The sequence below is a fragment of the Ambystoma mexicanum genome, chromosome 5q (assembly GCF_040938575.1).
Source record: "Ambystoma mexicanum isolate Mex_15411 chromosome 5q, UKY_AmexF1_1, whole genome shotgun sequence".
Taxonomy (NCBI): domain Eukaryota; kingdom Metazoa; phylum Chordata; class Amphibia; order Caudata; family Ambystomatidae; genus Ambystoma; species Ambystoma mexicanum.
The window spans coordinates 552,268,284-552,556,641 of NC_090933.1; positions in this window are offsets into that span (position 1 = coordinate 552,268,284).

The window sequence follows — 288,358 nt, forward strand, 5'->3', positions numbered from 1 at the left end:
AGACCAGAGTGAAGTGACTCTGGGAAAACAGCTCCATCTGAGGAATAAAGAGGAGTCTGTTGGCCTGGGATCAAGGATGCTACTTCAAGAAATAATTTCAACACACAAGGGGAGTCAAAACGATAAGCCATGTAAGATTTTATTTCTCTTACATTAAGCGAAGGAGAAAACATCGGCAACAGACAAGTATTAGTCAACTAAAGATGCGGAAAACCCATGTAAGTTGGAGTGAGCAAGTCTGTAGAGGCCAAGAAGTGTAATGACATACAATTCAATTGACTCAAATAGCAGTAAATAGAAGGTTGTGATGGACACATTTGTTGTCTCCTAGTACTTGATTCAGAAGTTGAAAACAAGGGTTATTCATTAAGCCCAAACAAAGATAATAGTGTGCCTACACTCCCTTGAATGTCCCAGAGCCAAAAGCAGGCTTTGAGGTCAACTACATAAGAGAAGGCTTGCCTTGGGGCCAGACAGATGAGAGACAATGGACTAATTGGGAAAGTAGGCAGTAGTCTGACGTTGCTTGCAGCACCTGAGTTTCATTTTGCTTACGTGCTGCTAACAAGCCAAAACTTCAACATTGGTAAAGCATGCCAACCAATCAGAGGGTCTATGTAGTCTCATTTCCCATCAGAGGATCGCATTTCCCATCAGCTGGCAGTAAGCATATGGTGAGGATTGTTTGAGCGCTGTGCTCGTGAGTGCTTTGGAATCATTTTTACATGTTTGGGCTTCATCTGCATTTAATTTGAAACTGTGAATTGTGACATTTGCTGTGTTATTCCTAGCCACCTTGCAGCCTTGTTTCCATCCACCCATTTACCTCCCATGGTTTCTCTTCCACCTCCTAGCTCTCCCAGTCCTGATTGGGCACTAGGCCCTTTTTGTTTCCTGTCCTTAGGGCAGTCCACTGCCTCTTGCAGCCATATGCAAAGGACCTCAAGGCGAAGGACAGCTTCAGTAAAGCAGCTTCAGATGGTGTCTGCCAGGAAAGCTAGGAGCCTGCAATCGTCAACCTGCTGCAACCAATCAGATAGGTGATAATGTGGTGCAGTACTCTCTGCACCCTTCAAACTGACCTACCAACCCCATTTTCACTTTTCATCATCTTTCTAACAACAGCATTTTAGTAATCTATTTGCTCAGCCACCACTGACTTCTCCCCTGGATATCCACTGCCCTTGCACTGCAGCTATGTCAAAAACATGGAGTTTTTCCCCTTTTTAGGAAAGTTGAATCTGGGTGTTTTGCATTGCTGCTGTGTAAAAACCTTGGCGTTTTTCCCTCCTTTTTTGGAATGTTGAATCTGGGTGTTTTGCATTGCTGCTCTGTGAAAAACTTTTTTCTCCTTTCTCTCTTTGGGAGAGCTGAATCGGGATGTTTTGCTTTGTTGCTGTGTTAAAAGCTTGGTATTTTTTCTCCTTTTCAGGAAAGTTGAATCTGGGTGTTTTGCATTGCTGCAGTGTTGTCTCACTAGGCTCTCTCCCACTTTCTAGGTTCCCACTGAGCTTGGGGTTCCATTTATTGTTGTACGTCACCTCTATAGTCCTCTTGTGTGTTCCCCAGTGTCTGACCCTCCCCCTCCCCCTCCACCTGTGCATCCTGCGCTGTGCGGCACTGGGCTGTGCATCTCCCCTTTTTACTGCCATCCTCCTCCTCCTACTATCCTCCTCGCACCCCCTAGGGTGCTTTCCGTTTCCCCATCTTCTCTAACTGCTATTCTATCTCCTAACCTATTGCACTCACTAAGTCTGGAAGAAAAAAGTTAAAGAGGGACATCCTGGTCTCCAACCCAGGCCTCCCTATCACTGATACCAACACCAGTGCTTCCCCCAGTCAGACTCTTACTGACATCCTCTTTGTTGTTCCCTCACCAAACCTTTGGACCCCTCACATGGTCTCGGCTCTCTCTCCTATCGCCTCCTCTCCCATTAATGGTGCACACGGTGGGAGGTCCTTTTGGCCTTCTTCCACTCCTCCAAGCCCATCATTAATGTCTATCCTAATGGCACTGTCTTGGTCCAGGGACCTCAGCCCAATCTCCTCCATTTTTATAGGAGTCTCCCACGTCTTATCAACTTCCTTCCTTCTCCAGCTGCTCCTACCGGCACCTCTCTGGCTCCTCTTCCACCACCTTCTTCCGTCGCCTCTCTGGCACCTTCCTCCTCCTCTCTGGCCCCTCTGCCTCCTCCTTCTTTCCCCTCCTCTCTGGCAACATCCTCCTCTTCTCTGGCTACCTTACCACCACCTGCTATCACTCTGCGCATTCTCGGGCCCCTCTACCACTTCCGCCGGGTGTACCTCAAGCCTGTACCCCTCCCCGGAAGTCTTTCAGATGCATCAACCTGCTCCACGTTGCCACTCTCAACACTTGCTCTGCTGTCAAACATGCCTCTGACATCTCCCACTCCTCGAAAAGCTTGACCTGGATGTCCTTGCTCTCACTGAGACATGGGTTTTGACACTCTCCTACATGATGGCTACAATATGCTTTCTGTGCACAGAATCAGCTGAACCAGAGTGGGGTAGCTCTCATTTTTCCGGAGTGGGTCCCTGCCTCTGTCATTCCAGTGCAGGCCTACTCCTCCTTCAAATGCCTGTTCTGCAGGCTCTTTATCTCTCCTGACCTTTCCCTGACTGTGGCCACCATCTACAGGTCACCTGGCCAGTCTGCCCTCTTCCTCTCACAGTGTGCTGGACTCTTCACATCTCTCCTTGCCTCTACCTCTCAACTTCTCCTCCTCAGTGACCTCAACATCCACCTGGATGCTTCTGATCCCTACTCTGCACACTCCAGCAACCTCTGTGACTCTCTCTCTATCTCTATTCTACCCTCTGGTCCGACACACACTGACGGACACCCCTTGGATGTTTTCATTTCCTCAGACATCCCTCTCTCTAACCCTCTCACTACTCCTCTCTCATGGACTGACCAATTTCTTCTTTCCTCTCACCTGACACTCTCTGTCTCCCAGACAAAGCCCACCCCAGCACTGTCACCTACCTTCTCGGTCATTCAGCCCTAAAGCGTGTGTCAGGGCATGCTTTTGCCTCAACCATCTCTGCTCCTCCTACTCCTGTGGTTGACTCACACACTGACACAGTGCTCTCTAATCTGCATCTTTTCATTTCCAACACTCTGGACATCCTTGCCCCTGCCATGAGAATCTGTCTGAAGCCAACCTCAAAGTGCAACTGTTGGTATGAATCCGACCTCGCCACCCTATAATGCAAGTGCAGGGTGGTTGAGAGGAAGTGTTAAGTTTCAGGTGCATCCTCTGACAAACTGGCCTAATGCCTGCTACAAAAGCAATTCCAACTGACCAAGAATAGAGACCTCATCCAAGCCCATGTCTCTGCAGCCTCTCACAACTTGGCCAAACTCTTTAAAATCTGCAAGGAGCTGGCCAATCCATCTGCAGTCTCCACCTCTCCTGTTCCCTCCCAGACCCTGGGATCTCACTTCACTACTAAAACTCAGAAGTTCCTGTCCTCACTCTCCTCTTACTCTCCCTCTACTGCTCTCGGCACCCCTCTGCCTGCCTCTCCCTCTCCTCCTCCTTTCTCCTCTTTCTCTCTGATAACACCTGAAGATGCTTCTAGACAAGTCTAACTATGAAAGTGTCATCCAAACAGGTGCTCTCCTGCTCCTCCAGAACCATCAAGGACCACATTGATACACTTGCTCCAGGCTTGGCCAATTTCTGCAATCACTCATTTGCCACTGGTGCTTTCCCCTCTCTCCTCGAGCACTCCCTTGTGTATGCCCTACTTAAAATAACTTCTGACGATCCTACCTGCCTGGGTAACTGTCGCCCAATCTCTATCACTTCTTTCCTGGCAAACTGCTGGAAAAGCTAGCCATTTCCCAGCTTACGCTTCACACTGAAACTGTGGGTTTTCTCCATGACAACCAGTCTGGCTTCAGAGCAGTCAGAGGCATGGAAACCGCTTTCATGAACACCCATGAAGATCTACTTTCCACTCTTGACACCAGCACCCCTTCTGTCCTCATCCTCCTTAACCTTTCTTCTGCTTTTGACATGGTCAATCATACCATCCTGATCAATCGTCTCTGTGAGAACCAGGGCATCACATATCAGGCCCTGGAGTGGCTTACCCCTTTCCTCCTGGACCGACCCTCCCAGGTCCAACTTGGATCCTTTGTCTTCACCATATCTCTCTCCACATGTGGTGTTCCCCATGTGGAAACAGAGAAATAATATGAGGCCGGGAAGCCCAAAAAGAAACACACCAACACAGGTTACAAAGAACATACAAGTGCTTTATTTAAAAGCTACAACAGTTACCAAGTCAATTGACAAACGGATAGCTATTCGGCTCTCAGAGTAACATAACGAACTTCAACGAGGGTTCGATGCGTTAGTGAGACAGACCGTACATTGAAATACCTGGGTCTTTTATACAGTTTGTCCAGCCTTTGGCCAACCCTCTCGCGGGTTATCCATTCTATGAGCCGGGCCTAGGGGTTCCTTGCCAGGTCAATCCTTTAATATATGCATTTTGATTAGTTTCACTGATATAGTTGTACATTTACATATAGGTCAACAGTAGGACAAGGTCTCAGTTCGCGACCCCGACAAGTGGCCTGCAGGCATATTAATTATTCATGTGTACGGAGGTCACAACGGCCAGAATCTTACTCAGAATGTTATTCGGCCTCCATTTTGATGTTCAGGATGACTTCCATATAACAAGAGAACCTAAAATGGCGGCTTAATCCGAGATGGCGACTTACATTACTTTCTCTAAGGTCAAGACCTTGCCGTGGAGTTTGTTCGCATATGATGTTTAGACAACTTGGCGTAGGCCAATATACATACAATTGGTGCGATAGGGCTCTAACCTCTCACCCTTGCTCTTCAATCTCTATGAGGCCCCTTTTGCCCACCTAATCTTCACCTTCTGCTGTAACCTTCAGTGTTATGCGGATTACATGCAGACTCTGCTCCTCTCTTGCACATTCAAGACTGTCTATCCATGATTCAGGGTTTGGGGTGCCTCCAATGATCTCTGCTTATTGCCCATAAGAAGAAGATCCTTCTCATCGGGACCACTGTTCCTGCTTTCCCTCTCTCACGCTATGGGGCCTCTTCCTTCGCCTTCCTGCGAGGCAAAAAACCTTGGTGACATCTTCGACTACACTCTCTCCTTCTACCCACCCATCATTGACCTTTCCGAGAAGGCCCATTACCACTTAAAAGACCTGCTAGCAGCCATTATGAGGGCATTATGACAATTGGAAGGGAGCAGGATATGCGGATGTGATGGCACAAAAAATGAAACTCAATGGAGCGCCATTTAATAATTGCTGAACAGATGTATGGTGAGCGCTCAGTGTACAATATCCCAATACATCAGATATGGGTGCAATCATGACTAGGAAGATGGGCAAGGATGAAGATCCTGTTGCCTTTATTCAAGAAATACAAGAGAGATAGCATCTCGAGACGAGGGAACCATGGGACAAACAGTCACATTATTTTAGCACATCTTATGTCAAGGACTGACTGAGCCAGTGCAAAGGCAGATGAAGAAACAGGTAGAGATGGAAGCAAAGCCATGACCAGAAATACAATTGACTATCGTGCACCATTTCCTATTGTTACAAGAGAAGAATAAGAAGAAAGTGACGAATAGAAAGCAGGAGAAAGCTAAGTTAGTTCAGAAAAACTGTCAAAACTAGCCACAGTGGGAGCGGTATTGACGAGTAATGAGGGTGTGGTGACACAAGAGATGCATCCAGTGCAGCAAAGTAATCTAGTATACCCTATGGATCAGAGTGGGTACATTTTTTGTTCATGGGCAGGAGGGAATGGACCCAGGGGAGGAGGACGAGGTGGATTTCAGGACTCTCGGAGAGGAGGAGGATTTAATGGCAGACAGCTGCAAGAATGTTGGAATTGCAGGAGGATGGGACATATATCCAGAACATGTAGAAGTAGAGGGGAATGCAGCACAATTGGCAAGCTCCAAGAAGGGGGATGTGCTATGCTCCACAATATAATACAGAACTACAGGAATATTATGTACAAAATTACACGCAGAATCAGGCAAGTGTGCCACAACCACAGCAAACAAAGCAAGCTCCATTACAAATGCAATCATCACAAGGGCAACCACAGCAAGTGCCTATGCAAGCCGAACAGATACAGTCCCAGCAAGCACAGACACAACAGGCCATGGTACCACAATGGAACACAAATGTAGGAATAATGCAAACACCCCCATCTAAACTAACGAGTGTGACTGTGGTAGGAGAACATCCTTTAAAAGGTACAGGGATGAATTTATATCCACAATAGAAGAGCCCATGGAGCGACCTGATTTTTACAGTAGTATCAGTAACACTGGATTCCCAAGAGGAACCAAGGGTCAAGATAACAATAGGAGGCAAGACATTTTCATTCCTTGTAGACACTGGAGCAAATTGTTCCTGTGTCCGGGGGGAGGGAAATACCCAATGTCAGGCATTGCCATGAAAAGACACAGGGATTCGCTGGGGCGATGAGCTTATTTCCTTTTACAGACAAATTACCAATCTCTATAGGAAAACATTATATTTTGATGCCCTTATTATATTTGCGGCAGACACCAGTTAACATACTAGGACGTGACTTGATGACAAAACTTAACATGACAATGGGGCTCATTACAGGATTGCTGGTAAAACCTGCTGATAGGCGGTGGGTTACAGGCAACCCGTAACACCCTAACCGATGCCTGATATCCCAGTGCCACTGGGATATCACAAGCGGTGGTGGTAACAGTAAAGTTATAAGTCTCACATATTGAATTAAAGTGGAGAATAAGGAAATACTGCAGAGAATGGTTATGATAAAAAAGAAATCGGAATGTCTTCAGCAAGATTTGGAGAAAATATGATATGGACCACTAGGCCATATGACGTAGGACTATTGAAAGGAGTAGAAGCAGTTAAAATCAAGCTTAAACCACAATCAGAATAATATCCCATATCCTGAGAAGCAGACAAATGTATATTTGAGACCATTTCGACTTTAATGAAGCAAGGAATATTGCTGCCATCAGAGTCCCCATGTAACACAGCTGTGTACTCAGTGAAGAAATCAGCTGGGTGGAGTGGCAATTTATTCAGGATCTTTGCCCTTAATCAATATTGTTGAATCAGGGTTCCAAATCCTGCTATGATATTATGTAATGTTCCATCTAAGGCTAAATATTTTACATATATAGATCTAAAAAACATGTTCTTCTCATTTCCCCTCCATAAGGACTCACAAGATTTGACTTCCTTTTTGTATAGACATATCTGCCTGAAATGCACTTGTTTGCCCCAAGGGTACTGTGAATCCCCATCAATCTTTAAAAGTGTCCTTCAGATGGACCAGGGTAATGTACAGCTTGAGGGTGCATTAATACAGTATATAGGTGACATATTGGTGTGCAGTGAATCAGAGTAAAGGTACAGGGAAGACACAGTGTGACTCATGACCATAGTAGCAGAGAAAGAATACAAAGTAGACAAAGAAAAGTTACAATATTGTCAGGAAGAGTTCCTGTACATTGGACAGCTAGGATGATGTCATAGATTATGCATATTGGGGTATAAGACATTGTATAATCACATTTGTGTGTGAGTGCATGAATTACTCCCATTTATTCGGCAGATTGCCCTACTTTATTTCTATGCTGATAAATAAAGTAATACTTTGCCATATTCTATGAGTCTGTCCGGGTATTTGGGTCTGAGATCATTATTGGTAAATCCATCTAGCACATGAGACGATTTATGGTGCTAGAGCACAAGTCATCTTAATACCGAAAGAGCAGAGGAAACACATGAAAATATGTGGTATTATCTACAACGTCTATTGGCAGAGAGGCTGCCACTATGCATCTAACAGCTTACCCATTTCCAAACACCAAGAGCCCTAAGATTAATTTCTGCAGAATTCTTTAAGCTATCAAAATGATGAGGTAAACGAGTGCACCAAGACTTCCTAAGGTCCACCACTCAGGACGCACTTCCAAGGTTTTTTACTCAAACAGTACAACTACTGATGTGTCACAGTGGAATTGAAGTATTCCACCTATCTTTTTTCACATGCAAACAGAAACCTAAAACACGCCCAAAACTATTGAAACCATCTCTAATTTTGACTGATTTCGAAAGCTAATTGACTGTGAGTGTGCACTATTATAATTGTGGAGACTGGTTAATTGGTCTTTTTTGTTGGAGGCTCTGAGAACTTCTAACATATGGTGTATGTAGAATTCACAGTAAATAAATACACAAATACATACATACGTATTGCAATTCTTGTCTTAGATTGGGTTGTTCAATAGTCTTGTGTTAAAGGTTCAACACAATGTAATTTCCCCTTCAAAAACATGTGTATAGTAATACACCTTGAAAACAAATGTAAACTGTTCAGTTTCGCTTTAGATCCTCCAAAGCTCTAACTTTAAATCATAAGACAATGTGAAATCGTATGCAAGGATCTGGGCTTCTGATATCGACAAATGCTGCAGTATCCAGTCCCTCCCCCTTCAAACAAGTGTTGTAGTGAAACAGTGAATGTCAATTTGTGATTAATCTTCTTGGAGCTGAACGTTAGTGATGTGCCTTATGAGTCTGATTTCCATCATATTTATTAGGTGACCCAGCTCATGAGATGGGATATGGTTAAAAATACTGGGAGAACTGCCTTTGAGAAGTCTTTGACCTATGCTGTGCATTCTTAACAGTGTTGTCCTGAAAGGGAGACACAAGCGGGATATGTCACGGTAGAAAGCAGATTATTCAAACCTGCTGCTTCTTAGACAAGTGTCAATAGAGTCTCACAGGAGAGCCATCACTCCAGGGCATGTCTGATATAGGACCTCTTTTAAACAAGGGGTGGGGGGCTGTTGCCTCCACAGTCAGGACATTGGTGACAGAATACATCCATCAACATGCTAATGTAGGAGTTCCAGTGGCAAGAGCAGAAGACTAAGAATGCATCAATTGAAGTAGTGGGCACCTGATCATGAAGAAAGGTGGACATAAAGAAGCAGAACAAGAGGAAATGCAAAGTAGAGATTTCTGTAACCCTGAAATGCTCCCGAGTAAAACAACAGAAACCTAAGGAGGAAAATTGATCAGGGCAACCACAGAACACAGCTGAAGAACCTTGGTATGCACCATGGCAACAAATCTGAACATGTAAATGCTGAACTGGAATTGAATTATAATACCCAGAGAAATGCAGAAAGAATCTAAACACTGAAGCACTGAATTCTTGGAAACTGTAAGAATTAACAAAGCAAAAGAAGAAAGCCTACATTACATACTTGATTGTGAGGAAACTAGGTGCTAATGTCCATAGTGGGAAATAAAGTATTTGAACATTGAAACTTGCATTGTCAAAGCAGTTGAACATTAAACCTCAGAATTGTCAGAAACTGGACACTAATAACAATATTGACGCAAACAATCATTTTAACATCAAATGCTGAAATGTGGAAAGTTGAAAAGAAAAAACAAAACTGAAATACATGTAACAGAATATGCAATTTGAAATTATGAATTCAGGAACAGTATCTTTTGTGAAGTAAACTCTCAAATTCCAAAAGTGAGAGGAAGAAATCCTTTGAGAAGAAGATAGATAACTTGAGTTATAAAATAAACGGAGAAATGTGATTGCCTGTTGAATGTGACGAAAAAGCCGACCAGGCAAAATAACATCCTGTCCTGACTTTATCTATTCTATATTATTTAAGATAGATTCAACTTTTATCATTGAGTCCTGCATCTGTGTTTGTGTCATCAAGTTCCTTACAATGGTCAAGATGCAGAAGCAGAGTGTGATTGCCACTCTGCCCCTCACATTCCATTCACGCATTTTCTTTTTGACCTGTGACTCCAGTTCCCGAAACCTAGATTGGCCCCATATATCTGTCACTGACAGCAAATGATGGTTGTTTATATTCAGTTGGATGGATCTCCCAACATATTCGAACAATTATTTTCTCATGATAACATTGCTATATGAAAGGTTAGGCAATTAATAAGACTTCATGCTGGTCATCAGTGACCTTATCACATGTGGCTGAAATAAAATAAGGAATTGATCCTGTCTGTAGAAATATCCCTTGTTTCCCTCGTGTATTTTCGACTCTTAGGGCTTCATTACGACCCTGGCGCTGACGGAATTAAGGGGGCCGGTACGGGACCGGCCCCCTTCATTCCGTCAGGGGCGATTACGACGTTCCCTTTGTGGGATCCGGATCAGATGTCTGGTAAAACGAGATGTCTTTTCCGGGTCACGCGAGGGGAAGAGGGAGGTAACAACAGGACACTTGTAATGTGCCCGTTGTTACCTCCCTCCCCATTCCCATTGAGCCCTATGGGGGCTCAAATGGGAATGGGGAATGGTTCCTGCAAGGAGGACTTACCGGGTCCTCCTATGTCGGAATGACCCGGTAAGTCCCCATTGCAGGAACCCGGTAATGGAGCCCGGTTTGGAGGCAGCCATGCAGCCAATAGCTCCATGGCTACCTCTAAGCTCGTAATGAGGCCCTTAGAGGCAATTAAGTTCAACTTTAAAGTTTATTTAACGAAATCATAGAGTGATTGTAAATCATTCCTTTCTTGTTGAAAGTATAATAGGGTGGCATGTCTGCAGGAGGGGGCTTTAATTTTATCTCGTGAACTGATGTGGTGAGCCATTTTAACAACTGAACTTGTTTTTAGAGGAGCGTTGCAGATGTAGAGGCATTGTAACAAAACGGTTTACAGATTTCTGGCTAACCAAAAAACAGCAACTCGTACATTTCCTCATGAGGTCAAACCCTAAGAGAAGCAATTCTGCATTTGCTCGATTCAGGTAAATCTCACACTTTTATTGTGAAAAACAAGTGCAAAAACAAATTGACCACCATTAGCGCCTCTCAGGGGAGATGTCACTCTCAATGACCCACTAACTGCTGTTTCTGCAGCCATTTACCATTAATCAATTTCCTTTTGATATTTGCTGTTGATCTCAAAATTCAACTTTTCCACAGAGAATATTCACCATTATCTCACTTATCGTGTCAAGAATATACTATGCCAACAGCCTCTACCTTGACATTCCTGACTTCTTCACCAAAAACTGACAATGAATATAGAACAGAGCAGCAAGGCACCTTTTAATACAGCAAGAGTTAACACAGAACGCCAACACTAAGATCACTACACTGGTTACCAAGCAAGAAAAGGATCTATTTCAAATCAGTCTACAACGTTCATAGAGTAAGTCACAGCCAAAAAGCAGAATTCCAGAGAGAAGAAATCTCTACCTGCAGACAAAAGAGAACCCTGAGGTCTAGCGATGACATATGCCTGGCATCCAAACCTGATGGAAAATAAAATACAGTGGATCAACATTTTCAAACAGATCACCTGTTTAATATGCTGAGATAACACTTCAGCCATTGGCCATTGTCAAAGATAGGCCAAACATAGACGACCAGGGGACACTGCATTTTAGTTACCCACCAAGCTAGCTGCATGACTGCGAATTAACCCGATGCCATGAGGATTGCACTCTTTTTACCCCACTAACCCATACAAAATCCCCCATACTCATGCAAAAATACCACATGCAAACCAACTATGCCACGCACAATGGACACCAAACAGCAAACCACCACACCTCCTCCAATAACTCACATTATCGCAACACAGACAATGGGCCTCATTACAAGTTCGGCGGTAACCTGTCGGTGCTACCGGCGGGTTGCCGCCAAACTCGTAACACTGTTTCCACCACCTGATAGCCCAGTGCCACCAGGACATTACAAGTCCTGGTGGCCCGGGATGTCAGGCGGCGGAAAGTGTAAGTCCCCATTCCCTGTGGAGTCCGGTAGGGCTCCACAGGAATGGGGACACAGAAGCACTGGTACTGTTACTAACGCTACCAGTGCTTCTGTCAAAAACATGCCGGCAGGGGCTCGTGCTCGTAGCAGGTCAGACCTGCCGGAGCAATGGCCCCTGCAGGCATACTCGTAGTCTTGCTGTCTGGAAAGGGTGCCAGTACATTGTTACTGGCACCCTTATTTCCAGAACGCCAGGCTTATAATGTGGCCCAATGTATCTTTTGTCCACGGTGCGCAAGGCCACCCATATTGACTCAAACACCTTGCACACCCACCAATCCAGACGAGCCAGAAGCAAACCAACACAAAGTGGGCCTCACTATAAGTTGGCTGGTAGGTAAAAACGTGCCAGCAATAACATTTACCGGCAGGTTACGTCAACGGCCAACTACAAGTTTGCCGGTGGGGCAACTGATTTAACTCTAGCCAAGAGTTGAAGGTAAGTCTGGTGCCTTACTGGCAAAAATTGCAAATTGCATTTATTAACGGCACTGGTACTACCAGTGCCAGTAAAACCAGCAAATCCCCCCCCCATGGGGTCCAATGGGCCGCCATGGAATGGGGATTTACAACCATTGACGCCACTCGGAATCCAGCAGCGCTGGACCGAGTACCGGTAATGGTAATAACGTATACCGGTATCCTGGTGGATTTGTTTGCTGGTGTCCTGGCAGATTTACCGTACTGAGTACTGGTAAACTTGTAATGAGGGCCAGTGACCGTTTGTTCTGAACTGAAACTAACAACACCATAACAAAAGCATGTGTGCATTCTCTTTCTCTTTCCACTAACAAACAGATCACTCTTATTTTCAGATCTGCCAGAGCTCATGGAGACCATGCAAATGGCAGAGACGTGCAGTATATTTCCCACTAAATTAACATATAAAATAACATAACATAACATAACATAACATGCCAGTGGGGCATTTACTGCAGTTTCTATAAATGTGCTTGATTTGCAAAGCAAAAAGAAGAGAAACAAGAACAGTTCTCCTTTGTCCAAGCTTATAAATTAGTCTCCGAGCAATGGGAAGGGGAGGGAACAGTTGATCCAGTGCTCTAAAAGCATATGTGTCCTAGGCAGGCATCTGCCAGCTTTACCCATTGCGGGAAACGTTCCTGCCCCTATGTAATTCCAAAACTGGCAGTGGCTTTTTCACCTATAGGGCAATGCATATTCAGGTGTGAGGATGTGGCTAGGCTGATGGAACTGGACTCAGAGCAACCTGCGCTATCAACTCACGCCCCCTTCAGCATGAAGGTTTCTTTGTGAGTCAGGAGGCTTGCACGTAGTACCTACAGATCACCACATGCAACACGCACTTTGCCTTTTGCATCGAGTCACCAGCAGGTTTCCAAAAGCCATGTACTCCTATGACATTAACGGTGGGTTAAAGGTAAAATCCATAGAACAATACTTCAGAAATTACAGATGGTGGCATGGGACTGGGTTTGATTACAGAGGCTGCCACTCAAGAGGTGGCAGCATTACAGATGTTTGCCAACCTAATGGGCTGCCATTTCCGTAAACAGACACCAACTATTGAGGTTTCTTGTCGAACTACTTAATTTTTGAACTTAAACAGAGGAATATTTTTCTTTTGGACCAAGGACAAGGGAGAGTCATTGTATCTCTTAAAATGCAAACAGTGCAGAAGTTGTGTTAAGAAATCAAAGGCAAAGCAACACACTATAAATTACCTAAGCAGCGAGACAGCGACTCATCAGTGAGCGAAAGCAGAAGATATCCATCCACGGCATGTTCTGCAAAAGCCTGTTGATAGAATTCCCGGATTCCAAGGTGTGCCAGCCATTCCTGAACGTCTTCCACCTTCCAGGTAACCAGGTGTTTCCTCCGAAATTCGCCGTTAGCCTCAGTTGTGCCTAGCGGGTTAGACTGGAAGGACATTTTACCCAAAGAATACTTGTCTATTTCGGAACTCAAATTGCCTATCACTAGAGAGCATTTTTCAGCTAGGCTAGTTTTCATGAGCTTGACACCAGTTAAATCTATGGCTCCATGGAATAAAGTAGAGAGGCTTTTCGGGATCTCCACTGGAGTGAACAGTATTGGGAACAGCTTTGGAGGCTTCTCAGAACCGTTAGATCGTTCAAACAAAATCTTGCTTTCCAAAAGTGAAACCGAGCATGTAAAATATGCTTCTGAGAGGAAAATGATGGCCGCCCTGCATTTCTCAACAGCTTCAAGTCTCTGGGATAACCACAGAGGCGAAAACAGGACGGTTTCATCCTTGTCAAACCAAACGTCTTCTGCTAAATTGTTTTCTTTCAGCTGATGGACTGTTTCACACACAAATTTCCTTTCAAGGAAACCAGCATCTGATGAGTATGAGATAAAAATAAATGTCCTTGTCCTCTTCTTCTTCTTTATTTTTATCTCTGGTGTCACCTGGACAGTGTTCGTTTGGCAATTTTGAGTTTCTGTTTTCAAAGGTTTTTGGACTTGACTGACGTCTTGAAGTTCTAATGCGACTTCCATCGTTTGCTCCACAGTCTGCGGCTGCTCAACACCTTCTGTTGATTTGTTGCCGTTGGTGGTGAGTTCTTCCTTTTTCTGTTCGCTCCCCTGACCTTTATTCTGTGCAGCACAGGAGGCTCCCAACAGGGAGTCTTCTTCACCTTCATGAGGTTCCATGCGGATCATTTCTTCTTCCTAATAAAAAAAAAGAAATTATCGATGGAAATATTGTGTTTTTTAGGCAATGCTTATATGCAAAATACAGCAGCATGTTATTTGCTTTCTCTCTAAATCATTACATGCATGCAGCATGAGGACTTGATATGCAGCGATCCTTATGATTTCAGTTGCATGTAGGGCCCAACATTGCCTGTTTGGCACTTGAAAAGAAGCAGTGGAGAGTGGAGGATTTGTATAAGGAACTGCATGCAGGTGTGCACCTCTGCTTGTGACTCCTTGTGCAGAGTTATGCCCCCACGCAGCATGAGAGGATGACATTCAACCATGTGTGTGTCAACACAGACACAGGATCGCAGGATCCTTAATCGCAATGTCTAAAAAACGTGAGTACTGGACTTGGCTCCTACTCATACTCAGAGGATCATTTTATCATATCTGCCCAATAGGGAGAGCATGTGCGAGTGAAGGATTTGGGGGTGCATGCTTATGGGAAATCTGCACAAGTGGGGCAGACCGCATGGAGCAGTTAGTGGAATAAACCATTTCATTGCAGATGTCGTGGTGGTTGCATAATACTCATATCACGAGAAATCCATCACACCAAATATCACACCAAATGAATGGCTAGCAGCATCTATTTCTTAAACCGTATCTGAGTAGTATTATGCCACTACTGTTACAACATTCAAAGCTTTCATGCTTTAGCAAATGTATGGTTCCTATTTCGGTAGATTCATGTTGTGTTTCGTCATGGTACATTTTCAGTGCACAGGACCAAATGTCACTAATATGATTGGAACGAGTGGAAGATCTCAATGGAAAAGTAAGGTACTGGATCAGCAAAACGACTACCCATTGGAAAACATGAGAAGAAAGGACTGAAAGAATACATATCCTTAAAATATTGGCAACTGTATAAGTCAAAGGTCAACAATTAATAAGGTATGCAGGGGTAGTACATGAGCTTAGAAACGGTGTCTATATTAACATATATTCAGTGAAACAACTTTGTTAAAGTGACCTTATGGTTCAGTTGCACTAATAAAAACCTATCCATATCATGCTTACAAGTAAAATTGAAAACCCCTAGAAATTTGCCAGTTATGTTAAACTAAGCAACCATAACTCACGCCACCACTGTGCACTGCTAAGATTAATACCCATGACATGAAACATGATATCACAATGTCATTGATGACATCACTGGTGACATCACATGTCTGACCCCCTCTTTTTTGTTCACTAACACGTGTAGGCCAGGTGGTTTTCTTCACTGACAGTTAGAAACCGAAAATTCAAAAGGTACTGTATTTTCAGACGTTACCTTTTTCATATGTTCTTACAGTACTTTCCTTAGGGTTCAGTTGCATCTTGTGATGCATATACATAGGGGAAGAAGCAGGTCAGAAACACAGCTATCATTTCTGTACATCAAGATAACCATTTAGGTTATGAACAGTTTCTGATGATACTGCTTCTCTTTGGGTTACTTCATATTCCCTCTCTATGCCACAGATTTGTATGTATTGTGGTCTCTTTATATTTTCTTTGTAGCAGTACAAGTGTGTAGCAAGTGAAACTTTATTAGCTAGTTATTACATGTTGCACAGTATGCAAAAGTCTGATACGGACGCATTCACCATTTTACTATCCACAATACAACATTATAAATATTGCACCTCTTTGGTGCATGCTGCAGCCAATGCCTATGTTTCTGAATGAGTAGGTTGCTGTACTAGAAAGAACACATGAATGGAATGTTGTTTATATCAGTACATTCCTTATTGAAGTACATATTTCATAATAGATCTCCCAACCACCCTCACACTTTTTTGCCAACATGATACTCACAATCCCTTGTAGGGACATTTCATGAAAAGTAACTGCACATGTGATGTCATCAGTGATGTCATCAATGAGATTTGTGATGTCATCTTTCATTTAATGGGTGTTAGTCTTAGCAGTGCATGGTGGTGGTGCCAGTTATGGTTGCTTAGCTTACCATAACTGGCGAATTTCTGGGGCTTTTCAATTTTACTTGTAACCATAATATGGATAGGTTTTTATTCATGCAAAGTCCCTTTCACAACGTCTTTTCACTGAATTTGATAGGTTTTTATTAGCACAACTTAACCATTAGTGCCTTTAACAAAGTTTTTTCACTGATATATATATATATATACATTCAATGAAAAAACTTTGTTAAAGGGACGTTATGGTTAAGTTGCACTAATAAAAACGTTTCAAATTCAATGAAAAAACTTTGTTAAAGGGACCTTATAGTTACAAGTAAAACCGAAAAAACCTCTGAATTCGGCATTCATGGTAAGCTAAGCAACCATAACTCATGCCACCGCCATGTACTGCTAAGACTTACACCCACGACATAAAAGATAAAATCACAAATGTCATTGATGACATCACTGATGACATCACATGTGAAATACATTTTGATGAAAAGTCCCTACAAAAAATTCTGCAGACTTCATGCCGTCCGATAGGCCAATCAGATGCCTTTCCGTGGCGCGAATAAGGAAATTGGTCAGCGGAGCGGAGCCAGATATCACTAATCTTTTTGGACCAACTTTTTGGTGTTTTTTTAAAAAAGCACGGGATGGATTTTCACCAAATTTACAAAAGCACGCTTTTTGGGATCAAGCCGCCGCTCCTGCCGCAAATTTTGTGAAAATCTGTTTGTTTGGGTTGTAGGCATGAGCAAATTTTCTTTTCATTATGTCTATTGAAAAAATAAATGTGCGACCCCCTATAACTTTGCTCCCCCTTGACAAAACCTCACCAAACTTGCCAGAAAAATTCAGAGCAGGCCATATACTTTTTTTTGGTGAGGATTCATCCAGGAGGAGCGAAGTTATAAGCCACCCAAAAATTGCTCTTCCTATTGGTTTAGAAACTTAACCACAATACACGGCCGCTACCGCAGGCCGTGTAATAAGATCCATATTTGAACAAATTAATTTCCCGTATTTTATGACCATCATATTTCCAATGCAGTCAAGTTCATAGCCCATACAATATATCAGTATTTGTGTAAACATTCCATGGTAGAGTCTTATTGAGGGCCATTGAATGGCCACCCAAGCGATCTTTGAATATGTGCATGTCACCTCTTTGAAAATCGGGTGTCCCAAAGATATTTGAAAGCAAGTAATTTGGGGGTTAATAAACCATGTAGACGACCCATCCATCCCTAATGCAAAAATGCAAAGATTTCCTTCCTACTCTCAGTCCCCATAACCTTAATGCCAAACTTTCCTTCCTTCCCTCCATCCTCACCTTACTTTCTCCCCTTAGGGTGGTTCTGTGGGCTGCCTTTCTTCTACCGCTAAGAGTGGTGCCACAGTGTGTCCATGCCAAAGCAGGCATGTGCTCATGTCACAACTAGAAATGATCAATTACTAACTTGGCAGGCAGGAGACAATAGAAATAGACCAACAACATATCTCTACCCACAGTATTGTTCTAATTATGCAAGAGATTAAAAATGCATTTTTGTATCACATTGGTGTTGGAAATTACTTACTGCAGACCTTCCAGTGCATTGTTGATCTAACTCAGGAACTGATGTTTTAGCTATCAGTGGCTGAGTGATTAAAGAGTATATGGTCCTGATGATGAGTGGTTAGAATGGACATCAATTATGAGGTATGTACTAGTAAATTCCTGCTGTTGTGCACCATTCTGATGAGGTTTTAGACGTGTGGTCCTGTTTCTCTTGATCCCACGTGAGAATTAGATGGCAATAAGAAATGTCTGGGCAGAAGAAGACATGTTTGTGCCATGTGAATGGTGTATTTTTCATAGTGATATCTCATGGTCATGCTTTGGTGCATAGTTCACCAATTGGAAATTAGAGGATACTAGTGGTACCAACCCATACTCGAGAACCTAGTACTTTGAGAAGAAACATTAGGATGTGTGTCCTTGTCAAGATCTGTGGACAGGGTTTGACAGGGAGCATCTGTAACCCAGGCATCTTAAGACTTGCAACCTCCAAGCATAACACACATTCATGTAATATGTTGGCAGGTTTGCCTCTCATACAACAATACACATCTACTTCTATCCTTCTGTCACTTCCATTTGATGAAGAACTCTATGGCAACTCGAAAGTTAATGTGGTGGACCTTCTCAACATAATATGTTCAGTTATTTTAAAAAAGAGTTCAACAAACGTTTATGATAAATCAATGAAGAACATTTCTCAGTTGTGTGTAGTTAAAGTCAGACCAAAAGAGGTATTGTGTTTGGGCCGTATTTTTGCTGGATCCCTATGGAAACATTTAACAACATTGGAGGATTGTTAAGTAACAATGTTATTCCCGAACACCAGGCATGCTTCAAATCTGGTGGTAGCACCATCCACAAATGTTTATGTTCTGCCATTTCTCCAAGAGGTTAAAGAAGGGTTCACAACTTGGGGAAATGCATTTGTTGTTGATGCAGACTTGCTGCACCTCTCTTGGCAGACCTTCATTTCGACATGTGGTGTCAGGGAGGGATGGAAATCAGATGCCAGTGAACTACAGAACCCTCCCAACCCATAAACATATCATAACTCAAACATTTGTGTTGACCTCTCTTTTATTTAATAATATACAGATGTGTCTTTTCAGGGGAGCCACCAAAATAGCATGTTCCTCCGGTTCATGGCTGAGGCCAGCCTGTTAAGTTCAAATCAGAGCAATGCCAACACAGCTCTTCATCATTCTGAAGTTGAACAACTGAACACTTTTAAATTGCTTAAAAACAACAACCATTATAACAGAGGTTAGAAGGGTTAAGAATCGGGGGCATGGGCAAGCGGCACCCAAGATTGCACCGTAGTTTGGATGCTCCTCAGAACAGGAATAATTCTTTAAAAATATGGGCATTTCTTCTTAAATATAGACGATCCTAAACCTCTAATAAGCTTTAGCTGACAAAAGAGTTTTGTTTTGCTGGGCTCCCAAAAAAAAAACCACCTGCAAAATACTCTTACCAAGTTACTGGAGTTCTCGCGTGTGAAGAGACGCGACATCCGTACCACATCTCTACAACCTGCTTTAATCTCACCAATACATCCTGATGGAGACCACGTCCTCAGAACCAACTTCCAACTCGGCTAAAACTGCCCCCCATTCTCGAATAGCTCCTTACAGAACATCTAAAAATCAACATACCAAGTTTTGAAGCTTAGCAGATCTTCTTCTTCACTTCCCCAAGATTCATCTTCAAATCCTTTGTGCCCGATACATAAATCAAGATAACCCATTAAACTCTTGGACTCTGCTCTTTCTACTTTACAAAATTGATCATACTTTGACTCCAGCTATTTTTGCCTATGTCTGTTCTTATTAACAAATTGTCTAATTGCATACTAATATTATAGCATCATTTTGAAGACTTTGTTATTCTAAATATTGCCATATTTGCCACTCTTCCCATCACACTGGTTATCATCTTTATCTCCTGTTTGTTAGCTCTTCTTCACTCTCACCTCACTCTTTGTTGTGCCCTTATATCACCCAGGATACCCCTTATCTCTTCTATAGCTCTAAATGAACTTTCTTCAGCCTCACTGCTTTTACTCTCTCACTTTTGTATTCCACCCTTAACATATTCCTCACTATCATTTACCTTTATTCTTCCCTCATGTTAGGGAACTTCCCTTATGTCCTTCCCCTTATACCTTATTGATGCTTCACTGCAAATATTTCACAATGTCACTTGCTCTTCACTCACTTTAACACCATATAGCCTGTGAATTTTCTGCACTGCTTCCTATTTATATTATGTACTTTGGTCATTTAATCAACAATTCTATGCTTACTAATCTCTATTACATTGGTAACCTGGAATGTTAAGGGGCTTAATCACCCCATCAAATGTAAAAAGACCCAAATCTCAAAATTCAAAGCAGATATTGTTTGTCTGCAAGAAACACATCTAGACTCTAACAGTGAAAATCTCAAAATCAAAGCAGCATGGATTAGTCATACTTTTTTCTCAAATACTTTAGACAAGAAAGGAGGAGTCTCCATCCTGATCAACAAACACGTACTATTTTCCTTTACCAGTGAAGAAAAAGACCCCAATGGCTGCTGGATCATTATTGAAGGTACTATTAATAACCTACCAGTGACTATAATCAATGTATATGGCCTGACCGCTCCTGACCCCCTGGTCTGGTCTAATCTCCAGAACATACTTGCACAGATGAGTCCAGATAGACTTCTTTTATGTGGCGATGTTAACCAAGTACTTGTTTCTCCCTTGAGCGTAAATCTATGTCCAATTTTATTAATTCCAAATCCCGTAAAAATGTTCTCAATCTAATACATAACTTCAATTTGATTGAATCTTGGTGCTTCTGCCATCCTAATGCTATAGACTTCATGTTTCATTCTCCTCCACATCACTCTTTCTCCAGATTAGACTACATCTTTACCAACCCTTTGCTTGCTCCAGCAATTTTAGAATCTAATATCGGACCCATAACTATCTCTAATTATGCTCTGTTTCTACTGTCCTTGAATGAGCACCTATTGCTATAATTTCTCCAAGATGGAAATTGAACTCAATCCTCCTTAAGGCTAAAACTTTCGTTGAAAAAATGAACACTTTTATTAATGATTTCCTCATCCTTAACCAACCTAAACATACTTCTATCCACAATAATTGGGATGCCTTCAAAGCCACCCTTCAGGGATTTATTATTCAATTCTCTGCAACCAAAAACATGACAATCCATATCTATTCACAAAACATTATTAACCTCTGTCAAAGACCTTGAAAGATCACATTATGCCAATCCGGATCCCATTATTGTGAAAAACATTATGAAGAAGCGTATTGAATTCAATAAATTGTGCACGGCCAAGGCTTCCAACTCCATTCTGTGCTCTAAATCCAAATTTTATAGTGAATCCAACAAAACCAGAAAGATCTTGGCATCATATTTAAAAATGAAAAAAGAAAAATCACTCATCACATACATTCCTTCCTCTGTTGGCAGTAGACTAACACACCCAAAAGATATAGAGGGTGCCTTTCTGGACTTCTACTGTCCTCTATATTTCTCTGATATCCTTATTAATGATTCTGATATTCACTATTTTCTCGAGAAAAATAAGAAAAACCTTACTGATCTCTCTCCTCTTGATTAACCCATGTCCTTAACAGAAATCAAACACGCTATCTTAGACCTCAAACCTAATAAAGCCCCTCGTCCTGATGGTTTTTCCATTGACTTTTATCAAAAGCTTTTATTGATTCCATCTCTCCAAAACTTTTACAACTATATAATCATTTTGTGAAAATTATTGGAGAAGCCCTCCTTGTATTTTTTCCTAAACAAAACAAAGACCCCTCTCTAGTTAAAAATTATAGACCTATTTCTCTTATTAACTCTGATTCTAAAATACTGCCAAACTTATAGCCAAACAACTAGAAAAATATCTCCCTAAACACATACACATCGATCAATTACGCATCCTCCAACACCAGACTAATTTTTAATATTCTATCCTATTCTCAGAAATCTAATGACCTCTTGCCCCTTCTCGCTCTTGATGCTGAAAAAGCTTTTGATCGGGTATCCTGGCCATTTATGTTTCATTCCTTAAAATGGTATGGCTTTTCCTCTTACTTTATCAATCTTGTCTGAATTCTTTACTCTTCCCCCTCCACCCGGATTCTTATCCATAATTCTCTTCCTCTCGCCTTTCAAGTTAAAAGAGGTAACTGCTAAGGATGCCACCTCTCGCCCTTATTTAACCTTGCATTAGAGCCCTTTTGCAAAGTAAAAGAACTAATACCAATATCAAAGGTATTACCATGGGAAACACAGAAGTTAAATTAATTGCATATGCTGACAATATTTTACTTTATCTTTCCAACCCTGCCTCCTCCATGCAAGACGTGATATCCTGAATAAATCATTTCTCTATAATTTCTGCATACAAATAAAATCTCGATAAATCAGAATTTACGCCACTTACTAACACATGCATTTTAAATAATACCCTATTATTTGGTATGACATGGCAATCTTCTCATATAAAATATCTAGAAATTCATATTTCTAAAGACATTAACACTACAAATACTCTTAACACTAGCCATCTAATAGACAAAAGTTACAAAAATGATATTGGGATAGTCACCTCTCTTCTTATACTGGTGGGGACACTTGGATTCTATAAAAATGATTATTAGCCCCATAATGTTTTACACTTTATGCAAGCAATCCCAACCAAATTTTATAAAAAATGTATTCTCTACTCCTTAAATTCGTATGGAATCAGAACACTCCAAGAATTGCAATTAATAAATTCAGATTACCAAAATTCCAAAGAGGTGTAAAACTTCCAAATATATAAGCCTTTATTCTCAAGCAACTAATTGTTTTTAAACACTATTAATGTCATCTTAATCAAGCCTTATTTGGATCAACATAAAAGCAAATATCATCGCCCCATTCTCTCTCTCGCATTTCTTAATCACATCTTCATGGCGTAATATTACTATGTTCCCATCTCTACAGCTCCTCAAAACCATTTGGAATAAACTTCCTATCAACTCCTTTATCGAAACTGAACTGGTAGACATATTTCTTTGGTTGAATAAATACTGCCCTAACAGATTCAAACCTGATATCATACATAGATGGTACTCTTTGGGTATCCAACTAGTTAAACACATATTTCATAACTTTGCAGCAATCCCTTTTGCACAACTTCAACTACAATTTAATATTCCTACGTCTGATCTTCCCCTTCATACTTCTGTTCTCAAATCATTAACCAAATCAGCAGCTACACTTAATCAATAATCGCCCTCCCCTCTAACAAGATCTCTAATCAATAGTGCCTCTATGAAAGCAGCCAAATTATATACATTCTTAAATTATCCCCATCTCCTAATTTGCTAATTCTAGTATTACTACACAATGGGACCTTGATTGGAACTTCCAAACCAACCTTGCAATGTGGAGTAAAATATGGAAACTTTATTACTCAACATCTATCGCCTCCAATCTAACTCAAACTCATTTCTTCTTCATACACTGTGCATTCCTCACGCCCATAAGAATTGAAAAGATTCCTCCTAACGTATCTGATAACTTTCTCCACGCAATTTTCTTTTGTAAATTTGTACATGCATTTTGGGGAAAAAGTTGGATTTCACTACCATTGTTTTTTTTCTTTTTAAAGAACCTATGTCTTTATGTAATATTATGATTGCCACTATTGTTAATCCCGATATGCAGCTGATTGAATCGCCTACCTTATTTAAGTTATTCATTAGCTTACCACAATATTACTTTTAATTGGAAAAATGCCTCTAATTTGTCCTTCAATACTAGTGGAACTCCATTTGCTTCATCCACCGTATTGATATGATATGATATGGCATTTGCAACACACCTATACAAAAGTGTTTCAAGGTGCATTGAGGCAAGGAAGGGGAACAGAGGGAGGACAGAGACAATGATCTTACTAAGCCAAGTGACATTGAGATTGCGTAGGGGAGGGGGCAGTGCTGTACATGGGATCAAAACAATAACAAGACATGCAGCCAGCAGGTGGTAGGTGCAAGGGTAAGTGCAACCAGCAGATATCCAAATGTGCAGGTAGGGGGACTCTAGGGTTACAGATACAGACCCAAACGCAAGGGTTTCTGGAAGGCAGTGCGGGTGTGCAACTGGGCGGGCAGGGACCTGGGCCCGAAATCAGAGGGTAGCCACGTGACCAGTGCAGAATCAGACAGGAAATCAGCAGTTGAGTAGAAGAAAGAAGGCAGAAGCAAAGAGGAAGGTCTTGAGGTGCTTCCAGAACCAGAGATGGTTCTCCCCAAGTTTCATAGAGGCAGGGAGGCTGTTCCAGAGGGAGGCCCCAGCCAAAGAAAGAGATCTGCCACCAACTCGTTCCTTGGAGAAGCGACTGACCTTGAGGGAATTGTAGGTGGAGGAGCGAAGAGCTCGAATAGGAAGGTATTTGAGAAGAGAGAGTTGGAGGTATTGAGGACCCCGGCACCAGAAGGCATTGTGGACAATGCAGAGGGTCTTGAACGTAACCCCTGCAGCCACTGGAAGCCTATTCAGAGATTTCAGTGCTGGAGAGATACTATAGAGATATTGAAAAAATGTCATGCCTTTACTGTAGATGGTTTACATAAATTCAACAAAAAATGGAATGTTTTTATTCAATACCTCTATAATACTGTATAATGATGTTGAACCATGTAACATAAAAATTGCTATGCTTCAACATTATCAACTCCCTAAATGTATCTCCTCTATCGTATCTTGTTCAGTCTGTATGTTTTATTATCAACTTGCAATTTAACAGTTTTAGCTTATTATTGTATTAAACGCTGTTATACCACTGTTAACTGATTTAACTGACTTTCAAACCTACAAAATACAAAATGTTCTTTGACGTATGCCTGTTTCAAATATAAATGAACATGCCTAATAAAAATTATTTGAAAAAAAAAAGAAGGGTTAAGAATCTGACATGTGGAATATTATACAAATGTGATGCTATAATTATTATCCATTTAACAACTACAACAGTTTACACTCTGGGCTGTGTGTGAACGACACCTTAATATATGCAGATATGGTTGCTATTGACTAGATGAAAACTAGACTATACTGTCACCAGACTGATCAAATGGATACATAGTGCTAAAAAAGACACCATTTTCCATTTTGGAAAATCAAATAAATGTACATATGCATTTCTGCAATGTGACACTACACTGAACGTCTCTCTGATAGTCTTGTTTAAAACAGACGTGACCCTGTCTTTAATGTGCACTATACAGGTGACAATAGTAGCATAAAAAGCCTGCTATACCTGGCACATTCTGCTGTAATTTAAATAAAAGTGGGCAGGTTCTGGAACAATTATTTGCAGAGATGTAACCCAATGCTAACCTACAAGTCTGATATTTATGAATGGAAGGATTACCCAGCAGTACACGCAATGTTAGGTGATTATTAGAAGTGAGTGAGTTGTGGGCCATGTGAGAGCAACCTCATATGGTATTGGGTCTTAAATAGTAAAGGCAATTTTGGACTGTTTGTAAAATATAGCATCTCATTGTATCGATTCCAGCATCTTTAGCTGAGGCAAGCCCTTTAAGTGCATATATTTTCTTCCTGAATTACATAAGAAATCATTGTAAGCCCCACCCACTCCAGTACTTAAGAGGATCTTTGCACTAAGCCATGTGGGGAAAGTTATGTCTTTGTATATATAGGTGTTCAGCTTTACCCCCTGTCCCCCTTGAGCACTCTCGTGTGCACCCCCTTCTAAAGAAGCCCTCGGCATATCCTTCCTCTCCAGCTAACAATCGCCCGATCTCCATCACTCCTTTCCCTGGCAAGATCTTGGAACAGCTGGCCATCTCCCAGCTTAATCTACATACTGAATCTGTTGGTTGCCTCCATGACGATCAGTCTGGCTTCAGAGCTGCCAGAAGCACGGAAAATGCTCTCCTGAATGTTTCTCCAATCTTGACTCCAATCTCCCTTCTGTCCTCATTCTCCTTGATCTATCCTCTGCTTTTGACATGTCAACCATGCCATCCTGCTCAGTCGTCTCCAGGACAACCTTGATATTACTGATCAGGCCCTGGCCTGTTTGACCTCCTTTCGCACTGACCGACCCTCTCAGGTCCAACATGCGTCTTTCCTCTCGTCTAACTCTTTCTCTACTTGTGGTGTTCCCCAGGGGTCTAACCTCTCTCCCTGGCTCTTCAACCACTACCTGGCCCATCTTGCCCACTGCATCACTACTTCCTGCTCCAATGTTCAATGTTATGTGAATGACACACAGCTCTCTTTCAGGCTGCCGTCAACCACCTCTGCTTCTTCTCTCATACCAGACTGTCTGGCTGCAATTCAGGAATTATATGGTGTGCTGTCAATGATCTCTACCTTAATTTAGTGCCAGTAAGACTGAGATCCTCCTCATTTGGACACCTGCTCCCTCATTTCCTCTCTCTCTCTCTGGCTGCCCACTCAGAGCCCTCTTCCTGCTCCTTCCTGTGAGGCTAAGAACCCCTGTGAGGCTAAGAACCTTGGTATCATCTTCGACTTCACCCTCTCCTTCTCTCCTCACATCTCTGATGTCTCTAAGAAGTCAAACTATCAGCTGCACCTCCTCAGAGGTATTCTTCCTTTTCTCACTTTCCAAAGGCTCACTGTCTCCAGAATTCTGGTCCTCTCTAGGCTGGACTACTGCAACAGCCTCCTTCTATATCTTACTGCCTCTACTCTTCAACCTTTACAACTTATACAGTACAGGATTGCAGGACTTGTCCTTGGCCTCAAGCCCAGCAATCATATCTCTCCAGCTCTGAAATCTCTTCCCTGTGGCTGTAAGGATCAAGTTCAAGACCCTCTGCATCTCCACAATGCTTTCTCGGGTCTAGGTCCACTCTACCTCCAGCTTTCTCTTCCAAAACATCTTCCTTCATTGAGCTCTATGCTCAACCACCTCCAACTCTCTGAGGGTCAGACGCTTCTCCAAGCAGAGAGTTGGGGGCAGATCTATCTACTCAGCTGGGGCCGCCCTCTGGAACAGCCTCCCTGTCTCTCTCAAACTTGAGCAGAACCCCCTCTGGTTCCAGAAGCAACTCAAGACCTTCCTTTTTGCTTCTGCTTTCTCTCTTCCTCTCCCTTGCAGATGCACCTGACTGGTCCACGCACTAGTTAACTGGTCATCCTCTGAAGTCGGCCCAGGCTCCTGCATGTCCAGTTGCCCTTGCACTGCCTCCCGGCTCCCCAGCACTTAAGGGTCTGTATCTGCAACCCTACAGTCCCTTCTCTCTGCACTTATGACCAACCAGCTGGCTGCACTTGTGAGTTAACTGCACTTCCCCCTTCCCCCTGGCACTTCTCCCCTTCCCTCTTCCCTGCACTTGCGTGATCTGAATGACACAAGGCCTAGTAAGATCGTTATTTTGTCCTCCGCTGTTTCTCCATCCTTGTCTTGTTGCGCCTAGACACACTTGTGTGCAGGCGCGTTATAAATGACACATCATATCCTATCATATATTGAGTGGGCTGCAGAAGAATTGATAAAGAAGGGCAACCAAATCATTAAACAACTATTATTATTATTATTATTATTATTATTATTATTATTATTATTATTATTATTATTATTAATAATAAATAATAATAACAATACTAATAATAATAATAATCACATTATTAATATAGTGCTCTATAAAGCATTATTTTAATTGTGGATCCAGTTTCAGAATGCTTGTTAACCAAAATTACGTATTGCCATAATTATAACCCATAATGTGGTGTGTCGGGGGCTGAGGAGCAAAGTCAAAAGCAATTTATGAATGCTCCAAAGACAGGGTTCTGTCCCTGAGAAAACATTGAAAATAATATGTTGAAATGGTGCATTTTAGAGCACAGTATTTGGGCAAGATGGGTAAAAGGCCGTTCAAATTGTCTCCCTAGGGCAAGACATGTACACAATACAATGATAAAACAAAAACAAAGAGGTGATGGCTGGAAGGTTTAGAATTAATCTTAACCACTGGCAATGCTCTGGGCAACCCTCCAGACCACCGTTCTTCGCCTGCCAAGCCATTACAGAAGGGAAAGACCATATGCAAATCAGGCTTGGCCCCACCCCACTCGTGCAAAAGGGATGTGACCTAGCAGTTCGGGCTGGACTACCCCTTTGGGGGTGGGACCAAGCCTGATTTGCATATGGTTTTTCCACTTTTGTAATGGCTTGGCAGGCGAAGAACGATGGTCTGGAGGGTTGCCCAGAGCAATGCCAGAGGTCAAGATTTATTCTAAACCTTCCAGCCATCAACTCTTTTGTTTTGCTATTGTCACCCCGAGTGGGAAGGGTATGCCCAGACGTGGGTCCCTTGCCTGCTGGGCCTAGAGACCCAAGCTACTCCTCACTGATGACGCCCAACAAGGCTGAAACATGTCTGGGGATGCTTGTGGTCTCGTGCAAAAGGGATGTGACCTAGCAGTTCGGGCTGGACTACCCCTTTGGGGGTGGGACCAAGCCTGATTTGCATATGGTTTTTCCACTTTTGTAATGGCTTGGCAGGCGAAGAACGATGGTCTGGAGGGTTGCCCAGAGCAATGCCAGAGGTCAAGATTTATTCTAAACCTTCCAGCCATCAACTCTTTTGTTTTGCTATTGTCACCCCGAGTGGGAAGGGTATGCCCAGACGTGGGTCCCTTGCCTGCTGGGCCTAGAGACCCAAGCTACTCCTCACTGATGACGCCCAACAAGGCTGAAACATGTCTGGGGATGCTTGTGGTCTCGTGCAAAAGGGATGTGACCTAGCAGTTCGGGCTGGACTACCCCTTCGGGGGTGGGACCAAGCCTGATTTGCATATGGTTTTTCCACTTTTGTAATGGCTTGGCAGGCGAAGAACGATGGTCTGGAGGGTTGCCCAGAGCAATGCCAGAGGTCAAGATTTATTCTAAACCTTCCAGCCATCAACTCTTTTGTTTTGCTATTGTCACCCCGAGTGGGAAGGGTATGCCCAGACGTGGGTCCCTTGCCTGCTGGGCCTAGAGACCCAAGCTACTCCTCACTGATGACGCCCAACAAGGCTGAAACATGTCTGGGGATGCTTGTGGTCTCGTGCAAAAGGGATGTGACCTAGCAGTTCGGGCTGGACTACCCCTTCGGGGGTGGGACCAAGCCTGATTTGCATATGGTTTTTCCACTTTTGTAATGGCTTGGCAGGCGAAGAACGATGGTCTGGAGGGTTGCCCAGAGCAATGCCAGAGGTCAAGATTTATTCTAAACCTTCCAGCCATCAACTCTTTTGTTTTGCTATTGTCACCCCGAGTGGGAAGGGTATGCCCAGACGTGGGTCCCTTGCCTGCTGGGCCTAGAGACCCAAGCTACTCCTCACTGATGACGCCCAACAAGGCTGAAACATGTCTGGGGATGCTTGTGGTCTCGTGCAAAAGGGATGTGACCTAGCAGTTCGGGCTGGACTACCCCTTTGGGGGTGGGACCAAGCCTGATTTGCATATGGTTTTTCCACTTTTGTAATGGCTTGGCAGGCGAAGAACGATGGTCTGGAGGGTTGCCCAGAGCAATGCCAGAGGTCAAGATTTATTCTAAACCTTCCAGCCATCAACTCTTTTGTTTTGCTATTGTCACCCCGAGTGGGAAGGGTATGCCCAGACGTGGGTCCCTTGCCTGCTGGGCCTAGAGACCCAAGCTACTCCTCACTGATGACGCCCAACAAGGCTGAAACATGTCTGGGGATGCTTGTGGTCTCGTGCAAAAGGGATGTGACCTAGCAGTTCGGGCTGGACTACCCCTTTGGGGGTGGGACCAAGCCTGATTTGCATATGGTTTTTCCACTTTTGTAATGGCTTGGCAGGCGAAGAACGATGGTCTGGAGGGTTGCCCAGAGCAATGCCAGAGGTCAAGATTTATTCTAAACCTTCCAGCCATCAACTCTTTTGTTTTGCTATTGTCACCCCGAGTGGGAAGGGTATGCCCAGACGTGGGTCCCTTGCCTGCTGGGCCTAGAGACCCAAGCTACTCCTCACTGATGACGCCCAACAAGGCTGAAACATGTCTGGGGATGCTTGTGGTCTCGTGCAAAAGGGATGTGACCTAGCAGTTCGGGCTGGACTACCCCTTTGGGGGTGGGACCAAGCCTGATTTGCATATGGTTTTTCCACTTTTGTAATGGCTTGGCAGGCGAAGAACGATGGTCTGGAGGGTTGCCCAGAGCAATGCCAGAGGTCAAGATTTATTCTAAACCTTCCAGCCATCAACTCTTTTGTTTTGCTATTGTCACCCCGAGTGGGAAGGGTATGCCCAGACGTGGGTCCCTTGCCTGCTGGGCCTAGAGACCCAAGCTACTCCTCACTGATGACGCCCAACAAGGCTGAAACATGTCTGGGGATGCTTGTGGTCTCGTGCAAAAGGGATGTGACCTAGCAGTTCGGGCTGGACTACCCCTTTGGGGGTGGGACCAAGCCTGATTTGCATATGGTTTTTCCACTTTTGTAATGGCTTGGCAGGCGAAGAACGATGGTCTGGAGGGTTGCCCAGAGCAATGCCAGAGGTCAAGATTTATTCTAAACCTTCCAGCCATCAACTCTTTTGTTTTGCTATTGTCACCCCGAGTGGGAAGGGTATGCCCAGACGTGGGTCCCTTGCCTGCTGGGCCTAGAGACCCAAGCTACTCCTCACTGATGACGCCCAACAAGGCTGAAACATGTCTGGGGATGCTTGTGGTCTCGTGCAAAAGGGATGTGACCTAGCAGTTCGGGCTGGACTACCCCTTTGGGGGTGGGACCAAGCCTGATTTGCATATGGTTTTTCCACTTTTGTAATGGCTTGGCAGGCGAAGAACGATGGTCTGGAGGGTTGCCCAGAGCAATGCCAGAGGTCAAGATTTATTCTAAACCTTCCAGCCATCAACTCTTTTGTTTTGCTATTGTCACCCCGAGTGGGAAGGGTATGCCCAGACGTGGGTCCCTTGCCTGCTGGGCCTAGAGACCCAAGCTACTCCTCACTGATGACGCCCAACAAGGCTGAAACATGTCTGGGGATGCTTGTGGTCTCGTGCAAAAGGGATGTGACCTAGCAGTTCGGGCTGGACTACCCCTTTGGGGGTGGGACCAAGCCTGATTTGCATATGGTTTTTCCACTTTTGTAATGGCTTGGCAGGCGAAGAACGATGGTCTGGAGGGTTGCCCAGAGCAATGCCAGAGGTCAAGATTTATTCTAAACCTTCCAGCCATCAACTCTTTTGTTTTGCTATTGTCACCCCGAGTGGGAAGGGTATGCCCAGACGTGGGTCCCTTGCCTGCTGGGCCTAGAGACCCAAGCTACTCCTCACTGATGACGCCCAACAAGGCTGAAACATGTCTGGGGATGCTTGTGGTCTCGTGCAAAAGGGATGTGACCTAGCAGTTCGGGCTGGACTACCCCTTTGGGGGTGGGACCAAGCCTGATTTGCATATGGTTTTTCCACTTTTGTAATGGCTTGGCAGGCGAAGAACGATGGTCTGGAGGGTTGCCCAGAGCAATGCCAGAGGTCAAGATTTATTCTAAACCTTCCAGCCATCAACTCTTTTGTTTTGCTATTGTCACCCCGAGTGGGAAGGGTATGCCCAGACGTGGGTCCCTTGCCTGCTGGGCCTAGAGACCCAAGCTACTCCTCACTGATGACGCCCAACAAGGCTGAAACATGTCTGGGGATGCTTGTGGTCTCGTGCAAAAGGGATGTGACCTAGCAGTTCGGGCTGGACTACCCCTTTGGGGGTGGGACCAAGCCTGATTTGCATATGGTTTTTCCACTTTTGTAATGGCTTGGCAGGCGAAGAACGATGGTCTGGAGGGTTGCCCAGAGCAATGCCAGAGGTCAAGATTTATTCTAAACCTTCCAGCCATCAACTCTTTTGTTTTGCCACAATACAATGATGCCAGATCACCAAGAGCATACAAAAGCATTTCACAACATTTCATAATACCTGTGTCCACAATATATGCTAGACTTGCTACATTAAATCACGTTCATGAAGCCGCGCCAACAGAATTGATGATGTTGCACATATGAAACATATCACCACTGCAAAGGTAAATCTTACAATGTCAGCATTGCCACTGAAAAGCTCTTTTATGAAATTGCAATAGTACAGTGCCATGACAGGCATTGTATTTTTCTTTCATGATGGTGCACCCACAATATATGTCAGCATTCATACTGAAAAATGCTTTAAATTCAGGCTTAAAATACATAACAATCTTGCCACTGTAAATCAATTGCATGCACTGTTCTCACAATATATGCCAGCATTGCGATTTTGTACTACATTTATTATGATGCACCAATAGTATATGCCAGCATTTTCACAACTTTCTGACGTGGCCACCCTCCTCCACCAAGCATATACATGGTGCTTTGCATTTACACACACAGACACACAATCACACTCACACATGCTCACAATACTCAATGACAAGAGCACACACACACACAGATTCAAACCCTGTGCATCTGCACAGATTCAGTTACACAAACCCATGCAAACCCACACATACACACACATTCACATGTGTATATGCATTCAAGCTCTTGTGAACACACACACATAAACACAGCTTTATATTCCATTCAAATATGCACGCACACACACACATTCTTTTCTTTGCAAGCTTATGTTTAATCGGATATATGGATTGATCCAGCGCTGAATGTGTAATAATGAGCTGGCTCTGAACACGGGCACAACTGAACTGATGGTGGGAGGCACTATGACAAAAATTTGTAAAATGTAAAATGAGTATGCCCAGTCCCGATTTTATGGCTGCGACATAGATATAAAAAACAAAGTGAAAACCTTAAGTGTCTAATTTGACTGTAATCTTAATATGAAGGCACAGGTCAGCAGCCTGGTGTCCTCAGCCTCATATTTTATTAAACTATTGACCCAAGCACGCCCTTTTATCTCCAGACCAAATCGTGAGATACTAGCTAAGACCATAATTGGTTCCAGGCTTGATTACTGCGGCAGTCTGCTTTTTGGCCTGGCTAAATCCGACATAGGTCATCTTCAAGTGATTCAGAATAATGCAGTTAGAACCACTATGGATCTCAATAGAAGGGATCATGTCTCGGAGGCTAGAAGGGGCCTGCACTGGCTTCCTATAGAGGCCAGAATCGACTTTCACCTTCTGTTAATAACACAGAAATGCTTGACAGTATTGTCACCTTTATATGTGAGTGAAGTGATGGAGACTAAACTAAATGTACGCAATCTCAGATCTAACAACACCAACCAACTTAGAGTCCCAGTACATAGGATGAACCATGTAAAAAAGGGAGCATTCTTTGTGGTGTCTCCCTTGGCATGGAACGCTATTCCACCTGATATTAGGGAAGAGAAATCAACAGCCGTGTTTAGGAAAAAACTAAAGACTTTTCTATTCAGATAATGGAGGACTCCAGCATTGTCGTTTGACATGTCTTTAACTCACACTCTGTATTTTCTGACTCGGCTTCGTGTTTGTCTTAGTTTTTTCTTGTAATGTTTGTTTGTGTTGTTACGCCCTTAAGCCTCCGGGTCAGTGGGTATGTTTCTTTTATACATTGCAGAATTGCCTTGTGATTAGTGTAATAGTGCAATAAAGTCTAGAGATAGAGACAAAGATGGGACTGGGATGTAGCCCCCTTACCTGCCAAAGGTGTACTGTGATTCATTAGCTAAGCAGATTTCAATTCAAGCGTTTTCAGCGGCACCTATGTCACTTTCTTGCCATGTCCAATTTCTCATGTTTGCCTTTCAATCCCAACACTGTTTCTCCAGTTTACTAACTTCTCTCTTCTCGGCTAGTTCAGCTCCCTAAAAGTAAAGCTTTCTGCTGTGCCGGATTCAGCAATGTCAGAGATGAGGATAAGTGCAAGGGAGCGGATGGCACCCCAGGATTTCTTTGCATCTTCTTCTGGCTCATCTATTGTCGTTGCCCAATTGTTATCATTTATAATTGCAGCAAGTAACACCACCATCGACAGGACACCGACTGTCAAGTTAGGATCAATGAGAATGTTCATGGGCAAGCGCGACCAAGTTAAAGTTAGGATTGTCCATAAATGAACTACAAAAGATTTCCAAATAATTTGAAACGTCTGAGATGACTGCTAACAAAGATATTCCCTGTTTGAGCAACTTGGATTCCACTGAAGAAATAAAGAAACCAAAGTGTATTCTTCAAGAAGGGAGTCTTTAATGTCACCATGGATGTTTCTGAGTTGGAGACAAAAATTATCCAGTGCTAGGCTGTGGTGCAGTTGCTTGGTAGCTGACAACACAAGTCTAATACCAGGAAGTGCACACGGTGGCCCACGGGTATGCATCAAATACACTTGTATACATTAAATATGCTTTTTGTTCCTCCGAGTCCCAGGGCTAATGGATGCAGATTTGTATGTCAAAGTGCAGCTTATCTTTTATAACTGTAGGGCTGTTTTTCTGTAATGGTTACTTGCATTGAACATCTGGTGCTATTGCTTCTTTATGTCTAGACATAGCAGAAGAAACATATTATAGGAGCAACGGGGTAGTCCAACCTCGATGTTACACAGAGTCAGGGGGATGTAACACTGTGTGACTAATCAAAATCTGGGGCACCAGTGGTCGAGGGATGAATATCGGTTTCTAAACTATCAATCAACCCTGCACCTCTAGTACACCAGAAGGGATACAAATAGATTGGAATACAAGTGAATTATAAGACTTCTTTGTCCAATTTTTGGTAACGTGGATTAAACAGCAGTCTTATCTCCGCAAGGTCGTGGATCGTTGGTTAGGTGCAACACAGCAAAAATACAATTATTACCCAATGATAAAAGGGACTGTCCAGTCAAGGTTATATAAAAATATCTACTTTATTATTACTACAACAGATAGTCCTAGCAAACTACAAAATACAACCCATCCTGTAAAGGAACACAGAGGACAGACAGTTTCACGAAGGACAGGGATGCACTCTGGAAACTGACAAGAGGGTACTTCTTAAAGTAATGAGTCTTACTGTTCAAGGTTATTTGGTTTCAGCACCAAGGGGGTAAAGGGTTGTAACTGTCTCTAGGGGCCTTCGGAGAAGGACAAGGGGGGCAGAACCACAATGTACCTGGTGCTGAAGAAGATCTTGGTGCTCAACAGCATCAAAGCCATTCCAGGGCACTTTGTAATCCTTGAGACAGTGTTAGTGGCAGTATAAGCTGTGGGTACCAGGCAGCAGGCAGTTTGGCAAGTGAGACTGGACAGAAATCTGCAGGCTGTCCGGCGCCATGGATCGTGGCCAAGAATCATTGTCTCTGTGCTGGTTGGCGGATCTGGAATGCTGGTCGAGGGGTCTCAGAGGGCTCTGGTCTGATGAATGTGGCATGACAACAGTCAGTGGTGCAGCCGGATCCTTTTGAGAACTAGAATATCACAAACATTTCCTTAAAAGATGGATGCTGGATGATGCTTGTGTCAGTGGTCACTCCTCCTAGCTTCTTAGCAGAGCTCCTGTCCTTTCAAGACGGATGGCCCAAAGCTCAGGAGAGTGCTTGCAGGCAACGGCCTTGTCCTTAGTTCAGCTACTCTCCGGCACTTCCCACGTGGGAAGTTTGCTGGCAGAACCTAGCAGGGCACGCTGTGTGCTGGCTGGGTACCGGTTCTGGAGCTGCTGGACGGGTTCTCTGAATCTGGTATCTCCCTCTGTTCCCTGGGAGGTGTTTAGGGGAGGGATCTTGCTTCCCTCTTGGAACTCCTGGCCTTCTTTCACTGGCAGAAGAAGTAAGGTGGACTGTACCTCCAGACCGGGTTCAAATTAGTCCTTCTTCTTACTCCTTTCAAAGTCTTCAGATGATCTGCTAAGTGAGGGGTTCAGCCCTCTTTTGAAGCCAAATAAGCTCCAGTGATTGGTGCAGGCTAAGCCTAACTTAATGAACCAATCCTGGGTCCCCACCAACAATCTTCTGTTATGCATGAGGTCAGGACCAGAGTGCTCTGCAACAGGACAGACAAGGGGGTGACAACATATACCTAAGCCCCACCCATCTAGCTGTCTGTTATAGATCAAAGTGTCTCTCTGGCTAATTGAGCCCTCTGTGACTCTTGATTAAAGCGCAGGGTTGTCTTGAAGTTTTTGCGGGGAGCAGACTTCCTGTTCCCCCAAACCACATACTTCCCCCCTCTGAAAGGGGTCGGGTCTGCAGGGGTTTTCCTACGGTAAATAGTGGACTCAGACATGCATTTCACTGCCTTTAATACAGAGGGGTGTGAACTAGCTTCAAGTTGACACATTGCATACCAAAGGACTGTTAGCCCCACCTTTCCTGTTGTCTATTCCGGCAACCAAGCCCCTTCAGGCTTGCTTCAATAATCTTTCATTAGCATGCACTGCCACCAGCCGGAGGACAAAGGAAAGCAGATACATGGGGCCTTTGATATTTAAATTAGACTGACCATGCTGGAGGAAGGTATGCCTTCCCCCTCCTTGAGATGCATTGATGTACAGGGGGGTGTCACATTCCAGCTGAATATGACAGGCGAAGAAGGTGCCTGTAAGTTGTGTCTTTCTGGAGTACATGTAACTATGTGTTGTGTGCGGGAAGCAAGTGCACTGTGTGTGGAATGGCCTCACACATTTCTCAGAGGTTGGTCTCCCATAATTCCTTTCCATTATTAAAAAAATCAAAAAAATCCCAGGCGAGCACACTCAACCCGTCCAGATGGTCGAATTCCTCACACACTGCTTACAGTTCCCTCTGGCAATTTGAGAAGTCTGGAATCTGCAGATCCCAGTAGTGCTTTGCCTTTGGGGTGATTTCATGCCAATTTCTGCCACTGTACCTTGACAGGTCGCCTTCAATTTCAGGTTGCTTCTCTGTGCCTTGACAGAGGTTTGCTGCAGTTCCAACAAAAAGCCAAACATGCATCCCTCAAAGCCTTTGGTGAGAACCCAATCATTGGAGGTTGCACATTCACACATTTCAAGGCTGTTTCGTGGGTAAATGCATTGAACGTGGATTCAGCCTTCTATCACAGACTTCCTTTTACAAATACTCACCAGATCTGGGATAGGCTGTCTTGGTCATGCAGAAGCTTCAGGATTACTAATTCAAACATTAAAACTAGGGCTCTATGCCAAGGGGTCTCTAGGAGCCTTCATTTTATATTTATTGATTGGGTTATGGATTCAAGTAAATCTTTCGCACATTGGATTTAATATATACATTTATCAATTACAATTTAAAACCCGATTTAGATGCGCATTTAACATCCGGACCCAAAATTGATCTGTTAGAATAGTTTCATGATGAACACATCTTCTAAACCAGTACAGATGCAATGGCGTTAAAGATTGACATCCCACTAATGCATGTGTTAGGGTTTCTACTTCTAGGTGACAGTGGTGACATAGTCGATCACACCCTGTTATCCTATTTCTAGCACCCATTACCTCCAATGTTAAGAACAGATGTAGGTTAAATCTGAGAAAAACAGATCTAAAATCACATGAGGGATATCTTAATAAATAGCGCAGAACAACATTAAACGTTTTTGTCCCTAGTCCAAAATGATCAAATAAATGATATTTCATACTCTTCTCCCAGTTGCAAATCCAGTCATATTCATATATCTTTCTTTTGACATTGTCCGGATGAGTTAACTACTCCTCCTTAGTGGAATCTCCTTCAACTAATTTATTGTTCCAGTATATTACCCAGGATTCCAACACGTTGCAAGTGGCGTCCCCATTTGTTCATATAGCTTCGAAAAAGGGATGTGTGAAGAGGGATACAGCTACTTGCCATACAACTGGAGTAACTTCCAGTCAATTCAGGCTTTGACTGACACCAGCCCAAGATCATCTCGAATTATACCAATTGGTACACCCTATGGCAGGACTAGCGTTTTTCTCCAAATCAATTGTATCCCAGTGAACATCAACTAATATTATTTCAGCACCAAAGATAATTTTATGCACTATTATCGGCTGGTAAAATTGCAGGAGGGGGGCAATCGAAAAGTGACAAAAACAGCTATCAAGCATACACATTTCGGTGTCCACCACTGTAGCTGAGGTGTGCATTACTATTGATGTTTTGTGCTTGTTTATTCTATCATAAAATGTCAGCCCAAGATTTTAAAAGTGTTGCGCAACCTCCATTGTATGATGGTCAAGATACCAATTTGTCGTCTTCCGCATCTTACTAGTTTGATTTTGAGCTTTCATTATCATAATTTGTCTACATTCACATTCAAATCAATTTCTTGAAAATAACTGCTTAAAGCATCCAAGGAACGCTGCAGACCCACTTGTATCAGATCGCAAATAATTACATCATCAGCGCAAGTCATATGCTGTATCTGTGTCATTCCCAGGCGAGGGGGTGTACATTAATATAATGCAAGGAAGAGCAAATATCTTGTACATAAAAATGTAACATAAATGGCGCCACGACACATCCTTGTCACAAGCCACGGTGAGTTCTAATCCATCTAGAAAAGTTACACTGCTGTTCCAACCTGATCTTAATGATGGTATTAGAATGAAGGGCTTCTAAAAGTTCAACAAGGTACACGAGCAGCCTTCTAAATGCAATGTTCTCCAGAGCTTCTCACAATTAATGCAATTAAAGGCTTGTGATAGTTCTAAAAATGCCACATAAAGTGGTCCTTTAGTGAGATTAACTCAAGCTGCTAACAGTTGCAGCAAAAAAGAATTCAAGGAAGTGCCAACACCTTTTTTAAAACTTGCCTGGCAGTGGTCTGAAGCCCCTGCCAGGTCTGCACAACTCTGAAGTTCCTTTAATATTACTACCGAGAAGTAGGACGGTAGTTATAGGGATCCAACCTGTCACTGTATCAGTGTAATTATGGCATATTTCCAAGAATCTGGGATAAACTGTGTCAATTTGATATTACAGAACAATCCTCGCACAATGACTACCCATATAGTTGGATCAGTTTTAAAAGTTGCGTTACACTGCCCGTCGGGCCAAGGGGTCCTTGAGGGTTTGCATGTCTTAATAATCTCAATATCTTCAACATTAAAATCAAGATTCCATGTACTTACTATACACATCAATCTAAGTAGCGTTATTAGTATGCAAAAGTGCTTTAAAACCATTTTCTAAAATGGTCTCCCCATGCAGCTTCTGCAATAGGTTGCGCTTGAAGCGACGTTTGCGCATCAGTGTGTTTAACTAAAGACCGGAAGGCTCCAGAAGGTCTGTTCGCCAAAGATCTAAGCATGGACTCCCAGTCCCTATAAGGCATCCAGATTTCATGGCGTTTACATCCGTTTTTAAAAGATTGTTTTAATTTACGCACCTCTCTCATAGAGGTAGGTCTCAATGTAACTGACTGTGAGTAGCCAGAAACTGCGATGCAGTTCTTTCCTCTTAATCTGCGTGGCTGCATTAAAGACATGCACATGCTTGAATCTTGTTGGGGATACCCCAAGTGACCTACACACATCTGACCGACACAGGTGTTCCTACACAACCAACATATATTTGCAAGGGTTCATTAGTTCAGATGCATTTGAGCGTAATAGATCAGAAATACGATCATTTAAATGGTTGGCCAAAGCAGGCATCCAAATCAGTGAACAATCGCTGGGCCTCATCTCTATCTGTGTAGTAGTTATAGCCCCCTCCAGTTGCAATGAGACTAAGAGATCTAAGTGCATAATACAGTGGCACTCCCTTACATATTACATATTTCCAGCTTTCAACAGTCAAAGAATATCTCCTTGATGCAAAATGTAGTCCAAAGTAGAGGAGGACATCGTATTGTTCGAAGTAAAGTTCAGGGGACTATCTCCAGACACACAGCCATTCAAAAGCAGCAGATCCCAGGAGGCCATCTCCTGATGAATACGATACCCCCTATGTCTTGATATATAAGGGACTTTCAAGCAAGGGTTTGTTAAGTAGTGTTCTGAGTCCAAGCACTCGCTTTTAAAATTCCCCAAAATCATGATATGGCCACCACTGTCAGAGGACTGTAACAAAATATAAATCAGATATTGACGCTAAAACAAGTATAAAACAGCTGTCTTAGGATTCACATAAACATTTAACAGTAAACAGGTTTGTGAGGTCCTCGATGTAGCATCCTTCCAGCTCAATATGTCATGACAATTAGTTTCACATTGCACCATAGTTATCAGACTGTGCACAGAAGCGTCCCCAAGGGTCTACCCGTAGGGCCTCGCTGGGCGTTCTCAAAACCTCAAGAATAGGCAAATATTCAAGACAAGTTTCTTGAAGACACATAATTGAATATTTTACACCATGAAACATGTCAAATGATGTAAACAATGCATAATAAAAAAAAAACTGGTGTTCCAAGAAGCTAATTTAAATACTGAATTTCAATTACCGGCTGTTGCACCATTCCCCACGCCATGTAGGAACCTGCTATAGAGCCTCAATCCATATTTGGACTCTTTGAGTGGTTCCCAGATGCCACTTTAAGTACTATATGTGGTGCAGAGTCACCTCTAGTAATGTTAATTCTTAATGGGTCAAACAAATTGTGTGGAGAATCACCAAGCCATGGAGGTCGTGTTGAAACCGGCTCACCACCACCTTTGTTACCAAGAGTCTGAAAAACATCATAGCCCAATGATAGGAGCATAGGACCTTCTTCCAGACGTTTCTCATTAGAATTAAAATACAAGCAAACAAGATCAACACAGTTATCCAAAACAAATTCCACCTGAGTAATATCTGTCGAGCTAATTAACCCCCATCTCGGGATTTTATATGGTTCTATGTGTTAAAATTGTGGCAAAAACTGCTGTTTACACAAAATATTGCAGCAAAAAGGCAGTGGTTTTGCCATACAATTCATTTTTAAATAATGATTCAAGATATAGAGAACACGCAGGATTATTAGCACTATAACAGTGTCTATGATGCAAGCTTCTTTGAGGACCACCAACACTCGACTCATGACGGTATTCTTTAAGTCAGAATTTAAATGACTCAAAGCCTGTGGTGCATCCAAATTAATGCTACTTCCATGCTCTTGAAAGCTCATAATTCCATTAGATTGTAATTCCCGGTGGCCAAAGTTGACCATTAGCCTTGGCCTCTTCTCTTCCAAAGTAAAAAAGACTGAGGACACTGGGCGGGTTGTACTAGTTACTAGTGGCTAGACCACAGGAGCATGCAGCAATGTATCATCAGTTTCTTCATTAACCCTTATGCTTCAACTACACTCAGTGTATCAGGAGAAGCAATTCCATGATCTAGATGAATTGTCATAATGCTTAGATCCAAGGAGGTGACATCTAATACCTGCAATGGTAAGGTGGATTTCAAAAATGACATTATAGCATTCCTGCCCTCAACAGGTTTGACTTTCGTTTTGTCACCCTTTTTACCACTCTTCTGGTGGACCACCTCTACCTCATCCCATGGCACAACCATGGAGGAAGGACAAGCATCACGTGATGGTAGGGAGGATAGTAGTAGATGCCATGTTTGGTTCTTGATGTGGTGAAATAAGGGAGAAACAATGAAAATCACGACTTTCAGTCATAATGTGCAAGGAACAAATACCATTGGAGATTCAAATATCACGTGGATTGAGAAAGCCTGTATTGCATGCCGATCACGCATGTGTTGGTCCTAACGATACACTAAAGCAGATGTGTTGATAAGTAAACACATTACGAGTAATACTGCAATCTGCACAGTTTCACAGAGGCCCTGCATTGAGGAATTTACCATTCATGGAAAAACATCCTCCTCGAGGAATGACAAGGAAACACGTTTTGGTGAAGGCAGTAAGTCGGTAGGTACGGGGTAGGAATTTTTGGTAAGGACACCAACAGAAATAAGTCCTTGAGCTCTACATTTGTACAGCCAAGAAAACTGACTTTGCCAGTCCTTGTGTAACCAATCTCCCAGGCAAATTCACTATTAGTGTGAAACTGCATCCATGTGCACACAGCTAAGAAGAACAAATGTTGCCTTTTCCACACCTACGAATGTGTCCTTCTTTGTGGATAAATAAACTGTAATGTGAGACTGTAATCATTGCGTTAAAGCAGTTACACTGCGATATATATATATGTATACCTCTATACAACGTACATGTTCGCTACAAGTAAGCCAATCAATGGCACAACTTGTTTATTTAGCATGTTACTACATTTTTCAAAGACGTCATGTCATAGATATGTGTAAAGGCTTTTCAAATGAATGCAGGTTGGTAAAGAACTAAAAGTACTACTTTATTTGTACAGCTTGTGTGTCCTTAATACATTATACTTCATTCAAAGTTAATTATATTATGTTTGACTGCGAAACATGCTGCCATTGTTGTGATGAACTTATTGTGCGGCCGCGGAAATGCTTTTAAAACATTGAATACATGAACTACAATATGGCTATTGTAGGCCACATTTTCAGAAAACTGTATGCTGTGACACCAATCTCGTAATCAAGGCTGACAATGCCGTATCCACAGGACTGACTGCCTGTGTGTATTTTGGATGCCCACTTTTTAGGAAGGCTGAACGTATAATGGAAACTGTCCACTGACACAACATACACCACAAGTCTTAGGAAGAAAGGCACAGGTGTCTACACACTCATGGATTGAAAACAAACAACGAGAGGGTTATGAAACACACGTTCAAAATCCTAAAGAGAATTAGCACAGGACGGCAGACAGGCAATTCCAAGTAGAAGACAGTTCTTGAAATGGAAACTAAATGGAAGAGGGGATACCTGGGAGAATATTGCAGAAGATAGGCAGCAATGTAGGGGACACAAATATTTTGGGGGTGATAAGTGAAAGGCGTCGGATGTTGCTACTGACACAGCCCACCTTAATCTAACCAAACTCTGGTATTTCTGTGTGCCGTAAACCAACAACTCGGCCCTATATTAAGTATATACATTATGCAATATCTAATGGTGATTTTAAACAAATGCTTCTTTCCAAATGTTTGCTTCATTCAAAAGAGTGCAAATGCATCACCAATCTAGGCCGCTGTTACATATTAATGAGATTGCTAGTTGTGATGAATTGACGTCTGCCCTGCAGCAGTACAAGGATGAGTGGAAGCTAAATAGACCCCCTCAGCCCTCACACTTCTACAAACCAAGAGCCAACCCAATCATAAAGGTAGAAGAGGCCCAGTCAAGCGATATACCTCCTTCACCTTTTGTGGTAATGTGTTCCTAGGGAAGGCCATACTCGAAACAGGGCTGTAAATGGGGTTCAGTAGCAACCCAAAATGTTAAGTATAGCAGTCCAAAATAAAGGATGGCCCATCAAGGTCATATATAAACATACTTTAAATACTTTAATGAGACACACCATGTACAATACTAACTAACTAGAAGAAACTGTTAAAACCCACCCCATCTTTGCAAACTCTTGCTGGTTCAACAGCAACGCACCAGGCTTCTAGGCGGTGATCACAGTGTTGGCTCGGGTCGAGGATGTAGCAGTCGCAATGGCCCACTGGCAAGCTGGTGTCAAGGGTGGCTCAAACGGAAGGTGGCTACATTCTTGAAGTGTCTACTCATGCTGTGAGGATCGGGCAGTCACCAGGTTCAGTCAGGAGTCAAAGTTCAACGACTGTGATCTGGTATCAGCATGCCATGCACAGGCAAGTGGATTCCATGTGACGGCTCAGAAGTTGCTGTTCGTCAAACACCATGGTCGGGTCGATTGACGTACAGAAGAGGCGATGAAGAATCTGGTGTTTTTGATGATGGTTTGAGCAAGTCAAGGCAGCGGTACATCTTGGTTCGAGCAGAGTCAGCAAAATGCTTTTTCTGGTGTGGTGCAGCAGTGAACAGAGTAGAACAGCAGACAGTGGTTCAGAGGACAATTGACACCACAGGGCAGGGCCCAAGGGTCCTGCTAGATTGTTCGTTGTAGAGCACACTTGAGTTATGGCTCGGAGCGGTTAATCATAGTAAACAGGAGCCTTGACTATTCAGGCTACCAGGTACTGTGAGTCCCACTCCAGCTTCTCAAGTGCCAATGTCAGTCCTTTTCTTGGGGTCCCAAACATGGGGGAGACTGGCACACACCTTCACAGAACCTGCAACATGGTGAGGTCCTAGGCAACAGGGTGGGTGGTTTAGAGGTAGCAGCAGAGTTTACCCCAATGGTCCTTGGGGATGTTTAGGGGACGTGGAATGCCTTGGAACACCTTCCTCAACTTTACAACTGAAGGACTTTAGAAAGGTCTTTTCTCTCAGCAGGGTTCAGTGATGGTCGGAAGATGATTCAAGATGATTCCAAGAAGTGGTGGGGAGACTCCTTCTTTTATAAGCAAAAGTCTCCAGGTGATTGGACTACTTTACGGGTCCAATCCCTGAATTTCAAATGAGTGAACATTGCCCTTCTGATGTCACACCAAAGTTCTTTGCTCCGGGGAAAGTGGAGGGGGCAGGAAAGAGAGAGGCAGAGAGATTAAAAACCTTCCCTTTTACAGAGCTTCTCTGACTACTCGAGCTCCACCCCCTTCACTTCTCTCTAAACACAAAGGCCTTTAGAAATGCAGCCCCTTGGTGTGAGGCCTGAATATTTGTGAATGGGTGTGCCCCTTGGTTTCTGGTCCCAGGCCAGCCTCCTGTGAAGTGATTGACCCTGTGGAAAGAGTGTTACCTGCCCATACAAAGGAACAACGACACAGCAGTTCCCCTAGGCCACAGTCATGCAGCCATGCACAGGGTGGCCTTGTCTGTGAACTGAGCCCACTAGGTGGACACATGTTCAATATCAACTTAATGTGGCCGGGATAACTCTGAGAAATGCTGGCCACAATACCCTATGACTTATATTTACAGTTTAGTGTGACACCAAGACAGGATCCCCAGGGTTATGCAGTTTTGGAAACGGGGTGAATATCTTAAATGAGTCCAAACGTTGCAGAGATGTGGCTGTCACTGCAGCTGTTAAATGGGCAGATGTGACCTCTGAGCCTGCTCTCTGTGACTGTTAGAGCAGGTGCTGCAATCAGGATATTGATGCAGCAGGACACAGATACATAAAGCCTATGAAATGGGAATGTAAACAGCAGATTTCCCTTTCAGAAATGGAATTACCTGCATCATTTTAGTATTTAATACAAATCAAAGAAGCCAGTGCTTTCACACCCTTGCCAGATGGCAATTCATGAAACCGGTTTTCTCACCTTTCCAAACATGAGCAGCACATGGTCGACAACAGAGGGATTCTTACCTACTCTGTTTGAATACTGACCTTAATGTAAATTAATGGCAGGTCTGTTTGCAAACATCATGTAGCTCAAAAAACGACACCTGCTGAGCTTTTGAGTTAGGAAGTAAATTGGTGGGAAATCTTTAGATTTTCCACAAAAGCATATTTATCTTTACCTCTACTCTGTCCCGTGGTATTACGAGTGGTGGCATGATAGTGTAAATCCTTAGTCCCTAGGAGTCAAAGGGGATTTTGGTGGATTTACCACTATGGTAATGCTGCATTGTAAATCTTTCAATTTTTGGTGGTGAAGTGGAGCTCAGAATACAGCGGTACTGCAAAAGTGGCATGAATTCTGTGATAAGCAAAAAAAAAGTATCAATAATGGAATTACTGCCACTTTGTTGCCACACCACTGAACTTTTAATGACTCCTTTACAATGATAAAGCTCAGTGGCATCGTGCTCACCCTGGAAGCAAAACGACACGGAGCAACACAGGTTCGATCCCCAGGTCCGCATTTAGAAACCTCTGGGTATTAAGCGCGTTATAAATAACCTATCATATCATATCAATCAGTAGGGTAGCAGACTAAGCGCATCCCAAAGGTGAAAGGGGGGATTGCAACTTGTCGTTTACCCATACTGTTGAAGGATCTATTTTCTTCTCTCTGGAAGTGTCATATCCAGCAAAAGGAATACACTTTTACACTTTTTTCATGTTTAACGTTAACAAACCGACAGGAGAAGTCAGTAATGGCGCGTCTTAAAGAGCTGGGATCGTGACCCCAGAACAGTCAACCCCTGAAAGATCTAGCACTTTAAAGGTGCTGCAATCAGTCCTTCTTCCTCTTCTTTACTACTTGTCAGAGCAGATAAGTACTCCCATTGAAACATTCGAATTCCTCATTGCTGGGTGTGCATTTAACTTTCTTTGGTGTATGTATCAGTATCTAAATGATGTAATTGTTACAGCGTCATGCCGAGCGTTAATCTTTAAGAATGTGAAGTTTCATTTGCTTTCATATGTCATAAGAAGGCTGCAAAAGTATGCAGCATGCTTGGTGCTTGTTAGCCTGGCATCCAAAGTTCAAGCCCCACATGAGGTATGCATTTAATTATGAGAACAGTAAATTAAAATGCTCCTCACGCAGAGTGCTGACGTGCATGCAACCCCACTTGCATGCTCAAAATGGAGTGCAACATGCATAGACATTGTCCTCCTACGAAGGTGGTGGCAATGTCCCCAGGCACTAAGCAACAAGGGCTGCACTCTCCTCAATGTCAACAAGGACTGCACTCTCCTCAATGTGTTCCCCTCGTTTCTATCATTTTCAGGTGCACAGGCATGCTTTACCCTCACGCATGAGTTGCAAACTGCTACAGTGCTCCTGCATTGGCTACTGACATTTCCCCATGAATTAAGACGACACAGGGTAGTCCCAAATTACCCAGAAGACTTGGAGTCAATCCAAACCAGACTCAGACGAAGTGGGCAAAGTGCAAGGCAAAATCCAGCTATATTATCATCCAAATAAATATACAAGCATTATAATCTTGTTTCTCTCACGGATACATAGAAAAATATTGGCTAAATACTGCAGATTAATCATCAGTGACGTCATAATATAATCTTAGTTACAAAATCCTCTGGGTAATGGCGATTGGTCAGTGGTGGTAGCTAAATATACGATCTGTATGTATTAAACATTTTATAGGGTTACACATATCTTATAGCTTCAACTGGAACCATCTCTAAATTGATAAAGGTAGCAAAACATTATCCCTACACCAAGTGATTGCTTGGCAAGCTATATCATGGGTGCCATACAATTGGGGTTTCTAATTAATTGGCTTCTTGCTGACCAACCTTGGGCAGCTGACAGGTCGTTAAGACATGAGCCAGACAGAAATGGGAGAGAGGCCCAAGGTGTATTCATTTTTCATTAAAGAGTTACCATCCCTCATTCCTAGGCCATGAGCCAGGGTGATCATTTCGTACTCATCCTTGTGTGGCATCTCGTGTTTATGTTTCCATGTAGGAAGTATGGCAGATATCATATCTGTGTTCTATTCTAATGAATAGTCAAGGTCTTCCAATTATGGTTCAAGTGTGATGAGAACATGCATGAAATCATATGACCTCCTATTTATTAAAGTGTTAGCTCTTATTTACCATGTGTGCTTTGTTTTCTGTTGCCACCGCTGATGCTCTTCAGTCAATCTTCATGGAGCTTTTTGGCTTACTGTGTCTTTGCACCTGGCTAACGAAGACTGTTTGCACTCTCAATTAATCTGTGAATATATTGCTTGCTTCTTGGGAATTGTTATCTCATGCTTTCGCTCTGCCGTTCCTATCCTCCCTTATTCATGGCAACCTTGGCTTGGGTGACAAGCTGCTGTCTGAGCTGTGGGATGTATTAAACCACTTAGGCTCTGCCCTGCGGCATCCCTGTGTCCTGGTGGTACCAGAATCATCAAAATGGCAACAAAACCCCTCTGTGCGCCAAAACCTATGGAAATTGCGCTCTACAAAGGACAAAAAGATGGCTGCCAAATCTACCATGCATGTTGTCAGTAGTGTAACGGAGACCTCACTCCTGAAACATGTCATTGGGCTGACCAACCAGTAAAAGATGGAGCCTGCATGACAAGCAGTGCTTGCTGAAAGAAATCCGAAATCTTGCATTTTAAATCTTTTCTTGGTTGCTGAAAATACAAAATGCTGGTCCAAAACACCATAAAACATCCAAAATCCTTGCTGGGTGTTACCCGTCACTTCATTTAAGAAATCATTATGAACATACAATGTCATGAAAAGCAGAATCTGTCATCAAAATATCCACAGCGAAAATGTGCATGCCTGTGAAATCTGTCAAAATATGGGTGCAGTACCAGCAGCCGCCTGTATGACAGCTGTCAGTAGTTTGCATCAGAAGTTTAAACTTGTGCAATTGAAATCAAATGTCTGGAAACGAAGTGACCTTTTATCCAGAGGAACCTAGGTTGTAACTATTTAATTTCCATGGTTTAGAATCTGGAATAAGAGTTCTAGCTGCTTGTTTGAAAACTGCAAGTTTTGTTTTAAACCAAGAAAAATGTAATAAAATGACATTGAATGTAAGCTGAACTCAAAGCCACCAAACCAGTTCCACAGCTTCCCCCAACAAAAGGCATCTCCCTTCTGCTTCCTACCAAGGCAGGAAATCACACCTTTGTGAGAATTAGATCAGGAGAGGAGATCTTGGGCTGCAGCAGAAGGGGACAATGGACTTTCTCTGGCTGAAAGGATATGCAGATTGTGAAGTGTAAAAAATGGCCTCTCCCAGAAGGAAGGGGGTGGATTGCTTCAGAGCTGCCAGGAGGAAAAGGAGGTGGGGACAGACAACCATTTGTGGATTCACAAGCACAGAAAGCATATTTTTTAAAAAGACTGATAAATGACTGTGCAAATTTGTAAACATTATAGAATTAACAGCATTGTTAATGTGATTTTTGGGTGCACATTTTAAGAGATGCCAGAACTCTGTGCGATGTTTAGGGAAGGCACAGTGAAAATTCTAGTTTTGCAGCAAATGTATTTATGTCAGAAGCATGAAACTTCACACGCTTATGCCCATAAACCATGTGCACATGTATAGACATTTTGGACGAACTAGATATTGTGTTTCGGTCAAAAAGTGTAAAATTCTGTCAAATCCAGACCCAAGATCCTACAGCGATGGGGCTTGGAAGTGTATTGCTCCCCAAAATATGTGATATAGGTATGTTATAGTTATAAAGATTGCACACATGTAAATATGTATTATACCAAAAGTAGATTTTATGTTCAAAAGGCAAAGGGCAGGATGTTCTGCCTCATAAAATCACATCATCATGGTGACACCCTGTTTTCTCCTCCAATCAAGGGAGAGAGCAAACTCTAGCCAATAGTCTACCTAGGGGATGCACTTAGGATAATTCAGGATACACACCCCTTTATGAAATACATAAATAGAGACAGCTGAGGACACACACAGATCCACCCACCATCCCGATCTTGGCGAAGCATCCTGAAGGAGATCCATCCATACTCCTTGTTCCAGACTCGAGAAACTTTACAAGCAGAAAGGCTCCTTGCATAGCTGAACCACTTTCAGCTGGGCTTTAACTTCCAGAGCCCATCCCACAAACTTAAAGGGGAAACAAAAGAAACAGCCAGGCTGTGCTGCAACTGCTTGCCTGCCAAAGAATTATCTTCATAACCAACAAGGGCAGATTAAACATAATCCTGTGCCGCGCTGTGCTGTGACCAGAGAGCCATTTCAGATCCAGTCCCGTCGTGCTGTGCAGACCAGATTGCCTTGCTGTCCAGTCCTACCGTGCGGTGTCCAGAGCGCCTTGCTGATCGCTGAACCAGTTCAGTCTAGTGTACCCAGCAGTCTGTCCCAGAACCAGTTCCCTGACGGTTCCATTCAAAACATTTGTAGTGAGTCTCCATAGTATAGTATTGCCACTAGCCTATGTACTGTCCATAGTAATTCCTATCCAAATCCATCCTATCTTATAGTCAGAACTGCATTGTTAGATATATTTTTGAATTGCCAGAACTCTCTATCTCATCCCCATTATCCTCATTCTGTAAAAGTATTGTTAAATATTCTTGCGCTGATATATTTCATCTGAAGAAGGCCAGCTCCGCGGCAGGCAAAAACTTGATCCAGAGGCGTCCTGGGCTAGTGGATGTGCTCCCGTGTAGTATTTGCTTCTTCATAGTCATTCCATAGTGTAAAGAATCCCTGTTTGTCTTTTAAAAGCGCTTCTCTGTGTTTCCCAATATTTCGCCTACCTCAGAAAACCGACCTCCACGAAAACATCCATAACTTCTTCAAATGTTATACTAGAAACATGTCTGCGTGTAGCTAAGATCCACAGCTTTCTATAGAACCAAAAACCGCATCTCAAATCCATGAAGTTCTCCCGCGATTGCGATTACCATGCACGGAAAAGTTTGCAGCAAATTTTCATTTTGGCAAAATCTATCACGTGTAAAACAGCTTTCAATTGCACCCGACCTCAAATGTACGTTTTCACATTGTTTATGACTCTCAAATTATTGCTAGTGTTTTTCTGCAACCATACAAAGCGGCTCCCATTAGAATTTAAACAATTTCGGTGAATTAAACCAGATTTAGTGTTTTACCCAAACCCTTCAAAGACAACTTTAAACCATTTTGACAGTTATCCAATCATTTCTGTTTCTCTCTTGTGTTTGCTGGGGGGAAATTGGGATTGACCTTTGTTTGAATTCTACATTCCTGAAACCTGTTCTCTCTCCTCCTATCTCTCTACATTGCATATTGGGGGGTAGAGGGATGTGCAAGGGGAAATAGTAACCACTCTGCTATTTTATTTGAATATACACCCAAAAGTATTATTTCTGTGCTGCATTGTTTTTGCTCATCATTGATCCTTGTGATTAAAGAGATTGCTTAGTGTGACATCACCCCATTGGTGATTAGTGTATTGTTAGGGAGAATTCTCTGTTTAGGCTGAATTTCCTAACCTAGTGAGTCCCCCAGCAGCTTGGATGGATTTCTGGAGTTTGTTTTTTTTCCATCCTGCCAAGAGTGAGACTCTTTTCTCCCAATCTTGGACATGAATGTGGTTGATTCCTGTGAATGTCAATGTGTTCTATGGGCTATGGGGTCTTTTACTCCATAGGGTCTCCTGTGTTTTGCTATGTGTGTTACACCACACCCTCCGTGCCGTAACACTGGGGCGTCCTAGGTGACCCCCACCATAGACTCCATACCCTGGGACTGACTACTGTCTCCCAGGGCATGTAAAGTCACCATTGGCTTTACTAGACCTAAATTTACTAACAGAACTAGTACAAACCATCCTATTGTGGACGTACTAGTAGGGGTAATTCAATTACCCCTGGTCTGTTATTCGAGGGGGCACTGTTCCGTCCCCCCTCGTCGAGTTTTGGCTGGTGGCAGTGGAAACTACTTGTTATATTCGACCCCGAATATAACTCTATGGGATTCTTCCCATTGTTGGAGGCTAATACTTTTTTCCGTTAGTCTCTAACATACCGCCGGTTTATTTGTCTTAAATAAATCTACCGGTCCGTATTTTCTGCCAGAACTCGGTTTTTAAAATGGCGTCTGTGTTCACCTCTGTAACTCCGAACCAAAGGTTGAGCCCTTTGTTCCACTTTTCGCGGGCTTCTACACAGAAGCCCTCCAGAGTGGTGCCATTCTGTCTGGGTACCTCAGGGGGTGTTGGAGGGGTTTTAGGCACCCTGGACTGAGTTGCCTTGCCAACTCAAGTCGCACTCTGGTGTGATTGTCCCAAATGGTGAACCACCCCGCTCACCACTTAGCGTGTTTTGATTGACAGCTAGGCTGAATGAATGGGTGCTTGCTGCATAAAAGCAGGGCTTTTGGGACTGGATATTCAGAAGTCGCCACAGGACCTAAGAATCCGACGAGGGTAAAGCTGAGCCGACCTGCAACGACGACACCTCCGGTGGAGCCCTGCTGAACCGCCTCACCACTTCCCAATGACAGAGGAGATCTCCCCGCTGGAGAGTCTTCTCCCCCTGACTGGTGGGAACAACCAGTCCCTTTGCTTTTTCTTCGCTTCCAGGGCGTAGTGGTCGAATTGCCCGTGCTGAGCACCCCAGCAACCGGATAGCCACTAGCCCATACCGCGACCAAAAGGTGGTGCCTTGTGACGGAGCACTCTGCGGCTGGTCTCTTCCCTGGTGGTGCAACGATCTTCAACTTTCCTTCGACAAAGAGAACATCTCATCTCTTGGCAAAGCCCCGACTTGCATCCACCACCAGGAACAACTGCCCCCGCCGGAGCTGTCTATGCACTTACAAGGTACCGTGTCCACCTGGCTTCCCTTGTGACGGTTAGCTTGAAGTGTCTTAAATCCTTACCTTTCCATTGGGTGGCCTCCAGACCTTCTTAACTTTTTATTCTAAGCTGGTCCAACCTTTCTGTGACAATTTGCTACAAAGACTCGAAGTGCATTTCCACTGTGATACTTGTTGGGACATATCGCCTTGCCTCTCTCCGAGTGGGCCTGGCCTCTGAACTTTGTAATCCACAGTAGACCCTGCCTTGCGGGCCTTGCATTTGCTTCATAAGAGTGTTGGTACTGAGTTGGTTTCATACCCTGCCTTTTCTCTCCCGTTCTAATGAATATCAGAGTGCCATCTAGGTTAAAGCATTCACCTCTGTCTGCAAATAAGTGGTGCCGTTGAACCTAGACTTGTCGAAATATTGTTAGAGGATTGATATACTTATAGTAATTGTAATTGAAGTTGTTTGCCGTATTAGTGCCAGAGCGTTTTCATAGATGTGTCCTTAAAATAAATAATTATATATCTTTTTAAACCCAAGCTCTGTTCCGTGTCTGCTTGTTCTACTGTGTAAATTGCCCTATCTTGTATACTCCACATACTGCCTAACTCTTCTTGAGGGAAGTTTGACTGCTCAGCCACAGCTACCAGGTGAACCTGTGTGGTACAGACTGCTACCAAGTGGGTTTACTGCCAAACACCTGTAGGCCTAAATCTTTTGCAGTGGTCCCAGAGGGAACTGCACAGGTTTCTGCTTAACACTGGTGTACAGCGTTGGGATTGGTATCGAGTATACAGTTTAGAGTGCTTTTCAACACTTTAGGATAACTAACCACAAAGCTTAGCACTAAAAAGCAACTTTCAAAAACATGTCTACTATGGAAGTTTACAGCCAAGAGTCCTTGTCAGGCGAAAGTACTGAGAGTTTGAGAGCTCTCTGTAGACAAAGGAATCTTTCTGTAAGAGGCAAGAAAGTAGAACTGATAGCGAGACTGCTGGAAAACCAAAGTCTGGGTACTGGTTCAGAGGAACCAACTTCTCCAGCGAATGTAGAAAACAGTGATGGTATTGATCTGAATCAAAGTCTAGATAATGAGTCAGAAGAGGAAAGTGAACCTAATGAAGTTAGCCACTCTGAGCCTCTGTCTGCCTTACCTACTGTACCTACGGGGCCCATACCAGGTCCCACCTGTAACCCTGCTTATTTTGAACTTGAAAAAATGAAGCTCGAATTAGAGTACACGCGTTTTTAGCCCAATCTGAAAGAAACCAAGAGCTAGAGTTCAGACGAATGAATGCCCAAGCTGAGCAGAAGAAAGCTGAGTTAAGACTCAGAGAAATAGAACTTAATCATGAGTTAGAGATGAAAAAGTTGTCTGTGGAAAATGCTTCTCTCTCCTCTGGTTCCTCTAGAAGTTCCAGTCCCAAAAGACCCCGGATGCCTAAGGAATTAGTGGGTATGTATGAACCAAGATTGGATTTGTTGGATTGGTTGAAAATGTTTGAATATAATCATGGGCTCCAGGACATCACAGGGAATGAGTTACTTCTCTGGTTGTTCTCTAGGCTTCCCCCTGTTGCAACTGATGTGGTAATGGAGTTGGGGGAGGTGGATAAGAAGGATTACAAAAGTGTGAAACTAGCTTTGATAGCTAGATTCGGGAAGACCCCTTCCCAGTATCTTAAGAGGTTTAGAACCCTCAAAAAGCATGATGGTACCCCTTTGGCTACCTGGGTGAGTGAAGGGTTGAAAAACTTAGAGGGATGGATTAAGGGTTACAAGGTGAACACTTATGAGGGTATGAAGAATCTTTTTATGTTGGAGTCTATTTATGATGCCTGTTCTCCTGAGCTCAGACAGCACTTGGCTGACTCGAAGGAATTGGATTCCAGGAAGCTAGCTAAGGCTGCTGACTTGTGGGTTGCCAACAGGGCTACTCATAAGGATTCTGGGGCAACTCAGAAGAAGGATGAGGGAAGACAGCCTAAAAAAGACTCAAAAGAGAATTCTAATAACTCAAATTCCAAAGAGGGCCCCAAACAAAACCATAAGGGTAAACCACAAGGAAAACCACAGCAGAATAGTGTACCTTCTGGTGCCAAACCGGAGGGAGGCCAGAACAAGCCACCATTCCAGAAAGCATTCGGTAAATGCTTTGTTTGTGGCTCGACTGACCATGTGAAAGGAGATCCCAGATGCAAGGGTAAACCTTCAGGGGTCCAGCTTGTCTCCTTAGCCTTCGCTCCAGAGGAGGAAGTCCAAATGGCAAGTGGAAACTTTCTACTACTGGCTGATGAACCCACTGGAGTCTCAGCCAGTGTTTCTTTAGTGTCTCTGGGTTTGTGGGAAGAACAGAATTTAGATGTCTATAATTCTATCCCAGATAATACTAAAGAGTATTATAAGGACAGTGTCCAGGTGAATGGTCAGGAGACTCCTGCCATTAGGGACACTGGGGCCAGCATAACTGTGGTGGATAAATCTTTTTTCAGGCTGAGGATGTTGCTAAGGCACCCAAACGCCTCACCAAGTTAGCTGGAGGGCCTGTGCAGATGCTTCCCCAATTACCAGTTCTCATCCAGTGTAACAACATGACTGCAAAGATACCTGTCAGCATACAGAATGAGGTACCAGGACGAGTTCTGTTGGGTAACGATTTAAAAACTCTCAGAGTTGTGTCTCATACCCCCAGACCTCCTAGTAAACGGTTACAGGAGCTAACCAGACCTGCAAGGGAGAGAACCATGAGAGGTACTCCCCAGGAGATGATGAAGAAAGATATCACTCCTGCTCCACTGGAATTGTCAGCTGCTGTCTCAAAGAAATCAGAAGCGAAAGGGAAACCTAAGACTTCTATACCGAAACCAGCAGCCAGCATTCCAGTGCAGCCAACAAGGACTTCCACGCGGTTGTCCAAAGTTACACCCGTAACTCCCCCTCCAGCTGAGGCTGAGAGGGTGGTACAACCCTGTGTGGTAGAATTAGACTCTGATGAAGAGCTAATAGAAGGCCAGGAACTCATTGGAGATCTGGATCCGGTTGACCATCCTGAGCTGCAGTCTTTACTGGCAGAAGGTGGACCCAACAGGGCAGACTTCAGTAAGGGACAGAGGGAATGTCCAACTCTGGAAGGTCTTTGCCACCAGGCAGAAGCCCAGGCTGAAGGGCAAGAGCCTGGGAAATATAGGTTAAACTGGGAAGATGGCCTCTTCTACAGTGAACCGTCTGAGTCTGCACCTGGAGACTACAAACAACTGGTAGTACCCCAAGAGAACAGACCACACTTCTTGCAGTTAGCCCACGGGATTCCTTTGGCTGGTCACTTGAGTTTCAAGAAGACTAAGGAAAGGCTCTCTCTCTACTTTTATTGGCCGAAGATGGGGGCCAAAGTAGAAAAACATTGCAGGAGCTGCCACACCAGCCAGACCTCTGGTAAGGATGGCTCCAAGAATGTGGCACCTTTAGTGCCTCTCCCAGTTGTGGGAGTCCCATTTGAGAGAGTAGGGATTGACATTGTTGGTCCCCTTGATCCTCCAACCTCCTCAGGCAACAGGTTTATACTTGTTGTAGTAGACCATGCTACTAGGTATCCTGAGGCAATTCCTATGAGGACTGTTACAGCCCCGGCTGTGGCTAAGGCCCTCCTTGGTATTTTTACCAGGGTCGGGTTTCCTAAGGAAGTAATCTCTGACAGGGGGTCTAACTTTATGTCCCACTACATGAAAGCCATGTGGAAAAACTGTGGAGTTACTTACAAGTTCTCAACAGCTTATCACCCACAAACCAATGGGTTGGTGGAAAGGTTCAACCGAACCATGAAGAGCATGAAAGGTGCTTTAGAAGAACCCCTTAAATGAAAGTGGGACCTTCTACTGCCATGCCTTCTCTTTGCTTATAGAGAAGTCCCTCAGGAGGGAGTAGGTTATTCTCCCTTTGAGCTTCTCTATGGTCATCCCGTCAGAGGTCCATTGGCCCTGATTAAGGAGGGGTTGGAGAGTGCTACTTCCCCCAAGCCAGTCAGAGTGACTGACTATGTGATAGGTCTCCGGAGGAGAATGTTGCACATGATGACGGAAGCAAGTAATAACTTGAAAGCTGGACAAGCGTTGGTCAAGCACTGGCATGATCAAAAGGCTAACATGGTTGAGTTCACTCAAGACCAGCTATTTCTCGTTATGATCCCAACAAGGCAGAGGGCCTTGCAAGACAAATGGTTGGTACCCTTCAGAGTTGTGGGTAAACTCAGAGAGGTCAACTATCTGGTGGACTTGGGCAATCCCAAGGAGGCTCTGACAGTCTTCCACACCAACCGACTTAAAGTGTATGTCTCGAGACCTGATGTAGGAGCGTTGCTTCTAGCATCATCAGAGGAAGAAGAAGAGAGTGAAACTCTTCCTGATCTCCTCAGAGGCTTACCCTTAGATGAAAAAATTGAAGGAGTGAATCTCTCTTCAAATCTGACACCCGAGCAACAAAAAGAGTGCAAATCTATGTTAAATCAGTTTGCCCCTCTGTTCTCGCTTTCACTAGGCTTGACCCCTTGGGGCCAGCATGACATACTCACTGGTGACTGTCTGCCAGTCAAAAGCAGAGGATACAGAATGTCAGAAAATGTATGAACCCACATCAAAGGTGAGGTCAGCAAGATGCTTGATCTCGGGGTAATAGAGCCCTCTACTAGTCCATGGTCTAGCCCAGTTGTGTTAGTACCAAAGGCAGGATCTAAAGAACTTAGATTCTGTGTGGATTATAGAGCTTTTAATGCAGTCACCAAGACTGATGCCCACCCTTTGCCAAGAACAGATGAGTTGGTGGATAAACTTGGTTCAGCCAAGTTCCTCAGCACATTTGACTTGACGTCAGGCTATTGGCAAATAGCCCTGACAGACCATGCCAAGGAGAAAACTGCATATTCTACCCGCATTGGCTTGTACCAGTTTAAGGTGATGCCTTTCGGATTGAAAAATGCACCTGCTACATTTCAACGGATGGTAAACCGGCTTCTGAATGGGATGGAGGACTTCTGCATGGCATACTTATATGACATAGCAGTGTTCAGCAATTCCTGGGAGGAACATGTAACCCACCTAAGAGATGTTTTGCAGGCTCTTGGATGAGCCAATCTGACCATAAAGGCGAGTAAATGCCAAATTGGACAGAGTAAGGTAGTCTATCTTGGACATGAGGTAGGAGGTGGAGAAATAAGGCCTTTGCTCAGTAAGATTGAAGCTGTGCAAAATTGGACAACACCTACTACTCATACTCAGGTGAGAGCCTTCTTAGGTCTCACTGGGTATTACAGGAATTTCATTGAGAACTATGGGACCATAGCTTCTCCTCTGAATGTCATCTCCTCTCCCAAATTTCCTAAAAAGGTTAGATGGAACGAGGAGTGCAATCAGGCTTTTGAAAACCTGAAGAAGGCTCTTTGCCAAGCCCCAGTACTCAGAGCTCCTGATTACCACCAAACTTTCATTGTGCAGACAGATGCTTCTAATGTAGGAATAGGTGCCATACTCAGTCAACTGGATGGGAAAGCTAGGGAGCACCCCATTTGCTTCATCAGCCGCAAGCTGAAGGATCCTGAAACAAGGTGGGCAACAATCGAAAGAGAATGCTTTGCTATCGTGTGGGCTCTGAAGAAGTTTAGGCCATACTTGTATGGTTCTACTTTTGTCATTCAGACTGACCACCTACCCTTGAGATGGTTAATGCAAATGAAAGGGGAAAACCCAAAACTACTGAGATGGTCAATCTGCCTGCAAGGGTTTGATTGCACCATTGAGCACAGGTCAGGGTGTCACCACCAAAATGCTGATGGTCTCTCTAGGATGTATGTCATCGACTAGAGGAATGAGATTCATCCAGGAGTAGATTAAATCCTCCTGTCCCTTAGTCTGGGGGGGGGGGGGGCGAGTGTTAGGGTGAATTCTCTGTTTAGGCTGAATTTCCTAACCTAGTGAGTCCCCCAGCAGCTTGGCTGGATTTCTGGAGTTTGTTTTTTTCCATCCTGCCAAGAGTGAGACTCTTTTCTCCCACTCTTGGACATGAATGTGGTTGATTCCTGTGAATGTCAATGTGTTCTATGGGCTATTGGGTCTTTTACTCCAAAGGGTCTCATGTGTTTTGCTATGAGTGTTACTCTGCACCCTCCACGCCGTAACACTGGGGCGTCCTAGGTGACCCCCACCATAGACTCCATACCCTGGGACTGACTACTGTCTCCCAGGGCATGTAAAGTCACCATTGGCTTTACTAGACCTAAATTCACTAACAGAACTAGTACAAACCATCCTATTGTGGACGTACTAGTAGGGGTAATTCGATTACCCCTGGGTCTGTTATTCGAGGGGGCACTGTTCCGTCCCCCCTCGTCGAGTTTAGGCTGGTGGCAGTGGAAACTACTTGTTATATTCGGCCCTGAATATAACTCTATGGGATTCTTCCCATCGTTGGAGGCTAATACTTTTTTCCGTTAGTCTCTAACATACCGCAGGTTTATTTGTCTTAAATAAATCTACCGGTCGGTATTTTCTGCCAGAACTCGGTTTTTAAAATGGCGTCTGTGTTCACCTCTGTAACTCCGAACCAAAGGTTGAGCCCTTTGTTCCACTTTTGGCGGGCTTCTACACAGAAGCCCTCCAGAGTGGTGCCATTCTGTCTGGGTACCACAGGAGGTGTTGGAGGGGGTTTAGGCACCCTGGACTGAGTTGCCTTGCCAACTCAAGTTGCACTCTGGTGTGATTGGCCCAAGTGGTGAACCACCCCGCTCACCACTTAGCGTGTTTTGATTGACAGCTAGGCTGAATGAATGGGGGCTTGCTGCATAAAAGCAGGGCTTTTGGGACTGGATCTTCAGAAGTCGCCACAGGATCTAAGAACCCGACGAGGGTAAAGCTGAGCTGACCTGCAACGACGACATCTCCGGTGGAGCCCTGCTGAACCGCCTCACCACTTCCCAACGACAGAGGAGATCTCCCCGCTGGAGAGTCTTCTCCCCCTGACTGGTGGGAACAACCAGTCCCTTTGCTTTTTCTTTGCTTCCAGGGCGTAGTGGTCGAATTGCCCGTGCTGAGCACCCCGGCAACCGGATAGCCACTAGCCCATACTGCGACCAAAAGGTGGTGCCTTGTGATGGAGCACTCCGCGGCTGGTCTCCTCCCTGGTGGTGCAACTATCTTCAACTTTCCTTCGACGACGAGAACATCTCATCTCTTGGTAAAGCCCCACCAGGAACAACTGCCCCCACCGGAGCTGTTTCTGCACTTACAAGGTACCGTGTCCACCTGGCTTCCCTTGTGACGGTTAGCTTGAGGTGTCTTAAATCCTTACCTTTCCATTGGGTCGCCTCCAGACCTTCTTAACTTTTTGTTCTAAACTGGTCCAACCTTTCTGTGACAATTTACTACAAAGACTCGAAGTGCGTTTCCACTGTGATACTTGATGGGACATATCGCCTTGCCTCTCTCCGAGTGGGCCCGGCCTCTGAACTTTGTAATCCACAGTAGACCCTGCCTTGCGGGCCTTGCATTTGCTTCATGAGAGTGTTGGTACTGAGTTGGTTTCATACCCTGCCTTTTCTCTCCCGTTCTAATGAATATTAGAGTGCCATCTAGGTTAAAGCATTCACCTCTGTCTGCAAATAAGTGGTGCCGTTGAACCTAGACTTGTCGAAATATTGTTAGAGGATTGATATACTTATAGTAATTGTAATTGAAGTTGTTTGCCGTATTAGTGCCAGAGTGTTTTCATAGATGTGTCCTTAAAATAAATAATTATATATCTTTTTACACCCAAGCTCTGTTCCGTGTCTGCTTGTTCTACTGTGTAAATTGCCCTATCTTGTATACTCCACATACTGCCTAACTCTTCTTGAGGGAAGTTTGACTGGTCAGCCACAGCTACCAGGTGAACCTGTGTGGTACAGACTGCTACCAAGTGGGTTTACTGCCAAATACCTGTAGGCCTAAATCTTTTGCAGTGGTCCCAGAGGGAACTGCACAGGTTTCTGCTTAACACTTATAACAATTAAAAATAGTGTGATTATATTGTGAATATATAAATAAATATTTTAACTTTGCAAACCAGCCTGATTCCTGGTTCAGTGTGACCGGGGGGTTCAAAATGAGGGGCGTGATATAAGTGGTACATCGTTCAGAATAAAAGAACTTTTGGACACAAATAAATAAATAAGGATTTCATTTGTGCATTACACGCTAGGCATTGACTTAGGTGAAGTGCCGGATTGAAATCACTTACAGATTGGGGGCTCGTCACGAGATTTCTGAATTAGACATACCGCTTGTGACAGTCTAATACAGCGTGCTAACTGACAGGGTACATAATCCCTGTTGGGCTATCACACTGTGCTACACTGTGAAGGCACCCTTCAATAGAAATGCTCTAAGGAGTTGGCGTGTTTTGCAAAAATAAAATAACTCCTAAAAGTCAGAAATGAAATGAATATTTCCTTAATGGCGACCCCAATAGAAATTAATATGGCAAAAGAACACCTACTGCACAAATTATTTGTCAGGGGTGAATGGACAGAGCAGCATCAGAAGGTTTGTTTGCAGAAAATCAAAGAACAAGCCACTGCCACAGGATTAGATACATGGCAGGATCAGGGTCCATTACATGGCACTTAGTGAATTGTACATGGCCCCTAAGGTATTAGAAGAACAAAGTAAAATTTCCAAAATAGCGGCATATCTTTACCTCCACATTTGAGCTATACAGGAAAAATGTGCTGAAAACCTAGATCTGGCAAATATGCGAGTACAATCACTAGAAAAAGCCCAAACTGATCTGGACTCTGCAGAGCAAAGGCTACAAAAGAGCCAAGAATCAGAAAATGAAACCAGACAGTACCTGATGAAAGTAAAAGGAGATATGGATATCCTACAGCAAGAGAAGGTGGAGCAGGATACCAAAGTACTGGCGCTGCAAAAAGAGAGTCAGGAAAGATTGGACTCTCTACTACAGAGCCAACAAAAGTTAACCTTTAACAGAGCATGCGCAGAGCAGGTAGTCACCCTTCAAAACCACCTAGACCAAGTAAATGAAGAAAATAATAAATTAATTCTCAAAGACCTTGACACCAGACAGAATTTGAAGTATGCCAGAAAGCTGGGGCATTCAAGAAACAAAGGGATGACCTGGCTGCACAGAGGGGTACCCTAATTCAGGAAAGGGACGCCTCAGGCAAGGAAGCAACTATTTAAAAAACAAGGTGGAGGAAAATCACCTGGCCATTCAGGGACTGGGTTAGCTCCAAAAAGACTACAAAAAACGGTTTGAGTACAACAGGAGGGTGGAAGGTGCTCTAGCAAATAATGACCAGGCCAGTGAGGATCAGACTCAGGAGGTGACCCTCATGCAGCAAAAATTGTCCCAATACTCCAAAATTAGACAGGGAACACAGAGAGACAATGAGGCTCTCTGTGAGAAAAATGACAGGCTCCATAAACAGGTGGCCATGCAGGAACAATTAATAGAGACCAGTAAGGCCTTGATAGAAGAACGAAAGGTCACATTCTTGCATGGCAGCAGGGAGTAGGGCCTGAGAGAGATGAGGTCCACTGGGAGAAGGAAACACCTGAGCATAACCTCAGGAACCCTGGCACCAGAGACTTTCATCTCTTCAACTCCATGGACTCTGCCAACCCCATGTTCACTGGCTCACATGAGCCAGGGGCCATGGGGATGGTAGACTTCAACCCAATGAGAAATATGGGGCTCATAGATCAGCGCCTCCCAGGAATGGATGGGCAGGCATCTATGTATGGGTCCCAAGTGCTAGGGCCATCTTCTCTGATCAGGGAGACTCCAATGAGGGGAGGATCAGAGAAATGGATCCTCAAAAATATAACTTACCCAGCGATCAGATGGTAAAATTTGGTGGGGAACTCCATGAGAGTAGGCCCACTAAGGGCATCCTGAGAACCTTGTGCCAGATAGGACAGGGGGGGTACTCTGCCAATCCTGGGAACAAGGAAGAATCAGAAGACTCTTCTGAGCGCCACAGGGCCCAGGAAACTAGGCCCCCACATTCTGCCAGCCATTCCCAAGCTTGCAGAATCCGGGAAAGCCTAGAAGATCAGACAGCCACCTCTGGCAGCAGTGCCTCTGAGTAGGAGGATGGGTGGACCAGGGTGACCCAAACCAAGAAAGCCAACAAGGTCAAGAGGGCCTTGCTCAAGGATCCTCTGAAGCAAATAAAAGCCATTAGGAGCGTTATCATGCGCTATCACAAGAATGCAAAATATTTGGTTTGGGAGCACCTTGAGCTATTTGAACAGATGATGGACACTTTCCATCTGAAGGACAGCCAAAGCTGTATTCATTATGTGAAGTGGACATTTTCTCCCTAGTACTCCAGCTTCTTTGCAGGGCTGGAGGATCAGAATCATTCTAGGTAGTCCACCGATAGGGCGGCCATCCTGAGACACTTTTCCATCCATAGGAACCCGCAGGAGGCTCGCAAGGTAGCCTATAACTTACAATGTGGGGAATATCAGGCCTGGTATTCAAGAGTTAAAACGTGCCTTTGTGCAGATCACTAGAAGGGTGCGCCCTGACAGTAAAGAATTTGTAAATACCTTCTTCCATGCTCTCCACAAATATATCATGGCCCAGCTAACGAGGGACTTTCACGAGAAAAGATCACTAGACTGGGTCATTGAACAAGCCACTTGCATTTATGAGGTGCAAAAGCCAGTGGAAAATAAAAATAGGGGAAAACTAACACCCCTGCTGCTGCTAAAGTGGCGGAGGTGAAGGTTGCCCCCATTTTAGATTTAGAGATGAGGGGGGCCTAAAAACCTGCCTGCACATAATCAAAACAACCCCAAAACCCAGAAGGCCCTTGGGCCAATCACAAACAGGGAGCCAGGGAGGAAATCCCACAAATGGGACCCTTAACTCCCCTGATTACATCAGCCCACGCTTCAAGGGTAATAGACCCATCCTGGGTTATGTGTGGACTCCTCCAGCCCAAGGGGGGTACACAACCAAACAGCAGGAAACCCAGGGAACTTCCCTCCTCACTTCCTCCAGGAGGGCAGTAATCCCCCGAATACCGGACTACCGTTTTTTCCTAGGTACTCGCCAAATTTCAACCCCCAAAACAATCCATCGTTCTTTCCCCACTTTCCTGAGCCCACACAGCCCAATCTGGGAGAGGGGAGGCCAAGGGTGGAGGGGTACCCAAACTTTCCTAACCCAGGGTATTTTGGGAGAAGGGATAGATACCCTTCCCGGGATCAGCCCAGGGGAGACATGAGGAACCCGTACCAGCCAGAGCGGGTGTCCCAACTAGAGCGCCAGGTCCATAAGATGGCACAGGATCTGGGTCGCATGCTGAGGGCTCAACTGAACCCTCAGATGAGCATGGCGGATCAGAATTCCTCAAATCTAGGATCTGGTGCTCCAGAGCAATGGTGGGGGAAGAACCCCGACAACCCACCGGTTCCCAGGGAGGAGGCACAACAGGAAGGGGGTGTAAAGCCTTGGAGGAAGCTTCATTCCCCACTTGTGAAAAGCCCCTGAAAACCCCGGAACTGGAACAAAAATCTCCTGCCCCCGAAAGTCTGCCACCCAAGGAGCAGAAGGGGGGGGGATGTTAGGAGAAATAAAGAGCCCAAAAAGACCCATTTTGAGGAGGAGGTACAAATCTTCCAGTTTGAAGGAGATGGATGCTCTGAGGATTCTGGGGAAAAGATATTCTCCTTCAAGGATGGGGGAATTCCTCCCAAAGAACAATGGGCACCAAAGGATCCAAATCCAGACTGGGTAGATGTGGGGACCGAGTTGAAACCACCCATCATCACTACTCAGAATCACCTGCACGAAAATCCTCTGGTTCAAACCCATCCTGGTGATTGCCTGAAAAAAGGGAGGGTGGCCCATAATCAGAACCAGGGGAACCCAAAACGTCCCCTATATCTAGCTGTCACCTTTTTCTTCCAGATTCCCAATACTTCAAACAGAATTCTGCCCAAATCACCTCTCCGTCAGTGTCCAAAACCAAAAAACTAACCCACCAGTTGTCCAAAAATGTACATTATCTTTGCCCCCATGAGGGAAAGGAGGGAAGATTCTATGACCCGGTACAAACACAGGGGCAGTGTACAATTTTGGCACTGGTGGACATTGGATCCCAAGCTACCCGTCTGTCAAAAAGGGCCTTTGATCAACTGAATGCAGGAATGGGGGAGAAATACCAAATTCCTCTCACCCCTCTTCCTGGACAACATCAGAACTTCGACGGGAAGGAAATTCCCGTTGAGGGGACTGCAGATTTGGACATTAAAATTGGGCGACACAAGGTGAAGCACCCGGTCATAGTTATGACTCCAGAGGGCATGCCTTGTTTACCAGGGAATGACATCCTGCGTAGGTTGTCACCCCTCATAGGTTGTGTAAACAAGGTCCTCTGGACCCAGACTAGCCGACCAATAAAATTGAAACAGTGTCACCCATGTTAGTTTAAACGGCACATGCCACAGGGTTGAGCAAAGATCTGACCAAATAGAAATTCACTTCCAGAATAATCAAATCCCAGACGTAACGGTAATTACAGTAGGACAACAAACTGTTGATGGGGAGTCCTCTCTATTTCTAAAAATCAACCTTCCTTCCAGTTTAAGGTGGCATTCCACACTGGAACGAAACACTCTGAAATTCTTTACAAATTCACAATCAGAAAATCCCACTCTTATGGACAAGAAAGATGAAAAATCAGCTCAAAGCCTGGCTGATATTCAGAAAATTGGAGAGCAGTTGTTCATCCCTATTCAGTTAAATGAAGGGAAGGACTCTGTTCTCTCCCAAGTGTGTGTGAACAACGGTAAGAGCTTCATCAGCGAAGCCATGTTCCGCAGACTCCCAAAAGATCCAGCCATTCCCACATTTAAATTGTTAGACAAATGGGAAATGGACCTGGAAACACCCAATTCCAAACATCTACTGCAAAGCAGGTGTATGCTCTAAATTTCCATAGGCATCAAGAGCATAGTCCATAATTGTTGGGTCGTGCGAGATGTCCCTGCCGCATTTTACTTAGGCAGTGACGTTCTCAATCGCTTTGCCATTAGTTTGGACCTAATAAACTTCAAAGCCTGGTCCCGATTAGCGGGTAATGCCATAGACTTTGATGACCCAGAGAAACGATTTCGGTCAGCTCAACTTCTGCCTTATGCAGTGGACATTGAGATTGGAGAGGAAGTCACCATCCCAGAACAGACCCGACAATTCTCACTGGAAGTGAAAGTTATAAGAGGACAGAAACTAAAAAACCCTGACGCTTATATTCAGCTTAATGCCCACTTCCAACAGCAAGGGTTGGGGGTAAACCCAACACCACAAGTCAACATAGAACATTACACCATTCCAATAGAGGTGGATAACAGTGACTTAAAGAGTATCACTCTAGCCACAGGCACCATTATTGTAATGGCGGTTGATGACCAACATTTTTCCATAGATTTAGGTAATGAACTGTTAGGACCAATCCGCAAGGACTGTTTTGACAGTGATAGTGACAATGATACAACACCAGACAGGATCTTCACCCGGCAAGGGGGGAATTTCCTGGTGTACACTTCCTGCCCTTATGGTAAGGAAGATGTGACCTGTGACTTCAGGAGGGATGAGGTGATCTTCCATGTCCATCAGGACTGCCTTCCCCACCTGAAGCCACCAGTCCAAATCAGCACTTTGACCAGGGACTTCACCCAGCTGGAGGAGGCCGCTGATATAGCAAAACCGGAAGTCTTTCCAGGCTTCAGGCAGATGGTTGAAGATAGAGTCAACCTAGCTGATGCCTGTGAGACTCTGGAGCAAAAGCAACAATTAGATTTTGAAGATCTCCTTGCGGTGGACTCATATGACTGTGGTCGCACAAACATCCACACACCAACAGTTCCCACGGACACTGCCATGACTCCAGTGTTTGTGAAGCAATATCGCTTGCCTCTCGCATCAATGGTGTCTCTTACTGATATAATTAAGAACCTTGAATCCTGTGGGATAATTCGTCCAGTACACAGCACCTTCTTCAATAATCTGGTGCCAGGGATTTTGAAACCAAACAGCCAGTGGAGACTCTGTGCTGCCCTTGGGGAGGCCAACAAATACTTCCCGATGGCCGCTTCCCTACATTGACCAAGGGCTGGCCCAGATCCAGGGGTCACAGGTAGCCACTGCAATAGACCAGACCAATGGGTACTGGACTGTACCTGTCAGTAGGGAGGACCAATACAATCTGGCCATTACCATAGGGGGGCAGCAATACACTTGGACCTGGACTCCCTTCGGATACATCAACTCCGGCAACAAATTTTCTTCTTGGAGACAGGGTTCTCAAATACATGCTTGACTGCAGTATTGTATCAAAGCATGACAAGGTCAATAAAGTAATCTCCTATGCAAGTAAAACTTTATCCTCTGTGGAGGAAAAGTTCAACGATTGTGAGAAGGCACTCCTGGCAACAGTGTGGGCATTGAAGAATTACCACCCGTTTATCCAGGGGGGACACATCATAGTGGAGACTCCACACCAGCCTCTGCAATATCGCCAAAGTGACAGAATCTGGGCCGGAAATGTGAGTAATTCCCGAATTACTTCCTGGATTCTGTCAATGCAAGGCTTTCCTGTGGAGGTCAGATATGGCCAAAACAAGAAGAGTCCCCTCGCGCAAGGTCTGGCTGACTTGCATGATTGTGCCAGAGAAAACTGTCTTGAGGATGAAAGTCTTAAAATCAAGGACAACATGGTGGCATACCTTAATTCCCCACACAAAGTCTATGAAGAAGACCAGTGTGAGGGAATGCTCCCTGTCTATGTGGATGGGTGCGCCTACCATGTTGACAACAACAGGGAAAAAGAACTTGTGGCCGGCGTAGAGAATGCATGGGTGAATGATGCCCCAGAACCCTTCTCTGGGTACAAAATAGGTCGCCGAAGTAGTCAAGTGGCAGAGTTGATGGTTGTGCATCAAGCCATCCTCACTGCTGTCCAACACCAACTCCATGAACTGGTCATAATCACTGATTCAGATTATGTACAGAACGGGTTCATGGGGTACCTGGTTAACTGGAAAACCAGAGGCATGCTATGTGCTAATAACAAACCATTGAAACATGGGAAATGAATCCAAAATGTTGATGATCTGGTCACCTCGAATGGGATGACCATCTACTGGAAAAAGAAAAGGGTCATTCTAAAGTAGAGGGACCAGATAAAACTGGAAATGACCTAGCTGATCAGCTGGCCAAAACCGGAGCCATCCAAGGGGATCTACTTGAGACCGAGTCCCTGTTGGGGGAAATCCTGGTCACTGCTATCACTAGGTCCCAGACACATGCTCTCAATGAACTCTCAACTGCACAATGGAGTAAACAGACCCCAGATGCTGATTTGATTACGGCTCAAAAAGCGGATCCAGTAATTGGTAAGTTGTATCAACACATTGAGGATCCTGAGAACTTTCCCCTGATGGATACTGATTATATTGAGAAAGAGGACCTTAGAGTGTTGATGAAATGTCCAAAAATGTTCTGAATCCAAGACAGTTTGTTGGTGAGGAGATGCCTAACTGGCCATGACCAGTGGGTGGTCCCCACCTCATTCTGAAGCCTGATGCTAAGTTGCGTTCATGATGCGGCCACAGCCGGTCATCAGGGATTTCATACGACACTGGAAATCTTAAGGGAGGTTGCATACTGGCCACACATGGGGCAGGACCTCAACCAATACTTGAAGGGGTGTCTTGTTTGTGCGCAATTTCAGTCAACATCACTCACACACCTTACTGCCCTCCAGAAGAGGGGGATGACACTGCCTTGGTCAGATTTACAAGTCGATTTTATTGGGCCTTTGATTCGCTCCTCTAGGGGGAACAAGTACATGTTGACCGTGACATGCTTGTTCACTAAATGGGTGGAATGTCTCCCGGCCCCAAATTGCAAGGCAGAAACAGCAACTGCCCTGATGATCAACCACATCTTCTCACATTTTGGACTACCCCAAAGGATTGAGTGAGACCGAGGTAGTCACTTCACTAGCGAAGTGATGACAAAGATGTGGGAGATACTTGGGGTAAACAGGAAACTACACATTACCTACCAGACTGTCTCTAGGGGTGGAGTTGAGAGATACAACAAGACAATTGTGAGCATATTAAAAAAGTTTGTGGCAGATTCTGGGCCCAGTTAGGACATTAGATTACCTCTTGTCCTGATGGCCATCAGATCTACCCCTTCTTCTGCAACTAAAATGTCACTGTTTGAGCTGATGACTGGACGAAGGATGGTGCTTCCCCAGCATCTGCTCTACAGAACCCAAGAGCAGACCTTGATAAATGCCTCCACAACTCATGATTATTTTGAGAATCTGAGAAAACACCTTCAACATGCTTTTGGCTATGCTCAGCGGAATCTAGAAAGATCTGCAGACAGTATGAAGACCCACTATGTCCTTAAGACTACTAGAAAAGAATACCAAGTAGGAGACCGGGTCTACTTGTACAATTCCAAAGGAACCAGGACAAACAGCGCAAATTTCTTCCTAGCTGGCGGGGTCCTTTTGAAATTGTAGACAGAATCGCACCAGTCGCCTACAAAATCCGTATCCCCAAAGGCAGTTTGGCAGAGGGGGAAGATAAGTGGGTCCACATCAACCAGCTAAAGTGTTGCCATCCTTGGCATACTCTGCAGCAACTAGAGGATTCATCTGGAAACCCAGAGGGGGACATTCCAGCTCCCTAGAAAATTCTGACTGGAAAAATCCATTCCATCTGTTATAATCAGTAATAAGCATAAGCGGGAAAGATTGTCATTTATATATTAAATGTATGCATCTGCCCCACTACATGAATAGTGGTGGGGAAATGTCCACAAATATGCTCTGTTTTGTCATCATAGGACTGAAACCATGGATCCTAAGCACCAAGGAAGACCACGCGGGGACCAGAAGGAAAGACCCAAGGGGTCCGGGGTATCGCTCCATACTCCTACCTGGAACCAGGAAGGAAAACGTGTCGATCCAGCACTGAAGGGAGAAGCAGACGAATTTTCCACTTTGACCAAACAGAAAAAATGACATCCCAATCTCCCGACTTCTTCCCCTTGATGGGCAGTCAAATTCAAGTCATGAGGGGGGGCTTTGTGGGATGTATTAACCCACTTATGCTCTGCCCTGCGGTATCCCTGTGTCCTGGTGGTACCAGAATCAACAAATGGCTGCAAAACCCCTAGACGCGCAAAAACCTATGAATATTGTGCTCTACAAAGCACAAAAAGATGGCTTCCAAATCTACCATGCATGTTGTCAGTGGTGGAACGGAAACTTCACTCCTGAAACATGTCATTGGGCTGCCCAACCGGTAAAGATGGAGCCTGCATGAAAAGCAGTGCTTGCTGAAAGAAATCCAAAATCTTGCATTTTAAATCTTTTCTTGGTTGCTGAAAATACAGAATGCTGGTCCAAAATACCATAAAACCTCCAATATCATTGCTGGGTGTTACCCGTCACTTCATTTCAAAAGCAGAATCTGTCATCAAAATATCCACAGAAAAAATGTGCCTGCCGGTGAAATCTGTAAAAATATGGGCGCAGTACCAGCGGACGCCTGTATGACAGCTGTCAGTAGTGTGCATCAGAAGTTTAAACTTGTGCAATTGAAATCAAATGTCTGGAAACTAAGTAACCTGTTATCAAGAGGAACCCAGGTTGTAACTATTTAATTTCCATGGTTTAGAAGCTGAAATAAGAGTTCTAGCTGCTTGTTTGAAAATTGCAAGTTTTGTTTTAAACCAAGAAAAATGTAATAAAATTACATTGAATTTAAGATGAACTCAAAGCCACCAAACCAGTTCCACAGCTTCCCCCAACAAAAGGCATCTCCCTTCTGCTTCCCACCAAGGCCAGGAAATCCCACCTTTGTGAGAATTAGATCAGGGGATGAGATCTTGGGCTGCAGCAGAAGGGGACAATGGACTTTCTCTGGCTGAAAGGATATGCAGATTGTGAAGTGTCAAAAATGGCCTCTCCCAAAAGGAAGGGGGCGGATTGCTTCAGAGCTGCCAGGAGGAAAAGGAGGTGGGGACAGATAACCATTTGTGGATTCACAAGCACAGAAAGCATATTTTTAAAAAGACTGATAAATGACTGTGCACATTTGTAAAAATTATAGAATTAACAGCATTGATAATGTGATTTCTGGGTGCACATTTTTAGAGATGCCAGAACTCTGTGCGATGTTCTGGGAAGGCACAGTGAAAATTCTGGTTTTTGCAACAAATGTATTTATGCCAGAAGCATGAAACTTCACACGCTTATGCCCATAAACCATGCGCACATGTATACACATTCTTGGACAAACTAGATATTGTGTTCTGGTCAAAAAGTGTGAAATTTTGTCAAATCCAGACCCAAGATCCTACAGCGACGGGGCTTGGATGTGTATTGCTCCCCAAAATATGTGATATATGTATGTTATTGTTATAAAGAGTGCACACATGTAAATATGTATTATATCAATAGTCGATTTTAAGTTCAAAAGGCAAAGGGGAGGATGTTCTGCCTCATAAAACCACATCATCATGGCGACACCCTGTTTTCTCCTCCAATCAAGGGAGAGAGCAAACTCTAGCCAATGGCCTACCTAGAAGGTGCGCTAAGGATAATTCAGCATACACACCCCTTTATCAAATGCATAAATAGAGACACCTGAAAAACACACAGATCCACCCACCATCCCGATCTTTGCGAAGGACACTGAAGGAGATCCATCCATACTCCTTGTTCCAGACTCGAGAAACTTTGCAAGCAGAAAGGCTCTTTGCATAGCTGAACCACTTTCAGCTGGGCCTTAACTTCCAGAACCCATCCCACAAACTTAAAGGAGAAACAAAAGAAACAGCCAGGCTGTGCTGTAACTTCTTTCCTGCCAAAGAATTATCTTCATAACCAACAAGGGCAGATTAAACCCAATCCTGTGCCGCGCTGTGCTGTGACCAGGGAGCCATTGTAGATCCAGTCCAGTCATGCTGTGCCGTGAAGACCAGTGCGCCTTGCTGTCCAGTCCTACGGTGCGGTGTCCAGAGCGCCTTGCTGATTGCTGAACCAGTCCAGTCTGGTGTGCCCAGCAGTCTGTCCCAGAACCAGATCCCTGACAGTTCCATTCAAAGCATTTGTAGTGAGTCTCCATAGTATAGGATTGTCACTAGCTTATATACTGTCCATAGTAATCCCCATCCAAATCCATCCCATCTTATAGTCAGAACTGCATTGTTAGAAATATTTTTTGAATTGCCTGAACTCTATCTCATCTCTATCATCCTCATTCTGTAAAAGTATTGTTAAATATTCTTGCGCTGATATATTTCATCTGAAGAAGGCAAGCTCCTCGGCAGGCAATAAACTGGATCCAGAGGTGTCCTGGGCTAGTGCCTGTGCTCCCGTGTAGAATTTGCTTCTTCATAGTCATTCCATAGTGTAAAGAAATCCTGTTTGTCTTTTAAAAGCGCTTCTCTGTGTTTCCCATTATTTTGCCTATCTCAGAAAACCGACCGCCACGAAAACATCCATAACTTCTTCAAATTTTATGCTAGAAACATGCCTGCTTGTAGCTAACATCTGCAGCTTTCCATAGAACCAAAAACCGCATCTCAAATCCATTAAGTTCTCCCGTGATCGCGATTACCGCACGCAGAAAAGTTTGCCGCAAATTTTCACTTTGGCAAAATCTATCATGTGTAAAACAGCTTTCAATTGTGCCCCACCTCAAATTTAAGTTTTCACATTGCTTATGACTCTCAAATCATTGCTAGTGTTTGTCTGCAACCATACGAAGCGGCTCCCATTAGAATTTAAACACTTTCAGTGAATTAAACCAGATTTAGTGTTTTACCCAATCCCTTCAAAGACAACTTTAAACCATTTTGACAGTTTGCCAATGATTTCTGTTTCTCTCTTGTGTCATCAGGGGGGAAATTGGGATTGACCTTTGTTTGAATTCTGCATTCCTGAAACCTGTTCTCTCTCCTCCTATCTCTCTACATTGCATATTGGGGGGTAGAGGGGTGTGCAGGGGGAAATAGTAACTGCACTGCTATTTGATTTGAATATACACCCAAAAGTATTATTTCTGTGCTGCATTGTTTTTGCTCATCATTGCCCCTTGTGAATAAAGAGATTGCTCAGTGTGACATCACCCCATTGGTGATTATTGTATAACCATTAAACATAGTGTGATTATATTGTGAATACATAAATAAATATTTTAACTTTGCAAACCAGCCTGATTCCTGGTTCAGTGTGACCAGGGGTTGGGGGGGTTCAAAGAGGTGGCCGTTATATGAGTGGTACATCGTTCAGAATAAAATACCTTTTAGACACAAATAAACAAATAAGGATTTCAGTCGTGCATTACACTCTAGGCATTGACTTAAGTGAAGTGCCAGATTGAAATCACTTACAGAGCTCTGCACATCTCTGTATTTCTGTGGATTCAGAATGTTGAGTTCTCTCTGAGTCTTGAGGCATTTAGTGTAATAAAAAGCTGGTTGTGGCTTCCATTTTGAAGTAGATGCCTGCCCAATGACAATGTTGTTCCTTTGTTAGTGAGCTATATTTGTGTATTGCATATAACCTGAACATTGCTTCTGTAAGTGTTTGTCATGTCTTGTGGATGCTATGTTAACTGTAATCATGTGTAAATGCATATTTTACCTAGTATCTGTATTTCTTCATGGGGGGTGCATGTGTGCTTCGTGTCTAGTGTATGCACATGTATTGTTTCAACTGTAGGTTGACTGTTTTTGCCATTTTCTGCATAAATAGTCTGTATGTTTTCACTGTACCTGTATGGGATAAGGATGGCATGGTTGCCTCAGTGAGTAATGCTTCTCACCTGTGCAGTATTGGGCAGGGGGAGGGGCAGTAGCTACAGATGATGTATTCATCTGCCTCTCAACTCATGTTTTCTGATAAAGATCTGCCAGCTACAGAGATGGTAAATGCTGCACAATATGCTTGCTTGGTGGATTTTGGCAGTACTTTACAGGGCCAGTATTTATTTATTTATGTATTTATTTAATTATTTATGTGTTTGCTTATGGAACTTGGATTTATATTAATGCTGCTCGCAAGAGTTGCAGTCTTAATATGCCGTTTGTTCAGGACAGACGAATGTTGCAATGTTATTTCAACTCAAAACCTCCTCCTTGCTCAAGTGTTTTGCTGCAAACACACCATCAGATGCACCTCTGAATGGTAAGTGGAAGTAACGTGCTCTAATAACATCCGCTTGTGAACTGTTTTGACCCCAATTGAAACAGCTAACATTTTACATCAGAAGCTAAGTGGTCGCAGCGTTGTGAGGTAATAATTGCCTGGAAAAGCTATGAGTAAAACCAAACATCATAACCTGCGAAAATCCAAACCGTACTGTAAAAGTGCTGGTTATCAATGGGAAGAACGGGATTCCCCTAACAACGGAAATAGTGGCAAAGTGAACACAAAGCTAGTTAAACCAGCGTCAAATAAAATAAAGTCACAAGCTCTAAAAACGCCCAGCCAGATTACAGACTTTTTCAAGCCAGGAAACATGGAGCTGGGTAATGCGGTGAATAATGCCATATCTAAGGCGGTCGCCGAAATCCATACAAGCAATGCTGATGCAAATATTAGCCTCCTATCAAACATCGATGGGAGCAATTGATGATAATTCGCTATTGGATCTCTGTTACCACCTATGCGGGTCTAACAGAGCAGCAGCTGAAGCGGAGGAAGCTCGAGTTGATCATTCTAATGGAAAATCTGACACTTGTAACCAGGAGTCCGTTTGCAATGAAATCAGAACTTCTTCTCGCTTATCAAATACACCTTCTTTGTTCCCTATGTCTGCTCCTATAAGTCATCAATCCTCTGCAGCATCAATGAATAAAGATGTAATTAACATAAGCGAGCCAAGTGTTTCCCCTAGGGTGCAAAAGATAACCAAAGTAAAAGTAGGAGCCACTGCAGTAAATAGCTTGCTACCATCTATCAACCTTATGCTTTTTGCATTGAAAATATTAATACAATTATGTGATCAGATATATTTTCAATCGCAAAAGAATATTGAGATGTTGGAGTCACTTTTGCAACAACACAAAGATTGGCTGACATTAAATACGAGGAACCAATAACCAAAATATCGGAAAATGCAGAAGGTGATTCTGTCTATCGTTAATCATGAAGAATTGTGTAATTCTCACAATATTACGGAATCCCCACTATCATACCCCACAGATCAACAAATAAGACAACAGGCAAAATAACATAAACAACGTATGGAAAAGTCAGCTGCACCAAATTGTATTGAGAATGATGTTGTGGACCAACGCAAACCATTAAACTCCATTGTAACTTCGTCTGGAGTACTGAAATGCAAATCCAGACGATTACAGAAGCAGGAAAATCATAGGAAAAAAAAGGCAAACTCAGAAAACAGGTACATTGACCAGTTGGTTGTTACTACAAGACAGAAAACAAGTAATAAAAGATTGCAGGAGGAGAGAGTGCCTGTGGAAGATCGGTCGGCAGTGAGCTTGATAACAAGAAAATCCCATACGCCATTGCGGCAAATGTAGCTAAGAACACAAATGTGACCTTAGGAAGTGACCTTATTGAGAAAACTCCAGCCAAGAGTGGTAACTATAAGCGGAAGAACGGACACGAGAACAAACACATCTATAAATAGATCTGCATTGATTGAATTATTCACTAAAATACCGGCACCCCATGCTTTAAAGTCCTGTGACTTTGAATTCATTCCGCCTATGAAGCATGAATTTGGAGCTATATCATTGACACACTGTGATCTTCCTATGACAGCCACCCTGATCCGTTCTCAAGAGGAATCACTGGACTTCCTCAGATATATGAATCAGATAAAGAGATTCCAGTGTCGAACTGATTTTCCCAATGTGAACATTGTGGTACCTCTAAATCTAAAGTTTTGTGCAAGCCATCTGTGCAAACTGATACTATCACCGACAACCAAGCGGGGTGGAAATGGCTAAAGAAATGGTTAGGTCAGATGGAAATGACGCAACCATGAGAGTGTATGATTGAATCTTGGAATACAAGAGGTCATGCACACTTTCTTAAACTAGGTGCATCACTTGACTATCTCATAACATTTCCTATATTTTTGCTGCAAGAGACCTGGCTACTAAAGGATTATCATATAGATGCCCACCATACATTCCAACATAATGGAAAAAAGGAGCCATAAGTAGACCATATGGCAGATAGTTAATTGGAGTTATCGATGACATTGATGCTACTGCTATTTTATGTAAACAAGTTGAAGATCATGTGCTAGCTATACAAATAAAGGCAAAAAATTGGTCAGCTGCCCCAAATATATTAATTATCAATATTTACGATTTGCCAACTAGAAAATGTATGAATGAGATACATGATGCAATTGACTCAATAATGACACATGGCTCTTTATTGAGGGAAACAATATGATAATCCTTGGCGGTGATCATAATGCTCAATTTGGGGTCTCCTCTATGGCAGCAAATTTTGACAATATAGCAGTAACAAAGGTAATGGATAAGCCCAGGAGTAATATAAGGGGGGTAGCGTGGATACATTTTTGGATGGAATGGGAGATGTGGTCGCTTAATGGGAGAGAAAAAAGTGATACACCTGAAAAATGTACATGGCATTGTGGTAATAAATCTGCACATTGGAATATTTATGTGGGAATGTGCCTATACTCGAATATATATGTGGCTAATTCAGAAGCCTTAAAGCGACCACTCCCTCATTTATGCTAAACTGAAAATACCATACTCAGGATGCAATAAGAGGGTTACCATTAACATTCAGGTAAACAGCAGTGGACCTAAAGTAAAATGGAATGTCACAAAAATTCAGAAAATGACAAGAAGAATTTGGAAATGAATTGAAAATTTGAAATTTGATATTAATGTTATGACATATGACGATATTGAAAATGTGACTAAGCAAACCACAACAGACGTGGCCTCAGTCCATGGGACCCCTATTGTTGCTACTGGGAAGAATTGTAACACCTCCTATGATGGTGTGATGTTGTTGGCAAAGTGTCACCATAGGATGGAGCATCATAAATAAAATAAAAAACAGAATCTCCCCATGAATGAATGCACCCAAAAAAAGAAACTATTGAATAATAAATATAGAGGTTGGCGTAAACACAGAAAATCAGAGAAAATAAACAAGAAGTGGCAAAAGATGATAGCCACCTTGCAAAGAGGAGATACTAGTTTGGTGTGGAAAATGCTTAATAAAGTTGGAGGTAATTCTCTCCTTCAACCCATAAATGCGATAGGGGAAGATAAATGGGTTGAATACCTTTCAAATATTATTTATGAAGAACTCCCAGTTGTTAATGTGGAAGCTACCCTGAAGAATGGCCTCTGAGGTTTTCTAGGAAAGATATTAAAGAGATAATTGGTAAATTAAAAAAATTCAAGAGCCCCTGGAACGAATGGACTAGCAGCTATGTTTATAAAACATAACCTGATAAGTTGGTTCCACATAATATATATATTATGTAAAAAGGTATGTAAAGAAAAACATATACCTACCTCTTGGACCACCTCGATCCTAATACCAGTATTCAAAACTGGTGCGAGAACTGCTCCTGAAAATTATTGGTTATTGTCTTTATTAGATTCAACTAGCAAAGTATTCACTGCAATTGTGTTGGACCACCTGCAATGTTGGTGTGATAATAACCAGCTACAACACCCCTTTCAATCACGCTTTAGATCTGGCTCTAGCACCACGTTTAATAATCACCTCATTGATGCCATCAAAACATGAGCTAAACAGAGATTAAATCCATCTGTCTATGTAACATTCATAGACTTTAGCTTAGCTTTCGACAGTGTCAAATGTAAGAAGTTATGGGAGATATTGTCTGAAATGAAGTGTCTGCATTGGCTGACAGAGATACTAATAAAGCACACAATAACCGTCACTGGCAGAGGTCTTTGGAAAGATTGACTCTCCAAATAGAGGTCCAATGAAATCTTCAATAAAGATTGGAGTCCAAACGATGATTCTGATTTAATTCAAAGAAGTGGCGGGAGACCTCTTCTTATAAAGGCAAAAGCCAGCAGGTAATTGCGATAAAGCTACCCTACCTTAGTGGTCTAATCCCTGTTCTTGAAAGAAGTGGAATTTGCCCTTCTGACAACATGCCCAAAGTGTTTTGCTCTGGAGGAAGTGGACGGGACTGGAAGGAGAGACAGAGGAAGGGAGAAACAAGAAGGCAGGAGTCTTCCTACACTATACAGAGCCCTGCTGTCTACTCTACCCCTACCACTTCCCTTCTCACTAGGGCCAAGGGCCTTTAGAAATGCATGACCCTGGTGTGAAGCTACTCCCTTTGAATGAGCATGCTCTTTTGATGCCGAGGACAGGTGTCTGTTGTGTGACTTTCTGTAGTGGAGGGTGTTACCTGCCCTCACAAGGAAATCAAAGAAGATGCAAAGGCAATCAGGTTCCTGTCCTGTCATTTGACAGGCTCAGCCCTTCTGGCCAGAATACACATCACCTTTCACAGGAGAGCTGACACGTGTGTGATAGCAGATCGGATGTGGCTGAAATTATCATAACTAGTGTCAAGCAAAATGCAAAACTTAGGCATCGTTTTATTGTTCAGTCTAATGTGCCACCAAAATGGCTACTTATGATCATCATGGTTTTGGTAGAGGAGGGCATATCTTAAATGCAGCCCCTTTTCTGCAGAGACATGGCTGTCACTGCAGCAGACATTTGGGCAACTTTGACCTCTGAGCTTGCTCTGTGTCATTGGTAGAGCAGGCACTTCTAATCAGGATACTGATGAAGCAGGACACAGTTATACACTATGCATTTGCATGGTGTTTATGAAAGGGGAATCTTATCAGAAGATTACCCTTTCAGAGATGGAATAACCCTCATCATTTTATTAATTAATACAAATTAATTCTGGAATGTGGACTGAGGTGGAAGCGGCTTGAACCTATAGCTCCTGGCCTCCTCCCTAAAGAAATTTCATTACTAATATGAATTCAAAGAAAAAGATTCAAGAACCTGAAAAGCAACTTTTGGAGATCTATAAAGAGACTTCTAGCATTCAAGACATATACAAATTACTAAGAGAAGTGGCTTTGGACTTGACTGAAGTCAAAGTTACCATGCTGATTTGAACTCAAAAGTTTCCCACTTGGATGTAAGAGTGACTGACTTGGAAAAGAAATCTACTGATATGGGGTCTGAGATGGCTGGGAGTTTCAGGTCCTACAACATCCTGAAGACAGACCTTTAGAGTGAGAAAGGTAAACGCTTAGAAATGGATTTGAAATTGCGGGAAAGAAACATCAGACTAGTTGGAGTTAAAGAAAATAATGAACCAAAGGATGAGAAATTGTTGCCACTGATTTGACGGATTTTCAAAGACTGCTATGGTATGGACTCTCTTGGAGAAGGTGACATTGACCATGCATATTGGTTTGGTAAATCTCCCGGCTATAGACAAAGACATATTCTGGTGTCTTTTGTCCTGTCAAGAAAGAGAGAATCTTTATGCATCTAGGAGTAAGGGTTCAGTTACCTTTAAAGGCAAACCAATCTATGCTTATCCAGATTACCCTAAAGAATTTATGGAAGCTAGGAACACCTTTAAAGATGTAAAAGACGTGGCAAAAAGCCCTTCAAGTAAAGGCTTTCTTGAACAGATTTAATACTTTGGCCCTCATTACGACCCTGGCGGAAAGTGACTGACCGGACCGCCACAGCGTAAATAGCGTTTCCGCCATTGCACGAAGGAGCAAAGTGCGGCCCATTCCGACCCATCGGGCACGAGCACCACGCCATGGCGGAAGTGCAAAGTCCGCGATGGCGGAAATGACCCCAAAACGGCCCACACCGCCGCCGTACGGCGCCCTAGGTGCAATACCGCCACCCCTCTTAGCGGTCACCGCAGTGTGCGCCTACCGGAAAGTACGGTGACCGGAAATATACGGAAACGGAAGCAAAAACATGGGCCCGGAACGGGAAACATCCCGCCGTACACCTATAAAACCACTAAAACCACACAACCACTAAAATCACTACCCTGAAACACACCCCAACCCGTCATCCACCCTAGCGAAACCAAGAAAAATGGGAAAAGCAGCGAAGAAAGCGTGCGACCGCAAGCGGCAGGTCCACTTCTCCCGTGAGGAACTCACCGTGCTAACAGAGACCCTCCAGGAGAATGCTGCCGTCGTCTTCTCCACGCAAATGACCAGAACGGCACTTGCAAACAAGAAGGCCATATGGGCTCTGGTGGCACAGCGGGTAAGTGCGGTGGGGACCGCACCCCGCACCCCGCACCCCACAGCAATGCCGCAAGCGATGGGACGACCTGCGGATACGCGTCCGCAGCATACTCTCTGCCAACCGCAACATTGCCACAGCCACCGGGGGAGGTCCTGAATCACCCATCAAGTTGACCCCCTGGGAAGAAATCTGTGCCTCCACCATCGGAATGGAGAGCATAGAGGGAGTCGGAGGGATGGAGAAAGGAGTGCAGACATCCGAAGATTCAGGTAGGTGGGCCAAATAAAACAATGCCAAATCCACACAGTCCATCCATGTGAAGTACCATGCGTCCACATAGTGCAACAGAAACACATGTCCAGGAGAACGTCCACACACATCGGCCTGATAGCGCACGTTAAAACCCACAATAAATACATAAATAATTAAAAACCCCTAAAACACCCACTACACGTGCAGCAGGCACACCCTAACTGCAGGCTGCCAAACAACTGCACCCTCACTCCACACACAAATGAAAGCACCTCCAAGGCCCCGACCCAAATCACCCTCAGGTACCACCCCAATGCATGTGATACAATGCCATTCCAATTCCCACAGACCCATCAATAACCCTCGCCCTCCTTTACTCCACCACAGGGTCCGATCCAAACGACGAGCTACAGGACACCCCTACCAGCACACCTGCAAAGAGGGCCAAGACCAACGGCCAGAGACCCTCCACCTCAGCTGCACGCATCAAGACACGGCAGCAGCACAAATCAGGTGGCAGCACAGAGGAGGGAACATCAACAGGCACCCCAGCAGCCAGCATGCCCACACCACCACCACCACAGGTCCCCCCAATGGATGCCACAGAAGGCACTGCCTCTGGTGGCAGCAGCACCATAGGTGACACCCCATTGATGGCAGCATGCTCGGACACAGAAAACGGGGATGTCGAAGTCAGATCCATCCATGACCTGTCCCAATCCCCCTGTCTGTCCCATCCCGTACAACATGAGGATACCACGCAGGGGCACCCACAAGACGACGACTGGCCATCCCCCACAAGCCCTGTGGCAAGGCAACATGAGGACAACAGCCCCTCTGTGACACCCCCGCAAATGGCCATGGCCCAGCAGAGGCAACAGTCCCTCGACCAGTTAATCGTGCAACAGCAGCAACTGGCCACGCTCCTCAAGGACCATGCCGATGAATGTGGGGGCACTAAGGCAGACATAGAAACATCAACTGAGACACTTAGGGCAGAAATGGAGAGAGGTACAGAGACGCTAAGGGCACAAATGGAGAGTAGCACCGAGAGCCTGAGAGTCCAAATGGAGAGTAGCACCGAGAGCCTGAGAGTCCAAATGGAGAGAAGCACCGAGAGCCTGAGGGGGGAACTGCATGCGACGTCCAAAGACGTATGTGCCGAACTTGCCGCAGTGCGCCGTGTGCTCACTGAGCTCTCGCAAACCCTTAGGGACATGCATGGACGTGAGCAGGCAGACACATCATCCGTTGCAAGTTCCGTCCAGGGCAGCCCCCAACGTAGATCTGGGAGGAACCTGCGCTCCACAGGCAGGGGTGCCCCTGATACCCGCAGAGGGGGCTTGCAATAGCGACTGCCCACTGACAATGAGCATCTTTGGACACTGGTGTTCGGAGGGGAGGTAGGAGGGTGGAGGGGGTGTGTTGGGCTCACTTGGGTGGCGGGTCGATAGGGTGTTCAACATGATATCACATATGCCATAAACAGTGCACGATCAACCAATGAGATGTGTGGACATTGATCTTTGTGTACTAGGCCATCATAGGCGTACAGTCCATATTGTGCATGTCCCAGACACACACAGTGCCACGAGTCCCGTGTCCATGTATCAGCCACCAGGCGTGAGTGCTAGAAGCATGCATCAATGAGATGCTGACGAATGTCACGGGCCTCCGGTGCCTCGCAGACTCCATGAGGTGCTGCCACATCCCCACCCTCATCATGACCATCATCAGGTGCTTGCAGTTCTGCGTCAGGGGGCATGGGCACATTTCTACGTACGCACATGTTGTGGAGCATGACACATGCCATGACCATCTTTGCAACCTTCACATGGCGGTACAGGAGTGCCCCGCCAGACCTGCTGAGGCAGCGGAAACGACCCTTCAGTAGGCCGAATGCCTGTTCAATGACTACACGGGTACGTGAGTGGGCATGGTTGTAGTCCTCCTCATGCTGGTCCCGTGGGTTCCGGACTGGTGTGAGGAGCCATCTCTTCAGTGGATATCCAGCATCACCTGTATGTGGACGAGAAACGTATGATGTGGAATGCCATTGCTACGTACGCACACCCCCCCCCTTCCTGCCAGGTCATTGCCAAATCACATACCCCACATAATCATGCATGTAATGAGACTCACCGAGTAGCCAGGATCTGTTCCCTGCGTGTCGCTCCATGTAGCGTGGTATTGTAGAGTTCCTCAAGACCATAGAATCATGGGTTGATCCAGGGAATCGGGCACAACAATGTGTAATGATCCTGTTGGAGTCACACACCATTTGTACATTCAGGGAATGAAATTGTTTTCGGTTGCGGTACTGGGCCTCCATGGCATGTGGGACGACCAATTCCACATGGGTGCAGTCGATGGCACCAATGCAACCCGGTATGCCGGCAAGTGCATGGAATCCCACTTTTGTGTTGGTAATTTCCTGCTCTGAGCGTGGTAGAGAGATGTAGTCGTCTGCGTGCTGCAGGAGGGCATCGAGCACTTGAAATAGTGTCCGTGAGAACAGTGGCTGAGAAATGCCATGCAACTGTCCGACTGTGTGCTGGTAGGTGCCTGTGGCCAGGAAGTGGAGTACAGACACCACCTTCAGTAGGGGTGGGATGGCGGTTGGGCTATCTATCATGCTGACAAGGTCAGCCTGTGTCATGTCCACAATGGCGGCTATGGTGTCCCGGTCCAGACGGTAGAGGGTGTGGATCTGCTCATCAGTGAGGTTGAACGGATGTGCTCGGAGGCGTGGGATTGCGGGCTGCCTGCGTGGTGGTAGTGGCTGTGCTGGCGGCCCTTGCTGGCCCTGCCTTGGCCTCCTCCTCCTCCTGCGTCTCCTCCGTGCGGCCGGTTGTAGTTGGTGTTCGTCTTCTTCTTGGAGTTGGAGTACTTGCAGTGCTATCAGGTCCCCCAGGGCCAACATCGTGAGTCCTGCCGGTAGCATTTCGGTGTGGTTGTGGGAGGAGACTGGCTGTGCAATTTATGTGTTTTCAGGCTGTATGGCCTCCACCTGTGGTGATTCATTCCACCTGTGCAAACTGCTCTCCCCTTTGGCCGAGCACGTCCCGCGCACAACGCTGCAATTCGGGGAATGGCATCTTGCTATTGCAATCATGTATTTGTACCCGATGGCCGTGTAAGATTGGTTGATATATTCATTCTGCTGTGGTCCCATTGTTTCACATACTATCTGTGCAGTCGCGAACAGACTTGTGAAGGGTCAGTGGAACGTAGTACTCGAGTAACGGTGGGCCCTCATGCATCACTGTACCGAGTTGCAACGACGGGCGGGGCGTCCCATTTGTGGATGAAGGCAGTTGCCATTTTCACACACAGCTGCACTCGATGGAATAATTAGTGATTTCAAACGGCCACAGATGCCTCTTCGACGTGATGTTGCAAATGAGGAATTCGAAGGGCGGCGCTTTCGGTTTTCAGCTAGCGGCGAGGAAATGCCCACAGGTCTGACTGCAAATATAACGTACTATTGTTCAATGTCCTTGAGACAGGGGCCATGGCGAGGATGCAATGATTGATATGAATAGTTTGGGATGCGCAATTGCGACGTGGGCGATGAGGCCGGACGTTCCCAAATACATGTTACTTCACTACACTGGAATTACGGGCTGGGGCACTGTGGATTTTGCAGGCTGCATAACGCACAGACTCAATGGATATTTCTAATGTTATGTGAGTAAATATTCAGGCGTTTTAATCCCGGGATGAGGGAATAATGAATGGATGCATGGGCAGGTGATTTGATACAGTTTGCCATGTACAGGGCTTCTTGGGATCTATCCGCCTCCCCTACGCTATGTGATGCAGGGCTGCCATAGTGGGACCATCGTCTATCTGGCCTTGTTGAGCCCTCCCTGTCTCGACGCGCCCTCAGACACTTGTGTCCATGCACGTTAACATTCCCATCTGATGGATTCTGTTTTGACAGACGCATGCACAGGTACACTCGTTTGTGATGGTGTTTGCACCTCGATATAGATGGTTATGAGTCGCAAGTGGTTTTGGGGTGGTGATGATCCTTTGGATTGGGCTAGCATGCATATGGCTGTGGATTTAGTGTGATCATTGGAGTGAGTTGTTCGAATGTAGTTCTGATGGCCATTCTGTTCTTTTTCTTTTCTTTTGGTTGACAGGTATCTCCTCCCCTTTTGCCACTGCCATCTGTATGCCACTCCTGCAGATGGGTTTTACTCCCGACACCTGCTGCTTCGTGTTAATCAGTGGAGCAGCATTACGATCTTATGGGACGATCGCCAATGGCCCACATGCCCTTACGCAGTACTGGTGGCTCGGAGCAACATTTCGGCCTTTCAGCTGGACTAGTGCCTCCCCATTGGGACGGCCCTGCGGTTCTGTGCGCTTCCATGTTGCCTTTTCGTACGTGAATGTGGCTCTGTGTACCATGAGGGAACAGGGCGTCACACAAGTAGTGGCTGGTCATTTCTTGCGGATGCAGCCCACAATGGTGAAAAGTGTTTTGGAGTTCATGGCCTGATGGCTGTATGGGCTTGGTGATTTTGATGTGCATTAAATTTCTATTCTGATTTGGCCCGTGTAGCGTTTTTCTTTGCAAGTGATGTGGCATATGCCTATTTGGGGGGCGATGTATTGTGAGGAGATCTGCATTGGGTTCCAGCTTCGGAGTTTAGTTGCGTGGTACTGTACTGGGCGCGTTTGCCTACGAAGCCCGTGAGGTCAGGGATGGGGGCTGCCAATATGACAGTTTGAATGTTGTCATGCTCAGGGGCGGGGGATTGGGTTTTGTGTAACAGATGCCGGTCAGCCAGGTGGACTGGTGGAATGATGTGATTCTCGGAATATTGCTGGTCACAGGTGCCTGTGTTTGCGTGCGTTTCTTGGTGGGGGACTGTGGTCATGTCCATTGGGATGGCTTCTGTATTCGTGCCATCTGTGCCCTGCAGCTCCCATTGGCCCCTGTTGTGTTTCTTTTGTTCGTTGGCATGCATGGGTGACTTGTACATTTCACTGGTTGCATTGTGACTTCATTGCACCTACGGGGAGTTGTACTTTGTGGGCAGGGAGCGGTGTACAGGCACTCAGTGGGGCCGTTTACGGTTGATTCGCGATGCCGTACTTCTCACCATGGCGGAATGGTACATTCCGCCATGCTTGATGGCGTTAGGTACATGTCCGCTAGGGTCGGAATTGGCGTACCCTTGCGCCATGGTGGTGTTTGCGGTTTGGCATGGCGCGCGCGCGTGCTTGGTGCAGTTAGCGTTGGCGTTCACTACGGTGTCGCTAATGGCTTCGTACTTTGCGGTGACGGGTCATAGTCGCACCGAGCGCTATTCGATGGCGGTATTGCATTTCCGCCATCGTTTTCCGAATTCCGCCAGGGTCGTAATGAGGGCCTTTGACTTTATTGCTGCCGGAAGGGGAAAGGGTTACTTCTGATCCTAAAGAAGCATATTCATGGCTTGAAAAACTTTGTGATGCACGTGATTCAATCACTGACTGAACTTACAACATTCGACTTAGTAAATATGGCACTTTCTAAGTTTATATTGCATTTATTTTGATTGATTTTTAACTTATAACTGAGTACAAAATGGTGCAGGCAATTTGGACAGTTAAACGTCTTTTTTACCATGTGGAATGCTTCAGCTTGCGCTGTGTTTGGAAAATGCACACTCTCAAGTAAAGGACACTGTATCAGAGCTGATCAGCTGACTGACAAGCCCAGATCTGAATTGTTCACATTTACGTGATGAAGTCAACGACGTGACTTCATTGACTACGCAAGCACCAAGGAATGCTGCCGAGCCGATTCCGGGAGAGTGGATTTCGTTCAGGTCTTTTGGATACCAGTTAAGGTAATAGGCGAGGCAATGTGTTATGCGCGGCTTCCGTATGCACGCAGGACAACACCAGTTATTTTTCCTTGATTCCGGGTGTTTGTGCTAGTGCAATGTTTTGCTGCAAATGGTTACACTGGAACAGTCATCTCGGAAATTACACACATTAACCACTAAAACTGATATGCTACAACTTGTTTGGATTTGATTTGTTTTGAAGATTACCCAGGATCTAGCTGATATACGCTTATAATATGCAATGTGTACTGTATTGGTTTAAAGTGGAAATGTTGGAACCAATAAACCTTTTGGTCATAGATCTCCTTTTTTTTTGGGAGATTGGAATATGCAAAAGGATTAGCACGCATGACTTTGAATCTGCTGTTATGCTGTCAAGATGCTATTGTTGTTCTGTTTGTATACCTTCCCACAAGAAGTTCCAATTCACCAGGCAGTATGGGTGTTGTTAACCTGTGTTTACAGGACGTGGATAGATTAGAGTGCCTATTGCATTTTAAAAATGTTCTAATTAAATTGCTACTCTTAGGCATATGCTTAGTTAGGGGGGTATTGTGGTTGAATTTTGGCATTTAAGCTGCTACTTGGGGGATGGTGCTTAATGCCTACTCTATAGGGCACATCAATTGGAACAATATTGGAGACTTTAATGGTATAGGTTGTGTTTTTCCGACACATGGGCTTTTGGGGTTGGGATTGATTAGCTTTCTATGAATGTAATATATACTTGTTAGGATGATGGGAACTGGTTTTACACTAATGAGAAAGGGTTCACGGTTGGATGCTAAACTTGAATAGTGTTTCATTTGGGTGGGAGGGGTGCCAGCGGTACTAGGGTTTTTGGAGCGCTTTTTGGCGTTGGCTTCATACTTCTGTTTCAAGGAGAGTGGGGAGGGGGTTGCTTTTGTTTATAGAGTCTTTGAACTAGTACTTATTCTTTTGAGCTGTATCCTGGTTTTTGAAATGTCTTCAAATTAGGGGTCTCAGCTATCTGTCACCTCTTGGAATGGTAATAGCATTAACAATCCTGCCAACCAGCAGAAGGTTTTTAACTATATGGAGGACATGAAAAGTGATGTTTATTTTCTACAAGAAACTCACTTATTGAAGGAGGAGATACGTTAATTACAAAAGAAATGGATAGGTCATATTTTTGCCTCCTGTTATTCATCTAAAAGTAGAGGGGTTAAGATTTTGATACGGAAAGGTTCTCCAGTAAAAGTAATGAAAATGTGTTAAGACAAGGAAGGTAGAATTGTTACGCTCAGGTGGATATACAGTGTGCCAAGACTATATTGTGCAATATTTATGCCCCTTCAATGGACGACAGCTCTTTTTAGAGACCTTGCACAATTCATGCTAGATTTAGATTCACCTAACATTATACTTGGAGGTGACTTTAATTTAGTAAATGATTCATCCATTGATCGCAGTAGACCAAGGACATTTCAGAGGAAAGATCACATTATTGCTTGTTTCAAGCACTGGCTACTGACTTTGATTTGAAAGATTGCTGAAGATTGCAACATCCCGACACAAGGGAATTCACTTTTTATTCTGGTTCACACACTACATACTCTCGAATTGACATGTTTTTTTACAGCGGGTAAAATAACAGCAAATCTTAAGAATAGTAAAATTGGTTGTATCACGGTCACTGATCATGCACCAATATTTTTGGGCCTAACTTTAGACTTTGAAAACTGTAGATCTTTTAAATGGAAAACGAATACCTCAATTTTGCACAATGAAAATTTATTAGAGAAGATTAGGTCTGAGGCTGAATATTTTGTAATAGAGAACCAATCGGATGAGCTCAGCAAGATAATTGCATGGGAGGCATTCAAATGTACTATGATGGGTCTTGTCCTGGGCTTATTTAGTAGCAAAAGAAAGAAAATGAATAAAGTGAGATCTTACACAGACACTCGTATTGCTGAGGTAACAAATGAGCTGGTGTGTGACCCAACTGGCCCCAATAAGAAAAGAGAATTTAAAAAAAACGATGAAAGAAATGGATGATATTTTAACAGCAAGAGCTGAGAGAGAATTATATAGGATCAAATGTTCATACTTTGATCGGGGAGAAAAGTGTGACAGGTGGCTCGCCTACAGGCTTAGACAATAGCTTTCAGAAGGGGCTATAACTTCAAAAATGGGTGGGAATGGAGAAGTTACTTTTAGTCCTAGTGCGATTAATACGGTTTTCAAGGAATTTTATGCAGCTCTATACAAGAATGATTCAGGTATTACGGGTCTTGGAGAACATTTTTTAGACAACCTGGATGTTCCAAAACTTACAGATGTAGAAAAGCATGTTCTTAATAAGGTAGTGACTACTGATGAGATCAGGTTGGCTATTAGCAAATTGAATACTGGGCAGACATCTGGGCCAGATGGATTGCTGGTTGAATTTGACAAGGTTCTACCAGAGACGGCATTAAAGCTTTTGAGAGATATGTACATTGAGTCTAAGGAAGTAGGTTTGTTACCGGCATCTACAAATCAAATTGTAAGGGCAACGGTACCGGTAATTCCTTACCGCCCTACTATGAGTTCCCCTTGCGGGTCCTCCCTTAACGCCTGGTTTTACCAGGCGTTAAGGGAGGACCCGCAAAGGGACCTCAGAGCTAATAATGGTACTGCAATTTGCGGTACCGTTATTAGCGCCTTCCCCATTCCCATTGAGCCCTATGGGGGCTCAAATGGTAATCGGGAAGGGCCCTGGTGAATGGGGATATCTGCCCCCGCCAACCTTGGAATGGGGAGGTAATAGCTCCATTCACCAGGGCGGAGTCGGTAAGGGTTTGGAGGCAGCCATGGTGCTAATAGCACCATGGTTATCTCCAGACTCCTAATGAGGCCCATGGTTTGGTATCGGAATCTTTTAACTTGCAGAGAGGTACTAGGCAGGGTTGCCCGCTCTCGCCATTGTTATTTGCACATGTGATTTGAGCTTAAAAGGACTACCCCTTCGAGGACTTGAGCAAAAAATATGGTTTTATGCGGATGATCTTCTGCTGGTATTGCGAGATCTGGCGGTGTCATTACCAGCACTAATGAACACACTTCATCGGTTTCATGAAGTGGCTGGGTATAAAATCAATTGGTCAAAGTCTGAAGTTATGCCAATTACTCAGTGTTGTGATAAATGTTTGGTGACTAACTGGGGCTTTCAATGCTGCGTGAATATAATAAAATATCTGGGTGTCTGGTTAACTCCGGTGGTAAGTGACATGGTGGAAGAAAACATGGGGGAGGCCTGCAGGGATATAAAATGAGTTTCCAGAGGTGCTGTTTGTTGCATTTATCGCTGTGGGGCAAGGTGAACGCCTTGAAGATGAACACCGCACCAAAAGTCAATTACATATTGAGCATTCTTCCCATGAAAATAAGTCTGCATTATTGGAGATTGATTGATGGCCTATTACAATCCTTTATTTGGGATGGGAAACCCCCAAAACTTAAGTTGTGGAAGCTTCAACTGCCAACTGAGAAGGGGGTCTTGGGGTGCCAAATTTCAAGGCATACCATTTGGCGTTTTCAAACCATTTTATCCTTCCTTTTCTGGCAGATCCTCCTGGAAAGTGGGCAGTGGCTGAGGTGAGCTTGATGGGCCCTCTTGCCCTAAGGGCAATGCTTACGACAACAAATAGACATGGTAAGAAAATTCCCATGACTGAATTCTTAAGGGAAGTGGCTCTATGGCTCTCAAGTCGACTGGTGCCTCTATCTGGTTGAACCCCACTATTACTGACAGAGGCAAGATTTTATTTTGGCCGGAGTGGTCTATTGGTGGAATTAATTGGATTAGTGACATTTACAAGGATGGGAAATGGATTAACTGTGAAGAGTTGTGGGAAAAATATAAAATTGATGACTTCTTCTTACAGATTACAGGAAATTGAAAAGATGTATTGGAGAAGTTGATTGGAGTGGGCTTGTGAGTATGGAACTATTCACTAGAGACCCAAGCTACTCCTCACTGATGACGCCCAACAAGGCTGAAACATGTCTGGGGATGCTTGTGGTCTCGTGCAAAAGGGTTGTGACTTAGCAGTTCGGGCTGGACTGCCCCTTTGGGGGTGGGACCAAGCCTGATTTGCATATGGTTTTTCCCCTTTTGTAATGGCTTGGCAGGCGAAGAACGATGGTCTGGAGGGTTGCCCAGAGCAATGCCAGAGGTCAAGATTTATTCTAAACCTTCCAGCCATCAACTCTTTTGTTTTGCTATTGTCACCCCGAGTGGGAAGGGTATGCCCAGACGTGGGTCCCTTGCCTGCTGGGCCTAGAGACCCAAGCTACTCCTCACTGATGACGCCCAACAAGGCTGAAACATGTCTGGGGATGCTTGTGGTCTCGTGCAAAAGGGTTGTGACCTAGCAGTTCGGGCTGGACTACCCCTTTGGGGGTGGGACCAAGCCTGATTTGCATATGGTTTTTCCCCTTTTGTAATGGCTTGGCAGGCGAAGAACGATGGTCTGGAGGGTTGCCCAGAGCAATGCCAGAGGTCAAGATTTATTCTAAACCTTCCAGCCATCAACTCTTTTGTTTTGCTATTGTCACCCCGAGTGGGAAGGGTATGCCCAGACGTGGGTCCCTTGCCTGCTGGGCCTAGAGACCCAAGCTACTCCTCACTGATGACGCCCAACAAGGCTGAAACATGTCTGGGGATGCTTGTGGTCTCGTGCAAAAGGGTTGTGACCTAGCAGTTCGGGCTGGACTACCCCTTTGGGGGTGGGACCAAGCCTGATTTGCATATGGTTTTTCCCCTTTTGTAATGGCTTGGCAGGCGAAGAACGATGGTCTGGAGGGTTGCCCAGAGCAATGCCAGAGGTCAAGATTTATTCTAAACCTTCCAGCCATCAACTCTTTTGTTTTGCTGGAACTATTCACTAAGCATAAAGATATGGGCAAAAGATCTCTCGCAAGCAAGGTGTATCATCAAATTATGGCAAACTATAAAGAGAACTCAGAACTAATGAATGAATGGAGTAGAAGATTGGGATGTGAAATTACATCTTATATGTGGCTTGAGACGTGTGCAAATGTGAAACTTTGATCAATCAGTTTGAGTGAACGCTCTACGCAAATAAAAATTCTTAACACGCTATACTGATGCCCAGAAAGACTTAAGAAGAGCGGTATGCTGGACGCTGATTTTCGCTGGAGTTGTGGGAATGAGGTGGGTAGTATGGAACATATGCTCTGGGACAGTGTTCGAGTCCGTGGTTTATGGCATGATGTATGTACAATGTGTTTACATGTTCTAAATCGAAAAATGTATCTGGATTTCAGAACAATGGTTTTAGGGAGAAATGGTTTACTTGAGGATCTTTCTTTATCTGAAAAAAGGTTTTTATTCAGAGGTGCTCCAATGTGCAAAAAAATTATTTTGAGGGGATGGAAATCTCAAATTCCGCTAAAATCTGTGAATTGGATTGAAGAAATTAATTGCTTGGCGAGCATAGAAAAGATTATTTACAGAAGGTCGGGGAAACAACATTTGCATGCAAAAGTTTGGGATGATTTCTTGAATGTGTACTAGTTCTTGAACTTGTGAATATTTTTTTGTGTGTTTCTTAACTCTTCATATAGCTTTTTCTCCTTCCTTAATTTTTTGTATTTATTGTATGATACAATGTTTTTTGTCATCTAATGTTCGGTTAGTATGTAAATAAAGAATTGAAAAAAAAATTATACAAATCAAAAAAGCCAGGGCTTTAAACCTTTGCTAGATATAAATTGGTCATAGATATTGCCCCAGGAATGTACATGTTCAGGTTAGCATGGCTCAGTTCATTTCAAAGATTGTGCATTTTCTTTCTCCTCATTTATTAATTTAACTTTGGCATTACCTTTCTAACATATACCAGGTACCTAGAAGTTGGTGACAGTGACATGTCTGCAAATCATCTGCACTTTAGGGTATTTCCAGGGACATTGTGGTAATGGGCAGATACTGCTTCTCACCTGGATGTGCAAAAGGAAACAAAGGGCCTGATTCACAGAGCGTTTTCCTATGGGATTGTGCCATTATAAAATGATTCTGTGAATCAGGCCCAGCATCACAGACATTACATACAACATGGTATTTCATTGGCTGATTTAAGCTGGGTTTCAAACATTTCCTTGTAGTATTTCACTATGCACATTCCTCCTATGCTGCAGGGCAGAATATTTTCCTGCAATGTGAACTTCTATAATATGATGCTTTGACCTTGACATTGGATGGCTAATTCCCCTCACTATCATGAGTGGGGGTTTAGATTCTATGAGAGACACAGAGGTGAGTATTACACATCCCTCCCAGATTTTGGTAACAACTTCGTCATCCCTTTGGGTGTGTTCTGGAGGTGAGGTGATGAGATTCTAAAGGTTTCGCATGAGTCAAGACCCATAACAAGATTTATGCATATTATTCCCTTCGGAATTTACATTTTCATGTTTGCATGACTCAGATCGTTTGAAAGGTTGTGCATTTTGATATACATTCATTAATTTAACTTTGGAATTCCATTTCTAATATTTCTCAGGATCCTAGGAGGTGGTGGTTGTCACAAGTCTGCAAAAAGAAACACATTGGACCTCATTACGACTATGGAGGTAGCCATGCCACTATTAGCTGCATGGCTAATCGCATACCAGGTACCGGGCCCAGGTTCCCAGAATGGGGAAATACCGGGCAATCCCGACTTTGGAGGGCCCGGTATTTCCCCATTCAGGGAAACCAGACCCGGTACATCCCATTCCCATTTGATCCCCCATAGGGCTCAATGGGAATGGGGACGATGCAAATAACGGGCCTGTTAATGACGGGGCCGTTGTTTGCATCCTGGTCTGCTCACAGGACCCGCTAAGGACTCCTGGTTTTACCAGGCGTCCTTAGCGGGTCCGTGAGGAGACCTCGTACGTATGAGGCGGTAGGGGGTTAACAGGGCCAGCAGCTCTAATGTATAATGAGGCCCATTATTTAAATTCCCTTTCCTCCCTCTCCCCAGTTTTCTCCTCCAAAATAGATTTGGCATTTCCAAGTGTCATTTCTCCACCAGTTATCACAATTCTCTGTTCCTGACATCACAAGGCTTGCAATTCTTCAGCATGTTTACAAAAGAGTTAGGTTGACTTCCCTGCAGTATTTCTTGTCTCTGGGTTGTCTTAATGAAAGACAGAAGGAATCAGGACCTGAGGAATTTGGTGGACATGGTCCACAGGGGAGTTGATCAAAATCTTGGGATAAACGTGAGACTTAAATGTATACTTCTTTGACCATAACTGCACACAAACAATAGGGAACTATAGGGGTCCTGAGTTATTTAAAAAGTACAGATTTCAAAAGCGTTACCTCTGTACCAGTTACTTAAGGTCAAGTAATGTTGGATAGGCACCGCTTAATCAGATTAGGTTCCTGTTTCCTTCCCACATGTATAATCTCCTAAAGAACTGTCCAATGTTATCAAAGTTTCATTAGTGTATTTCTCTTCTAATTGTTTGATATTACTATTAATTGATGCATATAGGGCTCTCCCTATTTTCGAATTGATGAAGAAGGGTTTATTAGATACTTTTCTTGCAACATATGTGGAATTGTTCTTCCTTGTCTTAATATCTATATGGGTTAATGAATTAATTTGATGTATTGTTCACTTCAATGATGCTCCCTGTCCTGGTCCTCTAAATGAGAATGATGCCTCGCGGAGGTTGCTTTCATTTGCCCATTATTTATGTTATACTCAACTTACTAGGTCTTCAACATCCCTTGCTTTCAAACTCCAAACACTGCTCATAGGTGTTTCCTCGTAAGTTACAGAACATCCTACTTCTCCAATTTTTTGACACATTTATTCTACCATTCTTCTGCGATCGATAGGTTATGGATCCTCAGATTAACAATGGTTATCAAATGGCATTCACAATTTCTGTGAACTGAGAGGCAGGAACAGTTTATTAAGGGCATTACAGTGAAAGAATGTCTCCATGCTTAGAGAGAGGACAGGTCAATCCATTGGTCTGTCATGTTTCTTGAAAAGTCTCTCACCTCCTTTTTTTGTATTTTGTACTGATGCAGGGAGGGTTTTCCATGGTGAAGTTAAATGTGACCTGAATTTTTAAGAGGGGCTGAATTGTAGCGCAAAGATGCTTTGTCCAGCTCCCTTGCATGTGTTAGTGTCGGGATGCGCGCTCCCGACATTAATGTATGACAGCCTCCGAGAAACCAAGTCATTGCTGGGAGTGAATTTCACCAACACGTGCCATTAAATGGCCCATCTCAGTGAAATGCCCCCCGCAAAAAAAAAGCATTTGCATCACCAATTGGGGGGTGAAAATGTTAGTGTGACAGCCGTTGTATAAACCGCGACTAACACTTAAAAAAATAATCATGATAGGATGAGAAATGACCTTGCCATGATGTGTGTCTTTCAAAGGGCACAGGGAGATGACCCTCGTTTAAGACATTTAAAAGTGGATTCTGTTTGTGAATTCGGGATATGCTTTTAAATGCCCTGAAATGCAGTCGCAAATTTACACAGAGGGGACAAAAGGCATCCAAGGTGCGCTTTGTAAACTGCATTGGCTCACTTGCGATAACACATGATTTGAGAATCTGGGCCAATGTCATTCTTTATCAGTCGTCCATGTTTGTTTTAAAATGGCACTTTTCTCCACAGGATGTGGACATTTTTCTTTTGTTACCTGTGCTCCTCAGATATGTTGAACTGCTTTCCTACGATTAGCACCATAAGCAACTATTAATATTCCTCCAAGTCTTTCCGCTGCAGATATGTAATTGGCATGATCATCAGAAGATATTTTTTTGTGAACAATAAGAACTTATTGTAGTCATTGATATCATTTCATGCCTCATCTCCCGCTTCTAAGTACTTTGATTAATCATGTTATTTTCCCCACCTTTCGGACGTTAATCATTTTCTTATAAGGTACTCCCTCTCTCTGTCCTACCATACCCTGACAGGTGAGAGGAAATGTTTCTTCTCTTTACGCCTACACTCACCTCGTTTATTTTTCTCTTTCCTCAGTTAACGGCAGATGAGATGGCTGCAGGTATTTGATGACTCTTCTGGAACTTCATATAGGATAGTGTCACCTTTGCCCACCTGATCCTGTTTTGATGGGATGTTCAAGTTGTTTCTGAGAGCTAATGAAAAGGAAGAGGTACTGTTTGAAAGACCCTTTATGTGCTGGGTCATCAGCGATAAGCTGGTCTTGGTCACAACCCAAGGTCTTTAAGAAGTCTCCATTACTAATTACTTATTTCTATCTGTTGATGTTAAACATGGAAATGTTTTAAATGTTTACTTCTTTTGTTTTGCTGCTGGATGAGTGAATAAAGAAGATATTGCATACTACTCGCCTCTGTGTTTTTCACAGTGCCTAAACCCCCACTCATGAAAGTTTGGGAATAAGTATCCCTGTCCTCTTCTTCCAGTGCTCCTGGGCAACACCAAGCAGATGGGGTGTGGCTAATTAATCAGTGAGCTTATTCAAGAAGGTGAGCGCAGGCAACTCAGTACAACAGTGGAAATTGAAAAGCTGGAGAACAAGTAGGCTATGCTTGACAAGGGATAAGGAAAGTCAGAATCATTTGTGATGTTTGTAAATTCTACCAATAGAACATAGACTGCTTGCTCACATGAGCATGCAGACCCATGGTACACTGGTCATTTCTATTATTGTTATTGTTTTCCCCTTTAAGAAATGATATTCCTTCCATTACTTAACAGCTATTAAGCAGCACAACATTTTACAATGGCAGTAGTTGAGCTATATAACATTGCATATTACGTACTCATGAACTGTTTGTCTATGGTTTTTGTTTCACTCTTAAAACTAGAATAAACAGGCTGTTTTTCAGTAGTTTAATAGCCATACCAAGGGTGTTGCTAGGTTTGTAAAAGATCTGTGGCTAGAGCCGATGGCAAGTCAAGACATCACATAACTATATCATATGAGCGCATGCACTGCATTGCACTTTTGAGAATTAATATTGCATACTATACTGCTCATACTCATTTGGAAGTACTGCTAACATGTTATGATATGATATGATATGATATGGCATTTGTAACGCGCCTATACCCAAGTGTTTCAAGGTAGCTAAAATACCACTCCAAAGTGTGAACATTTATCCACTAGTGCTAGGTAATACTTTATGAGGTTATATAAGACAAAGAAAAGCATTTGGACAGGACAGCCACAGACTTGCTGTGGATTGATACATTGGATTTAAGCAGCAGCTGGCGAGCTACCTGTTTGCCACATTAGCCGTACAGTCGCTTGCTGCTGGTTGTTGGGCTGACAAACTTACAGGGGGTAGTTAGTGGGCTTGAAAAGTGATGGGACATAATTAATTTAATTATACAATGTAGCGAGCGAGTGCAGCGAGCAAGCCTGAATTTTACCAGCGGAGTATGGTGCTTCTCCCCCGTGAGAAACTTTGAGAAAATACCCTGTCAAAATCATACATATTTCAGCACGATTTTTCCAAAATAACCAGAAAAGTACATATGATTCTTAGTGATCTAAAGGGCTACCGAATATCATACTGCTAATAAGCTGTGGCCAGCAGCAATCAGATGGGATACAAATGCCCAATATAACATAACATAACTAACAAATTAAAAAAATAAATTTCCAACATAGCGTTTTAAACAATGAAATGTGTGAATTTATTCCATTACCATGTGAGTTGCATTTTGTAGAAATGCAGCAAGAACAGAACATTCAGCAGTAAAAATGAAAGACGCATTTCCAATTCCAACATAGATTGGCCAATTGTTGTTCATAAATTTAAATTCAAAGATACATAATACAAAAAAAATATGATTCTTTGCAACAACTGTGAACTGTACACAGATACTGCATTGGGTTCATATAGAAACCAATTAAAACAAAAAATGTCAAACATAATTTAACAAACTGTATAATATCACAATCTCAAATAACTTCATTCAATTTTCAACTTGTAAAAGTAAGTGCTTGGCTCTGTGAATGCATGCCTTGACAACAATGAGCAATAGCATCATCAGAAACCAATTGTAGCACTCTTCTCTCAACTGAAAGTATAGCAAGGTCCTGTAATCTAGATTGCCCCATTGTACATCTGAGCCAATTGTGAAGCCTCTGTAAAGCACTGAAACATCTCTTATAGCTACAACTGTTCACTGGCACTGTTAAAGCAATTTGAATAATTTATTTTTACAGTTGGAAACTTTAGAGGATCTAAACGTGTTTACACTTGATCCATTCAGAGAGTGTGACCTTTCTGTTTCTTTTTAGCAAGATAATGTTTTGCTACAAGTACTTCCTCATACTTAAAGTCTTTTTGGAATGGTTTGCAATTTCCTGTGAATCCTCAGGAGGTTTGGGAAGTGGACTGCAAGCTAGAATTCCTCTCATCATCTCTTCTTTGATACTAGAGAACCGATGTTCTAATTCAGAGATCATCTGATCCGAGCCCGGGAAAAATAACTTTGTCCTAAAGTCATCCTTTGTACTGACATGTTCCAGAGAAGAACTTTGTTCAACCACAAAGTCTTCCACAATATTTTACTTTTTTCTTCCTTCTACTACTATTTCCTCACCTTCAGTGTTGGTATCACTGAGCAAGAATTCTACTTTTTACAGTAGCTCTGAAACTCGTTCTGTAGTTTGCATAGTTTTAATGTATTGCACAGAGCTTCTTTCAAATCAACTGCTTTAGCTAAACCTAGAGTTTCTTTTTGAAGCATTGTGTGGAACCCCTCTGTAGTGGTAAGCAAAGACTGGAACATAAAGAGAAAAATATGCAATTGGCCTTTTTTTTTTACTTTAACAATAAACCAGTTGCTGTACTGGATTCGATTTCTGAGAGGCACTGAAGTTAATTATCAGTGCATTTACAGAGTATACAAGACCAGTGTGTTTTTGTGTTTTGAACTGATTTGAATATATGGTGATGAATCAATGAAGTACTGAAAAATGTATATAGATTTTCCATTGTCTTCAAGAAATCTTTGGCATCCTTTATTGCTTTGCAGGTGTGACATAGCACAATGTTAAGTTGATGGGCAGAGTGTTTGATTCCGGATATTGGGCCATCTGTCACACAGCATTACCTTTGTTTTTGGTGCCTTAAACTTTAACCTAGTGCCATTAATTCAGTGACTAATTGAAATCATAAACAATCTTAGTTTTAGCCTCATGTTTTCAGCCTCACCATCCAGTCTCACCATCAGCTGTGTGTCATAGACATACCTGTAGAACTACATGATGACTGAGTGCAATCACATTGCTACTGATTGTAGCTGCCAACCATGTTGAATACTGATCTGAAGGTCGGGCAGGATACATTCTGCCACTCCTACTTCATTTACCCCCATATGTATTGCGCGTGTCGGAAGTCGGAAGTCGGAAGCGGCTGTGTAAGGCAGTGCGGCTTGATTTCAGCATTCTGCATAGGGTCCCTTTCTCTAGCCCCCGGAGCTAAGAGCAGAGAGCTTGCCAGGGCTTTGGTGTGTTTGCCAGCAGGGAGTGCCTGGTTGCCTTTCGGTCGGCTTCAGTGTCGGCGCGCGTTGCCTGGAGCTCGACGGTTCGTCTCGGCTCAAGGGCCTGGGAGGTGCTTGCAGCCTGAGCGCACCAGAGTGCCTGGTTGCGGCTCCTCTTTTATGGGCGGCTTTATCTTCTCCTAGCTGGCGGCGGCATGGGCGGCTCTCTGTGGACCATCTGCCCAGCGTGAATGTTGGCTTTGGCCTGCCCTGTAAAGTGGGTAAGATTCCTCTACACCCCCACTCCCCCTTAATCACTTCTGAGTGGAACCTGAGGGCGACTCCCAGGCGCATGTACTGAGTTTGTACTGAGTCTGCCTTCATGATTTAAGATTAAGATTGCCCAAGTTCTGGCCATGCCAGTTACTAGATTGCAATCTGTGCAATCTGTGTCGTCCAAAGACATGGTTATAGTCCGCACTTTAGAGGCGGAACTAGGCTCCCCTCCACAGCTGTCTAACGATCAGATGAACGTGGGGGAGGGTGCAGGTCATTCACCACATCTCTTATCCTCATCTAGGTTGGACCACCAAATAGGAGGAAAATGTCTCTCGGAAGTGTTAGCCTCAAGTGCTAGGAGAAGTCAGAGGCTACAAAAGGAAAAAAAATTCCTTTCCAAGCTGCTATGCGATAATAAACAGCTCAATAGAACCTTCAACACTAGTCTAAGTGCCACACCTCCGCCATATTGTGCCTCGCCAGATCTTCCACACCCTTCTAAAATGCCTCCTACACTGGTACCTTTGAGCGAGCAAGTAAGTAACAAGAGCCCAGTAAGTCTCAGTTATAGAGCTGCTACCTCTATTGCCCCTTCTAATTGGACATCTTACAAGAAACAGTTATTGCGTGATCTTGGGGCGATTTCTTCTCCTGGGTCAAGGTAATCGGGAAGAATCTAGTTGTGCCTGCGCGGCCCATTCCACTAATTGTCGAGGCCATCAGGAGAGGAATACCTCACGGCCACATAGGACATCACCAAGGAACTCAAACGGATCCTGTTGTTGCTACACACCTGACACTGCCCCCACAGAAGAAGGGGGCAGGTGCCACTATTAGCCCTGGCCCCAAAATTCTATCAAAGGGTTTCTCAATGACCACTAGGACGGTGGAACGATTGACTAAAGCGGCCCATAGGGAGTTGCGTACAAAAGAATTCAAAACGGCAAAAATCAGTGACCCTACCTTGAGTAGTTTTGTCCTTGATCCAAGAAACATTATAATAACCAACGTAATGGAACCAACTCACCATGAAACAAGTGAGGCCCTAAAGAATAAAATCCAAGCTTGGCTCAACATAAAAGTGGTTCCCGATGGTGTCAGACCAGATGACTTCAGGGTTCATCGAAGAAGTCAAATCAAGGACTGGTGTAGTGAGGATAACACTGACTGCATAGTGGTGGGATGTGGTTTAAGTAGTTTACCCTTGTTTTTACAGAGTCTTGATCAAATTAACCATCTATAATCGACCTAAAAGATGCATATCGTTTTGAATTAACTGCCAGAGCTAGTCATTTTTGTACTGTTTCTCCTCATGTAAATTGGACTGCTTTGTTTCTGGATAGTAACCGCACCCTATTTTATGTTTTTTCTGTTGTTCATGAGTTTATGTATTGTGTGTCTCGTGGTGCCATCACGCCTACGGGTCCATTGAGCGCGGTACAAATAAATAAATGTAAATGTAAATGTATGTCATGCCCCAGAGGGATTACTAGGAGCCCTTTCATATACCCCAACCTAAAGGAATTGTTCATTAATTACCCTAACTGGTCAATAACTAATGGGGCAATATGTTTAATTTTTCTTGCTGGGCAAGGATCCATGGAAAATATTGAATGTTAAATTTGGCTATTCTGGTCCTGAGTTCATTCTTTGCTATGCAGCAAAAGGACTCTATTTCTAGTGGTTATGAATATGGATATCAGTGGACATGTATAGCATTACCTACACGTCACTCTTCCTCTTCCCAGTAATTATCTCTGAGGCCTGACTCCACTCCAGGAACCCTTCTTCAATTTATTTTCTTCTGAGGAATATTACCACCCACTTACCCAGAAAACCCCAGTTTTTTTAATTTCCTGCCCTCCGGCCAGGATTGTTTTGAGTGTGGCGCACCTGGAAGCTACGTTGGTTTGTTGGGCCCCTGGAGCATCCCTTAGCGGGGCAACGGTTCCCTGCTGTGGGGCGTGCTCCTGGTCTACCCTGCAGGGCTGGGGGCTGGTTGAGTGGGGTTTCCCTACTGGGCTCCCTGAGGGGCATGGAGGCTTGTGGGAGGCAGTGCTCCCTGATGGATTGCTGACTGCCCCGGTCATCGGTCCCAGGGTGTATGGGTGAGTGCTGTGGGCTTTCAGTGTAAATGGCCTGTGTTCTGTGGCGTGGGGTGCGTGACACATCTCGGCACTGCCCCTCCCTATTTTTGTGCATTGAGGTTCCTGGTCTAGAGCTGTCGGCGTCTTCTGGGCCTGACGCTCTCAGATTCCTGTAGTGTGCATGTTCAATGGCCTCACGGCCAGCTGGGGCGGGGGTTTGTGGATTGTTTCTCTGCCCTTTGCTTGAGGAACAGATGTGCTGGGCTTGTTGCCGTGCTGCTGGGTAGCCAGTTGTTGATTCTGGCTGCACTATGTTTTTTTTAGTTTGGATTCACTGTGCTCTGCCTGCCTGCACTATGGTAAACATGTGGCAAAGCGTTGTCACCTAGATTCCTCGTCTTCTGACACCCTTGAACCTCGGAGGGGGCATGCAGTAATGTTCTTGGCTCCTTTCTGGTCTCATTGGGGTTGGTTCCCTTTCCTTCTGGTGTGAGGTTCGGCGGATTCATTGGGCTGTTTGGTTCTTGCACGGTCTCAGTTGATTTCACAGAGGTTTTCTGGTCCTGTGGTCGAGACCATCATCCTGGCGAGCTGCCCTGCTGCCTTGAAGCCCTATAACCATCACTAGGGCAGTTTCTGTCTTGGTGTGGGAAGTAGGGGATTCTCCCACTTCTGTGTAGGTTGCGTTCTGTTTTTTCCAGTTTCCGCCAGAAGGGGTTCGACAAGGGGCTAGCTGTGTCCATGTGTGTTTCCCAGCAGGCCTCCATTCAGATCCTCAAAGGGAACACTGAGGGCCATATGGTGGGGGATGCCATGGTGGGGAAGTTCCTTAGGGTCTTTCTGCTTCTAGTCCCTGAACCTACAGAGTATTACCCTTGTTTTGAAGTTTCTTCAGTGTCCTCCTTTTGTGCCCCTACCAGTCATCCTCATCCTGATCCTCAATCTTAAGAAGGCTTTCCTTATTGCAATCACAGATGCCTGGCATCTGGGGAAGGTGGGGATTTTGTTGTCTCATCCTCTCTTTTTGTGGGTGCTCGCAGATTCCATTATTTTGTGCTGTGTGGAAGTGGAAGGAAGCCCAACATGGGGGAGACTGTGTGGGAGACCCCAGTCAGGGCCACAGTTTTGGACCAGGGAGTCAACAGAGAGGCTACACTGAAAAGTGGGAACGCAATGAAGGCACCAAAGTCTGTGTAGACACCAGGAAAGATTTATTACAGGATAGGTAGTTGTCTCATTGTCAGCATAATAAATTAGATACACTGGAAACAGGTAAATGCCTGCACTGATCTGCGGGCACAAGGCGGGGCATTGATGGCAGGTACACTAGCTAGGCACACCCATTGGCATGGAACCTGTGGGCCCAGGAAGTGCCCTTGGATATACGGGGAGCAGGAACCCAAAAGGAAGGGTTAGAGAGGATGTGGGCGAGGGGGTTGGTAGAGACAGATGGCTGAGAGGGAGGACAAAAAGAGCAGGCTGAGGAGGAAAGGAGGGGAAGGATGCAGAGGGAAGACAAGGGTACCCGTGGAAGGGGCCTCCTGGGCTCTGCTGCCTTTGCCCTGTCAGCACACCACCGCCAGCAACCACAAAAAGAAAGCCTATACCTTTCTCTACAGGCTTATATAAAGCAGATGCTCCCACCCATTCCGGGGCCGGCCTTTCACCCAGGCATGTGTTTGTTTGGCTGTTGCCAGGACACCTATTGTTAAGAGTCTAGGGGAGATAGGATGCAGGCCTGGATACACATGTTCGGGTAGTCTGTGTGATTCCCAGGTCAGAGGAGTTGAAATTCTAGAGTGCAGGACAGTTGAGGCCCTAAAGGAAGATGAATTGCTGGACTAGGAATTAGAAGAAGTTCCCAGAAAGGGTACAAGAGGTCAGGAGCTAGCTTGGTGACTTGCTGAGGGCAGGATAAATAGATGGTGTGGGAGAAGTGGCATTCCAGAGACCCCCATCCATGATGCACACAACAAGTGGAAAACATTTTGCAGGGTCCAGAGAGGTTTCATGCCAAGACAAAGGGGAGATTAATTATAAGGTGGGCCCAGTGGGAGGAAGAGTTGAAAGGGGTTCTAGGCTGCAGCAACAGGTAGAACTGGTTCTTGGAGGGACCATGGCTTGCGGCCACAACCCCATCATACCCCCCCAGCCCCCTCCACACTCACACACAGTACAGGTGACACGTAGGAAATTAGATTTGGGAAAAATATAAGTCACCCAATACTTTGGAACATGAATTTGTGCAATACATTGAATGCAGTGGGGAAATTAAGTCATGTACTAAATTGAAAATGAAAAGGGATATAGAAACTACCATTTCCACAGTTGTGACCCCAGGTTTCTACCTAAGGTGATGTCTCATTTTCACATGATAGGGAGAATGTTAATTTTAGTGCTAAATTCCTCCCACCTCAGAGACCTCTGGCTCATTTGCTGGACTTTAGGACTTTTTAATTTCAACTCTGGAGTGAGTGGGACCTTTTTCTCACTCTCTCATGTGTTTTGACCTGATTTGGATGATATGTTTCCTTTGTTTTTGGAGTCTGACAAACTCCATAGGCATGTATGTTTTGTATGTTGACACACAGGATCTTCAGTGCAGTGTCACAAAGAAACCCTTTATATTTCTCATAAGGTTTAAATACCTTTTCTTGTTTGAACTACAGTTCAAAAAAATAGCAAAGCGAAATTGACTTTACTTACCTTTTCTTATTGTAGGTCCAGCATACACCATTTTATGTGGAGTGCTGGGGGGTTACATAGTAGCCCCTTATCCTACCTACTCATGTAACATGTTTTATATTACCCTCACTAATTTAAATGGCTGGTGGCCGTGGTTTAATTTTCCTACCATTGTGCTTTCTCTACTGCAGGCTGAATCCTCAGCTGCAGCATAGCACCCATGGGTGACCATTTTGTTCAAATGGCCCCAGTCTTCTTTTTTTTGCCATTTTCTGTTTGTGAGGTCTTTTGTGGATTTTACTCTGCGCGCCAAATCAGGTTTGAGCCCTTTGTTAATTTTGCCTTTGGTGATCTGCAGTACTGAAACCCGCCTCTGGCTCCAGTGTGTCTGGAGGGACAGGAAGTGAGGAAGGTTCCCCAAACTCCCCTGTTGTTTGTATTTAGGAATGCCTGCATGCACCCAGTCCTGATTGGCTGGCGGTCTGTCCTTTCAGGACAGCCACCCTGCTGTTTGAGTGACAGCTAGGCTGTGCATGAATGGGAGAAACTTGCTTAAAAGGCAAGGGTTTCGGGACTGAAGACAGAGTTGACCACTGGGAAGAACAACCCTGCGAAGAAACCGTAAACAAAGCTTGCTCCATCCACCTTGACCTTTGAATTGCCTGGTGAAGCCCTGCTGCTGTGCTGAAACACCTTTTTCTAATCAACAAGAGAAGCTCAGGAAGGGACGACTTCTTCCCTTGGGTTAGTGGGACCAACTAACTCTGAAACGTACTCCACTGGACCATCTTCCCTGACTGGCTGTACTTCTTTGCTGCTGCAAGAACTGAGGTCCAGGGGTCGAGAAATCCATAGACGAGTGTAACCTATGTGATCCGGCCAGACGCTCCAGAAGTCTCCCTAGGACCCTCCCGAAGCAGGACGTCCAGAGCTCAAGTCACCTCACCAGAGTGCAGGACTCAAGGAGGGAAGGAAGCCCAACCGGTATCCAAGATCTGTGGTGGTGTTGTTTACCGAGCGCTGAAACCGCAAAGTGCCGCTGATCTGAAAAGAGCCTGTAGCTGCGGTCAACCTCCAAATTGCTGCTGCAGGAGTCCTCCAGATATCCTCCCTCTTGTCCCCACGACTGAGGCCCAGGAACCCAGCATCTGCATCATTGCAACCAGACAGAAGACAGCTGGAACACTCTTCTTCTAACCAAAGTTACAGTTCCTACTTGGGGTACTTACCTCAGTGTCTTTAGCTTTGCTCTTCTCATGTTGAGACTTGTAGTAGTAACTTTGCTAGAATAGATTTAAGCTTTTCCCTTCACAAGTGTAACAGCTTCTGACCCTACAGTGATTGTTCCTTAACAAACTCTCAAACTTTGTGCAAGACTTTGCTATCTAAGAAGTTCCTCAGCTCCATAGACTGTGCTCCAATTGACTTTGGCTGTCCTGGCTCCCTGCAGACTCTTCTAGTCCATTTTACTTTAATACTTTCTGACCTTTGCAGGTGATAACTTGGTTTTCAGCTATTATTGTTGGGAAAAGTTTTTATCTAGGCCTCATTGGAAGATTTAAAGTGCTCTTATGCTCTGAGAACCTATTTAAAGGTTTTTCCTTCACTTAACCTTTCCTTTCTACAAACCTCAGAATCTACATACTAGCGATATATAAATGTCATTACTGTCCAATTTAGTGAAGTCACCTCAGGGTGTATAAAAAGTGTGTAAGAAGCAGCTCTAAAGAGTATCTACTAGTTTTGTGTTGATTCTGTAAAAGTATTTTAAAGTATATTTGATTGTTACACATATTGTCCTTTTTAAAGAATGCTTATTTAAAAACGGATGTTAAAAAATAAATAACTATTTATAAGTAAAACCTTGAGTAAAAGTGTTACTTGGCTACTTGTATTTGTGGATTTCATTGCTACAGCTCCACAGCTCACATGTACCCCTGTTGAGATAAACCTGGCTGCTCAGTCACACTACCAACTTGAGTAGTACAGGCCTATACCAAAACGTGGGTTACCTAATACCAAGAGGACAAATGTTGTGTAGTCTCCCACAGGGTTACTACATCAATTCTTGCCTAACATCACACTTTGCAGGTTCTGGTTCTCCTGGATTTTTTCCAGGACCCCCCAGACTCCTGACGAGGTGGCTCGTCACACCATTGATGTTCAGCGGGCTCTCCTGGAGTCCCTTTTTAGGATGGAACTGTTCTGTCGGACTGATAGTCTGCTTGTCATGTTTGGGTCTGCTTGAACGGGGTGGACGACCTTGGTGATGTCCATCAACCATTTGATCAGGTATGTCATCTCTATGACTTATGTGTCTACTGGTTTGCCTGTACCTGACCATGCCCAGGGTCATTCCACTAGGGGTGTGGCTGCATCGTGGACTGATGCCTGTAGGGTATCTCTGCAGGAGATCTGTAGGGCTGCTACTTGGGTGGACCAGGGCACGTTTATCAACGAATAAAGGCTGAATGTGGCTCGCCCCATGAATGGCTCCTTTGGGTTTGGGGTTTTGTCTGTTGGCATGTGATTTTCTGGGGGGTTAAAGTGTATTGTTTTGCAGCATTACTGTCTTTCTGTGTCTCATTGGCTATCTGTGTCTCATTGGGACCTCTCCTCCTTGGCTGTGCTTTGGTATACCACAGAGGTAAGTACTGGGATGAGGAAGAGGGATCTGGAGGTAATGCTTAATTACTTACCGGTGAGCTTTAATACTTCATGTCCTACTCTTACTCGTCACAGTACTGGTGACCCGCCACTCCCTCCCTGCAGCAAAGGTCCCATGTTCTGACTTGGATATTATTAAATGGGGTTTTCTGGGTAAGTAGGAGGTAATATACCTAAGAGAAAAACAAAGTGAAAAAAGGTTCCTGGAGTGGAGGCAGCGCCTCAGAGGTAAGTACTGTGACTAGGAAGTGGACTAGGAGTAATAAAGATTACCAGTAAGTAATCTGAGTATTCTCATCCCATCCGTATGTGGTGGTAGTCATAACAGGTCTTTCTATTTTTTTAGATTATTTGCCATGGAACAAGATGCCGTTTTCTCACACTTCTTTTGAGGGTTCAAAAAAGATTTTTTCTTTAATCACTTTAATGTATTTATCACTTTGACTATTTCTCAAGAGATGCTTGGAGCCTATAGAATATGTTTAGTCAGGTAGAGTTTTTGATTAACATATGTGCCTCATTATGAGTTTGATGGTAATTTGATGGTAAATCTGCTGAATTACCACCAACCTGGATTACTGTTACCACCACTTATTCCCATGAGTTTACCACAGGATTGCACGTGAGATTAGGGGTGTGTAGTTCCCATTTATGGAGTGCATGGGCTTCATTACGAGGTCAGAGAAAACCCTCCGGGCGCTACCGGTGGGTTGCCACTGACCTCGGAACACCATTTCCGCCACCTGTTATCCCAGTGCCAAAGGGAAATTACAGGTGGTGACAGGCCGGGATGTCAGGCGGTGGAAACTGTAAGTTCCCATTCCTGTGGAAGCATCGCACCATTGCTAATTGAAATTAATGACTGCAGGGGCTTGTATTCCTGGCAGGTCAGACCTGCCAGGAGATCCAGCACCTGCAGGTAATCTTGTAGTCTGGCGTTCCAGAAAGGGTGCCGGTACGTTGCTATTGGCATCTTTATTTCTGTGCTGCCAAACTTGGAACGAGGCCCTGTGGGGATTTGTGACAGAGTTACAGCCAGTGGATTTACCATGGAGCTAAAGTGGCAGATTTGTCTAGCGCTGGTTGCTGAGGGTAAATCCTCAAATGTACCTCCCAATTCATAATTCGGAGGTGCAGGAAAAAACAACAGTAATTCCAATACTGCCAAAAACAGTGGCGGCAACGGAATTGCCATCACTTATTTCCCCAACTGCCGAACTTGTAATGAGGCCCATGTAATTTCTGGCTAGTTGTTTCAATTTAGTTTAAAAGTTTAGTGTTTTTTATTTTCTTGCCATTTTACAGATAACTAGCTCCTCCCTCACTAATTAAGTGTATGCAAGAAATGTTTCTTCTACATGTCAAGTTCTTAATCTCATTTCACTCGTATCCATTCTCATTTCACAAAACAATCTGCAAATCAACATCCCTGGCCCAGTAACACACGAAACCAAATAAGAGGCCTAAAACAAATCCCCCAAAATGACCTTGATACTGGTAGCCCCCCACCATTCTTCAGTTGAGACTGCACTCTATAGCTATGCATATACACACACAAGAGGGTAAAACATCCACCATCCAACATTATGTAGAAAGATGCGTCTGAACAATACAATGGGGATAATGGCTGCCAGTCAGTGCTGACTTTTAACTACCCAAAATGGGTGGCATGACCTTATCAAATTGTATGCCCCAGCCCAGTGGCCATTATTGCCATTAGCCCCCCCACTCAAAGTGCTTGCCCGTGTTTTCTTCAAAGTAGTCTTCTGAGAGTTAATAACTTAATTAGAACTGTAAACCCAGTACTAATATAATAAAAATATCTTAAGGTCTGCTTTCATTCATTTGATTTATAAGCACTATGCGTCCAACACTGAAGTCCTGTTAAAAACAAACATTAGGAAGCCAACCGTTTTGGCTTGTCTATAACTATTAGGCATTTGGCAGGCACTACTTCAAAATGCCCAGGTCCTCGCACCATTTTGCACCTGCTATCATCATTGGCCAGTTAATACTACTATGGCAGTGCCTGGCAAGTGCCTTTACCTTGCCTACACAAACGTTTAAACTGTTGGCATTGCCAATGCTTGTTTTACTTTGCAATCGCAATGCATGCATACACATTTTATATCAAGACGTGTGTTGTTTGTGGCACCAATCGATTGACACTGTCATCGTGTTGGAGCTAACCCACGAGCATTGTATCAGCAAAGAGCCCCCTCGTTCCCGGAGCTAGAGAGGGGGGTTACACCTGCTGTGTGTCACTCAAGGAGACCCGCCCTGACACCAGTCGCGCTCCCTCTTCGCCAGCAGCAGACGTTGTTGCGGACTTACCCTGATGCCAGTGAATGCCGAAGTCTCGACAGGTGCCCAGTTTGGGTAAGGAGGCGTAAGAGCCCACGAGCCCACGATTAGGTGGAGCTTGAGAAGAGGCAGGGCGATGGTCTGGCCCTAAGCAGAAGCAGAGCGTGTGAGGCAGGACGGGTTTTAACTGCCAGGTTGTCTTGTAACCAGGACAGGACGAAACACGAGTCCAAACAAAAACACACCCACCTGGAGGCATCGGCAACTGTTATCCCAACTGCATGGTATAAGCGGACACTTTTAAAGACTCTGCTGGGGCTGCAGCGCTGGAAAATGCACACGCCCTCGGCTCACTCAACTCAAACACCGACTGCGTGCTTGTACTATAGGCATTTCTTCTATTCTGGACGCGTAGCGTCAGCACACTACTGTCTTCATTTTTCCGAACAGAATCCCGAACGTGTTTGTTTTTTTCATCAGTGTGACAGTAAGGCGCACAGGACACGATACCCTGTTGTTATATAACGTTTGGTTGAAGCTTAAATGTTGTAACATGTGGCGTATATTTCCAATCCTGTAACAACCTCCGTTTTTAGGGAAAACTGTTTTCGAAAATCAATGATGTTCCCCCAGAGACGTCATTTCACCAAAATGCCAGGGGTAGTAGAAGTGACATCACAGGACCCTAGACAGGAAGTGATGCCATGTGACCCCACACCAACGTGACATCACGGGAAGTGGGAAGAGATGGAACACGAGCTTTCACCCCTTGTCAAAACAGTAAATGGCATCACATAGCATTGTTCCTAAGTACACTACGAAAAATATGGTTACGATATCCCTGTAATGTGATAGACATTTCATACAAGAATGGATCACCATATGCATTGTTAATATCAGTGTATAGCCTATGTTAACAAATATGCATAAAATATCACCCAACCTGTGTTGGTACTCATTTATTAACCTCAGAAGGGTGAAAGGCTGAGTTGGCCGCCGGGATTTAAACTTTCAGATCACACATACATCAGAGCAGTAAGCACGCAACCCACTGAGCTATCTTCCCTGCTATAGCTATCTTACAGCTATAGTAAAAAGAGCAATTACATGTCTGAATGTTCTTGAAGTCAGAAAGCAAAATACACTCTGTAGTGGATACCAATCAACTGGTAGCTGAGATTTAACAGCAGGCCGGGTCATCTGCAGGTCTGGTGCAAAGTTGGCCACATGTAAAGCCTTCGTTTATCTACTTTACAGGATTCAGAGGTTGGCAACATACATACCATTGGGAAGTTTCATAACTGTGTATTCAAGAATGGAGAGCAGTGCAGGTAAAAAAGTGTACTTACGTGGCATCCTGTAGCCTGGGCACTCGTTACCTCATACATGCACACATCCCGAACAGCATGCCATGGAGATTGGAAAGATAGACACATAATAACAAAGCAAATAACAAAACACAGATCAGCTGTTTTTCATAGCATTTGCACGCCGCGCCTGGCTCCAAAATGGCTGGCGCAACGCAGCCTGAATCCGAGGCTCACCCCAGTTGCTAAGTTACCTCTAGTATTTACCTACACGCTTCTGCCGGCAGGCGGAAGGAAGCCCGCCGCAAGGAAAAGGCCAGGGAAAAAGGACTTGTTTGCCGTGGTGTCCCTCACTTCTTCGTAGGATCCCGAGAGGACGGGAGCCCGTCTCCCTCTTCAGCTACGATCTACACTGCATCCTGCACTGGGTGACCCTCTACGGTACGATCAGCAACTATTCCTGATTCAAGGCCCAGACCACTCGACCAACTGTGCAGCTCCTACCTCTGATTGTGAGCACCCACATCCTGCCCATTCTATGCAAATCTCTGCTTCTGATGCCGTTGCCCCGTGAAAACACACAGATCAGCTCTTTTTCATAGCATTTGCACGCTACGTCTGGCTCCAAAATGGCCTGCGCAATGCGGCCTGAAACCGAGGCTCGACCCGGTTGCAAAGCTTCCTCCAGTATTTACCTACATACTTCCGCCGGGAGACGGAAAGAAGCCGCCCACAAGGAAAAAGCCAGGGAAAAAGGCCTTGTTTGCCGTGGTGTCCCTCTTCAGCTACGATCTCCACTACATCCGGCACTGGCCTGCCCCTCTACTCTACAATCGGAAACTACTCCTGATTTGAGGCCCAGACCACGCGACCAACTGTGCAGCTCCTATCTCCGATGGTGAGCCCCCACATCCTGCCCATTCTATCCATAATCTCTGCTTCTGATGCCGTTGCCCCCAGATCAGCTGTTTTTCGTGGCATTTGCACGCCGCGCCTGGCATCAAAATGGTTGGTGCAACGCAGCCTAAAAACGAGGCTCGCCCCGGTTGCTAAGCTACCTCCAGTATTTACCTACACAATTCCGCCGTCAGGTGGAAGGAAGCCAACCACAAGGAAAAGGCCAGGGAAAAAGGCCTGGTTTGCCGTGGTGTCCCTCACTTCTTTGCAGGATCTCGAGAGGGCAGGAGCCCGTCTCCCTCTTCAGCTACGACCTCCACTACATACTGCACTGGCGTGGCCCTCTACAGTACGATCGGAAACTACTCCTGATTCGAGGCCCAGACCACGCGACCAACTTTGCAGCTCCTACCTCTGATGGCGAGCAGCCACATCTTGCCCATTCTATGCAGAATCTCTGCTTCTGACGCTGTTGCACCCTGAAAACACAAAGATCATCTGTTTTTTGTAGCATTTGCATGCCGCGCCTGGCTCCAGAATGGTCGGCGCAACGCAGCCTGAAACTGAGGCTCGCCCCAGTTGCTAAGCAACCTCCAGTATTTACCTACACACTTCTGCCGGAAGGCGGAAGGAAGCCGGCCACAAGGAAAAGACCAGGATAAAAGGCCTTGTTTGCCATGGTGTCCCTCACTTCTTGGCAGGATCCTGAGAGGGCAGGAGCCTGCCTCCCTCTTCAGCTACGATCTACACTGCATCCGGCACTGACGTGCCCCTCTACAGTACGATCGGCAACTACTCCTGATTCGAGACCCAGACCACGTGACTAACTGTGCAGCTCCTACCTCTGATGGGGAGCACCCACATCCTGCTCATTCTATGCAGAATCTCTGCTTTTGAGGCCATTGCCCCGTGAAAACACACAGATCAGCTATTTTTCGTAGAATTTGCACGCCGCGCCTGGCTCCAAAATGGCCGAGGCTCACCCTGGTTGCTAAGCTACCTCCAGTATTTACCTACTGTTACACTCACCTGATATCCCCGGGGGCGTCTGGAAGGCTCTGAGATCTGGAACCCTGAATGCGTAGTTGCCCAGTGCTGAATAATGAATCTGCAATTACAGAAGGGAGGATTTGTGATAACTGTTTCTAATGGGTGAATATCCCAGCTCCCTCTGACCGATTCCCTTCCCACTGGGTTCTTTTCTCACCTTAGTTATTTGTAGGGTGAGCTATCCGTACTGCGTTTCTTGTGCAGGGGCACTTGAAGTTTGTTGGCGAGCTGCCCGAGTTGCTTCACTGGTGCAGTACGCCTTCCTTGGGCCCAGGCCTGCTGTGACCCCAAATCTGCTGGTAGGCAGGTAGGTTTGTTAATCGTAAGTCTTTGTTCTGTTTATGGTGGGAATTAGTTAATGCCTTTATTTCCTTCTTTTCAGGTGTGAAGGTCTTGATGCTGGCGTGCCGGATGGAGAGGCACGTTTTTAGGTAAGAGAAAGCGTGAAGCGCAGCGCCTTTATTGTCTTTTGAAGCTAACCTGTGTTTTCTTCTTCTTCTCCTCACAGGCCGCTGTGGTGCTGCGAGTGGATGAGAGCGCGATGAAAAACAGGCCCCGGAATCGGTTAAGGTAAGTGCTGCGCTGTGCGGTTTTTTAATATTGAAATCAGACCTGAATATGTCTCTTTTCCTTTGCAGATGTTGCTGTGGTGCTCCGGATGGAAGCGTGGTGTAGCGCAATGAAATTCAGGTAAGACTGATGGAATTCGATGTTTTGGAAGCGCGCATTCTAATATTGTTTTTCCCTTTCTCGTTATTGCAGGTCGCAATGTTCGAACAGCAGCTGTGGTAGCGGTTTGCCGGAAGTCCTTTAGCTAGTACTCACAGGTGAGTGATGTTTCTTCTTCTCTCGGTTTCCTCAGATTGCAGCCCAGTTGAGATGCTGAGTGCTGGATGGTGTTTTCTCAGGTAACACAGAATAATCTTGTTCTTGTTCTTGCAGGATTACAGGAAGATGCTGAAGACCAGGAGCTGGACACAGTGAGTGTCACGCTGCTGGTTGCAGAATAACACAAAGCGTGTTCTGCAGTCAGGGTGTGGTTTATATAGCCCAGGTAAAGTAGTACCAGGGAAAGTAGTTCCAGGCCTGTCACACCCAAAACACCAGACCATATGACTTGGTTCGTAGAACTAGACTGTGTGGGTGCTTCCATTTTGGATTTAAAGGCCCATGTACATAAATGGGACCTAGTTTGAACAGCCCTTACTTTCTACATATGAGCCTGCTGCCAAATGCGCCAGGACTGGCTCCAGGAGCCCTTTTGCAGTGGGTTTAAGGCCCTCAGGGTTCTGGTGGGAGCCTGCATGTGACACAACTTGTGTCCCCTCACAGTGGTCATGACAGCACTCCCCCCCAAGGCCCCTCTCATGGTATCCATCCTGTCCGGTCCGGGTTTGGTGGGGTTATCAGACGTGGTGCGTGAATATGTTCACTTGGTTCCCAAGTTCTGTCTTGAGGCCCATACCTTTTCCAGTCCACTAAATATTATAGCTTAGATCTGGTACGTTTTGAATCCATGATGTTTTAAACTTCACATTCAGGCTCTCCATCAACTAGGACAGGTTTTGGTGGTGTTAAGACTCAGGGTCCTGGTTGAACAGGTTTTACAAGTGACACATGGAACACCGGAAGAACTTGCATGCTTGGTGGTAAGGCTAACTCGACGGCCACCTGATTTATCACCGATTCGATGGTGTAGGGTCCTAGATATCTTGGACGAAAGGTCCAGGTACCTTTTATGGACACATGTTTTGATGCCAAGCAGACTTTGTCTGCAACTTGGTAATCGGGAGCTTTCATTCGATGCCGGTCCGAGAATTTTTTTTGTCTGTCTTTGGCTTGCAGTAAATGTTCATTTGCCCTTTTGAAGACTTGGGTTATGTTTGTGTGTAGAGTCTTTACCGCTGGCATTTCCAAGGTTGTGGGGGAGTCTAGTTCAGAGGTACATGGATGTCTTCCGTATATTGTGTAGAACAGGCTTTGTCCCGTGCTGGTGTGTATGGAGTTATTTTATGCGTATTCCGCTATCCATAACAAGTCTTTACAATTCTCTTTCACTTGATGCAGCATGTAACGTAGATATTGTTCTAAAGTCTGGTTTGTTTTTTCTATTTGTCCATCTGTTTGGGGGGGGGGATTTCTAGTGGATAATCGAACATTGATTTGTGCCATGGTGCAACATTTCCTCCAGAAGTTGGATACAAATTTGCCTCCATGATCTGAGATTAGGACTGAGGGGAAACCATGAAATTTTATAATCTGTTCAAGAAATGCTTTTGCCAGACCGGTAGTGTTAGGAAGTCCTTTGAATGGAATGACATGTGCCATTTTAGAGAACAGGTCTACAACCACCAGAATGGTATTAAAACCTTGACAGGGAGTTAAGTCCGTAATAAAATCAAGAGAAAGAGTATGGCAAGGAGCCGGTGGAATATCCAGTGGTTGTAGGTGGCCAGCTGGTTTCTGTTTTTGTTATTTATTCTGTGCACATATCCCACAGGATAGAACGAATCAAGCAATGTCCTTATGCCAGGTTGGCCACCAATAATTCCGTTTAACCTTGGCTAGAGTCTTAGCAATTCCGGGATGGCCTTCGATCAGGGAATCGTGATAACCAGACATTACCAATTCTTGCAGATCTTTACTTGGTAGATATAGTCATTCCCTGAAGTAGGGTAATCCATCCAGAACCGTGTGATGTTCATTTTGGGAATTCCATTTCTGCAAGATCTCGGGGTTCATTAAGGTTCAAATCTTATCTTGAAGTTCACTCAGAGTCAATGTGGTGGTGAGTCCCAGTAGTTTATCACTTGGGATGATGGCAACAGGGTCCAGGGTACTGTTCATTTTCTCTTCAACACCCATACGAGACAAGGCATCGGCCTTCCCATTCCGAACTCCCGGTCGGTATGTTATTACGTAATCGTATTCTGTGAAGAATAGAGCCCACCGCAACTGTCGTGACAATTGGCCTTTTGCTAACTTTAGGTATTTTTTATTGCCAACAATTCTTTGTCTGTAATTGCATAGTTAAGTTCTGGTGGTGAGAATGTACGTGTCCAAAAGGCCACGGGGTGTAATTGGCCTGTCTCTGGATCTGTTTGAGAGAGAACTGCACCCATAGCTATGCTGGAAGCACCAGTTTCCACTACATAGGGGAGATCAGGGCGAGGATGTCGTAAAATTGGGGCAGAGGTAAATCTTTTCTTGAGTTCTTGAAAGGCCTGTTCCGCCTCTTCAGTCCATTGGAATTTTTTGTTGTATTTTTCTCAGTAACGATGTGATTGAGTGGACTTTCCGTGAGAAATCTGGAATAAATCGGCGATAAAAATTCGCAAAGCCGAGCATGCTTTGGGTTCCTTTAAGTGAAGAAGGTGACGGCCAATTAAGGATGGTGTCTACTTTGTGTAAATCCATCTTGACTCCCTTTGGTGAGAGAACAAAACCGAGGAACTCAACTTCGGTGACATGGAAGGAGCATTTCTCGAGTTTAGCGTACAGTTTGTGCTGGCAAAGTTTTGCAAGGACTAAGCGAACATGTTCCACATGATCTCTTTCAGAGGGGGAATACACCAGGATGTCGTCAATATAGATCAGGGCACAGACATTGATTAATTCCCGTAATACATCATTCATGAAGTATTGGAACGCTGCAGGAGCATTGCACAGCCCGAAAGGCATTACCTGATATTCATACAGGCCATACTTAGTGAGAAATGCGGTTTTCCATTAATCCCCTTTCTTAACACGTACAAGGTGGTATGCTCCTGTAACGCTCACCTGATTCCCGTAGAGGCGCCGGTCTTGACTGGGCGTATACCGTATCTTCAAAGGTGATGTGTAACACACGGCTGGCTCTTTGGGCTGGACCTCTGTGCACTGTATGTCTGGCTCGAAGGGTAAGATGTCTGCAGATAGAAAATGTGGGATTAATGAACTGGGTTATTGAATGTCTCTCTCTTCTTCCCTTTCTCTTCTCCTGTAGAACCCCAAAGGTTAACGCTCTCACCTTAGGTAAGTGAACGCCGTGCTCTCCATCTGCCTCGAGGCAGGGTGCTTTAACCAGTTTCTTCACTGGATAAGAGGAGCAGGCCTCTTGACTTCAGAGGACTGCTGTCCGTCGTTTACTGCACGAACGGTAAGTTTCGAGTAATTCTAATGTCTTTAAAGTCTTTAGTAATGATGTCTCTTGTTTTGCAGGGTTCCGGCGATGGCGGATGGCGGGCTGAAGTGAGTTGAAGATGGAGCCCGTGTGATGAATAGAAGCGCCTGGAAGCACGTAAGTAAGCGCTTGTTGCCTGCTTCACGATGCGCTCTAACTGTCTTTTTATTTTGCAGGTACAAGTTCGGGGCAGCTGCAGGGTGCCGGAATACCCACTGGGTTAGATGTGGAAAGGAGTAATGGCCCGTGAGTATTAAAGTTCCCCAATGTCTTTAAACGCACCTTGTTTTGTCTTTCAGATGCGGGATGCAGCGCCAAAGGCCTCCGGAGCGTGCGAAGAGTTGGTAAGCTTTTGTCTTTCAGATGCCGGAATGCAGTGTGAAGACCTACGGAGCGCACGAAGAGTAGGTAAGCCTTTGTCTTTCAGATGCCGGAATGCAGCGCGAGGCGTTGGTGACAGCCGATGGACCAGGTAAGTGAAGAGCTGTCACTGAAGACCGTAATGCTAACCTGTTCTTTCTTGTTTTTATAGGTGTTGCTGAAGACTGGATTCAGGATGGTAAGCCTTTTTCCTTAGGCCCAGGATCAGATGCAGAAGACACGATGAGCGTTCTGCTGCTGAGGATGCAGAATAACGCAAAGCAAGATTCATCCATCGGGTGTGGTTTAAATAGCCTCCTGTAGTGCTTAGGTGTCTCCTTCCACAGCCACGCCTAGGTAAGAAAAGAGTTCCTGCTTTCCAGAAGAGTTCCAGTGTTCTGAATCTAGGGAGTGGCTCCTGCCCCACCCAACAGGAAAAGTAGTTCCAAACAGAAGAGGATCAGAGACTCAACTGGCAGGCAAGTAAGCAGCATGGTCTGCTGCAGGTAAGTCCACCCAAGCATTATGAGCCCGGCGCTTCCAGCGCTGGGACTGGGCATATTTATGAGCCTGGTGCCACTGGCGCCAGGACTGGGTCCAAAAGGTCCCAATTGGGACTGGTTGGCACTCGGAACCTGGGTTATGGATCTGCTTCCAAGGGAGTTGGGAAAACCCTGACCTTTTGGAAGAAGAGATCATGACAGTACCCCCCCTCAAGGCCCCTCCCAAACCGGGCTTCTCCGGGGGTTTTGGCTTGTCAGGAAATGTTCAGTGAAATCTTTTGATTAGGTGAGGAGCGTGGACATATTCAGCAGGTTCCCAGGATCTCTCTTGGGGGCCGTAACCTTTCCAGTCAATTAGGTAGAATAGTTTAGATTTGGAGATCTTGGAGTCCAGAATGCTTTTGACTTCAAACTCGAGTTCTCCATCAACTAGGATAGGTTTTGGAGATTTGGTTAGTCGGGTTTGACGTTGCACGGGTTTTAATAGAGAGACGTGGAAGACCGGATGTATCTTCATGTGCGGGGGCAAGTCCAACTTGACCGCTACTGGGTTTACTATGGTAGTGATGGAATAGGGACCAAGGTATCTTGGGTTGAATGTGTGTGGCCCTTTTAGAGGTAGATATTTGGTGGATAACCAGACTTGATCCCCTACTTGATATTGAGGGGCTTCCTTCCGATGTTGATCTGCTCCTTTCTTGTATTGTTCTTTAGCCCTTTGAAGGTGAGAAACAGCTTCCTTAAAGGCTTGGGTGATTGTAGAATGCAGGTAGTCTACTGCTGGTGTTTCAAGATCTTGGAGGGGATCCAACTCCGAGGTTCGAGGGTGACTGCCGTACAAAAGAAAAAACGGGGTTTTCCCAGCTCCCGAATGGACAGAGTTATTGTAGGCATATTCGGCTATCCAAAGGATGTCTTTCCAAGTTTTTTCAGTTTGTTGCAGCATGCAGTGTAAATACTGTTCCAGAGTTTGATTGGTCCTCTCGGTTTGTCCGTCGGTCTGAGGGTGGTGACTGGTCGATAGTCTCACATCAATTTGAGCCGACCGACAGCAACTTCGCCAAAAATGAGAAATAAATTGACTACCTCGATCCGAAATTAGAACCGAAGGAAAACCGTGCAGTCGGACGATGTTTTCGAGAAATTCTCGGGCCAGAGTTGCTGCTGTTGGCAAGCCATTTGAGCGGAATGAAATGCGCCATCTTGGAGAATAAGTCCACGATTACTAGAATTGTATTGTATCTGGAGCATGGAGGTAGATCGGTGATGAAGTCCATAGAAAGCGTATGCCAAGGGCGAGGTGGGATGTCAATAGGGCGTAAGAGGCCTGCTGGTCTTTCCTTTTGGCTCTTGTTTTGGGCGCATACTCCACAGGACATTATAAAGTCTCTGATATATTTTTTCCGAGACGGCCACCAGAAGTAGCGCTTGATCTTTTCTGAGGTCTTGGCCATACCGGGATGTCCTTCCATTAAAGAATCGTGATAACAAGAGATTACTTTTTTCTGTAAATCTGTGCTGGGTAGGTATAATCGTTCTTGGAAATACAATAAGTTGTCCTTTACTGCAAAGTCCTTTCCCTGCAGATGCCAATTCTGTATGTCTGCTGGAGTTACAAGTTGCCTGGCTTTATCCTTAACTTCCTCTATGGATTCTGTGGCGATTACACCCAGAATTCTTTGTTCGGGAATGATTGGTACAGGTTTAGGGTTGATCAAGTGTTCTTCCACTCCCATCCGAGAAAAGGGCATCAGCTTTACAGTTTTTTGTACCAGGTCGATAGGTAATTATGAAGTCAAACTCGGCAAAGAATAATGCCCAACGGAGTTGTCTAGAGGATTGGGCTTTTGCGGTTTTCAAATATTGCAGGTTTCGGTGATCCGTAATCACAGTAACGGTGTGTCGGGCCCCCAGCAGATAATGCCGCCAAGCCTTAAAGGCAGACTTGATAGCCAGAAGTTCCTTGTCAGTAATCGTGTAATTGATTTCAGGAGGCGAGAATTTGCGGGACCAAAATGCCACGGGATGCAACTGATTGTTTACCGGGTCCTTTTGTGATAGAACTGCCCCCATGGCAAGGCTTGAAGCATCAGTTTCCACGATGTAGGGGAGTTCGGGGCGAGGGTGTTTTAAGATTGGTGCAGAGATAAATTTAGTCTTCAAATCCTGGAAAGCTTGTTCCGCCTCAGTAGACCATTCAAAACGTTTGTTTTTCTTTAACAAGGCAGTGATGGGCTGGACTATTCGAGAGAATTCGGGGATAAACCTGCGGTAAAAGTTAGCGAAGCCTAACATGCTTTGCACACCTTTTACGGAGGATGGTGATGGCCATTTGAGAACTGCATCGACCTTCTTTGAATCCATACGCACTCCGCCAGGTGATAATATGAATCCCAAGAATTCAACTTCAGTCACGTTGGAAACACATTTTTCCAACTTAGCGAAAAGTTTGTGTTGACGCAATCTTTCGAGGACCATTTTCACGTGTTTCCGATGTTCAGATTCCGATGAAGAATAAACGAGGATGTCGTCAATGTAAACAACAACACACACATCTATGAGCTCTCTGAGGACATTGTTCATAAAATATTGAAAGGCGGCCGGGGCATTACAAAGTCCGAAGGGCATGACCTGATATTCAAATAGCCCATACTTGGTGCGGAAGGCCGTCTTCCATTCATCGCCCTCTTTTACTCGTACCAAGTGGTAAGCTCCTCTAAGATCCAGCTTTGTATATATGCATGCTTTTCTGACTTGGTCCAGGAGTTCAGGGATCAAAGGTAACGGATATCTATTCTTAACGGTGATCTGGTTCAGGGAGCGATAATCTATACAAGTTCTAAGGTCTCCTTCCTTTTTTGGAACGAAGAACAAAGCTGAAGAAGCAGGGGACTTGGAAGGACGAATAAACCCATTTTCCAGGTATTGATCCAGGTATTGTCGAAGGTGAAGGTTCTCAGGCTCGGTGAGGGCATAAATTCTACTACAAGGAGGAGTAGATCCAGGTATCAGGTCGATCTGGCAGTCATAAGACCTATGAGGAGGTAGAGAGTTAGCCTGATCCTTCCGGAAAACATCTTGGTATTCTAGGTATTCGGGAAGGTAACTGGGGAGTCTCTGAAGAAATTGCTGCCAGTGCAACACCAGGTGGAGGGTGACAAGTAGAGACACATTCTGGAAACTGGACCGTTCTTGCTCGCCAATCGATCAGAGGATTGTGTTTCTCTAACCAAGGTATTCCTAGAATAATCTGAAACTGAGGGGCCTTGATCACATCGAACACGATCTTCTCATGGTGTCCATCTTGACTTACTAGCGTCACTTCTTGAGTGGTATGCTTTACTGGCCCGGAGGCTATCTCCGTACCATCCACCGTAGTAATGACGTCCTTTACAGCCTTGGGACAAAGAGTTAGATTCATCCTCAAAACAATTTCATGATCCACATAATTGCCGATGGCACCGCTGTCGACGTAAGCTTCAATTGCATGTAATCGATCCGGATTATCAGGGCTAATGAGGACCATAGGTATCACGAAATGCGAGGTCACAGAACTGGTTTTCACGCTCTGCAAGAGGACCTCTATTCTTGTCGGGCGAGGTCGTTTCCCTGCTCAGAGTTTGTAACTTTGGTAACTGCAGCTCCTACTGCCTTCTTGGCAGGTTTCACCGGACAGTCTCAAAGAAAGTGCCCTGAGTTTCCGCAATAGAGGCATAATTGCAACTGTTTTCTCCTTTCCCGCTCCTTTTGTGTTAGAGGACCTTTCAGACCCCCTATTTGCATGGGTTCCCCGGAGTCTACTCCTTTGGAAGGAGTTGGCGGTTTGGAAAATACTCGAGCATCAAACTTGGAACGATCGGCCTTCCTGTTATGCAGTCTGTGATCTATTTGAACGACTAAGTCTATATAGTCCGAACAATCTTGTGGGGGATTCACTACTTGGGCTAACACATCTTTGAGCTCTCCGCGTAGACCTCTATAAAACAGCGTAATCCTTTTGTCCTCAGGCCAGTGAGTTTCCACTATCAGTCTGTTGAAAGACGCAATATAAGCCAAAAGGTCTTGATTACCTTGTCGCAACGAAAGAAGCTCATTGTCCAAGGCCTGCCCCTGTGAATGTCTTGCGAACAGTTTTTCCATACTGAGCTGAAAAGCTTGAAAATCATGGAGGACCGGATCATCTTGGTTTACTAGAGGGATCGACCAGTCTGCCGCATTGCCACTAAGGTACGAAAGCACGAAAGCTACTTTAGCTTGATCAGTTGGAAAGGCTGCTGGCCGGCATAAGAAATGCAACCGGCACTGATTGATAAATACTGCAAACCTCTTTGGGTCACCAGAAAATCGTTCGGGCGGAGCCAGAGGTACATTCCCAGGTAGGTTGATCTGCACTGGATTCATAGAGGATGTAGAAGGAAGATTTCCCCCAGATGCGGGTAACGGGGTCTGTCCGGCTTGTGACTGTAGCAATTGTCTAGCGAGATCATCTGTTCGCTCCTTGGAAATAATCAGTTCCCTTCTTAGAGCGTTTGTTTCCTGACGGGCTGCATGCACTTCTGCCCTTAGTTCCCCAAGTAACTGGGCTAGCTGGTCGGTATCCGAGGTTTCCATAGCGCCTGGACGGGAGTTTTGTGGTAGGCTTTGCGTTCTGTAACGCTCACCTGATTCCCGTAGAGGCGCCGGTCTTGACTGGGCGTATACCGTATCTTCAAAGGTGATGTGTAACACACGGCTGGCTCTTTGGGCTGGACCTCTGTGCACTGTATGTCTGGCTCGAAGGGTACGATGTCTGCAGATAGAAAATGTGGGATTAATGAACTGGGTTATTGAATGTCTCTCTCTTCTTCCCTTTCTCTTCTCCTGTAGAACCCCAAAGGTTAACGCTCTCACCTTAGGTAAGTGAACGCCGTGCTCTCCATCTGCCTCGAGGCAGGGTGCTTTAACCAGTTTCTTCACTGGATAAGAGGAGCAGGCCTTTTGACTTCAGAGGACTGCTGTCCGTCGTTTACTGCACGAACGGTAAGTTTCGAGTAATTCTAATGTCTTTAAAGTCTTTAGTAATGATGTCTCTTGTTTTGCAGGGTTCCGGCGATGGCGGATGGCGGGCTGAAGTGAGTTGAAGATGGAGCCCGTGTGATGAATAGAAGTGCCTGGAAGCACGTAAGTAAGCGCTTGTTGCCTGCTTCACGATGCGCTCTAACTGTCTTTTTATTTTGCAGGTACAAGTTCGGGGCGGCTGCAGGGTGCCGGAATACCCACTGGGTTAGATGTGGAAAGGAGTAATGGCCCGTGAGTATTAAAGTTCCCCAATGTCTTTAAACGCACCTTGTTTTGTCTTTCAGATGCGGGATGCAGCGCCGAAGGCCTCCGGAGCGTGCGAAGAGTTGGTAAGCTTTTGTCTTTCAGATGCCGGAATGCAGTGTGAAGACCTCCGGAGCGCACGAAGAGTAGGTAAGCCTTTGTCTTTCAGATGCCGGAATGCAGCGCGAGGCGTTGGTGACAGCGGATGGACCAGGTAAGTGAAGAGCTGTCACTGAAGACCGTAATGCTAACCTGTTCTTTCTTGTCTTTATAGGTGTTGCTGAAGACTGGATTCAGGATGGTAAGCCTTTTTCCTTAGGCCCAGGATCAGATGCAGAAGACACGATGAGCGTTCTGCTGCTGAGGATGCAGAATAACGCAAAGCAAGATTCATCCATCGGGTGTGGTTTAAATAGCCTCCTGTAGTGCTTAGGTGTCTCCTTCCACAGCCACGCCTAGGTAAGAAAAGAGTTCCTGCTTTCCAGAAGAGTTCCAGTGTTCTGAATCTAGGGAGGGGCTCCTGCCCCACCCAACAGGAAAAGTAGTTCCAAACAGAAGAGGATCAGAGACTCAACTGGCAGGCAAGTAAGCAGTATGGTCTGCTGCAGGTAAGTCCACCCAAGCATTATGAGCCCGGCGCTTTTAGCGCTGGGACTGGGCATATTTATGAGCCTGGTGCCACTGGCGCCAGGACTGGGTCCAAAAGGTCCCAATTGGGACTGGTTGGCACTCGGAACCTGGGTTATGGATCTGCTTCCAAGGGAGTTGGGAAAACCCTGACCTTTTGGAAGCAGAGATCATGACAGCTCCTCTGAGGTCTAGTTTGGTGTAGATTCGGGCACCCTTGACTTGGTCCAACAGTTCCTGGATAAGGGGCAAAGTGTAGCGTTTTTTTACTGTGATTTGATTAAGTGAACGGTAATCGATGCAAGTCCTCAAATCTCCTTCCTTCTTGGGTACGAAGAATAAGGGAGAGGCTGCCAGTGACTTTGACGGATGGATAAACCCATTAGCCAGCTATAGATCCAGATAGGACTTCAACTGGAGATTTCCGGTTTCCATAAGTGCATAAATTCGACCACAAGGAACCTGTGTGCCAGGTATCTGGTCGATCTGACAGTCATAAGGCCTATGTGGTGGTAATGTGTTAGCCTGTTCCTTCTGAAAAACATCTTGATAATCCTGATATTCTTTTGGTAAGGTGTCCATTGGTTCAGCGATCCCTGATGCTATTCATTGAACAGATCTCAGGTTTGGCTGTGGTATATATTTCGGGTAGCAAGCGTGGGCGCATTCGTCTGAAAAGGTCAGTCTCTTTGCACGCCAGTCTATGTGGGGATTGTGAGTTACTAACCATGGCATCCCTAAGATCAACCGGAACTGAGGAGCTTTGATGAGGTCAAACGTGATTGCTTCTTGGTGTCCATCCTGACACAGAAGTGTTAATTCTGTTGTGCATTGGGTTACTGGTCCCAAAGCAATTTCTGTACCGTCAACAGTAGTTACCTTTTCAGTTGTTTGTTTCGTGCATAAGGGCAGTCCAATTTCGGTTGTCAGATCTCGATCTATGTAATTACCAACTGCTCCGCTGTCTATATATGCCTCTATGGCATGCATCCGTGATGGTCGTTGGTGATTGATCAAGGTTACTGGTAGGGCAAAATATGAGGTCTGTGACTCATCCTTCTTGCTCGACAATCGGACCTCTACGCTTGCTGGGCCTGGTAGTTTTCCAATTCCTTTCCATCATCTTCTTTCTCTGTAGCACCTATCACCTTCCTTGGAGGTTTCACTAGGCATTCTTTGAGGTAGTGACCTGATTTACCGCAGTATAGGCATAAATGTAGCTGTCTCCTCTTGTCTCTTTCTACCTTAGTTAAAGGGATCATACTCCTCCAATCTGCATGGGTTCTGTGGTATTTTCTGATGGACGTTGAACATTATCTTTTGAACGTACGTACATGGCACCATTTTCAAGTCTACTTCAGTCTGTTCTTCGATCCTGTAATCTGTGGTCCAACTGAACTACCAGGTTGATAAACTCTGCACAGTCTTTAGGTGGGTCTACCACTTGAGCAAGGACATCCTTCAGGTCTCCTCGTAGGCCCCGATGAAACAACATGGTTCTCTTATATTCTGGCCACCCCGCTTCTACAACCAGTCTATTAAAGGTGGCAATATAAGTCAGCAAATCTTGATTCCCTTGGTGGAGGGACAGGAGTTCTTTATCAAAAGCTTGTCCATGCAAGTGTCGAGCAAATAACTTTTCCATCTCCTGTTGAAAACCCCTGAAGTTCTGCAGTAATGGGTCATCCCATCTCACTAAAGGTACTGACCAGTCTGCGGCACTTAACACGAAGGCCACCCTCGCCTGGTCATTTGGGAAAGCCCCAGGCCTACAAAGAAAATGGAGGCAGCACTGGTTCATGAATGTTGCGTACCTTCTGTGGTCTCCATTAAACCATTCTGGTGGTGCCAGGGGTACTGCTGCCGGCAACGTTATCTGTACTGGATTGACTGATGATGGTGTAGCGACGGGTGGGGCAAATCCAGGCAATGGAGCCTGCCCCGCCTGTGTTTGTAGTAGCTGTTTGCTTAGTTCATCAGTACGGTCTTTTGTGACTATTAACTCTCGTCTTATGGCATTGGTTTCCTGCCGGGCTGCGTGTACCTTGGCGTGTTATTGTCCCAAAAGCTGGGCTAACTGATCAGTTTCAGATGTCTCCATGACGCCATAGGTGGATAAGGTTTAAAGGCTTTGTGTTCTGTTATGTTCACCTGATATCCCCGGGGGTATCTGGAAGGCTCTGAAATCTGGAACCCTGGATGCGTAGTTGCCCAGTGCTAAATAATGAATCTGCAATTACAGAAGGGAGGATTTGTGATAACTGTCTCTAATGGGTGAATCTCCCACCTCCCTCTGACTGACCCTTCCCACTGGGTTCTTTTCTCACCTTAGTTATTTGTAGGGTGAGCTATCCGTCCTGCGTTTCTTATGCAGGGGTGCTTGACGTTTGTTGGCGAGCTGCCCGAGTTGCTTCACTGGTGCAGTACGCCTTCCTTGGGCCCAAACCTGCTGTACCCTGAATCTGCTGGTAGGCAGGTAGGTTTGTTAATTGTAAGTCTTTGTTCTGTTTATGGTGGGAATTTGTTAATGTCTTTATCTCCTTCTTTTCAGGTGCGTAGGTCTTGATGCTGGTGTGCCGGATGGAGAGGCACGTTTCTAGGTAAGAGAAAGCGTGAAGTGCAGCGCCTTTATTGTCTTTTAAAGCTAACCTGTATTTTCTTCTTCTTGTTCTCACAGGCCGCTGTGGTGCTGTGAGTGGATGAGAGTGCAATGAAAAGCAGGCCCCCGGAATCGGTTAAGGTAAGTACAGCGCTGGGCGGTTGTTTAATATTGAAAGCGAACCTGAATATGTTTCTTTTCCTTTGCAGATGTTGCTGTGGTGCTCCGGATGGAAGTGTGGCATAGCAGAATGGAATTCAGGTAAGACTGATGGAATTGGATGTTTTGGAAGCGCGCGTTCTAATATTGTTTTTCCCTTTCTCGTTATTGCAGGTCGCAATGTTCGAACAGCAGCTGTGGTAGCGGTTCGCTGAAAGTCCTTCAACTAGTACTCACAGGTGAGTGATGTTTCTTCTTCTCTCGGTTTCCTCAGATTGCAGCCTTGTTGAGATGCTGGATGGTATTTCTCAGGTAAAACAGAATAATCTTGTTCTTGCAGGATTACAGGAAGATGCTGAAGACCAGGAGCTGGACACGGTGAGCATCATGCTGCTGGTTGCAGAATAACACAAAGCGTGTTCTGCAGTCAGGGTGTGGTTTATATAGCCCAGGTAAAGTAGTACCAGGGAAAGTAGTTCCAGACCTGCCAGACCCAAAACACTAGACCGCATGGCTTGGTTCTTAGAACTAGACTGTGTGGGTACTTCCATGTTGGATTTAAAGGCCCATGTACATAAATGGGACCTAGTTTGAACAGCCCTTCCTTCCTACATATGAGCCCGGTGCCAAAGGTGCCCATTTTGCAGTGGTTTTATGGCCCTCAGGGTTCTGGTGGGAGCCTGCTTGTGGCACAATTTGTGCCCCCTCACAGTGGTCATGACACCTACACACTTCCGCTGGCAGGCGGAAGGAAGCCAGCCCCATGGAAAAGGCCATGGAAAAAAGGCCTTGTTTGGCGTTGTTCGACGGTGGGCACCGCTTGCCGCCTGCTCTAACTTCAGGGCAAGGACATTTCACACCCACTGCCAAGGCTTTGACTTACTCCTCCTCCCCTCACCGCCCAATTTACATCCTAGTAATATCTCTTAAATGCATGGTCTTCCCACATGTACGTGGGTCTCCATTTATCTATGGTATTACTATCAATGTACTTATCGCATATCTAACCTCAACACTACTACTCCAGCAAACTAAGCTAACTCTGCTCCAGCCTATTACATGCAATATTTAAGTATGCTACCAATTCTGAAACATCCTATTGCGGATATTGCTTATACTTCTTATCACTTACCCATTGTGCCAACTTGTGTCCCAGCCTACCGCTCGTATTCCACCCTCTGTGTTTAATCTGAACTAGCCTATTGTTTTTATTGCTGCCAACTAACTTGTTGTGACCTAGCCCACCGTAAATACTACACCCCGCAAACACCGACGGCACAATGGTGCCTCGTATCATGTCTGCCTGTTGACCTCTTTCTCCTTGTGTTCCCACCCACCCGCTATAGCCCATTACCTGTTCATATTGTGAACATACTTGAACTTTCCTGCCCTTTGTCGAATGTCCTTTAGCTTTCATGTTAGCAGATCATACTGTCAGACAATGTATTGCTCTAATGCTTAAATAGCCCATCCTGCTGTTGCTAGAACTATTACATACTGTTGAAGTAGTCTATCCTGCTGTTGCTAGCCCTATTACATTCTGTTGAAATAGCCTATCCTGCTTTTGCTAGCCCTATTACATACTGTTGAAATAGCCTATCCTGTTGTTGCTAGCCCTATTGCATACTGTTGAAATAGCCTATCCTGATGTTGCTAACCCTATTACATAGTGTTGAAATAGCCTATCATGCTGTTGCTAGCCCCATTACATACTCTTGGAATAGCCTACATTGCTGTTGTCACTATGCAAAGCTGCCTTATCTTAATCATGTACCCGTACTGTATTATGCAAGATAGTGTACCATGCCTTGGCAACCACTATGTAGCTTATAAAAATGGACTGTCTAAACTTGTCTGGCCCCGGAATCACCCCATCACATGCCCCACTCCATGCCTGCCTTCCTTGCCACCATTTCAACTAGACAACAACCACTCTCACATAACAAGCCTAAATGACCTCACCTATGATACTAAATCATGCACCAAACTACACATAACAGAGCATGCCAGGCTCCAATCTAACATTGGAAATAAGCTTTCTTATCCCATCTCAGGCATGACCAGGTATCACCGCCTAAGATCCCACACACTATGTCATATCATACCTAATCCTAATCATGGCACACCTATATTTTCACCCACTGAAATTAACCTGCAAGTAGGCATACCTACCACCAACCCTGACACTACAGAGCAAAATAACAGAATAGGTACCAGACTTCCCATGAACATCACCCCGCCAGACAAAATTAACACTAAGACCACTAGTAAACTATGCACAGCCTCCAACTATCCCAAGCATATGCACAAAAACTCCAATACCAATATGACAAAGAACCTAGTTGACAACAACCCCAGCCAGATCCAGAAGGGTATCCAAAACCACCCTATAAATGGGCACTACTAAATGTCAGGTCCCTTGTTGCCCATGCAATTGAAATCGCAGATGTCATCTTGACTAACAACTTTGACTTTCTAGCCATGACAGAAACCTGGCTGCATGATGCAGCTGGCGCGTCTCTGAACTTAGCTATCCCTGATAACTATTCCATCCTCAGAGCTGACAGACCCAACACTCGAGGAGGAGGAATAGCCATCCTCTTTAAATCTACCCTAGACATGAGATTAGCCACCTTTTCTCCTCTTACATCCTGGGAACTCCTCTCAGTCAAGCTCCAAAGTTCCCCTAAAAATACTGTCACTATCCACCTAACATACAGGCCTCCAAGTCCTCCCGGATCGTTCGAAGAAGACATTACATCACTAGTAGCTGAGAACACTAAACCAATGGCACAAAACATTATCCCAGGTGACTTCAACCTTGGCTACAATGACCCCAATAACCTTCAAGCCACTTCATTAGACAAGGCACTATCAGAACAAGGCTTCATACAAATAAGTACCCAACCCACTCATGAGAAAGGTAGGACACTTTATTGGGTGGCAGACCTTAACTGTAACATTACCCTTAAGGACTCCTCACCACTCGTATGGATAGATCATCATCTCCTATCCCTAGAAATCAATATCAACAACCCAGAGCCTAAGAAACCCGCTACTGGACCGCCTTGTCTGACTAGGAACAAACCCAACATCACAATTTAAGCTATAATACCTCTGGTAATGCACTCAATGCACTACCTGCCACGAATGGCCTAAATCTGTTGGTTGACACCTACAATGACTCTATGACCAAAGCCATAGACACCATTGCCCTGCTAAAACTGTGCAAAGGCAAAACTAGAGCACAGTTGAACTCCTGGTTCACCCCTGAACTTAAATTACTGCGCACAGAAAAAAGAAACCTTGAGACACTTTGGAAAATAACCCCCTCTACAGAAAATAAAATTAACATAACCAATATCACCACCACATATAAAAGTGAGATACTCTGCACCAAAAAATAAACCTTCAACGTCAGAATAATTCAGGCAGGATCCAGTACTAAAGCATTATTTAACATCCTAAAAGAATTGGAAATCCCTTATCCACCGGTAGATACCTGCACCAAGGATAAAACCCGGTGCACCAGCACTCAAAATGCTCTCTCCAACAAAATCACAGGGCTCCATGCCAAAATTGGTGACACACGTCTCCAATTTACCTCTGACAATCTCACTGGCCCAATCCTGCCCTCGACCGCACACCTCAACTCAGGATTCAAATTGAACAACGTATCCATACCTGAGGTACACAAAATGATAGCATCATTAAAACCATCTAACTGTAAAGGTGACAGTTTCCCAGCTCAGATCATAAAAGATGCAGCCAGAGATGTATCTCCTTTTATTACCAAACTAATAAATGCTTCATTCAACAGCTACTCAGTCCCAAGTAATCTGAAACAATCTTGGGTTCTCCGTTTATTCATGAAACAAACACTTGATCCGTCTCTACCGACTAATTATAGACTGATTACCACAGTCCCTTTTTTACTGAAAATCTTAGAGTTGCATACTTGCAAATTCAAGACTATCTGGAGAATATTCAACTACTAGGAACCCGTCAATCTGGCTTTAGACCCCGACATGGAACGGCAACTGCCCTTGTTGACCTCAAAAGCCAGATTGATGAAATAAGAGACAAAGATAGAGTCGCCATCCTACTTCTCTTAGATTTATTGGCAGCCTTTGATCTGGTTGACCATAAAATCTTATACGACCACCTGTCATTGGCAGCACACTTCTCCAACTCCGCTGTCACATGGATTCAATATTCCCTCGTAAACTGAACCATGCAAGTCTTTGCACCCACAGCTGTGGCTGATCCGATCCCCATCACCTGCGGTGTCCCACAAGGCTCCTGCATATCGCCCACTTTGTACAATATCTTTACAAAGCCCCTGTTCAACAAATTGGACCATCTGGGTGTCACCTACACTAACTATGCAGATGACACCCAGATACTCCTAACATTATCAGGCAACTACAACATAGATGTCTGCCGGATTAACATAGTCTACTCCATCATTCAGGCATGGATGGCCACACACGGCCTCTGCCTGAATGATGATAAGACTGTGCTGCTCCTAGTCGGCTCACCCAATAACCTCAGATACTCAGTCATAATTACAATAGCATCCTCATTGATGGGAACAACATACTCATTGCCAAAGATGTAGAAACCCTTGGTTTCTACCTCGATGCCAACACCAATCTAACCAAACAGGTTAATATGACTGCCTCAGCCACCGCCTACATGGGCAAGCTGATCAGGGCTTTTAGACACCTACTGTCTCCTAACAGCTGCCTCATGCTGGCCAGAGCACTTTTATAGTCCGACTGGACTACTGCAATGGCCTATACTTAGGCACCAACAAATCCATAATTAACAAGCTACAGGTTCTGCAAAATAGTGCGCTCAGAGCTGCACTAAACATACCTAGAATACAGCACATATCAGCAACCAGAATGTTTTACAAATGGCTTTCCATACAAGAAAAATCGGCTTAAAAACCATCTGCCTTACCTACAAAGCCTTGAACCATCAAGCCCCACTGTATATCACAGACAAATTCCCTAAGAAATAGTCCACCAGAATCACTAATACATCTTGCCTGGTGGTGCCCAGGTACAACCTAAAAAGAGCTGGCAGAACCAGTTTCCTGGTTTTAGGCACCCGATTAAGGAACACTCTTCCACAGGACATCAAAACTATTCAAACCTTTGAAAAATTCAGAAGTCACGTCATCACATGGTTACTGAATAATAACTAAAACTACTTACCTACACCTGGAAATTCTCTTTACTCCCTTTACCTCATGTACACACCTTTCCTTATTTTGTATCACATACCCTCCCATGCACCCTACCCTCACTTTGAACTCATTATCTGTAATCTGTCTTTATAACTGTATCATGTAACCACTGTATAATTGTATCATGTAACCACTTCCTTTACCTAAAGCTCCCAGATACCTCTGGGTCAGGCGTGCTATATAAATAAAACAAACAAACAAACAAACAAACAAAGCATTAATTGTGGCACAAGGAAATCAATGGCCACTTTATGTGCTATGGTCAAACATGTCTACACTGTACACAAGCTTTTAGGCGCAAGGATTTAGTCAAGTGACCGAGGACACCGTGATGGAATGTCTTGTGATGATCGTAACAGAGACAACGGCAGAAAAAAAAACATGCTATAACTGCAACTTTTGAAAAGAAAAGTACATAGTCCGAAATGGATGCTTATTCTGCTTTAAATGCCTTTTGGAAGTTTTTGTCTGCATTGTGGTTTGAGGTCTTTAAGACCAAACTAAATCCATGACTCACCCCCTGAAGTGTGCCTGAAATAAACCTTGAATGAGTCTAGTAATTATTTTATAGAATTCCAGAAAGACACATTATTTGTTATTAGTATTCTTTCTTATTTAGGGTCACTGCTCACAGTGTTACACTTGTTTAACCCCCTATTTTTTTTCAAAAGGCCTGGACAAGAAAGCCATCCACTCCAGAAACAAAGAGCCACATGGTGTTGGCACAGTCCAGGAGATTCCAGTTAAAAAAAGGTGGGGTGGTTTACATTTATTTTTAGGGGTAGTAAGGGAGACCACAGGGTTGGTAAGAGGGACCTGAGGGGTCGCAGGAGCATCACCTGGCAACCCCCAAATGACGTCCCTGTGTTCCACACTGTCCCAAATGCATGCAAAATAAAATACAACAGGACACCTATTTTTCGCAAACTGCTGTTCATTTGGTGGGAGTGGAATCCGGATACGTCATTGACCAACTGGTTTTGTATACTTGACATGCACAACTGTTCTCAGATTACAGGTTAGCGTGAGCAACTCAGCTCGTTAACTGTACATGCACATTCAAACATCACACACGTGTGCACATATATGCATACATTGGTATTATTCGAAGGGCAGTTATTTGCACGGGGCTAAAGTGGGTGCAACTTTGAGTTTGTTAGAAGCATGTTATGCATGGGATACGTTCTCTGCTCAGGGCCACGCTAATATCACCTGTGTATGTGTAAGGGTCAAATTGATATTATATTGATATCGCATGGGTAGCTTTGAGCTCAGCTGGGTGATGGTCAGGAGACACAGTGGCGCTGCTAGGGGGATTCTGCCCCCCCTTGTGCCTCCCAACCTAAGGCGAGCAGTCACCATGTTCTCTGTTTGTGTTGTTATTTGTGACAGTAAGGCAAATGTCTGCATATCACACGGCAAATACTCTCCTTTTGTCTCAAAGCTAGCAGTGATCTTGGTATGCATTCTGGCATTGGTAGGAACATGAGCACAAGCCACTTCTCAGGTGGTCCTGTCCAGCTTCTGCACAGCGACCTCCATGGTGTTCAGAGCAGCCCCTCCCATCAGAATGTAGTGCACAAACAAAACTGCTAATGATGGGTCATTAGTCACTGAATGGTTTTGTGCCTGCATTCTGATGGGACAGGAGATGTAGTGGGGTGTGGGTAGTTGGTGTGCACAAAAGCCTCTCTGCATTAGTGCTTGTGACTTCACACGTTACCTTTCATAGGCGCCTCCCACCCACTTGTGTCTGTGCCCCCCACTACTTTTGTCTTTGGCCCCCTTCCTGTCTATGCCACTGAGGAGCTGTCCTGACCGTCCTGTGAAGTATGTGGAAGTTAGCAGTACCAGGTCATCCACACCACCCATGTAGATGTTCGTACTGTTCTGGAAATGATGAGAGGTGGCACAGACAACTCTGGGGAAGAGTTCCAATTCTAAGTAGGAGCACAGCTGTAACATTATTGTTACAGTTTGAGCTCCTCTTGCTTTGAAGAGCCCAACAACGTAACGATGCTATTTCTTGTCATGTACTTGTAGGAGTTTTGTATTTTGGTGAAGGCTTTTGTAGGTCAGACACGCTTTCTTCATCAAGATCATGTATCCCTTTGGTTGCTGCAACCCACATGTTTGCTTGATTTCTGCAAAAAAAAAAGGTTTCCTTTAGAAATAGATTAGGGAAAACCAGAACATCATGCCATATATGACTAATTAAAATGTATACATAACCTATTTTGTTTTTACCTAAAAAATGTTTGCTTGATTCACAAAGCGCTTTTGCATCAACACACAGGTGTATGCCAACGGAAAAACGCGGCGATTGCCGTTGCTGTTTTTGTGCCTTTTTATCAAACAGTGAAAGGACCATTGTAGGGGAGCAAAATGTGAAACTGAGATTTAATTGACGGATGCAAACCGGTTGTGTCTGGAGCGTGCCACTTGCATGTTTGTTATGAGGCATGGATACTCGCAGATGACGTAACCCGATTAACCGAAGCAGCAAGCCACTTGATTCTGTATCAGTTTGTTACAAACTTGTCCAAGTCAGATTTGGGACCTGAGCACATCCACAAGAATACAGAATATGTTTATTTTTTACTATTGGGTCACACAAGTGTGACATGCTGATCTCATTCTCCCACCCATATAATCCTGCCCCGACAATTTGGGTCAAGAATCAGATAGTGAGGGTCAAAAAATCGAAATTAATTTAAAAGAATAATGCAGCTTCAATGAAGTCAGTCTCCAGCTTTGTCCTGGAGATCACTAAACTATTTATTTTATTTATATATTTGTTTATTTAATGTATTGGTTATTTATATTGCACCTATACATAAGTGGAGGCACAACAAGACAAGAGGGTGGGGGAACAGGGAGGACAAACAGTAACGATCCTGCGAAGGTGAGTGCCAGGTGGACAGATCCAGGGGAAAGCAGAAAGTGCAAGGTAGGGGGCTGGAAGGGCACAGGCCCAGCCAGGTTAGTGCGGGGGAAAGGGCATAGAAAGGTAAGTGCAGGATGAGGATGGCTCAGGGGAGACCAAGTGCAGGGGTACACTGAAATCTGGGGCAGGGGGGCTGGTGACCTGTAAGACTCTGAAATAACTCGGCAGCCAGTCAAGGGCAGATGGGGACTTTAGCAGGGTAGGGGGAGAGGGAAGGAAAAAGAGAAAAGGAAGGTCTTGAGCACTTTATGGAATTCAAGGAGATCTGGATCAAGTCTGAGAGGGTCAGCTAGGCCATTAAAGAAGGGGGCACCTGCAGAGGAGAGAGATCAGCCCACAAGTCTGTGCTTGGAAAAACCTCTGCTCTGACTGAAGGACTCTAACAGGGAGGTATTTAGAGAAGGAGAGTTGGATGTAGCGGGTGCCAGGCCCCAGAAAGCCTTGAAGATAATGCAGGGGGTCTTGAACTTGTTCCTTGCAGCAACCGGGAGTCAATAGAGAGATTTTAGGGCTGGAGAGATGCAGTCCCTGGGCTTGAGGCCAAGGATAAATCCTGTTCTGGATTAGTTGAAGGGGGTGAAGGGAGGAGGTAGGCAGATTGAGGAAGAGGTTGTTGGAGACATTGAGTTTCTGGGGCAAGGTGAGGAAATTGAGAATGCCTCTGAAGAGGTGCAGCTGAAAGTGAGCCTTCTTGGCAAGGTCCGTGATGTGAGGAAAGAAGGAAAGAGAGGACCCGAAGATGACACCAAGGTTTTTTCTTCACAGGAGGGTGAGGGGAAGGAGCCTATGGATGGCAGCCAGACTGTGGGAGGGAAAGAGAGAGGAGGGGTCGCAATGAGAAGGACCTCTGTCTTACTGACATTAAGGATTAAGGCAGAGATTATTAGCAGTGCACCATGCCTGAATAGCAGACAGGCAGTCAGGAATGAGAGAGGATGAGGAGGCGGCAGACAAGGGAAGCTTAAAGGAGAGCTACATGTCATCCACATAACACTGGAAGTTAGGAGAGAAGGTGGCTATCAAATGGGCTAGAGGGGCCAGGTAGATATTGAACAGCCAGGGTCAGAGGATACAGCCCTGAGGGACAAAATAGATGGAGAGTGAAATGGTGGAGAGAAAAGGGGCCAGTTGAACCTGGGAAGTTCAGCTCGAGAGGAAGTAGGTAAACCAGTCCACAGCCAAGTCTGTGATGCCAAGTGTATCAGAAAGCCGATTTATCAGGGTGCCATGATTGACCGTATCAAAGGCATGGAAAGATCAAGAAGGATGACAACAGAACGATAGTTGGAATTGAGATCAGAGAGCACTTCTTCTTGGGTGTTTAGGAGAGCAGTTTCCATGCCTCTGGCAGCTCTAAAGCCAGACTGGTGGTCCTGGAGACAACCAATAGATTTGGTGTGGTGGATAAGCTGGGAGATGACTGACTCCTCCAAGAGTTTGCCCAGGAAGGGGGTAATCGAGATAGGGGAGTAGTTTGCCAAACTGAAAGGGTTGGCAGAAGGCATTTTGATGAAAGGGTGCACAAGGGAGTGTTTCAGGAGTGAGGGAAAGGATCCAGTGGCAAAGGAGTGATAGCAGAAATCTGCCAAGGCTATAGCAAGGGAGACAATGTTTTACTTGATATTTCTGGAGGAGCAAGGGAGCACCTGTTTGGATCAGACTTTCATAGAGCAGACTTGTCTAGAAACCTAATCAGGTGTTATGGGAGAAAAAGAGGAGAGTAGGAGGGAGGGGAGGAGAGAGGTGGTTCAGGGGAGTCCTGAGAGCAGGAGAAGGGTTTGGAGTAGAGGAGAGTGAGGACAGGATTTCCTGAGTTTTAGAAATGAATTGAGAGGCAAGAGAAGTGTAGAAGGCCAGGGAAGGCAGAGGAGAAGTGGCGACTGCAGTAGGGTTGGCGAGTTCCTTGCAGATTGTGAAAAGTTCAGCAGTGTTATTAATGGCCGCAGAGATGCAAGATTGGATATAGGCCCTCTTCTTTGAACAAAGTGGGAGTCTGTATTGCCTTAGGAGCAGGCGGCAGGCTAGTTTGTCAGATGAAGTGCTCGAAGCCTGCCACTTCAGCTCAGCTGCTCTGCACTTGCCTTTTAGAGTGGCTAGGTCGGAGACATACCAGGAGTTGCACTTCGAGGCAGGTTTCATGGGGATGCTCGTGTCATGGGCAAGGATGGCCAGAGTGTTGGAAATGGAGAGTTGAAGATTACTAAGGGCCGTGTTGGAGTGAAAGTCAGTGGTAGGAGAGGGAATGAAGTTGGCGGCAAAAGCAGTAACTGACACTCGCTTCATAGGTTGATTGATGGACAAGGAGGCTGGCAGTACGGGCGGGGTCTTAGCCAGGGGACCATGGAGGTCCAGGTGATAGGACAGGAGAGCTTGATCAGAACAGGAGATAAGAGTAATGAGAGGGTTGGAGATGGGAATGTCTGAAGAGATGAGAGCATCCAAGGTGTGTCTGGCTGGAGGGAAGAATGGAGAGAGAAAGAAAGTCACAGAGCTTGTGGAAGAGCCCATAGGCCACATCAGAGGAGTCAAGGTCAGTGGCGGCTGGTGACTTTTGAAAGTGGAGGGGCGTTAATGTTGTTTCCAATGAAGTACGTGCAAATAAAGCAAGCCTGACTTTGCAAATGAGTGTTTGTGGATGTTCTCCAACAGAGAAATTGTTTTTAAAAGAGGAGTGGAAATTGGGCATTTTCCAGCACAATTTCCAAGAAAAGTTGTAGAAAACTCCATAGGATTTACAAGCAGTTCTCGGAGAAGAAAACAATGAAATACAATGTCAGGTTACCAACAGTACACACATGAACATTCTGCAGCAGCAAACCACTTATGTGCCCATCAGAAATTGGCTTAACCTTCTTCTACTACACAGAAACATAATTATGCCCTTTCATTGAGGTAAGGGCTAATACAATGTGGTAATACTGTCTCTGAACAAATGTCACTCATAAATCATATACTATTTGGAATTACACATTTGGGAGAGGTAGACCAAACAAAGGCGATTCATAAGCATGCTTCCACTGAAATCAAACGCTGCTACCAGCCCTGAGAAAAAAGGTAGCAAACCTTCAACCTCCAAAATAGATGTCTTCTAATCCATCAAAACCAAAAGCAACTGACACAATTCACTAACGATTGTGCAGAGTTCGATGGATATGAATATGTCAATCATGTGCCGTGGAACTATAACAAACCCTCGGTGGAGCAATAGGAGGAAATACCCTCAGCAGAAAGCACAAAGCCTGAACGAACCCCTGCCTTACCAAGCACGGCATTGCACTGGCAAACGCTCTCCCTCTATTTCCCCTCAAAGCACACATGAATGCAGGGATGACATCAGAGTCATTCAATACTTTCAGTTGAGATGGACCCAAAGCGTCATGGGGACCAGCAGCAGCCACTCCCATGTTGGCAGTCTAACTATACAACAACATATATATTTTTAATTCATGATATTAAATGTGCACTTTGCTGCTTGCACATTACACACTGACTTTTTTGGGCCCCATCATTTTCATTCAAGACTTTAAAAGTGTGATTTAGAGAACGCATGTTACAGGCTGCCATTGCTGGCACCCAGCATTTAGCAATGTTATCACCTCAACTTTTGCTCTGTTTTTTATGCTTTTGCACCTAGCTGACAAAGTGCAATTATGTGCTGTTCAGTGGACAGTTAGTGCTCCCCACTGGCTGCCTGCCCTGGGATAATCTGCAGCAATTAACATCCTGACTGCATTCCTTTATTTCCGTTATAATTTAAGCAATCTGCAGCTGTCTCAGATTATTTTCCTGAACTGTAGGCATAGGGGATGCAAACATCATATTTCAATGGACCCCAACAAGCCCTAATAAGTGTTCATTCAGCCAGCCCTGCATAAAGGAGAGCATAATTAGTCAGCCAGGACGGCTGTGCACATACATCACAGAAATGCTTTAAATATAACAAATAGGTGTTACTCCTTAAAGCCTTACAGTGATTCCACCTGCTTAAAAGGAAGGTCATAAATTATGTAACTGAAAGATGTAATGAGCAGTGCATTCACTTCTCTTACTCACATGATTTGAACTTTATGGGTTAGTCTAGTTGACTGACTTATTAAAGTTCTTCTTTTATGAATATGTATGAAGTGTAAATTTCACATTGGATCTCGCAGTCACATTTGACCTTTTAACAGCAACAGCCGCAGAGGAGGCTTTTCTTGGTTGAAGAAAAGCATCCGAGACAAGCGTGCTGGTTTTAAAACATTAAATTATATGACTGGCAGTGTCCGATGTTATGCAGACTGGAGCAGTATAATTACATCTCAGGACAGACAGACTTGAGTCAAAAGGTTCGAATTATGTGACTGCGAGTCTGGGTGACTAGCACTGCAGTCACATAATTTGAACTTTGTGAGTCAGTAAATTAATCATTTTGAAAACTGTGACTGATTTACCTTAATCTCCTTAGTTTACAACCCAGTCCTCCACTGAAACCTCTGGACTTCCCCTTCTTCTGCTAACCTGGCCTGGCACCACATGTAGTGGATGGGAACTAGGATGGGCTTCATGTTCCATGAGTAAGTGAGCCTGCCTTCGGAGCTGAGAACACAGCACAAGTCACAAGCTGAGGGAGGAGGAATGTGTGGACTGGAGGCCAGTTCCTGCCTACTGTCTACCTCAGCCTGTGACATTTTGCTTGCATTCCATGACCCCACCACCTATCTTGTTTCTGACATAGTCTGGGATGGGCTATGCAAACGAGCTCCACCCAAGTACATATGAGGGACAGGATAGGGGGGCAAGGTGAAACGAGCAATATGCCTTAGGGGAGTTTCAATGTGAACGCTCCCAGGTCTCCATTTGAGCCCGGCTTTGAGACGCTTTGATGTCTCGCCGGGCTCAAAACTCCATTGAGCATGTCCAGTGGAGATGGCTCTTGAGAGCGCTCTCCCCACTGCAAATACATCAGAGCCAACCATGACCTGGCAAAGAAAGCAAACAGCCTCGAGCACTGTGTCTCTGACTCATACCGAGCTGCTGTCAGGTGCACACGTTTCATTTTTGTTGGCTCAAGCTGCATCAATGAAAGTGAAACATGTGAGCTCTGTTATGTGTGAGTGTGTCGCTCACTCACTAATAACACATATTTATTTGTTGGGGCACTGACCACAGCGCACCCATCGACCAGCTGCCCCTGGTGAAGGTGAATATTGAAGTCTCTGTGGAGGAGAAGCTTGGAGGAGGAGGAATCAGGGAGATAAGAGATGAGGTCTGCCCATTCTGAGAGAAAGTGGGAGACATGGCTAGGTGGCCTGTAGATGGTGGCCTGAGTCAGAGAGATGCCAGGAGAGACACCAAGTCTGCAGACAAGGCATTGAAAAGAGGAATAGGCCTGAGTGGGTATTATAGCAGCAGGGACCCACTCAGGGAAGATCAGGGCCACTCTTCCCCCGGGCCGGTTAGGCCTGGGTTTAGACGGGATCTTGTAAAACTCAGGGAGGAGAGTGTCAAAACTCATGACAGAACTGGCAGTGAACCATGTTTTGGTGAGAGCGAGGACATCTAGGTCAAGTTCTTCAAGGACGAGGCAGAAGAATTATCAACATAAACAACATTTTACCTCACTATATGAATCCCACTATTATCAATTCACAAAGGCATTGACTCTTAGTTGAATAGTCTGCCTGTACCTGTATTGTATTCTAAAAGAGACAAGACATTCTTTTTTAAAATGTATTGATTTTATTCAGATCCAGACAAAAACACACGTTTCATTAATATACATGTATATATCTACTTATAGTAAAACTAACTGTTATTAGTGTTATATAGAAATAAATAAAGCACAACAGTATGTTCCAAAGTCGAATGCCATAATAGCAAATTACAGAAGCGAGCCTAATAACAAATTATAGACTATAGTTTATAGGAATATTATACACTTAAGCAATTCAAACCATGTGATGTGTTACTACTACAACCTGTTCAATATCAAATCATTAGACTTGTTAACGATTGCTTGTAAGAATCTGATCCAGTCAAAAACTAAAAAGTGCACAGAACATAGAACAAAAACGTATACAACACACTTAAAAAGAAAGGGGAACAGATAGAGGGGAGTGATCAAACATATACAACTATAATAATATATAACATATGATATAGCCATTAACATTCCAGTTAAATTAATGATCTACACTGTAATTATGTCAATAGATTCTTTGATATAAACTGAGATTTTCATTTGAGTTCATTATGAATTAGAACTGTCTAAATACTCAATGGAAAAGACACAGTTTCATTTTTGACAGAAAGAGTAGGTGTATTAGCGATACATTTCTCCATTCTATGTATAGTACATATACTATTCCAAAACCTTTTAATGTGATCTTTTCAAAGTCCTTCCAATTGTTATCAGACAGATTTCAATTAGGAGGAATAAATCAAAGATAACACATGTGGGATTAATTGTCATTGAATTAAATGCCAGAAGTCCTATTAATATATTAGATAAAGTTAATGAGATGGAGGTTTTAAATATCCATTGAAGATACATCAATACTGGATACCAGGTATTTTTCAAAAGAGAGAATTCATAGAACCTGTGTTTAAATGAGACAGTTTTTAAATGACCCAACCAACATAAATCTACATTAGAGAGTTGGGCTTTAAATATTTTTTACAGAGTTAGAAAGAATCTATGTAGAAAATTAAAACGTGTTTGCGTTAGATTTGCTGAAGATGAGGCCACCTTAACCTTGGACCAAATAATGGACCATGACAAGTCATTAAACTGTGTTTCAAAAAGTCTTCCATGATAATTCTGACACCCATTTGTAGTTTGGAGGTCTACCCGTGTTCAATATTATTTGTAGAAATTAGAAGGTTTAAATGAATAAGGAGACTCCATGTTTCGAAGTCTAGTTGGGTCCATAACAAGTCTGTCAATCCCATTTACATTTAAACAATCCAAACAGGCATTAATTAGACTTGAATGATTATTAGATGTAAAGTCCGAAATAGCTAATTTAGTTTTAAATTAATTGCAGAAGGAATATTTTTCCATTTAGAATTTGACTTATGTGTCTTACTCCCTTATTTCAGCAAAATGTCCATAATACTGGTCTCCCATTTATGGTTTTGTTTTTATTGCACCATAAGAATGGGGATATAGCTTTTGATGGTGTGCCTATTTTACGGAATAGGAATTCCCTTAAATAGGAAATTGTAAAATATGCAGATTTGGATGGGCTGAACATGTATGTTATATCTTTAATATCAAAGGGTGAAACCCACTTTTTTCTTAATCGAAAACCATCTAGATAAATGGACATGTTCATTTGGGAGTAACCAGTTTGGGGCTTGCTTGAGTATGTATGCCTTATATAACACTTGAAGTCAGGAAATCTAACTCCACCATCCTCATATGAGTTTTTTGAATTTTCCGAGAGATAGTCTCATTTTTTTCTTGTGACCCCACAAAATGTCTAGAAGGATTGTATTAATAGTCTGAAAAATGATGTTCGTAAAAGAATAGGAAGCATTTGTAGATAGTTCAGAACCACTGGTTGACCCTCATTTTAATGGATTTCTGTCTATCCTACCATGTCAAATATAACAAGGGACCACACAGCTGCTGAATCACACAATCATGTTAAAAGGGTTTGTGTAATTAATTTAATAATATCTTCACTTGACAAGCAATGGAGATACCTAATTATTCGACCACAATATCAATCCGGAATTAGCTAAACCATTTTTGAGCCATAGAAAATGAAGTGGAAGCATTTCTGATTTGTCCTTATATAATATATACCCAGAGAACTCTGTAAATAATCCAGTAGTATCCATTAGATTAGTTAGGGATTGTCTTGGGTTCTTCAAAAAGACCAATATGTCATCAACATAGGCTGCAACTTTAATTTCAGATTTGCCACATCTAATACTGGACGATTCCTATTCATTCAAATAGGTTCCAACAATGATTTAAGGGATATCACAAAACGAATTGAGGATAAAAGACACCCCTATTTGGTACCTCTTTGCAGTGAAAAAAAGGGGGAGAAATGACCATTCATGAAAATAGGGGTCTTGGGCCAGAATATAAATGTTTAACCAGTCAACACATAACCATTCCCTATCACTTTGTTCCACTCCTATGGGAAGCTCTCATGGCTCCCTTTGACTCTTCTAAAGTCATCATTAATGTCTATCTTAATGGCACCATCATGGTCCAAGGCCCTCAGGCCAATCTCCTCCTCTTTGACTGGAGTTTCCCTTGCCTAATCAATTTCCTTTAATCTCTTGCTCTTCCCCCTTGGCTACCTTGCTCTCTCTCCCCTCCTCATCTGCCCCACCTCGGGCTCCTTCCTCACCCCTGCAGGGCGTACCTCTTATTTGTCCCCTTTCCCAGAAGGTTTTTAAGGCTGGCAACCTCCTTCATCCTGCCACTCTTAACTCTCGCTCTGCTGTCAAACACTCCTCTGACATCTGCCACTTCCTTGTAGAACTTGACCTTGGCATTCTCGGTCTTACTGAGACATGGTTCACGCCCAGCTTTGTCACAAGCTTTGCCACTCTCCTCCATGATGGCTACAAGATCCTCTCTGCACCCAGATCCACCCGGTCTGGAGGGGGTGTAGCCCTGATATTTCCTGAGTGAATGCACGCCTCTATCATTCCCACACAGACATACTCCTCTTTTGAATGCCTTGTCTGCAGGCTCTCTCTCTCTCCTAGCCCGTCTCTTACCGTGGCTACTCTCTATCGGTCACCTGGTAAGATCACCTCTTTTTTAACTGAGTGGGCTGATCTCTCCTCTTCCCTCCTGGCCACAACCTCTCAACTCCCCCACAGACATACTCCCCTTTTGAATGCCTTGTCTTCAGGCTCTCTCTCTCTCTCCTAGCCGTCTCTTACCGTGTCTACTATGTATCGGTCACCTGGCCTGGTCAGATCACCTCTTTTTTTATCTGAGTGAGCTGACCTCTTCTCTTCCCTCCTGGCCACAACCCCTCAACTACTCCTTCTAGGTGACCTCAATATCGATCATGACACTCCTTGTTCCTACTCTGTACTCTTCCATGATCTCTGTGACTCCCTCTCCCGTTCTATTCTTCCCTCTGCCCTGACTCACTCTGCAGGGCATACACTTGATGTCCTGATCTCCTCTGACCTCCCCCTCTCCATCCCCCTGACCACTCCTCTCTCCTGGAGAAATTACTCCCTCCTCTCATCTCTCCCTCTCTGCCCCCCAGGCCATGTCTAACCCAACACTGCTACCTACCTTCTCTGATATCTGGCCCATGAAGCATGTGTCACTGGAGGCTTTTGCCGCCACCTTCTCCCTTCCCCCTCCACTTCTGGCCGACTCACATCCTGACACAGCCTTATCCATGCTCTACTCTTCTATTTCCGATACTCTTGATGCTCTTGCCCCTGTCATGAGGATCCGTTTGAAACCCAAAGCCAAGTGCAATTCTTGGTATGACTTTAACCTAGCTACACTTAAACGTAAGTGTAGGGTGGCTGAGAGGAAATGGAGGGCTTCTTGTTCATCCTCTGACAAACTGGCTTATCGCCTGCTCCAAAGGCAATACCGACTCTCTGCCCACACTAAGTGGGGAGCCCACATTCAAGCCTGTGTCTCTGTGGCATCTAACAACTCGGCTGAACTCTTTAAAATCTGCAAGGAGCAGGCCAACCCTGCTGCAGTCTCTACTCCTCCTGTCGCCTCCCTGGCCCTTTGAACAGGCATTGCTTCTCGCTTCATCTCAAAAACCCAGGACATCCTGTCCACCCTCTCCTCTCCTACCCCACCTCTCCCCCTCCTTCTTTGAACTCTGACCCCTCCCTCAGCCAACGCCCCCACCCTATTTCTCCTCCTTTCCTCTTTTCTCCCCTGACGAGGTCGCTAGACAAGTCTGATCTATGAAAGTCTCATCAAAACAGGTTCATCTCTGTTCTTCTAAAACCATTATGGACCACTTTGACACCCTCACTCCTGCCCTGGCTGATTTCTACAACCTCTCCTTTGCTTCAGGAGCCTTCCCATCCCCTCTGAAGCACTCTCTTGTGCATCCTCTTCTCAAGAAACCTACAGCTGATCATTTTTGCACGGCTAGCTATCACCCAATTTCCATAAATCCTTTTCTGGGCAAACTCCTGGAAAAGCTGGCCATCTCTCAGTTTAACCTCCACTCTGATTCTGTTGGCTGTCTTCACAACCATCAGTCTTGCATTAGAGCTGCCAGAAGCACGGAAACCGCTCTCCTGAACATCTGTGAAGATCTGCTCTCCAACCTTGACTCTAACATTCTCTGCATCCTCATCCAACTCAATCTCTCTTCTGCCTTAGACACAGTCAACCATACCATTGTGCTCAAACGTCTCTGTGACAATCTGTGCATCACTGATCAGGCTCTGGCCTTGCTGACCTCTTTCCTCTCTGATCGACCCTCCCAGGTCCAGTTTGGGTCTTTGCTTTCCTCTATCTATCTCTCTACCTGCGGTGTTCCCCAGGGGTCCAACCTCTCCGCTTGGCTCTATAACCAATACCTGGAAACTTTCACCCACTGCATTGCCATTTTCTGCTCTAATTTCCAGTGCTACTCCGATGATGCTCAACTCATTTTCAGGCTTCCCTTGGCCACCTCTTCACCTTCTCTCATCTCCGACTGCCTATCTGCCATTCCGGATTGGTGTGCCACCAATGATCTCTGCCTGAATGCCAGCAAGACTGAGATCCTCCTTATCGGCACACCTTCACCCTCCTTTCCTGTCTCTCTCTGGCCAGCCTCCCTTGGCCCTCCTCCTACCCCCACCTGTGAGGCCAAGAACCTTGGGGTAATCTTTGACTCCATGCTTTCCTTCTCTGCTCACATCTCTGATATCTCAAAAAAGTCAAACTTCTTTCTGCACCTCCTCAGAGATATTCTGCCTTTCCTCTCCCTGTCTGCTCACTGTCTCTCGAGCCCTGGTTCTATCAAGGTTGGACTATTGCAACAGACTCTTTCTAAATCTACCTGACTCTACTCTCTGCCCTTTGCAACTTATCCAGAACAGAACTGCAAGACTTGTCCTTGGCCTCAAGCCCTGGGATCGTATCTCTTCAGCCCTGAAATCTCTTTACTGGCTCCCAGTCATTGCAAGGATTAATTTCAAGACCCTCTGCATTGTCCACAAGGACTTCTGGGGCCTGGGTCCAAAATACCTTCAGCTGTCCCACAGTAAATACCTTTTCTCTAGAGCCCTTTGCTCCTCCACCTCTAACTCTCTCAGGGTCAGCCGTTTTCTGTCTTCAGCTGGGCCTCTCTCTGGAACAGCCTCCCTTCCTCTCTAAAACTTGAGGAGAACCACCTCTGGTTCTGGAAGTACCTCAATACCTTCCTCTTTGCTTCTGCCTTCTCTCCTCCTCTCCCCTATTGATCTGTTCCACATCGGCATTGTGCACCTGGTCTCCCTCTGTCTATAGCACCCAGGCACCTGCTCACCCTGTGACCCACCTGCACTACCTCTGGCCAATCACTTGCACTGGGGTCTGTATCCGTAATTCTACAGCCCCCCCCATTTTTATCGTTTCTGCACTTATTCAGAGACACCCTGTCTGTTGCCTTATTCCTAACCCTTGTCATTTGGTGGCTGCACTACCACTGTTTGTTGCCTTTGTTTTTTTATTTATTTACTCTTGTTGTTCTTGTTTTTGTGTACTTATTTTTATTTTTATTTTTGCTCAGTACTTTCCACCTCTCCCCCCTCCCTTGCACTTACCCCTCTCCCTCTCCCATGCACTTGCGCATTCCCAATGTCACTGGGCCAAGTAAGAACATTGTTTTTGTTCTCCCTTGTTCCCCTCCCTTGCCTCGTTGCACCCTGAGACACTTGTGAATGAGCATGATACAAAATATCAATATCAATATGCAATGCCATCTGACTGCTTCAAATAGATAATCCCACTCAACTCGTTTAAATGCTGTTCCAGCATCCAAGGCGATTGACATATAACTATCAGTAAATTGTTTATTTTTTTAATAATATGAAGGATATCCAAAACAAGTTCAGTATTGGAAGATATATTTCTTACCTTGACAACCCTACCTGATCTGGATTGATTACTTTATTAGTTTATGTGTAAAAAGTTCTTTTCTATTGGCTAAAATGTTTGCAAACATTTTACAATTCGTGTTAATTAGTGATATTGGCCTGTCATTTTTGGGTAATTAATTATCCTTATCCTGTTTACGAAAAAACGGATCAGATGGGCTTCAGTAAACATGCCAGATGTTCTATCGCTTTCAAAAAAATATTTATGTAAGGTGTCTAATTTTGGGGCCAGGATGGTATCTAAATGCATAAATAAATCAAGAGAAATGCTATCTGGACCAGGCGCTTTAGCCTTATTTAAATCTTACATGGCCTTGAAAATCAAAATCCATAAACAAATCAATAGAAAAGCTATCTGGACCAGGCACTTTAGCCTTATTTAAATCTTATATGGCCTTGAAAATGTCATCCACCTGTATATAATTATCTAATGAAATTAGATCAACGTTCAAGTGAGGTTATCTTTTTTCTGACCAAAGTGAGTATGAGAGTATTGAAATCTAGTTGTGAGTCTGTATGATTCAAAGAGTATAGATTTGTATAGAACATAGTGAAGACATCTAAGATAGCTTTTTCAGATGATACTACCACTCCTCAGTCCTTTCTGATACATAAGATTTTAGACCTTTCTTTTCTGATTTTAAGGTATGTTGTTAGTTACTTACTTGTCTTATTGGAAGTTTGAAACATTTTTTATTTATTTTTAAGTAAAATTCCACAAGATGGTTTTGAAAGCCTTTTGTTAGTAGTAAAACACAAAGAAACAATTGTTCTAAACAAGCTATCCTGAGCATTGGAATTTTTTCTTTTTTGTAGTTTATGCAATGTATTGAAACTATTATCGAAATATTTCCAGTTATTGTTTTCCTTTTGGACACATAAGATATCACTTGATCTCTTAAGGCTGCTTTGTAAGTATCCCAATTATTAATCAGTGAGGTGTCATCATCTTTGTTGATTTAAAGGAACAATTGATGACATTTAAGATATTTTTCTTCAAATGTATGATCTTCAAATAAGGAGGTATTAGATTTGCATCTGTTGGATCCTGTAACTATATTGTTCAACTCTAGTTTTGGGATTAGTGGGGCTTGATCTGAATTTACAGGGCTTTCAATACTAGATTCTATAATTGTAGCAGTTAAGGAATTAGAAATTCAAATATAGTCAGTAATGGACCTTGTATCATGACGGATAGAGTGAAATGTGAAATTAAAATCTGTATGCTGAACTAGTCTTCAGGAATCTACAAAACCCACTTCCAAATTAACAGGTTGATCTTTTGTCTAAAAACAGATCAATAACATTGTTAAATGTCCACATATGACCAAGTTGGGTAAATCAGACTCCATTAACATTCCTTTCATATAAGTCCAATATATGGGGTCCGGATTTGTGGGATCATACATATTAACAATGGAAAACATGTGAGCATTCACTTTTAATTTGACTAAGGCCTTCAGTATCAGATTCGTTACGTAAAATAGTGTGGTTCATTGCTTTTCTAATCAATATTGCTATGCCATTCTGTTTTCCTTCAAAACAAGAAAAAGGTGAAAGCGAAGGCTTGTCAAGGACTAGGGCACTAGGAAACCTATAACTAGGTAAATATCACACACAAAAGAAGTTCAATGCCCTTTAGCCATATATAACAAATTTCAAAAACGCAATCTTTAAATGGATGTAAAACAGAATTCCTTTGTTTTCATTTATATTGTTATTAAAAAAATCAAAAAGATCATAACATAACATAAATCACCCAAAACAATGTTTGCAGTGCTAATTTGCAATGCAAGTTTCACACTAATGGCCTACCATTTAACAACCATACCTGTTACTCTCACACCTCTCATACATACCACATACATAACATTACCAATCATTGTCAAAAAACAAATTAAAATCATATAGAATAATACATAACAAAACAGCCTGGATACATTGAACCAAGGGGTTATATGCAAGTGTCCACATTTTCACACTATTTTGGTATTACTGTGTAATTATTGTATAACCATTACTTATGTTATTACAATATTTCTATTTCTTGGAGATACATGTATCCAATGCCATCGTCAATTTGAGTTTCGGTTTTAACCAAGGGTCCTCAAGATGATTTATGGACCAGCCTCATCAGGATGAAATGGATGGAAGGTGGTGGGAATTACTGTTTTCCTTCAGCTTAGCTAGCAATAAAGTCTCCTAACCCAAATGTTTTTTTAGACTCCTGAAGAGACAAATGTATTTCCTGTGTGCAGGCCACAAACGGTTTACATATATTCAAATGTACAAGATCCTTGTGTCTCTTTACAGGATTGTTTAAAACTTTGATGTTCCATGTTATGAACTTGAATGTCATTTTCCTAATCGTGTGTGGTGATTAGTTTTATAATTAGATACAAATCTGTGCATCTCCTGCAAGGAATATAAAACATATGATCAGGGCTTTCCAAATACACTGACAATGTATGACATTGTAACAGTTTAAAAGTCGTAATAAATAACAGAAATTGCACAATAGGACAAATCGGAAAGAAAAGGAAATGCATTGCAGTACTTGGTGACAGGGTAAAAATTATCTTCTAAATTTGTCTTCATAAAAAGTGCAGAAACAACATCCGTAGCATAAAATAGGCAAACAATATTGAAAGTAACTTAGACAAGTATACAAACACAAATTCTGTGTGGAGGCTGGGAATACCCCAATGAAGGGTGGAAACAGCAGGCACCCACATATTTTGAGCTTGTTACATCTTCTCTGAGTAGACAACTGTTACCAAAATAACTCAGACCATATTAGTTGGAACAGTCGGACTTGAGACCACTCATGAGATAGATGGTTGCTGATTCTGGGTATGATTAGAGACATCCATCTCCTCTATCGTGCATGATCTTATAATGTTTTTGAGGTATGCAGGGTCATCAAATGAGGACCTTTTAGCTTTAAGAGTAACCTTGTAAATACAAGGATGTACCAAACCAAATCGCATTCAATTCTTTGAGAGCGGATCAATATGATAGCAGTTCTTCCCTCCATTGCGCAGTTGCCTTAGATGCATCCTGTGAGATGAAAACGCTATGACACTTCTTTGCTGTAGCACCTTGAAGCATCCTTTGTGCAAGTAGGAATTACAATAATGGTCACAAACCAAAATAACTGGGCAGAGCCAAGGGATGTGGCAAGGCACTCCTTTATTTTCAGTTTAATAAAGCAGGGTCAACTGACAAACATCAGACTGATGCATGCACTCTCACACGCACGTTTGATTGCATGGAGGTCTTATACATCAATATCCATCATCTATTACATCATTCTTCATGGAAAAATACAAAACCTATGAAGGGTAGGGATTGGTGAAGGGAGCATATCTACTTATAGAACTTAAACGTGCCAGTGCTTCATTGGCTAACCCTTCTCTGTAGGGCACACCTTAAACTACCTCTAAATGTATACAGTACTGATTATAACAGACAAAACATCAGTGTATTGGCTCCTGCAACATTGTGTGTTAGGTTGTTCCTCAACCCCATTGATTGGTTGGTACACTATCCCAACCTTGCACTTGCGGCTCCTTAGCAGCACATACGTGAAACGAAACTTAGGTGTTTGACTCTCATCAGGCTACTCCCCAATTTCCCAATTAGTCCATCATCTCTCATCGGTAGGCCACAGGCCAAATTCTCTCATTTGTTGTTAACCTTGTTTCTGCTCACTGTCCTGGAACATTCAAGGGACTGTGAACACACCATTATCTTAACGTGAGCCTCTAATGAATAATCTTTGTTTTCAACTTCTGAGTGACACCTGAGTGGACCACAAATGTGTCCATTTTATCCTTCCATTTACTGCTATTTGATTTAATGATGCAAGGTGCTGTTGCTCCTTTTGGTCTCTAGAGACTTGCTCACTCTATCTCATATGAACGTTGTGTACTTTTAATTGACAAGCACTTTGGCTCTCACAGATGTTTACGTCTTCCTTCATCTATGAAGAATGTCTCACATTCAGAATTTATCCAAGTACTCCCTTTGTGCTCTGTGTGTATCCTTTGAAAATAGCATCTTCACTCTGGGCCAACCTTGACTCATCGTCGGGTCTGCTCACGGGCTATTTTTCTACATCATCTGATTCTTGTAGCCTTGTCCTATTTCTGAGGTAGCTTTGTTTACATTCAACATGCTGCATTGTCCATTTTCCTAATATGGCCATCCTTGCCACATTGTATATTCCTCTATAGCAAGCTTCTATATGTTTTCTTTCTACCTTGTGTTAATGCATATTTACAGGTATTGATCAGTGAGTTTGTGAAAAGGCATGGATTTAGGTAAACCTTAATCTCCTCCATTTTTTGTTTCAAGCACTCACTCCATTTTTCAAATCTCCTATTTGAAGTTGGAAGAAATATCTTTGCCGCACAGAAATGCTGAGCCACACAGAAATATTGTTTGCAAAAAACGATGAGCTCATTTTTTATACAGCCTTAAGACTTGAAAAGTCAGGGCCCAGCATGATATGATATACAGGATGCCTTCCCATCTGCAGCTGTTAATTGTGTGGGTCTCACAAATGCATGTACTAATAATTTATGACACAGGTTATGTTCTGTATGTACCAGGAAAGGGTTACTCTGAATAAAAGGTAAGAAGTCTGATCCACAGTAACCCTTGGTCATGAAAACAAAGATAATGGTGGTAGAAATAACTCCTTTCAGTGAGAACAGTCTGTTGACTTGTAAGGTCAGAAAGTTTGAAGTTCAAGCATCAAATCACTGAAGAGTGTATGTTTTCACATAAAACCCTATACGTAGCAGGGATCTATGACATGGCACTCACAGCAGAACTCATGTAAACTTGGATGGATAAAAGACGTGATTTCCTTTCTGTAAATTGCTCACTTCTCCACAACTATTTTTGTGTTCAACCTGAGTCAACTTCAAGTGAATACACTCTGTTGTTTATACATGCCTCCATACCTGATGGTCTTGTATTTTCTTGTTTGCAGTACCAGGTTTTGGTTTCACAATTGGCACCCGGGATGTGGGGCCCTTTTGAGGTTGATCCATCATATTTTGAGGACCGTGTGACCGAGCGTTGGGACCACTGAGTACCGGGGATCCCTGCCAAATCTGAGACAAAGTTTCTCAGAACTGCTACTAGTGATCCACATCGGCCTCTCTACACAGTGATCATCCTGACGAGGGTTCTGGACTGTAGCTGTGCAACTGCGTTTCACCCTTTTGAAGACCACCAGTAATGGATTTTGTTTGATGAGGGAAGTTTGATTTTGTTTGAAATCAGATTAGTTTGTTTCCAATTGGTTTTACAAAAATATTTTGCAAAATAATTTTCCAGGTGAGATACCATCTTGTGTAAACATGCCTGGTTTCAGCCTGACCCACCTGAAGGTTCTCCCTCTTATGACATGTATATTAAATATGGGTTAGGAGCAATTGTTTTTAATAGTCTTTGCATGTGGGAATGGCACAAAGAGGCAACACAGCCCATCAAATGTAGACAGAAGCAAGCTTGCAGACATATGACCCATGTGGAAAAGGCTTTAGTACCTGATCAATAGCAACAGGAAGACTGTGATAGGTTGACAGATAGAGCCATACAGTTAGACATTTGCAAAATATACGCATTGAAAGAGCTGCACAATGCTGATAAATTAATGGATGCACTATTGAGTGAAAGACGAGAACATTCGACTACACCACCTCCCTATGTACCTTCACCGCCAGCGCTGCCTCGACCAGAGCCACGTGCGTGCTCCTTACACCGACTCTTGGCCTCCTGCACCTCCCACACTAGAGCTCCTTAAGCCTACGCCACCTAGCTCCCCTGCTGCTTCTAAATCCGATACCCCTCTATTGCAATGTTCACGCCAGCTTAGTGATCAGAGAGAAGTGCTTTGTAGCGCACTGACAGAGAAGAAGAAGGAAAGGTTAGAAGAATCAGTAGAAGAGTATATACTGCAAGGGACAGAATTAGCTGTCTCACATTTTGTGACTGACTACCACACACCTGAACGAAAACATTTGTTAGAACACATGGCAGAAACACTTGCCTGAGAATGGTGCAAACTCACTGATACCGCAGTACAAAGAGAATTGCAACATTTAAATCATTCAGCATGCACCATCAATGCACTAGAAGATGTTCATCAGCACCTATCTGAGCTGTTCTCACATATGGAGGAACTATGTGAACTACAGATAGCAAAGCTAGATGCTTTAGGAATATCTAGTACTTTAATAAACAACACGTTCATTCAGAAAAACACTCTCCCCACACACTGTCAAAATACTGCAGATATGCACATCATCACGCTCTTAGATGGATTTCTAATACATCTCTTTCCCCTATTGAGATCGATGACACCTTTGAGCAATACTTACCATCCATTCAGAAACAGGCAGGGTTCAAGTCCTAAAAATAAAAGTGGGGGGACTCATCAACAAACGCAATGCGATGTGACGTCTCCAGAAATTAGCATATGAAGGTGAAATATGCACATTTCATTAAATTGACTTTGCATAACCACCCAAATTGCACAGGATGAATGTCTTTTGTCTTTCATGAAATCAACACACACACATAACCAAGAGAGGGTATTTTCTTCTAATAGTGTTTTTGAAAACTTCAAAAGGTTTGCATGGTTTATATTCCAACAACCAATACAAATGTTTTCCTTGGAACATGTAGTACCTAAATGAGACATTTCACCTCTGGTTGTTTGTTATTTTCCATCCGGTTATCTAGTGCAGTAGTGAAGTGTCCAGTCGGCAAACCTGATGACCGCAGTTTGAACCCCAAAGTCGGCTTTAATTAATAAATTCATAGGAAGAATTCAATGTTTCTCATTTTAGCTGGGGGGACTGAGTCCACCCTCTGCAAAAAGTGGGGGGACTCCGTCCACCCACGTGTACCCTCGACTCTAGCCCTGGAAACAGGTATTACAAATAATGGCTTAATACCTACAAGATGAACACATTAAAAGGAAATTGTGTTATGCAGCAGATGTAATGAAATTATATAAGTTCACCTTCACAGATGAAGCTACACTCACTTCCATGTTCCTCGACTTAGCTTTACTGCTCAACAATAGGATTGAATAGGCCCCCGCTCAGATGCCCATGAGAGAGGTGCCTCTGACACTCTTCCCACAAAGAGAGGATCCAGCCAATCATGACGTGCCTGCTAGAACAGTTGCGGCACACTATATTGAACAATTTGTGTATGTCCTCTATTCCAGAAAAAATTAAGGGTGCCTGGCGGGGTCCTGATATGCCCAGGTAGGTACATATAAATCAAAACAATAATCAGGATGAGAGATCCAAAAACCTTTGTGTGATTCTGAACATGTGAATTTATATCAAAACCCACAGAATCTTTTCAATTTCAAAGTTATTCTACAGCACTTTCGATAAGCACGAAAGTGAGTTTGACAGACGGACAGATAGTGATAGAATACAGTGGAAATATCAGTTGACAATCAACCTCTATGCTGTAGAGGTAACAAATCCACATGAGAGCACAGTAGCAAAAGGTGGTAGGACGGGCCTACAGTTGCAATAATGTGCACCCAGGACGGGGAGTAGTCCAGGGTTTTATTAACACAAGGTGTACACAACATAAACTACAGAACATACACAGAAGGAAGTTTTTTGCAGTTGTGTCACAGGAGATCGACACAGGTGTGTTTCGGCCATCTTGGGCTGGATTTGTAGGCTGTCTGGGTGTTGGCCTTCATTAGGATTAAACACCAAATGTGGTGCTGTCCGTGAAATCTGTTGGTGAAATAGAGGCTTATTTAGGATCTCGAGTTTTAGTTCATGATTGAGGGAATTTAATAAATAAAGGCTTAGTGGTGCCATGAGGATGCATTGAAAAATGTATCGATGCATAGCTTACCTGCTGCTGTGAGTGGCAGTTTGGTGCTGTGTAACAACAATCCTCAGTTTTTGTTGGATTGTAGGTGCGAGATGCACTTGAAGTTAGCCGTCGGCTTCCTGATTGCTAAATCACAGGATCCCAAAGGGCTGGAACTGGGCCTAAATAGGTCCCAAAACTAAAGGAGAAAGCACAATCCCATTAGACGAGGTCAGTGCTAGTATACAATTTGGTGGTATCTCGAGTGCGAGTTCCAGTTGTAAAATGGGAGACCCAAGGGGTGTCTATTTATTCCATTTAGACAAAAGGGACCTAGAGGTAGGTGCTAGTGGTGGTCGAAATGGCCTGATTTGGGGGACATGTGGAGTCCCCTCCGTGGTAGATACGTATGGAGGCAGTGTTATGCTGTGGAATAATCTTGGATTGTGCGCAAGATCAGTGATGAAGTCGGGCGGATGGTGTCTGTGCACCAGGGGCGCAATGTGCCGTTCATTTTCAGGGTTGACATCGAGTGAGTCAGGTCTGCTGGCTTGTGGTCGAGTCTATGGGTTCTGTGCATTGTTGCATAAAAAAGTGCTGGATGTGGACTAAGGTTGCCGAACTAATCCAGGTCTACTTCAACACTAAATATTAACGTGGTGATGTGAAAACAATTGCCAGCTCCTATTGCATGGGGGCGAATTTGCTTGGCAACGTGCATCGTTGCACTGTGAATCAATAATGGTGACTTCGTGGACATATCTACAGCCGTGTTGTAGGTTGAACGTGCCGGCAGAAATTTGCAGCGAGTGGATAAAATGGTTTGCCTGCGTCATGGTCCAGTGAATCAATAATGGTGACTTCATAGACAAAAATGCAGCTGCAGTGGGGTAGAATGTGCTGATAGAATTTACCACGAGTTGGAAGGGTTTGCTTACTTCCCTGGTGTCCACAGCTCGAAGTGGTTGCTGTGGGGATCGGGTGGTGGTCTCGGGTAAAGTGCGTGAGCCCCTGGGAGCCGTAGCCAATCGGGGTTTTCCGGGAGGTGTGTGCCCAGCCAATCCCTCAAGGCCCACGTGGGCTATAGAGGTCGGCCAATCTAAGGATGGATACTCGAACGCTGAATACCTCGATCGTGCTCGAACTACAAGCGGAGTGTAGCATCATGGGATGTGTGGTCCCGTGTTGCAGAGATTACTGTAAAGACTGAATGCCTTGCGACACAGGTAAATATGGACTTGTGATTCCAAAGATGATCGCGTGGGCGATGGCCCGCGAAAGATAAAAAGAAAAAATAAAAGAAATATTAATAGAAAAATTAATCCTGGTCCTCAATAACTGGGACTGCGCATTGCCCCATGCATCATGGGATATGTGGTCCCGTTGGTGATGCAGTTCCACAGGATAGTGCCAAAAAGTCATTGCTGATGTGTTGCTGTCAGACGACGGGCTCTGAGGGTGTGTGCGAGAGTGTACACGGAGGCTGCACATGGGGTGTTTTGTTGGAATCTGTCTAAATATGGCTGGTCCACATGTTGATGGAGCCATAGTACATTGTGTGGTCGGGAAGAAGTGTAGTTCATGTGGGTACAATCATTTATATGAGCACACATTTTTATTTTTTTATTTTTATACACAATAGACAAGATTAACCACTGTCAGAATAGTTTTCACATGCATCCCCACAATGCTGTAGGTCAAACACTTGACCTATGATATTGACTGGGTTTCCATGATACCCAGATCCAGAATGTTGTAAAAAGGTATCTAACATAATGTGCACAAGACATATTAGTAACTAGCATGTATTGGTCTGGAGGTCTCCTCTCTAGATGCACAAAATATGGAAACAAATGATAATGTGTTATAGGTAACTAATGGGTACCCCTAGGGGAGACCCATTGATGCTAGACGAATTTTGCCCCGTGACGAAGGGAACCAGAAATACCGTCAGTGGGCCGGAGTGGGGCAGTATGTGGTGGCCAAGGGGCCTACTTCCACTCGAAACTTATGTTGAGGCCGCTACGGACTGAGTCGAGTTTGTGGACTCATTTTTGCGACAATTTAGGGAGGGCCAAATTGATGTCGCCTCCACATCTTTGTGGTTGTAATTGTTGTAACACAGTCCAGGTAATTGTTCGTGTGTATGGCCTTTTTTCTGGAAGTGTTCAACCAAGGGCTTGTCTTGTACTTGATTCTTAATGCAAGATCTATGCTCGTTGATCCTCTGTTTGACTGGTCTGATGGTTTTTCTGATGTATACCAGATCACAAGGGCATTTGGTGGCGTAGACCACATTTCTGCTTTCGCAGTTGGTGTGGTTGTTCATGTTCCACGTGAAGTCCTTATGAGTGAAGGTTTTGCTGTTGGTCGTGTAGCGGCAAGCGACGCATCGGCCGCAGCTGTAATGTCCCTTTACTGGTGGAAGATTCCACAAGATCTCTGATGTTTTGATGGGTTCCAAAAAGGTGTGAACGAAAGTGTCTTTTAAGTTTTTGTTTTTTCTGAATGCGAACAAGGGTTTTTTGCTAGGCTGCCCTCGTTTTTTATCAGGTGCCAGTGCTTGTTTATTGTGGTCTTGATTAGATTGCTCACTGGGTTGTACGTGGTAACACAGACGGTCCTGTCGATAGGATCTTTGTTTTTGGTAGTCAGACATATGCCGCGGTCGGTGTTTGCCGGTCTCTTGTTTGCCATCCTGATGGACTTCTTCGGGTAGCCCCTTTGTCCTAGACGCTCCTGCAGTTGTTTCGCATGTAGTTCGAATCTTTCTTTGTCAGTGCAATTCCTACGGATTTGGAGAAATTGTCCGTAGTGGAGATTGTATTTTAGCACTTGGGGATGGAAGCTTGAGAAATGGAGCAAAAAGTTCCTGTCTGTCAATTTCCTGAAAAGTTCAGTTTTCAGCTGGTCTCCGGATCGATAGAAACGCAAATCGAGGAAATTGATGGCTTGGAAATCCCAATCTATTGTGAACTTGATGTGCGTATTCTGTTGATTGAGCCAGTGGTGAAATTCCAGTAGTGCATCTTTGCTTCCTTGCCAAATTATGAGTACGTTGTCTATATATCGACGCCAAATCTTGATGTGCGTCCTGTAGGGATTGTTGTTGTGATAGACGTTGTCCTCCTCATACTGGGCCATGTAGAGGTTAGCTACATCTGGGGCGAAGTTTGCCCCCATGCTGACACCTTTTACCTGTTGGTACATCTGCTGTCCAAATAGAAAAAAGTTTTCTCCCATGGCAATGCGAATGCACACGAGGATAAAGTTTGTTGGAGTGGTTGTTGTATCTCTCCTTCTCTCGAGGCAGGTGGCGAGTGCTTGTAGACCTTCCAATTGGTGAATGGAGGTGTATAGTGCTTCCACGTCCACAGTGACGAGGATTGAGTCCATGGTGAGATTCAAGGTGTCCAGAATCTTCATGGTTTCTGTGCTGTCCTTGATATATGATGCCATTTTGCCAACAAATGGTTTAATGAATTAGTTGGTATACAAAGATAAGGGTTCAAGGAGAGAGTCACATGTGGATACGATTGGTCGTCCAGGTGGTTTGGTGGCATGTTTCTGAATTTTTGCCAGGATGTAGAATGCTGGAGTCCTTGGGTGTGCTTTGTTGAGAAAAATGCGTTCATCGTTGCAAATCCATCCCTCTTCTTCGGCGTGCTTAGTAAGACTGCTGATTTCTTCTTGTAAACGTGGCTTGGGGTCTCGAGTGAGCTTCTTGTATGATGTGTCATCGTCTAGGAGGCGTTGGCACTCTTTGTCATAGTCTCTGGTGTTCATGATCACAATGCCACCGCCCGTATATGCTGGTTTGATGGTTATGGTTTTGTCCTGGTTAAGGTTGTTGAGCGATTGTCTTTCTTCTTTGTTAAGATTGTCTTGGTAAACGTTTTTCTGTATTAAGCCGTTGGTGATGGTTCTCATCACTATTTTTTCGCAAGTGTTGAACTCCCCGGGGTTGGTGTGAGGAGTAGGAGTGAAGTTTGATTTCGGTTTTAAGGGCCCGTCATGTTGTCTGCTGGTTTATCTGGTTGTTGGCCAATGATGTTGTTGCTGTCTTTTTTTCCTGGTAGATAAACCTTGAAAAAGTATTTTAGTCTCAGAGTGCGGAAGAATTTCCTAAATTCGGCCTCTGTCTTGAAAGGATCTGCCTTAGTTGCAGGTACGAATGATAGTCCTCTCTCTAGGAGGGACTGTTCTGCTTGGTTAAATTTTCTTGCGGATAGATTAAAAATAGGTATGGATGCTAAGGCTGATTGGAGTACCATTGGCGTGTCCTCATGTACTGGCCCTGCTGTTGTGGGCGTCTCTTCGGCCTGCCCCGTTGGCCACCCCTGGGAAAAAAAGGATGTTGGGGTAATGGTCCGGTGTTCCTGCCCCCGTTGGGTGATCCGGTTGTACTGCCATTAGAGGATCCTGAGCTGCCAGAAAAATTCACTATGCGATTGCGTCTATTGTAGTTTGTTTGTTGTTGCTGCTGGAGGTCGCTGCAGTAAGTGTCCTTCAGGTAAGGGTATGTCCTCTCTTCAGCGTAACTTGTGAGGTCCTTCCTGAATTTCTGTACCTTGCGCTCTATGGTGAGTTGTTTGAATTTGACTATTTCCTCTTCAAGTTTTTCTAGTTTCTTCTTTGCATCAATGATGGTGGTGTCCTCTATGAATTTCTTCTCTAGTGTGGCCAGATCTTCTCCTTGTTTTTTGCATTCTTCCTGCACAGTGTCGATAATCAGGATAATCCAGTCGTGGCTGCATTTGTTGCCGACGCCGCTGAAGTTTGTTTTAAACTTGGGATTATCAGTAAACACGCGGGGAATGTTTTTCACTTGTAGCTCTTCTGGTATGATCTTGGCCTTGAGGTATTCAAGCATGAATGTTCCATGCATCTCTGTGCGTATATGTTTTTTCCTTTTTTGATGGATAGTGTCTAATTCATCTTTATTTGTGCCTTGTGAGATTGCACCGCCTTCGGAACCTATGGCGGATGTAGTGCCCATCAGTTTCTGGAAATATTCATCCATATAGGACACGATGTTGACTTTGTCCATGTTAGTGCAGGGGTACTGGGATCTACTATGTCCTCCCGAGTGATCAGTGAAATAGCCCTACAACCATAGTTTTTGCTAAATCTAGAAAAAATTAAGGGCGCCTGGCGGGGTCCTGATATACCCAGGTAGGTACATATAAATCAAAACAATAATCAGGATGAGAGATCCAAAAACCTTTGTGTGATTCTGAACATGTGAATTTATTTCAAAACCCACAGAATCTTTTCAATTTCACAGTTATTTTATAGCACTTTCGATAAGCACGAAAGTGAGTTTGACAGACGGACAGATAGTGATTGAATACAGTGGAAATATCAGTTGACAATCAACCTCTATGCTGTAGAGGTAACACATCCACATGAGAGCACAGTAGCAAAAGGTGGTAGGACGGGCCTACAGTTGGAATAATGTGCACCCAGGACGGGGAGTAGTCCAGGATGTTGTACACAACATAAACTACAGAACATACACAGAAGGGAGTTTTTTGCAGTTGTGTCACAGGAGATCGACACAGGTGTGTTTCGGCCATCTTGGGCTGGATTTGTAGCCTGTCTGGGTGTTGGCTTTCATCAGGATTAGACACCAAATGTGGTGCTGTCTGTGAAATCTGTTGGTGAAATAGAGGCTTATTTAGGATCTCAAGTTTTAGTTCATGATTGAGGGAATTTAATAAATAAAGGCTTAGTGGTGCCATGAGGATACAATGAAAAATGTATTGATGCACAGCTTACCTGCTGCTGCGAGTGGCAGTTTGGTGCTGTGTAACAACAATCCTCAGTTTTTGTTGGATTGTAGGTACGAGATGCACTTGAAGTTAGCCGGCAGCTTCCTGATTGCTAAATCACAGGATCCCAAAGGGCTGGAACTGGACCTAAATAGGTCCCAAAACTAAAGGAGAAAGCACAATCCCATTAGACGGGGTCAGTGCTAGTATACAATTTGGTGGTATCTCGTGTGCGAGTTCCAGTTGTAAAATGGGAGACCCAAAGGGGGTCTATGTATTCCATTTAGACAAACGGGACATAGAGGTAGGTGCTAGTGGTGGTCGAAATGGCCTGATGTGGGGGACATGTGGAGTCCCCTCTGTGGTAGATACATATGGAGGCACTCGAAATTCCAATATTGTCAACAGGAAGTTGCCTACTTAGGATACCTCCTATCAAAGGAGGGTAGGTGTCTTGCACCAGCAAAAAACAGGCTATTTCTGACATGGCGGTTCCAAACACACAAACTGCAGTTAGAACCTTTATCGGGATGACCTCCTATTACAGGCAATGGATTCCAAATGTTTCCCTTTTTATGAAACCATTGTAAGCACTAATGAAAAAATATGAAGCTCTATCTCTACCTTGGGATGCAGCTTGTCAAGATTCTTTTGATATGCTTAAAACAGCTTTGTGTTCTATGCGGTATTGGGCACACCAAACTACACTTAGGAGGTTGTGTTATTTGTGCATGAAAGAGCTTTGGTTGTTTTAACACAGGAACATGGGTGAAAGAACAGGCTGTGCGCAATTTTTCCTCAACATTGGATCCTGTTGCATGCTTTTTGCCAAAATGTCTTAAAGCTGTGGCTGTTGCTGTTGCATCAGTAAAACAGAGTGAAGGCATGGTATTGGATCACTCCTTAACCATCATGATGACTCACTCAGTAGATGTACTATTGAACAGAACGCAAACCCAAGATCTCACATCTGCTCACCTCACTAGATACAAGCTCATTTTGCAGATACAAGCTAATTTTGTTTGCATCTCACATCAAAATGTAACAATGCAACATGTTAAACCCAGCTGAACTGTTACCTCCCCTTCGGTAAAGTAGCATTCCTGATACCAATCATGATTGCATCTTTGTCACTGAAAATTAAACAAAAGGGAGAATCGATTTGACTGACACACCTCTGCCATCCCTAGATGGAGAAATATTTTGTGATGGTTCTTGCTTTAAACTTCCGGGTGGCACTTTTACTACTGCCTATGCAATCACCACACTAGGTACCGTGGTAGAAACTAGGAGGATTACTTACATCTCTGCCCATGCAGCAGAAATAATTGCCCTCAATCGAGCTTGTGATGTATCTCAAGGGTTGGAAGTACATATTTATACAGTCAGTACGCCTTTGGTGTAGCTTACAATTTTGGGAAACTATGGGCCAAGAAGGGATTTCTAACATCCCATGACACCAAGATTCAGCATGGTCCGTTGATAGTGCAGCTTTTATCCGCACTAGCATTACCGAAACCGCTAGCAATAATGAAATGCGCAGCCCACAATAAAATCACTGACAGTATTGGGAAAGGCAATGCTTTTGCAGACCGAATTGCCGAGCAAACAGCCACAGACCTACATTCTGGAATGTACATATTGGGTCCTACTAGATGGGTCTCTGGAAATGGGATGATGGAAGCGGGCATTAGCAATGTAAAAGAGATTCAGGCTGAGGCCACAGCCGAAGAAATCAAAGGGTGGGGATCGGACCAGCCGGCGTAGATGAGGAAGGTTGTTGGGTTGACCATGACAAACAGAGATGAATGTTACCTAATGCATATGTACAAGCTATAGTGACCATGGCCCAGCCCACATAAGTGCAAAAGTCATCTGTAAACACCTAGACCGGGTATGGAGGAACTCCAACATACCCAAAATAGCAGACCACCTGGTCAAGAATTGCATGATTTGTTTACAGCATAACATTGGGAAAGGAACACCAGTACATAAGGGCAGCTTTGGTCCACCTTTCATGCCCTTCGAGGTAATACACTTTGATTTCATTGACATGGAAAGATGTCAGAATGTTAAATACGTTCTAGTGATAGTTTTTTGCATTTAGGAAATGGGTCGAAGCTTCCCCTCTGAAAGATAACACTGCAATGTCAACTTTGTAAGTAATGCTAAAAGTGTACTTTCCCTGTTTTGGTTTAACAAGGGTGATCTGGTCAGACAATGGTTCCCACTTAATAGCATCGGTCTCCAAGCACGTGTGTGGGGGATTACAGATAAGAAAGAAATGTCATTCCAGGAACCATGCCCAATCAACCAGATTAGTTGAGAAAGACAACTGTACCCTGAAGAACAAGTTAGCCAAAATATGTGCACACAGCCAGCTAAAAAGGCCTGAAGCCCTAAGATTGGCCTCAATGTCAATGAGAATGACAGCCCAAGCAAAAACAAGTCTTTCCTCATATGAGATTGTGATGGGGAGACCTGCTAATGTGCAGAATGGACCCAGACCAAAGAAATTGCTAGAGATTGACTATCCATTATTGGTAGACTATTGTAACCAGTTGACTCAAAACCTGATCGATGTGTGGTACCTGGCCACGCCAATTCGGCCTGGCGACTATGTTCTCGTGAAAGAATACAGCGAAATCCAGCCTTGAGCCGATTTGAAAGAGGCCACTACAGGTACTATTGGCCACCCAGACTACTGCTGTGTGTGGAAGGCAAGAAACACTGGATACATGCAGCACATCTGAAATGAGTACCTTGCCTTTGCCTTTTGACACATGGGTAAAGGAGGGGATCGGTGACTGCAAAAGCGAATACATTCCTCAGCACGTACCCTTCAGTAAAGGAGAATACAATAACCAAAAATTTAAGCAGCCAGAGGTTTCACCTTTACCAACTACGACCCACTGTTCGAGGATCACTCCGTGCCCGGAGTGTCCAGATACAATCTTTGACCATCGAAATAGCTAGAGAAGGACCTCTTGAAGGTAGTTAAGTTTGGTATTTTTAGTGCTGCTCCCACAAGAAACCAATGACATTCCCTCCAAACCCCCCAAAGAAGCCTGGAGGTAGAGGGGGGCAGGGAAAAGAAAACTCCATGCAAGATAGACCACGTGGTTAGGAGCCACTCACGAATGAACCTATAAAGCCAATATCAGTGAGGCTTCTTAACTGACAATGAGAGACTATGGCCCTCATTACGAGTTTGGCGGTAGCCATGGAGCTATGAGCTCTATTGCTGCCACCAAAGCGGGCTCATTTACCGGGGTCCTGCAATGAGGAATAACCGGGTTATTCCAACATTGGAGGACCCGGTCATTCCTCCTTGCAGGAACCATTCCCCATTCCTATTTGAGCCCCCATAGGGCTCAATGGGAATGGGTATGGAAGTAACAACGGGCAGATAACAACTGGCCCATTGTTACCTCCTTCTTCCCCTCGCGGGACCCGAAAAGCACGCCTGGTTTTACCAGGCGTGCGATCCAGGTCCCGCGATGGGAAGCTTGTAATCAGTCCTGTCGGAATTAAGGGGGCCGGTCCCGTACCAGCCCCCTTCATTCCGACACTGCACGGGTCATAATGAGGCCCTATGCCTCTGTTTGTGGTATCCAGAAGTGATGAAATGGAAAGGTTTACTACTCGAATGACCAGGTCCAAAGGACTGTGGTTGACTAGAGACAAATATGTAGTAATAAGTGTTTGGGCATGTATCACTTCGTCCCTTTGATCTTGAACACCAAGAGGGATAGCTCAATAACACCTTCATAAGAATAATTAATGGTACTCAAGCAATACTGAACAAAACTAGTGATAGAAGTGTGCAAAAGGAAGTAGTGGAACTATGTTCCCTGCTGGCCTGCCCCTGCTCCACATAAACCTATATTTACGCCCCTCTCCCATGCTCAAATCAAACTCCCATACAAACACACCTACTGTTTAAGGGAATATCCAGTGCAGCGCACTGAAGTGCAAGTTTCAACTTCTTCCTACAATTTTATTTTAAAACTAAACCATTCTGAAATGGTTTCTATTCAAAGTAAAAGTATAGGAACAATAAAACTTAAAAATAAAAAGTAGAGGAGCACTGCTCCCAACCGCTTCTACCCACTTCGACCACTGAACAAAACCAATTGTTGGGTATGTTCCTACCTTCCACAACACAGTGAGAAAGGGTTAGGATGGTATACATATCCTCTGCCATTGTCCACTGCTTGCTCTGCTTCCTTCAGGGCCATGTTTCTTGGTAATGACAGTAGCACAGGTAACTTTGATGGGACAAACATAAATACTTTTGATTTGCAGGTGCTACTACCTTTGGGATGCTGAATGTTCAGTAACACGAGCACTACAAACACTGCCTCTACCAAACGCTCAGACAGGAATTCTAGGATATACCAATCAATGATATTGTTTCGAATGGCACAGGTAGGGAATAGGGCAGGAACTCCTTCAGCATACACAATTAACAATAATCCTGACATGGTACCCTTTTGTCTGAGTAAAGAAGGTTCTAGTTACATGGGTACATATGGCAAATGTATGAATACTGCAGTTTTGTTGAACAAAACTAGGCCCTTTCACATGGGGGGATCAATTTACTTTACCAAGCATATACATTGTTACCAAAAGATTTGAAGGGAACATGTTACTTATGGATACTGTTACCAGGGGTTTATTTGACATCGGCCCTCATTACGACCCTGGCGCTAAGGGGTTTGCGCCAGCGTTAGCTGCGCCGACCCCTTACCGCCAACTACGAGTTCCCATAGCGCCATGGTAATTTTTCCGCCCGCTTTTTGCGGGCGTAAAAATCCATGGCGCTATAGGACCTCGGTGTTAATTACGCCACCGTAGTGTACGGTGGCGTAATTAACACCTTCCCCACTCCCATTGAGCCCTATGGGGCCGAAATGGGAATGGGGAAGGGTAAATGGGTCAATGGGGACTTACCGCCCCGCCGACCTCGGAATGGGGCGGTAAGTCCGCCATCCGCCATGGCGTAAAGGGACTTTGCGCAATGGCGGAAAAGTCCACCGATGGCGGAAAAAATCCGCCAGGGTCGTAATGAGGGCCATCATCCTTAGAAATATTGAAACACCATCCTAGTAGGGATATCGATGACGATATAACTGGCCAAATATTAGGGGATGTATAAAAAGTGATAATTCCCATTTGGGGCCCGGCAATAAACTCCTGAGATATTAGACGGTGTGCACGAGTATTCGAAAGAACGATTAATGAGACGACCGATATGCTATTCAAGATGACATTAGAACAGAGGACTATTAATCTGGGTGCACTTCAAAATAGCATGGTACTGGACACAATGCTAGCTGCAAGAGGAGGGGTTTGTAAAATGGTATTGTCATCTTGCTGTTTTTAGGTAGAAGACTCCTCCCCTACTGTGTTTCAGGCTATTAAGAGGTTACACACATTAGGGTCTGAAATTCATGGTAACAAGGGTAGCTGGAACATCGGTACTTGGGCTTGGAATTTGTTTACAGCATAGGGTTGGAAAATACTTTCTGTCCTTGCTATGACTGCTGTTGTACGTCTCTGTTGCTGATGCTGCATACAATGCTAACCTACTTTAGGGTGTATGCTATGCCAGTACTGTTCCAGAGCTATGGAACACTTACAACCTGAACACTTGTCCTCTGGGAATGTGACAAATGCACTAATTATGCAGGATAGGGAAATTAAAAAATGTATTCATATTCATACATATGATGATGTATAGAAAAATGGGTTAGCTTAGACTAAAAGAAGAGTTTGTGAAAATACATTTATTCAGGTTAGCCTTAAGCACCTCCATTTATCGTTTCATCTACTCCCTCCATTTTGCAAATCTCCTATTTGGAGCTGGAAAGAATATGCCACACATAAATGCTGAGCCACACAGAAATGTTTTTTGCAAAGAATGATGAGCTCATTGTTTATGCAGCCTTGAGTCATGAACAACCAGGACCTAGCAGGATAGGATATTCAGGGTGCCTTCCCGTCTGTAGCTGTTAATTATGTGGGTCTCACAAATGCACGTACTAATAATTTAGGACACAGGAGATGTTCTGTATGTACCAGGAAAGGGTTACCCTAACTAATGTGTAAGACACACCAATCCACAGTTACCGTCTGTCATGAAAACAAACATAATGGTGGTATGCATGTCTCCTTTCAGTGAGAACAGTCTGTTGTCTTGTAAGTTCAGAAAGTTAGAATGTACAAGCATCACCTCACTGACAGATGTATATTTTCACAGAAACGTATACGTAGGGAGATCTAATCTATCTATGACATGGCACTCAAAGCAGAACTCATGTAAACTGGGGTGCATAAAAGATGTGATTTCCTTTCTGTAAATGTCTCACTTCTCCACAACTATTGTTGTGTTGAACCTGGGTCTGCTTGAAGCAAATCAACTGTTGTTTATACTTGCCTCTGTGCCTGATGGTCTTGTCTTATCTTATTTGCAGTAACATGTTTTGGTTTTACAAGCTATTTCATCTTCTTTAAGATCTATGATTACTTTAGCTTTACATCCATGTTACTGTTAGTGCTTCAGTTACTTAGTTACTAAGTATTTTCATATCGTTTCAGCATAGTTTCATATGACATCACTTTGTCTTCATCAGATTTCACTTTAACGTCCATCCACGATATTCATTGATGCATTCTGACATATTGGCACGTGACAACCTTCCATGTAACTTTCTTCCATACAATATCATTCTGTGTGGATGCCGGCTGCATAACGTCTCTCATAGACTGAATGCGGTTTAGGAACGGTGCAGGGTGTTCCATCTATAGCTTTTCTCCGACTGTTCCAATATGATGGAGGTTAGGGGGTGGGAACTGGTAGGATGGCGTCTACATTCCCTCTTGTCGAATATTTGACCAAATTCTCTTCTTCCATGCTCCTTATCTCCTCTTCATCATTTGTCAGCATCTTCTATTCATAAGGCTTCTTGTTGGAATCCAAATCTTGTTCACCCCCCTCAGGTGACTTGCATTCTTTATGTGTTCATCCACACTCTGGGTCATTAGACAGCAGTAGACAGCACTGTTCAGAAGGTGAACAGAATTTCCAAAGTCCTACATATCTTTTCCGATCCTTAGGGTAATTCAACTTGGTTCCTGGAGGTGCAAGGGTACTCTTTTTTATATTCTCACGGGCACTGGCTTCATTTTGCATCTGCTCACCTGTTCCAGCGTCAATTCCAATCATTATCTTCATCCCAATAGCTTTCTTTTTTTTTATATTGCATTTTATTGGATTTAAACAACAATACAATCAACAAAAACCAAAAGAAAAACAAGGTCAAAACACACGCATTCAAGGAACGGATCAGTAAGTGAAGGCATAGTAAGAGTCAATTGGTCTCCATTTGTCGCCCATTCCATCTACAATTTAGTCTTGTGTCTTAGGGCATCATGAAATTACTGGGATTCCCTCTCCACCCATTTTTCCCATATCTTAGAAGCTTTGGTAGGGCAGCCTCTTGCTTTATAAACTCTGTGCTCTAACATTGCAAGTGTGTCCTTATCGTCTATCCATTGTTCCAATGTTGGGGACTCTGGGGCACCCCATTTTTGTGCAATGTTCTGCTTCAACAATCCTGCAGCCGTGGATAGGAGCAGTCCTTCCCATTTATTAGTAGTGTTCTCGTCGGGAGTACCCAACAACAACACCTTCGGGTCCAGTGTTATATTGCGGCCTAGTACCCTGGATAGTTCATTGCAGCATTTCCCCCAGAAAGTCTGGATTCGCTGACATTCCCAGAGGATGTGTATGAATGTTCCAACCTCTCCCCCACATCGGAGGCAGTTTGGGTTTGGGGCTCGTTTCCAGCCGTGCATCATAGTTCTTCGGTAGTATATTCTGTGGAGGAGTTTTAGTTGGATCAAGCGGAGTCTGAAGGAGGTAGCAATCTCCCTGGGATGCATTAGGATCTGGATCCAGTCTTCCGGGTCAATGGCTCCCACAACATCCTCCCATTTGGATTTAAGACGAGGAAGTTCCGGAGTAGCAAAGGAGGACATGGCATTGTATAATATAGAATTGACTTTAGTAGGGATATGTGTTGGAAGTATATTACGCCCTATGGGTGTGTACTCGGGAATAGCGGGGTCCGACTGGATGTATGTCCGTAGGGTGTGAGTCAGTTGAGTATGGTGATAGCGTTCGGTTGTTGGGAGCTGGAATTTCTGCTGCAGTGCTGCAAAGGAGGCGATTTCCCCATCTATCAGGACATCCCCGATCTTTGTGATTCCAGCCTCCTCCCATTTGGGCCATGGACTGAGTTTCCCCAATTCGGCCAGGTTACTATTATGCCACAGGGGTTGTGCAGTGGTGATCTTGTCTTTCCATCCCACAAAGGCGTGGGCCCGTCTCCAGACCCTTGAGACATGTGCTGCCATTGTTTGGGGTGAGGGTCTGTGGAGGGGCTGGTAGAGCAGGTGTAATGGGTCAGTGTCGCGGATGGCTGCAATTTCTGCCTTTATGTGCGGGAGTTCCCTGTCCCCGTGTAGTAGGTTGTTAACCACTGCTAGCTGGGAGGCCCAGTAGTATGCTCGGAGACAGGGCACGCCGATACGCACCTCCCAAACTGATCTCTGGAGTGTAGCCAGTGCAATACAAAGCTGTCCCCCTCCCCATATGAGTTCTCTAAGGAGGGAGTCAAGGCGGTCAAATTCGGTGTCTTGAATCTCCAGTTGTGCGTTTTGTAGTACATAGAGAAATCTGGGCAGAGTAATCATCTTAAAGAGGGCGGCTCTACCCATTAGTGTCAGGGGGAGAAGCCTCCAGTGGCGGACATCGTCCTTAAAATGGTCCATGATCGGCTGGAGGTTATGGGCTGCGTAGCGCGTCAGGTCCTCCGATATCCAAATCCCAAGATACCGGAAGCCGCTTGGTTCCACCTTATATGGGCATTCCTGGGGGATCGCCTGTGTAGCGCCCTTTACCGGGAAAAGGATAGATTTGTCTCAGTTAATTCTCAGCCCACTGAATTCACCGTATCGGATGAGCATTTGCGTTACTATGGGGCAGGTTCGTATCGGGTCACCCAAGTATACCAAGAGATCATCCGCGTACAAAGATGCCCTGTCCTCGTGCCCCTCCGGCCACCTGAATCCCAACCAATCCTTGCTCTGGCGGAGCCACAGGGCGAGTGTCTCTATCGCAAGGGCCAGGCCAGCATTTTCCCAGCTTTGTCCCCGTGTTCATAGACCCTTGCCCTGGAGTCTTGGTGGGCTTGTCTGGTGTTGTCTAGTTCGATATGTCGAAGACGTTCTCTGGCACCCTTAAGGGATCTGAGAGTCTCCGGGCTTGGGTCGCGAAACAAATTTGAATTCCCAATCGCCCACATCAGTTTCTGCCTCCAGCAACTTCCGAAGTCGCTCCCTCTTCTTATTTGCTACCCAGGAGATCGCTTCCCCCCTCAGTACCATTTTCTATGCTTCCCATATCGTGACTGGGTCATCGACCGTAGAGGTATTAATTACAAAATATTCATTAGTTACTTCCGTGCGGTGGTCGACAAGATCAGGGGAGCCTAGATAGTAGCTATTCAGCCTCCATGATCTGGGTGGGGTTTCGCTTTGTATGCGCAGTACCGCCATGAGGGGTGAGTGGTCTGAGATGCCTCGGGAGAGTAGGTCTGCAGCGGTCGCCCTAAATATATCAGTGCCTGGGAGGAAGAGGTAGTCCAGTCTGGACATGGACCCGTGTGATCCCGAGTGAAACGAGTAGGCCTCGTCTACAGGGTGGAGATGCCGCCACACATCCCGAAGGCCCAAGGCCGACGCAAATTTTGCTAATTTGGTGGGAGTGTTCGGGTTGCGGTCCCTAATGTGAGTGCGATCCTTAATATTGCACATGACATCGTTAAAATCGCCCCCCAAAATCCACGTATCAGGTTGGTGTTTTGCCATAAGGATAACCAACTCATCCAGGAGTTCCTCTCCCAGTCCTGGCGGGGAGTACACTGACGCAATGGCCAGTGTTTCTTGTCCCAGTGTTCCTATGACCACCACATAACGACCCCGGGGGTCTTGTTCAACTGTTAGTGATGTGAATGGAACGTGTTTGTGTATCAGGATAAGTGTCCCTCTGGATCCCGTTGTGTATCCCGCATGTAGGGCCAAGCGGAAGTTGGTTCTGCGAAACAAAGTGCGCTGGTCCCGGCTAAGTGTGTCTCATTTATCAGGGTGACGTCGGGGGAGTGTCTGTTCAAGAACTGCAGAACAAGGCGTCGCTTAATTCCGGACCCCAACCCGTTCACGTTCCATGTAATGATTTTGAGAGATCTGGGGTGCTTAGGGGTTGGTGCATGGGTCAGTGTGGTCGCCATTTATTGAGTACAGTACTAGGTTTGCAGACATTATGGGTTGTTTCATGGAATTGTTATGTGTCGGGTATGTTGGGTGGTGTGATTCGTTAATCTCGTGAATGCGTAATAAACGTGTATTAATACTAAAACAAGAACAACACAAACTTGCCCATCCCCCCTCCCTATACTCCACCCCAACACGAAGTACCTGTCGCCTGAACATCGTTGACACTCGAAACTAGAGTGTCAGCTTAAACTTGGGGTCCTGGCTGGCAGGCGAGCAAAAGGAGTCGCCTTGGGTCCGCAGCTCCTACCGCCTTTGAGCATTCCGTGGTTCTTAGGGTTCACGTGTGACGTTGGCCTCTCCTCGGTTCGGTATTCTGTCGCATCTTAGTGCTAGTTGATTTCCTGTGCCTTAGTTGGCGGGGTTTGCCGCCTGTTCCAGGATCGCTATTTCCTGGGCATCCGGGTGCCCCCCGGGAGGGGGACAACCCATCCCAGTCTGGGGTCTCCTTCCCCGATCCATCGGTCTTGCCGTCCAGTCCCCTTCAATGTGCGCCTCTGCCCATCTCCAAGCCTCCTTCGGATCCGTGAAATGAACTGTGGTTCCCTTGTGGTGGATCTTGAGCTGGACCGGAAACAGCAGTCCGTATCTTACTTTCATGTGGAGTAGTTGCTGCTTCAGCGGTTCAAACGACCCTCTGCACCTCCCGGGTGTAACCAGGGAAAAAGGCGATTCGGGAGCCATTATGGGTGATTGTACCCGTGGAGCAAGCCATTTGAAGGAGTGCATCTCTGTCCCGATAATTAAGGAATCTGGCTATGATCATTCTGGGCGGTGCGCCTGGTATAGGCCTGCCCGATGGCATTCTGTGAGCTCTCTCCACCGAGAAGAACTTAGAGAAGGGGTGAGGCGCATAGATGTCCATCAACCATTGTTCCAAGAAGAGCTCCATGCTGCGCCCTTCCTCCCCCTTCGGGAGGCCGAGGATGTGTATAATGTTGCAGCGCAATCTTCCTTCCCCTTCATCCACACGGGCCTCTAACATTTTCAGACGATTTAGTGTCTGTGAGAGTTGTTGATTGATGCCTCTAATGTTATCTTCAGTCCCCGAGATGAGTGGTTCTGCCTGCCCCGTACGAGCGGAGAGTTTCTGCAAGTCATGGTGCAGGAAGGAGACATCCGCCGCTATACTGTCAATTTTCATCTCCATCGAGGAGCGGGAGTTGGCAATGGCAGCCATCATGTCTCTCAGGGAGAGGGCGGCCTCGTCCTCGGGGGGAGGCGCGTGGTGTGTAGGTCTGCGGGGCCTGGGCCTGTGCCACCGCAAATTGGTCCATCACCGCAAATTGGCCTTTTTAAATTTGTCTTTGCCCATCCTTGGAGAGAGGTAGGTTCGCCGACTTCGTGGTGGTATTTAGTCCCAGTGGCCGCGGGTTTTACGGGAGTGTGTGCACCCAGGTGGACCCGGGCCGCGCTGTGGATCGGGTAGTTCACTGTGTACCACGGCAGTCCTGGTCAGACGAGTTCTTCATCCGAAGTCTACTGCAGGTGTGGCTCGGAGAGGGGCTTCCACCTCGGGTTTACTGGTGTGTGGGTCCGGGCTGGTGCTTGGGGGCACTCACCAGGTTCGCTGGATATCACGGTAAGGGGTTCCTCCCGGACCGGCAGTCAAAACCACAGGGCCTCTAAATGGCGGGGCTACGATCCCGCACTGGGTTGACTCCCCGTTGGCCAGCTCTCTACCCCGTCCCCGCTGCTACTACGGGGGCAGAGATGGTCTGGCATTTTCCGTCAAGTCTGCTTGCAGTGCTGTTGCTCCCCGCAGCCTGACAGGCCCCGAACTGCACTACGCGCCAGCAGCGGCCATCTTTGGAGCACGGGAGCCCTCTCCGCTTCGCTCTTCACTCGCCTCGGGTTCACTCTTGGGGCATCGGTTTTTCTTGGATTTTGCGTCCGATGGTGCCCCAGTGCGTCGGCTATCGATGCAGGTATCAGAAATGTGTAAAACTCTCGGGAATCAGGCTATAAAATGCAGGATATATGCAGCGGCGACAGAGCTGATCGAGCTCACGTCTGCTCCATTGCACTGCTGGCCACGTCCCCATCCCAATAGCTTTCTTGGCTGTCTTCTTGCATTGTCCCACAATGATACTTATAAGACAGAATCCTAGTAACACAAACACAAATATTGCTCCAAGAATTTTGAACGCATTTGCTAGCCAGGTTGGAATCCATGAGAACAGAGATGTAAACCAATCAACATCTTCAATTGTGTCTACTTCCTCCAACATCTTTGTATGCAGTGTTGATAACATGGTTATTGCTTCTACCAGAGTTCGATTATCTTCATCATGGGCAAGTATAGATGTACAGCAAGAGGGTCCAATCTTCGTACACATATTCCTTCCATTGCTACAATCAAGTCCAGGACATATCTGTTGTGGGGTCATCAGCCTGGTCACCCTAATTTCTTCTCGAATTGCATTAAATCCTTTTATTGTCATGTTTATCATTTACAGCAGCTCCCATTTAGTTATGTGTAACCATTTGGCATTTGTTGTACCCTGGAGGCCTGGCAGGAATATAGATGTAAATGTCAGTAATGTTTTGCAAAACGGTTTATGTTCATCTGGAATGTCATATCATGCATCTTCTGATTTTGCTGAAAAGTATTTCTCTCTCTTCTTCTGAAAGATATTGAGCGACTTCTTCTTCCTCAGGTTTGCATCCATTTTTGTAAATTCATTGATATGAAGGTCACTTCAGGAAATTACTAATGCTATAACATGTATGATAGCAATGCAGCATATTCCGCCCCAGTTTTTAGGCAGCTGCATGTAAGCTCTGGATCCACAAGCCCAATATCGATCCATCCGTGCGCGGGTAAAATCAGGGATGTGCGCTGAAAAAGTGAGCGGCGCTAAGGCCACTGCGAAAGCGCACATAACACGGCGCACATAACAAAAGTAGGCGGAACACGGGGCGTAACACTCGGAATGGGGAACAACTCGTGAAAATGTGGGCATCACGGTACAGGAGGCAAGTGCGCGGAATGCCCACACGATCGCCTACAACACGTATTCATGGAAACGAATAGGGCAAACCAGCGCATGGGCAAAGACGCGCACTGACCCAAACCCGTCCGCCACACGAAGGCAGGCGGTAGCGTCCCTGCGCTGGAAAAAAATGTGCGCCAAACTGTGCGCTAACAAAAAGCATGAATATACAGCTCTGATGAATGTCCCATACTGTGGCCCCCTAGGACAAATGACGTACAAAGGGGTACGTGACAAACAGCGACACCCGCTGTGTGAAAAATGTGCTTGTGCGTGTATTTTGTGTGTGCGCGGGAAGTTTTACACGCGATCGGCCCTGGGGGAGCGGGGTACGTGTATTTCAGGGGTGCGCGTGAAGTTCTACACGCGATCGTGCCTGGGGGAGCGGGATACTTGTATTCCAGGGGTTTGTGGGAAGTTTCAAACACGATAGGCCCTGTGAGAGTGGGGTGCGTATATTCCTGGGGTTCGCGTGAAGTTGCACACGCAATTGGCCTGGGTATGTGTGAATCTCGGGTTCACGGGAAGTCTCACACACGATAGGCCCTGTGCGAGTGGGGTGCGTGTATTCTTGGGGTTCGCGTGAAGTTTCACACGCGATTGGGCTGGGTACGTGTAAATCTGCGGTGCGCAGGAAGTTTCACACGCGATTGGCCTTGGTCGAGCGGGGTACGTGTGATTCGGGGGTGCGCAGGAATTATCACACGCGACAGGCCCTGTGCGACTGGGGTACGTGTATATCTGGGGTGCAGGGGAGTCCTACACGTGAATTGGCAGTGTGGGTCCTCCCAGGTGTTCCCTCTACACCCTCCACACAGCCCCTCCAGGCAGCCCACACCACAGGGGACTTCATGTCCCGCAGGCAGCCCATCCACCATGGGCATGCCCCCCAGGCAAGCCACATGTCAGCTTGCACTACTGATCACCAACGCATGACCCCCTCTACCCCCACCCCCCAGCAGTGCAGGGCACCTGCCAGCAGGCCCCCACTCATGTCCCACTCATGTCCCCTTGGACCCCCACCCCCCAGCAGTGCAGGGCACCTGCCAGCAGGCCCCCACTCATGTCCCCTTGCACACCCACCCCCCAGCAGGGCGGGGCACCTGCCAACAGGCCCCCATTCATGTCCCCTTGCACACCCACCCCCCAGCAGTGCGGGGATCCTGCCAGCAGGCCCCCACTCATGTCCCCTTGCACACCCACCCCCCAGCAGTGTGGGGCACCTACCAGTAGGCCCCCACTCATGTCCCCTTGCACCCTCACCCCCGAGCAGTGCGGGGTACCTGCCAGCAGGCCCCCACTCATGTCCCCTTGCACACCAACCCCCCAGCAGTGCCGGGCACCTGCCAGCAGGACCCCACTCATGTACCCTTGCACCCCCACCCCCCAGCAGTGCGGGGCACCTGCCAGCAGGCCCCCATCATGTCCCCTTGCACTCCCACCAACCAGCAGTGCGGGGCACCTGCCAGCAGGCCCCCACTCATGTCCCCTTGCACACCCACCCCCAGGCAGTGCGGGGCACCTGCCAGCAGGCCCCCACTCATGTCCCCTTGCACACCCACCCCCCAGCAGTGCGGGGCACCTGCCAGAGGCCCCCACTCATGTCCCCTTGCACACCCACCCCCAGCAATGCAGGGCACCTGCCAGCAGGCCCCCACTCATGTCCCCTTGCACCCCCACCCCCCAGCAGTGCAGGGCACCTGCCAGCAGGCCCCCACTCATGTCCCACTCATGTCTCCTTGAACCCCCACCCCCCAGCAGTGCAGGGCACCTGCCAGCAGGCCCCCACACCCCAACAGTGCGGGGCACCTGCCAGCAGGCCCCCACTCATGTCCCCTTGCACCCCCACCCCCCAGCAGTGCGGGGCACCTGCCAGCAGGCCCCCCATCATGTCCCCTTGCACACCCACCCCCCAGCAGTGCGGGGCACCTGCCAGCAGGCCCCCACTCATGTCCCCTTGCACACCCACCCCCCATCAGTGCGGGGCACCTGCCAGCAGGCCCCCACTCATTTCCCCTTGCACACCCACCCCCAGCAGTGCGGGGCATCTGCCAGCAGGCCCCCACTCATGTCCCCTTGCACACCCACACCCCAGCAGTCCGAGGCACCTGCCAGCAGGCCCCCACTCATGTCCCCTTGAACCCCCACCCCCCACCAGTGCGGGGCAGCTGCCAACAGGCCCCCACTCATGTCCCCTTGCACACCCACCCCCCAGCAGTGCGGGGCACCTGCCAGAAGGCCCCCACTCATGCCCCTTGCACACCCAGCCCCCAGCAGTGCAGGGCACCTGCCAGCAGGCCCACACTCATGTCCCACTCATGTCCCCTTACACCCCCACCCCCCCAGCAGTGCGGAGCACCTGCCAGCAGGCCCCCACTCATGTCCCCTTGCACACCCACCCCCCAGCAGTGCGGAGCACCTGCCAGCAGGCCCCCACTCATGTCCCCTTGCACACCGACCTCCCAGCAGTGCAGGGCGCCTGCCAGCAGGCCCCCACTAATGTCCCCTTGCACCTCCAACCCCCAGCAGTGCAGGGTACCTGCCAGCAGGCCCCCACTCATGTCCCATTCATGTCCCCTTGCACCCCCAGCCCCCAGCAGTGCAGGGCACCTGCCAGCAGGCCCCCACTCATGTCCCACTCATGTCCCCTTGCACCCCCACCCCCCAGCAGTGCAGGGTACCTGCCAGTAGGCCCCCACTCATGTCCCCCAGCACCCCCACCCCCAGCAGTGCAGGGCACCTGCCAGCAGGCCCCCACTCATGTCCCCCAGCACCCCCCCTGCAGTGCAGGGCACCTGCCAGCAGGCCCCCACTCATGTCCCCTTGCACCCCCAACCCCCAGCAGTGCAGGGTACCTGCCAGCAGGCCCCCACTCATGTCCCACTCATGTCCCCTTGCACCCCCAGCCCCCAACAGTGCAGGGCATCTGCCAGCAGGCCCCCACTCATGTCCCACTCATGTCCCCTTGCACCCCCACCCCCCCAGCAGTGCAGGGCACCTGCCAGCAGGGCCCCACTCATGTCCCCTTGCACCCCCACCCCCAGCAGTGCAGGGCACCTGCCAGCAGGCCCCCACTCATGTCCCACTCATGTCCCCTTGCACCCCCACCCCCCAGCAGTGCAGGGCACCTGCCAGCAGGCCGCCACTCATGTCCCATTCATGTCCCCTTGCAGCCCCACCCCCCAGCAGTGCAGGGCACTGCCAGCAGGCCCCCACTCATGTGCCCTTGCACCCCCCAGCAGTGCAGGGTACCTGCCAGCAGGCCCCCACTCATGTCCCACTCATGTCCCCTTGAACCCCCACCCCCCAGCACTGAGGGGCACCTGCCAGCAGGCCCCCACTCATGTCCCCTTGCACCCCCACCCGCCAGCACTGAGGGGCACCTGCCAGCAGGCCCCCACTCATGTCCCCTTGCACCCCCACCCCACAGCAGTGAAATGGCGATCCCACGACACAAACCAAAAGTCAACTATGTACATCAACACATGTCCGCCACACGAATGCAGGCGGTAGCATCCCTGCGCATTAAAGAAATGTGTGCTAACAAAAAGCCGTATATACAGCTCCGATGAATGTCCCATACTGTGGCCCTCTAAGACAAATGACGTGCAAAGGGGTACGCAACAAACACAGACACCCGCTGTGTAAAAAATAGCATGTATTTCGGGGGTGCGCGGGAAGTCTTACACGCGATGGGGCCTGGGCGAGCGGGTTACGTGTACTTCACAGGAACGCGGGAAGTTTTACACGCAATTGGGCCTGGGCGAGCGGGGTACGTGTTCTTCCGGGGCTCGCGGGAAGTCTTACATGCGATTGGGCCTGGGCGAGCGGGGTACATGTACTTCAGGGGCTCGTGGGAAGTTTTACACTGGATTGGGCCTGGGCGAGTGGGGTACATGTACTTCCGGGGCTCGCGGGAAGTTTCACATGCGATTGGGCCTGGGCGAGCGGGGTACGTGTATTACTGTGGTGGGCGTGGAAGTACAGGAGGCAAATGCGCGGAATGCCCACACGCACACGCCAAAAAAGACGCGCTAATCCGGAAACACGTACGCAAGCAGGAAGCAGGCGTACGTCGACCCGCGCCCCATAAAAGTGCGCGCAAACAACAAACAAGCTCAGACGCCAGGATGAATATACCGTTCCTTGCAGCAGTGGCCGTGGGGTACCGCAGGAGGAGGAGGAGGATAGTCAGGGCCAGAATTTTTACACCCAGAACCAGCCTTTTTGGGATGCCTGATGACCACGGGTATGGGAGGTACAGGTTTCCACCTCACATAATACTCGACCTGCTCAGTGAGTGGGAGGATGACCTCACATCACCCACCCTCTGCTCCCAAGCACTCAGCCCCCTGGAGAAGGTCCTTAATGTACTGCACTTCTTGGCCACTGGATCATTTCAGCGGACAAGTGGGGGGGTGTCACAGGCCACGCAGTCACGCTGCCTACACCAGGTCTTGGCCATCATGACTGCACGCCTATCAGTACGCAGGCACATATACCTGCCCAGAACACCTGCAGAAAGGCAGGCTGTCGTCTAGGATTTTTACAGGGTGGCACACTCCCCAAAGTGCTAGGTGCCATTGACTGCACCCATGTGGCTCTACGTCCTCCCAGGGCATCTGAGCACATCTATAGAAACCGCAAGCACTGGCATTCCATCAACATCCAGGTAGTATGTGATGCCAAGGGAATCATCACCTCAGTATATGCCAACTATCCAGGGTCCACCCACGACAGTTTCATTTACAGAATGTCAACCCTAAACCGGGACCTAGAAGCTGGTTGGCATGGCGATACATGGCTGATTGGTGAGTATAAATGCCACAGCACATGCATGCATGTCAGATACTGAGTAATGTCACAACCCCACTAATGATACCCATCACCAACTCCCCAGGGGACAGTGCCTACCCTATGAGCACCCACATGATGACGCCAATTCGGAACCCCACCACGCCACCCGAGGTAAGATACAACACAGCCCATATTGCAACCCGGGGCATAGTGGCGCGCACATTCAGAGGGCTCAAGTCACGCTTTCGCTCCCTTGACCGTTCTGTTGGGCAGCTTTTATACGCTCCCCCAGTAGTGTGCAGGATCATAGTGGCAGCATGTGTCCTGCACAACGTTGCAACACGCCGGGGCCTGCCTGTGGACATGGTCGTGCCCCCACATCCCCAACCACATGCACGCCAGCTGCGCATGGGAGGGAAAAGGGCACGGGTTGAGGCAGCCCATACGCAGCTGGTGGCTAATTACTTCACCTACAATCACACCCCTGTGGAGTGCACACAGCCCTGGCACATACCTGCTGACTATCAATGATGATGAGTCAAGTGACAGTCAACTGTCACAACCATACCAGCCTGAGATTGTTCACCTGGCAGTGTTCCATTGTGTGCATCCCTACCTACACAAACACCACCAAAGCTGTGTCATCAAAAGACACACTTCTATGCTGCTAAAATCATTACCCCCTTGCAAGACACAACATTACAACAGTGCCATGTCACCCAACACCTCCCCAGCACCGCCACCCAACACACCATGGCATGTCATGCTATGTGAGAGCAAACAAAGGAATCCCCAAAACATGACACAAGTGTCACAAAGTACAGTGTCCCGAATGGAAAATGGCCACACACAATATGCTCCCATTAATGTAGAACTGACAACACACATGACCAAAGACTTACCACAATACAATGCAGCTAGCCACCCCAAACATAGCATTCACATGACAGTACTAAGTTAAAGGATACGTAGTCTTACAACCTGGTGATGCTAGCACATCGACCACTTCCAACTGTACAATGTTGGTGCCACGCAAAGCTGGAATTGCACTGCTTACAACATGAACTCCATCTCCAAAGTAGACGGCCTTGTGAAGACATGAGGAATGAACCTGCAAATTAGGAGGGAGACATGGATGCACAAGCACACATCAATACACCATGCAGTGTACAATACTACAACAATATGCACTAGGAATGTATACACAGTATTGACTACAGACTGCCCACACATGTCATGGGAGTCCAACGTCGCTGTGTAAGTTACTGTCACTTGGGCACACCCTTTGCAAGCCCGTGGTAATGGGAAGCAGGAGGGGTGTGTGTCTCACGAACCCAAGAATCTAACCCAAACTCAGGACAAGCCTGCATGTGCCCAGACGGAATACAGTGGATGCCCACGGGAGCCACACAAGGCAACACTCTGTAACAAAAACTCAAAAATCAAAAATCAAAAATGGCCATGTGGGGGACAGGGGGGCGGGGGCACCCAGGAGGTCCGAGGACAAGGTGCACACCAACAGCCACCTGTGTGGATGTTGTGAAAAAAAAACACCTCCATGGGCTCATGGCCTGCACGGATACGCTATCGTGAGAGATTCAGAATCGCTGTGGTCGCTCTCATCACCCTGTGCTGCTGCCGCCACAGGAGGTGGTGGTGCTATGGGAGGCAGCCCACGCAAAGCCCTAGTCTGGTCCTCCATGGCAGCAAGCATGCGGGTGTGGAAGGTCTCGTTCTGGAGGAATATGGTGCAGAGATCCCCATGCACCACCTGACGTGATGCCCGGACCTCCTTCCGAGTTGCCTGCATCTCTGCTGAGAGCGTACGTGTGACCCGCTCCAGCAGCTGTTCTGTCCTCGTGACAGTGGAAGCCTCAAGCTCCACAAGAGTCTGCCTGAGGTGACGGACTTCTACCCTCAGGGCTTCCCTCTGGCCCTGGGACTCTAAAGAAATGGCTTCCCGCAGAGTGTCCAGGGCCGCACGTCTGTCCCTGTTGGACACCAACATGTCCTCCCTGAGTGATTGGCAAATGGAGTCTAGTGTAGTTGCTCCATCTGCCTTTCTGGGGGGACAATGGAAGTGGCCACCCTCTCCATAGCTTGAACCATCATCTCAGATGCTGCTGCCTGTTGGTTTGCCATACCATATATGGATTTCTCCAATGCGGTATTGCCTGGTGGCGTACGGCCACTGCGTTGGCGGGCACCACACCTGTCTGGGGCAAGGCGAACTGTGCCTTGCTGTGTCGGCACTGCCTGAGACTGCAGGACTGCATTTCCCCTCTGATCTGCTGGCCCAGGAACAGGTTCAGATGTTGCAGAGTGTGGCCCTGCATCTGTAACCACCAAAGGCGGACCTACCAACACTGACATCCCCATAGTGGGCTGTACCCCTGTTGCAGGTGGGTCGGACAGAACAGAATCCCTCCCAGAAACACCTACCTGCGAAGCCACATAGGTCTCATCATCCGAATCAACACCCGAAAAGAGGTCTGGGGAGGTACACCAGAGAGACACCCCTGGAGAGAACGGTCTGCAGCAAGAGTGGGTTCTCACCCACCACCACACCCCGTCCCCCACTGGTGCCCGGTCGTGCCTGAGATCCCTCCTGGGTCTGCACCATCTCTTCACCCTCAACAGCATGAAGTGCGTCATCCCCTGCAGAAACATGAAAGACAAAAAATGGAAACAGGCATTAGCACCATGGCACACAATTAGGCCTCACAAGCTATAGAACCAGTACTTGATTGACACATGATTGACACATGTCCCACATTACTATAACCCTCCCATGGCACCGGATGCTAAGGGGCGCCGGGGCCACCTGTCGGAACATCAGATGAGGGTCCTGGAATGCATACGCCCAGCGCTCCACGTCCAGGTCCTTGAGAGGCAGACCCGTCTGGAGTCGAGTGGTAAGTGTACATGCATACTGATTGGAAGCTGTGCGTGTGGTGGTGTGCCAGTAGTGTGCGGGTTGTACATGTGGTTTTGTAGGGCCATGTATGGATGTGTATGTACAGGACTGTGAGGCTGACACATGCAAGTCCTTTCATGTGTGAGACACATGGATGGTGTATGTGTGGGTAAGCATGCAGGCCAAATGCAGATGTGTGAGCACACATGTTTTGATTACTGTGTATGTAAGTTGGCATGGTTGTGGTGTCACACATGGATGTTGGTTCCAGCTGCATGTATCTGCACCATGTACATGTGCATGTGTGTGTATTTGACATGGGTGCAACAGTGATGCAACATGGATGCATGTGAGACTGATATGTAGAAGACTGATTGCCAGATGTGACATGGATGCCCATCCCATCACTGCGACAGTTGGCGGAGGTGTACACATGCATGTAATTGTGGTGGCATGTGTGCATGTCTAGTGCACTCCCTGTGTTTCATGTGATGTCTGGCTCACCTTTGGCTGCTCATGCTGTTTGTATGTGTATGGATGGTGCTGGCCGTTGCAATATGGCTGTGGAATAGCTCATGTGTGTGAGTTGCAATGGCATGTGTGTTGGGGATTGTGATGCCATGTCTGAAGTTTGACAATATTAAACAAAGGAAAGACAAAAGGGCAACTAAATAAAGCTGCAAGATCCGTCCCCCTTAGCTAGACCTACGGACGTTTCAAAACATAAAGGATCTTGCAGCAACCATGTGGGCCCTCCTATAAGCATTGAAACTCACCAAAAGAAGACAACTGTAAACATTAAACCTTAAAGACCACTAAATAATACAAATCAGTATAATATTTTATTAAATTAGCATACGAAATTACATAATTTCATCAAACAAGTTAAAAAATACAGTGGCTATCACTAAAGCACTTAAAACCCTATTTAGAATCACATAAACATTAATACACGTAATACAGTGCGCAGTAAGCCCGAAAAAATCGGGAAACTAAAAAAGCTCTGATACAAACAACTGGCTTCAATAACAAGTTGTAAGAACAGAGTGTGAAGACCCAATTTCATGAAGACATTTTTTTTTATTTGTTTTTAATACTAACCTAAGGGGTAGTCCCTACTTTACCGGGTACTGCCTCTCTATACCAAATGCCTAATTGAATGAATCCACCTGAAATTTAATTGGCAGTTCTAAATAGTTAAATATAACTTAATAACATTTGAATGTTGGCATTGATACAACAGACTCACAAACCCTACATGTTTCATTCTCAGACAAAGATAATACAAATGTGAGAAATTCATCAGGGGTAGAGCAAAAAAAACAACAAACATTCATTGGTCTTGGAATAAAAACTCCCAAAAAAGTCAGGTTTTGTTTCCTTCACGGTGAATTTCGTTTACCGTCGACGTTTAACACATGGACTGTGCTTGGACGGGTGGGTAAATATATCTTCTTAGTAGATACAGATAGATCTTACATCCGAAGCGGCTGACCGCTCACTCTCGCCTGTTCCCCTGCATGAAGACAGATCCTTGATCGCTGCAATCTGTAACCCGATTCCAGTGCAGGAATGTTAAGAAACTACAATCGGTTTTGCGGGGTTGTTAACAAAGTAAGTGCCATGTTGCACGGGGTGGTTAACAAAGTATGTGCCACGTTGCACACGTTTATTATGGTCCTCGGCAGCAGGCACTTCTTTGTCTGCTAGAAGGTCTTTCTCACGTCTGTATCCGGGTCACGTACTCGATCACCTGACAGTGATGCAACATGGACGCATGTGAGACTGATATGTAGAAGACTGATTGCCAGATGTGACATGGATTTCCATCCCATCACTGCAACAATTGGCGGAGGTGTACACATGCATGTAATTGTGGTGGCATGTGTGCATGTCTAGTGCACGCCCTGTGTTTCATGTGATGTCTGGCTCACCTTTGGCTGCTCATGCTGTTTGTATGTGTATGGATGGTGCTGGCTGTTGCAATATGGCTGTGGAATAGCTCATGTGTGTGAGTTGCAATGGCATGTGTGTTGGGGATTGTGATGCCATGTCTGAAGTTTGACAATGCCACTCATGTACAACTGTCATGTGTGTATGAGTCCATTGTACAGTGCCCTGATGCCTGTCTCTTATCTCTTCCTGTCTGCAGCGTCAACTGATGAAGAGGGCGGAGAAGGTGCTGTGGAGCACAGCAGCTGGGATCGCACCACCAGCCAGAGATGCAAGGCCCGGCTCCCCTCCCAGGTTGTCATCTCGTCGGGGAATGAGGAGTCCGGTGCCGCATCCCAGGTCGCAGCTGCCGAGGGGAGGTCCAAGAGGCGGAGGTTGGAGTTGGACTCCTCGGCAGCCGAAGGGGCAGCTGAAACCCCACAGGGCCCAACGGAGGAAGATGGCACGGAGTCATCCAGGTTGGTGGGGGGTTTGATGGAGGAGGAGGCCGTGCAAGGGACAGAGATGGGGTCTGGAGGTGGGGATTCCACTGGTGCTAGTGGTGCAGTGCCGGGGCAGGCGGCAGCACAGGCCGCCGCAGAGGTGCCTGTGTGTTATCCTGTCCCCGATCCTGTGACTGCATCATCTTGCACCAGCAGGGATACCTACGTCCAGACCCGTTCTCAGGGAGGGGATTGGCTTACACCAACTGGCCTTCCTCTCCCTGCGGATGTGGCTATCCAGCACCGGGTTGAGCCTGTCCTGGGTGGGGTGGAGTTGCGTGAACGTGCCATGGGAGCTAACCTGCAGCCTTTTCATGAGGAGACTGCACGTCTTCTTGCATGGCTTGTTGACCGCGTTGACCCACTGGGACAACTCACCATGGCGGGATTCCTCCGTTTTGTGGACCTTGTTCTGACCCCCTCCTCAACTGAACCCCCTATGCGCCAGTCGTCCTCCGTGCCATCTTCCCACCCATGTGTCACCTGGGTGCCCTGTGGAGCTGCCTCTGACCCTGCAGCCAGGCTGGTGGAGGACACATCCTTGCCACAGTCGGGAGTCGGACGTCCAGCAGGGGTGGGCACATTAACAACTGCACCCCAGCTGGAGGAGGATGTGCAGGCAGCAGGAGCCAGGGCCTCGGCAGCGGAACAGCAGCAGCAGCAACAAGGTGGGAGCCATGATGGCTCGGGGCCTACATCATCGGAGGGGCAGGCATCGGCCGGAGGGCAGGAGGACCCTGGACGGGAAGTGTCTTCCGTGTGGCAGCGGTTGGGCCATGCGATAGATGCAGAGCAGCAGCGGGCGGAAGAGGCAAGGCTCACGATGGTCAGGGCGGAGAACTCCATGCGTAGGGCCCTGAGGCGGGCCGAGTGCCTCGAGGCCATTCGCAGGGACCTGGAGTTCCAGATGTCATCATCCCTGCGAACCCTCGGGGCCATGGAAGAGGACCGCCTCCGGGACATCGAGCAGGAGTTCGATGATACCTTGGCCCGGAACATCAACATGTGAGCCGTTGTACTTGCCCGCTGCCCTTGTAAATAGTTAGATAGTGTTAGGTTTCCTTTGTTTTTTTCTTTCTTTTGGTTGCGCTTGGACAATGCATCACCTTTCTGTATATAGTTTTTCATTAGGTAGTATTTTTCATTTCTTCAGTTGGGATCATGGACCCTGGATTGTTCTTCTGTATATAGTTCACTATTGGATTCATCTTTTTTATTATTTTATTTCCCCATGGAGCAATGGTTTTCACTTTTGTTTTTCCCTTGGATTTCATTTTTTGAACTGTGACTTTGGACACCTTTCCTGTGGATTATGATTTGTTGTTTTTCATCATTTTACGGACATGCAGCTTTTTTCGTTTTTAATTCCCTTTGTCGTTTGTTTGTTTTTTATTCCATTCATGTTGATTTTAATACATTTCTTTGTTCATACTTCGATGTGTGGTATTATCTCATTGGTTTCATGCGTGTCATGATATGGGTTTTGAAATTCACTTGCACCCATTGTGTGTGTGTGCGACGGACATGTGTTCATTTACATACTTGCCATTGGGGTTGTATCATGAAATTGGCATTTCTATGTGGGTGGATGCAATACTTGGGTGGGTCTTTAGCATGTGGAGGCTGGCCATAAGGGCCAGGGATCTAGATTGTGATGACGTGTTGGCTGGGGGACATGAGTGGGGGCCTGCTGGCAGGTGCCCCACACTGCTGGGGGGTGGGGGTGCAAGGGGACATGAGTGGGGGCCTGCTGGCAGGTGCCCCACACTGCTGGTGGTGGGGGTGCAAGGGGACATGAGTGGGACATGAGTGGGGGCCTGCTGGCAGGTGCCCCACACTGCTGGGGGGTGGGTGTGCAAGGGGACATGAGTGGGACATGAGTGGGGGCCTGCTGGCAGGTGCCCCACAATGCTGGGGGGTGGGGGTGCAAGGGGACATGAGTGGGGGCCTGCTGGCAGGTGGCCCACAATGCTGGGGTGTGCAGGTGCAAGGGGACATGAGTGGAACTTGAGTGGGGGCCTGCTGGCAGGTGCCCCACACTGCTGGGCAGTGGGGGTGCAAGGGGACATGAGTGGGGGCCTGCTGGCAGGTGCCCCATACTGCTGGGGGGTGGGAGTGCAAGGGGACATGAGTGGGGGCCTGCTGGCACTGCTGAGGGGTGGGGGTGCAGGGGGACATGAGTGGGACATGAGTGGGGGCCTGCTGGCAGGTGCCCTGCACTGCTGTGGGGTGGTGCTGCAAGGGGACATGAGTGGGGGCCTTCTGCCAGGTGCCCCTGACTGGTGGGGGGTGGGGGTGCAAGGGGACATGAGTGGTACATGAGTGGGGGCCTGCTGGCAGGTGCCCCACAATGCTGGGGGGTGGGGTGCAAGGGGACATGAGTGGGACAAGAGTGGGGGCCTGCTGGCAGGTGCCCCACACTGCTGGGGGGTGGGAGTGCAAGGGGACATGAGTGGGGGCCTGCTGGCACTGCTGAGGGGTGGGGGTGCAGAAGGACATGAGTGGGACATGAGTGGGGGCCTGCTGGCAGGTGCCCTGCACTGCTGGGGGGTGGTGCTGCAAGGGGACATGAGTGGGGGCCTGCTGCCAGGTGCCCCTGGCTGGTGGGGGGTGGGGGTACAAGGGGACTTGAGTGGTACATGAGTGGGGGCCTGCTGGCAGGTGCCCCACACTGCTGGGGGTGGGGTTGCTGGGGAGATGAGTGTGTGCCTTCTGGCAGGTGCCCTGCACTGCTGTGTGGTGGGGGTGCAAGGGATAATGCGTTGGTGATCACAAGTGCAAGGTGACATGTGGCTTGGCTGGGGGGGCATGCCCATGGTGGATGGGCTGCCTGCGGGACATGACCAGGGGTGCAGGGTAGTCCCCTGTGGTGTGGTCAGCCTGCAGGGGCCGTGGAGGGTGTAGACGGAACACCTGGGAGGACCCACACTGCCAATTCACGTGTAGGACTCCCCTGCACCCCCGAAATACACGTACCCCACTCGCACAGGGCCTATCGCGTGTGAAACTTGCCCGCACCCCAGTAATACACGTACTCTGCTGTAATCGTGTGTGGAACTTCCTGCGCACCCCAGTAATACAGGTACCTTGCTGAAACCGCATGTGAAACTTCCCTGCACCCCAGAAATACACGTACCCTGCTGGAATCGCGTGTGGGACTTCCCGCGCACCCCAGTAATACAGGTACCCTGCTGTGATCGCGTGTTACACTTCCACGCACCCCAGAAATACACGTACCCTGCTGTAATCGTGTGTGAAACTTCCCTGCACCCCAGAAATACACGTACCCTGCTGGAATCGCGTGTTGGACTTCCCGCGCTCCCCTGTAATACACGTACCATGCTGTAATCGCGTGTTGAACTTCCCCGCACCCCAGAAATACACGTACCCTGATGAAATCACATGTGCAACTTCCTGCGCACCCCTGTAATACACGTGCCCTGCTGAAATCGCGTGTCAAACTTCCCCGCACACAAGAAATGCACGTACCCTGCTGAAATTGCATGTGTAACTTCCCGCGCACAACAGTAAGACACCTACCCTGCTGAAATTGCATGTGTAACTTCCCTCGCACCCCAGTAATACAGGTACCTTGCTGAAATCGTGTGTAAAAGTTCCCTGCACGCCAGAAATACACGTACCCTGCTCAAATCGCATGTGGAACTTCCCGCGCACCCCAGTATTACTGGTACTCTGCTGAAAGTGCGTGTAAAAATTCCCCGCACCCCAGTAATACACGTACCCTGCTGGAATCGCGTGTGGAACTTCCCCGCACCCCAGAAATACACGCACCCTGCTGAAATCGCGTGTGTAACTTCCTGCGCACCCCAGTAATACACGTTCCCCGCTCGCCGTTTGCTGTTTGGCAGCCCTGAATACTGGTCCAGGGTTAGCACAGCCCTTTGTGATGAATTCTGAATTTTGATGGCTTTTCCTTGCTCGAGGGCATTCTTGGGGGCGTAACTGGCGCAGCTGCAGGGTCGCTGCGCCACTCTGCGCCAAGGCTGGTTTTGGAGGCTGAAATCCATGAATACGCTGTGCACGGATATCGATTTTAGTGAACGCGGCTGGCGCAGACATTCGCATGCGCACACTGTGCGCCAGCCGCGTGCGCCACTTTTGTGCGAAATTCTATGAATTACCCTGTTAATATCTCCTTTATAATCACTATTATATCAAAAAGTGGAGTATTACTGCAATTAACACTCCCCATACACTACAGTTGTTTTTAAGGTCTTCCAAGAAAGTTATGATATGTAATAATCTTCAAATTAGAGCTGGATAAGTCTGCAACTTGTGGGAGAAAAAGAACAGATACAAATGTGTATACTAGTATGGTTCGGGGTATCATGAACAATGGTCAACACTCTTCTTTCTTATTCAAAGTCTGGACTCTTCTCCTATTGTGTTTCAAAACCTGTCTAAAAGGAGTGTTCCAAAGTTACTGCAAGTCAATTTTTTGTTCCTTGTTAAATTTGAAAACCAACAATCTTTGATTGATTAGATTAATGTTAAACCATAATCTATAGTGCTTGTCTGGACTTCATTCTCCTTGTTCTCGTTCCTAGCCCTTTGGAGGGTCTGCATAAGCGAAACTTCTTCTTTTGCTTCGTTTGGGTGGATCCGCACACACAGAACTACTACTCTTGCTTCTCCTGGGATGTCTTTGTGAGGGGCCAATGTTTTGCCGTGTAGATGTAACCACACTCTTCGCCCCTTCAATTTCACTGCAGTGGTGCTAGCTTCATCCACTTCATAAGGACCCTCAAGATGGACTTGGTCTCCTGGATACAGTTTTGGAGGTTTCAACAAATCTTCTGTGTCATGAGATTGATTGTCTTTGTTATTTCTTTTTCACCCATCCCTTCTGTTTTTGATCTGTTGAGACATAAAAGAAACACTTGCAATCATTGTTGTTAAATAATCATGCATTTCATCCACCAATGCTCTCCGTATACTGTCGGCATCAGTTCTTGCCCTAGTTGCAATACTTGATGGGGTTTATTTATTTAATTTATGTATTAACATTTATAGAGCGCACAGCAGCCCTTAGGCATCGTGGTGCTGTAACAAAAAGACTTGCTGGTTGCAAGGAAAGTGGTGTGCTTAGTGGTTACAAGATCATAATATGCATAGTGGTTACATTGGATACAGTGGCAGTTAATTACATGCTTAGCTTAAGCAAAGTTACAGATATTACTTTGTGTGCCTGAGGAGTTAGATGAACAGGGTGGTTTTGAGGGTTTTGCGAAAGATGAGGCAGGATGATTCTGCTCTAAGTTCACTGGGGAGGGCGTTCTATAATCTGCCAGCTATGTGGGGGAAACCTAGACCTCCGGCGTTAGCTCCATTAATGGATGGGACATGCAGTTGGTTGACATGGTGACTTCTTTTGGGACGAGTAGAACTGACTCTGTTGATGGTTTCCGATAGGTAGGAAGATGCTGTGTGACTCAGGCATTTGTGCGTGATGGTTAGGATTTTGAAGCTGACACGTTCCTTGACAGGCAACAGTGAGCATCTCGCCTGGCTTGAGAGCTATATGTCCCACTCTCCAACAATTCCGACATTGTTATGACTGTCCACCATTAAATCCTTATCTTCCTTGAAAGTTTTGAAATCCATCTCTTCCTCCATTATGTAAGCCCATTCCCTCTTCCTTACGGCCAGAAATTAGACCTGCTTTGATCTGTGGGATACCCTGCATTATTCTGCTGCCTTGGTTGTGTGTCTCATGTGTCACCCCTCCTTCAGTGTTTGTCAATACCGCTCCCTCAATGGCTATTTCAGACAACTTCTTCTGAACTAACTTAGCTTCTTCCTGCTTTCTATTCTCAGCTTTCTCCTTATTTTCATCCTGCATTAATCAGCAGTGATGCATGATTGACAATTGTATTTATGGCCATGGCTTTGGTTTCATTCCCACCTGTTTCTTCAATTGCTGCTGCACTGGCTCAAGCTGTTTTGGCTATTTTGAATCTACAATAGGATCTTCATCCTCTCCCATGTTTCTAGTCATAATCACACCAATTTCTGATGTATCGTAAATTGTACTCTGAGCGCTTGCCAAACATCTGCTCTACAATTAGTAAATGGCGCTCCATCATGTGTTGTGTTCTGCACAATCACACCTGCATATCCTGCGTACTTCTAAAAATCGTTAACTCTCTCCCGAGAATAGCAGGTAGATGCACTTTTATAATACCTACAGCATCAGCTGCCCTGCGTTGCATGGGGAAAGAATCCAAGAAATGGGTCCCATCATCCCAAAGCATGGACCGCGCTCAGCAAACGCATGGTGGCAGATTTTGATTGAAGCAGACAAAAATGATATTACATTGGCACTGGCAAAATTTCTCTTAATGATTGCAGCAAAATCAGAAGTGGCTGAAACAAATGATCAGGAAGGAGTATAGGACACATACATTGTAAAAATGCAAGAAAGTGACTGCAGAGAATTGGTGCCATTTAATAATAGAAGATCAGAAGAAGAGCTCTGGAGTAATTAGATATATTCATTGGAACATTAGCTTATGTATGTGTATGCCAATATCGATATATACGTTTTAAATTATTTTGCATTGTGAGATTTGTTTAGTTTTATTAAGTGTTAATTGTTTAGATGTGTGTAATGTGTGTTCATTTCCGACTAAAGGTTTTCTATGTTGTAAACCATTTTAAGTCTTAATAAAAAAAGAAAAAAATAACCAATAGCTAACGTCATTCCTGAGGTCATCCTCTCTTAATCATGAATCCATTTTCCTGCACTGGAAGTTAAACTCATCAATTTACAACATAAATTATCTTTGTACATCTGCAGCCATGGTATATGTTGTGGTCATCCTCCCCTTTCTCCAATAATGGGAATTGTGAACATTCTGATTCAAAGTCACATTTACCTATGCTCCTTGCCTTCAAGGCAGAGCTAGACTCACCTATTTGTTTCCTTCCTGGTATTGGTCTTAACCTGCTTACATATGGCAGGGATATATCCCCTGTACTACACAATCATGCTGGTGGTTGCTCAGTATATGGTATTGATACTGGTGTCCTCTCTTGAGGGTCCTCTGGATGTGACCATTTTAGCCCTTTGTCTACTCTTGATTCTTTTGAAAACCTGCATGCACCCTTTCTCTGTGCCCTCTCATTCTCCTCTCTTTCTTTATCTGACATCAGCCGGTCAGATAGTACCGCGAGGAGAGCACTCGCTTTGACATCTGTGCAGAGCCTGTCGACACAGGTTCAAATCCCAGGAGGGCCAAATTCAGCCTTTCATCTTTCTGAGGTTGATAAATGAGCAGCAGAGACTCTGGATAATAACCAGCAGTGCTCAGATGCCTAACGGTTTGTAGCGCTATATAAATGCTGAATTATCATTATTATGCCCCTACTGGTGTGACTGCTGTCCTCTTCGAGATCTAATCTGTTTAAAGACAACATTTCATACTTGTCTGTTATGACATCACCTGATCTGCCTTCAGTTCCCTTTAATAGGGATCTTTCTATATTCTCTTGAGTTCTACACCTTCCTCAGTCCCTAATTTGCCTGTATAACTTCCCAAGCCACTGCTCTATGTCTTCTGCATCCTGCCCACCGGTGCATGCTGCTCATGGCATTCCTTGCAGCTCCCTTTGGGCTGCTGTGACCTTCTCTCTACCTCCAATCATTCTTGTGCCTTGATCGGCACTATGCTCCTATGGCATAAATACTTAATTTCATCATTTTTTAATCCCCTACTTTTTTATTTCCTCTTCTCTTCTCATCTCTTCTTCTTCTTTGCCCACCTGGTGCCTTCCTGGTTGCCGCTCTTTCTCACCACTTAGCAAGCCCCGCCCACCTTGTGCCTTCCTGCTTGCCACTCTTTTCCCTACTTAAGGAGCCCTCAAGCCTCTTTTCCTTTGCAGCTGAGGAGCAGGTGCAAGTGGATCTAGGTCACCTGGCCTAAGCACCACCCACCTTCTTGGCCCTGCCTCTTCCTTCCTGCTCTTAACTCTTAGATCAAGGGTGTCCACCACCCGGGCGTTTGGACCAAGAGGACCCAGGGCCTGACCCACTGCTCAGACAGCAGGTAAGCATGCACCAATATGTGTTTACACCCTCTGTCCCCACAGGCCATCCCCACCACCTTTAGTCCCCCTGTGATGTTCCAATGTGCCCACCCCCTTCTCGCACACAGGTGTTGCCTGTTTTGCTTGATTCTTCTACCCTGCTTACCCTCGCCCCCAGCCTACTTCTGTAGGCGTCTCTCCTGATACATTCTGGTTTCACCATCACCGTCGTGTGGCCAATGCTGGATTTGACTTTTATGGACTTCATTGATTCACGGTGCGAAACCCTTCTTCAACTCTCATGCTGGACTTCATTTGCATCTTGTACTCATGGTGGCCCTGAATCATGCTGTTCCCATCTTCATTTTGTATCCTGGCTTGAAACATTATGTGTTACTACTGACTTCTGCAATTGTAAACGCTCTCCCCTCTTGCTTCTCCACTCTTTTTAACTGCTTACTCTCTGTTCTCTCCTCCTCTCCCTTTCTCCCTTTTACTATCTCCTTCCCTCTTCCCCTTACTTTCTTCTATGTGCTTACTCTATCAGAATTGTCACTGGACCTAGTATGATAGCAACCTTGTCTGTCTCCTTCCCACAGCCCTTACTGTCCCCCACCTCTCCAGCACTATCTGAAATGTTGTCAGGCTTAGTACGATAGTCGCTTGTTTTGTTCCTCCCCTCCCTTTCTCTACCCCTCTCCCTCATCTTTTGTTTTTCTCTGGCTCTACCAGAAATGTTCTCAGGCCTAGTACTGTAGTCGCCTGTCTGTTTCCATTTCCTTCCCACTCTCCTCCTCACTTCTTGATCTATGTCTTAGCTCTTGCACTATCTGAAATGTCATCAGGCCGAGTACGATAGTTAATTTCACATCCTTACTGTTCATGGCCTGTAAGAATGTCGTTGTATTTTACCTTGTTCCCTCCCTTGCCTTGAAGCGCTTTGAAACAGATTGTGTATAGGCACTATATAAGTAAACTATCATATCATTTCATATCACATCTCACTCAATCCATCTTCCTCTCGCCTTTGTTTCAACCTACGTATTTACATTTTTTGGACTTCTATCTATTCCCCTTTTTTCTCTTCTAGTCTCCTTTTCTTTTCTTGCTTCACATCTCCTTCCTTCCTCTCTTTGCTTGCACTCTTTATCCCTTTCTTTCATGTGTGCTCTCTCTTCTTCCTTCTCTTTCTTTTCTCGCTCTTCTTTCTCCTCTCTTTCTCAAACTCCATCAATGCCCTTATCGTCTAGCTTAAACAATATTTGTACTCCCATTCATTCATTCATTGCTATTATTTCCTTAGCTTTGTCCTTTACTTCTTTCTGTTTACCTGTTTCTTCCTCTATTTGTCTGTCTCGTCTGTCCTTTCTCTCATCATGATGTTTTCTTTCAATGCATGCTAATATATTTTTGTGCTATCTGCTCTTGCTCTATTCTGCATTATAGTCACTACTGTAAGCGGGGGGCACATACTTGGGATTAATATACCCCACCGCTCCTTGTAATTGCTTTAAGGGAATAAAGCCCTTCTCTTCTGTATCAACAGTCTTCTCTTCAGGCGGGGGTAGGGGAACCAAAGGCGTCTTATCCTCCCCTTTATGCTGCTTGAGCATCCACTCCCTATAGGCTGGATTTTCCTTCTCACTCTAGTACATTTCCCAAAGTTCTAAAATGGCCAAACTTTTCTGCAGATTTGTCCCTTTATATTTGGCAAGCAAATATGTTGTCAATATGTCGCAATACATTTTTGACAGTGAACCCTCCTGATGCCACAGCATGAGTGTCTTATTTCGTGCCTTGAACACATTACAAATAATATTTCCTTATTTTCACTGTGTATCTCGGTTGTGTCCTATATAAATGTAAAAGAGGTGTGTCTCTGATGATGACTGATCAGTTTTGATCGTCAATACTTTCCTGTTGTTTTATTCAATTCTTTATTTCATGAAATATACCAGGCACCATCAAGCAATGTTTATTATCTCAATCAAAATATATTGTTACCTGTTTTTATCTAATGAAAAATGTACACAATTTTATTTAGTTTCCTCCTTTGTTTACACTTTCAATGCATTTTTATGATATTGTTCCTGTATTATTAATATATTGAGAGTCTCTTCTTTACTCATATATTACTTTCCTTTGATTTTTCCATTCCTGATTGATGTCTCTTTAATTTTTTACTATCGTTTTATATTCATCAGTCTAGCGACAACAAAAGATTTACTTTGACAGTTGTATAACCCCACACATGTGTACTTTAAATAAATATATTACCTCATATGCCTTCCTTTACTATTTTAGTAAATCTATCCCATCTATCCCGTCTCTGTTTCACCCAGTTTTGGAGCTTGATATGCACTATTATATGGGCCTTACCTCAGGAATCTTTGATTCCCTTGGGATCAGCAATCAAGGTATCTTTTTCTCCTTAATATCTTCCCAAAAATCCCTGTTTCTTTTTACACATATTATTTACAACACAATCCCTTTTGCCATGCTCATTGTTCCACTTACATCCGTGGCTCATTTCAAGTCCTCTGGCATCAACTCTCCCCTGTGGGGACCAGACATGAATTTCATCAGCGGGACCTGCCAGCCAAGTTTTCTTCACACGTGACTCTCCACGCCGATCTCCACAGGAAACTTTGTGGTCTTCTGGCTAATGGTGGGGAGCAGCCGAACTTCCGGGGGCCTGGTTCTGGCCTAGGTTGACTACACCATAACCATCCTCTGCTACCAAATTTTGCTGTAGCACCTTGTAGCGTCTTTTGTGCAAGATGGAATTACAATAATGGCCACAAACCCAAATAACCTGACAGACTCAAGGAATATGGCAAAGTACTAATTTATTTTCAGTTTAATAAAGCAGGGTCAACTGGCAGACATTGGACTGATGCATGCACTCTCTCACACAAGTTTGACTGCGTGGATATCTTATACCTCAATATGAGTCATCTATGATGTCATTCTACGTGGCAAAATAAAAAACCTATGAAGGGTAGGGATTGGTGTAGGAAACATATCTACTTATAGAACATATAGTGCCAGTGCTTCATTGGCTACCCCTTGTCTATAGGGCACACTTTGAACTACCTCTAAACGCATACAGTATTGATTATAACAGACAAAAAAATGTGTTTGTTAGGTTGTCCCTCAAACCCACCGATTGGTTGGCATAGTCCATCAACTCTCAAAAGCCAAAGTCTCTCATTTGTAGTTAACCGTGTTGCTGCTCACTGTCCTGGAACATTTGAGTCACATGTGAGTGAAACACAAATGTGTCAATTTCACTCTTTCATTTACTCTTTCATTTACTGCTATTTGATTTCATTATGCAAGATGATGTTGCTTCTTTTTGCCTTTAGAGACTTGCTCACTCTATCTCATATGAACCTTGTGTAATTTTACTTGACCAGCAGTTTGGCTCTGACAGATTGTTTTGTCTTCCTTCATCTGTGAATAATGTCTCACATTTAGAGCTTATCTTAGTACTGCCATTGTGTTCTGTGCTTATCCTTTGAAAACCGCATCTTCACTCTGGGACAACCTTGACTCATCATCGGGTCTGCTCAATGGACAGTTTTTTCACATCTCCTGTTTCTTGCTGCCTCAGCCTGTTTCTGAGGTAGCTTTGGTTACAATCAAACTTGTGGCGTTGTCCATTTTTCTAATATGGCCGTCCTTGGCACGTTATATACTCCTCTCTAGCAAGCTTCCATGTGTTTTCTTTCTACCTTGTGTTACTACATATTTACAGTTATTGGTCAGTAAGTTACTACATCTGCTTTTAGAGTCATGATTACTTTAGCTTCAAGTTCATGTTACTCTTAGTGCTTCAATTACTTCATTACGTAGTATTTTCATATCATTTCAGCATAGCTTCATATATCTTCTTCATTGCATCACTTTGTCTTCATCGGATTTCACTTTAACGTCCATCCACAATATTAATTGATGCATTCTGACATCTTGGCATGCAACATCCTTCCATGTAACTTTCAATTTTTACTTCCTGACTGTTACTGAAGAAAGCTATGTGGCCTAGATATGTCAGTAAAGGGAAAAAAGGGAGAGCCAGACATGTGATGTTATCAGTGATGTCATCAATGACATTTGTGATGTCATCTTTGATGTCCTGGGTGTTAGTGTTAGCAGTGTACGGTGGCGCGAGTTATGGTTGCTTATCTTACCATAACTGCCGAATTTCAGGGGTTTTTCGGTTTTACTTTGAACCATAACGTCCCTTTAACAAAGTTTTTTCACTGAATTTCATAGGTTTTTGGTAGCGCAACGTAAACATAACGTCCCTTTAACAGTTTTTTTACTGAATTTCATAGGTTTTCAGTAGCGAAACTTAACCATAACGTCCCTTTAACAACGTTTTTTTACTGAATTTCATAGGTTTTTAGTAGCACAACTTAACCATAATATCCCTGACTTTAAATACATGTAACATAGAACATACTGAACCCCTAGCTAGTGATTTCGATGTCCGCGGACTACCGCCATGTCCGCAGACATATCGAAAATCTAAGCCTGGTGAATGTAAATTTAAATAGTGTGCCCCATTTCCCCTTTGAGGTTGGCTCTGAAAAGAGACGTTTTTTTGTTTTTTTTGCAGATGCTTGACAGACACCTGTTATTTTGTATTTTTTTTCTTCTTTTTTTCTTACTTTACTCCTAAAATCTTCACATAACCTTCTCTAAAGCAACCCTTACATTCCAAAACAGCATGGCATTTCCCATAAAAGATAAGGAAATGCCATCTTCTTTAAAATAAACAGCATTACTTGAATCAATATTCTCATTATTACAGAAGAACATACCAGTTCTAAGCATGAAGGCACACATGCCTCGGTTGATTACACACCTAGCATTGTTTTGCTGAGAACAAAAAACTGAACTATTGTCCCATATTGCCCTAGGTAGTAATCCAGAAAAAATTACTTTGGCATTTGGAAGGATGTTCATTACTGCTTGAACCAAGTGTTCCAAATCTGCCAACAAAGTAGGGGCACTGACATAGCCCAAACGGAAAGCACCATAGTGCAAAACTACCACATGGGGACTGTTGATCCTGCCCATATCTTCACAAACTTGTACAATTCCCTGTACATTGCAATCAGGCACAGTGCTCCACACAACCTCCACTCCTTTAACATCAAAATTATTTGCAACATGCCTGCATTGAGCATACTGTTGTATGCCATCTTCACAGTCTCTTTCAACACAAATCCACAACCTCAACATCTGATTGGCTGATCCCTACAATCTTCTTTCAATGCTGGATTTGCTGGAAAACCCGGATGTAGCACGCCCTGTCCACGGACAGCCGCGGTGTCCGCAGATCACGTAACTATTGGAGAGCCCTTCTACCATTTCCAATTCACTCTCTGTGCCATTCCCTCATTGCACACAGCTAAGCAGTCACACAATATGGAGAACGTCCTCAGAACACCCCCATTTTGTTTATGTATGAACATTTAAGGACACCGCAAGAGTTCTTAGCTCAATTTTAGCTTGCTTGCGAACAAAATGGACACATACTCCGTCCTCAGAACACCCCACCATTTAGTTTATATAGAATATTTCAGAACAGCCGTGTTGTCCGCAGACAAATCGAACACAACAAAAGTGTCTAGCATATAAAAAAAACAGAACATTGAACCTATCTCATACTCTCCCACCCTCCCCAATTACTCTTACACACCAACACACTCCACTAAATACAATTTTGAATCCTAGTTTCACCGCGCTGTCCGCGGTCGTCCACGAATGCAAGATGTCGGGCGCCACAGAAAATCTGACGCGCTTCACGCATCACGCCGTCCAATCAGCGAACACGTCGGGTGTCCGCGGACATCGCGCAAGCCGCTCGGCCAATTAGGGCACTGTCCGCCGAGCAAACAGGGAAGTCTGTACGCGAAGCGAACAGAGATATCACTAATTTTTTTGCCTTACATTTTGGTCATTTTAAAACCAAATTTGCAAAAGCACGCTTTCGGGACCAAGCCCCCGCTCCTGCTGCAAATTTGGTGTAAATCCGTCCAGCGGTTTGGGCTGTAGGCTTGCGCAAAGTTTTTTCCCATTATGTCAATGGGAAAAAACAAAAGTTTTGGGAACCCCCTATAACTTTGCCCCCCCTGGACCAAACCTCTCCAAACTTTGCAAAAGAATTCAGACTGGGCCATATACTTTTTTTTGCAAAGTTTGGTGAGGATTCGTCCAGAGGGAGCCAAGTTATAAGCCACCCAAAAAATGCTCTTGGCATAGAAACACCAACTTAACCATAACTATATATATATATATATATGTGCCTGTGTGTTCTGTGCCCATATATATGGGGGATTTTAGGGAAATCTGTTTTTGGGATAGTTGGAAAACTTTGCTCTCCCTGGACAAAAGTAAATGGCCCACTCTGAATTTTTTTGCACAATTTGGTGAGGTATGGTCAAGGGGGGCAAAGTTATAGGGGGGGTCCCAAAATGTATTTTTTTCCCATGAACATAATGGGAAAACATTTCTATCGTGCCTACAGCCCCAACCGCTGGATGGATTTTCACCAAATTTGCGGCAGGAGCGGCGGCTTGGTCCTGAAAGCGGGCTTTTGTTAATTTGGTATAAATCCGTCCAGTATTTCTTTTTTAAATGACCAAAACATAAGGCAAAAAAATGTGTAATATCTATGTCCGCTCCGCGGACACACTTCCCTGTTCGCTCCGCAGACAGGACACCAATCGGATGATCGGCTTGTGTCGTGTCCGCGGACAAGCAACGTGTTCACTGATTGGCTGGAATGAGGCGTGAGGAGCGTCAAATTGTTTTGATGCGCCCACCATATTGGATGTGCGGACATGCGCTGGAAGTGAGCATAAATCCAGTTTTGGGGAGTGTTTTTTTGTGTGTATGAGTGCTTGGAGAGGGTGGGGGAGTAAGAGATGGTTTGAATTCTGTACTTGTTTAGGTGGGAGAAGGCTGTGATTTGTTTGCGAACATAATGAACACTAGGCGCACTACTGGCTATTTTAGTTTACTATGATCTTGGTTTTGGGTCATTAGAAAAGCATTGGGTGAAGAGGGTATGTATTGAAGAGTTTCTACAATGGTTGTAATTATTTTTTTGAATGTTAATTGAAGTGGGTAGGTTTTGAGGTGGATGAATTATGTATTTGGGTTGTGGTGATTTGGTAGGTGTTTGTTTCTATGGGTCTGTAATGCTGTGGTGGTTGGGGCCAGGTTCTAGAGTCTTGCATGCATGGCCGAAGTGCCGTAGGCCTTCAACCATGCACCCAAGACTCTAGGCCCTGGCTACAACCACCGCAGCATAACACATCCATGTTACCAAAGATTTTGACTGCGGTATGTGGGCTGCTTAAGGGATATGTTTTTAAAAATGTGTGTACTGATTGGTAGTAGTGTAACAATGTTTAAAGGACAGTGAGATGATGTGTCTTAATTTGTTTGTTGCATTGTGTTCAGAATGTTGGTATTGAAGACTCTAGGCATTTTGGGTTGTATTTATTTTGTCAGGGCTCCAGATTTGCTGCTTGCGAAAAATAAAAATGTTCACATGATTTGACTGTGAAGAGCAGTTGGGCTGAGTTGACAGGTGGTGTGGCCTGCCCATGGTAGTCTCTAGGGGAGTGCAAAGTTCTCCATAGGAACAAAGTAAATCCATAGAAATGTCCGTATCATTGGTGAATGGTAGGAAAAAAAATCATATCTTTTAAAAAATATTTCTAATGCACTACGTTGTAAAGGGCTATTTGCTGCTATTGTGAGTGAAGGTCTGTGGCATTGAATTTTTGCTTCTGAGATGAGGAAACCCAAGCATCATACACAGTTTAAGGTTCAATAGTTTTTTTACCTTGAACCAAAGCTAACATTCGAAAGGAATGCATGAAGGGAGGGATGTAACACTGTCAAGTATGATAAGGTTCACCATTTCAAAACTAGACAAAGGAACATGTAATTTCACTTAATACAAATTTGTGGCCCTGAACGGAGTGTCAGCTTTACGTCAAGACAATGGAAATGGCAAATATTATGTACGTTTTACTTTCGCTGATTTTATAGAGCACAAGTCAACTTATAATTCGCCAACAGTTATTGCTGTCTTACATTGTACTCGGTTGTTGTTTGTGTCATATTGCAATGACATGGAAATACAGCGGGTGTGTGTAGTGGCCTTTGTCTCTCCCACATGGGCAGTTCCGTATCGCGATGCGTGTAGTCCACTAGTGGGATCCCCCAGGTTTCACAAACATGTAATTCAACACTAATATTTAATTAAAATGTTGTCTATGTGTTCTTCTTACACTTATCTTGGTCCCTGATTGTAGCATTAGCCTTTGCATCCCTTTTAGCGCTACACATATTTCATTGCACTAACCTCTGAAGCAAATTGTCTCAAGTGTGTGTTCATCCTTGGTTTTAACACGGGGCTGAATGAATGGGTAAAATGATAAATTGTAATAAAGATAGGCTACTGAGACACATCTCTGTTATGTTTTTTAAATAGCTACATCCTGCCTTTCTGCGATTGTCATCGATTCCAGATACCAGCTGACGGGTTCTTTAATCGGAAGCTGCAGATACACGTGAAAGGCTGTATTACAATGATGATCTTTAGGGACGATCGTCATGGGCCTATATGCCCTTACGCGGTACCAGCGATAAGGAGCAACCTGACATCGTTTACGGTGGCCTAGTGCCAAGCTAATGCCCAAGCCTTGCGATTCATGTTGCTCCCCAATGCACTTCTTATATTTAAAAGGAACACCGCATGACTCACGGTAAACATTTGTGGATCGCGAACAAAGAAAAAAATTACCCATTTGCTTGAATATGGCAATCACAGATGTTCTTGGAGCGTTTATTGTGAAATAAAAGTACTTTACAAATTGTACAGTTTTGCTATTTCTTTTAAAAGTATAGTTTTATATTCAAAATTGGGGCATGTTGCGTTGTGAGATGATGTGTGTTGATATTTTGGGTTCTGCATCAACTAACGGTAACACGTAGGTGATTACTGGGCGCGTTTGGCTACGCTGCACAGTAATGTTCTGGAGATAGGCAGAGAATATCACTAGGTTTGGTGTTGTCAGCCTCAGGGGCGGGGCATATGAAGTAGTGCCGCCAGGGCAGTCCACCTTGGGGATGCTGCAACGGATATGATTATCCCAAGATGGCCACGCTCCGCTGCTTGATTTTGCATGTGTAAAAAAGAGTAAAAGTACGGTAAGGTGCATAGGAAATGTTTGTACGATCGATCAACATATGTTTAAAAACACATGCCCGAACCCTTGGGATAATAATATTGCTGAGCGTACTATTCTTTTAATAGATCTATTTTTTGCTCCATTCGCTGCAGATGATGTTCTAAGGTCTCTGTTTCTGTATTATTTTTAATGTCTGTGTGGTCTGTTAAAAAATAATTTGTTAAGTACACATAAAGTAATGATTATTAATCGGTTTATATGGAGAAGTGTAGGGACGTTATGGTTAAGTTGCACTAATAAAAACCTACGAAATTCAATGAAAAAACTTTGTTAAAGAACTTTATAGTTAAGTTGTGCTACTAAAACCTATGAAATTCAGTGAAAACAACATTGTTACAGGGACGTTATGGTTCAAAGTAAAACCGAAAAACCCCTGATATTCGCCAGTTATGATAAGCTAAGCAACCATAAAACACATGTTTCATTGTATGTTCTCACCTCAAGGTGCCAGTGATTACTGAGGTTCCCACCTTGGGTTTTGTATATTAGGTGCAGCACTTTGCTGTGTGGGAAATAGTGTCTAACGGATTAGGGCCGTGTTGAAAAATTATTTTCTGTTAGAGGGTCCTCCTTACTCCTTGGAGCCTACTTGATCCTGTTCATAGTTAGGCCTTTTGTCTTTTTCTCATCCTTGTTCATTGTGTCAGCCTCCGACTCAGTTTCGTTTAGTGAAGAGCAGCTAGCTGAGATTGTTAAAATTCTGTCCTTCTTTGACAAATTACAGTTAGATAATGTGACTGGTGACTACCTGAATATTACCAGTGACAGTATATTACGACTCAAACAAAAGAAGTTCAGAACTGAAATGCACAGCCATCTACTAAATGAGTACTTAAAGAAGAATATTATCCCTATGGGGTTACTAGTCCGCAATGAACCCTGTCTCTTTGTGGACGATGTTGAATATAAAAATGCCTTCTCTGGGGTAGGCACAAAGTGTAGCAGAAACTGGATGCTCCTCACTATAAATAGAGCCCTGAAAAAAAGTGTGGCTGTGGGTGAAGAGATTGAAAAAGCTGATTTGGCTTTTAAAGCAGACACTACTATTCTCAACACTAAAGAAAAATTAGAAATTATTGAAAACCAAGTGATCGATTTTATAAAAATCACCACTGCCAAGAAAATGGAGAAGTTTATTAAGGATGTCAAGATGTTTTCAAAAGAGACGGCATATCCTTATTTAAAGGCGGACTATCAGGGTCCGATGAATTGGAGAGATCCAGACGAGAATACAGTCGGGGCATCGACTCGTAAAAAGGTTACTTTTTCAGATACCTCATCTGATGACAGTGATGGTTATCAGAAAAACAAGAGAGGTAACCAACAAAGCTACAGACAAAGGAACAGAGGGTCCCAGAGAGGAGGGAGAAGAGGGAGACAATATATGTTTTTTTCAGAATCCACCATACTTTTACCCTCAAGGGTTTGCACCTCCTGGGCAGATGCAACCTTACCCTCCACAAGAACTCCCTTTTCAGCCCCAGCAAATAGGCCCACCACCATTAGGGAGCGCATTTAAGACAAGGAGGAGGGCGTACAGAAGATAAATACCCCTTCTGCCGTCTACAATTTGTCTGAAAAGGTATTGACACCCAAGGAAACTTCTATACTTGAAAGAGGTTTCTCATTCATACCCATGAAGGATTCAAGCAAAATGGACGTGGAAGTAGAATTGAGAAATTTATTTTGCAAAATTAGGCTTAAGGACTTTTTTTGGCAAGACAGAGAAGGACCCTGCGGGAACCAGGGCCAACACTCCTTTCAAACCTCCTTCCAAGTTTACCCCCTCCCTAAATATGATATCCAAAGAAACGGTCACATTTGAAAAGGCAGTACTTCGGGACTTCAATGCCATTTATGACAGTAAAAACAAAAGCAAAGATAAAAAATGCTTCAATTTTTCAAAAGAAGATTGGGCAGGCCTCAAAAACGTACAATCAGATAAGTCTGTCGTGATCAAAAAAGCAGATAAGGTTGGAGGAGTGGTTGTGTATGAGACAACTCCACAATCGGGAAGTGTATGTCAAATTACAGGGAGACCCCGGTCAGGGTATTTTGAAAGAAATTGAAAGATTGGGGAAACATGCTTTAGAAAGGGAAATCATTACTTCAAAAGAACTTAGTTTCCTTGTTCCTAGTAACACTAGGACTCCCTATTTACATGTTACCCAAAGTACATAAAAGCATGACTGCACCCCCTGGTAAACCCATAGTTTCTTTAAGCGGTTCCATTTTGGAACCAGTGGGCCAATACTTGGATTTTTTCCTGAAACCTTTGGCTAAAAACACTCCTACTTATCTTTCAGATTCCACAGATGTTATTAGGATGGTTCCATTTAACAGTGACCAGGATTTGCTTATTACTTTGGATGTGGAGTCCTTATACTCCAATATCCCCCAGGCAGATTCTTTGGGCATTATGAAGACTTTTTTACAAACTAGGACAGATACTATTTCTGTTCCTAGTGAGTTTTTAGTGGAGTTACTAGAAATTGCACTTACAAAAAATGTTTTCAGGTTCACAGGTTCAAAAACATGTACTATATGCAAATTAAGGGGACGGCTATGGGGGCTTCCTTCACTCTGAATTATGCCTCCCTATACATATGGGTCTTTGAGGAATCGAACATTATGGCAGACTCTAATCCCTTCAAACCTGCTCTCAATTTATATAAGAGGTATATTGACGACATACTTATCATTTGGGACAGTTCTAGAGGGGATTATAACGCCTTCTTTCAATGGATTAATAAATTGGATCCCAATTTGCGGTTTACAATTCAGACTAGCAACAAGGAGATTGCTTTTCTGGATTTGTTAATCAAGGTGGATAAAAATGTTTTGGCTGTGGACCTTTACAGAAAGGAGTCCGATAGAAACACAATACTGCACCATCAAAGTTTTCATGCTCAATCTCTAAAGTCCAACATCCCGTATGGACAGTTCCTAAGGGCCCGGAGAAACTGTACCAAAATGTAAGATTTTACCAAGCAAGCCTCTGCCATTGAAGAAAGATTAACTGAGAGAGGCTACCCTAGAAAATTGTTGAAACATTCAAAAAAAGCAAGCTTGAATATCAGCATAGGGAAGTCCTCTTGAAAAAGGAAACCAAAGAAAGAAGGCTGGGAGATGACCAATTAGTCTGTGCTTTGACTTATAATACTCAACACAATAAGATCAAGAAGGTAATTTCCAATCACTGGCATTTACTCCAGCTAAATATGGTTGATTTACCTAAACCCATTTACGTGTTCAAAAGAGGCAGGAACATCAAAAATTGGGTGTCTAAGGCCGATAGAAACCAAGTGCAAGACAGTCAACCTACTTTAACTGCGACCCGGGGCATGCCTCCGATTATGGGCATTACCCTTGTGGTAATTGTTCTAACTGTTCAAGTACCTCTGCGACATCTACTATTAAAATTCATGAAAGGAACTGGAAGTTGAGGCATCATACCACCTGCCTCAGCCTTAATGTAATATATGCAGTAATATGCCCTTGTAAAAACGCGTACATTGGTAAGACGTCTAGAGCAATTAAATTGTGCATAAGTGAGCACAAATCTAAAATCAGGACTGGGCAGTTAAATGCTCCTTTGACTATGCACTTCTTGGAGCTGAAACATAGCCCAGAGGACCTAAAATGGTGGGCTATTGAAAAAGTGTCTGGCATGGATGCGGCAAATACAGCGGCACGCCTGTCCCAGAAGGAACAGTGGTGGATGTATCATACTAACAGTTTAAATAAAGGAATAAAGGACTGAACCAACAGGAGGAGTGGAAATGATTCCCACTTGTTTACTTTTGTTTAATTTATGTAGACTCTCCCTGGGTTCATTCATTTGTGTCTTTTGGTTTTCCATTTCGGGGTTTTTTGACACTTGAGAGTGTCTTTACTGCCAGGTACAGGGGTGTAGTGCTGCGCCCCTGTACATTGCCCCTCTCTTCCTTCCTTTGCCGCAATAGTCCGTCATCTATCTTTTCTTATTTTTGCTCTACTTTCTACAAGCCTTTGGAATTGTTTAGAGAGGTAGAGCGAGTACTTTCTGTGTCCGTCCTTTATGTTCACTAGTTCCTTAAGTGAAATAAAAGATGGCTTCGGTTTTCCGGGCACTCGCTGGACGCCGTAATTTGAACACTGACGCTACCGCAATCGAATCCAGGGGTTCCGACTGAAAGGTAAGCCCCTCAGACTTAGCGGGCTTGTGAGTTTGTGAAAGGCAGCAGAGCGAACTCACTTTAGCATTTCCTATTGTTTGTTCTCGTATAGATCTCGGATAGAATGCATATGCGTGACGATTCGCGAAGATTGCAGGACTCCGGTCCTGCTCGTTACGAACAGTTCCGCGTCCTGTAGCTGGTTACACAGGAGGCGGCTTGACTTACTAAACAGAGAATGTGCGAAAGACTCATCGTTATGTATGAGCTTTGCCGCGCGGATGAATTTGTGTTTTCAAACTAAGGTACCCTTTTGATTTTTACAAATCGTGTGCCGCTTTTCTTTGTAGGCTTCTGTGGGCAGCTTCACATTATTGAAGTTAATGTTTGTATTCCCACTAGATTAGCCTATATTTTGAAGAGTGAGCAATTTCGATGTGCACGAGAGGCGACTGGAGTACAAGTTACCCGGCCACTGCAACACAAGTTACCAGGCAAACCCAAACGAGGTTTGCAGGTATGTCCACAACAATAATAATAATTTTTATTTCATTGAGTCATGACATATTTGGAGCAGGGATGAGTATAAAGTGTGAGCTATGGCACTAAACAAAAGGAATTTATGTTTTTGTGCTTTATACCATTGACCATAAAATTATTAAAGGGTATATATGGTTTGTCAAAAGTTGTCCTACATTTTCGAGGCATGCTCTTGGTTTATCGGCTGAATTCAGGTATTCAGCTACCATTTGGACTTGAATTGTGGCTTAACAGATGACTCTGATGGGTAGAGAGATAGATTTGATCGTTTTCTTCCACGGGCCAACACAATTGCGAGTACTACTGAATGAAGGGAGATAGTAAGCTATTTTAACCACATGTTTTATTTGTTTGCTTTTATAATCTGTTAATGTTCATACCATCCTGATGAAGACTTATATGATACTTTGTCTGGAATTAACTATTGTTAACTGTATATGTGAAATGAATTGGAAATTAATTGTATATTCCTCTTCTATATCGTAAAACCATTGAATGTTTTAGGGATTTATTAAGATTGAATGAATATATGGATGCATGATTTATAGGATGTTTTTACAACCAAAACTGATTAAAATGTTTAATGACTTTTTACATTCAAATCAAAATAAAATGAAATAATGATTTGATTTTCCTAGCTTTCTGCCTTCCCTCTCTAGTTAGTCTCGCTTTCCTGGCATCACTTTGTGTTTCATTGTATGTTGTGATCTCAAGGTGCCAGTGATTACTGAGGTTCCCACCTTGGGTTTTGTAAGCTAAGCAACCATAACTCGCGCCACCACCATGCATTGCTAAGACTAACATCCAGGACATCAAAGATCACATCACAAATGTCATGAATGACATCACTGATGACATCACTTGTGCATTTACTGTTCATGAAAAGTCTGTACAAGGGATACTTATTGTAATGTTAATAAAAAAGTATCAAGGATCATTGGAATAAATATCATGAGGTACGTAGTGCATTAAGCAATGCATTAATCCAAATAACATGCTATTATGAAGTTTTTTCCCGTTTACTACGATCTAAGATACATAGGTAGAAATATAGGTATAGTGTGCAGCAGACATGATGGAAGTGCAATATTAATAATCTTGCCATGTTAAATACTAAAATTATAAAAAAATATATCACAGTTCTACATACTGTACACATATAATAAGTACCTAATAAAACCCACTTACTACATAATTGCATTATTGCAAACAAAACACAAACAGACAACAACACATACAAATATGAGCATATACAGGGAAAATGAAGTAAACAATAAAACAGCAGTATTAACAGATAATTTTCATAACCTAACTGATTATCTTCATAACAGAAATTATTGCTCTGCATCAAAGCTACTACTTCCCTATGTATAACTATCACATAATATGACTGGACCCTAAGGAAAGTAGTGTGAGTGCAATGTTTACAAATATGAGCATATCCAGGGAAAGTACAGTAATAAGAAAATTGCAGAACTATAAGAAAGTATTGATAACCTTACTGATCATCTTCATACGTAGAAAGCATGGCTGTCTTCCAAGTCTGTGTTTTCCCCTATGTATATGTTTCATATGCTGTGAGTGAACCCCAAGTGAATTACTGTAAAAACATATTTGAAGTATAAGTCTACAAATATAGTACTGATTTTTTAGTTCCTGACTGTTACTGGCCTAGATATGTCAGTAAAGCAAAGTTAGTCTTAGCAGTGCACGGTGGTGGCGCAAGTTATGGTTGCTTAGATTATACATATATCAGTGAAAAAACGTTGTTAAAGGGACATTATGCTTAAGTTGCACTACTAAAGACCAATCAAGTTCAGTGAAAAAACGTTGTTTAAGGGACGCTATGGTTTAGTTGACCTACTAAAAAGCTATCAAATTCACAGAAAAAATGTTGTTAAAGGGACGTTATGATTCAGTTGCCCTAAGAAAAACCTATCAAATTCCGTGCAAAACCCCCAGAAATTCGCTAGTTATGGTAAGCGAAGCAACCATAACTCCCACCACCACTGTGCACTGCTAGAATTAACACCCATGACATGAAAGATGACATCACAAATGTCATTGATGACATCACTGAATAGTCACACAGACATGATATGATATGATATGATATGATATGATATGATATGGTATTTATAACGCGCCTATACACAAGCGTTTCAAGGCACGACGAGGCAGGGAGGGGAAAAAAACTGTGGAAAGAGAGACAAATGATCCTACTAGGCCAAGTCACATTCAGATCGTATAAGTGCATGGGTAGGGAGAAGGGAAAGTGCCTGGGGAAAGGGAGAGGGGAAGTGCAGTACAAGGGATGGAGAAGTGCTGGTGGGGGGGACTGAGGGGATACAGAAACAGTCCCTAAGTGCAGGGGGTTTCCAGGGAGGCAGGGCAGGAGTGCAGGGGGTGGGACCTGGCCCCAGGGTCAGAGGGGTGGCCAGGTAACCAGAGCAGGTTATGCCGGGGGTTTCTGCAGGGGAGAGAGGCAGAGAAAGCAGAAGCAAAGAGGAAGGTTTTGAGGTGTTTCTGGAACCCGAGATGGTTCTCCTCAAGTTTCAGGGATGCAGGAAGGCTGTTCCAGTGGGAGGCTCCTGCCGAAGAGAGAGATCGACCACCGACTTGTTGCTTGGAGAAACGGCTGACCCCGAGGGAGTTGGAGGCAGATGAGCGGAGAGCCCGAGAAGGAAGGTATTTAGGAAGAGAGAGTTGAAGGTAATGCAGCCCCAGGCCCCAGAAGGAGGGTTTTGAACTTAATCCTTGCAGCCACTGGGAGCCAGTGCAGAGATTTCAGTCCTAGAGAGATACGATCCCTGGGCTTGAGGCCAAGGACAAGTCTCGCAGTCCTCTTTTGGATAAGTTGCAAAGGACGAAGAGTAGAGGCAGGCCGGTTTAGATAGAGGCTGTTGCAATAGTCCAGCTTAGAGAGAACCAGGGCTCTGGAGACAGTGAGCTTCTGGGGGAAGGAGAGGAGAGGAAGAATACCTCTGAGGAGGTGCAGCTGGTAATTTGACTTCTTAGAAACGTCAGAGATGTGAGGAGATAAGGAGAGTGTGGAGTCGAAAATGACCCCAAGGTTTTTAGCCTTGCAGGTGGGAACAGGAAGAGGGCCAAGAGAGGCTGGCCAGAGAGCTGCAGGGAAGGAGGGAGAGGATGTGCCTATGAGTAGAATCTCGGTTTTACTGGCATTAAGGCAGAGGTCATTGGCAGCGCATCACTCATGGATAGCAGACAGACAGTCAGCGATGAGGGAGGGAGAGGAAGAGGCCGAGGGTAGCCTGAAGATGAGCTGGGTATCATCCGCATAGCACTGAAAATTGGGGCAGAGAGCGGCGATGTGGTGGGCAAGGAGTGCCAGGCATTGGTTGAACAGCCAGGGAGAGAGGTTAGATCCCTGGGGGACACCACAGGTAGAGAGAAAGATATCGGAGAGGAAGGACCCAAGTTGGACCTGGCAGGGTTGGTCGGAAAGGAAATAAGTCAGCCACGCCAGAGCCTGTCCTGTGATACCCAGTTTATCATGGAGACGGCTGAGCAAGATGGTGTGGTTGACAGTGTCGAAGGCAGAATAGAGATCAAGCAGGATGAGGACACACAGGGTGTTGGAATCAAGGTTGGAGAGCAGGTCTTCACGGATGTTCAGGAGAGCAGTTTCCGTGCTTCTAGCAGCCCTGAATACAGCAAACACATCCAAGACCTCTGCATCAAACACTATCATTTCTGTACAGCACTCCATATGTACCATTACACACTCAGAGTACACATCTCATGTGATTTCAAAACACCTCAAGTTAAATGTTTGCCAAAAGTATCCACGCTTTCAGCCTCCAGATTCACCCTGAGTGGTACCCATCACCACTAAGTACAGAGAGCAATATTCTTTTTCCTCCCAGCACTCCAGTAAGTGCAAAGAACAAATACTTCAAAGTGCAGTGCAGTAGTCAGTAATCTGTGCAATGCACACTACCCAAGCACATAACATAACCAGTTCAACCCTATCCACTTCTGTACACACAGTATTTCAACACAGCACTCAATGGACACACTTCAGGAGTGTTCACGCAATAATCTCCAGCCATTGGGCCTCATTACGACCCAGGCGGTAAGGGGTTTACGGCGCCGTAAACAGCGCCGACCCTTACCGCCTGAGTACGAGGTCCCTTAGCGCCATGGCGAATTTAACACCTGCTTTTAGCAGGTGTTAAAATCCATGGCGCTAAGGGACCATGGAGTTAATTATGCCACCGTAATTTACGGTGGCGTAATTAACGCCTTCCCCACTCCCATTATGCCCTATGGGGCAAAAATGGGAATGGGGAAGGGTAAATGGGGATTGGGGACTTACCGCCCCGGCAAGGTCCGAATGGGGCGGTAAGTCCGCCAACCACCATGGCGTAAACGTAGTTTACGCCATGGTGGTAAAGTCACGGCCCAGGCGGTAACTTACCGCCTGGGTCGTGATGAGGCCCATTGACTAAAAACTGTAGGATGTGCTAACAATCACCACACCCATGGGACCAACAATGTATGCAATGCTCACAAACCACACACAGAACGCAACAATGGCAAACCTACTTGCAAGCAGGCCACATAGTTGTCGGTGCAAGGGCACCAGCCATGCATCCAAGACGCTAGGGCCTCACCACACAAAACACACCGTAGTACACCCCATTGTTTAAATGCTCATGTCATGTGCAATGCACTCCCCATCTGCAATTGAGCCTGTCAACTTTCACCCTAGCCACATGTTTGCATGCATGGCTGCATGACATTGTGTTGGGTGTGGTGAACGGTATGTGGGTGGCTGTGTACATTGTCCATATTTGAAATGTGTGTTGCTGAGGACATCCTTTCATGGCTCAATATCTTAAAGCACTTCCTACAGCAAGGGTCTAATAAGGGGCACACCATACAAACGCAAATGCTCAACACGTGCAATGACCTACACCATATGCTAATGTACACATAGCACCTCACTTCGGGTGTTCTACCAAGTCTAAAATGTCCTCCGCAACCATTCTTTAAAGGTCACCACCATCGGAGAGATGCAGAGTTAAACCTGCATGGCTGCATTATGGTGTGGTGGCTATCATCAAGGCCTAGGCTCTTGGGTGCATGGCCTACGGCCTTTGGCCATGCACCCAAGAGTGTAGACCTTGCTCACACCCATCACAACATAAAAGTCATGCAGGCGAACATGTGGCGAGCTATCAAAATCCACAAACGTAACATAGACAGCAACACTTCTACCAAATCCCACACCATAATACAGCGATGCATGCACACATGTAACAGTTAGCAGAATCCACAAACATATCACAGGGTCCGGCACCCCTACCCACTTCAATTCACATGGCATTGTATTACTTCCAACCCAACCACAAAATCTTTACAACAGTGGCCCTGCTCCCATCACTCTAGTAGGTGCACAAAATCAATACTTCATGGTGCAGTACAGTAGTACACACTCCACGCAATGAACAGTACCAGAGCCGATAAAATATGCAGTTCAACCCTATCCACTTCTATGCACACTGTACTTCAACCCTGCACCCAGTGGACACAGCAGGACTATTCACTCAATCAGGTCCATCAGGTCCAGCCATGGACTAAACTGTAGGATGTGCTAACAATCCCCACACCCATGTAGCCAACAGTGTATGCAATGTTGACAAACCACCCACACAAGGCAACGATGTGAAACCTACTTGCAACCAGGGCACATAGTTGTCAGTACAAGGCCTCCACCCATGCATCGAAGGGCCTATGGCCTTACCGCAGCAATACACAATAGTACACTGTATGTTAAAATGTTCATGTCAGGTGCAATGCACTCCCTGTATGCCATTGATATGCCATCAGTCACCACGGAAAGAGGTTGTTGCAACAGCTATCATGCAGTAACGCAAACTGCCCACATTCACCACACAAGGTAGTCGCCTGTGGAGGTACTGGCGAATTGGCGCAGTACGCACGGATACTGCAGGCACACCATCATCTTCTTCCACCTAATGAGATATATCAGATGAACCACTTGTCACTCCCCCACCCTTTCCATCCCTTCTTCCCACCACCACATGGCATAAAGTATGTTTTCTAGGCCCTTCCGGCACTGCACTGTCCTCCGATACGCCATGGCAGCATTTCCCAAAAATGTTGATGCACAGCACGCTTCCCTCCAGCCAACCACAATGTTCGCCGACATCATGGCGTACTGCAAGCCAATGAGACTTTTGTCCGCAGAGAGAACAGGGAAATGGGTCCACGGAGCGGAGTCAGATATCACACATTACTTGAGACATACATTTCAGTTCTTTGTAACAAAAGTACTGATCGCATTTCCACGAAACAGACAAAAGCACGCTTTCGGAACTCCTGCCACAAATTTGCTTAAATCTGTCCAGCCGTTTGGCTTGTCGTCTATGGAAAAACGATTGTTTTTTGGACACCTCCTATAACTTTGCCTCCCCTCCACAAAACCTCTACCAACTTTCAGAGCGGGCCATATACTTTTTTTGAAAAGTTTGATAAGGATTGGTCCCGGGGGAGCAAAGTTATAAGCTGCCCAAAAAGTAGTCTTTCTATGGGTTTAGCAACTTAACCATAAATACACGGCTCCCGTCCCCTCAAATATATGTCTGTGCCAGTGTGTTCAACACGACCGCTTCCCCTCACATTGCTGGACAGATCTGCAAATCCCCTTCCTCGCATGCGCATATGAAGCTCCTCGCTTCCCAACCTTAGGGACTATGTTGCACGCCACACAACTACATTGTATTCACATTGTATGAGCAGATTTGATATTATGTTGCTACACAAGTGTGAATGTAAAATGTTTCAACAAGACACAAAATAACACTAATAGTAACACCTATCCTATTCGCATTAACTACACTTGATACATCCCAGATTGCAACATCGAGCTAACATCGTGTCTATCCCAGTCAACAATATGGCAAAGGCAACTCAAACTCTTCTTTCCCATTGAGACCATTATGGATCACCCCGTATAATCCAGAAGTAAAAGAAAATCACTGTTCATGGACCCAAGCTCTAATGAGTTAATGGAAGAGTGAAGGCTAAGACTAATAGGAATAATTTTCTTTAAAAATAGAGACATATCTTCTCCTTCAACTCCCCTTGGGAAACCAAAGAAGCATAGGTTGTTTCTGCAATTTCTACTTTCCAAAACCTAATTTTGCTTTTGGAGAGCAAAAACAGATGTCTCAAAGCATACTACTCGGTGAGTAACATCTTCTGCATGTCCAACTCTTCTTTTAACGTTTTCAATTCTTGTTTCAAAATTAGACCATCTATTGTCCAGTTGTTGAAGTTTATATTGTTTTACTTCCATGAAGGGCTTAAGTGCTCTTATTTCTGATAATAGGCCTAAAATGTTAGCGTCCAATAACATTTGCAGGGGAGGAGGCGAGTCACGTTTTGGCCTCTTAAGATTAGAAACTGCCAAGGAAGAGGGTTCCTTATTCCCAGAGCTTTTCGCTGAACGTTTCTGAGAGGACATTTCCAGTAATGCCTTTTGATAGCCTGTTTTCAGAGAGAAAACTTCTCCTGTAGAGCACGTAAAATATACCTTTATTCTTATTCCTAGTGACACTGTATATACAGCAATAGTCCGATTGCCACAGTATTACCACCAATATAGATTCAATCACCATTGACCTTCATGTACATTCATGAATATATCAATCCCAATCACCAAGGAAGATATTACTTTTGCATCATCTGATCTTGTATAGACTTTATAACATTTTCAATCAACATAGCTGACCCAGGCTCCTAAACAAGCAGACAGAAAATAGCCTCAATATTCACTTATAAGGTCAGACGTGTACTTTATGTCAAATAAAAGTACCTCTTTATGGCCACAGGATAGTACAATTACGGTTTCCGTCCATGATGTGAGGGAAACCATCCTCCACATGCAGATCCGCTGCAACGTCCTATATGCTTCCAGGAAGCTGACTCAAATCTATGGCTGTGTCTTTTGCAGGACATAACTCAAACGCGACTCACGGTACTGCTGACTTCAGGAGGGTAAACTATGAGCAGGGGCCAACCAGATGAAGCATCAACTATTGATCAACCCATTTCAGCAGTGACTGCACTGAAATTCCGAATTTAAACGCCTCTGGAATTGTTTTTTTTTAAATGTTTATTGGGAGCTGGCGCGAAATGGTTAGCCCACCATTCGGCGAGGCTCGAAAGCCATGCCACCACTCGCACCCTAAAGACTAAACATTCTGCACATTTCTACTCTGCATTGGCTCCTTTACAGTACACAACTTAACTCAGGACTTTTTCACATGAGGCGAAAAAATCCTCCTTTTCTGATATCCTTCACTCCTACTCATTACATCCTCTTTGTCTTTTCCAAACTTTATCTCATATTCTTTCTTCCCCTTCTTCAGGCCCTGCTCTTTTTTCATCACTTTGAGCCAAAGTTCTGTCTTCCTATTTCTCTTCTAAAGTCACTCTCCTTCGTGATACTATTTCTTCAGAACTTTCAACTTCCCCTCTTTCTCTGCCAACATCAATGACATCTTTGGCATCTCTTGTTTCTGTTTCTGATTCATACATGGCGGCTTTACTAGCTAAAGCACATCCCACCTCTTCCCTTCTTGATTCAGTCTTGTCCACTCTTATTCTTTAAATGTATCCCTATGTGATTCCCTATCTCACAGCTCTGTTCAATATTTCTCTTTCTACCTCAGTTTTTCCTTTGTTATTTAAACATGTTAGTATTCTACATATTCTTACATAATCCACCCTGAATTCATCTCTCCCTTCAAATTGCTGCCCTTTTTCCATTCTTCTCGAGCATGCAGTGTATTCTAAAATTTCATCTTTTATTTCTTCTAAGTTTCTTATTTCCTATTTTCAATCTACTTTTCGTCCTCATCGCTTTACTGAGACTGCTGTAGCCGCTGTCTGCAACTCTCTTCTTTCTGTTTTACTGGCTCTGCTCTTACATGGTTTAAATCTTATTTAACCAACCACACTTATTCTGTTTCTTGGGCTGGCAGTGTTTCTCCTTCTGTCCCTCTTTCTCATGGAGTTCGCCAATGCCCTGTACTTGGGCCCCTACTCTTCTCTATTTACACTTGTCCTCTTGCTGCTATCATCTCTTCTTTTTGGCTGTCCCACCACCTCTACATAGATGACATTGGATTCCTGCCTCTGTCATTCCTACGCAGGCCTACTCCTCTTTTGAATGCCTCATCTGCAGGCTCTCTCTCTCTCCTAGCCGTTCCCTCACTGTTGCTACTATCTATCGGCCACCTAGTCAGATCTCTTCCTTCCTCTCTGAATGGGCGGACCTTTCCTCTTCCCTCCTGGTCTTGACCACACAACTCCTCATTCTGGGAGACTTTACCATCCACCTGGATGCTTCCTGTCCTTCCTTTGGACTCTTTTGAGACCTATGCAACTCTTTCTCACTCTCTATTCTCCCCTCTGGCCAGACTCACTCTGCAGGGCACACTCTGGATGTTGTGATCTCCTCAAACCTTCCCCTTTCTCCTGCTCTCACCACTCCTCTCTCCTGGAGTGATCACTTTCCGCTTTCCCCCCAACGTACCCTCTTTTCCCCCAGGCTAAGCCAATTCCAGCACTGCCACCACCTTCTCAATTATCTGACTCATGAAGTGTCTGTCAGTTGAGGCTTTCGCCGCCACTTTCTCAATCCCCGGCCCCTTTTGGCTGACTCACACCCTGAAACAACCCTTTCCATGCTCCACTCTGCTACATCGAATACTCTTGATGTTCTTGCCTCTGTCATGAGAATCCGCTTCAAGCATAAAGCCAAGTGCAATTCCTGGTACGACTCAGACCTTGTCACCCTCAAACGCAAGTGCAGGGTGGCTGAGCGAAAATGGTGTGCTTCTGGTTCATCCTCTGACAAACTGGCCTGCCGCCTGCTCCAAAGGCAATACCGGCTCTCTGTCCGCACCAAGAAGAAAACTCACATACAAGCCCATGTCTCTGCGGCATCTAGCAACACGGCCAAACTCTTTAAAATCGTCAATGAACTGGCCAATCCTGCTGCAGTCTCTACCTCTACTGTCCCTTTCCAGGCCTTCTGCACGGCTCTGGATTCTCATTTCATCTCTAAAACTCAGGACATCCTTTTCTCTCTCTCTTCCTCTACCCCTCCCCCCTCTACTCCCTGCTCTCCCTCTGGCCCTTCTTCGGCCACCTCTCCTCCCTCCTTCTCTGCCTTTCCCCTGTTATCCCCAGACAATGTTTCTAGACAAGTCCGATCTATGAAAGTCTCATCAAAATAGGTTCATCCTTGTTCTTCCAAAACCATCAAGGACCACATTGACCCCCTGGCTCCTGCTCTGGCCAACTTCTGCAACCCCTCCTTTGCCACTGCAGCCTTCCCATCCCCCTTGAAGGACTCCCTTGTGCATCCTCTTCTTAAGAAACCCTCTGCCAACCCGTCCCACCCGGCTTACTATCGCCTAAACTCCATCACTCCCTTCCTGGGCAAACTCCTGGAAAAGCTGGCCATCTCCCAGCTTAATCTTCACACTGAATCTGTTGGTTGTCTACGTGACCATCAGTCTGGCTTCAGAGCTGCCAGAAGCACGAAACGGCCCTCCTGAAAGTCCTGCTCTCCAACCTTGATTCCAACACCCCCTGTGTCCTCAACTTACTTCATCTCTCTTCTGCCTTTGACACAGTCAACCATTCCTTCCTGCTCAATCTTCTTTGTGATAACCTGGGTATTACCGGTCAGGCCCTGGCTTGGCTGACTTCTTTCCTCTCTGATCGACCCTCCAAGGACCAACTTGGGTCCTTCCTCTCCTCTATCTCTACCTGTGGTGTCCCCCAGGGGTCTCACCTCTCTCACTGGCTGTTAAACCAATACCTGGCACTTCTTGCCTACCGCATTGCTGCTCTCTGCCCCAACTTTCAGTGCTATGCGGATGACACTCAGCTCATTTTCAGGCTACCTTGAGCCACCTCTTCCCCATCTCTCATCACTGAATGTCTGTCTGCTATCCAGGAGTGGTGTGCCGCCAATGATCTCTGACTTAATGCCAGTAAGACTGAGATTCTCCTCATCGGCACACCTGCTTCCTCCTTTTCTGTTACTCTCTGGCAGGCCTTTCTTGGCCTTCTTCCTGCTCCCACCTGCGAGGCTAAAAACCTTGAGGTCATCTTCGACTCCTCACTCTCCTCTCCTCACATCTCTGACGTCTCTAAGAAGTCACACTACCAGCTGCACCGCCCCAGAGGTATTCTTCATTTCCTCTCCTTCACCCAGAAGCTCACTGTCTCCAGAGCTCTCGCTCTCTCTAGGCTGGACTATTGTCACAGCCCCTTTCTAAATCTGCCTGCTTCTACTCTCTGCCCTCTGCAACTCATCCAGAACAGGACTGCGAGACTTGTCCTTGGCCTCAAGCCCAGGGATTGTATCTCTCCAGGACTGAAATATCTGCACTGGCTCCCAGTGGCTGCAAGGATTATGTCCAAGACCCTCTGCATTTTCCACATGGCCTTCTGGGGCCTGGTGCCTCAATACCTTCAACTTTCTCTTCCTAAATATCTTCCTTCTCGAGCTCTTCACTCATCCGCCTCCAACTCCCTCAGGGTCAGCCGCTTCTCCAAGCAAACTGTACTGGTTACCTGGCCACCCTCTGATCTCTGGCCCAGGTTCCCTACCCCGCCAGTTACACACCTCCACTGCCTCCATGGCAAACCCTGCACTTGGGGACTGTTCTTTGCATCCCTATAGTCCCCCACCGACACCTGATGTCTGCACTCACCCTTGCACTTTCCACCAGCTGGTCCTACTTCTCTCATTGTTTTATTTATTCTTTTACCCCAGGTACTGCACTGTCAAACTCCCCCCTCCCACTCTGCACTAATGGCACCTGGCCTAGTAATATCGTCTCTGTCTTCCCTCTGTTCCCCCCTCCCTTGACGCATCGCACCTTGAAACACTTGTGTATAGGCGCGTTATAAATGCCATATCTTATCATATCATATCATTATATCACTAAACATTTTCTCTCCTTGTTTTCTTTTTCTCCTGAAATTCACACTACTATTTTGTCTTGTCTCTTGGCCATTCACTCTTATATGTCCGATCACTACCTTATGCTGAATTCTTCTAAAACTGGGTTTCTTTTCTTTCCTGCTCTTACCATTCACACTCCCTTGCCATATCCTTTTATTTTCTATCCCCCCTCTGTTCTTCCAGATTCGTCTGTCTCTCATAACCTGGGACTTTACCTACATTCTTCTCTTTCATTCTCTAATCACATTTCGGTTTCTGTTCGTTCTTGAAGAGTCCACCTCTTCAATATACTTTAGGCCAGATCGTATCTTCTCTTTCTTTCCATGGTATCTTATTTTCTCTGTACCCATCTATTGTTCCTTGTGACTCTTTAGGTTTCCTGCTTCTCACTTACATCCACTTAAATCTATTTATAATTCTGCAATTTGTCTTCTATTTTATTTATCTGCTTTTAATTCCATTAACCCAGCACGTCTCTCTCTCTCTGATGGCTCTCTTTAATTCACTCTATGCTTACATTTATTTCTTGTGTCTTGTCTTTAAATCCCTTCAGAATCTTGCTCCTCTATATCTTTCCTCACGTGTTTCATTTTATTTACTACTCAATCTCTTTGATCTCCATCTCTATTTCTCCCACAGTTCCTCGTTCCTAATGCGACCAGTCCCGTTTCCGTTCATTTATTTTACTTGCCCGTCATTCTTTGGAATTTGCTTCCACTCACTCTACACTCTCTTTCGTCCTACTCTCTGTTGCAAACTCAGCTCAGAGAGCATTTCTTATCTTTCTAGTCCTTGCTGCTTTCTCTCCAGGTTGACACGTTTTGTACCGTTTAAATTATGGTCTGTGCTTAGGCATTAAGCGATTGATAAATATAAATAAAATACAAATGCAGAAATTTGGAAAATGTATGCATTCACTTATTTTAATGATTTCAAAACACTTTTCAGAATACTTGTGGAACCAAATCAAAAGCCCAGTTAGGTACGCTACCTCTGCCACGAGGGGTTAGCATCACACAACCGGTCATCAGGCAGTGGCGACCAACCTGGACCCCCACTCTGGACCTCACACTGAAAATGTCAAATATAGCCAGGTAACAACATGCGAGCATAGTGTCTCCAGTATCCTGTTTTGGTATGTAGAACATGACACATAAGAGGATGCCAATCCAATCTCAGAGGTACACATTTTCAGGACAGTATGTGGTAACAATGGGACAAGAAACAAAGAACGGTATAATTTCTCAAAACCGAGTAACTCTCCCATTGAACCACATAGCACACATTAACATGTACAATTAAACATCTCAAGTACCACAAACACTTCACTGTCATCCACTGACCGCAATGGAGGAGGTTCCAGAGAATGACCGCATGTATCCTGGCTTACTGATTAAACTGCACTCTGGAAAGGGGTTGCACTCCCCGTTATCCATTTACACTTTTAGTCATTACTTAAAATGTTATTACCCTATGGTATTTAGGGGATTTCAGCTCAAAGGCCCCCAAACAATAACTATTCGTGTCCCAATCCATCCATGGAAAAAACATCCCTGCACTCTTTAAAAGGGAATACATGCTCAGTAATATGCGTACAATATTATCAAAAGGAATATTTTAAGTAAATAAGAACATCTTTGCAGAGAATCTTTCAGAAAATAGTCCTTTCTCATGTCATACAATTAGAAATATATTAACAGAATGTACATTACACATTGTTAATCTAGTTATTTCATTTGAAGCAACAAACTTATATCTTTCATCATTTATCATGTCTCTGAGTTACATTCCCTGACTTTCTGTATGTAAAACAGATATGTAAATAAGACAACCATAGTTAAATACGAAATAAAAACTCAACAACTACATACTCCTTTGCGGTAACCAGCAGGTACTCTTAACTAAACTTTTAATTCTGAACACCTCAGTGGGCATTCCATACAAATAGTTGTGTAAGGAACTTCTTCCTTGGACGCCTTCATTTTTTTTTTTATTGATATATTTTATTGTTTAAAGCGGAGAGCTAGCACGAGAGCAGCCAAAAACTGTGCAGAGTGGGTAGCCAGCATTTAGGCTGGCATCTTTAAACAATAGTGCGTACTGTGAGATGAGGTCTGTGCATCAATCAGTAGGTGCGTCCATTGGAATTAGTCCTTGATCATGTGTTGTTGAAAAAGCCATGTTTTGAGAGATTTGCAAAAGTGGAGCTTAATCCATAATGTTTCCTACTAATACTTTCTACAAGACAAAGTATACCAAAACCAAAGTCTAAAAAACTCAATGCAGAACAATCTGAAACTATAACTTATATGCATATCAATAATGCTACTTGATAACATGATACCGTAAACAAATGTAAGCAATCCCAGAGCTCTCCAGTTAACCCAATTCAATCATTAAAAAGTGAAATTAAAGAAAGAAAATAAGATGATTTGAAAAGAAAAAATCTAAATCTAAAATCTAAAATCACTCAAATCTAACATTTTAACGAATAATAGAGTAAATACTAAACAAATCTTGTGACAAAGAAGTCATGAATACTAAGAACTGAATAAAAATCTTCTCTATCCCCATTCACCCCAATAAAAAAGAAAATGTCCAGAGTGATAAAATGAACCAGCAGTTCCTTAGACGGCTTAAAGTGGAAAGAAGCAGGTCACATGTCATCTTCCACATAAGGAAACACCACAGAAATGTGTCACGTAACCAACTCAATATGGCGGCACATAGCCTGGACAGCTGCAGTGCAGAAACATTTCAGATAAATGAAAACTGAAAAAGTTCACCATTTTGTAAATCTGTACATCAAAGTGTCAATCCTAACCAAAAAGTGCTTTTGATGAAAATACAATGTAAATGTTTTGCCTCAACTGTGCACAATGAGGGTGGTTATTGAAACCAAATTTCAAATTAATAAATGTAAATGAATGTAAATTATAAATATACAAAAATAAAAAAAAGAATATGAGTTATACATTTAACCTATACCTACAATCACTAAAATGAAATATTATTTAATCAAATACAATTTGTAACCAAAAACGAGGACAATCATAATTTGTCTATATATGTTAATGTTAATGTTAATGTTAAAGGACATTTGTACCGCGCACTATCACCACCGTAGTGATCCCCTGGCGCTCTGGCGGCTCTCAAAGAGGAGGCGAGGTTGAGTTAGTGGGAGGAGGCAGGAAAAGTGCAAGAGGGCAATGATGTGCTGTTGGCAGCCTCAGCCCGTTGGGTCCGTTGGCTGGGCCTGGGGTGTTTGCAGCCAGTAGTCGTCGTGTAATGTTGTGCAAGACTATGCGTGTTTTTGTTTTGTTGTTGCAATGTAGTGAAGTTTGTGCAGTTTGTTGTGCTGTAGATTTTGGTTGTGTTTGTTTTGGAGTTTGAGAGGTGTATGCAGAAAGGGAAATTGTTAGTAGGGTTGGTTAGTTTGCATCTCTATGCTGAATTCAGGCGCTCGGCTTGCGCACTCTCCCCTGGTGCGGCTCTGTCCTGATCTGGGTCCGACTGGCATACAAGGTAACTTACTCCTCTGGCCCCCACCTCTAATATGCTCTCTCATAGCTCCCCTTATCCTCCCTTCATACTCCTGTGGCCAGTGCACCTGCCAATGTCAACCTCTCAGGTAGAGTGGTGATTGCCAATATCTCGACAATTCCACACCACTGTGGTACCTGGCGGTAACTAAGGGACGGGCGAAAGTGTTGGTGGGATTGTCTGGGGGAGTTGGCTCAGTCTTCGTGCGTACCGCCTGTGTTCCAGTCTATCCGGTCTCACCCGTCCAGGTGCCGTGGGTGCTACCCTCTCGGGTCAGGGATGTCCGTGTCCTTTCCGGATTAGTCATCTTTTTTCCACTTTCGGTTTCCAGATTTAGTCTGTGGTGTTGAAGAGCCAGGTTTTTAGTGATTTCCTGAATTTTAGGTGATCTTCAGTGTTTCTTATTTCTTTTGGGATGTTGTTCCAGGTTTTTGCGGCTAAGTGGTAGACGGAGGTGCCTCCAAGTTTTTTCTTAAGGTGTGGTTTGAGTTCCAGGCGGATTTCGTTGCTTGATCGGAGGGGTCTCGTTGGTTTGTAGACTGTTATTTTGTTTTGCAGGAATTCTGCTCCTTGTCCGCTGATTGCCCTGTGCGTTATGCACATTGTTTTGAAGGTGAGGCAAAGTTTTACTGGGAGCCAGTGTAGTGTTTTTAGGGCTGGAATGATGTGGTCTCTTCTGGATAGTTTGAGGAGTAGAAGGAATGGAATGTTTAAAGGTAACACATAAATAGGTTTTAAAGGGTTGGGTTGAAAGGAAAAAAATTGACGATAGAGACACTTATTTTTCAAAGGAAACTCATTCAGTTTTATATTACAGGCGGGGAGAAAGAGAACCCTATATATACCCGGAAAATTGGCGGCACTCGAACCTATGAGCAGAGAGAAGGGTCAAAGGACCTAACCAGATGCCCATACACAAATGTGTCTGCTGTGCAGTTTTGAAAGTGGACAAACTCCTGTGAAAACTCCCATATCGTTGAATATCACAATTCACAGTAATCATTCAACATAGCCTTGTCAATATTCAATTATCATTAAACCGAATAAAGAAATTATATATTTTTTTGAAAGTTCATGATCTTAATAAGCGTAACAGATAAAACAGGAAATTACAAACCTCATTGTAAAATATTTTAAAAAAGCATATTCCATCTCACAGAAAACAACTCAAATAATTTTTAGAGTTCATTCCTTTAGGTAAAAATGATGCAATTTTATGAACCCAAAAACCTTCATTCTTAGCCATAACACCATTCAATTTGCTCCCTCTAATGGGACAGTGTACCACTTCCAAAACAACAATTTGCATAGAGTGACTAGACAAAATATGTTGCAACTGATGATTTTTATTCTTGCAATCTTAAAATCGTTTTATATTCTGTCCATAGGTGTTTCACCCCATGTTATCCCTAGATAATAAATGCCAAATGGGTATCAAATAGCATAAATCATATTCACAGAGTGGCATGGAGTAAACTCTCTGAAATCGTATCCTGTTGTTTCCTTGAAGTAAATTACTTTGATGTAATTTATTTTGAGGAAATTTCATTGAAAATGCTGTAGAGGACAGCTGAAGGCCTCTGCAAGAAGACCCACCCATCCTACATATATGCTGAAAGCCAGAGATTGCAACATGCACAAGACCAGTGATGGTGACCATTCCATTGAGAGCCTTCGAGAAAAGGTATCCATTGAGAAAACCCTATCTGATATTGTTAGGCAGAATCCCGTGCAGTGCCCATAGGGCCCACTGCACACAATTAAGACTACAAGTGGCAATACAAGTTCACCTATGGTACAAGCCTGTACTACTATGTTAAAGCGGTAGCAGTAGCGGAGCAGCCAGGCCTATCTCAATAGTATTTGAGCAGTAGTAGAGATTACACAAAGGACCACAATTACTGTGACTCAAGCAAACACTGACTCAAGGTTTCAGGTAAAAAATATAAGTACATTTATTTTTAAACCATCTGTTATAAAACATTTCACTTCTATAGATTGGAAACCACACATAAAATACACCACACACAACCAATTCCACTTGTGCCAGTAAATTCAAGGTAAGTACATTAGGATTTGACAGACCGGTGTTGCGATATTAACGCGTACCCGTGGGTAGAAATGCTCTCGAAGTTAAAACACACTTTGTACTTAAGAATTTAAAACAAGGGACAAGTGAATAAAAAGCAAAGGCAATAGTTTTTCAAGGCAAGGAGACTTGAGGACAAGTTCAAAGATACAGATTAAAGTCAATAGGCCTGCGCCAGTGTCAATGGAGCAGATGCTCAGTTGCTGAGGAGAGAGGAGCACGGGAGGGAAAGCCCAAAATAGGTACAGGACTATGGGCTGATCAAGGCTGTAAACAAGAAAAAGTGGTCCTGCCTATGAGGTTTCTAATCTACTGCACTCTTATTCTAAGGCAGTTATTGTTTCTTATGGAGCTGTTTGCCAGCATATCATTAGTTGGCAAACACTGCCTTGCTGTGTACAGAGAATACAGTGAAAACCCACAAGAGAATGGTGCTCAGTTTATTATTCATGACTGACCCATTTTTACGTGTTTTAAAATATATGCACTTTGTAACATATGTGAGAGACATACAACTTGAAAGTCACAGAATGCAGTGCATAAATACATATTTTTACAAATGATATGTCGAGTTAAGCTACAGAACATCGGACATATTACTTCATGCAATCTTCATAACAAAACTCAGCATGGGCATTGCGTCATGCCCTTGCAACTTGTCATATAATTTGAAACACATGCAGATGTCAAATGCAGTCACAATAGTGTTTGTTATTTTCACAGGTGAGTATGGAGTTCCTAAATAACACCAAGTGCATTACTGTTGCTGAAGATCACACGTTGAATAGTTCGAGATTCGAGATGCCAAGAGTTCGTAAAGATTGTCAAATGGAAGGAAACGTTATAAGAAGGAGGGAAGAAAGAACAAATGTTCATGGAGGAAAAGGATTCACCATGATTCCGGCTGGTCAGACGGAGAGAAAGACCAAGTGAGCACAGTACCTTATTCCATTGGAGAAAAGCTGGTGCCACGGCAGTTGTTCCTGGTAGTTCCTGCAGACTCACGGTTCCTGCGGCTTCAGTCGTGGGGACAAGAAGGAGGATGTCTGGAGTGATCTGCACTACCCAGGGATGAGGCCAGCAGCAGCGAGAAAGACAACAATGAATAAAGGGTGCACGCCTTTAAATCAGAAGAGGGTTCTTCTGCTGGCTATCCGGACCACTACAGCAGAGCAGTGATTTCGACCCAGGATAGGATTCTCTGACTGAAGAAAAGACGAGTTGGTTGATCCCACCAGGCTCAAGGGAAGAAGACTCCGGACTGGATCTTCTCTTAGTCGTTGAAAGGGTAGACTGCAGCACGGCTTCACCGGGACTCAGGGTTGCAGCAGCCGTCTTCTTCTCTGCTTTTCTTCAGTTCTTTGTAGTTCCAGAGGATACTCTGCCTTGAAGCTCAAGAGTCCTGCCTGTTATGCCAAAATCCCCCATTCACACAGCCTGGCTGTCAATCACTCAGCAGGGGGGTTGTCCAACTCGGCCAACCACCTCAGCCAATCAATACGAAGTGCGACTTGGGTCTCCAAGGAGACCCTGTGCAGGGGGTGACCACACCCCTCCCTCACATTCAGCCCACCTAGACATCCAGACGCCAAAGGAGGGCTTCTGGTCAGAAGCCCGCCAAAGGTCGGCGAACAAAGGAGGCAAACCTGGTTTGCCGCGCAAAGAAAGACCCAGGAAGGATGTTAACAAAAAGAAATGGTGATTAAACCCAACCGGAGCCGAAATAAAAAAGTATTTGGGCTAGAGGGTTTAAAGTTCGAGGCTACTAAAATAGCCTAAAACAATACCAAGTTATGTAATATAATCGCGGTATTAAAATTAGGGTAGATACCACTGCCACCAGCCAAGTCTTAATGTTAAGGGAGCGAAACAATGCTCCAAGAGGTACAGATAAAAAGGGCTAAGAATTAACCCTTTCCAATACTCCATATAAGATGGGGTGTACTGGATGTGTGGTTAAATGACGATGTAAAGTTAATGGCAATTTTACCCTTTTCTGGGGGACAGTAGTCACTCCCAGATGGATTTGGCAAATGGAGTTGGTGGCAACTCAAAACGACAACCCTGTGTCACTGCACTGAAGGTGCTGTGTAACACACAAAAGTGTGGGGCTACTGAAGTGGTGTACTCCAGAGTCCACAATCACAAAAACAGATGAAATACACATGGCAAAACACAGGTAAGAGTGGGGGGGGCTCACACTCTTACCACGTGGAAAGAATAAACTCTAGAAATCCAGCAAAGCTGCTGATGGACTCACTAGGTAAGGGAAATTAGCCATAGAATGAGAATTCTCCCTAACAGATATATCCCCGTAGAGATGAAAAACACTTGGAGGAGTTCCCCGAAGGAATATGAAGATGAGAGAAAGATAAATTGCTGATGTCACAAGAAGTGAGCATGACACTCTGAGAAGAGTGGCCAAAGAAGAGGATGTATGGATTGTATTGAATCTGATGACAAAATAAAGAATCAAGTGAACTTTCTTATGCGGAATGAAGATTGCATGTGGGAAGAGCACTGCAGAAAATGCTAGCCGTTTTATTACTGTACAGATGCAGCAACGCAAGTAGACTAAGTGATCCTAAAGGCTAGCTACATGTAGTGGATAGATTGCAGGCGGTGCTCCCATTATATAGAATTCTGGACATCAGTGTCACATATTTAGTAAGCTCAGACCCACGGAGACAGAAGGATCAGAAAGCTGTGTCGCTGCAAACATGAAGCCAAGAGCATGGAAATGACTGGAAGAGCAGTTTGGCCTGGTGTCAAAGAATGGAACTGCCAAGAACAGGTTATCTATCCTTGAAGAACAGTGAACGTAAGAAGCTGAATCGGTCCTTGTTAAGGTGCAAAGAAAGAACACCACAAGTGCCAAGTTTATTAATTCAAGACAATCAAATGCTGCAAACTAGGCCACACAATAGGGTATCCTGTCACGTGAGCCAAGGATGGAAATAGGAGCTGGGTGTGCAGACCAGAACTGTGATAAGAGTGTGCCTTTGCTCCCTCATATTCCTAGGAGCAAGGATACTTTGCAAGGCAGAGTCCAAAGACAATCCGAATGGCGGAAGGCATGAGTGATGAGAGATGTTGGGCTAATTGGGTGGGGAGACACGGTCAAGTCCACCCACTGACACCTGGGGTACCAGCTACTAGGGAGCCAAATGTTCCAGAAGGGCACAGGCCTGCCAACCAATTGTAGAAGGCCATATAACTAAGGGCCTTATAGTTTGAGGGCCAATGATATACCATGTACTTAATAACTAGTGATGACCTGCACTAGGGGTGGGTATAACTTGTCCATCTGACAGAAGAGACCCAATCACAACCCGTCCCTATACAGATAGTATACTTAGATGTTCCATTTGAGCGTATCACAACCCTTTGTTGTGCCGCATAATATGATGTCACAAATGACACATTTATAATATTTCAATGTGTTTTAATGCAAAATCACTGAGAGCTCGAGCGAACGACCTTTGATGTTCGTTGTAACTCCCTGTTTTAGACAATTGATAATAAAACAGTTGGGAGAGACTTGTTGCCATCTTCCTGAGAATTATTATTTGGTGTAATAGTTATTCTGCATCCCATTCATTCATGATGTTTTACTGATTTAAGGATCCCCCGGGTTCACATGGTAGCAATGTCAGATGGTTGAATAAAGACCCTTGACCTGTCGACTCCAGAGCTACGGACGATCGGATATCCTCCGCCATCTAGCCAAAAGATTGCAGGGTTTCCTGTGGAGAACAACCAAATAGAAATCTCTCAAGAAAATCGAGACAGTGGGCAGGGTCCCTCTTTGTCGAAATCCCTACCTGGTTTCCACAGGCGCTTTGTGGATGGAAGGCGAAAGTGGTTGATTGGAGGAGGATAAAATACCGAGTGATTCGAGACAAATAAGTGAATGGTGAGTAGACTGAGGGGAATGGCAAACTAAGGGGATGGGGCTGTGATAATTTCAAAAGTAACAAAAGTAATGGGAGGAATGGGAGATATTTGTAAAGAGAGAGAGAGAGAGAGATAAAAAGCCAAAGAGTGCTAGGGGGTTTTAGAAGAGGTAGTCTCACACTCCACTCGGAAAAAACTACGCTATGTGGAGGACAGGTATTTGTATTTGTATTTTATTTATTTTGTATAGCGTGCTAGGCCCGAGGGCAACCAGGCGCATATCTTAAAGCACAGGGTACATAATGGCAATGATACAGTTACAGACAAAAGATTAAATTCACAGGTGAGAGTCAGATACCAATGTACAACAGTGGCAAAAATGCAGATACAGGCAATACATTATGAAATTCAAGCAGAAAAAAGTGCAGTCGTACGGTAGTCATGGAGCAGGTGGCTTAGGCTGGTGGTGGGTGGGGGGTAGAGGATAGCCAGAGCTTGGCTTTGTGTTTGAACAGTGTGGTGGATGCAAGAGTTCTGATGGACAGTGGCACAGAGTTCCAGAGTTTGGACGCAAGGACTGGGAAACTGACACCTCCGGCAGTCTGCAAGTTGTATTTAGGAATAGTGAGCAATTGTGCTTGGGCAGATCTTAAAGGTCTGCATGAAGTAACAATCTAAACTCTGTGAGCGAGTATTAACTAACGGCAGAGAGTCAGGTGATCACAGAGTCAACTAGTTTGTCTGAGGGTTAATGTATTTGTGTTGAATTAAGGTGTCGAGCAGTGACACAAACAATTGTGTGAGACTTGAGAGAAAGTTAAGAAGATATACTATCTATCAAGGGAAGTGGTTGGTACCAATCCAGAGGTAGATGGAGAGAAATTTGAGAAATAGAGGTTTTGAGCTGTGATTGTTGGAGCACGCTCATTTATGTTTTTATGAATTAAAAAGCAGCAAAGGTACTTTATAAACTCTGGTAAGTATTGACAGTCAATTAAGACTCGTCACAATGCGAGATATCACTCCTCTGATGCATTTATGTAAGATATTGCCAAAGCACATGCCTAAACTGAAGCAGTATAGTGCGGAATGGGTGAAAGGCACGGCAGATAAGATGTTCATACCATTGCCACAAGGGGGATTGTTGTCAAAAGCGGTATCGCAACACATGATCACATACTTTCAAGCTGCGTACACAGGAAAAAGGTTAGAGAAGAGGTTAGCTATTTTAGAGCTCTGGAAAATGTACCAGGAAGAGAGGGAAGATCAACGACCTGAAGAGTGGATGCATAACCAGTTAAGGAGGAAGGTGTTGAGCCCTCAGCTCCCCTGGTCTTGCCAGAGGTAAAAGGTGATAGCACGGAAGAAATAGGATTGTATTCTTTAAAGGAACTGAAAGCAGCAAAAGGGTATAGTAGTCCGATATATGAAACAACTGCTTATAGTAGTGACAATAGTCCAGAGAAGAGTATGAGAAAAGAGGAGATCTTTAAGATCTTGCAGGACAAGGAGGAGAAAAGTGAGTGATCAAATATATCGATAGAGAAAGAATGAGAAATTAAGAGATGGAAAGGAGAAAGGGATAAAGCTGACGAAGTAACACTGGTAAAGAACGATTGGACGGGAGGACAGATATCGCTCAAGCTAGATGGCAAAAACATTGAGGAAGTAAGGCAAAGAGAAGAGAACAGACATAGAGGAGAACAGATGTATCAGTAGGAGCAACAAAAGAAAGACGAAAGGGCAGAGGCGCAAAGGAAGTATGACAACAGGCACAGAACAATGGAAGCATGAGATAGGCAAGAAAGGAAAAGAGAAGAGGAAGTGCAGAAATTAATGGACAAAAGAATACAGAGACAAAGAGAAGAGGAAGAAATGAGAGCAGAAGTAAGGAGAGAAGAGATAAAACAAGAAGAGGAGTGAATTAGATGAAGAATTAGAACTAAAAGAAGACAGCGGGAGCATGATATTGATCTCATTCAAAAGGAGCTAATGGAGCCGCCAAGTCCTACAATACAATGGGACAGAGTGGAAGAGTTCCTCCCATAAAGGGAGCGACACCGGGCCCTCTAGAGTGGCCCTCATAAGAGAACTTTGATATAGGAAGTATAGGAGACAGGATCGATAAAGCCTATCAAGAATTAAGGGAAGGTACCGAATCAGGAAGACAAGGGAAGGGAGATCAAACCCTAGTCTTCCAATCACAAAACAAAGACAAATATCCATTTAGTCTCAAGCATAGAGCCTTATCCTTAAGTAGACTGACCTTAGATACGGGTAAAGGGGTCAAGAGTCACACTAGTTGGGGACTATATATGTCAGACAAGAAGAGAGAATCCTTCCGTGGGAAAAAGGGAGGAGGTGCTATGCCTCAGAGGGAAGCCTGCAGACGGACAAGGAAGTAAGATGGTCTGAACTAGAGCAACCTAAGGATAGGACGCCAGATACCATAGCATATCCACAGCGTGCCCGAGGATGATTGTATAGTGAGAAGGGAGAATCACAACCATATGTGAGCAGGTTAAGATCGTTGCCATTAAGGAGGCGGTCAGGAACCATTGTCCCTAACATGGATAGGCAGGTGATGGGAGCCGATTGCGGGTTAGGGTTTATGCAGTTTCCCCTATTGGAAAAAGGAGGAACAAGACCACAGTATATTCCATGGCCGCAGATGAACAAGGATAATTTAAGATGCACACTCCCGAGTTTGACATTGGGTGCGGGAAAATGGATTTATGAATTAGAAAAAATGACAGCAGGATATACGCTAGGCATAGGGACATTAAGGGTCTCTTCTTGGGGAAAGAGCTGATGACATATGGAAGGGAGCAGGCTATTCAAGTGTGACAGCACAGAACACAGCGCACAATGGAGCGCCATTTAATAATTGCAGAGCAGATGTTTGGAGGGCTCTCAGGGTACAGTATCCTGATATGCCACGCATGGGTGCTATCATGACCTGTAAAATGAAATAAGATGAAGACCCTCTTGCTTATATTCAGGATATTCAAGAGCGTTGGACCCTTGAAACAAAGGAACGATGCAAAAAAACAGTGGCATTATTGTTCCACATTTTATGTCAGGGATTGCCCGAGCAAGTACAGTGGCAGATGAAAAAACAAATGGGAATGGAAGCAAAGCCATGGGCTGAAATACAGTTGACAATAGTGCATCACTGTCGGCTGTTGCAGGAGAAAAATAAGAAAAGAGATGAGGCTAGTAAACTTGAGGAAGCTAAATTAGTTCAGAAAAGAAAATGTCAAAATATGCCATAGAAGGGGTGATATTGACTAGAACAGAAGGGCTGGGAGTACAGCTAGCAGCGGGTACATCACAGGCAAATAATCAGTGCCCAATGAACACAGGAAGAAATTAGGCTACAGAGGAAGGGGTGGATTCCAAAACAATCAAGGTGGGTTTCAAAACGTGCAGGATGGGAATCAAATGCGCAAGGAGGATTTGACCAAGGGGGACTAATTAGAAGGGCTCCTCCTGTGTGTTGGACTTGTGGGATGACAGGACACATTGCGCACGTATGTGGGAGCCAAGGGAACATACAGAATGGCCAATTCTCAAGAGGGGGTACAGCTTAAGCTCTAGCATATAGCTCACAAGCTAGGTAAGGGCTTGCCCAGGATCAAACAGAGCATCAAACATAGGTGCCCCAAATGCAAAAGACACAGCAACCACAGCAAGCACAAATGAATTAATTGCATGGGCAGTCACAGCACGCCCCCAGGCAGACACAGCAGTGTCCAAACAAAGGATCATTGCTGACACCTAGAATAGGAGGTGCCACTGTGGTGGGAGGAAATCTTTTCACGGGTACAGGGCTATTCATGTATCCACAAAAGGACAGCTCACTGGGCAACTTTATGTGTTTAGTACTATCAGTGACACCAGACCCCCAAGAGGAAGCAAGGGTCAATGTGACAATAGGAGGCAAATCATGTTCTTTTTTAGTAGACACTGGGGCTACTCATTCATATATATGAGAGGAAAATATCCAATGACAGGAATTGCCATGAATGCTCAAGGGTTCTTTGGAGCTATGAGTAGAGTTCATTTTACTGAAGATTTACCAGTCTCTAGAGGAGAGTGAAATATGTCTGTTCCGTTGATGTATTCTCGACAGATATCAGTTAACATTTTGGGAAGAGATTTGATGACAAAACTTAACATTACAATTTCTTTTACTGACAAAGGGATAGTATGTTTCACTCCTGGAGTACAATACATGAATGTGGGCGAATGTATACTGGCATTCACAGGGAAAGTGGCTCTCCGAGGCATTCCAGTAGAGCCAGAGGTTTTCCTTTATGGGGTAAGCATTCTATTGACATAGCTACCTGGCTTAGTGGGGAAGAATATGAAGATACCTGATGAATTTTTGTTTAGATCACAGCTACCCATGGATGAAGAGGGGAGACCGACCATCCCTATAGAATTAGATGCAGCCATAGTATGAGGGGAAATGGTGATGCTCAAAGAAACGGATGATGAGGGTAGACCATGGAGAAAACTGATAGCTATTGAAGAAGGGTACATACAGGCTGACTGACATTACTGATGATGACATGTTTAGAGATGACCCAACAGATGATGAAGTAGTGTTCTTTATGAGCATTACATATTGGATTAGAATAGAGAAAAGGGAGATCCAACAGCGAATGGCAATAATATGGCAGCGTCCAGCACTATTTGATGAAGACTTGAAGAAGGTACCAAGAGTCTTATGGACTATTGATCCTTATGACATAGGACTGTCAAAATGAATAGTGGAAGTCAAAATAAATCTGAAACCAGGAGCCATTTTACCTTGAGCAAGACACTACCCAATGTGTTGAGAGGCGGATGAGGGTGTTTTTAAGACTCAGCACTGATGGAACAAGGTATTCTGGTACCATCAGAATCATTGTGTAACACTATGGAGATTTATACAAGATATGAGACTGATTAACCAGATTGCAGATGCAGAGTTTCCTTTAGTTCCTAAACCCGCTACACAACTCTGCAGTATCCCAGTAGAAGCTCTATATTTGGAGGTGATCGATTTGAAAATAATGAATTTTTCTCAATCCCATTGCAAAAGAACTCACAAAACATGACTTCATTTACGTTTCACCAGACTCGTCTGAAACACACTTTATTGCCCCAATGCTACTATGAGTCCCCATCAATCTTTAATAGAGTCCTACATATTGATTTGAAGAGTGTTGTTATACAGTATATAGGTGATATTTTCATTTGTAGCGCCACAGAAGATGACTGCAGACAGGACTCGATTCAGTTGATGACTATCTTAGCAGAAAAGGAATACAAGGTGGACAAGGACAAATTGCAGTACTGTCAAGAAGAGGTGTTGTACATAGGACAGTTGATCTCACATGAAGGAAAGAAGGTGACACCTGAGATGCTGAGGCGATTATGAAAACTGCAAAACCACACAAAGTAAAGTAGATGCAAATGTTTTTTGGACTATGCAATTACCTTACAGCCTGGGTGTTTCACTATAGTTCATACACAAAACCCATTTTGCAGGCTTTGAAGAGAGCACAGGTGAATAGCATTAAAATAAAATGGACTGAGGAAATGGAGGAAGGGTTTGAAGAGTTGAAGAAAGCAATCTTTACAGCTTGTGTTTTAGGAATTCCCAATTATGCTGAGTTTTTCTTATTTTCGCATTTTCACACACAAATGGGACAGTCATGACTGCAGTGCTTAGAAAGAGAAGTATATTGGGGCACAATGCTCTAGCGTATTATAGTGGGATTCTAGACCCAGTTATGAAGGGGCATTTTCCTTGCAAACAGGTATTGGCAGCCACCACGTTCTCAATTGAGAAGTCTACAAGCATTCTAATGGGTTATTCCATGACTCTTTTTGTGGAGCATGCTTTGCCATTTTAGAGAAACCCAAAGGTACATTGACCTCTTAGAGAGCTTCTGTTTATGAGGTGATAATTTCGAACCCAGCAATAATAATTGTCAGATGTAAAATAGTGAATCCTGCCACGTGTATAGCTGAGCCAGTGACAGTAATTGACCATGTGCATGATTGTGCAAACTATATAGAATGCTAGGATGATATACCGCGTGTGAAAGAAAAAGTGTTGACATGAGGGGAAATTCTCTTTATTGATGGTTCTTTGAAAATTGATCAAAAAAGTGGAGAAAGGAATTCTGGCGTAGCTGGAATGAGGCATAGAGCAAATGGTGCGTTTGAAGTTGTAGCAAGTGCAAGACTACAGGCTCAATTTTTCAGCGCAAGAGTCAGAATTGGTAGCACTCATTTTCATGCTCGAGAATCATGAAGGACAGAAAGTGACAGTGTACAGTGACTCCACCTATGTGACGTAACCCATACATGCAGGACTAGCAAGTTGGAAAAAAGGGGGCTACCTCCGAGCAGACGGCACTCCATTGCAGCACACATAATTATTGGACAGGCTTATTAAGGCTTTATCTCTTGCAGAAATTAAGCCGCAGATGCAGAAGCCAAAAAGGTTGCATATTCACCAGATATTTCAAGTTATGATGCTAGTCACGATTATGGTAGTGAAAGAAGGATGTAATCATTTGCCGAGAACTCCATTAATGGAGATTCAAGGAAGTGCACCAGAGGACAAGCAGGAATTATGGAAACAAAGGGGGTGTTCTTTATCCCCCACTGAAGCATTATGGCGACATGATAGCACCGGAAAGCCAGTGATGCCAGTATCATTGTTATGGGTAGAGCTTGAACAGCTGCACTTCCCTGCACTTGTAACTAGGGAAAGTCTTGCTGCAACAATTGCGGAAGACTAGTTTACTCCAGATTTGTTAGAACACGTTGCATTTTATGTAGTAAACTGCATCCGCTGTCAAAGGATTACTGCTGGGTACACACGGAGAAAGATTAGAGGATTAATTCCTCAACCAAATGGTCCTTTTCAGCATTTTCATATTGACTATGTTGATATGCTGCAAGTATGTAGTGATACCGGTATCTGATAGTGGTGGTGTGTCCCATCTCTAGGTGGATTGAAGCCGGTCCATGTACACAACCTGACGCAACTTGTGCAAAAAAGATTTCAGTACATGAAGTCTTTCCAAGATGGGAGTGTGTGAAATGCTGAAATCCGATAATGGGTCACATTTTGTCAATAAAGTGTTTGAACAGATAGGACTAATGTTGAGTATTAAGCGCATATTTTCTTCTGCTTATCACCAGCAAGCAAACAGGACATGTGAGAGACTCAACAGCCTCTTTAAAGAAAGGATTGCCAAGCTCAAGCTAATGTTGAAAAAGGGATGGCTATATTGCCTACCCATAGCTTTATATGCCCTAAGGAATCATCCTGGTGCAGACCATCACCTAACAGCCCATGAACTAGTAACAGGACGGCGAATGAGAACACCTTTAACTCCTCCATCGAGGATTAGAAGTGATGCCCAGAGTGCAGCAAAAATGTTAGGAAATGAGTTACATGAATATTTGACATGTATGACCTCTAGTATCTCTCTCATTTCAGATCAACTCAAGCATCAGGGAGGTCAGTCTCAGAACACAGATGAAACCATTCAGCAACCGGATCAAGTGAACTTTTATCAGCACCTAGACTATTTGTTGGAAACACCATGCTAATAAAAAACTTCACTAGGAAGTGGCACGAGCCAAGATTTGATGGCCCTTTCTTTGTTGAAAATTTTACTCCCTCAGCAGTAAAAATCCAATGCAGATGAGCGTGGATACACCTGAACGACGTTAACCTACACGCCGGTGAGAACCCAATACCCCCAGCCATTGATTCAGAAGCAAGACAAGAAGAAGAATGTCAGTGTGTGCACACTCGATCGATGACAAAGAAGAAGGATGATAAAGCTAACTGATTAATAAATGCAGATTTGCATTTGGACCGTGTCTCCCCCTGGACACTCCTTATAGATATTATAGCAGGCATGACATTCTTTGCTTGAGTCACAGGAATCTTTGAAAATGAACTTTAGAGAAATGCCGATGTATCACAATTATGCCTAAACAACACTTGATTAAGAACTAATAACGTGAACAGTACCCAGACTCGAGCATTTATTTAACTCAATGGTCCTCCCATAAAATGATGTGCATCGTCTTGTCCTTGCTGTTTTTGTGTTTATCCTTTGAGCTTATCCTGCTCTTGTCAGGCGAGATATGTACATCCACACTTTTAAACAGGATCTTAAGACTGGCCCAGTAATCAGATGGCTGCTTGTAGCAATAGTAGAAAAATTACTGCAGCTACCAAATGCATTACAGTTGCCGGAGTAAAAGTGTTTTTCCTTTCTTAAATTACAAGAAAAATGAGAAATGTTGAAGCTGGTACCATTTCAGAGAATGAGCAATCTCAAGAAAATTCAGATTGGCACAAGTGGTGGGGAGTAATATGTTGGTTCGTGATATACATATGCACCATTATGCTTTGTGTTTTTCTGTTTCTTCTGATTCGCCTTTTATGTCTCATTGATCCAAACAAGTCAGAAGTCCATTTGATCCTCCCTACTCCAGGAACTCTTGTAGATTTGCCCGTTCCCGATAAGTCAAGGTCCTTTGTGTTGTCTCCCCAGCATAAGGCTGCTTTAGAGTTGTTTCTATGGGCTACAAATATCCTGTTAGGGAGACACAGAAGGAGTGCAAAGGAAGACAATGATGGGATAAACACTTATCTAGATACTACAGCACACTTGGGTTATAACATGTGGTACCAGCACATGAAAAAGGTGGGAGAGAAAAGATGCAAGGAGAGCTGCTATGTCTCTGCTCTCATACCTTGGGAACTTCCAAAGTGTTCATAGCTACAGAAGACCAGTGAGAAAAGCTAATTACCTCAGACATCTCACACTCTGCATGACAAGAGGACAGTTCCAAGGTCGAACAGCATCCTAAGTGTGGATGAATAAAGCGACAAATCAAAGAGAGGATCATTATGTGCAAGATTTGAAGACCAGAGAGAGGCCTGAAACAGGAATCTAGTAATAATGTGTGAACAGCCTGGAATGAGCGGAACAGTCATCAGAATGGAAGAAAACAAGATGTTAAATGACCAAGGCAAGGATACAGAGGAGATATGGAAATGGTAGGAAAGAAGCCAATTACAAGTTAAAGGAAAAGTGGTTACCCCCAAAGGGTGGGCTGAAGGATTGGTTGTGTGCAAAGCATCAGCAATAACTGGACAGTACGAACCAGTTATAGACATAGCAGAAAAAGAATGTAAGCATCAATGGGCAAAGATTACAAAGTTGTTGACATGGTTCAACAAATAAAGGAGGATGTTTGCAGATAGTACCCCTGGAAGGTGCGTCTTTGTGTTTCAGAAATAATGCTACGAGGAAAGTTGGAGTGAATCACCAATGTGGACACATTTTTGATGCACCAGGCATGGCGGATGGAACAGTTGTCTTAATGGACCACTATTGGGCTTATGGGTCTAGAGTCTACATGAAGCTCCCCAAAGATTATGGGTGTGTGTGATCTATAGTGCTTATCCATGTTCCAGCATTAGTCATTCCTAAGAGTGACCTGAATATTAGAGAGTTTCCAAAAGCAGATGCACATTTGAGGAGGAGAAGGTCACTCAAATTTCTCAATCAAACAACAAGGGAGAATTACTTTTCAGCTAAATCAATAGAAGCTTTTGATGCTGTTCCGGATAAGGACAGGTTGTTCAGTCAGACTTCAGCAATATTCACAACTATCTTTATGCCAGGAATCAAGATGATGGCCAATGCAAAGTTGCAAATCACTCTCTGGAAGCTCTTGTAGAAAATCAACACTACCATAAAGGGATTCCATGCTATCAAAGAAGAATTATGTGCCATAAGTCTGATGACCCTCCAGAACAGATATGTCCTTGATATGATCACAGCGATGGATGGAGGATTGTGCACCAAAATCGGGGAATCATGTTGCATGTTCATATCTTCTCATGATGACGAGAATGGGACCTTGACAGAGGCCATAACGTTGCTGATGAAATTGCACGATCAGATGGAAGACGAGACAGAAGACATTACAGATGACAGTGGTTTACGCCTATCTTCTCATGGGTTCCACAATGGATGGCGAATATCTTCAAGTTCCTGGGAGCAGTATTAGTGATGCTGATGTTTGGATTCTGTGTGATCAGGATAATAATTACACAGTGCAAGAAGACAGCAAAGAAGGAACTTGGAATGAAGATCATGATCGATGTTGAATCAGGGTTCAGGTCCAAGGAGTTGGCAGATGAAGAGATTAGAAAATATATAGAGGCCAGCATATTAGCAACTGTGGGAAGAAGGTTCCTACAACCAAGAAATCACAAGAATTATGTAGGATGATGGGTCTATTGTAGTCCGAATGGACAGTGCAGATACATGACCTGGAGTGTTGATGAACATGTAAAATCAGCAGGGGCCCTGAAGGGAGTGGTGAAGATCTGGACTCTAAAGAAGCACTTCTTCAAGGAAAGGTTCCAAGAAGCAGAGACTGGTGAAGGAGTGGTTGATGAATCAACCAGAGGTGGGAGTGTAGAGGAGCAACTGAATGCCTCTGCAGGAAGTCCTGCCCCATCCCACCTATATGCTGGAAGCCAGAGATGACTACATGCACACCACCAGTGATGGTGCCTATTCCGCAGAGAGCCTTAGAGAAAAGGTATCCATTGAGAAAACCCTATCTGATGTATCCCCGTAGAGATGACAATCTCTTGGAGGAGATCCCCAAAGGAATATGAAGATGAGAGAAATAGAAGTTGGTGATGTCACAAGAAGCAAGCGTGACATACTGAGAAGAGTGGCTGAAGAAGAGGATGTATGGATTGTTTGGAATCTGATGACAAAATAATGAATCGAGAGAACTTTCATATGCGGAACGAAGATTGCACATGTGAAGAGATCTGCAGAAAATGCAAGCCGTTTTATAACTGTACAGATGCAGCAATGAAAGTAGACTAAGTGATCTTAAAGGCTAGCTATACGTAATGGATAGACAGCAGGCAGTGCCACCATTATAGAGAATTCTGGACATCAGTGTTACATATTTAGTAATCTCAGACCCACAGAGAAAGAAGGATTGGAAAGCTGTGTTGCAGCAAACATGAAGCCAAGAGCATGGAAAGGACCGGAAGAGTTGTCTGGCCTGGTGTCAAAGGATGGAGCTGCCAAGAACTGGTTATCTATCCTTGATGAACAGTGAAGTTGAGAAGCTGAATCAGCCCTTTTCATGGTGCAAAGAAAGAACACCACGAGTGCCAATTTTATTAATTCAAGACAAATAAATGCTGCAAAACAGGCCAAAGTATTGTCTCCTGTCACATGAGCCAAGGATGGAAATAGGAGTTGGGGCGTGCAAACCAGATCTGTGATAAGAGTATGCCTATACTCCCTTCTATTCTCAGGAGCAAGGCTACTCTGCAAGGCATAGTTCAAAGACAGTCTGAATGGCAGAATGCATGAACGATGAGAGATGTTGGGCTAATTGGGTGGGGAGACACGGTCATGTCCACCCACTGACACCTGGGGTCCCAGCTTATGTGCTGCTAGTGGGCCTAATGTCCAAGGTGGGCATGAGCGTGCCAACCAATTGTAGAAGGCCATATAAAGAAAGGCCTTATAGGTTTAGGGCCAATGATATACTGTGTACTTAATAACTATTGAAGAGGACTTGCATTAGGGGTGGGTATAAGTTGTCCAACGGACTGAAGAGACCCAATCACAACCCGTCCCTATATAGATAGTATACTTAGATGTTCCCTTTGAGCGTATCAGAACCCTTGCTGTGCCACATAGTATGAGGTCAAGTATGACACATTTTTTTGTATATAAATGTGTTTTTATGCAAAATGATTGAGAACTCGAGTGAACATCTGTTGATGTCTGTTGTAACTCCCTGTTTTAGACAATTGATAATAAAACAGTCAGGAGAGACTTTTTGCCAACTTTAATGGGTCAGTCTTATTATTTGATGTAAGCGTTATTCTGAATCCCATCCATGAATGACATGTTACTGATTTAAGGACCTCCCAGGTACAATGTGTTGCAAGTATTTGTACGACAAGGGGTAAAAGATGGGTGGGGACCAATTTGGGGTGGGTGTGGTATTGAATGGGAAGTGGGGACCCCAAAAATAACAATCAAAGTATTTTCGAAGGACTTTTAACAAAGTAAATTTGATAAAAATCATTAACTTTGTTAAAATGACATGCAACCCTTTGAAATAAATAATCTTTCCAGGATAGTCTTGGTTCCATGTATTTATTACCTTTGATCAAATTTTTGCCGTGCTGATAGGAGAGGCAGTTATAAGTATCTCTCTATGTAACATGTGTGAATATTTTATTAATTTGTGAATCTTGGGCCTGCACCAACAATCTCCTGAGGAGTCTGCTGGTGAAGGGTCAAGATTCAGTAAGAAACACAATGTACACAAATGGACATTGTGGGTAAAAGCAGACTATTCAGGAACACATACAATGTTTGCAAAAATTGTTAGGAGTACGTACTGAAAAACAGATGTCCCTACCATCCAAAATAATATCAACTGAAGAGGAAGAATCTAGATAAATGAATCAAAAAATCAAATCATTTTAATAACTATACAGAATATGTAATGGTTGTGAATAAATCACAGCTACAATGTTTAACAATAGAAAAGGAGAATGTAAAATGACAAAAAAACAATTTATATTCATAGATTCAGTCAAATATTCCACATCACAGAACTCTACACACACACTTCATCTAATAATGACGCACAACTGTGACAAATATTCAATTACAAAGGTGCAATAAATTCACAATTTAAAACATGCATTACAGCAACGAGATGGTGAATCAATGCACATTTCCATCTTCGGGCTGCTGCAAAGAACCACTGACCGGGTCGCACGTGATAAATCATTTACCAGCGTCTTCATCAGGAAAATAAAGCTAACTAATAACACATCAAATTAAAACCACCACCACCAGAATGTCCATACAAATACAGCAAAACAACTCAAGACATACCAACAGGCAAAGAACAGCCAGAAGCAAATTGGTGGCCTACAAAAATTCAAGGAAACATGTTTGGAATCCTGACATAACCAGATCACAACACAAAGGTACATCCCTTTTTAGTGGGTGCCCACACCAGGGAATTACTCAGAAACCACGATTGAAACTCCACATACAATATTTGGTCCGCATATCTCACTAAAGAATGTCAAACATGTTTAAATAGAGAGAATCCTTTTCCCTTTGGCTTAGAACATGTTTCTGTTAATACTTTTTGCAGATGAACCTTCAACCCCATATTGCCTTTTGTTACAAAAGCAGTGCAATGAAAGTATATACAATTCAATTTAAAAAGGCCAATGAAAAGGACCATTTTGGAACCAACACCTAGTACAGGAAACCCATATAAGTGTATATGAGTGTTAACACCTTGCACTCAGTTTTGGACAAAACCGTGCACCACCAAAAATTGAAAGGAGAGAAATTAAAAAAGGCAGTCATAAATGTGTGTGGAGATGGATTGGCTTAGACAATGGATTTCAATTCTTCTAATTGTTAGTATAGTTTAATAAACCCAAGTGGCAATGGATGGCAAGGAATCCTGAGAGTTCACTACTGTGTCTGATGCCTGGATGGATTATTTTTCTCTGCCAATTTGATAGATTCAAACGGTGAGCCTAATTACTTCTCCAACTGTATATATACCGGAAATGTATAGTGCCTGTGCTTTGTTCCATAATTTTCTGTTTGTTATTGCTAGAAGGCATGAAAACAATATCAACTCATACAACACAATAGACCAATTCAAAAGGTTGCTGGAGGACGTGGGAGTCAAACACAGCTCCCATGATTCCTCAGCATAAGAAGCAAAAGCTCTAAGCAATCTATTACCAACATCATGACCATGAAGTCTGGATCTGGAGTGCTAGTACAAGATGAAACATCTCCATGCACTTGTCGTAAACAAAACCCTGTGTATGCCATTTTAATGTTGATCTAGTGTATCTGGAACTTGGTTGGCTGCTTGGTCTGGGCTCACCTTCCCCATGATAAACATTTTGGTTTTCCTATGGCATCCGCCTTGTACAATTGGGGAGACATCTATGATTTCAAGCTTGTTTCTGAGTTGGGAGCTCGTAAGGCCTGTAAGAGTCACATTTCCTTATTTGGCTTCCCTAGACCACTAAATTGACCTGCCCCGTAAGAACTGGATAAGAAGCCTGCTCTAAAATTTTGCCCACTCCTGCAAAATGTCTTCACTGTTATCTGAACAACAGCACACTAGCGACGGGCACCAGTAAAGGCAACTCTACCCTATCAAGCACACATACCATTTTCACAAATTCTGCCCCTTTCTTTATTGACACAGGGTTCTCCTTCACTGAGTACGGTTATGCTATTGTGACACCTACTTTATCTGACGAACATCAGCCTATATCTGGCTTCCCAAATAGGGATCAGGTTCCTGTTTTATTGGTTATGTGCTGCCTTCCATTAGACACTAGTTTTCGCTCATCTCCACAATATAAGACAGAATCAGTGTTGGACGCGTTTCCTGAACGTTTGAGTTATGTAATGGCTGGATTAGGCATAAAGATAACCAAGATACAATGGCCTTCATTACAACCCAGGCGTTAAGGGGTTAACGGCACCGTAAAAAGTGGCGGCGCCGTTAAACCCTCAACGCCTGATTAGTAGGTCCCTTTGCGGGTTGGAGACTTTAACGCCTGCTTTTTGCAGGTGTTAAAAACCAACCCGCAAATGGACCTTGATGCTAAGTACGGTGCCGCAATTTGCGCCTTCCCCATTTCCATTGAGCCCTATGGGGCAAAAATGGGAATGGGGAAGGGCCATGGCGGCATGGGGAATTACCGCCCCGCCAACCTCGGAATGGGGCGGTAATTCCCCATTCCGCCATGGCGGAGTCGGTAAGTTACCGGCATGGACCATGGTGCTATTAGCACCATGGTAAAACGCCAGGGTCGTAATGAGGGAATATGTGGGTTGTCTCTCCTGCTAGAGAACGATGCTAATGGCACATCCCCAACTTTGGCCCTATTGAATCATCAACAGGGGGCCTTGCAAAGGGGTATTCCACAGAACCACACAGCTTTGGTGCATCTGCAAGACAACTGTCACCTTGCACACAGCAGATGCACGTTGGCCCTTTTGAGCCCTTATGTGGTTGGCTCAATGGGTCTTTGGGGTCACCCGAAACTAAAATATTGCATGGAATCTTAATACTACTAAAACTCTGTCCACAGTGTACTGTGTGTCTGTTCTTATCAAATGTGCCCTATACTGCACCTTCAAGATTTCTGCTAACTCCGTGCAGATAGAGGACATATTAATGTTAATGAAGGTTCATGAAAACCTGTTATGGGAATGCGATGATGGCTACATGGAAATATTAACAAAGCATGTTAAAACCTCAAAGGAGTGAAGTCTAGTAAAAACAGAATGTGCTTATTATACACAGTCCTCTCCTAAAAGAACAGGCAGGTTCTTTGGAATTCATCTTGGCTGGTAGACATAAAGAAAGAAAAAAAACACATTATATATCTATCGTTGCACTTTGTATTTGTTGAGGAGCTCACTGGCATGTTCATTTTCGAGTGTGTTTAGAATGATAATTCTCCTTCACTTTCACGGAATATCAAGGTTGGCTTCAAAGCCCACATATATTATCTGAAGATGCCTCTCCACAGCTACATCTGCTAATGGAGCCCACAACCTCGAGTGCCTAGGAAACAAAACATCTCAATGTATACATTGGACTAACATGTCCACTTTAAAGCTGTTTCTCTGACGCTACAGTAGTTTGCAACATATTCTTGAGTTCCACTATGTGATCATAAAAATTAGATAATTAGGTCAAAAGGGGGACTCTTCTGAATTTTCTGGCGGAGACTGTGTCAATTGTTCTATATGTTTCCCACAGCACTGTGGTGAATTGAATACAATATGTCAAACTTAACCTAATCGAAATTAAAGTTCGGTTTTGCTTTTACATTATAATACTTTTGGCAGTCTGTCATTTAGACCTGTTATAGTTGTTGTTATCTGGATTACACAGCTGTTTGATTTTTTTAAATATTTACAGCACTGGAACTCTATTTATGAACTAGCCTGTCCTTCGTTAGTGGCCTCGTGTTAAAACATGAAGAGAGACTGTTGTCACCATAGAATTGTCTCCAATACACTAATTGTCTTCCCTTATAATAGCATTTGAAATTGTTCATAAAGCGACCAAAATAATAGCTTACTAAGCATTGCATTTCAATACAATGCTCAATAGAGTGCTCTAACCCGCAATATTAAGAATATATCACACTTTAGTGATTGGTGAATATGGGCCAATTGTTTTTTGGTCCTGGTTTTTCGTCCAAGTTAAACCCAAATTTAATCTTAATCGATGTATGTCTGAGTATGTGTTGTCCCGGTGACTGTTCCATTTACTCCCCTTCACAACCTGGGCAGAATGTCCTTCAAAGTCACTCCATTGTAAGAAGCTCACTGCTTCCCATCAAATCTGATTTCTTATCTATTGGATGTTCTTTTTTGATCTAAAGAGAATTGCTCTTCCTGTATATAAATAAATACAAATAAATAAAATTTAATAAATGTGAGCCTTTTTTGGAGTTGTATGGGAAAATGAGAGAGTAGAAAGTAAAGTTTGTGTGCCTGTGCTTCAGATGCTTGTGATTATGATGCTCCTCCTTCTCGTGTTGAACATGGCAAGGGCCTCACCATATTAATTTCACTCTTATTCATCTGAAATTACCTCTCACATTCCACATGACACTTAAAATCCACACCCTGCTTTAGCACGCTCCTAATCTTTGCTATCTTATATGAAACATTGTGCACACATTTCTGATAAAACTCTATCATCCCCAAAATGATCTCAACTCCCCTTTACTTACCAGGATGTGACTTTCTTAACACCATCCACCAAGTAGTTTTTGGGTCTTAGTCCATCACTCAAAATCTCATGGCCCAAATACTCTACATCCTCCTTGCCAAACACAAATGTTTCTGCCCTCAACGTTATCCCTCTTTTTTCACATGTATTTCCCGCGTCCCTCCGCACAACGGTTTATCGGTTTATCAATCACCTTCTGGAAGACATATGAGGCATAAACCAATCCAAAGGGCATCCTGAGAAATTGGAACACACCCTCATGCATGATAAAAGCTGTCAATTCCCCGGACTGCTCATCTAATTTTATCTGGTGGTAAACAGATATCATTTCTAACTAGAAAAATACTTTGCCTTTCCAATCATTGCCAACATCTCCGTCATATTCGGAACTGGATGTCTCTCGGCCACCATACATACATTGAGTTCCTGCAAGTCCACATACAACCATAACTCTCCACTTGCCCTCTTCACTACCACCAACGGCGACACCCATTCCACACTGCCAGCCGGTTCTATTACACCCGACTCTCTCAATTTCCTCAATTTACTTTTAACGCTTTATCTCAACACCATGTGCACGGGACATAATTTGGCCATCACCGGAATGCTTCCTTGTTTGAGAACAATCCTTTGCACCATGCTCTTAATGCACCCTATCTCTTTGGAGAACATTTTGGGAAATCTTATTTTCAAAACCTTTTGTTCCCTCCATCCCAATGGGGTTTCACCACACTTGGTAACATAGATTTTTCCATGAGTTTCTCTACCCCAGATGAGCATCAAAATATCCTATAACATCTATTTTGACTAAATTATATCCTCCCGGTCTTTTGTCTGAAGGTAGAAAATAGCACAACTTTCCAACAACCTTCCTTTCGTACACGTCACGCAACATCAATGACAGTTTTTCACCCAAATCTGCCATCATTTGTACACTTCTCCCTTCCACATATCGTATTAATCATCCAAATCACATTTAACCATGTTGACGGTAACCACTTTTACTTGCTCATCATCATCGCCTGACGATTGTTGAGTTTCTTCATTAACGTATAACACTTTCCTGCTTCCCCCAACAGTATACATTTTGCAGCAATTGGCATAATGCATTTGGAACATGTTATTTTCCTCCCCAGAAATGCAGGAGAATTTGCAAAGGGATTGGCACTGGCACACCTAAAATATAGTCTCTCCTCTGTTTTCTGCCCCTTTGTTCTATCTCCTTTTATGTCAGATACCTCACAAGGGTGTTGCCCATTTCCTTTACCCTTCTTTTACATTTCTTTGACACTATCTTTTCCCTGGACCCCGCCCTTAAAATCTCACTGGCAGTGTTTTTATTTTCCTTGTTCTTCAACTTAGCCACACATGCCATTGGCTGTTCTACTCGTTTGGCAATGGTTACCACTTCATCTAGATTTGGCTCATTCTTAAGCCACAACACTTCCCTTATTTTATCATCACAACAGTGAATCATAAATTGATCCCTAATATGCTCCTTAAATTTGTCCCCAAATTTACAGGTGAGGGATAAACGTTGCAGAGCAGTTAGGTATTCTTGGACTGTCTCACCTTCCCCTTGAACCCTCACTCCGAAATTATATCTTTCAAGCACTGTGCTTGTTTTAAAGTTAAAATGCAAGTCAAGTTTATTTAGGGCTTCATCAAATTCGTTGATTCCTCCTTCTGCATTCAATTCAGAGATTTCAGGTAGAGTTTCATAAATACGCTGGCCCTCATACCCAAGAAAGTGCATTAAGAGTGACACTTTGTGATCTGTTAAAATAGTGTTTCCACACACTGCTCTTACGTAATGCAGAAAACCTTTTTTCCATGGAGCCCATTTAATCTGAGTGGGCCCCGGAGTCAGCATAAATGCTGGAGTCACAGCCACACCAGACATTGCAATGTTGTCCCTCAAAAGCAAATGTTGCTATAATCAGCAGCAGACCAAAACTGAAAACAATCTCTCCTCCAGGAGATAACCTTTTCTCACCTCCTCCTGGACACACAATGTTTTCTGCATCAAACCCACACTCAATCTTGTTGCTCTGTTACTCCGACAGGTATTCCCAAAGGCTGCTATCCCCGTTGCTTGGTGACCATGTTCCTGTTAATGCAGATCCATCTTAGGGTTCACTTCTTTAATTTTCTTCCATTCACGTCAGTATGACGTGTAACAGTGCACACACACTGTTTGATGTGCGTGCTGATAGTCCTAGCAATGCAGGAGGACTCATGCAGCAGCACGCTCTTCTCGTATTAGCACCCCTGTGTGCGCGGTATTGGTCGTGGAAGAGACATGAACGCATGCAGAGCACCACTCTCCCTTTCATGAGTCCCAAGGGAGTGTGCACGTGTACTAGCCTCTAACGCTGTAGAAGCATGGCCCAATTGCCTTTCTTTGCGGACAGAGTACACAGCGCCTTCTTCTTTACTCAGTGCCTCCTTCCACAGTGTCGGTGTCCGGAGGTGTCTGTAGCAGGTGGCAGATACTACTCCAGCTCCGCAGTGTCACGTCTGCCGGAAGAGAGCTAGTAGTGGGCCGCCCTGCTGATGTTGGTGGGGTGCGGCATGGCTGGTAGCGAAGACTGCCAGCTTCTTCAGGGATTTGCCGGGGTTTGCTGTCTGTGGATTCATGTCCTCATCGCCAGTGAAAAGATGAGACTTCACTCTCCAAGGTAGGTTGACAGCCAGTATTTATTCTCATAAGTCTCAAGAGCATACACCCCAAGCACTGACAGCCTTTGCTCTGTTCCTCGCCAACTGTAGTTTTTCAACAACAATATTCTTATCTGGATTGTGCCTGCTGTGTTCCACCATGGGAGTTCCATGTGGAACACATCCATCATCAGCAGCAATGAGGAAGCTCATCCCAACAAACAGTGTTACCCAATGATCTCTGTAACTATATAATGATTTCCAGGTTTTGCTCCGTTGGGAACGCTTTTTCAAAACAAACGTCTTCTATTACTGATTTAACACACTGGTAATTGCAACAAATGTACTTCCTGTTTCTCAACCTGGAATTCTTACCGCTCTTCCAGTCCCACCTAATCTGTTTTCTCTTCCTTTACTGGCAGCAGGGCTTGTGGCATGGTTGACAGACCCTTTGCATTTTGTGTTTGATTACTATGTTGCAGCCTTTGATCAGGTGATTAGAACAAACATTTGGCACAATATAGCCAAGTGGAGGCTCAGCCAGGCTCACAATAGTGTGATTCCTAGTTGATTACAGCATTCTAATGCACCGTTGATAAAGGCACAAAGAAGTAGGGGGGCTTAAATGATCACAGTGTTGGCCATATTCCTACTTTGTGATATAACCTCTCATTAACGCATATCTGCGAAAAGTGGTTCTTTTTTGTGTGTTTTGAGTCTGCTATATGCTTCACCAATAAAACCATTTGTAATAGTACCACCCGCGGGGATGTACTGTCCTGAGCTTTTGATGTTTGCTCTGCAGATTGAAGGTGTTTTCTACCCGGGTAATTTTGGCTGCTAATTAGACACACTTTCTACATACGGTAAACAGGTAATGCACACCAGTGCTGCTTTCAGGCTCTGTGACTATGTAACATAATCACCATCAAGATGCGTATATACGTATTATGTGCACTACCCACAGACACGCAAGCAACTGAAATGTGTATTGGTCACATCTCGGATACAAAAGTACACAAGTATCCTGTGTTTCCTATGTGCACGTGGCAAAACTCTTCAGAAGTGCTCACATGGTAGCTCCCCTTTTAAAATCTCATTTGGAAAGAGGGTAAACATGCCCTATTATACAGCTGTCTGTTTGGCAAATCATACCCTATAATATCTTGTTATATTGTAAGGTATAGTACGGTATGGGTTTTAAACAGTCTGCGAAAACTGAATTCATTTTTAGCAGCAATGGGAATGCACTTTCCAAAGCACGACACTAGTGGTTTTGTATATGTGCATTGTGTCACAAAGCCAAGTGACGTCAAAATGTGGCAGACGGTATTATGGCAGATTGGATTTTGGCACACAAGAAACAAATGGCTGTTATTGTTGTTTATTTATTTCCATATCGCCTACTCCTAAATGCTTTGCAATCATTAATGAATTGGTTCCACTTAAAAGGATGGCAATATGCAACAGAGGGCAGACAAGACAGAGCAAAACAGGAAGCAATAAAATGCAATTATGATCCGGATTAACACATTCGTGAAAGTCCAGCAAACCTGAACATTGCAGGAGAAAATAAAGCCATCCCACCGCACAACATATAAAACAGACATGGGTGGGAAGCAGAGTCTAAAATACATCGTTTCCGAAATGCATAGGACGAGATGGAATGTCAGTGCAAACCCACAGAAGAGCCCTAGAAAACATTGAGCTTCTCTCTTCTCGAGCTGTTGGGCATCCCATACTGCATGGAGGGCGACTCAACACAAGGTCAGGTCCACTTGAACGCTACAGCTCGAGAACACCACCAACGACTGATCGTGGCAAAGAGGAACCCAGCATCGACTCCAACTGTGGTCCCCAACAGCCAGCAACACAGCATTGCCCCAGTAGTGGATCAGGAAAGCCAGATGGGAAGAGGAAAGTTCTAAAACCTGAGGACAAAGCCAGATGCTCGAGTGACATGCCCCCATCGCAGGACCAACGTGGATGTGTGGGATCAGCATGCTGATGTTGAAGCCAAACACACTGCTCATTCATGCAGCTCATCCTGTGTGACGATCTTCTGGCAGCGTACACAAATCAGGGACCTTGTGACAAATATATAAGTGGAAACAGAGGTATATGTAAACTGAGGTAAAGCAGAAGGAAAGGATCCAGGGGGAGGAAGAGCATAGAAAGGTTGTTGGAGAAAGAAGAAGAAAAGATGCCGAGGAAGTGGGCAGTGGAGATATCAGGAAGGTTAGTAAAAGGTGGTAGGGTGCATGAGGAGGTTGGAGAAGAACTGTGATGCAGGAGATGGTTGCAAAAGACACTGACACAGTGGTGTTGGCGAGCATTAAGGGGAGGTTGATGGAGGCATCAGGGCAAGGATGGAATACAGTTATTATAAGGAGGTTGCAAGAAACCTTGGGTGTTGTGGAGCCGGGAGATAAGGGAAGGGTGGTGGAGATTTATAAGGAAAGCGTTCGAGGAATCATCAAGGGAGTGTTGGATGAGAGCGACAAGGGATTGATTGTGGAAGGAAGGACAGAGTGAAGAGTAAAAGAGGTCAAGGAAGAGATGGAGGGATGTATCAAATGACAGTTTGAAGGAAAATATTGCAGAGGAGGTTGGAGGTTCTGTTAAGGGTGAGGTTAGATACGAAAGGTAAGGGGGAGGCTGGAGAGCTTTGTCTAAAGGCATGAGTAGAGAAAACTAAGAAGGAAGTTAGAACACGTGTTATTGAGGCAATTGGAGGAGCAGATAAGAAAACACAACTTCATATCAGGGCATCCTGAGAGGTCTTGAAAAATATAGCTATCGTTGTCAAATACATAGTTTACCTATATCTATACATGCATTTTAAACATTGAGAAAACACATTCATGATATGTTCTATATAATTGTTAATACTTACTCCCTGTGCCCCAAGTTTAAAGTACGATGTTAAGAGTATGATGCTGCATGATGATATATGCACAGAAAGGATTCCTTGGAATCGTTCTCCTTATGCCACTCTCCAACTCCTCTTTCGGGCAGCCTTGAACAGTCACAGGAGCAGGCACATGAAGTTCTGAGGGTGCTACACCCCAGGCATAAAATCAGTATTTCAGAAATGTTGGGAGTCCATTGTATGCATTGTCGCCTTCACTTATAGGGTTTTGCTCTGGATATTGGGTATTCCAGACAATGGGCCTCATTACGAGGTTGGAGGTAGCCATGGCACTATTAGCACCATGGCTGCCTCCAAAACCCATCCGACTCCGGCCTGGTGAATGGAGCAATTACCGGTCCATTCCAAGGTCGGCGGGACCGGTAATTCCCCATTCACCAGAGCAATTCCCCATTCCCATTTGAGCCCCCATAGGGCTCAATGGGGAAGGCGCTAATAATGGCTCCGCAAATTGCGGTACCGCTATTAGCTCTGGAGTCCCATTGCGGGTCCCATCCTCAACGCCTGGTAAAGGGAACTCATAGTAGGGCGGTAAGGGATTACCAGCACCGGTGCCCTTACCGGTGCCGGTAATCCCTTACCGCCCACCTCGTAATGAATCCCAATAAAATGAAATTCAAAAGCTTTGAAGTGATGGGTTACTGCAATGGTCTTTTCTTCCAATGATTATAATTCCTCTTTTCCCAAGTGCATTGTATTATAGGTTTGGCAGAACCTCAAAAATGTTGCACATAGGGTAGATACACATTTTTAGTTTAGAACCTAAACTAATAAATCGTATCTATCTCTGGCGGAAGATATTTGAAGTTCTGCCAAACTTATATTACAGTTCCAGGGTCTCCAACTAGTGTATTTCGAGAGCCACTAGTATCTCGCCTGAGGAGTTCCATTACCTCTTTGCATCAGATATCAGACACTAAAATGAACACTGTTAATTTCGGTGTCGGAAGTACCTCATCCCTCACCTCACCTCTTCCTGCAAAGCAAACCTCAAAAGCTGTGTGCATGGTGAGAGGAAGCGCTGTATCTGGGCTTGAAGGGCAGTGTCCCAACAAGGGGTTAATTATCAACAACAAAAGTAAATTGCTAAAATGTGTTGTGGCCATTGTCAACAATAGGTGCACATGTTGGCTGATTAGAAAGAGAATGGGTGCATAATCTGCATGCCATGTGAAACAAATCTGTGGCTGTGATAATTTGAGTCTTGCTGTGTTTCTTTAGATTTATTTTGGGTCAAATTACTTAGCACGCTGGTAATTGTAGGCTTTGGATCAGAAGGGGGAAATAAAGGTACAGCTGTAATCATGCTCTGTTTGTTGGTGTGCAAGTGCGTGTGTACGTATCTGTGTTTGTAAAACAGACAATTCGATTGAGTCTCAGTTTGCAAGAAAAAAGGTATATCTAGCGTCACATGTTGCTGTTTATGGTAAAACTGGCAATTTTACATTTAAGTAAATGTGGAAATCTACTAGCTGCACTGCATTCTGGTGCTTGTCCACTTACACTTATAAAACTAAACAGGAATGTAAAATGCCATGTACAATTAATGCCAGGACTTAAAAAAGCATGATTTGAGAGTGCTGTTTCAGACTATGTTTTAAGAAACTAGAGTACAAATTAAGTAATTTTGTAGGAAGAGTGAGCAGTGGTTTGTATGTATTTATTCTGATACGTAAAGCATAAATATAGCTTAAACATAGTTACTAATTAGTAGATCATTGTACAGTACAGGGTGGGGAACACTGGAAGAGAACACAGAGGAGAGCCATGGAATGAGAGAACAATTAATAATGTTGATCCCCTTTGGCTATGTACACAAGCCAGGAGATCTACAGAGACCTGTGGGAACATGCATGCATACATCTAATTCTGGCAGGGGATTTTCAGCCTTTCAATACTGGGTTGAAATGGTGCAATTTCTGAGCACTGTTCTTGCTAATAATTAGGCAAAATACAATACAATGTACAAGTAATTCTCGAACACATGGAAAATTCCAATATGTCTGAGAGCTGTACATGCACGACAGGCAAAGCCCATGGCCATGCACCAAAATGACCTGAATGATTCCTCTAGAGCAGTGGTATTCAAACGTGTTCATGCTGAGCCCGGCCCCCCTTGAGTAAAAATATTGTTATCAAGCTCCCTGGAGTAAAAATAGTGTTTTCAATCCCCCACCCCCAGATGCCATTTCTGCTTATATTTTGGATTGGAAGCAGTCTCTTTACCTGCTGTTTGAAGAGCCTTGTACTCCCCTGGCCATCCTTTGGACCCCCTAGAGGATACAGCCCCACAGTTTGAAGACCACTTCTATAGGGAGAGGCACCTATCCTGTGAGCTTCTTTGTGATACTGCCTCCTTCATAAAGGTCAGGTGGGTGGCAGGCTGCCCCCATTATGAATAAGTCACCCCTCGTTACAACCATAGACTCTTTGCGAAATGTGTTAATATATTGATTCATATATTAGCTGGATGGGTTGTTATATGATTTGTGCACATTTCAAGTCATCGCTATAAAACTGAATGTTATTTGAGCCCTCTGATGTACAATTGTTTTGCAATCACGTGATCACATGGTATCCATGTGTTCATTATTTTCAATCTTTTTTTCAAAACATTTAAAGATTGTCAACAAAGTAAGCTTTGTCTCATTTTTCCTTGACTTAATTCTCTGACCTGGCATGTGAGAAAGTTATATGAATTGGTGATATTCCAAACTGGCAGTGTTTTTTTTGTTTTTTTGTAACACAGCAAGTGTGGTATGAGCTGCAATTAAAAAGAAATCCTATAACGCGTTGATTAAACTACTCCCTAGATTGAGTTTGCGCCTGCAACCCAAAAGAAACAAATAAACCATCCTTCTTGAAATCCTGGATGCAGCTGCAGACACAACATCCAACAAATGGCAAAAGATGTACCATTTCTATCCAGAGTGAGAAACCATTTTTTCTTTCCAGCGTAAACAGAAAATATGCACCTTTAATCTATGGTGCCCAAGTTATAGTGGGGAAAAAATAATAACGTTGATGGGAATTTAGCAGTTAAACACACACATTATGAACTTTATTTTCCCAAAGGAAGCTGTCTGCGATTCTAAAAAGTAAGCTAACTAAACACTGCAATGCAAATGCTGAGGCATCCTTCAAAGTTGCTAATTATTTGATGAAAACCAAATGTACTTTTACAGATGGTGCAACTGGTTAGGGAGGGAAAAAGCCTGTGAGTGGAGTGAAGGGATCTGGAAAAAGGAAAGGGGGCACAGGTTGCGTGCCTGTGAGGACTTGGGAGGCTTTTTAACTCCTAGCAATTTCTCCCGTTATCGCAGAAATCAGCATCCTGCCACTCTACCGTAGGAATTTCTGTTATTGGAAATGATAACTGTGAAATAATTGTGGGAATAAGGAGTTAGAAAAAAAGGTTTATCATCTTCACTACCTACATCTAATAGGCAAGGGGCATTGGGTGTTTGGTTGCAAATTAATGGTGTGACATGGCCGGTGGACATGGCTAGTAGTCCCTAAAGAAACATATTTTTGCAACACGTACATGTGCCACAGCCGAAGGCCATGGCTAGTGATACCTCAAGAAATTATGCAACATGTTCGGCCGTGGCCAATGGCCATGACTGAAGGCCATGACTGGTGAGTGCAAAAGTAAACTATTTGTAGAACATATACTTCTGAACAGCTGTGAAGGCTTGCTCTCAAATCTCAATTCCAACTCTCCTACCAGTTCTCATCCTTCTTGACCTTTCCTCTGCCTTTGATATGGTCAATCATGCCACCATTATGAATTGCCTCAGTAATACCCTTGGCATCATGGACCTGGCACTGGACTGGTTGGCCTCCCTTCTCTCTGACTGACCATCCCAGGTTCAACTGGGCCCTTTTCTCTCCTCCATCACACTCTCCAAGCAGCGGTGTCCCTCGGGGCTCCATCCTCTTGCTGTGTCTTCAACATCTACCTTGCTAGTCTAGCCCATTTGATCTCCGCCTTCTCTACTCACTTCCAGTATTATGCGACAACACACAACTCTCCCTAAAGCTTCTTTCCACTGCCTCCTCTTCTTCCTCTCTCCTTCCCCACTGAATGACTGCCTTTCAGGCATGGTGTGCTGCTAACAATATCTGCCTTAATGCCAGTAAGACTGAGATCCTTCTCATTGGGACCCCTGCTCCCTCTTTTCCTCCTCCTCTTTGGCCGCCCCCCTTTCACCCTCTTGTGAGGCAAAAAACCTTAGTTTCATCTTTGACTCCTCTCTCTCCTTCTCTCCTCACATCACAGACCTTGCCAAGAAGTCCTGCTTTCAGGTGTACCTCCTCAGAGGCATTTTCCCTTTTCGCACCTTTCCCCAGAAACTCAACATCTCTGAAGCTCTGGTCCTCTCTGGGCTTGACTACTGCAACAGCCTCCTTCCCAATCTGCCTAAATACCCCCTTTGCCCCCTTCAAAGTATCTAGAATAGGACTGCAAGATTCATCCTTGGTCTCAAGCCCAGGGACGCATCTCTCCAGCCCTAAAAACTCTCCACTGGCTCGCGGTTGCTGCAAGGATCAAGTTCAAGACCCTCTGCATCATCCACAAAGCTTTCTGGGGCCTTGGACCCTCTAAATCCAACTCTCTCTCCCTAAATACCTCCTTGCTAGAGCACTTCGTTTTTGTAGCTCCAACTCTCTGCAGATCAAACGCTTTTCCAAGCACAGTCTAAGGAGTAGATCTCTCTCTTCTGAGGGAGCCTCCCTCTGGAATGCCTCCCTGCCCCTCCTACACTTGAGACAGATGTCCTTAGGTTCCATAAGCTTATCTTCTTCCTTCCTTCTCACCCTTGCGTGCTAATGTTCCCTGCTGCCACATTTAACTGATGCCTGGTTCCTTCGGATTAGTACAGGGACTAGGCCCTCCATGCCCATTCTCAAGGACTTTGGTCTCCCCTGACCCTCACCCCAACCTGCACTTACCCTCCCAGGCCCCCTCCCCTGCACTAGCCTGGCTGGCCCTGTACCCCTAATGTGCCCATCCATCTCCATCTTTACAGTAGCATGTGGGCTTTCATTACCGTGCATTCTCTGCATTCCCCTGACCTCCCCTTAGCACTTGCCTTGGCCTGCGATCTCCCCCTACCTGCTCCCCTCCAGCACTTGCATGCTCTCCTCTCTGACCTGCACATCCTTCCCACCTTAGCATTAGTGTATTCCGCTCTGACCGGCACTTCCACCCTTCCCCCAATCCCCTGCACTTCTTGTTACTGCACTTGCACAATCTGAATGATGCAAGACCTAGTAGGACAGTTTTGTTATTCTTATCCCTGTCCCCCGCTTTGTCTAGTTGCATGTTGAAACACCTTTTGCTGTAGAGGCACATTATACATACCTAATGCACAAAATAAGCTATAGCAAAACCCTTGAAATTCAATGACAAAACGTTAGTTAGGAGAGAGTTAAGGTGATCAGATGTAACGCAGATGTAACACAACAAAACCCCTGAAATTCAGCACTCAGATTTCAATCAAGTCCACCTCCGAGAAGAAAATGTGTCACACAAACCAAAAAGTGATACAGAGTAAGTGCATTGAGAGGGCCAGGGAGTAACAAAGCAATTGAGAGGAGTAGGGGCGCCATGGAAAAAGGAGGGTGGCACTTGGTGAGTTCCTGTGAGTACAGGGAAGAGTGTGGGATTTTCGAGCATTATCGTTGGAATCCCGCAAACACGGGTAGTGCAATGCTGTTGCATGTGTAGTTCTTTGCCATTACCACAAGTATATTAGGGGAATCCTGTGTGAATGGGGAGAGAGTGAAAAAAAGTAATTTTACGCTCGCAGTAATCGCATCCCCTAGAGAGGGGATATGATTACTGCAGCCTCTGTGCTTAAGGCCATGGCTAGTGGGCCCCAATGAAACCTAATGGGGCAAAATGTACAGAGGCCATGGCAAGTGGGTCACAAAGAAACCTATTGGTGCAGCATATACAGTGTCCATGGATGAAGGCCATGGCTAGTGGGCCCCAAAGAAACCTATTGGAGCAAAATGAACAGTGGCCACAGACGAAGGAAATGGCTAGTGGGCCCCCAAAAAAAATATTGGTGCAACATGTACAGTGGCCACAGTCGAAGGCCATGGCTAGTGGGCCCTGAAGAAACAATAGTATAACAAAACACTTGACATTCAGTCAAACAACTTTAGTTAATGTTAAGGTGATCAGGTTGAACGTGAAAAATATATATCGCAACACAATCTTTGAAATTCAGTGGAAAAAACTAAGCTAAGAGAGAGTTAAGGTGAACAGATTTAATGCAAAAAAAACCCTGATATTCACCAGTCGCATTTTGAGCAAGTCCACCTTAACTAGGGTCCCCTATTGTGCAGCATGTGGCCACAATAATGACATCACAGATGACTTGACTGGTGACATCACTAATTACATCATACATGACATCACTGATGAGATCAATAATGACATCAAATGTGACTTTACTGATGCAATAAGTTAAAATATATTTGTTGACTACTTTTGATACATATTTTATTTTATTGCACTTGACAATAATAACAACATGACATGGATACAGAAGTATGATATAATTATTTGTGTGACACATTTATTTGTAGTACTTACCAAATTATGAACATTGAAATACAAATGTGTAACGTTATATGAAAGTTTTGCATTTCATGTATTATTAAATAATGACAATACTTCATTGCAGGGAAAGTACCTGATTCTGGTAAATCTATTTCAGGTATTTCAAACACAATATAGCAAGTATATGTAGTAGTAAAGCAATATAAAAATAGATAGAAGTAGAAACATATTTAATAATAAGTGTTATGAAAATAGTAGCCCTGATTATGCAGGGGCCAAGCATTGCTTAGCGTTTTGAACTCATCGTTCAACAGAAGCATTACTCTTGGGACGTTTGAACACCTTTTAACTCCAGCCTTCTACTCTTTCGAGTCATGAAAGGACCCCTTTGTGAGACCACTTACTTTCTTTGTGCATTTCAAATTGTAAGCAACCCTCTGTTCTCTAAATTGTTCTGGTACTGCACAATGCCATAACAGATGGAGCTGTTTGGATAAATGCCTGTAGTTACTAAGAAATGGTGTACAACCAAGCAGAATGCTCTTCCTGGGACATGTTATAAAGAAAGGTTAAAAGGATAGGTCCAACTCTAAGGTGTCAGAATACCTAGTAAGTTAGGTCTACCCTAGTTTTGTATAATGACAACATGTCTTCCTCAAAGAAATGCATGTATTTTTCAGTTTGCTCTCCCAGAAAAAGGACGGATGATATGTTGAAATGCATATGGGTCTTACGGAATGCCACTCTCCAACTAAACAGCAGGTTCTCCTCTGGCAAAGGCCAAATAAAGAGGTATCATGATTGGTTAAAGTATAACATGTCAGAGATCTCTTGCTCAAATGGATACTAGTCTCTGTCAGGTTTTATATATTTATTTATTTATTTTTAATTGTGTTATAGTTCAAAGAACTTTTCACAAATCTAACATCAAAACAATTAACAGAAAAAGGAAATATAACATGCGATCATCAAAAATACAATTTCACACTTAAGATTATTAAAAGAAATTACAAAGATATAAGTAACAATGAAAATAAAAATATAAGATATCAAATAATCTTTGTAACATAATTCCACAACGGCACGTAATAAAACTCATATGTGTTGAGACAGGAGAAGTGCGAAAAACACTTAGACTAGTAACCCTGGGAAACAAAAGGCGGACATAGCACAGCATCCTAATAGATCACAATGATGAAGCACTTATAACCCAACTAATAACTTCACATTGTCTTCAAATTCCCTAAGGCTACAGTTTGCCACCTTCCATATTTGGGTAACTACAATTATTAGACTCCTATTCAAAGCAACTAGAAATCTCAACCAAAAATTCTCAATTGCAATGTAGGTCAAGTCATATTCATATTTCTCATATATGGGACTCATACTTTTACAACAAGTGAGCATGTGTCTGACTGTTTCCACCTCCGTTTCATCACAACACAGTCTACTAAACCTTATTTACACAGGAACTCTTAACCAGGCTCCCCGTATCCCAAGAACATTAAGACGATTGAGCATCATGTCCAGAAATATTTTCCATTTACCTAGGAGGGCATCAACTTTAGATAGTACTGTGTTTTTCTTTTTATAAAGGAATGGTATTTTGGCAAATGTCCACAAGGAGCTATATGCATCAAACCTGTCATTGTTAATAGCTCAGTCCCACTTTTCCAAGGAGTTCTTCAAGGCTTTTAGTACCAACCCGTCCCCATGTTCCCATTTGAGTGAGAACACAATTCTTTCGGAAATACCGTGGATTTTCTTCTGAAAGGTATTGAAGGCCACCATATTTCCTCCCTCCAAACCTTCACGAAGTATATGTAGCAGCGTGCCTTGACACACATATTTTATTTTAACATATAGCTGTGCCCTGTTATATTCAATTTGTGCGGATAAGGAGATCAGCCCCATTTCTAGCCGAATTGCCTGTATCGGCATATAGTTAGAAAGACCAAGCAGTTTTCTCGAGGTCAAACCCTCCGTCACATCCGCCCAGTCAGACCAATCTGAAAAGGAAGCTTCCAGTGCATACAGAAAAATTGCTACCAACTTTTGTTTGTATATAGGATATGAAATTATATGATAGGCTATTTATAACGCGCTTAATACCCAGAGGTTTCTAAGCGCGGACCCATGGATCGAACCTGTGTTGTTCTGTGTTGACTTGCTTCTGAAGCAAGCACGTTGCCTCTGAGCTATGCTCTCGAGACAAATTGTCATATATTGACAATTTCCAATAAGCTGAACCCAGCTGTTTTCTTAGGGAAAGACATAACAGCTGTTAACGTTGTCATTACCTTGGTTATTTTACTAAGTTGGACTAAGGGATTCATTTTCCTTCTTTCCCCACATATCTCCTGTCACAGATATGTATAGCTATTAACTTTCTTTATCATTCCCAAGAAACACAGTATAGTTATTTTTTTTCCTTCAGATTGATGGTGAGACCATTAGTTTTCGCATACTCACAAAGAGCTAAAGCACTATTGCAGATACCCACGTATGTGTTGTCCAGAATAATGATGTTGTCTGCATAGCAGATCCATCCAACCTTATGTGGGCCAATTTTAGAAAAGGCATTAATTTTGTCTTTAAAGATACCTCCAAAATCAGACATGAACAGATCGTACAACATAGGGGATAATGCACCACCCTGTCTTACCTCTTTTTGAATATAAAAAGGGTTAGAAAGTGTACCCCGATTATCTAGACGAATCCTAGACTTACTATCGTCGTAGATCATATAACAGGTGAGCCGGCATACCAAAAGATTTAAATTTCATCCACAACCTCCCCCGTTCCACAGAATCAAATGCGGAGGAGAAGTCGACAAAAAGTACATACAATGGTAACCTTTTATCACAGTTAGCCTGCTCAATTAGAGCATTTAAAATAAAGATATTATCAACTGTTGCACAACCTTTCCTAAAGCCAGTCTGGGCCTTGTCCAAGATATTATCCTTCTCAATCCACTTATTAATTTCCTGTATGATATTAGTACAAAACATCTTGCTAGGAACGTCATTAAAGGCTAGGAGCCTATAACTCTCTGGGAGATTGCGAGGGCCACTCTTAAACATTGGGATACCATTAGAGGTCTTCCAAGAGTTGGACATCCTCCCCATATCCATGAGCTTTTGAAATAGTATTAACAGGATGTCGGCCCAGATTTCAGGATTTCCTTTAAGAATGATGTTACAGAGGCCGTCCGGTCCCTGGGCTCTAGAGCACTTTAGGTTCTTAATTGCTAGCATAATATCGTCCCGATTTATGATCATATTAAATATCGAGCATATGTCGAGCTTTAAGGATTCTCCTTTAAATTTGTTTGTTAAGAAGTTAGCCCAAGTACATCTATCAATGGGAATCAGGAGCTCCGGGCTACCAGCATTATTGATGATTCTAAAGCTGGCCTAGAACTTCCTAGAGTCATCATCATTAAGCAACCGAACCATACGTTGCCAGCCAGCGTTCATATCAGAGGCCTGGTAACATTTAATCTCATTGATATTTTTGTTCCGAATCACCCTTCTAGCCCTCTGAACCACTTCAGGGCTCTGACCAGACACAGTACAATGACGCATTTTCCCGTGCATCTCCCTTTTCATGTCACTTATGTTTTTATCAAATGATCTGCTATTAATAGCATCATTCTTTAGGGGACATACCCTCCCAGCGATCGGCATGAAATTAGAAAGATGTTTAGATATCCAATCAACTATATTGTCTGCAGAAGTATGCAGAATTTGTTCAACTACAATATTATCACATCATCTTTTTGTCTTAGCCAGGTTAGTATCAGACCATCCAATCCTGGTGCCTTTACCGCAGGAATACATTTCACCTACAGCATCCTGAGCAGTAGGTGTGATATCCAATGAAATCATACATTGTAGAAGACAATCGCTAAATGTTAGTAGATTTATCATACATACTTCCATTCACTACCGTTAAATCCATATCGGAGATAAAGGTTTTCCAGTTTGCTGCTTTTGTCAGTACTCCTATATCATCGGATAACACATTATTATCAAGATCACCTCCAAGTATTATATTCACTTCTCTCTCTACCATACAATTAATAGCCAGACATCCATATATGGTCTGTTGTATAGTAAAGGTATGGTCATTTACTGGGTGGTCGTAAACATTAACCAATAACATTTTACAGGTATTATTCAGGACAACCTCCACCATAAAAACATTCAAATTTGTTGAGGACAGTACACATTCCTGAGCTTTTAGTATGTTGGAGACCAGAATAGTAAGGCCTCCAAAGGGTCTTCCCTTATCCCCTTTTTTTGCCACCTTCTGGTATGCCGTAAAGCCATCAAAGGCAGCACTCTTCAACAGCCACGTCTCTTGCAGAAAAACAAATAATGCATCATTCAATAGTTGGAAAGAGCCATTTCTGGAAAAAAGATGAGAATGGCCTCTGGTATTCCAGGATATGATAGTGGAGTCCAATCAACCATTATTAGATACCGGTGGTAAAAAGAAGCACAACCATTCCCAGTGGGATTTATTTACATCATTACCCACATTGGCACCCTTTACTCGCTGGCCATTTTAACATATCGAATGTTTAACTTAATACCAGGGCCTTCACTCTCATCAGAGTTCACATCTAACAAATAACCATTGCACTTCAGTTTGTCTTTATGTTCTCTCACAAGACTTACCACCGCTTCTGAGTAACAGTGAATTCAACTAAAATTACACGTACATTGCTATACAAACTTGAAGTCTCCACTTTTCAGTATTCTTAATTGAAGTTGCATATTTAGGGCTTCAAGCAGCTTACTTCTACTGATAGAAAAAGCATTTATTTTATTAATACAGGAAATAGTAAACTGCTTTTTGTGTAGAGATTCATTAGTCAAATTTGCAGTCTTAGTCAGCCTATTAGGCTTCTTCTCAGTTTTAACAGAGGAAACCCTAGATTCTTACACCAGCTTAGAGAATGTAACCTTTGATTTTATTCTGGGCAGTGATATATCTGCGGATTCAGCCATACTATTGTTGATGCTCATAGATGAAATATCAGCATCATCAGTAGAACTATCACTAATCCCATCGGACAGGTTCGCCCCCACTTGTGCGGTAGGCAGTTTCATGGCATTCATTTTAGCTTTATCAGAATCAATCACCCATGATTTAGGGTTCCCCTTTTAAGGGCACGCTTTCTTGCATTCCTAGCAGCCCTCTTTCTTTCTCTTTTAGTATGATTTTTCTTTTCTACATGAACCACCTTTTCCTTGGCTACCACTGATCCCCCTTCCTTTGAAGATTTCTGAAAACCTCTGGACCTCCTACGTTTCTCTCTCTTGGATGAGGGACACCCCTCCTCACTCTCACATTCGCTACCTGCCAGAATTTCAAGTAAGGTGGATTCAAGGTTAGCATTACATATATCTACAATAGGTGAAGAATTAGGTAGCTTTTCAGGTCTTGTATTAGGCACTCCCAATTTAGTAATCTTATCGACCTAGGCCATTTCTTTTAGTAAATCAGCATTATTCCTACCTTGTGCAGAAATACTATAACAGAGCCTTAATAACATTTTTAAGGTAAAGCTAGTTGCAGAATTATGAGCATCAAGATCTTTAAGTTTAGACTCAGTGTTACTTTTACCACAGTTATGATTAAGAGTCAATGAGACATTCTTGAGAAGCACTAGCTTCCACATTGGTTCCCTCCACCAGGCCAGTAACAGGGAGAACAAGAGAGCCTGTCCTTATTCAAGTTGGTTACTTGATGATATATTAGCAGGAATCAGGTGCAGTTACAGCTTCCATAGGTTTTTCTACGTCCGGTCTCCTGACCTCTCAAGGTGAAGGATTTGTCCCTCCAAGCTATAACAAAGATTAAGTAGTGAGTTGTTATTGTCAAATTCGGCCAGAATACCGGCCTCATCACTCAGGGTAGTAACAGTAGCTAAAGGTTCAGAATGTATTTGCACCACAGCAGTTTGATCTCCAAAGAAGTCAGTGGTCTTCTTTTCCTTAGCAAGAGAGGTCTGCGTGCTATTTTCAGTCACCCCACCAGCGTTTTCTCTATTAGAAGACTTTTTATTATTTTTATTGTTTTTAAGCTTACTTCTAAGCTTCCTTCATGATGAGATTACAGCTGCAGGGGCAGAAATCTGCTTCCAAATCGTGTCCCAGTACACTGGCACCCAAAAGCCCAACTAGTAGGCAACCACGCTGGCTCAAAGAAATAAATCTGCAGTCACCAGCGGGGAATTCCTGCAAAGATACGCAGGAAGCTTAGGAGGGTGTTGATACCAGATAGGTGGCCACTATTGCCAGTAATATAGGGATCGTATCAGGTAATTATCACAAGGCAGCTTCACAGTTGGCAAGATGCCACAGAATGAATCTCAGTCAGCTGTAGCGTACGCTCTGTCAGTTCTCATTAGTTAAGGAGCGTAATAGGTGTAGAAGATTGCCACAGAGTATAGTTAATTTCAGTAGCAGGAACAAAACTTGACCAGCACTGCTGAGAGAGCTGTGCAGGGGGATGTGATCAAAGGAGTATCACTCCCGCAGTCTCACAAAATCCCCCACAATATTAGCAATGAATGCAAGTATAGCTCTCCTTACCTAAGGGTCCGCTGAGTCCACGTCAGGACCGTGGGGCAGGAGCAGTAGACAGAGCTGAAACTTTCAGTACGCCACACTGCCTGCACAAATAGCAAAAACAGCAGATAGAATGCTCCGCCCTTTTCTCCGCGTTCAGGCTTTATATCCTCCGTCTAGCAACTAGCATCTTTGTGGCTCAATTCACAATGAGAGGAATATAGCATCCAGCTGCTTTTTGGCTCAATTCACACACTTCAATGAATTTAGCACCGAGATGCTTCTTTGCCACAATTCGCCACCACAGGGATCTAGCATCCAGCTCACACATTTATCATCCAGCCGGGTGAACAGTGCCTGACCCACTTATTAATGTTCGAGATATAGTCCACCCTCAATTAGAAAAAATTGTGAATAGCACAACATTAAGACATACATTTGCATTTAATTCCATTCTCTACGAAACAAGGGGTGTGAATGCAGCATTGGGATCAAAACATCTGCAACCACTCTCAGAGTAGTACCGCTGGAGAAGACTCAAATTGCTTCTTATCATCCCTGTAGCTCCTATCACTGCAGATACCTGGCGTTTCCCCATAGAAGTCTTGTGAGCATCCCACGCCAGCTGCTGACTGACTCAGCAAGGCACCAGGGGTGGGGTGGCCAGGCACAAGAGGATTGGTAAAGGAAAATGCGTCGTTGCCTCTTCTCCTGTCTCAAATTCCAGCACATCCTTCTGTTCTGCACAATTCGAGGCAGTGAGAGCCCACCAATCATAAATGCCATCCACCAAACATATGTGAGTACGCGTGCTTATCTTATAACCTACTACTGTACACATGTTTGGCCTACTCCCTGAACCTCGATATTCCTATCTCCCCTGATCTCAGTGACCTTAGCCTAAAGGTTTAAAGATAAAACACTGTTACTAAGATGCTAGTTAATGCTACCTGACAACTTTCACTGTTTAAATGTCCATGTATGGTTCAAACCCAGAGTCATGCCGCTAACTTGACATTTCAACAAGTAAGTCCCTTGACAACAACCCCTCCCCAGTACTCCCTCCTAGCATATGTGTTAGTTTGTCCATCCCCTTTTTCTTGGCTCTCTCACTCACCTTAGGCCTCCCCTATTCATTCTGTATGAATGCCACACAATGATAATGGTCTGTTATTTATATAGCGCTCATGCCTAAGCCCAGTACATGGAAAATATTTACATACATTGTCATCTCAACTGACGTTGGTACTCATTTATCAGATGAAAGGCTGAGTTGGCCTTGCCGGGATTCGAACTTGTGACCTGCAGACCAAACATGGATTGCAGCAGCGAGCGCGCAACCCGCTGAGATATCTTATCAGTTAGCGCAGCACTGTGTCTCTGACCAACTCAACCTTTCCTCTTTAACCCTGCTCCCCTCCAGTAATCTCTGTGTTATACCACTTTTACCTTCTGACAATCCTAGCTGAACGCCCAGCCTTAATACCCAGATGCACTCCAAGATCCAGACATAAGCCACAGACACAGCCATTTCATCATTTGGACATAAGAGATGACATCCTAAACAACCTAGACTCCTACCACCCTGTAGCCATCATCCTGTATATCTATGAGTTGCCTATGTTCACGACACAATCCTTCATGGGGATCAGAACAAAGGCCTGGTATTGGATTTACTTATTCTTGTCAAACTGTTCAGCTACAGTAAGATGGATATGTTCTATTCAGCCCCTTTTGACCTTGCCCTGCAGGACCCTCATGTTGTCTCCTTCTCACCATGGCTCTTCACATTGCACACTTTCCCACTGACAGGCATTCTTGACCTCTTCTGCATGTCATTCAATATGTATGCCTAAGGCACTCAGCTCAGGATCCCTCTTTACAGTGACCGCTCCAATCAACCAAATTTGAAACATGCCTACATGAAGTAAAGGCATCATAAATGACCACCAACTCTGCCTAAATACAGGGAAGTCAGAAATATGTTTATACAATAAGGCTCCATAAGCAATAAGACTCCATAATATATCTGCTATGGCCATCAGATACCAGCCCGGCACAAGGCCTGGTTAAAACATAAAGATCCTAGGGGTTGGCTTTGACAAACACCTCTAATCCTCCTGCGATATCTCATCCACCCTCAACAATATAAGATGTCCCAAACTCTAGCAATCAACAATAAGATCAATTTGGTACAGTCACTGATCAGGAGCAAGCTGGAATACTGGAAATGTTCTGCTGGGTCAAACCTGGAACTCAATCATCATCCAATTACATAACATTTGAGTTTAAAAAAAAAAAAACATATCAGAGGAAGCCTCAAATGCCTACATGGACGTACAGTACAGTACAGTTCTTTAAAGTCCTCTGCATTGTTAGACTATCAATCAAGCACATGGGCACTTAATAAGTATTCCTGCTACTTAATAATGGCATTCCTAAAAGAGCACTGAGATCTAGAACAGCAAACGACCCTCTGTCCCCTTTTGAAAGATGACATTTAAAACAAAAGAATACTTGAACTTAACTCTCTACCCACAAATCTCATACTGGAGGCCAACCATCACAAATTCAGAAGGTCTCTAAAAACTCTCCTTTTTAATAATGCAATCTCAAATGAACTATAAATTCATCATGCTTGCTCAAACAACAGTACCCAGACTTATTTGCATACTGAACAGTTTTTAATTACAACTTCATTTCCTTCCCAAAACCCAATTCAGCTGCATGCCTCTTCTCACTTATCGTGTGTTGTAGTCTGCATCTATGTGCACATTACAAAGCACCAGAAAACAGATAAATAAACATTCAAGTAAATAGATAAATAAGTAAACAAACAGATAGATACATAAGGGAAATCAGGCCCTTCTCGCTCTTGATGGTTGTAGTGTTCTCCCAATAATTGCGATGTCATGCACAACTTTCCAATCAGGGGTAAACTGCCCTTCAGAAATCTCAAACCACTCTCATTCCCCCTAGTGTGTTGCTATCCCTGCATTCTTCACTTGTCACCTCATCAGCAATTCAGTCATCCTGTTATTTTTTTCCAAGGACTCATGTCTCTTCTGCCATAACCTGTCAAGAGATCAAGAGGTGAATTTTGGGTCTGGCTCACTCTTACTCTCTTAGCCAGTGCCATTTGGAGGATTGCGTCTATCTTTACCTCACATTGCTCTGACCGTTCAAAGGCAATGCTAACATGGTAGGAGGAGGTGCATGCAGTGGGGTGACTTCCCTAGATGTTGAAGATGCATACTCATCTAATGATAAAGGAGGGAAAGGAGGCTTAAACATACATGTATAATTCCTATTATGTGCCTTCTGATATACTGGGTTCAGTAGTGCGTATAGTTCTTTAATTTTGTGTTCCCCTTAAATACCTGTTATTTTTTACATGTCCAAGTGGTTGTGCTTCAGGTCTTGTTGGTGATGTCAATCTATGAGAGTTTCAACTAGGCAACATTTAATCGAAACTTCCATAATAGGGGTCTATTATGCTGCAAAAACAAATTGCAGACATAAATACCATTAATAAGTGTGTAATCTATGAAAAAATGGTCTGCTAAAAGGTCAGTTTACCTTCTACACATGGCCTGCCTCTGACAGTGAAAAACAGTGATTGGACCAAAGGTTTGTACCAGAGTGGTCAAACATCATCACAGAAGATCTGTGGATGACAGGAAGGCAGGTGGGAACAGTACATTTATTTATGAGTTTTAGTGGCGTTAAAATGCTTGTCATTTTTAGCTGCTGCTCATTTTAGTTGAAAATGCATGCATGCCCCTTCTTGTTCAATCCCGCCACTTCTCCAGGCAGAATTGGTCAAGCGTGGCCACCATTTCCCCTTTGCATTGCGGGTTATCTTGCATGTTCCTGGCAGTTTCAAGTATATCATGTCGAAATGTGGTTACCATCGAAACTGTCTCCCCTACATTCTTTTTCACCGAATTTCTATTTGACCTTCTCAATGACTTGTGTGTCACCTTTACCAACTATGTGGACGAAACCCAAATCCTCATACCCATCACAGGTTCATATGACACAGACTCAAAATCACTAAATACAATCTGCCAAACAATCCAGGCTTGGATGGTCCATGTTGGCCTGTGCTTAAACGATGAAAAAACGGAATTACTCCTCATAGGCTCACAAAACCACCTAAACAAACCATGGGACTCCTTCAAATATTTCGCTTTCCATGGCATCACCATCAATATCTCCAAGAAAGTAAACACCCTGGGCATTTACCTTGACTCAGATCTCACCTTAACTAGACAAGTCAACTCCACGGCATCAGCAGCAGCTTACACTTCAAAGCTCATCAATGCCTCCCGACCCTTCCTGTCATCCAACAACTGCATTACGCTGGCTAGAGCTCTTATCCTATCCAGCTTAGACTACTGCAATCCCCTTCATGCAGGCACTAACAGCCGCAATCTAAAATCCCCAAAAATATACACGTTACCATGATGAGACGGAATGCCCACTGGTTACCGGTCCATGATCGAATCCTATTCAAAACCCTCTCCTTGACTCACAAATGTCTGTCCAACTTAGCCCCCAAGTACTTATCCAGCAAATGTTCCAAAAACCAATCCAACAAATCTGCATGTTTAATATACTCCTATTCGCTCACCATTCCTTGATTAAAACTACAGAAAGCAGGGGACAATAGCTTCCCAGTGTTAGCTGCCAAACACTCTGACATCTTCGTTAAGATTGGAATCTTCCTTTTGATCCTTCCGTAAAAGCTTGAAAACTTGGCTTTTCACACAAGAACTGTTAAAATAACTCTGTAATGCAGTAACTCTAACTGTATGCATGACTCTGAATAGAAAACCTTAGCATTATTATGCGTGATGTATGTACTTTTTTGCTTTATTTTCAAGAACCAGTGTCTAGATGCCTCAGGGTTCAGTGCGCTTTACAAGTGTCAAAATAAATGCATAAATAAATAAAGAAATAAACACATCAATGCGCTAGAGGGCCCTGTCTGGGTAGTTTGTGAGATTGTAGTGTCTGTTACAGTCATGTTGGTAATATATTTTTTTAACTGTGTTTGGTTTATCAAAAAACCTTTACAATTTAAAATTACAACAATACATGATAAGTTTATCTAAAGTAACTTTAAAAACTGCAATACACGCATAAAATAACAATTTCATGACAATCCGTCAAACAGAAATACAAGAACAGTCAGAAAGATTTTATAATGTGTTTCAATAACAAAGAATAAAATACTTATTGTACCTTAAGATCTTTCCTAAGCCTGTGTTAAGAAGTGAGTACAAATAAAATAGACTGTCTAATATCCCACGCCTAATATTACAAATCCAGGAACCTCATTAGCAAATTTGACCCCACCGCTACTGATTGAGTAGATATAACGCTCACTAATAACAGAAGCTATTATTACCTCCACAGTATGTGACACAATGTGTTAGCATGTGTTGTGGCTACAGAATTTCATAAAATATTTTAAGGGTGAGGTTAAACATACCTACACAGGACACATCAATTACCTAGCTTTAACCATACTAACAGAATTATCTAAGGCAATCTCCTCTAAAAACCTGAGCATAGCCAGGCCGATACCAGCGTGAGCACCACTACAAACAATACCCCACCAAGCATCTGCCATAAGAGTTCTGTAATGCGTCCAGAAGCGGACAAAGTGCATATGTCTCAATTGCGATACCATAGGACAGGAGGTCACCATAAATGTAGGGATTCAATTGTCTCTGGGTCTTCACAGAACCTACAGAAATAGGCATTTCGGACCAGCCTAAGATGAGGACCTAAGACTTCTTTAGTAAGATATAGGAATTCAAGGATTTTGCTTCCTGCTTAAAATGACAACAAAAAGTTTATATTGATTACACTTCTACACTTCAACCTCATCTCAATCCGATCTTACAGCCAAAGTGTATGTTTTACCACAGAAGGCTTTTCTATTAACATCCACGGCAGAAATAATATTAAGGCATCTTGTCTCCAATTATTCCAAAATGACTGTCTCTTTGAACCCTTAGGGCTTCCTTCAAAACATAAAATAAGGAACATTCCTCCACCAGTAGACATTTCCAGTACAAATACAAGAGATTCCAATGGACCACTGCCTTTAACGACAGTGGCCCATTTCGAAGGAAATTGTCTGCACAGGACGCCCCTCAGAAGGTGCAGAACTTCTTCACAATTTTGCATCCAGTTTCTGCCACAAACGGGCAGGCATTGAGAGGAAGATATCGCCACCATAATTGATCGTAGGGACAACCTTCATTTTATATGAAATTATACCAATGGACTCCTGAGAACCGCCCATATGTATTATCCAACCGAATACCTTGGGAGGCTAAGGCATCTACCTTATACTTTAGTGATGCAAGTCTCATGGCGGTCTTCCAAAACCCACCAGGCAAAATCACGGATAGGTAAATGAGAACTCCCTGTCCAGGGCCTCGTAAATTAAATGCCATTTAAAGTGCATCGCCCAACTAGTAATGAGGCCCCATGTCTATGTATAAAGCGTGGTTTTCCCACGCATGAGGCTTGTTCGTAAAAAGCAGCCAAAGTAGCAACAAAACCTATCCGATCATCCTGCTTAGCTAGATTGACACAATAAAAGATGGCATTTAAACAGATGTTACATTTGACCACGTTGTTTCTTCTCCGCAATAACCTACTTCTTCTTGGATTTAACTCTAAGTATTGCACAAACTGTCCATACGATTAAACAATATCCTGGAAGCTCGAGGTCAATTGTAGAGCTGAGTGGTCAATAAACATTGACAATATAATTTCCAAGAAAGTATATTTAAGAAAAATATTTTTTGACACAAAATGTAGTCCAAGAGCGCATGTCGGTCACTCCTACTGCAAGTGAATTCAGCTAAAAAGTACCCCGCAACACAACCATTTAGCATGTGTAACACCCAGGTGTTCCTAAATAAAAGCCAAGCAATCCCCCGTTTCGTAGAAGTCGAGGCGTCTTTACCTTGCAATGTAAACCTTTTTGTTATGATCAATGCAAACAGCATTCAGGTCACCACACAACACAGTGTTATTACATTTAGCGTCAATCAGCCAATCATTCAGACATTCCTCAACAGCATCTAAAAACACTTGTTGGGTAATTGCTGCTAAGTTCCAGTACAAATTCACCAATACCAAGGCCCCCACATCAGGAAAACACAACAGATCCCATGCCAGTTTTAATGCTTGCATAGATGAATTAGGGGAATGTCACTTAGAAATTGTGAGAACCGCATCATGCTGCACTGCTACCATAAGACCAGTCACCGGTCTGCCTTTAGGCCCCTTAATAGCCAAGTTTAAAAGTAAAGAGTACCCATCAATTAAAGGTGTCAAACTTATACAGGTTTCCTGTAAAGCCAAAATTTCATATTGCTTCAAATTGTAGCCCTCCAGTAAAAAGAAGATGGGAAAATCCATAGGTATTCCAGGAACATACTCGGATACCAGAGTTGAGCATATTAGGACACAGCTTTGTTTAATGGAGACAAGCACCATTGCTACCCACAAGCGATTCCCTTATAGACTTTATTCAACCCAGTCAAGTTATTTTCCTGCACCTCTTTATGATGCAAATTGGACCTTGAGCAGGTGATTTGTAATGGAGGTAAAGTTAATGAGTGTCTTAAGACTTGAAAATGATTTTTAAGGCTTAAGCCTTGCTGAACAAGGATCTCATTTCTAACTACTTCTGTGAGATCATAACTCATGGGCAGGAGCAGAGACTCAGTATCAAATAAGACCTTTTTTTTCCAATGCGTGATTCAAAGTGCAACATCGCCTGATCAAACTTCTGGTCATGAATAAACTCAACTTGCGCAATGTCCCTAGACTGAATTGCTTGTAGCAACGGAACTACATCACATAAAGGTAAAACATTGCTGCAGTTAAGGATTAGGATTTCCGTACAAATAGGCAGATGTTCAAGTAGCAAGCATTTATAGGGCTCCTGGACCTTACTTGCTGACCCATCATGCAAACACTTGGACAGATCTTTAAGCCTAAAATAAGCAGCACCCTTCTTTCTTTTTTGCTCCAGAGTGAGGTATGGTGACAGAGGCTCACTGGGGGCCCTAGCATCAGAGGTCCCCCGTCCATCCGAGTACTGAATAAGGGAAATTGAAGAACACAGTGAGGAAACATTCCTTGTTTCCCCAAACAGATATTATCGAGAGAGGCGTGGGGTATAGATTCTGTAGCAACAGAAGGCGGGGAAGAGTCAACAGAATATGTAGAAACATTCAATAAGTTAACCTCTTCCTCCTCTTCCAGAATTTCAACAGTTGTAGGACTTCCAGTTGTATTATTGTAGAGTGCCACATTACTCCGAATAATTGGGTTCACCTTTTGCAGCATCCCACTTTGCTGCGGGCACCCAGGTCTTTATTCCCACCTACAGATGGTACAATACACAAGCAGAGGAATTTACTTCAGCTGCAATTTCTTATATTTCTCGTAGATTTGATATTTGTGCTCTTTTTTTACTTTGGGGCCTTTTTTGCCCCCTTACTTCTTTTTTTGCTTCTCATAGAAAATGTAATATTTTAGTGGGCTTTGACCAGGCTCCTCTTTGACCTCCGGGGAGTCCGAATGCTCCTCTTGTAGCCTAGTGAGGGACAATTTATCCTGAAGCATCACTTAGTGGCCCTCTTCAGGGCCAGTCTGGGGCTGTGGTACCAGTGAAGTAGAACCCACCAGTGAACATTCCCCAATTCTGTTTGAAGCTCCAGTGAACCTCGCAGGGATTTTCACTCTAGGCTTAGAAGCTGCCTTGAATTACAGCCCTTTCTCTGGGCAAGCAAGGCAGTCGTGGAGTTTCAAAGCTGTAACATAACCTTCCACAATGGAAATTTTAGATTGTAAGGTGGTAAGTGATGCTGCTTTGCCTGTAATATGAATGCGCTCAAGTAACTTTACCAAAGAGGTTAAGACAAAGTTCAATGCTGAAATGAATGTGGCCCCAAGTGGGGGACCCGACAAGGGTGGCTTTGAAAAGTTAGATGAAATCAAAGGTGAAGAAGATGACAACGAAGGCCGTTTTACAGTTTCAGATGGCTCACTTTCTAATTTTGGAGATGAGGCTAAGGTTCTGAAAAACATAACTTCAGAGGCACTGGTACATCCTGAGCGGGAATACTGGCAGTATTAATCATCTTCACCACTGTATCATTAACATAATGTCTCTGGAAGAAAAATAAGGAATAGAATTACTGGCAGAAATTAGGTAGAAGCTATGTCCGGCGCTTGCCCACAGGCCAACATGTCCTCATTAGAGATATCCTTCAAAATGGCCGAGTCCAAAGCTCTTACAATGGGATGTCTGACAAGTGGCTAAGCAGGTTTTGAGAAGAACAAGGTAATATTTGAGGTGAGAGTTTTAGTATGGCTAGGAGTACACAGGCAAGTCGACGGGTACACCAGTGGCTGACGGGCTGAATACCATACCGCCTCAACAACTATGTGAGAAGACAGTTTGAGGCCAGAGATTCGGTTCTAGTTTTCCAGGCAGGTACTAAAGAAGTTTCAGATGACTGGCTCTCCACCAAGCATATGCCCTCTGAGAAGGATGGAATATTGGTGATCTGTACTGTTTTGCTGTGCAATGCATAGCTTGCTGACATGCTTAAAACTGGTGAGAAGGTCAACCAATCCAGTCAAACCCCAGACAAACAAACTCACTGGCGTCTTCCTTGCGAGCCCACACATCGAGTTGAAGTCCACCCCAACCGACACTTTATCACTTGCTTGGTGCCTGGCATGTGTCTGCTCTGCGACTGTACTTTCACACACACTTGACACCAGTGATTCACGTCATGACAAGGCCTTAAGGTAGAGCCCCTCCTCTTCCTCTTTCCGTCTGTAAGCATGTGGGGAGGAAAAAGACACATCCAACCACCAGTTCAGTAACTGTCATGCGACTGCACTTTCACCCAAACTTCACACCCAATATTTATTCTCTCCAACATACCTGGCATCCTAGCACATGTATAGAAGTATCAATGGATGTTTTGGAAATCAATGGATTCTCTCCTTCTAATGAATAGGAATTGTTACAGCCCTGCAGGGAAAGGGCTGCAGCTGTCTTGAGGCTGACATGATCATGTCGAGAGCAAGAGTTCCATGGGAGTGTCTGCAACACACAGAGTAGGACCAGGTGGCACCTACGACCACGGCTGACCCCACCATCTGGTCCTGTGTATCAACTGCCAGGGAGCAGGCACACCCATCAGAATTATCAATGCTAAGTTGCAGTGAGGTTAAAGGTGACCATTAACTGATAACTGCCGCCCATGTGGTATACCATTTCATTGCACACTTTTCCAAATATAAATGTTGAATAACCTTATGTGAAGGCCCTTTTCAAGTGGTGTGCTTACTCTTGATTTAAGGTGGAGTGGCGGGGTGGGGGTCGGACGATGCCAGCCCCCTGAGCCAGTTAGGTGTGCCCTCTGCGCTCCACCTGTCTGCCACCCACTAACTCTCTGCAGCAGCAACCCTGGAATGGTAACTCTGATTGTTAGCAATGAATGCCCTGACATACTCTGTTTGGCAGACCATGTAGTGCTCATCCAGCATGAATAGCCCAGTGATGCCGGGATCTGTGGTACCATGTGCTGCGGCTTTGTGTCTGCAACATTGGCTAAAAGGAAACTAACCGCTTACTTTTGCTAAAATTTTACCTCTGCAGGACATGTTTCACCAGTAACGGGTGTCGTCTGTATTAGAGTATTTGAGCAAATTGACATGTGGAGAGTTGCATATTTGTACTAAGTGGTTTTAAATATTTGGCATGTTTATTCTAAACGCCTGTTTTAATATTTGTTGTCATATGCCGCTAAATGGAGTTTTAGTTTATATTGATTTAGTTTTTGGCTTTATGCTTAGTCAGTGAGTCGGATGTGCATTGTAGTGCACTAACATTTTCCTACTCTAGCTCAATTTCCTTCTACTGTATTAAGCACTACTAATACTTCTAAAAGAATGGCCAACACCTCATTTTCCCCTGGGAAATGGCACAATCGACACTATAAAATGTTTAAGCCAATTAATGAGGTGAATTGTTTTTTCTTAATATACTGCTCTGGTGATGTTTTATTATCAGTTGCGCCGCTATACCGTTAAGTCTGTCATGAGCATGTTATAAATACTCAAATCAATCAATCACTGTCTTTATCACTGAAATTAAAAGCTTCTTGCAGTATCTGCATTGGGATAACCATCTAGGTTGTTGAAGGGTGACATCTCGGGTCCCCCCTCAAACTCAGTACTGGAAGGGTGTGGTCTGGTGATTGAAACTCTTCCAGAAGGCCCCAAAACTAGCCCGGATGCTATCCTAAGTTTTGTGCGTAATACCAAGAAGACCCAAGACCTATTGAATTCCTATGAAGTGGCACTGCACCCAGGGCAGGAATAAGGGAAGTCTTATCATTTAGCAGCCGGCCCGGTGGGCGCTAATGTTTCACACTCCCTTAACGTTGCAGAAATTCACACCCCCGTGTCGAACAGGGATGGTGCCCTAGGGTCTCTGACTAGCATTCTCAATGTAGCCCCATTCACCCGGGATAATGGCAAATGTTCTAAAATGAAGGAGGGGCCGTAGTGAGGGAAGGTTATTTAGGGGGTGTTTGAGGATGAGGCAGAGGTGTCCATAGTTGAAGTTATTGTGACAGACGCCAGCATTTGTCAATAAATTACTCCCTTTGGACAACATTCCTGACAGGCCACCGAGAGATGTCACTGAGAAACCTGCCCTTCAAAGGCAATTAAAACTGGTCACCAAAATAGTACACCAAGAAGACTATCAAAAAACCTGTCAGAGACGGGCCCACCACGAGGAAAGAATTGAGTGGGCTATCCGTTACCACAAGGGCTTGGCAAAGGAGGGAAGTTGACAGTCAAAATGTGATTGCCCCCCCCCCACACAGAGTGTGTGTGCCAAAATTCTGTTATCTTAAACAATCTGTGGACTGAAATTGGCAGGCTGAAGACACTGATGCAAACCCTGGTGTCTAAGATGGGCTGACTGGAGGGCTCTGATACTATGATTACTGATGTAAACAGGGCAGTTGGGACAAGTGGGACTTTGCCATTGCCAGCAGAAAGAGAACTGCATATAATATGAGTGAGCCAAAAGATCACAAAGAGCAACGCCTAACTATCACAAACCCATAGTCCCTCCTAAGCACCCGGAGTGTGATTGGATGAAACCACTGATAGCTACCATTGATAGTCATGCCACCAGCAAGCCTTCCCATTGCCCTGTTACATGAACTAATGGGAGTCGGGTCTGGATATCGTTACGTTTCTTCTTTTTTAGCCTAAAGTCCCCCAGGGGAAGATCTGTAGACGAGGAAGCTTTGATATGTATGTAAAATGTCCAAAGACTGTCCCGTAGACCATATGAAAGCCCTGATTCCCTCATAAATAAATGTTTATATTGGATTCAGTCAATTAAAGGCTGTACTTGCATCATCAGAGATTACATTGTCTGCTGCAATAGGAGGGAAATGCTCAGACACCCTGATAACTGCATCCAAATGTATTTCAATAACATGTTTCCTTTGGCCATAGACTTGCATGCGTATCCTGCCCAGCATACTCCTAAAAGCCTCACCAGCTATGGTGTTGGATAACACCAGGGAAATTACTAATGATGGCGATTCTGGGAAGAGTTTTATGCCATTTGGACCACCTATTATTCCGCAAGCAAGCAGTATTTGAGCATCCAGAGGGGCCCCACAGGTCATTGAACATTGACAAGGGACTAGATGAGGTACATTGACTGGTGCCTAAAGCAGATAGGACCTCCCCAGCTCCCAGTCTGACTGGAAAACTCCTCTCCTGGAGTAGAGATCTTTTAAGTAAGCATCTTACAGAGTCCACTTGGTGTAATTTTGTTCTGGCCAACAATCTGATATTACTGCAGGAAACATGGCCTCTGGAAAAAATTGAAATCCAGGGCTATCGTGACATTTGCCATCCCTGCTACAAGAGGTCCTCGGGGCAGACTGAGTGGGGGTAGATGTGTCCTTCAATTGGAACATCAGTGCGTAATCTACAGGTTCCTGCGATCTTCCACATTTAGTGGCTCATGATTTCTGTGGACTTATGTACCACATATTTAATGTTTATAACAGGCCGTCCAAACTCCTCCTCCATCCCTTGTTTGGGAAACTTCATCAGCTCATCACAAACCTGGAGATCCTGGACTCGAACAGAGCACATATATTTATTGTGGGTTATTTTAACCTACAAATCGAACAGCTAGCAGATCTGATGGGGCTCTGGGAGGATCAAGATGAAGCATGTACGATCCTTACATAAATAGCCGATCCACACAAAATAACCCATAGGCAAGTGCTGGAAACCATGCAACTGTTGTATGAGCTGGAGATGAGGGCATGCAATGGCAGACTATCAGGGGACCAGCCAGCCAAAATGAAGTTTGTCGGGGTAAAATGTTCTTCTCACGTTCATTATGTGATGCTACAGGATAAAGATTGGGCTTTGATTGTAAACTCTGTGGTGACTGATTGTAGCGAGAGTGACCACAATCCACGGAGTCTAAAATGTGTTGCATCAGAGCCCTCATCAGCATGTAGGCTTTTCTGTTCCAGTTCTTTGGGCGGACATGCACGCAAGAGCATTGAGAGGGATATATTGCTGGACCCAAATATCAAGGCAGACTTATATAACACAGCCCTAACTTATATAGAGGGTATCTGCTCTCTGTGCCAAAATAACCCCACGGTACTTGCCGATTATGAAAAGCTGGTGTGTGCCTTAAACCCTCATGTAACATGCCCCCTGTCAGTGGTCAAAAACAAAACTGTATTGAAGGAGGGTTGGTTCGATCATGAGTGCAGCTCTGCCAAGGTCTGGCTGACAACATGTCTATGAAACTCTGATTTAGCAGACTGGACCCAGCTTCAATCAAAGAGGAAGAGTTATAAAAACCTAATTGAATGGAAAAGAGAACACTATTCATTAGCTAGATGGTCATAGCTCAATGACGCAGTAGGCAGCAGTGATTTGATCAAGTTTTGGAAGCTGGATGCAGGGAAGCAATGCAATAGCCCTAATGCTCTGCAGTGTATTTTGTACTCTTTACGGACTTGATACAGACTGTTCTCTTATCCCGCTGTTAAATGGGAAAAAATCAAGGGAAGGAGGGTTTAACATCAGCCTGTTAGAAGTCCAGGGAGTCATTATGTCTCAGAAGAGTTGGGAGAACTCAGGACCAGACCAGATCCCTGTTGATCTTTAAACAAAGGACCCAGCTGTCTGGGCCCCTGTGCTGTGGCAATTGTTCAATGCTGCTATCAGAGGAAATAATGTGCCCAAGTCATGGCGCATCACAGAAATTGAACCTGTTTTTAAAAAAGTGACAACCCTTAGAATTACAGACTCATTCCCCTTCTGGATGCTGCAATGAACATTTTCGCTAAGGTATTATTGAGACACCTACAGAACTGGGTCAACAGTAATGGGTTCCATGTGTTCATATCCCTCCGAAAATATCGCCATACAAAAATATCTCCATATTTTTGCGGCGATATTAAGGCATGGAACCTGCGTGGGACACCCCTGCAACCCCTGTATTATTTTTAAAGGAGAGGGGGACACCCCCGCATTCCCTGCTCCCAAAAACCCAAACGATTATCCCCCCAAAAATATCACCTATGGCCGTTCCAAATGACCATATATACTGCAATATTTTTGTTGAGGATAATATTACCTGATACCCAGTAATGGTATTGTTAACAGTCTTCAAGATGGGTTAAGTACTATAGATCAAGAGTTCTGACTCTTCCTCCTCATGCAAAAGTACATAACCCTGAGGAAGATGAAATTATATGCTTTCTTCGTAGATCTAAAGACAGTATTCAATGCAGTTGTGTAGGATTTACTCTGGCAAGTGTTAGTAAGGAGGAATGTACCCAACCACCAACTCCTGGCAATCCACGTCATTTACCAAGATAATGAAGCAGCTGTCAACTTCCGATGGTGGGTGAGGTTACATCCTGCTTTAGGTTTGACAGCGGAGTAAGGCAGGGATGCATCCTGGCCCTCCCTCCTCTTTTGTATATATATTAATGAGATAATTGCAGAAGTGTTGGTACATTGCCAAGACCCTTCTAAACTGGGTGCCAAGGGCATCCCCGCTTCATTTTATGTGGATGACACAGTTCTTCTCTCTACATCCCCAATAGGTCTATAAAAAATCCTAGAGTGCTTATTGACCAAATACAAATCGATGGGCCTACCGCTAAATGCAAAAAACACAAAGACTCTCCTCTTTTGTCCCAGGAATCAAAAGAAACTGCATGTGCATATTATGGCGAATGAAGTCAAACTGGAAAAGGTGGAGGTCTTTGACTATTTGGGCTTTTGGTTTTCTGACACTGGCCTATGGTCGTCTCAGTTTGAAAAATCTAAGTCCAATTTAGAGAAACACACTGGAGTCATTAGAAACCTCTTTGTAAAGCATGGGAAGGCTGCAATTTACCCAGCTCTGGAACTCTACAAATCACAGGCAAAGGCCTCAACCCTTTATGGGGCAGATATCTGGGGTGTCAAGGGTTTTGACCCATGTTGAATCCTTAGACTGGGTGTATGTGGGGATGAGCTGTCGCCGCCCACATTCACGCCAGAATCCAGGAGAACTGCGCAGTTGGCACAAGACCACTCCAAAGATACAACCTTCTTGTGGGGGGTTCCACATAACCACTCAAATGTAAGGATGCCCATCAAAATAATAGCAAAAATCTCCTGTCAAATTCAAGACAACTCAAAAATGGATGCAGTACCGACAAATTCCCCAAGGCAGCGCTAGCGGTCTAAACTCTGACAGGGAAACTGTATTTAGGAGTTGCAAGAGGGGCAGGGACTTCAAAGCTTTTTGGTTAATTGAAAATCTTAGCCACCTGCCGCTCCCAGAAGCCAAGAGGCTGAGAACTCTTAACACCCAGAGACTCACAACAGGAGGCAGGATATCACATGGCCCTTCTGAGTGAGAGGGAGGGGGTTTCCCCTTCAGCCTGGAGGAGAGAGACAATAGCCCCTTTCAGTTGAATGGGGTATGTTAATTTTGAGTGTTTCCTGTCAACAGCCCTCTGCCAGCAAGGAGAGACATGTGATCACTGACCCACCCAGACTTCTGGAGGCGGACCACAACACTTTGGGGAGTTGAATTGCAACAAATATATATTTTATAGAAACAGTGATAACTTATTGTAACCAAATGACAGGAATGTACAACTTTGAGAGTCTTAGTATGGAAAATGCCCTCACGATTTGAGTCCAAACTCCGATTTGTACCATGTTCTGGGGCAAAACCCCACTAATTATGAATACTGTAGACACTGTATTTAAGCTAGAGACATGGAAAGTTACTGGGACATATGTGGAAGGGAAATGTACCTTTGTATAATTTTTGATGAAAAACCAATGTTGCAAAACCCACTAAAATCGAAAATAAGTTGCCATTTTTAAATGCAAGCTCCTAGAAACGCCAGAGTGGGGACAGGGACTATCTTTAGTAATATATGATGTGTGTATGTGATGTCAAACAACTGTGTACCTGGGAAATATGTATTTGGATCAGGAATAGATGTGTGTGCACATTGACCAGGGGAGTGTCATTTCTGCTGGTCATAAAAATGACATCACTCTGACACACTATCCCTTCCCAAATCAGGGACCAAAGAATCTATTGACCTATCAAATCAAGAGAGGGGCAGGCTTAGTGATGCTAGCCTCTCCACCCACTTTATAAAACACATAAAAAGAGAATGCTGGGACAGGTAGAGACATTCAATTCCATTTGCTGCGGAGCGTGCTGACCGACGACTTCACATCCAGAGATCCAACACTTAGACTTCCAAGCTAAACAGAGACTACAGAACTTTGAACCAAGAAGGCCCACTGCAAGCAAAAGTATTCTCAACAGGCCTTCAGAATCCAGCAAACCTAACCAAACTGTTCAACACGCGGGCGAGCTGTTTGAATTCTTTGCCAAGAACCGCAGACCAGACCCAGACCGCTGTGAGCAGAACCAGAGATCCGGATCGCTGTGAGCAGAACCGGTGCCTGATTGACCCGCCGAGCAGAGAGAACCGCCACTGGACGTGTTGACCAGATCCGTGACGAGGCCCATTCATTTCAAAATTAGGAGTGAGTATCCGCCAGAACTGTGCAGAACCCAATCTCTTAGTTAAAATAATCTAATACAAACTATTTTAACCTAATTAGAACAGCCTCCTAGAAATTGTGTCATCTGTCATTTGTAAAGCTGCACAACTGTCACCTGTCAATTCTGCAGCTGCAAGCTGTCACCTGTCATTTTGAGTTTTACTTTAAATCCGAAAAAATCTACCTTTATTAAATCGTCTGTATCTCTGGAACCGTTTGTCCTAGGAGCGTGGTTTAACTTTCATTTTAAAGGCTTTCCAACGAACCTAGAACCGACTTCCTACTCCCTGGACTTTTTCCGCAATCGCGATTTGCGATTTTGGCTCAATTTCTCCACTTGTCAAAATAGCAGCTCCATTCCTTCCTTTGCTAAAATCCGTTTGCAACCTGGTAATAACTCATAGAGCATTGCTAAAGTGAGCCTGAACTAATACCAACAAGCATCTCTCACTCACCCTGAATCTCTAGAGGGAATTAAAATCAGTTAGCACATTTTCCCATCCGTTGCCATCACATTTAAAAGCATTTTGGGCCTGTGTTTCAAACTTCTACCTGTTTCCTCTAAGCTTGTTGGGGGGGAACTGAATTTCGTATTGTATTTGATTGCATTCCTGAGAACTGTGTGCTCCTCTTTCCATCTCCTTCCATTTCTTACTTTGCATGGGGGGGGTGAATTTCCAGAGAAAAAGTGATTACATTGTTGTTGGTTGAAATCCTATCAAGTTTATTTGCTGTACTGCATTTTATTCCACCTTGCATTTCCTTGAAACCATAAAGCATTTTCAGCTACCTCATCCTCTATACTACTCCTAAGTAATCAAGTGTACCACTGTAACATTACCCAGTGTGGATCCACATCATATGTCTCAGTGTACTATCAGATATTAATTTATTATAAAAGTGTGATATATATATATATATATATATATATATATTGTTTAATTTTTCAAATAAACCTTTTAATTTGCAAAACAAACCTACTTCTTGGCTCAGTGGGGTCAGGGGGATTCTAAGAGAGGGGTGTTATATAAGGGTTGTCATCCAGAGTACATGAACTGGACCTAAAAATATATCAATAAGGGTTTCCCTCAGCATCCCAGACTAGGCATTGACTTAGCTGTAGTGTTGAAGTGAAGCCGCTTAACAGGGGATATGTCAACTCAAAGGTTCTTCAAACACCAGAATTGGTTTCTGAAAAACATACTGTATATGCCAATGGGCTCTCCGAATGCTCTGCTTCACATTGAGGTTGATCTTCGCCCAATTGGCGACGAGGTGAATTTAATCTCTATTGGGCTACGCTGTGGGGAATACGGCTCTCACAAAATATAAAGAGGATTTGCAGTATGTTCTATCACTTGAAGGTGGCAAAAGTCTCTCATGGGTAGCCCATGTGAAGAGCAGCTTGGAAGATCTAAATTTAATTAGTCGGTGGGAGAACCCATGCACCATTGACAGAACCGCCTGTAAGGAAGGCATGGCAAGACAGAAACAAGTGAACACAGTTCAAGGGTGTTTATTAAACAGAAAATAATAATAATATAGTCCTAGTAGAGTCTAATCAAATAAAAAGGGCCTATACAAAAAAAAATGTGCCAATCCTTACCGCTATGCTACAAAAGAGTGTGGGATAATGTGCACAAGAAAAGAAAGAAGTGTTCACAAAATGATCAATCCGGATGTTATGGTTGGGTTCTCCCTTCCCCACACTTTTATCATGGGACAAGATGGAACTTGTGAGCACAGCACATTCCTGGGCTTCTCTGGCATGAGCTTACAGTCCCTTTTCCCTATCAGGGCCTTCCGTGCACACATTTCTTCTCTTGCAAAGTCTCTTGCTTCAGAGGGTCTGATATGCCAAAAAACAACAAAACAATAGTTCTTTCTGTAAATCTTCACATTAGCCAATTACTCTTCACCCTAGGATCCCCCGCCGGGCTCTGATCCTTCTTTCAGCGTCAGCCTCCCAACGCACTTGCCAATTTAAACAGAGACTTCCGAAGGGTAATCTTGTTTCGCTGGGTCACTCTGTTAGCCTATGGGAAATTGCGGGCTTCACAAAATCACATTTCACATGGCCTTCCCCTCAGCCGGGTGCAAACACCTGTTTCACAATTCCCTCAGTTGGGTGCACAACTTCACAGTTCACAATTCCTAAATCTCATCAGAAAGCAGGGGTTCCCTTTCCCTAGCTTTGTCTTGGCATCCTTCCATCAGGTTCACATTTGCCACAGTTCACATTTGTCAGTGTAGACTCCTTATATTCTTCCTTGTATCTAAGTCTGGGTCTCAGCCCCCACTCAGGCTTTCTCTTAAGCCCCCAGTCAGGCTTCGCACAGTTCATTCATCAAAGTGTATGCACAGGCGTCCCTCAGTCAGGTTCACATCTACCTTCACAACGTGTCAAAACTTCTACAACTTGTCAACGACTTTGGATTGTACAAGGGGTTTGGCTTGACCCTTATATGACCACCTTGACGACCACCTTGACACCTCTCGCCGGCCTTCCCTATGGCCTCTTGGTACTCGTTGATTCTCCTGTTCGGGAGAGGGGGCACCAGCAATAGACCTTAGAATGAGCGCCCACATGGAGGCGAACCACTCTATCTCTAGTGCCAGATTCTCTCACAAAGTTCACAGTCTCCCTCTGCCGGGCTTGTACCCTTCTCACAATGTCCACAACGGTCTCCATCTGCCGAGCTCAGACCCCTCTCACAACATTCTCAAGGGTCTCCCTCCGCTGGGCTCAGGCCCCTCTCACAAATTTCACAATCTTCTAAAAGGATTTTGGGACTTCCAGTCTCAGAATGCACTGTCAGAACTTTGCTCCCACTTCTCAGCTCCCCAAAACAGCATTTGGCGTTGGGAGCTGCATGAGCTAAAAGGGGACATTTTGGTAGGGTGAGGGTCTCTTTCACTGACCCTCAGAGATCTAGGTTTGCCTGACTGGCTCAGGTTAGGAGTCTTACTGTGGGTACTGCCAGACAACCCAAGCTGCCCCTAGGCTTGCCTTCAGGAGGTACAGCTCCATCTCTACACTGCAGTCTTTCCCGGACTCAAAGGGCGAGTGCCAGGGCAGTTTTCTCCCCCTCCAGGTCTCCCAGGGTCTCTGCACCTCTCCCAGCGTTCCTCTGGCTTTGTGCACCTTCTAGCATCCCCTACTCACTCAAAGTGTGCTTTCCTGCCCGGCCTTTTGTACTTCCTAGAAGTGGTGATTTGGTTCAGGTGTGCCTGGTTGTAAGGGAATGCCTGACTTTTCCTGTCCTTGTTAACGGGACAACATGGTGGTCAAACATACTCTCAGATGTAATTTATGTAAATATTGTATCACCCCTCAATGGAATGTATCTATTATTGTTGAGTAATGTTGTAACCATGAGTAATGTTTTATTTATGCAACCTCGGAAAAAAATGTAACCTTATCTGTAAGAAAAGTGCCAAGATGCCTTTCGGATTGGTGCACTATATAAGCAACAAAATAAATACATAAATAGGAATCAATGGCCCAGGGATTCCTATGGGTAAGACTCATTCATCTGTGTTGCTTCCTCTTGTAGGCAGCTTCAATTCAACACTACAGCTAAGTCAATGCCTATTCTGGGATGCGGATGGAAGCCCTTATTGATGTATTTTTATGTCCAGTTTGTTTACTCTGGATGACAACCCTTATATAACACCCCTCTCTCAGAATCCCCCTGATCCCGCTGAGCCAAGAAGTAGGTTTGTTTTGCAAATTTAAAAGGTTTATTTGAAATTAAACAATATATATCTATCACACTTTTATAGTAAATTAATATTTGATAGCAGACTTGTGAGGATGATAGTGATCAACAATGGATAATGTTACAGTGGTACACTCCTTTTGATGGCTTAGAAGTGATATCGAGAGGATAAAGTAGCTGAGAATGCTTTTATGGCTTCAAGGACAATGCAATGATGAATGAAAATGCAGTACAGAAAATAAACTTGATATAACTTCAACAAAAGACAATGTAATCACTTTTCTTTGACAATTCACCCCCCCCCCCTTTATGCAAGGTAAAGAGATGGAACGAAAGCACACAGTTCTCAGGAATGCAATCAAATATAATTCAGTTCCCCCCTAGCAAGCTTAGAGGAAAACAGGTAGGAGTTTTAAACACAGGCAATATACTTTGATGTGGTAAGCAAAGAAGTGAAAAATATGCTAAAAATGCTTTTAATTCCCTATAGAGGTTCAGGGTGGGTGACAGCTACTTTGTATTAGTTTAGGATCACTTTAGCAATGCTCTATGAATGATTGTCAGGTTGCAACGAATTTCAGCAAAGGAAAGTGTCATGATGCCTACCCCCGGAGCACCAGGCCAGGCCCAGCACCCCCGGGAGCAGGCATCACGTCCCCGGGTAAAAGCCCAGCGGCCCTTTATAGGGGCTCTTTGGACTCTGTCCTAGCGCCGTTGGCGCCAGGCTCATGTTGGACATCAGTCCTGGCGCCATAGGCGCCAGGCTCATAGGGGGAAGTGTTTGGTGCACTTACCTGAAGCAGACCATGCTGCACACTCACCTGATGCAGACCATGCTGCATGAAGAACCAAGCCAAATGAGGCTTAGGAGGGACTATTTTTCTGAAGGAACTATTTTGTTACTTGGGTGGGGCTGTGGAGGAATACTCACCTGGAACTTCTTCCAAGGCTATTTAAGCCATGCAAGGACAGCCACACGTGCTTTGCGTTGTTCTGCATCCCAGCAGCTGAACGCTCACCGTGTCTGCTCCTGCACCTGAACTCCAGCCACGCCCGCCTCAAACCTGGAACACCTGTAAGGAAAGAAGAGAAGAGAAAGGTGAAAACCAAGAACTTATTCAACCTTCTTACCTGCATCCGGAATCTTCACGCCGGCATCCCTGAAGGAAGTCTTCCATTTAAAAGCACTGCGTTGCTCGCTGCAGCGCCGCGCTTCACTCATCTGTTCCCGAGACGCCGCCCGGCTCCATCGCGGCTCTCAGCACCGGTCGCCACATCTCTGCACCTAAGGGAGAGAAGAAGAGACAAAAGGTGAGCAAGGGAACACAAGAGGAAAGCCGAATTTACAGCCATATTACTTACCGGCTTTTCTTGGTGAACCATTCCACATCTCGGGTCGGCGCTGCATCTTTGGCAGGTACCGCACCCCGGCACCTATGGGGAAAGAACAAAAGACATTACTGGGGAATTATAAAGACATTTAGAGGGGTCGCCCTCATCACTAACTCACCTGATTTTACCACCGGCAATTTAACCCCTCAACGCATCGCCTTTGTTCTGCACCTGAAATAAAGGACAGATCACAGGTTAGGAAAAACAACATAAAAGGAGGCTCACACTTGAACTTTTGCATCTTCTTACTTACGGCGTATCGCTCAGAAAAGTCAAGTGGATTTGCCAGCGCCATTCTGAAAATCAGTGAAGTAACTGGACGAACGCGCGCCCCTGCACCAGAAGCAGGATGGAGAGTTCATCCTTCCAAACCATAAGGTGAGCTTAAACCGGGGGGGGTTTGCAGGAAGTCAGAGAAGAACGAAGGGGGAAAACAGGCATGTGACGGTCAACATGTAATTGTTTCCTCTAGACGAGCGAATTACAGGGCCTACGAAGTCGATTTGCAAATCTGACCATGGCAGTGTCATCCCCCTCTTTTGGAGAGGCGCACGGTGTGTGAGGGATGATGGCTGAAATTGTGCACACACAAGGCACCCCTTCAAGTATTGGTCGAGGTCCTGCCCCATGTGTGGCCAGTAAGCAACCTCTCTTAAGATCTCAAGTGTTGTATGAAACCCCCTATGACCGGCGGTGGCCGCATCATGGGCGTGACTTAACATCAGGCTTCGGAATGAGGTAGGGACCACCCACTGATCATGGCCAGCTTGGGATTTCCTTACCAACAAACCGTCTTGGATCCGGAACATCTTTGGACATTTCATCAACACTCTAAGGTCCTCTTTCCCAATGTAATCGGTATCCGTCAGGGGAAAGTTCTCAGGGTCCTCAATGTGTTGGTAAAACTTACCAATTATTGGATCCCCTTTCTGAGCTGTAATCAAATCAGCATCAGGGGTCTCCTTACTCCATTGTGCAGTTGAAAGATCATTGTGAGCATTTGTCTGGGACCTAGTGATAGCAGTGACCTGGATTTCCCCCAACAGGGACTCTATTTCTATCAGATCCCCTTGGATGGCCCGGTTTTGGCCAGTTGATCAGCTAAGTCATTTCCAGTTTTGTCTGGTCCCTTTACTTTGGAATGACCCTTGATCTTTTTCCAGTAGTTGGTCATCCCATTCGAGGTGACCAGATCATCAATGTTTTGGATTAACTTCCCATGTTTCAAGGGTTTGTTATTAGCACATAACATGCCTCTGGTTTTCCAATTAACGAGGTGCTCCACGAACCCGTTCCGTACATAACCCGAATCTGTGATTATGACCAGTTTGTGGAGTTGATGTTGGACAGCAGTGAGGATGGCCTGATGCACAGCCATCAACTCTGCCACCTGACTACTTCGGGGACCAATTTTGTATCCAGCGGAGGGTTCTGGGGACTCATTCACCCATGTGTTCCCTACGCCGGCCACAAGTTCGTTTTCCCCGTAGTTGTCAACATGGTAAGAGCATCCATCCACATAGACAGTGGGCATTCCCTCACACTTGTCTTCTTCAAAGACTTTGTGGGGGGAATTAAGGTATGCCTCCATGTTGTCCTTGATTTTTAGACTTTCGTCCTCGAGACAGTTTTCTCTGGCACAATCATGCAAGTCAGCCAGACCTTGCGCAAGGGGACTCTTCTTGTTTTGGCCATATCTGACCTCCACAGGAAAGCCTTGCATTGACAGGATCCAGGAAGTAATTCGGGAATTACTCACATTTCCGGCCCGGATTCTGTCACTTTGGATATATTGCAGAGGCGGGTGTGGAGTCTCCACTATGATGTGTTCCCCCTGGATGAACGGGCGGTAATTCTTCAATGCCCACACCGTTGCCAGGAGTGCCTTCTCACAATCGTTGAATTTTTCCTCCACAGAGGATAAAGTTTTGCTCGCATAGGAGATTACTTTATTGACCTTGTCATGCTTTTGGTATAATACTGCCGTCAAGCACATATTAGAGAACCCTGTCTCCAGGAAGAACTCCTTGTTTCTGACAGGGTAAGCTAGGCAAGGCGCTTGTGAGAGGCTTTTCTTGAGTTGTCTTACTGCCTCGGATTGTTCTGGACCCCATTCCCACTTGACCCCCCCTTCAAGAGATAAATCAGGGGTCTAGTGATCTTTGCGTAGCCTTCAATGAACTTTCTGCTGTAATTAGTCAGTCCAAGGAGGCTCCTTAGTTCCCGCAGAGTTGTGGGATCCTTCAGTTTCTGAAGTGCTTCCACTTTCTTTTCCTGGGGACAGAGACCCTGAGGAGTAATCTCATGCCCCAAGAAATTAACACGGGTTCTACACCACTGTGCTTTCTGAAAGGAAAGTTTTGCTCCGGCGGCCCTCAACTGCGTCAGAACATAATGGATCTCCGCTATGTGTTCCTCCACAGATGAACTTTTGATGAGGACATCATCTACATAAGCCAGGTTACCCCTCACTCCCAGGTCAGGCATGGCCTTATGTAGGAAAATGTTGAATTCATTGCCGGAGTTGAGGTATCCGAAAGGTGTTTGGGTCCATGTGTACTGCTGGCCCCCAAAGGTAAAAGCCAGTTTGTATTGGTCCTCCCTACTGACAGGCACGGTCCAGTATCCATTGGTCAGGTCTATCGCTGTGAATACCTGTGACCCCTGAATCTGGGCCAGCCCTTGGTCAATATAGGGCAGAGGCCATCGGGAAGTATGGACCCATTTGTTGAGCTCCCTAAGGTCGGTGCAGAGTCTCCACTGGCCGTTTGGCTTCAATATTCCCAGCACCGGATTATTGAAAGTGCTGTGAACTGGACGGATTATTCCCTGGGACTCAAGGTTCTTAGTTATTTCAGTAAGGGACTCCATGGATGCGAGAGGCAAACGATATTGCTTCACAAACACTGGAGTCATTCCACCAGGGTCCGTGGGAATTGTTGTTGTGTGGATGTCGGTGCGACCACAGTCATATGAGTCTACCACAAAGAGATCTTGGAAATCCAAGAAAACTTGTTTCAACTTTTGCTTCTGTTCCAGAGTCACACAGGCATCAGCCAGGTTGACTCTCTCTTCCACCATCTTCCTGAAGCCTGGGAAGACTTCCGGCTTTGCTATCTCAGCGGCCTCCTCCAGCTGGGTGGAGAAGTCCCTGGTCAGAGTGCTGATTTGGACTGGAGGCTTCAGGTGGGAAAGGCAGCCCTCGTGGACCTGGAAAATCACCTCATCCCTTCTGAAGTCACAAGTCACATCTTCCTTACCATAAGGGCAAGAAGTGTACACCAGGAAGTTACCCGCATGCCGGGTAAAGATCCTGTCTGTTGTTGTATTGTCCTCACTGTCACTGTCAAAACAGTCCTTGGGGATTGGTCCTAACAGTTCATTTCCTAAATCAATGGAGAAATGTCGGTCATCAACCGCCATTCCAATAATGGTGCCTGCGGCTAGAGTAATACTCTTTAAGTCGCTGTTATCCACCTCTATTGGAATGGTGTCATGTTCTATGTTGACTAATGGTGTTGGCTTTACCCCTAACCGTTGCTCTTGGAAAGGAGCATTTAGATGAATATAAGCATCAGGGTTTTTCAATTTTTGTCCTCTTTTAACTTTCACTTCCAGGGAGAATTGTCGGGTCATTTCTGGGATGGTGACTTCCTCTTTAATCTGAATTTCAACTGCATAAGGTAGTAATTGAGCTGACCTAAATGCTTTTTCTGAATCATCAAAGCCCATGGGATTATCCGCTAATCGGAACCAAGCTTCGAAGTTTATTAGGTCCAAATTAATGGCAAAGCGATTGAGAATGTCACTGCCTAAGTAAAAGGCGGCAGTGACGTCTCGCACGACCCAACAATTATGGACTATGCTCTTGTTGCCAATGGATATTTTAAGCATACACCTGCTTGGCAGGAGATGTTTGGAATTGGGTGCTTCCAGGTCCATTTCCCATTTGTCTATCAGTTTGAATGTGGGAATGGCTGGATCTTTTGGGAGTTGGCGGAACATGGCTTCGCTGATGAAGCTCTTACTGTTGTTCACACACACTCGGGCGAGAACAGAGTCCTTCCCATCATTTAACTGAACAGGGATGAACAACTGCTCTCCAATTTGCTGAATATCAGCCAGGCTCTGAGCTGATTTCA